This window comes from Jaculus jaculus, chromosome 9 (genome assembly GCF_020740685.1).
Source record: "Jaculus jaculus isolate mJacJac1 chromosome 9, mJacJac1.mat.Y.cur, whole genome shotgun sequence".
NCBI classification, from domain to species: Eukaryota; Metazoa; Chordata; class Mammalia; order Rodentia; family Dipodidae; genus Jaculus; species Jaculus jaculus.
The window spans coordinates 34,727,286-35,015,643 of NC_059110.1; the positions used below are offsets into that span (position 1 = coordinate 34,727,286).

General features: G+C 41.0%; 2 protein-coding genes and 3 pseudogenes across 23 annotated transcripts; 4 read left to right on the forward strand and 1 right to left on the reverse strand.

Annotated features, from left to right (window-relative positions):
• Positions 1–2,712: 2,712 nt before the first annotated feature.
• Epb41l2 (erythrocyte membrane protein band 4.1 like 2) lies at positions 2,713–208,159 on the forward strand. 22 transcript variants are annotated; one of them, XM_045159023.1, is made up of 24 exons: positions 2,713–2,784; positions 103,491–103,975; positions 105,536–105,751; positions 131,125–131,229; positions 137,951–138,004; positions 140,321–140,363; positions 145,996–146,071; positions 150,084–150,302; positions 151,934–152,021; positions 156,787–156,939; positions 157,621–157,718; positions 163,323–163,495; positions 169,609–169,781; positions 174,233–174,295; positions 176,078–176,224; positions 177,616–177,714; positions 181,533–181,703; positions 183,604–183,657; positions 183,845–184,405; positions 186,022–186,144; positions 188,185–188,283; positions 189,748–189,828; positions 193,650–193,759; positions 206,945–208,159. In XM_045159023.1, exons 2-23 carry the CDS (start codon positions 103,505–103,507, stop codon positions 193,752–193,754), a joined length of 3,372 nt encoding a protein of 1,123 aa, XP_045014958.1. In that variant the 5' UTR covers positions 2,713–2,784; positions 103,491–103,504; the 3' UTR covers positions 193,755–193,759; positions 206,945–208,159. The 22 variants fall into 22 exon arrangements, with proteins under 22 accessions (XP_045014958.1, XP_045014960.1, XP_045014959.1 ...); XM_045159025.1 differs by having other exon boundaries at positions 2,738–2,754; XM_045159024.1 differs by lacking the exon at positions 2,713–2,784 and adding an exon at positions 3,533–3,551.
• Positions 208,160–213,024: 4,865 nt separating this feature from the next.
• On the reverse strand, positions 213,025–223,077 carry Smlr1 (small leucine rich protein 1). The gene is made up of 3 exons (XM_045159497.1): positions 223,045–223,077; positions 222,609–222,858; positions 213,025–214,278 (listed from the first exon to the last, which is right to left on the reverse strand). The coding sequence occupies exons 1-3, from the start codon at positions 223,075–223,077 to the stop codon at positions 214,193–214,195; spliced, it is 369 nt and encodes a 122-aa protein (XP_045015432.1). The 3' UTR covers positions 213,025–214,192.
• Positions 223,078–225,637: 2,560 nt separating this feature from the next.
• Positions 225,638–226,317, forward strand: LOC101609235 (annotated as a pseudogene).
• Positions 226,318–241,650: 15,333 nt separating this feature from the next.
• On the forward strand, positions 241,651–272,838 carry LOC101609528 (annotated as a pseudogene).
• Positions 272,839–273,166: 328 nt separating this feature from the next.
• Positions 273,167–273,988, forward strand: LOC101602756 (annotated as a pseudogene).
• Positions 273,989–288,358: the final 14,370 nt, after the last annotated feature.

A 288,358-nucleotide genomic window follows, 5' to 3' on the forward strand; every position in this document is an offset into this window, starting at 1 on the left:
AGTTTGTTTGCAGTGGCTAGAGGCCCTTGCATGCTCATTCTCTCTCCAAATAAATAAATAAATATTTTTAAAAAACCAAATAAGCAGGGCTAGAGAGCTGGCTTAGCTATGGCTTACCTATGTTAGACAGAGGCACATGGGGGCACATGTGTCTGGAGTGATGGCTCAGCGGTTAAGGCACCTGTCTGTGAAGCCTAATGACCTGGGTTTGATTCCCCAGTACCCACATAAAACCAGATGTACAAAGTGGCACATGCATCTGGACAGTTCAATTGCAGTGGCTGGAGGCCCTGGTGTGCCTATTTCTGTGTATCTCACTCTCGCTGTGTCTCTCTGCCTGCAAATAAATAAATAAAGAAATAAACCAAAACCTAAAACATGATTCACATGCAGCAACAATACTGTAAGGATATTTCCTTTAAGTAATATTACAGTTGATTTTATTATTTCTGCTTATGGCTTTCTTGCTCTTTTGCATTAGTACTTTAAAGATGTTTAATTTGGGGTGGTTTTAGAGTGTATGGGCTCCAAAATTCACATAATTAAACTGGGTGTCTTTGTACCACTAGAAGTTCCAGTTACTTAGGGTGGCTGAGGCGGGAAGATGGCTTGATGCTGGGAACTCCTCCAGACTAGCTTGGCAACAGCGTGAGACTGTCTCAAAAAACAAAGACCAAATCAGACCATACCACTCCAAACCAAAACAAAAGAAAAACAACTTATATGATTTCAGAAGCCCTTCTTAACACGAAACAAAGTAAAAAAAAAACAAAAACCAAATATTAAGTTAATTCAAGGCCTATAAAAATAAGGGAGCCTGCAATTTGTTTCATTAGTTTCATTGTAAATCTGCCTCAAGATGCATAATAGCACCATCTCATGAAATCCTGTTATTGTTTGGATATTAAATGTGTCTCAGAAGCTTGTGAGACGAGTGTTAGTGGGGTGTGGAACCTTTCGAATGTGGGGCCTACTCAAAGGAAGTTAGATCACAGGGACAGGCCTGTATACGCGGAGGAAGGCCTCTCTCTCCTCTTTGTTTCCCAGCTTCCATGAGGCCAGACCTCCAACCTTTGGTTGCTGTCATGATGTCCTGCCAAAGTGATGGGCCAAGTTACATTAGATGGCGAACACTGACACGGTATGTGAAAATAAGCCTTATAAATTACATAATCTCAAGGATTTTTACCATAGCAATGGAAAACTGACTTACAAATTCCCGTTTTTTTTTGTTTGTTTGTTTTGTTTTTGTTTTTTTGAGGTAGGGTCTCCCTCTAGCCCAGGCTGACCTGGAATTCACTATGGAGTCTCAGGGTGGCCTCGAACTCACGGCAATCCTCCTACCTCTGCCTGCTGAGTGCTGGGATTAAATGCCTGTGCCACCTCACCTGGCTTCTCTTGTTTTCTTTACCAGAACTTTGTGCAGTCAGGAGTCCACGCCATACTATCTCATTTAACTTGTGTATTTAGCCTATGGGGTTGTGATTAAGTCATGTAAGGGACTTAGAACCATGCCTAGTACACAAAGCACACAACAAATGTTAGCTGTCACGAATTTTATTATTTCCTGGAAGGATCTTCTTAGTAAACAGTGTATCAATCCCAATTCTTATGCGATGGAGATAATACCTGCTCTGCCTTTTCCATAGTGTTGTTGAGTGGCTCTAGAGATAAAACCCAGTGTCCTGCTATCTGGAAAGCATCACACACACAGGAGGTATTGTGGCTGAGGTTTAATTTGATGTTGCTAATTTTACGAAAGAGGCCTCAGTCGAGGTGGGAGGACGCCTAGGGGGTCTGTGTATATGAGCAGAGGCTGTAGACAGAGAGCTGGACCAGGGACAGACATGTTCAGAAAAGATGAAATAAGTGGAATAACAGAGTTAGGGAACTGATTGTACAAAAGACCCGGCGAGACTGTGTGTATGTGGCTTTTCAGAATCTGACCCCAACTTAGGTTTTTCTATAAGACTCTGCTTCAGTCCTGTCACACTTTTCCATCCAGGTTCCTAGGCCTCTGCCTGCAGAAATCCTCTGGACTCCCAGGCGTGAAGGCCTCTCTCCGCGGCTTTCCCCCCAGCCTCTCCCGCGTCTCCCCCAGGAAGAGTAGACAAATGGCGCCCTTTGAGACCCTTCCCGTGAAAGCACTTCTTTCAACGCAGACTGGGGGGACCCAGTTCTCACCCTAGGTTTCCAGGACCTGCTCCAGCGTATACCACCCAGCGATGCACTGGGAAGAAGGAGGAACTTTGACAAGTAGCAAGGGCGTCTAAGGCCACGAGCCTCACTCCGAACGCCCCGCACACGCGCCATCAGGCGTCATTATCTATCTGCAGGAGCTCCGTGGGCGACGCGATGCGACGCGACACGACATGACACGACACGCGCCCCTGCCGTGCGGTACCGGGAAGCCCGAGCAGCGAAAATCCCACCCCTCGCGTCCACCTCCCAAGTCAACAGGCGAGGGGCGTGGCCTGCTTCGCGGGGGCGTGGCCTGTCCTCGGGGCGTGATTGGCACGGAGGCGTGGCCTGCACTCGGGGGCGTGGCCTGATCGCGGGGGGCTTTCCGTGCTCGGGGCGGGGGCGGGGAGCGGGAGGGGCTTCCGCCACGAGGGGGCGGGGCCTGCGCGGCTAGTTCTCTGACGGCCCCAGTCAGGGAATTTCAATTTGAAACCCAGCGGAGGGAGGAGGCGGGCGGCGACGACGGCGGCGGCGGCGGCAGCTGGGACCGGAGCGGCACGGACGGGGTCCGGGGAGAGCGAGGTCCCGAGGGTCGGCGGCGGGGTAAGGAGGCGTGCGGGGCGGCGGGGCGCGGGTCCCGGGTCTCCTCCGCTGCCGGGGCGGCGCGGCGTGGCGTTCGGCTCTGGGCAGCAGCTCCCGGGCAGGAAGCGGCGGCGGCGGGGGAGGGGGCCGGCTCCTTCCCTGGGCTCTCCCTTCCTCTCCTGTGCGCGCCCCCGCTTCCCGCCGCGGGGGGCTCCGGGCGTCCCCGGAAGGATGGAGCGCGCGGTGAGGACCGCGGCGTCCGCGCCGGGGTGAGGGGGTCCCGCGTGTGCACCCCGCCGAGCCGCAGGCTGCGCGGGGATCCGGCTCCGTGGTGGGCGCGGGCCGCGGCGGCGGCGCCCTGCAGCCGCGGCCTCAGGATGGCCCGGCCAGGGGTGCGCGGACCCCGGCGCGCGTGGGGGCTGCGGGAGCGCGGCGCGGCGCGGCGCGGCGTGGTCGGTCCGGCCGGGCTGGTGCTGGCGACCCGCTTCCCCAGCCGGCGTCGCCTGCGCCGTTCTGCGGGCTGCGGAGAGGGACGCACGGGGCGTTTTTTTCTTTCTTAAGCTCGGATCCTTCCACTTCCCGCAGTCCAGGCCAGCTCAACCCCCCCAGGTGCGCGGCAGCCCGGGGTTGGGAGCAGTTGTGGCGAGCTGCGAGGCGAGGACCGCAGCGCGGGAGGTAACGGAGCCTGCAGCGCTGACACCGCCTTTGGGGACCCCATCCCTCGTCCCCTGCACAGCTGCGCTGAACGTAAAGTTAAGCTGCCGGGCTTCCCCAGATGCCAACCTCTGGTGAGGCCAAGCTGCTGTTCGACTCGATTTGATTTTTATGGTCAGGCTGGAAGAGCTCCCGCTTCGAGGGTGTTGCTTTGGAGAGTGGTGTCTGCGTGGAGCCTTCCCTACAAACTCATTTAATTCCTCCATCAACCATTCATAGCTACCGGTTTTTAAGAGGCCTCGGTGGGTGATATGGGAAGGTGGCGTCTGTAGGAGCTGTGGATATATTTTCTTCTTTCTAAATCACGGCTCTCTCCACAGTGTCATGAACTACTTGCGTGTGAAATGGCATTTGTGTGCAGGGCATCCTGTTACGGCTATTAGTGTTTTTTTTTTTTTGACTCATTTTTTTTCATCCTTTTCTCTTGGTGTCTGTTCTTTCATTGGAAGACGTTATTTCTGTAGTTTTTGATCCATTTGTAACACTGCTTTGACAATTTTGTATTTTCGTCTGCCCTGTCACATTTTCTTGTGGGTTTAGCACATGAGGGAAACTTGAGTCAGTTGCTTGGCTGCGGGGGTTGGGATTTAGAATTCTCAATCTATGTACAGTTTTACTGGGGAACGGATAGGCCTAAAGCTATTGTTTGTTTGCAGACTTGTGCTATAATAAATCAGTGCCTTGCCCTTGCAGTCACTGGTGGGGCTACCTAGCAGCGCAATCGTGAATTGTGATAAGGGCCAAGCGAGGCCATCCATCAGGTTGCTAGTTTGATCGAACTTTTAAAGAGCCATGTTGTCAGATCTGGAGTGATATTTCTACAGTTCAATTTGAGAGCCTCCAGCAAACCTCCTATAAGTGCTCTTTGGAGGTTATTGGAGAACTGTACCAGTGGTAATGGCTTGGAACAATGGTGTGGATTTACGGCTAACTTAACCCTATCCTGTCTTCCTCATTTCTTGGGCAGTATTCCCGATGAAGTCAGTAGTGGTCTTGTGTGCAGGCTGACTGCTGAGGACAAGAGGCTGCTCATTAAGAGTGAGAAAAGGGGGCAGTTTCTTTCCTTTTAAAACATCCCTCTCTAAGAAAGACGTAGTCATAACAGTTCTTTAATCTTTTACGTTTAGAAAAAATAGGGCACTGTGCAACAACCTTCGAAAGAAAATGTGTGCATGAGTTGAGCCATCAGCCTTCATTCTCTTGAAGAGGTTGTTTAAAATGAACAAAAGTGATGTCACGGACATTAACCATTTTACTGGACTTTCCATAACATATTCAGTATTTTGTGTAAAAACAACAACAACCCTGAAATTGCTATGGAATGTTTTGCAGCAATTGGATATGCGTATTTAAAATCTGAAATTCAAGTCCAATTAGAGAGAAGTAAATTAATTCAAGTTTCCTTTAGGGGAAGACTGAAGAGAGGCTCACCAAAACATAACTGTAGGCAGAAAACAAGGAAACGCACCCGCTCCTCCTGTACTTGGAGAGAGCGTGCAGGGGTCCCACGTGCAGCCGTGTTCCTGCCAAGGCAGTGACTTGGTGGTCGCATCATTAGATTTTCGAGAACTGAGCTTTGCAGCTTGGCTTTGCTGCTCTGAGTTGGATAGCTTGTTAGTTCTTTTGCTTTTTAATGTAATGTTCCTGTGGTTTACCCTTTCCAAATTACCAGTTCTAAAGAATTGAGTTTAGAAAACCTAACCAGTGACCAGAATGTAAAAATAGACAGTTAAAAGTCAGAACCATGTCCACGTGTACTATCCAGCCACTTGCCTTCAAATAAAAATACTTAAAAAGATGACAAAGCAGTCCTTAACCAAAATATTTATTGATCAGTTTTCTTTGTAATTAGTAGTAGTATATAGTTAGGTTTAGTATTGGGTTCTGCTGTGAGTCACCACTTACATTACTGTGCCTAGCTATCTACAAAGGCCTTACCTTTGCCATTTTTTTTTTTTTTTTTAGGAATGTGGGGTTTATATTTTATATAGCAGCTGAATTTCACTGGAGATTTGATTTTTGTTTCTGTTTGTTTCCAACAGTCAAATATAGGCTTTTTTTTTTTTTGAATTTGTGTACTTAATTTGTATTTGTGTACTTCACTGAAAAGAATAAATTAGTAGTTTTTTTTTTCTTGTTGTTTGTTTTTCTGAGGTAGGGTTTCACTCTAGCCCAGGCTGACCTGGAATTTGCTGCGTAGTCTCAGGGTGGCCTTGAACTCATGGTCATCCTCCTACCTCTGCCTCCCAAGTGCTGGGATTAAAGGCATGTGCCACCATGCCCAAAAAATTTTCTTTTTTTTTTTTAAATAAGATAATAAAAGTTTATATGGATCAATATCATTGAGTGACATGTTGTATTTCTGTAGTCAGTATTGTTTACTTGGAGAAAACAAAGGAAATATGCCTACTTCTTCCTCCCTACCTTTATTTAGAAACATTTCCAGAGGACTTGTTTGTTTTTTTTCAGCTTCAGAATTGCTGTACCTAACCACTGGGTACCCTTACAGATTTAAAAGCCTCAAGGAAATGTTTATGCTGGCTTCAGTACTCAAAAAATACTAGCCAAACCCTAATTGACTGCTTTTTTATAGAATCTTGGAATCTCAGGGCTGAAGTCAGCAAATCCATTCTTAGCCCTTGTCACACAAACATTTCCAGACTCTTTCGGAAGACAGAGTCAATCAGCTTGTATATGATTCCTGCAGAGAGTGCAGACAGAGCATCCTTTGGGAATCATGTTTTGGCATCAGCCAGCAATTTCGCTATTCATAAGATTTCTGTCATTCCTCTGTCTGGGCAGTGAGTGCCCCAGGCTCACATCTGAAGTGGAGTTGGTGCCTGGTAGCATTAACTGTACAGGAATGGCCAGCACTGTTGCTTTGGCAGAGTAGTTGTTTAGAAATATAAGAAAGCCAGAAAGGAAATCAATAAATCATCTGTGTAATATCTAGAAATGATTGGTCCTTTTACCTCACCTTTATCCAGGGTCTCATGCAGTTTATGCTGGCCTTGAACTGATTATTTAGCCTAAGCTGGACTATAGCTGCTTGTCCTAATGGCTCTACTACCCAGGTGTTAGGATAACAGGCGTGCACCTCTAGGCCTGCTCTTACCAAACTCTTATGTGTGGAGATACTTTTAGGAAAAAATTTTTGAAAGCTTCAGTTTACTTTGTAGAAACTAATTATAGTTTATGTATATAATAAAGAGAGTTTACTTAAACACACACGCACATGTGCACATGCATGCGTGCACAGAAACCATAGTTAGTATTTCCCTTTATGCTTTGGTTGGTTTGGGATCTGTGTAGATTTAGATGGGTGTATGGGTGCTTCCCTTCATTTTAGTGAGAAACTAAAGTTTGTCTGAATTTTTTGTCTTTTGGAGGTAGGGTCTCGGTGTAGCTCAGGCTGACCTGGAATTCACAATGTAGTCTCAGGATGGTCTTGAGCTCGCAGCAATCCTGCTACCTCAGCCTCCTGAGTGCTGGGATTTAACACGCCACCATGCCTGGTAGAATTTTCTTTTCTTTTTTTCAAGTGGTATCTTCTACTAGAATAAGATGTTATTTGGTCCTTTAGTGCTTTCACTTTTGCATTTTTTTCAAGGCTGAAATTGAGTTAATTTTATATTCTTAATTACTTTCAAAAATATTTTATTTATTTGCAAGGAGAGTAAGACAAGAGAGAAGGAGAGAGAGAGAAAACTTGTACACACGCAAGAGAATGGACATGCAAAGGCCTCCATGTACTGCAAAGGAACCTCAGATGCTTGCCACTTTGTGCATCGGGCATTACATGTGCACTGGGGAGTAGAACCCTGTTCGTTAGGCTTTGCAGGCAGGTGCCTTAATGGCTGAGCCACCTCTCCAGCCCCTATTCTTATTTACTTTGAAAACATATTTTCACTTCACAGATACCCGTAATTTTGGTATTTTCCACTTTGGCATATTAAAGCTATAAAAGTGTGAATGTATATAGATTGTCTTCTAGATCATCTTTATGCTACTACATAATAAATTGGATTAAACTATCCTTTGTTGGGTCCAAAGATTTTACTTTCAATACCCAAGTTGAGATTTTACTTGTGTAACTAAATCCACCATCATGGAAATACTTCTCCCCCCCCCCCCAGGTTAAAAATCAGGACATGATAAAGACTTCAAACTATTTTTATGCTCCTGTTCATTTGTAGGACCTTATTACCCAGGCTGGGTAGGGGAGCTATGCTATGTAAAATCTATCTTTCATGGTATAATTGAGAAACCTGCTTTCTCTTGCTTTGTTTTTATTATGATCTAGTTATCAGTCTTTGTGATACAGTTTTCAAATACTTAAAGACTAACATTGTCCTTCAGTTGCCTTTTATGAGATATATTTTTGGCTTAAAAATCATTATCTTATTTATTTTTATTCTGAGAGAGAGAGAGAGGGAGGGAGGGAGGGAGGGAGGGAGGGAGGGAGGGAGGGCAGAGGGGAGAGGGGAGAGAAAGAGAAAGGGAAAGAATGAATGGGCCCCTCCAGGGCCTTTCAGCCACTGTGAACTAACTCCAGATTCATGTGCCCCCTTGTGTGCATGTGTGACATTGCATGCTTGCATAACTCCTGCATCTGGCTATATGTGGGATCTGGAGATTCGAACAAGTGTTCTTAGGCTTTGCAGGCAAGCGCCTTAACTGCTAAGCCATCTCTCCAGCCTCTATTTTTAACTTTTTGTTGACAACTTCCTTAAATATGGACACTATTCTGTGATCATAATCTCCTTCTACCACCCCCAATTGCCCTTCGCAAACCTCCCTTTAGTGAGTCCCTTCTTTCCAGTTAGTCTCTTCTGTTTTGATGCCATTATTCTTTTCCTCCAGTAATGCAGATCTTGTGTAGGTAGCGTCAGCCACTGTGGGGTCATGAATCTTTTTTTAATTTTTTTATTTTTTAAAAAATTTTATTTATTTATTTGAGAGCAACAGACACAGAGAGAGAGAGAGAGAGAGAGAGAGAGAGGGAGGGAGGGAGAGGGAGAGAGAGAGAGAGAGAGAGAGAGAGAGAGAGAGCGAGCACTCCAGGGCCTCCAGCTATTGCAAATGAACTCCAGATGCATGCACCCCCTTGTGCTTCTGGATAATGTGGGTCCAGGAGAATTGGGCCTTGAACCGGGGTCCTTAGGCTTCACAGGCAAGCGCTTAACTGCTAAGCTATCTCTCCAGCCCATCTGTTTTAAATTTTTTTCTTTTTTTCTTTTTTTTTTAATTTTTATTAACATTTTCCATGATTATAAAATATATCCCACGGTAATTCCCTCCCTCCCCACCCCCACACTTTCCCATTTGAAATTCCATTCTCCATCATATTACCTCCCCATTACATTCATTGTAATTACATATGTACAATATCAACCTATTAAGTATCCTCTTCCCTTCCTTTCTCTACCCTTTATGTCTCCTTTTGAACTTACTGGCCTCTGCTACTAAGTATTTTCATTCTCATGCAGAAGCCCAATCATCTGTAGCTAGGATCCACATATGAGAGAGAACATGTGGCGCTTGGCTTTCTGGGCCTGGGTTACCTCACTTAGTATAATACTTTCCAGGTCCATCCATTTTTCTGCAAATTTCATAACTTCATTTTTCTTTACCGCTGAGTAGAACTCCATTGTATACATGTGCCACATCTTCATTATCCACTCATCTGTTGAGGGACATCTAGGCTGGTTCCATTTCCCAGCTATTATAAATTGAGCAGCAATAAACATGGTTGAGCATGTACTTCTAAGGAAATGAGATGAGTCCTTTGGATATATGCCTAGGAGTGCTATAGCTGGGTCATATGGTAGATCAATCTCTAGCTGTTTTAGGAACCTCCACACTGTTTTCCACAATGGCTGGACCAGATTGCATTCCCACCAGCAGTGCAGAAGGGTTCCTTTTTTTCCACATCCCTGCCAACATTTATGATCATTTGTTTTCATGATGGTGGCCAGTCTGACAGGAGTGAGATGGAATCTCAATGTAGTTTTAATCTGCATTTCCCTGATGACTAGTGACGGAGAACATTTTTTAGATGCTTATATGCCATTCGTATTTCTTCCTTTGAGAACTCTCTATTTAGCTCCATAGCCCATTTTTTTTTATTTTTTTATTTTTATTTATTTTTTTAAAATTTTTATTAACATTTTCCATGATTATAAAATATATCCCATGGTAATTCCCTCCCTCCCCACCCCCACACTTTCCCGTTTGAAATTCCATTCTCAATCATATTACCTCCCCATTACAATCATTGTAATTACATATATACAATATCAACCTATTAAGTATCCTCCTCCCTTCCTTTCTCCACCCTTTATGTCTCCTTTTCAACTTACTGGCCTCTGCTACTAAGTATTTTCATTCTCACACAGAAGCCCAGTAATCTGTAGCTAGGATCCCCATATGAGGGAGAACATGTGACGCTTGGCTTTCTGGGCCTGGGTTACCTCACTTAGTATAATACTTTCCAGGTCCATCCATTTTTCTGCAAATTTCATAACTTCATTTTTCTTTACCACTGAGTAGAACTCCATTGTATAAATGTACCACATCTTCATTATCCACTCATCTGTTGAGGGACATCTAGGCTGGTTCCATTTCCCAGCTATTATAAATTGAGCAGCAATAAACATGGTTGAGCATGTACTTCTAAGGAAATGAGATGAGTCCTTTGGATATATGCCTAGGAGTGCTATAGCTGGGTCATATGGTAGATCAATCTCTAGCTGCTTTAGGAACCTCCACACTGTTTTCCACAATGGCTGGACCAGATTGCATTCCCACCAGCAGTGCAGAAGGGTTCCTTTTTTTCCACATCCCCGCCAACATTTATGATCATTTGTTTTCATGATGGTGGCCAATCTGACAGGAGTGAGATGGAATCTCAATGTAGTTTTAATCTGCATTTCCCTGATGACTAGTGACGTAGAACATTTTTTTAGGTGCTTATATGCCATTCGTATTTCTTCCTTTGAGAACTCTCTATTTAGCTCCTTAGCCCATTTTTTGATTGGCTTGTTTGATTCCTTATTAGTTAACTTTTTGAGTTCTTTGTATATCCTAGATATTAATCCTCTATCAGATATATAGCTGGCGAAGATTTTTTCCCATTCTGTAGGTTGCCTCTTTGCTTTTTTCACTGTGTCCTTTGTGGTGCAAAATCTTTGTAATTTCATTAGGTCCCAGTGGTTAATCTGTGGTTTTATTGCCTGAGCAATTGGGGTTGTATTCAGAAAGTCTTTGCCAAGACCAATATGTTGAAGGGTTTCCCCTACTTTTTCCTCTAGCAGTTTCAGAGTTTCCGGGCTGTCTTTCATCCATTTGGACTTAATTCTTGTGCATGGCGAGAGAGAAGAATCTGTTTTCATCCTTCTGCAGATATATATCCAGTTTTCAAAACACCATTTGCTGAAGAGGCTGTCTCTTCTCCAATGAGTATTTTTGGCATTTTTATCGAATATCAGGTGGCTATAGCTACTTGGGCTTACATCTGGGTCCTCTATTCTGTTCCACTGATCTACATGTCTGTTTTTGTGCCAGTACCATGCTGTTTTTGTTACTATGGCTCTGTAGTATAGGTTAAAATCAGGTATGGTGATACCACCAGCCTCTTTTTTTGTTGCTCAGTATTATTTTAGATATTCGAGGTTTTTTGTGATTCCAAATGAATTTTTGGATTGTTTTTTCTATTTCCATGAAGAAAGCCTTTGGAATTTTGATAGGGATTGCATTAAATATGTAGATTGCTTTAGGTAAGATTGCCATTTTCACAATATTGATTCTTCCAATCCAGGAACAAGGGATGTTTCTCCACTTTCTAGTGTCTTCTGCAATTTCTCGCTTGAGTGTTTTAAAGTTCTCATTGTAGAGATTCTTTACTTCCTTGGTTAGGTTTATTCCAAGGTACTTTATTTTTTTTTGATGCAATTGTGAATGGGAGTGATTCTCTGATTTCATCCTCTGTGTGTTTGTTGTTAGCATATATGAAGGCTACTGATTTTTGTGTATTTATTTTGTATCCTGCTACATTGCTGTAGATTTTGATCAGCTCTAACAGCTTGCTAGTAGAGTCTTTAGGGTCCTTTATGTATAAGGGGTCATGAGTCTTAACACCACTTTGTATTGTAAGCACTCTTCCCCTTCCTTTGGCTCTTACATTCTTTCCTCTACCTGTTCCACAATGGTCCTTGAGCCTTGGGTGGTGTTACAGAGATGTCTCACTTAGTGCTAAATACTACACTGTCACTTTTTGGCACTTTAGTGAGTTTTGTGTCACTCCAGTGGTCACTGCCATCAGAAATGTGAGATTAGGGGGCTGGAGAGATGGATCAGTGATTAAAGGTGCCAGAATGCCCGAGTTTGAGCCCCCAGTACCCATGTAAGTCTGATGTACAAAGTGGCTTCTGTGTCAGGAGTTTGTTTGTAAGATGTCCTGGTGTGCCCATTCCCCCTCTCTCTCCCTCTCCACATCTCTCTCTGCTTGCAAGTAAATAAAATATTTTTTAAAAAAGTGAGAGTAGCATTAAGATATGTACATAAACAGAAGTGTTTAGAGGGCAGTTTGGTGAATACAATATATTCAGAAAACAGTGGTAATTTCTGCCCTAGGGTTTATGACCTTGCCAGCCATAGCTTTTCATCAGGTTTTCTGTACCAGGCAGGGATTTTCTGTCTGTGAAGCAGGCCTTAAGTCCAATCAGAGAGCAATAACAGACATGCCACCATTGCACAAGTTGGTACATTTGGCTTGGCTGGTCAGCAGTAAAGCTTGCAGGGTCCACTGCTAGTTTAGATTGATGATGACTTCTTTCTCTCCAAAGGTTGCAGAGCTCTTTTCAGCATCCTGACAGCCCACGGGGAGAAGACTTCCAGCTCAGTTCCACATTGATTTCTCAGTGAGCCACAGCCCAAGCATGTGCAGTCTTTAGCAGTAAGGTCTTACCATCTAGTTCTGGTGTGCAACCAGGAGCCTTGGCAATAGCCTATGATGTCTGGGGGACAATAGGGACCTCCTGTGTAACAAACCTTTGAAGGTATCCCATCCCTGGCACTGAAATTTTCTAATAACAATATATGGCTTCTATATACAATATTATGGAGTATTATTTGGTTTTTAAAGTCATAGTGGGGGCTGGGCTGACGGCTTAGCCGTTAAAAGCACTTGCTTGAAAGGCCTGCAGACCTGGGGTTCAATTCCCTCGTAAAGCCAGGTGTTCAGAGTGACCCGTGTGTCTGGAGTTTGTTTTGGCAAGAGGCCCTGGCATGCCAGTACTCTCTCTCACACACACAAATAAAAATACTAAAAGCACTTGTCATATAGATCTGAATATCAACTGATCTGAATATCACCTTTTCCAAGCCCTGGTTCAGGTTTCCATACCTCTTAGTGAGCTTCAAGTTGGACCCATTACCATTATAACAGCAATACTGAGTTCACACATTTTGAAGTTTTCAGTATTGTACCAATAGGTGTATATATCCCAGTAGTTTGAAGGTATAATATTAAAATGTAATTTATACTCTGCCCTACCATATTTCTTTGTTTCTTTTTCTTCTGATCTAAAGAGGCTACTGTTAAAAAAAAAAGAAAGAAAAGAAATAAAAATCCAGGCTAGAAAGGATCATGGAGGTGATTTTACTTAGACTTGACCTGAGGTAGAAGGGTTTGAGGGGAGAGTGTTGTTTGGGGTGGCCTTTGGGGGTTCATAAACTGCCTGAGGATAAGTTGTTTTTATCCATAAGACTGTGAAAGAGATAAAGATAGATTGAGAGATTGAGTGACACAGAGAAAATATGAAAATGACATAAATTTGGGAAACCAAAGGTTGTAAATTGCTGATCTACTTCAGTTCTCTTTTATTTCCTCTCTCTTTTTTTTTTTAGAAAGAAAGAGTGAGACAGAGAAGTGGCACGCCACTGCTTGAACTCTAGTCTTGTGCACCCCTTATGTGCATGTGCAACCTTGAGCTTGCATCACCTTTGTGCATCTGGCTTATGTGGGATCTGGAAAGAGATTAAACCTGGGTCCTTAGCTTCTCAGGCAACGGCCTTAATTGTTAAGCCATCTCTCCAGTCCGACTTCAGTTCTCTTTATGACTAGGAAATCAAAGTCTTCAGAGATTTTTAAAAAACTCTTCTCTGTTTTATTTGTTTCTTCTTCTTCTTCTTCTTCTTTTTTTTTTTTTTTTGAGTTATCTCATGTAGCTCAGGCTGGCATTGAACTCGTACTTGCTGTGTAGCCGAGGATGCCCTAGAACCCCACATTCTTCTGTCTCCACCTCCCTAGTGCTGGCATGCATCAGTATGCTCTGTTTCTGGCGTGCTGGGCCAGGAAGCCATGTCTGCATGTCTAGCCACACTGCAAACGAACTCCAGATGTGTGTGCTACCATGTGCATCTGGATTACATGGGACCTGGAGAATTGAACCTGGGTCCTTAGGCTTCACAGGCATGTGCGTTAACCGCTAAGCCATCTCTCCAGCCCCCTCCTCTCTATTTTTTATGTCATTCTACTGTGCTTTCATCATCCACCCCCCCCCTTCACATCTGGATGTGCTTATTTCCAGTCTTTAGTTGAACCCTTTTGCCCAGCTAGCTTCCCAGATAAAACAGAATTCTAACTCAGTCACTCATATTCTTACTGGTGAGCTTAATGAATATACTTTCCTTGAAAATTTCCTTGGTGGAAAAGTATGTCAGTGACTTAGGACGTTTCTTAAAGCTTCCTTTCTCTAATATAGGGTTTAAAAAGATCATACCTAGTTTGGAGGCAGGCATAGGAATGCTGTGAACTGGGGCACTCTGAGACTACATAGTAAATCCCAGATCAGCCTGCCTGGGCTAAAGTGAGACCCTACTTTAAAAAATAAAACAAAACAAAACAAAAATCAAACAAAACTTTTTTTTCAACCTGTGAAAATTTTCTGTTCAGAAAAGGCCTAGTGGGTTGCTTGTGAATATGTGGTATGCACATTTTTTGCAGTGGTCAGGAATAATTATCTTTGTGTGTGGAAGTAGTCTTTGATATGAGATTGGAATTTCCTATAGTTGAAACTCCTATTTAAAAAAAACAGATTTCAAAACATCTTTTAGTTTTTTCTTAACTTTTAGAAGATTAAATATTTTATGTATTTGCAAGCAGAGAGAGCTAGAGAGACGTTGAGAATGGGTGCACCAGAGCCTCTCGCCGCTGCAAGTGAGCTCCTGGGCATGCGCCATTTTGTGCTCCTGGCTTTACATGGGTACTGGGAAATTGAATCTGGGTTGTTAGGCTTTGTAGGCAAGTGTCTTAGCCACTGAGCCATCTCTTCAGCTCAGAAGATTCTTTTTTCTTTAAAGTTATTTATTTACTTATTGGGGGAGTGGATAGAGATCGGGCATGCCAGGGCCTCCAGCCCTGCAGACGAGCTCCAGACACATGCTTCACCTTGTGCATCTTGTTTCCGTGGCTTCTGGGGAGTCAAACCTGGGTCCTTTGGCTTCTGAGGCAGGCACCTTAACTGCTAAGCGATATCTTACCCCAGAAGATTTTTTAAAAATTTATTTATTTGTGTGTTGTGTGTGAGAGGGAAGTAGGTACGTAGGTAGACAGAGAGGACTTGAGTATGAAGAGAGTGTACGGGCATACCAGGGCTTCCTGCCACTGTGAACGTAGATACTGGGGAATTAAAACCGGTCAGTAAGTTTTTCAAGCAAATGACTTTAATACCCCTGAGCCATCTCTCCAGCCCTTAGAAGATTCTTGACCTAACAAACTCCATCCATCTTTTTTTGGCAATGCACAAAAGAGCATCTGTATGAAGAAGCTGTTGCAACAACACAGGAGAATTTAAAAATTAAAAAGATTTTTTAAATATATACTTTCTTATTTCCATTTTTATTTATTTATATAGAGAGAAATAGGGAGAGAAAGAGAATGAATGGGCATGCTAGGGCTTCCAGCCAGTGCAAATGAACTCTATATGCATGTGCCATCTTCTGTATCTGGCTTAGGGGGATCAAACCTGGATTCTTTGGTGTTGTGGGCAAGTGCTTTAATCACTAAGCCATTTCTCCAGCTCGAGTATAAGCTTCTTATTAGGTTGCCAGCAGCAAGTAACTCCAAGTATAAGGTGTATGTGTGCAGTCAGACTTTGCAAGCAAGCCCCTTTAACCACTGAGCTATCATCCTAAGCCCCAGTGCCCTTAACTCTTCCTGATGGCTTTCTGTTTCCCAGAGGATACCACTTTTTTTTCTTTTAAAAAAAAATTTTTTTTGTTAACAACTTCCATGATTTTAAAAAAGGTGATGCCCTCCCTCCCCCCACTTCCCTGTTGAAACTCTACTCTCCATCATATCCCCTCCTCCTCTCAATCAGTCTCTCTTTTATTTTGATATCATGATCTTTTCTTCCTATTATGTTGGTCTTGTGTAGGGAGTGTCAGGCACTGTGAGGTCATGGATATCAAGGCCATTTTGTGTCTGGAGGAGCACGTTGTAAGGCGTCCTACCCCTCCTTTGGCTATTACATTCTTTTCGCAACCTCTTCCGCAATGGACCCTGAGCCTTGGAAAGTATGATAGAGATATTGCAGTGCTGAGCACTCCTGTCACTTCTTTCCAGAGTACACCACTTTTAATACTTTTTGTATTCTGATCTTTAAGTATCATATTTTTCTCTCTCTTTTAAAAAATGATATATATATTCTTTCATTGTTTGTTAAAAGCTGTTGTATTTTCTAAAAGAAGGGGACATGCTGGAAGTCAAAAGCTTGTTTTCATAGACATTTGACAGCCACCGTCTGATTTCCTTAGCTTTTATTGTAAAGTTATTTTTAAATATTTCATTTGTTTAGTTATGGGGGGGAGGCGTGCAGATAGAGAAAAAGATAGAATGGGTGCCACTGCAAACAAACTCCAGATTCATGCACCCCCTTGTGCATCTGGCTTATATGGGTCCTGAGGACTTGAACCTGGGACCTTTGGCTTTGCAGGCAGATGCCTTAACCACTAAGCTATTTCCCCAGCCCTGTGAAGTTATTTTTGTGTATGGATTGCTGATTAAATTGATGTTTCTTTTGGGCCCTGGAAAAGCCCATTCATTCCACTGTACTGCTAATGTCTGTCCACTTCTGTTTTTTTTTTTTTTTTCCCCTTTTGTATTTTCAAGGCAGGGTCTCATTCTAGCCCCGGCTAACCTGGAATTCACTCTGTACTCCCAGGTTAGCCTTAAACTCATGGTGAGCTTTCTACCTCTACTTCCCTGGTGGTGGTGACAATAAAGCTGTGTGACACCACACCTGTTTGTTTTTTTTTTTATATTTTGTTCATTTTTTATTTATTTTGAGAGTGACAGACAGAGAGAAAGACAGATAGAGGGAGAGAGAGAGAATGGGCGAGCCAGGGCTTCCAGCCTCTGCAAACGAACTCCAGACGCGTGCGCCCCTTTGTGCATCTGGCTACGTGGGACCTGGGGAACCGAGCCTCGAACCGGGGTCGTTAGGCTTCACAGGCAAGCGCTTAACCGCTAAGCCATCTCTCCAGCCCACCTGTTGTTTTTTTGATTTACTACTTTGTAAATAATATACTCGGCACTTTGTTTTGGTTAGAATTAGTCTCTCTTATTCTCATAAAGGCCTACACTCTTTCCTCATTTCTTAATTTATGTGAAAGGTGAACATATAAAGTGCTTTGATTACATATACTTCCTTTTACAACTCTCTCTCTCTCTCTTTTTTTTTTGGCTTTTTGAGGTAGAGTCTTGCTCTAGCTCAGGCTGACCTGGTATTCATTATGTAGTCTCAGAGTGGCCTCGAACTCAAGGTGATCCTCCTACCTTCGCCTCCTGAATGCTGGGATTAAAGATGTGCGCCACCATGCCCAACTTTACAACTCCCTTTTTTATCCTGAACATTGTCTTATTTTTTACCCTCATTTACTTGGTTTTCTTAATATCTATCTTTAGTTCAGCTGTGTTGGAAACAATAAACTTTCTGCCATTCGGATCTAATATATAATCTCTTAGTCCTTTTTTTTTGAGACTTCCTTAATGGCTCTTTCATCATTCTGACTGCTGTTGTTATTTCTAGGACTGCTGTATAGCTAGCTGTATTCTGGAAATTATCTATTGCCTTTCTTCCTGGGTTCCATGTCTCCTGTGCTGTATGCACCCTTCTTGACTTAATCCTTATTTTATCTGAGCTCATCCAATACTTAACCAAGAAAATATAAATGGAAGATCAGTTTCTTTCTTTTCTTTTTTTTTTTTTTCTTGTTTTTTGTTTTTTGAGATAGGATCTCACTCTGTCTCAGACTGACCTGGATTTAACTGTGTAGTCTCAGGGTGGCCTCGAACTCACAGCGATCCTCCTACCTCTGCCTCCTGAGTGCTGGGATTAAAGGTGTGTACCACCACGCCCAACTGGAAGATCAATTTCTTAAGACCATCTATGTCCTTTTTTTTCTTTTTGAGGAATCACCACATTGATTTCCATAGTGGCTGGACCAATTTACATTTCTTCCCTCTGTGTGTGTGTGTGTGTGTGTGTGTGTGTGTGTGTGTGTAGTCAATGAACTTTTTTCCTTTGGTATTTCAAGGCTTAGTTCACTATAAAGAATACAAAGTAAAAAGATTTGGTGAATTCATGCCTATCAGAAACAAGTCTTATTTTAAGAGTTTCTTGCTTAGTTTACCTGTCTGTAAACTGACACATAGTTAGAATATATCAATTTTAATATGACTTGAGTATTTGCCGGGGGGGGGGGGGTGTGTGGTTAAAGCAACCTTTGAAATCATATAGGTTTTATTAAATGGGTTGAAAACTTTCATTTCTAGGTAAGGCTTAATAGTGGGATTAACACTAATATCAGTGTGCAAATGGTAGGGGAGTTATGATTTTTTGCATGGATTTCAGGGAAGTTGAAACAAAAAAGGATTCTGAATAAAGTAATGGCATTAGTGGCCATGTGTGCTGTGGGGGTGAGTCTTGTTCTGTTGCCCAAGGGTTTCAGAGATTTATAAATTCAGATGCTTTGTTCCTTAACAGAGGCGATAGATAATGTGATAGTATGCTGAATGACTGAGGTGTTACGTAGTGACTTTTCCTTTTAATCCTTGAGTATGCAATGCTGTTATGCACAAGAAAAAGTGGATGAGTGCCTCACAACTCTTGATTTCCTTGATTCTGCTGAGTCTAACATGCAACATGGTTTGGCAAAAGCTATGAAATTGATACATGAATGACTTGAAGTTAGAAAAACAAGAGGCTGAGGATAAAGCCTAACTGACCCTAGGTTCAATCCTTAGTACTACAAAAGATGAAAGGCAAAGATGTAATCTCAGCACTGAGGAGGTAGAGGCAGGAGGGCCAGGAGTTCAAGGTCGTCTTCTGATACATAGTGAGTTTGAGGTCAGCATGGGCTATGTAAAACACCATCTTTAAAAATAACAAAACAAAAATAGACTATTTGGACCAAAGAAGGGATTCAGTGGAGGGTGGATTTGGGAGGGAGAAAATGATTGTGGTAGGAGGAGATTATAATCATGATATATTGTTTATGTTTATGGAGTTTGTCAGTAAACAGTTAAAAAAAGCAAAATCATGAAACAGAAGTTCTAACTATGATTTCTTTGGTCATGGTGTTTGTACTTTGTTCCTTCTGATAGATAGCAGTATGAAACTGTATGTGCTGACTGTGTCTATAACATAAACATCTCTTTCTTCCCCTCTTCCTTACAGCATCTCCCAATGCAACCCAGGCTGGTTTTGAATTTAGGATCCTACTACCTTAGTGCTGGGATTATTATAGTCCTACCATGCTTTTGATACATTTTATTTATAAAGTTAAGGACAGTTAATAGAAATCTTGAGAACATCTTATCATTTGAATTTTTTAAAATTAAATATTTATTTAGGGGGGAGGGAGGAGAAGGAGAGGAGAAGAGAGGGAGAGAGAGAATGAGTGCACCAGGGCCTCCTGTCACTGCAAAGGAACTCCTTCCCCAGGCCATCTAGCTTTGTAAGCAAGCACCTTTGACAAATGCTGAGCCATCTCTCCAGCTCTCATTTTATCTTTATTTTATTTATTTCTTTGAGAAAGAGAGAGAGAGAGAATGGGTACACCAGTGTCTCTAGCTCCTGTAAATGAACTCCATATGTATGTGCCACCTTGTATCTGGCTTACGTGGGTTCTGGGGAGTTGAACCTGGGTCCTTAGGTTTCACAGGCAAATGCCTTAACCACTAAGCCATCTCTCCATCCCTCATTTGATATTTAAAAAATAATTTAATTTAATTTATTTATTTGAGGGAGGGAAAGAGGGAGAGGAAAAAGGGGGGGGAAGAGAGAGAGAGAGAGAGAGAGAGAGAGAGAGAGAGCGAGAGAGAGGGAGGGAGGGAGGGAGGGAGGGAGGGAGGGAGGGAGAGAGAATATGAATGGGCATGCCAGGGCTTCTAGTCACTGTAAACGAACTCCAGCTGCATGTACCACCTTGTCCATCTGCCTTACATGGGTCTTGGGTAATCGAACTGAGGTCCCAGGGCTTTGCAGCCAAGCAACTTAACTGCTAAGCCATCTCTCTAGCCTGCATTTGATTTTTAAAATAATTTTGTGCTGTAGATCTGACAGGTAGGCACTGCACGTTAGGGAGAGGTTCGACGTGCTCGGCGCTCAGCAGCTTGTTAAAGGGCTTGAGGCACTGCACTTCTTCCTCAGGCCCACGTTGCTCCTTCTCCACCGTGTGCTTTTGCTGGACCTAAGTAGCTAAATGAAGTTTTCTTGGAGAACTCAGGAAATCTGCCAAGTTCTGTAGCTAAATGGATGTCCTGTAGCTTTGATATATTTGTGTCTTGAGCCTTGAAGGTAGACAGAGCTAGGTCTTCCAAAAATAATTCAATAAATGTGTCAACATTTTGAAATACTATTGAAAAAACAAGGAAATGGTAGTCCTGTGGGATTATTGGAAAATGATGCCAATTGCTTTCACAAGTACTTGAACAATAAATGTGGCACTAGTTACATGCTAGAAATGGTTCACAGTTGGCCTTGTTTCTGGGAGCTTGCTTCCTTATTTTTTTTTCTGGGAGTTTATTTTTTTTTCTACTTTTTTTTTTAAAATTTTTTATTTATTTATTTATTTGAGAGTGACAGATGCAGAGAGAAAGACAGATAGAGGGAGAGAGAGAGAATGGGCGCGCCAGGGCTTCCAGCCTCTGCAAACGCCCCCTTGTGCATCTGGCTAACGTGGGACCTGGGGAACCAAGCCTCGAACCGGGGTCCTTAGGCTTCACAGGCAAGCGCTTAACCGCTAAGCCATCTCTCCAGCCCGGGAGTTTATTTTTTATTATGATAATCTTACTTTTTTCCCAGTACTCTGCTTAATTGTTTCTAACTGTGGTTAAAAAATGCTGCTAAAGTAACATTTTTTTCATTAATTCTCTTCGATTAAGGAGAAAAAGGAACCCTTCTCCCAATAAATTGGTTAAAAATTGTGTGCAGGAAAGGTTTAGCATGTCAAGTAATGGCTTGGGCATGTCTAAACAAGAAATCAAGAGCTTATCAGTGAACTTGTAACCAGTACTGCTTTTGGATCTTGGCCATCAAAGTCATCATCAGTAAAGCCTCCACCTTAATTTTCTTAATGCCAAGACTGTGTGTTTTAAATTGGGTCCATATGAGAATGTGAAAACACTGGTCTTTCCCCAGCGCCCCCCACCTGAACACAGGAAGCAGATGAGGGTATTGGAAGCTTTTGCAGCCCTGCAAGGACGAGCTGTGGATTTGGGCTGCATATGTAGCACAGATGTGGTTCCAACCTAACTGATGCTGGTTGATTTTCATCCTGTGCTGCAAGCTTAAGTTGAAAGACTTGAGGGTGGATTCTAGAACATTCAACACATCCCTGAACTGTGCATTACTTCTTGAAATACAGGATCACTCCTAAGACTTAGTATGTTTTTGCTGCATCTGTTTATTATTATTATTATTATTATTTTGTAAGAAAAAGTACCTGCCATACTATCGCCAGTTATAGAAAAGTGGTCTTAGTCTGGAGAGATGGCTCAGTAGCTGAATCCACTTGCTTGCAAAGCTCGATGGTCTGGGTTCTATTCTCCAGTACTTGTGTAAAGCCACATGAACAAAGTGGTGCATGCATCTCAATTTTGTTTTCAGTGGCATGAGGCCTTGGTGCATCCATATCCACTCTCTGTCTGCCTTTTTCTTTCTCTCTCTTTCTTACATAAAGAAATGAACAGACAAATGAATTTAAAAAAAAAGAAAAAGAAAAAAGTGGTCTTTTTGGGGCAAAGTCTCTATAGCCCGGGCTTATCTCAAACTCAGTTTGTATCAAAGGATGACTTTGAACTCCGGATCCTCCCCAGTGCTGGGCTCACAGGTCTGTGCCACTATGTCAGGCTCTGGCAACCTGTTTTTCACATTTGTGTTTTGGAAAATTTACAATATGTTCTTTTTTTTTTTTTATAAATTTTTATTTATTTATTTATTTGAGAGCGACAGACACAGAGAGAAAGACAGATAGAGGGAGAGAGAGAGAATGGGCGCGCCAGGGCTTCCAGCCTCTGCAAACGAACTCCAGACGCGTGCGCCCCCTTGTGCATCTGGCTAACGTGGGACCTGGGGAACCGAGCCTCGAACCGGGGTCCATAGGCTTCACAGGCAAGCGCTTAACCATTAAGCCATCTCTCCAGCCCTACAATATGTTCTTAAGTAGAAAATAGCATAGTGAGCATCCTTTGGCCTCACCACTTAGCAGCACTGGGCTTGTTGTTTCATGTGTTTCCTTTCTACTCCCTCACTCCCCACCCGCAGTATTTATTTTATTTTAAAAAATATTTCTATTGTGTGTGTGGGTGGGGGGAGAGGGAGAGGGAGAGAATGAAAATGAGTGAGAAAGAATATGAGCTCGTCAGGGCCTCCTGCTCTTGTAAACTAACTCTGGACGCAAGCACCACTGTGTGCGTCTCCACCTGTCCATAGTATTTGAAGCAAAGTCTAAACATTCTAAAATCTCAATATGAGCTTCCCATACCCCCCCCCATGTACTTCTTGGTCTCTAAAATAAGGTTCATGTTGATCATAACTGATTTTGTTGAGTAATAACCAAAAATTACAGTATGAAATGGCAACAACAGAGCCTCTTAACAATTACTAAACCAGGATTGAAATTATCTAGTTTTAGTATATATTTAAAAGTAATGTTAATGTGTATAGTTCTCTCCTTTCTTCCATGTTCATATTAGATTTTAATGTTTTTAAAGTCCTCCCTCCTGTCCTTTTGCATAGTGTGGATCATGTTCAGATATATATTTTTTTTTTTAGTTAGTATTATAAAGTCACTTTGTATTGTGTGGTTCTGGCTGGCAGTGTAGAGGGCACTATATATGAATTAAACATTGATCATCATGTCCTAGTTTAGAAATCATCAGATAAATGTGATAGGCTCCATAGCCACAACTGACAGTCACCTCATAGTGATTGAAATACTTTCCCTTATATTAAAAAAAAGGATTTTTATGTTAGAGTTTTAAAATTTAATTGTAATTTAATGTTGTAATTTCTTAAAAGTGGCATCAAATTATAGAATATGAATTATAGAATATTGGTAATAGTAGGCTCCATTGCTTGATACTTAGTATGTGTCAGACATAAGTCCATGAAGTCTTTTACTTATTTATATTTGCCCATTTTTAACCCTCACAGTGTAGTAACTCAGTGTGGGAGAAATTATTATCCTGGGAACCCTCAGGAAGATGGAGGCACTGTGGCTTTCAGGATCTGGTTCAGGGTCATTCCATTAATTAAAGACAGAGCTGGGGGCTGGAGAGATGGCTTAGCAGTTAAGCACTTGCCTGCAAAGCCTAAGGACACCGGTTTGAGGCTCGATTCCCCAGGACCCACGTTGATGCACAAGGGGTCGCATGCGTCTGGAGTTCATTTGTGGTGGCTAGAAGCCCTGGTATGCCCACTCTCCTCTCTCTCTCTCTGCCTCTTTCTCTCTCTCTCTGTCACTCTCAAATAAATAAATAAAAATAAAGACAGAGCTGGGCCAGGTTGCTGGGTTCTGGAGTGTTTAGTCCTAAACTCCTTCGTGCCTGTTTGTATTTGCATCCCCTTCCCTGAGCTCACTAGCTTGGACCAGAGTCAACACTACATTATTTTATTAGGGCATAATTTGATCACTGGAAGGTGGTTTTCATTCAGAAACTTGAAAGTACTTAGAGATTCTACTCCTGCCCTTTGACTGGTTTTCCTTATAACGAGTGAAGGGGAAATATGGAAGCATGAAGATTCAACCCATAACCATTAATGTCAACCTGCTTTTTCTCTTATGTGTCTCCAACTGGCCTGGATGTCATGACCCTCCTGCCTCAGCCTACTGAATGATGAGGTTAAAAGCACCCAGCTTCTACCACCTTTCAAGATTTTTTTTTTTTTTTAGTTTTTCGAGGTAGGGTTTCACTCTAGCTCAGGCTGACCTGGAATTCACTGTGGAGTCTCAGGGTGGCCTTGAACTCACAGCAGTCCTCCTACTTCTGCCTTAAGAGGGCTGGGAATAAGGCATGCACTACCATGCCTGGCTCTTTAAATTTTTTGTTTCAGAGTTTTATTTTAGTTAGCATACAAAGTAATGGGTTTCAGTGTTATCTTTTCATGAATATGTACCAGTAGACTTTGTTCGCATCCCTTCACTGCCTTCCCCTGTTCTCCACCCTGCTTTTTAAAAATTTTATTATTGTTTATTTATTAGAGAGAGAAAGAGGCAGAGAGTGAGGGGGGTGGAGCGAGAGAGAATGAGTGCTCCATGGCCTCAACCACTGTTTATTAACTCCAGGTGCATGTGCCACCTTGTGCTTCTGGCTTACATGAGTCCTGAGGTATTGAACCTGGGTTCTTTGGCTTTGCAGGCAAGCGCCTTAACCACTGAGCGATCTCTACTGCCCCTAAAAGTTTTTTATTTTGTAATTACCTATAATCATTGTGTGAAGTGATAGGCTTCATAAAGACATTACCATTCAAGTATATCAGGTACTTTTCACACACTATTATTACCTTCTCCTGTCTGGCTCCCACTAGGCCCTGTCCTTTCCCCAAATAGTCTAATTTGTGCTTTCATGTCTCTCTCTCAAACACGCATGTATTTATTTATTTTGGTTTTTCCAGCTAGGGTCTCGCTCTGGCCCAGGCTGACCTGGAATTCACTGTGTAGTCTCAGGCTGGTCTGGAACTCATGGCAGTCGTCCTACCTCTGCCTCCCCAGTGCTGGGATTAAAGGCGTGTGACACCACACCTGGCTCATTTTATTTTTTTAAAATCTAGATGCTGGATATGAGAGAATACATGTCTTTCTGGTCTCCTTCCTCCATTACTCTCTTGTCTGCCCCCTCCCACCTTTCAAAAAGGAATGCTCAGTCCATCTGGAATGTTGAAGTCACAAATGAGCTGTTGAGAGCAGTAGCTCAGAGTGCCACTGAGTGGTCCACCCTGGTGTCTTCGGTTGACTACCTTGAAGTAGTAAGCAGTTTGTTGGAACATTGGCCGTCAGTGGTCAGCCATGCGGATTTTCTCTGGAGACTTGAGAGACTGGAATTTTAAGAAAATCGGTAATTAGATGTTGTGTTACCCCCCTTTTCCTGAAAGGAGTATCAGGTAGGAAGAAAATGGCTGTGACCCCCTAGTTTGAGTTTCACACCAGTAGTTACTAACCCTAATATTGGGTTAGTCTTTAATTAAAAAAAAAAAATATTTTTATTTATTTGATGGGGGGAAGGGGAAAGAAAATGGGCACTCCAGGGCTCTAGCCATTGCAAATGAACTCCAGACGCATGCACCTCTTTGTACATCTGGCTAATGTGGGTCTTGGGGAATCGAGCCTGGGTCCTTTGGCTTTGCAGGCAAACACCTTACCTGAACCACTAATCCATCCCTCCAGCCCCTAATACTGGGTTAGGAACACTGCTTCTTGTGTCTGGTTTTTCTGCCGTGGTTCTGATGCTGTCATCCTCTCCTAATTCATAGGCTGTGTGTGACTCATTTGTTCATCTTTGTGGTAAAACTGTTTTAAAGTGTCCTTTTTTATAAGAAAGAGCAGGTGCAGAATTTTGATAAAACAAATTGATAAACATTTCATAGTATATGTATAGCAACTTCAGAAAAAAATAGTTTTGTGGAGGGAGGCCTGTGGTGGTGTTAATGGCATTTTAGCTTTGTTATCTCTTACTCGATATAATTTTGCAAGTCAATTTTTAATTTAAAAATTTTATATTTTAACTGCTTCACAACAAGCGAATATGTATATTTGTGTGTTTTCATGTGGTATTTTGTACATGTTTATGGGTGTCCATGTGATGTTTTGCTATACGTGTATGTTACATAATGTTTGAATCATGCTAAATAGCTGACTCAAGCACCACTTCGTTATGGTAAAGGCATTCATCTTCCTATAAGTTTTTGTGAAGTCATATAGTGTATTGTCCTCACCTGTGGCTGCTGCACTGTGAGAAGGAACACCAGACTTTCTTATTGCTGTCTGTCATGGCACCCAGTGATCAACCTGTGTCTGCCCCTCCTCTCGTTCTCTCTCCAGCCTCTAGTAACCATCATTTTGTCCTGAACTGTGAAATCAGCCTTTATATTTTATCTATGAGTGAGATCATGTACTTGTCTTTCTTTGTGTGCCTGGATTATTTCACTTAACATAATCTCTAGTTCCATCCATATTGTCACAAAGGACAGGATTCCATCCTTTTCTTAAATTGCTTAATTAGTATTCCACAAGGATATTTATATACTTTCGTTATCTATTCATCAATTGATGGACATGTAGTTTGTTTCTGGCTAGTATGGATGACAGTGCGGATGTCTTTGACACAGATTTAATCTCCTCTGGATATGTAGATTTCATAGAAGCTGGTGGGGAAATCTGATGAACTGTATACACGTTACTATGTTACAAAATAAGCTGACAGTATGAAGTTTGTTAAAATGAGTTATTAACCCTACCTTATCATAAACTTCTTGAAAAGATGTCAGTATAAAGTCATAGTAGGATGGCCTGATGTCTATAAAGATCTGTGCCTGACTGTCTTCCCACTTCTTGTGTAACTGAGGATGGCCTGGTACTCACTGCTTAGCACAAGCTGGCTGTAAACTCATGGCAATCCTCCTGGCTCAGCTTCTGGAGGACTACAGATGTGTATCATCACACCAAGCTTGTGCCACCTTCTCCATATGAATCTTTATGAAGAAACTCTAGATCCTTTTATTCCTCAGAACAAGGCATGCTCTTATGGCCTCATCACTGCCTTGAAACTGACCGATGCCAAGTAACAGATGGCTCAGTTGTCAACTCTGCCGAGTCCGCTTTTCCATGTATTACTTCTGGCGTTGCCACCAGCCATGTTGTCTGTGCACTCTCTCGACGTGTTATGGCTGCTGCTTTCCTTTCTGTACTTTGATAACGTCTTTTCTGGTTTTCCAGGGTGTTGCCCCAAACATTTACACTGACTAATTTTGTATCACTTAATGCTATTATAAACTCAAATCTCTCCATGCTGTCTTTTGAACTCTGTATTCTTAAATGACATAAGCAGTATGTATAAAAAGTTTAAAATGAATATATGAAGTATTTCATATGGAACATGGGCTGTCACCGTTCTGTGTTGATCTGGTTTATTTAGATTGTGTCTTTAAGGGGTATGTAGTATATGGTATTGTCCAGTGAATGCCATAGAAGCTTTGCCAGTTTGAAACCATGTTCGTAAAGGGTGACTGGGATGTTGAGGTCAGGAGACATGTGATAGAAGATCTAGCATTTGTACTAACAGAAGGGGAGAAAGTTGGGGCAGGCAGTCTTTTAAGAGCTGGTTTGTGATCACTTGCTTTATAACTTTTGCCTTTTTTTTTTTTTTTTTTTTTTGAGGTAAGGTTTCACTCTAGCCCAGGTTGTCCTGGGATTCGCTATGTAGTCTCAGGGTGGCCTTGAACTCAAGGCGCTCCTCCTACCCCTGCCTCACAGTTCTTGGATTAAAGGTGTGCGACACCACACCCGGCTCCTTTCTAACTTTTTTTTTTTGGGGGGGGGTTTCTAGGTAGGGCCTCACTCTAGCTCAGGCTGTCCTGGAATTCATTGTGTAGTCTCAGGGTGGCCTCGAACTCATGGCATACTCCTACCTCTGCCTCCTGAGTGCTGGGATTAAAGGCGTGTGCCATCATGCCCGGCATCCCTTTCTAACTTTTTTTTTTTTCGAGGTAGGGTCTCACTCTGGCTCAGGCTGACCTGGAATTCACTATGTAGTCTCAGGGTGGCCTCCAACTCTCGGCGATCCTCCTACCTCTGCCTCCCGAGTGCTGGGATTAAAGGCATGCGCCACCACGCCCGGCTCCCTTTCTAACTTTTAAGAAGACAAAACACACTGCTAAAATAGACCTTACATCCTGACTCTTACTTATGCATCTGAATAATGGAGACAAGTTTCACAAGTTAGTTCGTAGCCTGTGCTCTAACTTCATTTCACATGAAACAGTGGCCTGTGATCTCCATTTGAAAAATCATTTTTTCTTTTTTTTTTCTGTCTTTCCATTTTCTCCTCCCCTCTTTGCCTGTCTCTGTCTCTCTGTCTTTCTGGCCAGTTCTTATACTAGCCCAGGCTGGTGTGGAGGTCACTCTAGCCTAGGCTGTCCTCAGATTCAGAGATCCTCCTACTTCAGTCTCTTGAGTGCTTAGACTGTAGGCATGAGCCACTACTCCCATGAAAAATTACTTATCTGTGGATAAACCAGGAAGTCTGGAAAAAGTACGTTTACTGCTTAGTATGCAAAGACCTCACTTTGAACAGATAGAGCAGGTGTGAGTTGAAAAGGGTTGCCTTGGAAGGGAATACTTCCCCAGGGATTGAATGACCAGGCAAGAGGCTGATGGGTGGTGGGAAGAACACTGCACTCTGGGACCATCAGAATGCCTTCTAGGGGCTGGTGAGATGGCTCAGCACTTAAAAGAGATGTTTGCAGAATGTCTTCTAAATGTAAGACTTCATGATTCTTGGTCTGGGGTGATAGCTTAATTGGTAAAGTATTCATGTTGCAATCCTTAGTACCCGTGTATAAAAAGTATAGCACTGGGGAGGTGGAGACAGGTGGATACCTGGGACTCCCTGGCCAGCCAGTCTAGCCTACTTGATGAGATTCAGGCCAGTGAGAGACTTTGTCTCACTAAAAAAAGGTGGGTGGTGTTCAAGAAATGACACCTGATGTTCTTGGACCTTCACACCACGTGCACGCGTGTGCACGCACCAGCAGCACATAGTGTATCCACACTTTGAACATGTATACACACACTCATTACAAGATTCATGACTCTTTAGTGACTTTATTAATAATGTTAATATGATTAAAGGTACTTAAAAATTAAAATGATTAATCCTGAATTCTATTTGCTGCTATTTTACATTGTTTTCTTTTTTTATGTTATTAGGAATTGAACCTATGACCTCATACATTCTAAGCAAGTGATTTGCTACTTAGCTACTTCTTTCCTATCCTTCCTTTCTTTCTTTAAGAATTTTTTAAAAAATCTATTTGCTTATGCATTCTAGCATTTCTTGCTTCTGGAAAACAGTGCCAAATGCATGCACCATTTTGCTTTATGTGGGTGCTGGGGAACTGAACTGGGGTCAACAGGCTTTGTAAGCAAGTGCCTTTAACATTGATGAGCTACTTCTCCAACCTATCCTACTTTCTTAAAACTGGATGTTTTTAAGACATTAATTAATGTATTTATTGAGTTTGCTAGCTTTATTATTAACCCTTAACATTATTTTTAAAAACAAAACTTGATTTAGAAAGTTTTTGATGTAAGCATAAAACCAAGCTGAATAGTTACATTAGCCCTTCACCCCATGCATTTCTGCCACCCAGCTTTAACAGCTATTTATCTTATGGTTGCCCTTTTAAAAAACTTAAAAAAAATATATATTGTTTTTGTAAGGTAGGGTTTTATTTACTCTAGCCCAGGCTGACCTGAAAGTCACTATGTGGTCTCTGGGTGGCCTCGAACTCATTGCAATCCTCCTACCTCTGGTTCTGGGATTAAAAAGTGTGTGCCATCACGCCTGGCTAAATATATTTTAATTTGTTTATTTAGGAAAGAAAGGGAGAGGGAGAGAGAGGATAGGCAAATGGGCACTCCAGGGTCCCCAGCCACTGCAAAAGAACATTTGCATCTGACGTAGGTGGTTCCTGGAGAATCAAACTGGGATCCTTTGGCTTTGTAGGCAAACACCTTAACCACTAAGCCATCTTTCCATCCCTAAAAAAAAAATCTTTATCTCTACAAATTTCTATTTTATTACTTTGAAGCAAATCTCAAACTTATCATTCCATCTGCATAGGCTTTAGTATGTATCTCTAAAACATAAAACTCATAAAAACATAACCATTATTCTATCTGAAAAATTGACAAGCAAGCATCAATGACATAACATATTCATTCTGTTAAAAATTAAAATTTTCAAAAAATATAAAATTTCCCTCCTTTTTCAGGATTTTTAACATTTTAAGTTTTGGAATAAGATCTTTGTGTAGTCCATGCTGGGATCCTCCTGCTCAACTTCCTGAGTGAGGGGAGGAGGGGAGAGAGAGGGGGAGAGAGCGCATGCGCCCACCACCATGCCTGGCCAAGTTTTTTGTTTTTGTTTGAATCAGTATCCATAGAAGGTCCACATGCTATGATTCATGATAGGACTCTGTAGCCTCAGGAGTCCATTTCCTTACATTAGTTTTTTGGAAGGAGTTAGGTTCCTGTGCTACTACTTTAAAGTGGTATGCTCTCTTCTTCCACGCTTTAAATCGGTAGGTTATAAGCAGACGTTTTATCCTCCAGCTCATTCTTTTCCTAGTCATGTGTCATTGGTTTTGTGACTTCTTAAAGCCACTCAAGGAATGCACCCAAACTAATTGCAAAGATGCTTAGATCCTGTATTTCTTCATTTTCTGAAATTAGCCCTAAACCAGTAATTTCCCATAAAAACAGAAGGAACCACTTAGCAATTGTGGACGATGACCCTCCAACACCACTTACAGGTTGCACGAGCTTTTCATCCAGCTTCATTTCCAGAAAATCAAAGGGAGAGGGCACCTAGCTGCTTTAATACTCCTGTGGACCTTTAACTGAGCAACCCGAGCTTCCAGCAAAGCTAGAGAGTTTGTACTCAAGTCAGTTTTGAATTTTCCAGCACTGTGATGGAACCATTTCATTATTGCTGCTTAAATTTTCCAACCAGTGAGACAGTATTCCTAGTAATTACTTTCCCCTTCTTCTCTGGCAGCTGAATGTCAGAGGATTCGCGTGGGAAGATGTGAAATCAGAAAGCAACCCAGATACATATAAACCAAACAGCAGTGGTCCTGTGAAGGACCAGTCATTGTATTGTGTGTTAGAACTTCTCCCTGTAGAACTAGAGAAGTCGGGTGTGATGAACATACCTGTATACACCCCATCCCTGGATTCCCGGCTCTTCTGTACCTTCTAATCTTCCCTTTTCCATTTGTTACCAAGCTTACACATTGACTTTTTATCTCTCTTTCTTTTTCAATGTGATGAAGGTTTTGTTGTATTTTATATTGTACTGTTTGTTAACGTTAGTTTGTGTTCTGGGTTGGATCATTCTTAGTTGTTTTGCCCAGGTATTTTTCGCAGCAATGTGAAGCTGACTAACATAGTCTTTTTCATTCTTTTTATTTGTGTGTGTGTAGTGTGCATGCATACTTGTATGTGTGAAAGCATGAGTGGATGGGTCTGCATGCATGCGTTTGGAGGCCAGGGTATAATCTGTCATTGGTCTGGAGCTCACCAGTTAGGCTGGAGTAGCTGACCTGCAAGCCCCAGTGATCTTTGTGTCCGTCTCCCTAAGTACCAGGATTACAGGTATGTGCTGCCACACCCAGGTTGTTTTTTTGTTTTTTTTAGGATCTCACTTTAGCCCAGGATGACCTGGAATTTATTATGTAGTGTCAGGTTGGCCTTGAACTCATGGCGATCCTCCTACCTCTGCCTCCCAAGAGCTGGAATTAAAGGTTGAAGGCATGCGCCACCACTCCCAGCACACCCCAGGTTTTTGTGTGGGTGCTAGAGATCAGGCGCAGGTCTTCAGATGCCTGCATGGCAAGCACTTTGCCCACCAAGCCATCTCTCCGGCCCTCTGTCTTGAGTTTCTTCATTGACTTAAGGATTTAAAAAATATATAAAAAATACTTATTTGAGGGCCGGAGAGATGGCTTAGCGGTTAAGTGCTTGCCTGTGAAGCCTAAGGACCCTGGTTCGAGGCTCGGTTCCCCAGGTCCCACGTTAGCCAGATGCACAAGGGGGCGCACGCGTCTGGAGTTCGTTTGCAGAGGCTGGAAGCCCTGGTGCGCCCATTCTCTCTCTCCCTCTATCTGTCTTTCTCTCTGTGTCTGTCGCTCTCAAATAAATAAATAAAAAATGAACAAAAAAATATTTTAAAAAAATACTTATTTGAGAGAGAGAAAGAATAAGGGCATGTCAGAGCTTCTTACCACTGCAGACGAACTTCAGATGTACAAAACATTCTGTGCATCTGGCTGTGTGTGGACAATGGAGAATTCATTGAACCTGGGCCAGCCGCCTGTGCAGTCTAGTACCTTTAGTTGCTGAGCCATCTCCCCAGTTTGACTTGAAGGTTTTTGTCTATATATTCAGTAGATGTCAGTCAATTACAGTTACACTGTTTTCCCTTCCCCCTGAGATTGAGTCTCACTGTGTTGTCCAGACTGGACTCCGCCTCAGAATCTTCCAGTCTCACCTAGTCTGTCAAGAGCAGGAATTAGCCGGGCATGGTGGCGCATGCCTTTAATCCCAGCGCTCGGGAGGCAGAGGTAGGAGGATTGCTGTGAGTTCGAGGCCACCCTGAGACTCCATAGGGAATTCCAGGTCAGCCTGGGCTAGAGCGAGACCCTATCTCGAACAAACAAAACAAAACAAAACAAAACAAAACAAAACAAAACAAAACAAAACAAAAAACGAGCTGGAATTACTGGTGTGCATCACTGTACCTGACCAGTTTTTATTTTTTTAATTTACTTATTTGAGAGACACACACACAGAGGCAAATAGATAGATACAGAGAGTGGGCTTGCCAGGGCCTCCAGCCACTACAAACTCCAGAGGCGCATACCACCTTGTGCTTCTGGCTTATGTGGGCCTTGGGGAATCAAACATGGGTCCTTTGGCTTTGCAGGCAAGTGCCTTAACAATTAAACCATCCCTCCAGCCCTCTTCTCCTCCTCCTTTTTCTTCTTCTTTGTTAAGTTTATTTATTTGCAAGCAGAGAGATAGGAGACACTGAGAATGGGCACGCCAGGGCCTCCAGCTGCTATAAATACACACCAGATGCATGCACTACTTTGTGTGTCTGTTTTTTTTTTTTTTAATGTGGGTATTGGGGAATTGAACTCTGCAGTTGTGTCTTAACTGCTGAGCCATCTCTCCAGCCCCCTAGTTAAAATTTTTATTTTATTGGTATTTCAAGGTATGGTCTGGTCTTAGCTCATGCTGACCTGGAATTCACAATGTAGTCTCAGGCTGTCCTTGAACTCATAGTGATCCTCCTACATCTGCCCCCTGAGTGCTTGGATTAAAGGCATGTGCCACGACGCTGTCCTAGTTATTCTTTTTGACATTCACATTTTCCTCAGCCCTTTCAAACTGGCTCTGTGTTTTCTTTTTCTTTTTGACATGACCCCATCACACTTTAGAAACAGAGAATTAGGGGCTGAAGAGATGTCTCAGTGGGTATATGCACTTGCTGCACAAGCATGAAGAGTGAAGTTTGGAACCCCAGTGCCCAGGTAAATGCCTGGTTGGCATAGCAGCTGCCTATGATCCTTGTGTTCCCCAGTGTTGTGGAGGCGGATGCAGGGGACCCCCTTGCCACCCTCCCCTGGGGCAAGCTGGCTAGATAGACTAGCCAGATCTGTGAGTCCTGGGTTGAAGTAAAGACCCCGCCTCAGTAAATAAAGTAGAGAGGGTGTGGAAGATGCCCAGCTCTAACCTCGAGACTCCACATGCATGTGCATACATGCGCATGTACCACCCCCACACGTGGTCCCACATATTTGTGAACATGCATTCACCACATACATGCATACATGCAAAACCCCCAAGGATTAAGTTAGTTTTAAGGCCATAAAGCTTCTTTTGGAGAATAGTATCAAATCTCTATTAGTCATAGCATAAAAATGTATGTACAGTGTAAAAATTGGTAACAAAGCATAGCAAGGTCTTGAAATCAAGGCACTTAATTCAACAACAGACAGAAAAACAGAATGAAGGATGATTTCTAAGTCTTCTTCTCTTTCTGGTTTGTGATCTTTTAGCATTTATAACAACACTGTTTTGCTATTTAGTTTTCATTGGAACAAATTTTTTCTGAAGTTTATATGTTGTAAGATTTTTGGCTTAACAATATATTCATAACTTTTACCCTATTCTGGTAGCTTTCTGGTCCATGGATTGAGTTTGGAGATGTGCAAGGTCCAACATGTTTTGGAGTTACAAAGCCAGTCCTCAGAGGAAATGAGGAGGCTTTGCATGTTAACTTTTGCCTTTTACTCCAACCTAAAATGTAGCTGAGCATTCCACATAGGGAAGGTCAGCCATGTGGTGTGGCTCAAGAGGCTGCTGCTCTATTTCCTGCAGACAGCTTCACTTCCGGTGAGTGTAGTAAACACATAGATTGCATGGGGGAATGGAAAAGTGTGACTTGTGCTTGGGAAGAATTGATTCATAATCAAATAATGCTGTAATACTTGCATTGTGTTTCTAAACCTCTGGAAAACCATTGTCTAGCATTCTGAAACTCGTGTTGGTTTTGTGAACAGACCTTTCTTTTACCAAGTATAGAGCTGAATATAGATAACATTCATCCGTGAGCAGTGGTTATTTACAGTCTTGTAGGTTTTCTTTTCCAGAATAAATGTGGCTTAGTTTTATCCTTGTGCCACAATAGTTACTATCCCAACTCTTGTTGAGTATTAAATATGAACTGCCAGTTTTCAAATACTTTGACGACTTACTGAATGCTGGGCAGTGGTACAGATGATACAGCTGCACGCCGTCCCAATAGAAACAAAATGTGCTTTGCGAAGCCACTACTTCTCCAAGAATGGAAGGAAGGATAATGGAATTCTGTGTGTGTTTTCCAGTGAGTTGTGGAGTACGTAAAAGATCATACTGTATTTCAGTTAGAAGTACTCCTCCTCATGCCTTTAAGTCATGGTAGGGTTCTAAAATATAACATTCTTTTCGTAGATATAAAAAACCTATTCATTATTTTTTTAAAAAACCAGCATTTAACAAATATATGAAATTGCTTGAATTGCAGAAGATGAATACTGTCATTGCTGTTAAATAATGTTATTCTATGAATGTTCCAGATGGGTATTGCAACTGGGATAATTTGACTACTTGATTCTTTCTTTCTCATTTATAATTTTATTGAACTGTATGTTAGTTCAAATTAAATTTGTGTTGGACTGCCCTTCATTAAGATCTCAGACATGTTGCTTCTTACGAAAAATACAAGTGTATATGGTTAGAGAGGCAGCTGTTTTGTACATTGCTGTACAAAGGAGTTGAAGTATCATAGCAAATATGTATGATACACATGTTGGGTCATGATATGCAGAGACATTTATCCTACCTATAACTGTGGGCTAACTCCAGAAGACATGACCCATATACCTCAACAAGGAGGGGCCGGGGGGGGGGTAGGTCATGGATGAGCCTAATAATGGTACCTAACTGACTGTATTCACTGTGTACAAAACTAATTAATAAAATAGATATAAAATAAAAAAAATTTTCTTAGATTAAAAACAAGGGCGGGAGAGATGGGTCAGTGATTAAGGGTAGTTGCAAAACCTCGTGCCTGGGTTCTATTCCCCAGCACTCATACAAAGTCAGTTGCAAAAAGTGGCACATGTATCTGGAGTTCGTTTGAAGTGCCAGGAGGCCCTGGTAGGCCTAATTTCTCTCCTTCAAGTAAATAATAGCTTTAAAAAATTAGAGTTGGGTAAATCAAAATCAAAAGTAAATACCCATGTGAATATGCTGTAACCATGGCCCAGCAAGCATTTTCATGGCCAGTCTATGTATTTTATATCCTGTATCTTATTTTATTTTTATTTAAGAATTATTTAAAAGCCAGGTGTGGTGGTGCACACCTTTAATCCCAGCACTTGGGAGGCAGAGGTAGGAGGATGGCTGTGAATTCAAGGCCATCCTAAGACTTCATACTGAATTCCAGGTCAGCTCTGAGCTAGAGTGAGACCCTACCTCAGAAAACCCAAAAACAACAACAAAATAATTATTTTAAAATATTTTCATTTATTTGAGAGTGAGTATGGGAGAGAGTGAGTATGGGTGTGCAAGGCCTCTTAGTCACTGCAAATGAACTCCAGTTACATGTGCCACTTTGTGTATCTGGCTTTATGTAGGTAGTGGGGAATTGAACCTGGGTCAACACGCTTTGTAAGAAAGCCTCTTTAAACTGCTGAGCCATCTCCCCAGCTGTAAGAATAATTTTTAAAGAACATTGTTTCGTTAAAGTCATTATTCTGTAGAAATATTTGCTAGAAGTTACTAAAGACATTTTCCCTCATAATGCAATCTTGAAAAAAAATATGGCTATATAGTTTTTTGAGGTGTGGATTCACTCTAGCCAGTCTGGCCTCAGAATTATGGTCTTCCTATCTCAGTCTCCTGAATGCTATCATATTTTAAGTTTTTAACAGTTTTGAGAAAAGGAGACAATAAGAATATATAAGCTAGACATGGTGGCTCATATTTGTTAACCCAGCACTTAGGAGGCCGTGGCCATAGGATTGCTGTGGGTTCAGGGCCAAGCTGGACTGCAGTGAAACTGTCTCACAAAGCAGCAGCTACAGTATGGTTGAAGCATTTTCTCAGTCCTTGTTTCCTCATGGTGCATGTGCTTTAGAGCCTGGTTCTTATGACAGTGAGTCATGTCATTCAAGGCACATTACACATGGCGTAGGGTGGTGGAGGCAGCAAAAAGTAAGAGGTGATGGGGAAGTGTTGGATCTCAGAAGGGCCCCAGATATGGATTGATTAAAGCTTCGGTGGAATGACAGGAGCAGCAGAGGTATGTAAGGGTCCTCTTAGTGCTGGGCTTGAGTCTGTGATGGCATCTCAGTGCACAGTCGTGTCTGGCCATATTCATTGTATTTGGAGTTTCCTTTAAGTGGTTCTGAGACTGTATGCTATGAGAGTATTAGTGAGTACCTTTCTGTGTAAGGTTTGTCTTTTGCTGGGAGAGGTCTGGGCTGTTCTTTTCAGCCAGGGTCTTGAACTTGGTCTACTTGGGGAGGGCTTCCAGCTGTCAGCTTTTTGCATGGTGATGTGGATGACTTTGCCTCTGTTGCAGCTCCCTGTGAAGAATCTTTTGTCCTTTTCTTGTTTGGAAAGTGAAACCCTTAAGCTGTTTAGGTATATGTATTTCCCATGTTCTTTAGAATTTGAGTTTAATCTTCTTTGTTCTTTTGAATTCCCCACACAGAATTTTATGCCAGCATAAAAGTTTTTAGTGATTAGGAGTATGGGAATGTAGTGAGTCGGTTCTTTGATGTATATCAGTGTCTTAGAGCACCGAGCCATGGGTTCTTCTCTTCCCTTCTTCAGCACTAACTAGTTGTATGGTTTTAGAACATTCCCACTGAGGTCAAGTTTTTTTATTTGTACCTTTTTTGTTTGTTTGTTTGGTTTTTCAAGGTAGGGTCTCACTGTAGCTCAAACTGACCTGGAATTCACTACGTAGTCTCAGGGTAGCCTCGAACTCATGAACTCCTACTTGTGCCTCCTAAGTGCTGGGATTAAAGGTGTGTGCCACTATGCTTGGCTATTTATTTGTAACTTTTAATGAGCCAGATTTTCTTATCCATTCCTCGCTTCCATTCTGTTCCTGATGTCTGGTACCAAATGCACAGTTTGTTTGGGAAAACAGGTCTCTAGTTAAGTGTCAGTTTATAAAATTACACCATTCAGAAGTTGGACTGCTGACTTGTAGCTCACCATGCTTATTAAGGAATGTTTTAATAGTCAAACACCTTCAGTGCTATATTGTCAAGTTATTGTAATTTTTAGTAACAGTTTCAAAGTATTATTATTTATTTTTTGGTTTTTCAAGGCAAGGTCTTACCCTAGTCCAGACTGACCTGGAATTAACTATGTTAAAAAATTTTTTAAGAGAGAATGGGAGAGGCAGAGGGAGACAGAGAAATGGCATGCCAGGGCCTCAGCCACTACAATTGAATTCCAGACATATGCACCACCTAGTAGGCATGTGTGACCTGGCGTTTGCTTCACCTTTGTGTGTCTGGCTTTTGTGGGATCTGGAGAGTTGAACATAGGTCCTTAGGCTTTGCAGGCAAGTGCCTTAACCACTTAGCAATCTCTTCAGCCCCCTAAAGTACTGTTTTTATTTTGATAAAATACTTGGCTGGGGAGATGGCTCAGTGGTTGAAGGTACCTGCTTGCAAACTCTACCCACCAGAGTTCCCCAGCCACCCATGTAAAGCTGGACAGGCATTTTGTTTGTAGTGGCAAGAGACCTTGTCCCCCCACCCCATGCAATATATAAATTTTAAAAAGTACATAAAAATGATATATTAAAACCATATAAACTACATCTAATATTTATCATTTTGGGCCAAGTTTAGGGGCACACATCTGTAATTCTAGCACATATAAGATGAGTCAGGAGGATTAAAAGTTGGTGAGCAACCTGGGCTACATAGCCAGTTCAAGACCAACCTGGACTACTTAGTAAGAAAAAACAAAAGCAAAGCAAAACAAAACAAAAAACATGAGTTATCACTTGACCATTTGTAAGAGTAATATTCAGTGTCATTAAGTATACTCATCTTCACCAGTGTTTCCAGAATTTTGAATGTACCCAACATAGACTTCATATCTGCAACACACCCATTTCTTCCTTTCCTCTTTCTTTAGCCCTGGGTACACTTATTTACTTTTTGTCTATGAACTTACCTAATTTAGGCATTTCATGTGGGTAGAATCATATAGTGGCTGTCCTGTATTTGATCTATTTCACTTACTATGTTTGCAAGGATCATCTGTGTTGTAGCATGTGTCTGAATCTCCTTCCTTTTAAGGCTGAATAATCTTTTTTTTCTGAATAATATTTCATTGTTCACATGTACTTTATTTTGCTTAGCAATTCTCTTGATTCCTTTGTGCTATAGTGGAGAATGCTGTGAATATTGGTATACAAATATTGTACTTCCCCTGTTCAGTCTTTGAGCACATAGCTAGAATGGGATTGCTGGGACATAGTTTTTCCTGTTTTGTGTGAGGAACCACTAGACTGCCATGGCTGTGTCATGGTATGCCTGTGTTTATACCTGCGGTTCACCAGTGGCTCATTTCCTTATAATGATTTAATGATGTTGAACTGCTTTTGTGTGTGTGTGTGTGTGTATTTATTTATTTGTTGGGACAGGATTTCACAGTGTAGCTCTTGTGACCTTGAATTTGTAGCAGTTATCTTTTTTTTTATTTTATTTATTTATTTATTTATTTTTTTAATTGTTTTTTTGTTAATTTTATTTATTTATTTGAGAGCGACAGACACAGAGAGAAAGACAGGTAGAGGGAAAGAGAGAGAATGGGCGCGCCAGGGCTTCCAGCCTCTGCAAACGAACTCCAGACGCGTGCGCCCCCTTGTGCATCTGGCTAACATGGGACCTGGGGAACCGAGCCTCGAACCGGGGTCCATAGGCTTCACAGGCAAGCGCTTAACCGCTACGCCATCTCTCCAGCCCTGTAGCAGTTATCTTGCTTTAACCTTCTAACTGCTGGTATTACAGGCCTGTGTACCATTACATCTAGCTTTCTGCAGCTTTTCTTATACTTATTTGACATTTGTATTACTTTACTTGGAGAAATGTTTTTTCTTTTTCGTTGCCTTGTTTTGAAATGGGTTGTTTTTGTTACTAGCATTTGACTTTCTCTTTTGTTTTGCTTGTTTGCATGGTATATGTGGGGTATGTATGCATGTTTGTATACATGTGTGGGTACTGCATGTATGTATGCAGGTGTGCATATATGTGCACTTATCTGTGTGTGTGTGTGTGTGTCACATTGAATAGGAAGGTACATTGACAAAGTATCTTGCCTTAACATTGGTATGTATAAAATGGTTTCTGTACAGCTTTTATTTTTAAAGGAATTATGTGTAAGAAAACATTTTATGTCATATAGTTCTTTATAAATGCACAATCTTTGTTACTTGAGAGATTAAATGTTGTAGGAAATAGGATTTGGAACTTGAAGCTCAAGACCCAAGTCCATGATTTGGGTGTTAATTTTCTAGGAAGTTGCTAGTAATTTTTTAGTATTTGTCAGTAATTCTGATGCTGCATTAGAGATAATTGATTTCATCTACTGGCAGTGAAGGCCTATCTGGTATTCACTATGTAGTCCCAGGCTGCCCTCAACTCATGGTGATCCTCTTACCTCTGCATCCCAAGTACTATGATTAAAGATTTACACCACCATGCCCATCTACTTTTTAGCTCGTATGTCTTACATGTCTAGTTTCAAAACATGTTAATTGCTGGCTTTTCTTTCCCATTGATATCTTTGTTTTTGTCAGAGCTTTTGTAATCCTGGCAGCTATTGAAGAAGTATACCGTATGATGGTTATGTGAATTTTAGGTAGATGCTTAAAGCAGAAGTTATGATGTTGAAGTTTCATTTATCTACCTGAGGTGTATTTCTAGTCCTGGGCATTTTGAATACACCACTTAAAATTGGCTATCAGCAAAAAATTTAGTTGATTTTGAAATCTTGTAAAATTCTTAGAAACCTGGTTGGTTTTAAAAGAATTTAAAACTTTTTGGTGAAGTCAAACTTGTATTCACTGCTAAATCAACTGTGTTCAGATTAAGAATTCATTATATTTTGAATGAACAAGTGATAGTTAAAAAAATAGATAAAAGTTCCAAATTTGGGGATTAACTGTAGATATTGTTGCATTTTAGTATGCTTAGCTAGAAAATTACACCCAGAATATAAACTCATTTAAAATTATCATAATTCTTTTAAATATATTTCTGATATGATATTAGAAGGTATGATTGCAATAGGTTCTTCAAAGTGAGTAAAGTTCAACTATTCTTTTAAATATTTATTTGAGTAATAGATAGCAAAAGGAAGTAGAGAGAGAAAGAATTGACACTCCAGGGCCTCTTGCCACTGCAGAACAACTCCAGACATATGCCCCACTTAGTACATTCGGCTTTATGTGGATACTGGGGGATTGAGCCTGGGCTGTCAAGCTTTGCAAGCAGGCACCTTTAACTGCTGAGCCATCTCTCCAGCCCCTCATTTTGTTTCAAAGAGATCAGGCTGTTGCTATTCTTAGGTGTTATGTTGTATTAAGTACTTGGATAAGAACTTTAAACCACATAATTTTCCATTTTGCCACACATGTTGGCTCACACTTTTAATCCCAGCACTCAGGTGGGAGAGGTAGGAGGAGTGCTGTGAGTTCAAAACCAGTTTGAGACTGCATAGTGAATTCTGGGTCAGCCTGGGCTGGAGGGAGACCCTATCTTGAAAAGAAAAGAAAAAAAAAATCCCTCTTTGCTGATAAAATGTCCATGTTTGGCTCATGAAGTCACTGTTAATCATTGGCTGTATTCAATATTGGCCTTGTATCGTTTTGGCAAACATAAGTCCTTGAAGGTTTGTGAGGTAATTGTTTGACTTCCTAGGCAACAGTCTGCTGAGACGAAGTCTGTTGTATTCCATGGGGAACTAAATGGTTATGTTGGGGCCCAGACCTATGGGAAGGAAGCTTATTATGCCTAGGGTCATCTTTTGTACATGTTTGGACCAAATGATGTACACTTTGTGAGTTTAAGTTATAGGCCTTGCAGGTAGGGCTAAATGTATTTCAAATTTAGAGCAATCGATTATATAATAGTTCTGACTTTTAGGAGGAGGGATAGTGAAGTAAACTCTGAAACAACTGCAAATCCAACATTTATATAGATAGGAAATTTAACTTGGTACTTGTTGGTTATCACCAAGTAATTTTCATTCCATTGGGACAACTCTTTCCAGTGTATTTTGCCTTTGTGTAGTCTCTTACATAGTATGTGCTTGGATTGAGGGCTATGTAAGGAGTCTTGCATTGAGCTACTGAGGTTAGCCTAATGAGCTTACGAGATAAACTGTGTCAGTAATCTTAAGACCAGTAATTTTTATTACTGAGGTCCTAAAGGGGTTTAAGTAAGAGAAGTTCAGAAAGAATCAGTGGTAGAGTTGAAAAGAGGGTAGGAAGAGATGAATGGAGGTGAAATGAAATGGGTGTAGCCTCTGTCCTGCGTGATGATTAGTGGATGAGGACCTTAATGCAGCTGGAGGCTGACTGGCTTGAGGGCCTTCTGCACTAACTGGGGAAATTAATATCATAGCCTAAAGACAGGAGGGTTCCTTTGTAGCTGCTCAGTTACAACAGGATGAACCCTCCCCCCCTCCCCCACTTTTGTGGTAGAGTCTCACTCTATGCTTAGGCTGAGTTGTAGTCCCACGCTGGCCTTGAACTCACAGTGGTCCTCCTACCTCTGCATCCTGAGTGCTAGGATTAAAGTCGTGTGCCACCATGCCTGCTCAGAAAGATGAACACATTTGGACAAATTAAAAATTGTAGGCAGTTTACAGAACTGGAAACCCACAAGACTAGCAAGCTTATGAAGCTTACTGATAGGAAAAAAGCAAGTTAAAACAGAGACTTCTTCGTAACCATCACAATATGAATCTAAAGTACCAAGTGCTGGGGGAAGATATACGGAATTTGTTACAACCATCATTGTTGGTGAGAATATAAATTGGCACTATCATCTTGGTGAACAAATAGTCAATATCAGGTAACACTGACCATACCGTAGCAGTTAGCTGTACAAGGAACATGCTCTAGAGATTCTTGTAGTCTGCATTAAGGAGGCACAGAAGAATTGGCCATTGAGACGTTTATCATAGCCAAGTGTTTGTGGTGGCTTGAATTGGGTGTCTCCCATAAACTCATGTGTTCTGAATGCCAGGTTCTGAATGTGTTCGGATGGTAATTTGGGAGGTGGAGCCTTGCTGGAGGAGGTGTGTTGTTGGGGACAGGCTTATGGGTGTATTAGCTAGCTCTTGTCAATGTTTGGCTCACTTTCCTGCTGCTGCTGTTTATCTGATTTGGGCCAGGAAATGATGTCCAACCTCTGCTTATGCCATCCTTTCCTCTGTTATCATGGCATTTCCCCTGGTGTTTGTAAGCCAAAATAAACTTTTCATCCCACAAGCTACCTCTGTCAGATGTTTATTACCAGCAATGAAAAGATAACTGTAACAGTGTTGGAAAGAATCTATCTTTCAATTAGAAAAATAAAGATTTTATTTCTGAAAGGTACTGTATAGAAGTTAAAATGATGATATTGGGCCAGGCATAGTGGTGCATGCCTTTAATCCCAGCCCTCAAGAGACAGAGGTAGGAGGATCATTGTGAGGCCTCCCTGAGACTGAAGTGCTGAAGTTATAATGACAATATTTGTATCAGATATGAAAGCAATATTGATACTATATGAAATATTATTACTATCTGCAGCTGCTGAGAAATGTGCTAACTGGCAGATACTCTGTACTGATGGTCACTTTTCTGGAAGCTTAACAAGTTGATTTTTAGGGGAAAAAAAAGAAACCTGAAAACTATGCAGCACACCTTTAATTCCAGCACTTGGAAGGCAGTGGTAGGAGGATTGCCTTCTGTGTTCACAGCCAGCCTGGTACTACAGATTGGATTCCAGGTCAGCCTGTCATAGAGTGAGACTGTACCTTAGGGAAAAAAAAATCCAGCCAATGTTACTTCAATGCTTTTTACAGTGCCTTGTTACAAACACAGCCTTACATATTGGGGATATAAAACAGCTGAACTATTTGTACTCCAGTGGTGATGTTAAAAGTTTAATTTTTGGGCTGGAGAGATGGCTTAGCGGTTGAGCGCTTGCCTGTGAAGCCTAGGGACCCCAGTTCGAGGCCCGGTTCCCCAGGTCCCACGTTAGCCAGATGCACAAGGGGGCGCACGCGTCTGCAGTTCGTTTACAGGGGCTGGAAGCCCTGGTGCGTCCATTCTCTCTCTCTCCCTCTATCTGTCTTTCTCTCTGTGTCTGTCGCTCTCAAATAAGTAAATATTAAAAAAATATTTATTTTTAAAAAAAGTTTAAAGCATTTTGTAAAACATACTCCTGTTGTATTTTATCAGTTCTATTTACTTTCAGAGATAAGCAGTTAATCAGTTTTATTCTTGTTCAGACTAAGTAGCACCTTTTCTGGTTCCTAGTGTCGTTCTTTTCATAGTACTTTTATAGTTTTTTTCCTCTACCAAAATCCATTGTCTAGGTATACCTCATTTTTTTAAAAAATATTTTTTTGTTCATTATTTATTTATTTATTTATTTGAGAGCGACAGACACAGAGAGACAGACAGATAGAGGGAGAGGGAGAGAATGGGTGCGCCAGGGCTTCCAGCCCCTGCAAACGAACTCCAGACACGTGCGCCCCCTTGTGCATCTGGCTAACGTGGGACCTGGGGAACCGAGCCTTGAACCGGGGTCCTTAGGCTTCACAGGCAAGCGCTTAACTGCTAAGCCATCTCTCCAGCCTGGTATACCTCATTTTTGTAGCACATTTGTTCCTTAATGAGTCATGTGCAAATTTTAGGACCAAATGGTGTGTTCAATGTAGCTATAATGACATTTTATTGATAAAGTCCCATGGTGAGTGTTCTTAGGTAAATAACTACTTACTAACATATTACCATGTTTTGGGGGGATGGTTACTGTTGTGGGTCCCAGATTTCAGTGTGCACAAAAATTATGCTAAGAAATTATGACAAACATTTCTCTGGCTCCCTCAGCCCTTAGAATTCTTCCCTTTGTTTTCTGTACTACTCCTCTGGTTTCTGTAGGGGTTTGAAAGCCTCTTGTCTTTCTTTCTCCTCCACATCTCTTCCCCCCATCCTTGAGTCAAGTTCTCATTTCTCATCATGTAGCCTAGGGTGGCTTGGAACTTGTGACCCTCCTTTTACTGCCATCCATCCGGGGACTGTGATTTCAGGCATGTGCCTCCATGTCTAGCTTCTGTCAGTTCGGTGTCACTGGATGCCCTCAGTGTCCAGGGCAATGTGTTGTGGACTTGTATCTTTGGCTTTGGTCCTCATTTATTCTCCCTTAAATACGTGTTTTCAGAGTGAATTCAGGAAGAGTTTTCCAGAAGAAAACATAGCCAGGGCTATGCCTTGTATTAATTGTGAATGAAGAACATCAGAAAGAATTTAGTGCTCCAAAGTTACACATGTACTGAAATAGCTTTTCAGTGATGCATTATTTTCAGTCTTTTGAAATCACTTATAAACATGATTGTAAAATTGAATAGAGAGATTTTACAGGAGCAAGTGTACCAGAAAGTAGAGTGCATGAAAGAAAAAAAAAAAAAACCCCACATTATTGTGCACAAGTATACCAGACCAGCTTGAAAGTTAGAGTTTTCTTTTCAGGGAAATTGTTCTCTAGCCACAAGCTACTGCGAATTGTTCAGCCATTGGCAGCAAAACAGAAAACTGCCCTTTTCACCCTTTCCAGTACACAGACGTAGACAGTTCATAGCTGGAAGCCATCTTCAGGAAAGTGCTGGCTGTATTCAAGCTGAATGTTGAGAGTTTTCCATTTAGATCCATGAAGGGCCGTCAGTGCTCTTGCCGTGAATAAAGTAAACCAGACAGAGATCCTTTACAGAGCACAGTACACAGACAAGCATACACAACACCTAGCTAACTGTATGCAAGGTCGATGCAAACAGAACCTATTTGGTTCTGAATACATCTCTCTACTCACTCTTGCTCTTCAGAGTTAGCTGTGTGCCTTCTAATGCAGTAACTGTGCAGTGAATGTGTTAATTGAATGTAGTTAGGAAAAGCAGTGCCTGAACTTAGAGATCACTTACCAGTTCTGCATTTTCACATTCTTTTGCTGTTTAGAAAAGTCCAGTTTTATTGTAAGATGGGGCTTCTAATGTGAAAAACTGAAAAAATATAACAGCATAAAGAGATTCCTTAATTGTTCATTCAGCTCAGATCTGAAGTACATCTTTCCCAGGCTGAAGTTGTCCAGTATGGCCAGAATCCCCATGTGTTTGAACTGTGAACTTGAATGCCTTGTCCTCTTATGCCAGACCATTGGTAACTTTGGGACATTATTTAAAAGTTCAGCCGAAGTGTTTGGCTGTCTTTGTGATTACTCTTACGGGGTCACTTACACTGCTGTAGGACATCACAGGAACCTACTTAAACCTGTCAGAATAAATCTCCAACACAGATTGTTTCTTCCTTCTTTTTCCACAGATGCTTTTTCATTGATATTAACCAATGTAGATGGACTTGACAGATGCTTATAGGTTGATGAGGAAACATCTCTCTGATGTTTATTGTTTTATTTATGGAAATGAAAGTGTGATTTAGTAATAGTTAAGGAATGAAAGTATGTTTACAATTAGCCTTGCTCCACTGGTGGAGTTATCTATTAAAATTGAAAAATTTCTTAAAATAATAAGTGTGCTGTTTTGTTTCAACATGTGGAGAAGTCAGGTCTTTTCATTTGATACCTATATGTTTTCTTTTTTAGTATCAAATTGTAGTTCATAGTTTACTTTTCAGATTTGTTCCTTGTATCATCTAAAGGGATTATTTGCTGGAATGACACAAGTATGCCTTTGAAAAGGAGCATAGAAGTTAACTGTACTTTAAATCAGTACCTATATTGAACTATGACTGAATAATGCTATTGAGTATCTTCTGTTAGGTCAAATTTAATGGATGGGTTAGGGATATATAGCTCAGTTGGCAGAGTGCTTGCCTGGCATGAATAGAGCCTGGGCTGATAACCTACTCCTGCAGCACTTCAGCCTGGGGTGGTGACGCATGCCGGGAACCCTGGCACGTGGGAGGAGGAGGCATGAAGGATCAAAAGTTCAAGATCTTTCTCTGGCTACATACCCGAGTTCAAGGCCAGCCTGCATACTTGAGACCCTATTGTAAGAAAAGCAAAGTATAATGGTGTTATATAATTGAGAAAAGTTCCTTTGCTTATCATTGTTGTGTGTGGTGTTGGGAAGTTTGCTTTTTTTTTTTTCCTCAGAGAAATTGCCTTCACAACATTGTGGGAACCTGTTTGTAGTAACAAGTCATCTTTGGACACAGAGATTGTTATTTGGAAAAGACTGGGCAGAACCTTTTTCTTTAATTTTTTGTGAAGTTGGCCCACAGATGCAATTTTGGTCTGTGATTGTCTCAGTACACTATAATATTGAGCTTCATTTTGTGAGTGACTGCAGATGCTGTTTTACTATTTGGGCTTCTTTTACTTTTTTTTTTTTTTTTCGAGGTAGGGTCTCACTCTAGTCCAGGCTGACCTGGAATTCACTATGGAGTCTCAGGGTGGTCTCAAACTCATGGCAATCCTCCTACCTCTGCCTCCCGAGTGCTGGGATTAAAGGCATGTGCCACCACGTCAGGCCTCTTTTACTTTTTAATTAATGACTAGTGTGTGAAATTTTAAGACAAATGGGGAACAAAGGAATTCCAAGTTTTCAAAGGGTTTCCTTTAATTTTTATTAGAGAGGCAATGTTGGCTTTACTTTTAGAAATACGTTACAGCCACTGGGTGATTTCATACCTCCTGCCCTGCCTCTCCGCAGTAATTGAAGGAAGAAACTGTGGAGTGAGGTTGTCTGTGCTGAATACGAGCTAAGGGGATCTTCACTTTCATCCCGTGAGTTATCTCATTGCCTTTATGTGGTGTCTAAGATTGCGTGAAAATTTCAGATTCCCACTGAAGATAGAGTAAACAGGCTGCTTGAGCTTGAAAACACTAAAAACTACCTTTTAAAAGAACTTACTGTATGAAACATGGAAGGTTGAGAGTCGTGGAAAGCCAAGGATAAGCAAGCATTAGGAAATGGTTTCACATGCTGTCTATCACATCCTTGATGATTTAGTTAAAATAGAAACAGCTGTGATTCTCAATGTCCTCTAAATTTCCAGTGTTGGGATAGTGTACTTGATGGGCCGATTCAAGAAAGAACTTTGTCCATATTTCTTTGGTGACTTGCTTTCAGTTTTCTTGTTAAAAATGTGAAATATTTGGGGCCTTCATATTGGTAAATGAAAAATGGTGAGCAGTTGGCTCCATAAACCATAGTAGCCTTGAGAAAGGGGCTTGCCTAGATTTTGAGCACATTTTTGTGGGAGAATGGGTGAAAAGGGCAGTTTCCTGTGCTGCTGCCAAAAGGTCTGAACAATTTGCAGTAGCTTGTGGCTAGAAAACAACTTCTGTGAGACAGAAACAGTAACTCCAAACTGGCATTGGGTGTGGGTGAGAAAATGCTCTTTTCCCTACTTGGTCATTACACTTTTTACAAAATAGATGTTATAGAGTGAATTCTTCATCTTAATTACCAGAAATGATGTTTTGACTGCTATTGGACCAAACTGTGGGAAATATATTTAAGTTAGCACAAGTGGAAAATATACTTTTTAAAAAAGGGTGTCATTTCTCTTTTGCCTTTTTAAAAATGTGACCATGTGCTTTTATGTTAATCTATTTTTCTTTTGCTTTAAATGTGAAGGCAAATGTTGGCATGTATTTTATAGAAATAGGTTTGTCTGGCTTTTTTTTTTTCTTCTTTATTTTTCTGTTAACTGATTAGAAGTCATCCTTTCTCTTCCTTAACTTCACTTAGGACTTTTTGTTTGTTTGCATTGGAAGCATGTTTATAAAATATGTGTGTGTAAGTACTGGCAATTGCCATTTGTTTTGTATTCATCATGTGTTAGGCACAGTGCTGATCATTGACTTCTCTGAATAAGGGAAAGAGATTAGAGAGGGTGTCAAGTAGCTGAACAGGGCTGGAACTGGCATGTGAATTCCATCTGTATGTTCCTAAGCATTTCAGATAGTTCGATTCTGCATACACGTCTGTTAGAATACAGATTTTTTGAGGCAGAGTCTTACTCTAGCCCAGTCTGCCCTGAACTCACTATGTAGTAGTCGTCGTCTCAGGTTGGCCTTGGACTCACAGTGATCCTCCTCCCTGGCCTCCTGAGTATTGGAATTAAAGACGTGAGCCACCATGCCTGGCTAGAGTACAGATCTTCTCCAGATTATATATGTAGAATGGCTTGGATATGTGGAGGGAATATAGAGTTGGTTTATTGTTTTCATTTAGCTTTTAGGTGCAGCTTCCACTACACCTGTGTACTTAATTATTTAATAAAATTTTGTGATCTCCCTTCAGTCACATTAAAGGCTTCCATTTTTTGGTGTGTGTTTTGTTGTTGCTTTTGCTTTCTTGACCTTAACTTTGATTTTTTTTTTCCTGTTGAGGCCAGCCTGTTAGCATTTCAGTAAGGTGCAGACAACAGCAGGTCAAGATGTAACCATTTTCTTAGGTAATATTTTGTTTTGTTCACCCCCCCCTTGTATTTCTACTAAGGAGCCTTTTGCTCATGATCCAGGACAGTGGTTCTTAACCCCAGTGGGGGATGCTGGGTGGATGATTCTTAGCGGGGCATTTGGCAGTGACTGAAAACTTTTTTTTTGTTGTTTGGTTTCTTTTTTTGGGGGTGGAGGTAGGGTCTCACTGTGGTCCAGGCTGACCTAGAATTAACTATGTAGTCTCAGGGTGGTCTTGAACTCACAGTGATCCTCTTACCTCTGCCTCCCAAGTGCTGGGATTAAAGGCATGTGCTACTGAGCCTAGCTGGAAGAGACCATTCTTTACTTGCTCTTTGTAATAACATAGTTTTAAACTTGTTGAATGAAAGTTGAAATAAATGAATTATAAATTGACTTTTTTGGGATGGGGGTGGGTTACTTCCCCATCACATCCCCAGCCCTGACACACCCATTTTCTCTGTGTCTCTCCTCCCTCTCTCTGCTTGCAAATAAATATAACAATACGAAGGGAGTAAGCTGTAGTCATTTTGTATCTGATGCCTTTTCATGTTCAGCTGTAGTTCCACTTTTACTCTTTTCCATCTTCTGCTTTTAGGGTGTTCTGCATATTCCTTTTTGTAGTGTGTTTCTCAGAGTGGATTGTCATCTTGTGCTTACTCCCTGCGTCCCTTACTAGGTTGTAAAGTCCAGGTGCAGTGCTGGGAACATAGCAGCCAGTCCTAAAATGCTGAGTCGTGAATAGAAGAGGAGACACAAACACCCTTGCACTCTCAATGCTGAGGCATGAGGCGATTGGGTTTACTGAGAGTTGGTTCTGGGGAATGGCTCTGAGTAGGTGAGGTCGCAGTGTTAGTTTAGTCTCACTGGACTGGTGTCTGTGGTGTGTGTGCACTTGTTCTGTTTTGATGCTGAGAGCCTGGAAGAGTGAGTGCACCAGGCCTTGGCCCTGTCTCCCTCCAGGGGGCGTTTGTGCTTTTTCACCTGAGCTGTGCTGTTAAACTCTGTAGAATCTTGTTGCTCTCAAGAGTAGCCTTTGTATTTGCATGTTGAGTGTGATATTGACTCCTTTATTATTATTAGCATGTGGACTTAAACCTAGATTTTTCCATTGTGCCTTGTGTGTTTATTCCTGTCAGGAAGAAGTGGCGCTGTGTGTGTATACATGTGGTTTTTATTCCTGTCAGGAAGCAGTGGGTTTCAAAGAAAATAATAGATAGATAGAAATGGCCCTTGAGATAGGACCTGCAGTGCTTGCCTGATGGAGCTCCATGCCCTGGGTTCTGGGCCGGGCATGTGGCTTTGGGCAAATAGGCTTCCTTAGCCTTCATGTCCTCTGGCTTTTCCGTTTCAGAGAGACAACTTCATTTGTTCCAGGATTTTTTTCTCTTATGCGCACAATTCGTACAAGTTAGAATACATAGCAATTCTATAATGTGTGTTATTTTGTTTTCTCTCTCGGATTATGTGAAGGCATCACTCCGATACTTGGATTTAACCTAGAGATAATTGTGGGAAAGTTGTTTCTTTTATTGAAAGGCCACAAGCAGAGCATTGGCACTTATCACTTCTGGCCATGCCATTGGACTTGACCCTTGCAAATTGAACACGCCTGATTGCACAGTTGTTTGCATGGTTGAACAAATTATACTTGGACAATAAACTGTTATGCCTGAGTGTGATTAGGGAGGCAGGGCATAGTTACACATGGACGACTTTGGTAGGAGAATTAGAGAGAATAAATATTATCAGACATTTTCACAAAAGAGGGAAAATAGAACCACTTCTTGAGAGTAAATATTTTATTGTTCAGTGGGTGTGCGCCCTTAAACTCACTGATGTTAGAATTCAGCCTTGTTCGGACTGGGGCCTTTCCCTTTCATCTTTCTTTTCCATTCCACTTCCTTTCTCCTCCCATCTCTCCCCTTTGTCTACAGGTGGTGCTTTTTGGGGGGGGAAGTGAAGGTTTTGGGTAACAATTTGTTAAGCAGAGCATTAGATTTTCCTTATTGTAGGATAGCTCTAGTTTGATTATGGCTGAGAACAAAAACAACATCCAGCTTTCAGTTTCGGATTATGGATTTTTGAGAGTGTATAATTTTTTTTTACCTTAGGTACAGATGGAATATTGATGTCCAGGAGAGTGAGAATGTAATTGACTCTAGGATAAATTAGATGTCATTACCACAGGAATTTTGGGAATTATTAAGGGTCTTCTTAAGGTTTAAAGCCATCAGTTAATTTTTTTTGAGGTAGGGTCTTGATGTAGCCCAGGCTAATCTAGAATTCATGATGTAGTCTCAGGGTGGCCTTGAACTCACAGTGATCCTCCTACTTCTGCCTCCCAAGTGTTTTAGTTTTAGTTTTTGAGATAAGGGTTCACTGTGTAACTCAGCCTGACCTTAAACTCAATAGTAGTTTTCCTGCCTTTGTTCCCTGAGTTGGTAGTAAGGTGTGCTCCATCATGCCCAGTTGAGATTATTTGTATACAAGTCTGAAATAGGTCAAGTTTCCATGGAACAATAAAGCAGGGTCCTGGAGGGGAGGGCAAAGGGGTTAACGTTCTGTAATGATGGATCATGGGGTCCAAGATACTTTAGGAGGGGAGATGGGGGACATAGGTTTTTTAGGGCCAAGGAACTGTTGGAGTTAGTCAAGAGGATGTGAATTAGAAAGATACAGGATAATTAGAGGTTGAGGCGTGTGAAATTGAGTTAATGGTTTTTCAAAAAATTATTTTAGGGGATCATGATTAATATTTTTTCAATAATTTGAGAGAGGGCGGGAGAGAATGGGCATACCAGGGCCTTTGGCCACTGTCAACGAGCTTCAGACATATGTGCCACCTTATACATATGGCTTACATAGGTACTGGGGAATTGAACCTGGGTCTTTAGGCTTTATAGGCAAGCACTTAAACCACCAAACCATCTCCCCAGCCCAGAAAATATTAAATTATGTGAGACATAGGGGTTTCATCTAGCCCATAAGGAGTTTGTATATGAGCGAGGGAGAGGGAAGTAAAGGGGAGGCCTTTGCTGGATGAAGTGATCTACTGGCAGCAATATTTGTTGAGTGGCAAGTTTGAGGCTGGATTTAGCAGGCTGCTCAGAGTGGCTTAGCCAAGGTCATTTGGAAATCTTGTTTTCATTGAAATTTGGGTGTTTATGTGCATTTGTGAGTTGGATTAGGATGTAAATATTTTACCGTCACAGTTGGAAACATTTGGGTGTGACTGTGGGATGGTAACTGAAATGTAAAGGAGAACAAGGTCTTTGGAGACTTGCTGTTTGTTCTACATTGGAGCACACAGTTCTGTGCCCAGAGCCTTGGAGAAAGGAGCAGGAGTGTGGGTAGTGACTATTATGAAACGCCTTTGTGAAAGGCTTGGAGCACGGCTTTAACATAGTAGTGTCAGCATCTCTGTAGGGGGAGAAAAGGTTGGTCTGGTGTTTGTTGAGTCTCTGGCTCAGCATTGGGTCTTTTCAGCCTTACTGTCAGATTGAGGGATTTGAAAGATGCCAGGTTCAGGAGCTTCTGGGTCGTGGTCTGTAAGAGCTGGGCAGTGAGGAGAGGACTGTGGATCTTAGTGAGAGAGCTTTCGGGTCTTAGTTTCTGGCTACTTACAAAACACATAGTGAGCAAATTGAAAGTGTACTAACCTATAGAGTCTGTGTAGTTAACAGAGCCTGCTATAAAATGCCAAGTAGACACATTCAGGAATGGTTTCTTTCTTCTTTTGTTTTGAGTTTGTAAAATTGACATCTGAGCATATTTTTAAAATTTTTGAGTAAGGTAAAGGAGATAGATGTATTGAAAAAAAGAGAAAGTGTCAGAACAAGCATGTTTAAGGTTTCAGGCAGCATCCAAAGAAGAGAAAGAAAGGAAAGAAGGACAAGTTAGTTTTTTTGAGCTAGAACTCAGTAAAGTGGGCAGATTTGCAATGAGAGACTTTGACAGCCACCCTGAGTACGATTTTACAGCAGACAGACATTTGGGCTTCATATATCTCCTTCCCATTTGCTATGAATAGTTAAGTCTTGATAGAAAGCTGCACAGCCTTCTTGTGTTGCTTTCTAAACACAAAGGAAGATACAGAAGGTAGTTTCTAGCATACTGACCCACATTGGACAGCTATTAGCAGGGAAGTAGAGGCTATATCCTATAATCTTCAAAGGAGAGGAAAGCATTGTGGGAGTTTTGGAGTAAGGAGTTGGATGACCCTGGGTAAAGGCATAGATTCTTGTATCCCTTTCATGTTTGGAGCTCTCAAAGCTAAGTCCTTGTTCCCAGTTGAGTATGCCATCTCGGGGGGGGGGGGGGAGAGTTACTGGAGGAGCAGGGAGGTAGAGGTAGAGGTTATTTGCACTATTTTTGGCTTGAATGAGAAGGTGGCACCTTGAGAATAGGTGTGTTTCAGTTGGAACTCCCCCTTCTTTTCCTTTTGGGTTTTAAAATGTGTTTTCAAGTACTCCCAGGTACATTTTAGATAACTAGACTTTTTTGTGGGAGAATAATGATAGAAAACATTTATTTAGTGAGTAACCTTATGTCAGAAATTTGCAATATTGTACATATGCGGTGTATTTTTTTGTTGCTGTGACAAAATACTTGACAAAAGCACCTAAAAGAGTGCTTTGCCTCACAGTTTAAGAGGTGCAGGCAGAAGGAGCACAAAGCAGTTGCTCACATTGCATCCGCAGTCAGGAAGCAGAGAGGAGTGCCGGGCCCCACTCACTTTGAGACCCCTAGCGCACGGATGGTGGTGTCTGCATTCAGGGTGGGTATCTTCATGTCATCAGGAGTCTCTTCACAGTCTCACCTTCTTCCACCACCAGTTTGATTCGAAGTTGAGCTGAGATAACTGAAGATTAACTGTCACAGACAGCCAGATAATAGAATTTTTTAGCCTCAGTTCATAGATTGGAGATTGAGGCTCACATCCCAGCTTCATTTTTCTTATCCTCATCACACTCCCCGATGCACCTCGCTCCTCTTTAAGCATTGAGTAGGGTGAGGGCTCCTGTTCCCTCGGATCTGTCAGATAAAGGATTACAGCTGCAAGTAAGTAAGTGTTGGGTCCTCTGGAGATTGTCCTCTGTTTTTACATGTTTATTATCTGGTGCGTGTGTATACACATGTATGTACAGATATAGTCACACATGTGTGGAGGCCAGAGAAAGCATTACTCTGTCGTTATTTCATATTTCCTTAAGTCAGTTTCTCTGAATTTTGCCAGCCCCAGCGATTCTGTTCTCTGCTGTCCACAGTACTGAGGGTACAGACATGTGTCCATAAGTCCAGCTGCCTACATGGGTCCTGAGGAATCAAACTCAAGAGGTCCAGGCCCTCATCCTTGCAGCAAGTGAGCTTGCGCCATCTCTATAGCCTCGCCTGATAGTATTTGATGATAGTTCTAAAAAAAGCTGACAGCTGAAAAGTGACAGATGCAGGGCTTCCCAAGCAGAGCAGAGCATGGTGAGTTTTCCAGGAGCAGGAAGGGAGTGCTAAACCGCATTGGGTGGGCTGAGAGAGGGAAGCCACAGCCTTCCAGGGGCTTTCAGAGCCAGGCTGATGATGTCATTACCACAGGTGCCAGATCATTCTCCTCTTTTTCCCATGTGGTCTGCCCATGCTTATAAAGAGAAAAAGGAATATGTTTTATTAAGTACTGTGGGATTTTGTTGTGGAAATAGTATGAAATCCAATTCTGGGTGTGTGTGGAGAAGTGGGAGATAACACAAAGCTTTATGAAAGCCACACAGACCCATAGTTCTAGTTTTAGGTTACTTGTGCTCAGTTATTCCCATTGTGAGGCGAGGTGGGGCTTTTAAACTCAAGAGAAACCTAGCCGTGGAAGACAAAGATGAGGCCCCTCCCCCCTCCCCCAGTTCTTTGAACTGAAGCTGGATTTTCAGTGATTCTCAGAGAGTTCTTCATTTCCTGTCTGTTACACTGGCTGAAGACCTCTAATTCAAAATGTTAAGCTTGCATTCAAGAGATTGATTGGATTGATTAATGATATACACATGCTTATTGAATAGAATCAACACTACAGAGAAGCATAAGTAGCAATCCAGCCTTGTTCTGTCCTTCAGCTGTGACTGCTGTTAGTTCAGTGCTGTTCATCCTTGAATATTACATGTTTGTGTATGCTTCACAGAGTGGGGCTAATTGTGTGCTTTTCATGTCCTCTGTCAATCCCCATTACTTTCAGTGTGGTTTACCATGTGCTTTTTAAACATGCATAATTTTTGAAGTAAGACACTTTTGAACATTAATAATTTCCCTGCTTTTGTAGGTGGAGAAATTGAAATTTAGTACAGTGTAGTTAAATTATTTACTCATAATCACAGTCACTTCCAGAGCTTGAAATAGAAGATATTCCAGCACATTGTTTATTACAACATTTTGGCTGTGTTACTCTATTTACTGTAAGGATTTGTGAAGCATTCTAGGATAAATTAGAGGTCATTGACTTCAAAGGGTTAAGTCCCTCTCTCTGTAACATTGAGTATGAAAAATGAAAATTTCAAAGAACACCTATGTGCAGCTATTTAGGTAATTTGTCCCAAGTGATTGGGAGAAGTTATATGAAAAACATTATGATACAATTGGATTGCTGCTGTTTTAGGGTTACTTGATGTGAGCCTGAAGGAGTTGGGGTTAAATTTATGTTTTACATAGATGTTTTATGATAAAAGCATATGTATATCTGAAATTTGTCTTTTCTATTATGTTAAACCCCCCAAATCTCTTAAAGCTTTTTTGTTTTTACATTTTATTTTTATTTATTTGAGAGAGGCAGAGGGAGAGAGAGAATGGGCACACCAGGGCCTCCAGCCACTGCAAACGAACTCTAGACGTATGTGTCCCCTTGTGCATCTGGCTTACGTAGATCTTGGGGAATTGAACAGGGGTCCTTTGGCTTTGCAGGCAAATGCCTTAACTGCTATGCCATCCTTCCAGCCCCCAGCCCTCTTAAAGCTTTTTTTTAAAAAAATATTTATTTATTTACAAGCGGGGGGGGGGTGGGAAGAGAGAGAGATAGAGAAGATAGACAGAGAATAGACATGCCAGGGCCCCTAGCCACTGCAAACGAACTCCACACACATGCGTCCCTTGTGCATCTGGCTTAAGTGGGTTCTGGGGAATTGAATCTGGGTCCTTTGTCTTCACAGGCAAACAAACACCTTAACTGCTAAGCCATCTCTCCAGCCCCCCTTAAAGCGTTTAAAAAATGTTTTTGCCAAACTATCATCTCATATTGTTTTACTCTGGAATTTATTTCCCTTATTTTGATGAATTCCTCTAAGAATTTGTAGCTGTGTAACTCTCTTGGCAAGTGTTGAAATTTGACTCATTCATAACTGGTAATATTGCAGGGATTCCTTCTCAAGGACAAGGATGTTGTGTTGATCCCCTTTGCCTCTCTTTCCTCTTCCTTCTGTTTTTCTTCACTCCATAGTGCTAGCAGAGAACATTGTAGGTTCTCCTTTTTATTGTAACCATGGTTGATTAAAACTGTACTGAGTGTGCCAGGGCACATTAGAGAACATAGTTTCTTCTGGGTTGATAGTCATGCTGGCACTGCTGATCCTAGGTAGTATCTTCAGAATAAGCATGGCATGGTTTACACACTTATTTTGGTCAACATGGAGCTAGAGGTAGTTACTAGGCCTTAAACTAACCCTCATCTCATTGGAAAACAGTCTAAATTTGGAAGGACCTGTACATGATTGCAAAGCTGACACTGGTGACATGTGGAATGCTGCTAACCAACAGAGGATGGAGAGCAGCATTTTTTTTTAATTTTTAATTTTGGTCCTAGAAATACCATTTCATAGAAATTTTTAGAATATTTCATTCTGTAGTCTAAAGGCTTACCATTTTGAATGTGTCTTGTTCCCCCACGTCCTTTGACTTTTGAGATAGATTCTTATAGTCTGTGATGGACTGAAACTCATTTTGTGGCACAGGCTGACTTTGAATTTACAGAAATCCTCCTGCCCCAGTTTCCCTTCTTTCCTCCCTCCCTCTTTTGCTTCTTCCTCCCATCTTTATTTTAAAATATTTTGTTTATTTACTTGCAACCAGAGAGAGACAGACAGAGAATGGGCGTGCTGGGGCAAATACACATCAGACGCATGTGCCACTTTGCATCTGGCTTTATGTGGGTACTGGGGAATTGAACCAGGGTTGTTAGGCTTTGCAGGCAAGCACCTTAACCACTGAGATATCTCTCCAGCCCCTCCCTTTTTCAGATTTGTTTTTTGAGGTACGGTCTGACCTGAAATTCACTTTGTAGTCTCAGATGGCCTTGAATTCATGGCTCTTCTCCTACCTCTGCCTCCCCAAGTGCTAAAATTAACGGCATGCACCCCCACATCCGGCTTCCAGCCCCCCTTTTTTGAGAATAATAATTGGGATGGGTTGAATGGAGATACACTAAGAGTGTTGAAACTCTTAGGGAATTAAGGACTGAGGAAGAAAGAAAATAATTGCTAAGGTAAATTTGTAGGTAGGGAGAAGGGAAGGAAGAGTGAAAGTAGAGAAATAAAAGCAAGGCAGATAGCTAAATATTAAGGTGAGATGAAACCTGAAGGTAATTTGACAAAGGAGATTATTCTTTTGGTTCTTTTCCAGAAGGGTAAAACATGTTTGGGTGGGGAAACTGCTAGAGAGAATAGCTTAAGTGCTAGAGAATTATAATGGAAATTGGCCTGAGTGTCTAGATAAAAGGGGAGAAGTAGAATGAAAAGGAATTATTTTTCTCTGGCAGTACTTTGTTTTGTACAGTGCTGCTTAAGTTCTCTAGAATTGTACCAAAAAGCGTTTGTCCCCCATCTTGTTCACTGTGGAGGTGGCAGGAGACTGAAATGCCCCTGACTCCGTGAGCAATCCAGGAGGCCCACCCCAGCCCTAGAGTGAGATGTGTGTTTGCACACCATTCTGACCTTTTCCCTTAAAAAAGGACACTGACTAGTTAGGATGTACTTGTGCAAAGTATCTTGTGTTGCTGAAGTGTGATCTTATTTCTTCTGAGTAGCCCTCGCTTATTTTTTATTAATTTAGATGATAATGGGTGTGTCCACTCTGTGAAGTCACTTGGAGGTATGCTCAGTTTAGCTTGTAAAAGGGGTCAGTTAATTTGAAATGAATTTTATGATTGGAAAAGAAATTGCTTCTGCAAGACATTTGTGTTTACCTCCGGGCTCTCGTTTCTGCGGCATTATTTCCTGACCTGGAACGGTGCCCCTTCTCACTTAAGCGCCAGGACTGAATTGTGTCAGCACTACTACTTAAGGGGTTTATCGTAATCCAGGCGTCCTTGGATTGTGCAGTGCCAGCGAGGAAGGTGGTAGCAGTGATCGCAGACCTGGGTGGCAGGTGTGAGTTCTCAGAGCTTTGAGTGTTCTATTACTGACAAATGTAAGTTAATTCTTTTCCTGAGATTGTGTGTTGATGGTGTGAGGGGAGGTGGCTCTGCTTTTTATGGTTTCGTTCACCTGGAGTCTCTCGGGTGCCAGTGTGCTGCGCTGTGAGAGGTGCTCGGGGGTGAAGAGCCAGCTACAGAGTTGGTTGCCTGGAAGATAAAAGCTTGTGTTTCATTTAGCCATATCCTAATGGTTGTATAATACTGTTAGCAAGTTGTATTTGATGGGGGGGGGGTTCCAGGAGCATCAAGTAATAGAGATTTCTTGTTGTATGGTCCAGTTGTCACAGCTGATGCCTTTTTTTTTTTTTTTTTAAACCTTTTCCCCTACTACGATTTCAGGGCTTACTTGAACAGTGAAAGCAGGGTATTTACCCTGCTTTGACAAGTACTGTTGTGCATGATAAGAGATGCAGCCTTTTTCTTTTTGAATCAGAGTCTGTCTCTATCTCAGGTTGACCCGGAACTCAGTAGCCCAGGTTGGCCTCAAATTCACAGTGATCCTCGTGGGGCCACAGGTGTGCACCACTGTACTTGGTACTATCCTACGTTTCCCTTTTTGTTTTCTTCTATAGGAAATTGGAGACTCAGTAGTGTAAGGTTCACTGGAAAAATAAATAAGAAAAATATGCTGCATTTGAGGAGAAAGTTAGGGGCAAATCCATTGTGCAACATGAGTTCATCACAGTGGCCTACCCTGTTAATGCAAATGAGGCGTAGCTGTTGACAGGAGGGGCTACTCCATCTTTTCTCAGGCCATTTAAAAAAGTTGATCTCTTGACTCAGTTTAAACTAGCTGAGATTTTGTAATATTTATAAAATAAAGGTTTGGCTAAGTTTCATTTAAGGATTCCTCCAAGTTCTATAATTAATGTAATTTAGAAGGACTGTGTCCCCCAAAATATATTCTAGGACTTGTTTCAGAGCTATTTCTAGTTTCTCTTGCTTGCTTTAGAATTTAACTAACACCCTTCCTACTTTTTTGCCGGGTGAGGAATGTCTCCCCACAGTCCAGAATGGCCTTGAATTCGCTGGCTTTGAACTCCATATCCTCCTGTTCCCACATCTCATGTGCTGGGACTTCAGGTGTACACCACTACACCTGTCATTCCTTGTATTATCTTTTTTTTTTTTTCTTCCGAGGTAGGGTCTCACTCTAGTCCAGGCTGACCTGGAACTCACTATGTAGTTTCAGGGTGGCCTCGAACTCATGGCGAGCCACCTACCTCTGCCTCCTGAGTGCTGGTATTAAAGGCGTGCGCCACCATGCCAGACCCTTATATTATCTTTTAAAAATATTTTATTTATTTAACAGAGAGAAAGAGAAAGAGGCAGACAGAGAGAATGGGTGTGCCAGGGCCTCTACCCACTGCTATCAAACTCCAGATGCATGGCTTTACATGGGTACTGGGGAATTGTACCTGGGTCCTTAGGAATTTCAGGCAAACACCTTAACTGCTGAGCCATCTTTCCAGCACTATATTATCTTTTTTTTTAAACTGTTGCTATTTATTTAGGCATGTATATAAGTGTGCTTGCATCTGTATGGGTGTGCATATATGCCATGGTGTGTGTGTGTGTGGAGTTGACAGGTCAACTTCTAGGTGTCTGTGCTTTCCCACCCTCCTTGAGATGGGGTCTCTTGCTGTAGCAAATGCCAGACTAGCTGCCCCATGAGCTTTAAATTCTGCCAGCTCTGCCTTCCATTGTCATAGGCATTGGGATCACAGATACATGTCCCACACTGTGCTTTATGTGGGTGCTGGGAAGGATCTAGCTTGAGATGACAAGCTTTATAAGCAAGCACTTCTGACCACTGATCCATCTTCTTAGCTCCTCCTTTTATTTTATTTTAAATATCTTTATTTATGAGACAAAGGGAACACAAGCATGGACACATGGGTGTGCCAGGGCCTCTTGCTGCTATAAATGAACTTTAGGCACCTGCACCAGTTTGTGCATCTGGCTTTATGTGGCTACTGGGGAATTGAACCCAGGCCACCAGTCTTTGCAATCAAGTGCGTTATCTGCTGAGCCATCCCCTCAGCCCTCTCCTAATATTTTCTTAATGAAAAATAGAAAAGATGACATGAGATTTCTTATTATAAATGTGCCAAAGTAATATCTTTTATTAGACGCTGCTTAATACCGTAACTGTGGAATCATTAAGGTGATTATCTTGGATAATAGCAAAATACGATTATGATGCCCAGGATTGTTTGAAAACACAGGTGTGTTGAATTTCTTTCTGCCTCTTTTTTTCTCATTCAATTTACACCAAGCCTAATTGCAAAAGAATGTGTTGGTTTCTGTGCATATACAGAAGTGGGTAGTGTGGACTTCTTCAGTAGGGCAGGTAGGGTGTACAGAGCCTGTCTTGTCGAGCACTGCTGAGCTCTGAAGGAGGTGGAGGCCCGTGAGACCCAGGTGAGGGAAAGAAAGATGGTGTCCAGCTGGGGGTAACAGGGAGAGCTTTGGCAAGATTATACAAAGCCTGGACACTTGACAGTACCCAGTGGTGACGGTGATGACCATCTCTGTTCAGCTGGATGTCTTTTGGGAGGAGGTATGAGTTGTGAGCCTGAAGTGTTTTTTTCTTGTTGAACCATAGCATTCATTTAGGTGGGTCTGAGCAGAAGCCTGGAAAGGATGGTCAGGCCAGCACCCAGAGGGACCTTTCCGGCTCTGTGGAAGAACTTAGTTGCTGTGTGTAGTCCTTGAAGGCCTTGAGGTTTTCCAAATGCAAATGATGTGATTGGAACTGGAATTGTTTGGCTGGATAGCAATGTTCTGGAAGGATTCAAAGGTCAATAATTATAATGAGAAAAATTTACTTGTTGGTAAAAATTTAGTAGTAATATTTATTTGGATCAGAGTCTATTGTTCACAAATATAATTGAAGCTTCCCATCCCCGTGCAATATGGAAGTTGTAAAAATCTTTTTTGGTGCACAGTCCTTTGAAGATAGCTGAGCATATATATTTAAGGTAAAAATGAAGACTAATCATTAATTTCCTTATGATCTTTCTCCATCCAACATATTCATGTTTTTACTCAGTTTTATACTTAATCCTGACTCTTAGCATTTGTTCTCTTTGGTTTTTCCTAATGCATTTCTTGTTTTTGTTGTGCTCTGCTGGGAACCCAAGAGCTTTGGCATGCCAGGCAAGGGCTTGTCTCTGAACTACATCCTCAGCCCTCCTAATGCTTGTCTTCACATTTGAAAAATTTGAAAATATTACTTTATTGACTGAGTTAAGTATAATCTGATTTCCTTTCCACCTCCAAATTCATTAAGCATCTAGTTCCAGGTTTTTTTTTTTTTAATTTTATTTATTTATTTATTTGAGAGCAACAGACACAGAGAGAAAGACAGATAGAAGGAGAGAGAGAGAATGGGCACGCCAGGGCTTCCAGCCTCTGCAAATGAACTCCAGATGTGTGCGCCCCCTTGTGCATCTGGCTAACGTGGGACCTGGGGAACCGAGCCTCGAACCGGGTTCCTTAGGCTTCACAGGCAAGCGCTTAACTGCTAAGCCATCTCTCCAGCCCTAGTTCCAGGTTTTTAAGAAAAATATTTTTATTTATTTATTTGCAAGTAGAGAGAAAGAGAAGAGAGACAGAATGGGCACACCGGCGCCTCCAGCCACTGCAAATGAACTCCATCTTTGTGTATCTGGCTTTACGTGAGCACTGGGGAATCAAACTCAGGTTGTTGGGTTTTGCAGGCAAGTGCCTTAACCACTGAGCAATCTCTGTAGCCCTTGTTCCATTTTTGTATGCTGTTTTAAGAAAGTTCTTGTCCAATTCCTGAAAATGGCTTGTCTTTAGTACATGTGAACGTTATTTGATTTGATGGTCTTGACATTCAAAGTGAGTCTTATAACTGGTAATTGAAACAGTTGGAATTCTTTCCCAGATCTACATGATGCTGAGTCATTTTCTATCTCCAAGCCTCAGATAAGGAAACAGGAGCATGTGACATAGTATATATGATAGTGTGGTTTTCATAAAGTGACCATGTGGAATTAAATGCCATGAATTTGGAGCTGGAGAGATGGCTTAGCAGTTAAGTGCTTACCTGTGAAGCCTAAGGACCCTGATTTGAGGCTCGATTCCCCAGGACCCACGTTAGCTAGATGTACAAGGGGGTGCACGCATCTGGAGTTTGTCTGCAGTGGCTGAGGCCCTGGCGCGCCCATTCTCTCTCTCTCTCTCTCTGCCTCTTTCTGTCTGTCACTCTCAAATAAATCAATAAAAATAATAAACAAAATAATTTGAATGCCATGAATTTGCATAATCTATTACAGGCAGAGCTTGTTTAGTAGCTGTCCTTTAAATAGTGGAAGTTACAGAAGTATACTGCTTGTGAATCCAAGACATTTAGTTCATAATTTAGTTTTTTGTGAATTTTAAAAATAATTTTTCTCAGCTATTTGCACTTACTTTTTTTTAAAAAGGTTCTCTTATGTTTTGTAATGAGTGAAACCTGGGCCCTAGCAGATTTATTTAATTCTGTGCAGAGTGTCATTCTGTATTCTTTGCTCTGCTTTGTGTAAGTTTTACTGCCTTTCCCCTCTGAAAGCAGTAGCCCTGAGGTATTTCAGGGAAACATTGTTCTCTTTGTTCGGACTAAAGAAGTGCCTTTGTCACTCCCTTGAAACATTCTACAGATGCCATTTTGCAGTTCTGAAAAATAGGTCCCTGTCCTCCTGCCATGTTAAATTGTGCGTGTGTTGTGTATGGTATATTAATGAAGTTGTAGAGAAAACTTGACGATACTACTTGTTATCCGATGAATGATAAAACAGAGAAAGGCCCTTTCTTGATCTTAGGTGGATACATGTGTTCCCTGTGTGGTCTGAAAGCAAATCTTGCCCGCACTTACACTTGACCTCAAGTGGCTGATAGTTTTTGACCATCTTCATAGGGAATGGTTCAAATACCTTCTGAGAAGCCCTAACCCTTGTGTTGATGTGCATTGCTCTTTAAAGATCCCTTAATTTACATGTGTTTCATAGCATTTTAAGTGAATGTACTCTCTAATTTGCTAAGTGCTTTTAATAACCCTTGTATTCAAAAGGAATGGGGGCAAAAATCTGTTGAAAATTGTCTTGATAAAATCCAGGAAATTCCTTTCATTCTTTTGAATCCAGTTAAAATCTAATTTTGAAAATGTCCTGTGCTTGTGAAAGCCTGTGCTTCTTTAAGTCCAGTTACTGTGTCATGCTAGGCAAGGAGCACTGCTGTGAACATGCTTCTGTGTGTAGGTAAATCTGTACCACGTGGCACTCTACTGTCTATTGTAACCTGCTGTACCATACGGCACACTACTGTCTATTATAACTTGCTGGGACTTTGTCATCTTAATTTTACTGCTTTAAAAATTGCTAAGTAGCTGGGCGAGGTGATGCACACCTTTAATCCCAGCACTTGGGAGGCTGAGGTAGGAGGATAGCCATGAGTTTGAGGCCAGCCTGGGACTACAGAGTGAATTCCAGGTCAGCCTGAACTAGAGTGAGACCCTATCTCAAAAAAAAAAAAAAAAAAAAGTTAAGCCGAAGTAAAGACATAAATGAGAAAACTCTGTGCTCTTTTAAGGAACTTGTAATTGTTTTTTCTTAGTTATGTTAGCAACATGTTAGGTGCAGAAAACTTAGCAACAGAAAACTACAAATGAAGCAAAGTTTCCTGGTGCCAGATTTCAGAAATGATCACAGTTAGCATTGGTTAAGCATTTCCAGTCTTATCTGAAGGTATTTAAAATAATAATAAATAGAACAGCATTCTGTTTTCATTTTCAGTTATTTAAAATTTTTGTTTATTTGCAAAAGAGAGGGAGGGAGAGAGAGAAAATGAAGATGAATGAATGGGCATCTCAGGACCTCTTGCCACTGCAAATGAACTCCAGATGCATGCACCACTTTGAGCATCTGGCTTTAATTGGGTACTGGGGAATCAAATGCAGCACACCCTAGCAGGCTTTGCAAGCAAGGGCCTTTAACTGCTGAGCCATCACTCCAGGCTAGTATTCTCTTTTTAAGCTTACTTTCCTTTGGCAGACCAGGAACACTGTGTCTCTACAAGTTGTTACTATAGTAGAGCTTGCTTTAGGTCATGTTATCCTGAGGTGCAGCCATGCCTCAGGTGGACTTATTGGAAGTTCACAGTTAGTAGCAAGTATGAATATTATTTGCCTATGGATAACACCAGAAAGGGGTAGGCTGCCATTCTGTAGGTTTTCCAGTATCATAGAAGTATAGTAAGACTGTGTTGCAACTGTTAAGGAGTCTTTACAGTAGCGTTCTGATCACCTAAGCCCTGACATGGCCTGGAGAGGTGACATATGGGTTTCCAAGAGCTGATTTTGCTGTGACTCTACTCGTCCCATCTGGACAGAGATACTCAGGGGGTTACAGTGTTTGAGTATGTCTGGGCATCAGCTGTGCTGGTTTGATGTGACAATTCCAAGCCCCGTGTCATGGTATTCCATATGTTCTTTTTTTTAATGGTAAATATACAATTGGTTTAGGACAGATCCTGTTACAATGAACTCTGTGCAGAACAAACATTCTTTATATGGATGGTCTTCTGTAACTAGTAACTAGGGACTGCAGTAAAAGGCAGTCACGCCAGGGCAGGGGTCTGATAGTTTCTGGGGCCAGTGCTCCCAGGAAGGCTAAGTATCTCAGAGTTCATGATTATTTACTGTGGGCCACAGCAAGAAGAGTATTTGCATTTGACATGCAGAAAACAGAACACACACACACAACCCTAATTTTCTTACCTGGTTAAAATTGCTATGAAGTTTGCTTACCATTTTTTGAATTGATATGTTCTAATATGGTTAAACTAGGATTACTGAGGGAAATGGAAGGAGGGATGAAAAGATTGGGAGGAAGAAAGGAGTAGGCTAGAAATTATGACTGAATGCTACTAGAACAGAGTTAGTCAAAATTATTAGACTGGGGGAAGAAAAGGCATATCATGACCCTGGGAAGTTAGGGGTGGCAGCTGGGCTGATCATTATTGGGCTCTTTTGCCCTTTTGGTTGATGATGATGTGTGTGTGTGCATCTCTACTCAGGTACGTAGAACTATAATATATGCATCTGTATATTATTTAAGTCAGGTACTCCAGTTTTGCCCATCAGTTACCTTTCACATTTTAACTATAAACCTGGTTCTTTTTTTGTGGCTTTTTAATTGACAACTTCCATACATATTGATAATATTATCATGATTACAGTCCTCTTCCACCATCCTCTCCTTTCCCCCTCCTGAATCCCTCCTCTATTGAATCCCTTAGTCTCTCTTATGTTTTGATTTCATCAATTTCCCCTCCTAATATGCAGGTCTTGTAGGTAGAGTCAGCCACTGTGAGGTCATGAATACCCTGGGCACTTTGTGTCGGGAAGACAGTATTATAAGCACTCCTCCCCTTCCTTTGTCTGTTACAGTCTTTCTACCCCCTCTTTCTCAGTGGAGTTCACAACTTGTCATGGAGATATCTCATATATAGCTAAACTTCTGGGCACTCTGGTGAGTTTTGGGTCACTGCAGTGGTCACTGCCATCTGAGAAGAGAAGCTTCTGTGACCAAAAGTGAGAGTAGCAGTAATATATGGGCATAAGTATTTAGAGGGCAGTTTGGTTGGCAAAATGTATGCATTTAGCCCCGGTGGCTATGACTCCCTCTATGGCTTATGACCTTTCCAGCCAAGGCATTTGATTAGGTTTTCAGTACCAGGCAGGAATTCCCTCCTGTGGAGTGGGTTTCAAGTCCAATCATAGAGCAGGTGTTTTTGCCCATAACAGGCATGCCACCATTGTAACCATTGAAGTCTTTGGCCTAGCCAGCTAGCCAGCCAGCCAGCCAGCCAGCCATTGAACTTGGAGGGTCCACTGCTTGTCAAGGATATTGACAACTGCCCTCCCCCAGCAGGTTGTATTTAGCATCCTGACAGTTAGCAGGGAGGAGGCTTCCAGCTCAGCTTCAGCTTCATTTCTTAGTGATCTATAGCCCAGGTGTGTGGTGTCTTCAGCAGTAGGGTCTTACCATCTCAAACTGAGCTCTTGCTGCACCTGAAGGGAATGTCTTATCTCATAAGAACAGGAGCGCTCTTCATTCCTCCAGTTTTTATTTATTTATTTGCAAACAAAGAGAGAAGAGAGAATGGGTACTCCAGTGCCTTAAGCCACTGTAAGTGAACACCAGATGCATATGCTCCTCTGTGCATCTGGCTTCATGTGGGTACTGGGGAATCAAACCTGGGTCATTAGGCCTTGCAGGCAAGCACCTTAACCATTGAGCCATCTCTCCATTCCATACCATGTATTTATTTTTATGTTTAAAATATATTTTATTTATTTATTTGAGAGAGAGAGAAAGTGGGAGAGAGAGACAGTGAGAGAGAGAGAATAGGCACACCAGGGCCTCTAGGCACTACAAACAAATTCCAGATGCATGCACCCCCTTGTGCATCTGGCTTATATGGGTCCTGGAGAATTGAACTGGGATCCTTTGGCTTTGCAGGCAAATGCCTTAGCTGCTAAGCCACCTACCTCTCCAGCCCCCATACTGTTTATATTTAACTTTAGACTTGGGTTCTTGGGTCGTGTGTGCGTGTGTGTGTGTGTGTGTGTGTGTGTGTGTGTGTGTGTGTATTGTGTAGTGTGTAGTGTAGACATGGGAGGTGGACAAGCCAGACCTAGGATGAAAGTCAGCGTTAACTGATTCAAAAGCATGGATTTGCATTTTTTGTTGAGGAAGCTGGTGTGACTGGATTGAGGATTCAGGAGTGGGAATAGGAAGCAGAAAGGCTGCAAAGCCAGGAGGAGCCAACCTGTACTGAAGCCAGGGGCTTCTACTGAAGAATTTGGTCTCCATTCTGTAGGCTTTGCAGAACTCTCTGGAAACTCTTTTAAAATCAGTTCTGCTAGTATTTTTGTGATGCTGAGGATCAACCCAAAGCCTGGAAACTGCTAGCTATTATTGTTACTATTTTAAAAATTATTTAAAATATTTTATTTATTTGTTGGAGAGGGGGTCAGATAGACAGAGAAGGGGCACACCATGGTCTTCAGCCACTTCAAATGAACTCCAGAAGCATGCGTCACCCTGTGTATCTGGCTTATGTGGGTTCTGAGGAATTGAACCAGGGTTCTTAGGCTATGCAGGCAAGTGTCTTAACCACTAAGCCATTTCTCCAACCCTATTGTTTGTAAATATTTCTACTTATTTTTTTGTTATTTTTGTTTATTTATTTGAGAGAGACAGAGAATGACAGAAAGAGGCAGATAGAGAGAGAGTGAGAGAATGGGCACGCCAGGGCCTCCAGCCACTGCAAACGAACTCCAGACACATGTGCCCCGTTGTGCATCTGGCTAACGTGGGTCCTGGGGAGTTGAGCCTTGAACCAGGGTCCTTAGGCTTCACAGGCAAGCGCTTAACTGCTAAGCCATCTCTCCTGCCCATTTCTACTTATTTATTTGCAAGGGGAGAGAGTAAAAGAAAGAGGATGGGTGCACTGGGGTCTCCAGCTTTTGTAAAGAACTCTATTGTGCATATGGCTATAAGTCTGAACTGGGGATTAAACCAGGGTTGATAGGCTTTATAGGCAAGTACCTTAACCACTGAGCCATCTATCCAGTCCCCCACCATTATTTTTGAAGGAAAGACATAATTGCAAATATTGGTATTTTAGAAATTCCACTTGTTTTGTTTTTGGAGGATTCTCTAATTTCCTTGAAACAAGAAAACTTAGCATTTCTAACTAGGGTTAGTGTGTGTCTCCAATAAAATATGGTGACTTGGTTCTTCATTATTTACTTATTTTTTAAAGATGATGAAGATCCAATACTTAATTAAAACAGTAAATTTCATTTTCACCAGCTAAATAACATTGCATTTGTTGTAGAATAGTAATGTGAAGTTTAGGAGTGCTAAGGTATCTTTGGTATTTGCTACTTTTTTATTCTTATTTTTAATTTTTTTTTTTTGTTGTTGTTTTTTCGAGGTAGGGCCTCCCTGTAGCCCAGGCTGACCTGAAATTCACTATGGAGTCTCAGGGTGGCCTTGAACTCATGGTGATCCTCCTACCTCTGCCTCCCGAGTGCTGGGATTAAAGGCATGCACCACCATGCCTGGCCTTATTTTTAAATTTTTAAAAATTAGATAGGTTCTCACTCTAGCATTGGCTGACATGGAACTCACTGTGTAGCCCCAGGCTGGCCTTGAGTTCAAGGCAACCCTCCTACCTCCTCCCCCACCTTGCCCACCCCGCCCACCCCCAGTGCTGGGATTAAAGGCATGAGTTTGTTACCCTATTATGAAACATGTTCTGTTTAGTCTTCCTATCTGCCAGGCTGAGGATATTCGAGTAAGAAGTCTGGGTTGTTGAGTTCACATTTTGTTTTACCATAAGACAAAATAGTACTAAGAATTCAAAAATGGCAAGGTCAGTAGTAGAAATATATATACAGTATAGTATGGTAAAGCCTAGGTGGAGAGAGGAATGAGGGCAGGCTTGCTGAGGTGTACTGGGATTGTTGGGTTGTGGTAGTTGTTTCTACTTAATGAACTAAACGCAGTTGTTCATGAGCTCATCATTAAATGTTTCTCTGACTACCTTTTCCATGCCAGTGCTAGGCTGTGGATAATTGCTCTTTGCTGAATGGAATCTGACTTCTTGCTTGGAGAGGCAGCCAGTCTTACTAGCAGTTTAGTGGCAAAGAGAGGCATGAGGAAAACTGAGAGTTACCCTACAAAACTGGATATCGTTTTCTTACTGACTCATTTTTGCTTAATATTTAACGGACTTTTACCATGTATTAAATGTGACATTATTCCTTTTGTAAATTACCCTCTTGATAGTTGCTCAGGAAATGCTTGTTGAATGAATGAATGTGTTGTTTTTAAAATAAGAAGAGTTTTAGTTTTACAAATTGATGTTAATTCCAAAGAACATTTGTATTTTTGTTCCTGGCTTTCCCCTCATGGAAAGGATATCTTTTTTTTTTTTTTTTTAATTGAAACTTCCAGGAAGAATCAATCTCCTAGGATTTTAGTCCAAGTACTTTCTGAAGCCAATGGGTGGGTGTATGTTTAGATCCAAGGGAAACAAATTGTATCCATGCATGTGAACTTTTCACAGTCTTCTCTAAAGTTTGAAAGATATTTTTCCATGCTTATCTTTTACCAAGGAATGAAGCAATGATATAGCACATTAAACTATATGTACCTTCATGTGCGCCTGCCTTCTCTGGTAGTTTGTAGGGTATAGCAGGATATCCAGTGAGCACTTTTAGCCATGATTTTGTTAAAAACAAGTAGAACCTGTGGAGTGGGTTCAAAACATAATAGGAACTTTGGGAGTGGGCTGAAATTTCATTTGACATTACCATAGGTATTTTAGGAATTAGGGGACAAAAATACTGTAGTTTCAGAGCTTGACTTAAAGCAAGCAAAAATATATAGAGGTACTCAATGATAAATGCTTCCAATCTGGAATATGATTACAAGTAAGTAAAGATATCCTATAAATGTGTACTTGATATCCTATATTCATTTAAACTCTTCCCCAGTTCTTCAGATCATTAACATGCTTTGTGTGCATGTAGACGACAGCCATGTTAGTTACTACACTGGTAGGTGAAGGAGACAGAAATAAGGGTAGGAAAGGCATTTAGGTTCAAAGACATTGCATTTTCAGAGCATGGACTTGAACCAAGACTATACTATATAACCAAAATTACTTGTGTAGTCATCTAGCTTATATGTACTTTTTGAGCATTTAGTTATATGCCTTAGTGTATAGATCACATGTCTAAACTTTTACATTGACCTTTTCTCTTTTTTCCTTGCAATCAAGAGAAAAAACTCCAAATGTGTGCCCCACTTTGTGCATCTGGCTTTATGTGGATAGTGGAGAACTGAGCCTAGGTCGTTAGGCTTTACAGGCCTGGCCAAGTACCTTAACTGCTGAGCCACCTCTCCATCCCTGTAAATCATCTTTTGTGAAAGGCTTTTTGCCTAGCTTTTAAATTAGAGTGCCATATAGGAGCTGAATGTTAGACCCTTGTCAGATAGATACACGATTAGCAAATATTTCCTGCTGGTTTTAATTTGTTCTCTTTTTTTTCCCCCCCAAGAGAAGGAAAGAGGAGGAGGCAGGAGGTGATAGAGCCCTTGTTAATATTCTTTTTTTTTTTTTTTAATACTTCGGAGGATTTTTTTTTACCCCCTGAGGAAGGGTCTCATTCTACCCCAGGCTGATCTGGAATTCACTATGTAGTCACATGGTGGCCTGGGACTCATGGCGATCCTCCTACCTCTGCCTCTTAATGCTGGTATGTGCCACGCCCAGCTCATGATATTCTTTTGGTTTTTCGAGGTAGGGTTTCACTCTAGTTCAGGCTGACCTGGAATTCACTATGTAGTCTCAGGGAAGCCTAGAACTCATGGCGATCCTCCTACCTCTGCCTCCCAAGTGCTGGGATTAAAGGCGCACGCAACCATGCCCGGCTGATGATAAATAATCATTGGACCTTGTAAAGGCACAGCTTTAGTATTTCTGTGTAATTAGTGTTCATTTGAATCAGATTCTGCTGTACATGGCATTATAAGCGTGTATCGTCCTGCCTAGTGATTTTGATAGTTTTCAAAACAATGGTTTTCCACAGGTAGTTTGTATCGGTTTGGCTTTCTGTGGTACTAGGGAATTGAGCCTGAGCTCGCAAGACTTTTCACACACACACCTTTAACCATGGAACCATGTCCTCGGTCCCTGGTTTGGTGTCTAGAACAGTAGTTCTAGCTGTGATTAGGCATCCTTTCACTGAGTTTTGCAAGGCTGGGATATTCTTTAACTAACAAATATTTACATAATTTTGGTGTGGTCCAGTTCGTCTGTTTTCTTTTCTTTGTTTTGGCTTTGATTATATTTAAAGCAAGATATGAAGATTTACATGTAAGTTTCTAAAAGTTTTTTAGTTTTTGGCTCTTATGTTTAGGTCTTGGACCCATTTTGAATTAAATTTCTTATTTATCGTATGAGGCGGGTTCAGGTGCATTGTTTAGCATGTGGATATCCAGTTTTCCCAGTATCATTTGTTTACAAAAAATTTCCTTCTCTATTGAATGGACTTTCAGCCTCTATTTCTGGTTGTTAGTTTGATTCCATTGTTCTGTGTGTTTTACTGTAGATTATCTCACTTTGGTCTTCTGTACGGAGATCAGTTTGGCTATTTGAAGTCTGTTGCCATTCCATAGGGATTTAATGATTGTCTGATCCAACAAAAATGCAGCTAGAATTTTTGTCAGGCATGCATTAAATCTGTAGACCATGTGGATGGTATTTCTGGCCTAACACTGCTAACCCTTTGAGTCCACTGACATTACTTTGTGTACTGTTTTCTTTCTTTCAGCAGTGTATATATCCTGTACTTTTTGGTTAAGTTTATTTTTCTTTGTTTTGATGCAAGTGGAATCATTTTGGTTTTGGGTTTGTTGTGTGAAATACAGCGAATTTTGCATATTACCTTGTATCCTACAACTTTGCTTAACTGGTTCATTCCCTTAAAAATTTATCCAGTTTTTCTTAATATAAGTTTATATTATCTGGAAGTAATGACAACTTCTTTGCTATTAGATGCTTTAAAAATGAGATGCCTTTTGTTTGTTTTTCTTGCTTAAAAACGTGAGTGCTTTCTATTTATTCTTCTTGCTTGGCTTGAAATTTGAGTTCAGTAGAAGTGGTAAGAAAAAGTCTTGACTTGTTCCTCATATTAGGAGGAAGACTTTCAGAGTCTTTCTTTGTTAACTTGATGTTAAAGGGTAGGTTTTCATAGGTGTCTTTTATCATGATGAGGATTTTTTTCTTTGATTCCTAGTTTGTTGAATCTGTTTGTGATAAAATGTTGGATTTTTGTCAAGTGCACCACTCCCCCATCAGTTGAAAGGATCATGCATGGGTCTCTTGCCACTGAAAATGAACTCCAGATGCATGTGCCACTTTGTGCATTGGGCTTTACATGGGTAGTGGGGAATCGAACCTAGACCATCAGGCTTTGCAAGCAAGTGCCTTTAACTACTGAGCAATCGCTCCAGCCCCTCTTCTTCTTTTTAGAGGTAGGGTGTCAGTACAGTTCCTGCAGGACCTTAAACTCACCCAGTGGCCTACTCAGACTGGCCCTAATTTACAGTGATCCTCCTACCTCTGCCTCCTGAGTACTATTAAAGGTGTAAGCCAACCATGCCCACTTTTTCCCTTTCAGTTTTTTAAAATTCATTTTTATTTATTTATTTTAGAGTGACAGAGAGAGAAAAAGGCAGGTAGAGAGAGAGAATGGGCACGCCAGGGCCTCCAGCCACTGCAAATGAACTCCAGATGTGTGTGCCCTCTTGTGCATCTGGCTAATATGGGTCCTGGGGAATTGAGCCTCGAATTGGGGTCCTTAGGCTTCACAGGCAAGTGCTTAACTGCTAAGCCAGCTCTCCAGCCCCCCTTTCATTTTTTATTAGTTTGATTTATTGTGTTCATTAACTTTTGTGGAACCAGCCTTGCATACACAGAATAAGTCCCACTTGATTATAGTATAAGATACTTTTACTATCCTACTGGACTAGACTTGGTTTGTCAGAATTTTCTCTGGGATTTTATTTAAAGTGAATTTGGAATGTAGTTTCTTATGCTATCTTTGGATTTGGTATAGCCTTATTCAAAGAGTCAGGAAGTGTTGGGCTTCCTCCATCCTTCTCTTTTTCCTTCCTCTCTCACTTCATTTGTTCATTCATTTAGTTATTTTGAGACAGGGTCTGGTCTTGTGCTCACAGCAACCTTGTGCATGCCTTGAATTCACTGGAATTCTCCTCCTCAGTTTACCAAGTGCTGGGGTTACAGGTGTGAGTTATCACACATAGCTTTGGTGTTTCTTTTTGTTTTAAATATTTTATATTTATTTATTTGACAGAGAAAGAGGAAAGGGGGAGAGAAAGAGAGAGAAGAGAGGAGAGAGGAGAGAAAATGGGCACACCAACGCCAGGGCCTCCAGCCACTGCAAACGAACTCCAGACACCTGTGCCACCTTGTGTATCTGGCTAACGTGGGTCCTGGGGAATCAAACCTGGGTCCTTTGGCTTTGCAGGCAAACATGTCTTAACCATTAAGCCATCCCTTCAGCCCTGAGCTTCGGTGTTTCTTTTGGAGGGTGATGAATGTAATCTAATGTTTGTGATGATGGTTGTACAATTCTATAACTATTCTGGAAGCACTGAATTACAGTCAAAATGTGAAACCTTTATTTCAATAGAGCTACTTCCTACCCATATATTTTTTTAAACTTTGTATTTATTTATTTATGAGGAGAAACGGGGCGGGGGGAGGTAGAGTGAGAGAGAATGGGCACACCAGGGCCTCTAGTCACCACAAACACCAGATGCATGTGCCAGTTTGTGTATATGGCTTTACATGGGTACTGGGGAATTGGACCCAGGCCAGCAGGCTTATCAGGCGAGTGTCTTTAACCCCTGAGCCATCTCTTCAGCACCTCCACCCATGTTCTTTATACCATAGTTCTTCTCCATCCTCCTGATTCTGAGAGACCTTTCTTGCTATCAGATTTCTGTGTCAGCCCTGACTTTGTAACTTGGAGGCAATGCTGTCACTGCTCTGTGTCCTCCTCTCTCCCCTGTCACCCGGTTTGTCTTTCTCCACTTGCAGGCACTTTCCTCTGCAGCTCTTGGGCACCATTGTGATAACCTTATATTTTATTCAAAGTTGTATTTCTTCAATTCACAGCTCTAGGCTGCAACATTTTTTTTTTTTTTTTGGTGTTCTCACACCCTTAAATCTGGTGATTAAATCAGTTAGAAAATGTGATCTGGACTGTGAGTTAAAGGAAACAGTATATAGACAGTATATAGAACACTTAAAATCAGAACTGCTCTAGTAAAATTGGTAGATGTGTTGCGGTGCCTTAAAATGAATTTATAGTTCACATGCAATTTTATAGAAAAGACTTTTCATTTATATTTCTAGTGTCCCCAAGTAACTCTCAGTGTTTTAGCATTATATTCTAGGTAAGTGTGTATTGATGTGTATGTTTGGAAAATAGATCCAGTTTTTAGTCATGTTTTAGTTTGCTGTACATATCTAAAAAATGTTTTTGACTGTTTCTCAGAGTTGTAACGATTGAATAAAATATTACTGTAGACATGTGGACAGATCTGTGCCTAAACGTGAGACATGGGTAGTGTAACTGTGTATGGAAAAAACAGTTTGGAGTTCAGTGAGATGTGATGAAGTTATATAAGCATCATGGCATATTGCTAATGACTTATCTCACATGTCATAGAATTGGATTCAATTTACCTAGCTATCTTATGTAGCCCAGAGTCCAATGCAGGTTTGAATAGCTCCAGGACTGATGACCAGTTACCATATAATTTTGGGTTTTATGCTTTGTAAGGGAAGTTAATTTCTTTGAGCTTCATTTTATTCAAGTATAAAATGAACTTGATAAAACTATGGTGCAGAAATATTTTGAGGTATAAATGAGTATGTTAGGAAAGTGAGAGAGCTTATAAAGCAAGCAGATATATCACTATTAGTAAAATAGTTTGTTTTCTGCAAATAATAGTACCAATACAAAGAGGTTTTGAATACTTACGAAACTTAGGCTGAAAAATACTTACTTTCTCCTGGTTTGGGAAGATTTTTTTACATTTTTACACAAGCTTTAGTGTAGTGTATCTCTAGTTGCAGTACTCCAAGTAATTTACCTGTTGGTAATTATTTTTTTCCAGAAGTGATTTTTTAAAAAAATATTTATTTATTTGCAAGCAGAGAGAGATGGGAGAGGGAAAATTAGAGAGAACGGGCACACCAGGGCCTCCAGCTGCTGCAAGCACCGGAGGCGTGCAGCACTTTGTGCGTCTGGCTTATGTGGGTACTGGAGAATCGAACTTGGGTGGTCGGGCTTTTTAGTCAAGCACCTTACCTGCGGAGCCATTTATCTCCAGCCCCAGAAGTAATTTTTAAAACTGTTTTTATTTGAGGGGCAGAGAGAGAAACAGAGAGAGATTGAATATGAGAGTGAATATGAATGGGTGCACCAGGTCCTCCTGCCATTGCACATGAGCTCCAGGCACGTGTGCCACTTTGTGCATCTGGGTTTAAGTGGGTACTGGGGAATCGAACCTGAGCCATCAAGCAAGCCCCTTTAATTGCTGAGTCATTTCTCCAGCCTAATTATTTTATTTCTTTCTATTGTTTTGTTATTCAGAATGAATTCGTGCCAGACAAGTTTTAGACTTACACATTCTCTGTCTAATTCCCTTCTGAATCATGGGAATGTCTGACACTTGAGGCTAACTGCAGCTGTTACATATTTAAACCTTAAGTTTTGAAGTTTGTGGAATGAAATTTGGGGGAGCCTGACTTTTATTTTTGTTTTTATTCTTGGTTGTTGAGAAGTGGGTATTGGTTTTCCTCCTGGCTGCAGATGAAGTATTTGCATGAGAACATTTGGCGGTGGTGCGATGGAGTATAGCTAATAGTCACAGCCAGGGAAGCAAGCACCACACAGCGTTGGTTTGGCTACCTGAGTTGTTTGCAAAAGTTGAGGCTATTCCTAATTGATTTTAGATGTCTTTTTCTTGTTCTGAACAGACATAAAACAGCCACATATTATAAAGTTCAAAATAAAAAATCCGTGTTTTATTATCTATTTATTTGAGACAGAGAAAGAAAGAGGCAGACAGGAGGAGATAGATAAAGAAAGAGAGAGAAGCTTGCTAGGGCCTTCAGCCTCTGCAAACAAACTCTAGAAGCATGTGCCACCTTGTGCATCTGGCTTATGTGGGTCTTGGGGAGTTGAACCGGCGTCCTTAGGCTTTGCAGGCAAGTGCTTTAACTGCCGAGCTGTCTCTCTAGCCCCCAAATAAATATTCCTAATGTGGATACAAATTAACTTTTTTTGGGGGGATCACTTTTACTTTTTAGAAGCCTGAAAAAAAAAAATTCCGGGCACTGTAAATCAAAATTTCCTGTTTGGGACAATGATGGAATGTAATTAAAAAAATATGTTTCTCTTATTTAAGCATAGTTTTGGTTCAGATAGGGGATTCATCTTAATGAAAAGCATATAGAAATGCTTTCTGAGAGTTTTCATATTTTCCTTTGTAAATTAAAGGAACATGTATGTAGATAGTAGGCTTTTTTTCGTCTCACTCTAGCTCAGGCTGAATTCACTCTGTAATCTCAGGGTGGCCTCGAACTCATTGCGTTCCTCCTACCTCTGCCTCCCGAGTGCTGGGATTAAAGGTGTGCACCACCATGCCCAGCTGATAGTTGGCTTTTCAGTAAAGTTGCAGCTTCCATGAGGAGAAAGCCATTCCACTAAACAGTGCACTGGCGTTTATAGACTCTTGCTGAGAGGAAGAGCTGCCATTGAGTCAGCTACACTTCGGTGGAAGATGTCTTGCAGCTGTGCCTCTTTGGTTCTGTTCCAGAGATAGTATTTGTGTGTCGTCTTACAGGCCCACCCTGGAAAGGATTCGACTCTATAAAAGGAGTATTGTTTTATAACCTTTCCCATGTTCTTACAGGGTGCTGCTGCTGCTGGTGATCTTCATTGTTTTGTCTTAAACTGGCACCTTATTGAGACACAGCTTCACAGTCTTCACAGTTGTAGTTACTATATCTCGTAAAATAAGTTTAGCCAAGACCTTGGCACCCACGATGGACACAGAGCACCCGTCCTCAAACATTCAAATGCAGCGAGCTACTTTGTAACGCCTCTGGGTTGTATTGTTCTAAGGAGCTTAATAGATACTAGTTTATAAATAGAGTCAATATACTAACAGACTGAAGATGATGCAGGGAAGTCCAGTGTTTTACACTATTAGACACTGACTTCTCATGTTGAACATTGTTCAATTTAACCTGTTTTGAGCTGTGTATTTACATAAATTCTGGGAGAATTATTATTGAATGTGTTCTAAGACATTAACCAACCCCCCAAATTTCCCCATTTCAGATCTCTAAAATTCTTCATTTCTTTAAATGCTTCAAAGGCAATTAAGTGAGAACAGAGCTTCAGATCTGTTTTCTTTCCAGCTCACTTGGAACCTTTCTCACAGCTTTGCTGTATTTCTCTCCACTCATTTGCTTTTTAGGGTAGGGATACCTTTCCTGCTGTCTAATGTTAAGTACTCCTTTGTGGTTTTGATAATTTTTCCTCCATTTCTTCTGAACTACCTGCTGTTTATTTTGCTTTCTTTGCCACTTTGTGTCTTGAATATCTCCTTCCTTTATTCTTCCACAAAAGCCTGTACCAAACTGAACAGCCTAGACCTTTCCTGTACAAAATCATTTTCCTCTGACTCTAAGTTATTTGGTAATTTTTTTTTAATTTTTTATTTATTTATTTGAAAGCGACAGACACAGAGAGAAAGACAGATAGAGGGAGAGAGAGAGAATGGGCCCGCCAGGGCTTCCAGCCTCTGCAAACGAACTCCAGACGCGTGCGCCCCCTTGTGCATCTGGCTAATGTGGGACCTGGGGAACTGAGCTTCGAACCGGGGTCCTTAGACTTCACAGGCAAGCACTTAACCGCTAAGCCCCCTCTCCAGCCCAATTTGGTAATTATTACTTGTCCTTTCCCTGCTTTTCTTCATTGCCAGCCTTCAGAGATCACTGTGTTCTTAGCTCTTCACTGTCTGCCTCCATTCAGTGATTTTGCCTTTAGCCACATGCCTTTTGCATCCACTCACACAGCAACAGTGTTGAGATACTTCTTAACTTTTCAGGGTACCTGCAACAACCTGCCTGCTCCCCTTTGGCCACTCCTCTTGGTTTGATGCTTCTCTTCTTGTCTGTCTCTTCTGCTGACTTTCCTTGATGTCTGCCCCAGGGATTTGTTCAGAGCATTTTTCTTACTCTTGCTTGGAGCATCCTTCTGTCTCTGCTAACCCTGATGAGACAAGTAGCTCCAATGCATGTCTCCAGTCAGTCATTTCACTTGAGTCTTAACCTGGGCACCTCAGCCCAAACGCCACCAAAGTGGAAGCTTTGCTCCCTCATCCTTATGTCTTAGTGTTTTTGGAAATCTTTTTGTAGGTCAATGGTGCTATTTATTATCTGTCCTTCTCTTTTACTCCCATTGTTTGTGTCACTAAGTTCCATCTATTTTCCCCAATAAACAGCTGTGGAGTCTGTGTCTTTTTTTTTCTCAACTTTTATTAACATCTTCCATGATTATAAAAAATATCCCATGGTAATACCCTCTTTCCCCTCACTTTCCCCTTTGAAGTTCCACTCTCCATCATATCCCCTCACCATTTTTTTTTTTTTTTTGAGGTAGGGTCTCACTCTAGCTCAGGCTGACCTGGAATTCATTATGTAGTCTCAGGGTAGCCTTGAACTCATGGTGATCCTCCTACCTCTGCCTCCTGAGTGCTGGGATTAAAGGCGTGTGCCACCACTCCTGGCTCATTTGCATTTTTAAAATTCATTTTTTTTTGTGAGCGAGTGAGAGAGAGAGAGAGAGAGAGAGCGCGCTAGATAGAGAAAATTGGCATGCCAAGGCCTTAGCCACTGCAGATAAACTCCAGATGCATGTGTCACTTTGTGCATCTGGCTAATGTGGGTTCTGGGGAGTCAAACCTGGGTCCTTAGGCTTTGCAGGCTTAACTGCTAAGCCTCCTCTCCAGCCTTTCTCTCTGCCTCCATCTTACACTTTCACTCTGCCTCCATCATAGGAGCATCACCCTAAGCGGTTTCCTTTCATTGTGTCCCTTGTTCTCAAATGACTGCCAAAGTCATCCAGAAATACAAACTTAACATTATTTTCCATTGCCTACAGGATAGAGTAAAAAACATGTGAGTTCAGCATACTGATCATGCATTGTTTGGCTGTTGCTTCCTTTTCCCATCTCCACTTCCCACCCTGTGTTCCAGGCAGAGGTACTCACTGTTCTCCACAACACATTCATCTTGAATGGTCCTGTGCTTTCCTCTTTCTGTTCCCACGCAGAGAAGTACACTTCTCCCCTCTTATAATCTGCCCAGCAGTCTCCTTATCCTTCAGGGTCAGCTCCTGGATCACCTTGGGAAGCGTTCTTCCCTCATCAGATCATTTACTATTAAATTGTTTACACCTTCATTATAGCTCTCATTCTCTTTGTAGTGTAATCATTTGTTCAGATTACATTAGTGGAGCCACATTGTACACAGGCCTGTGTCCTAAGCAGCTACCAGCAGGCAAAGAGCAGTTCCTAATGGGAGGAACAGATTTTAGCAAGACTCCGCATACACGACTAAGATCAAGGTTTCATAGCAAGTGTAATGAAGAGTATGCTGGCTTGATGCTGGACAGTGTTTTTTGTTTTTTGCTTTGGGTGGATGCACCTGTGTATTGAAAACATATCAGCACTTGAAGTTAGCGATGTCTTCCATAATTCAAATTTGAGTAGTGAATATTTAGACATGAAGCTACAGAAATAAATGAGCAGAAGTTCAGCTTCAAGCTCTGAAGAGCCGCCCAAGTTGCAAAGCATTAGAAGCAGGCTGAGTTCTCCACAAAGGGCTCAAGCCATTTCAGAATGCTGATACAGGTAGAAGGGTGATGGGGAGGTAGAAATGGCTCCAGATGGGTGTGCTTCCTCAGGAAACACTAGATTTTAGTCTAGGCACTGCTTGTCACATGTACCTCACTCACATTTTTCCAGCTGGCCTGGTAGGAGCAATGTTCAATTTTATACAACCTGCTTTAAATTTTTTTTTTTTTGAGAGAGAGAGAGAGAGAGAGAAAGGCAGATAGAGAAAGAGAGAGAATGGGTGCTCCAGGGCCTTCAGCCACTGCCAATGAACTCCAGACACATGTGCCACCTTATGCATCTGGCTTACAGTGGGTCCTGGGGAATTGAAACTGGGTCTTTTGTCTTTGCAGGCAAACACCTTCACCATCTCTCCACCCCCTACGACATGCTTTTTGATATGAGTCTTGTTTTGTCACGTTCAATATTTATGTAGTTCTAGTAGGGCCTCCTTGATATGGTGGTGGCTGTTGTAAAAGAAAGGAGAGAAAAGGTTGACAGGGAAATTAGGGAGATGGATTAGGGTAGGAAAATAGTACTTTTCTCACAAATTGTGGAAAAATATATGAGTTTGGTAAGAGTACTGAGTTAATCCTTGATTTTATTTATTTAGGACAGAGAGAAAGCGCGCGTGCGAGGTGGGGGGGGGGGAATGGGCGTACCAGAGCCTGTAGCCACTACAAACGAACTCCAGGCACATGTGCCACCTTGTGCATCTGGCTTATGTGGGACCTGAGAATTACACCTGGGTCGTTAGGCTTCACAGGCAAGCACCTTAACCGCTAAGCCATCTCTCCAGCCCAGTTTTTTACTTTTTATATATGTATATATTTATTTAAGGGAAGGGAGAGATTGAGCACACCAGTACCTCTTGCCATAGCAGACTAACTCCAGATGTGTGTGTGCCACTTTTTGCATTTGGCTTTACATGCATACTGGGAAATTGAACCTGGGCCATCAGACTGTGTAAATAAGCACCTTGAACCACTGGGCAGTCTCCCCAGCATTAATCTTTTTAAAAAATAAAGCTTAGGACTGGAGAAATGGCTTACGTTAAGGTGTTTGCCTGATGAGCCTAATGACCTGGGATTAATTCCCCCAGTACTTATGTAAAACCCTGTGCACAAAATGGAACATGCATCTGGAGTTGGTTTGCAGTAGCTGGAGGCCCTGGCATGCTCCCCATTTTTTCTCTCTCTCTATTAAATAAATAAAATATTTTAAAAGATAAAATTTAATGTGTTGTCTTCAGGCATTTTAAAGAAAAGGCTTAGGTGAAATTTTTGACTATTGAAATTCTTTATTAATCTCTTGCATCCATTTAGTATTATATTTACCAGTAGCTGTCATAGTGATTCTGTTTTGATTTCCCTGCCTACAGTCCTTATACAGATGAGTTAGCTAAGGCTGATGCCTTCATTGTACAGACTTAGCTACATGACCACATGAGAATGTTACCTAAGCCATTTGAGTATATAGTTAATGTTGTTTCAGGTTGAGATGAGCTAATAATCTTTTGACAGTGGCCCTTTAGCTTTTGGAAGGGAGGAAGGTACCAGCTTTCTCCTGGGTACAGTGGTTAGTTAAATGTAATGGACAGTGTTTCAGATTTGGATTTCTTGTCTTGGGGCTGTTTGTTTCTTGGCTGCTATAGCAATAAAGGGCCCCAATTCCCACTTCTCTCCTTCAGGTGTGTCCTCCTCATTCGATCAGGGTAGTCACTATAGGGCAAGGAGTTACCATGATGAATTAGATAGAGTCTGACATCTGTTCTGGTCAGATCTGCCAATGGTTTGCTATGTAATCCAGACAGTTGCCTGCATTTCTGAGCCTTATATACCCCATCTATTGAAGTTAGAGGAGGATGCATGAACACTTAGCCTTCCCTCTCACTTTGTAGCACAGGATAAATCTTGAACTCATGAGGAACCGCATGCCTCAGGAGGAATCATAGGGGTCTGTGGTCCTTTTTGGCTCTAAACTTTGATTTTTAATCACATTTGCTCTCTCCTATAAGGTATCATACATAGCTAGCAAGCTCTCTGCTTTTGCTGTGTGTGCTGGGCTTGTTGGTAGATAGGTTACTTTCTTTCATTGCTTTCTAAATTCACGTGGGTAACGATATGCTTAACAGTAGTAATTCCTGCTTACTCAGGTATGTGATGAGAATGAGCCCAGACATTGTAAGCTTATAGCTCCTTCCTGGACCTCCCAAGGGAGTTGGCCACTTCTGTGGTATCCTTCCTGTTCCTGTCTTAACGCCCTTTTACATGTGGATAATGATTTGTTTACATGTCTGTCTTCCATGCTGGAGTAAATTCCCTGTCAGGAAAAAACCTTCTGTAGGCCTTTGGGCCTAAACTCATGTCTGATACCAAGGAGACATTCAGCAAATGTTTCTCAGGTATTGCAGATAGAATTATGGGCACTTTTGATTGGGACTAGCTACCTGCAGTTGGGCTTCCGCAGACCAGACCACACCAGAATGGAGTTATGCTAGGTGCTGGATAATCAAACTGAACTCTGAAAAGGGCCAAATTTCAAAACCAAAACAAATGGAAAACCCACAAAAACTCAGGAGATTCATAGTAACTAGTCAACTGCAAGGAAGTCCCTTCTGGTTTAACCCTATCAGGAAGGTAGCTTTGAAAGGGTCAGTCTGTTTTGTGTTTCTCCGTGTCTGCTTTCATGGGGAAAAGCTAGCCTTCCCTGCTCAGCTCATTGGCACATTTGTTTTATAGAATGAGATATTATTTCCCTTTTCTGGAATTGCTTTTCCCACCAGAAAGAAAATGCTGCTTAAAGTCTTTAAACTGAACTTGTACTTTTGTCTTTTTTTGTTTGTTTGTTTTTGAGGTAGGGTCTAGCTCTAGCCTAGGCTGACCTGGAATTTACTCTAGTCTCAGGCCTCAAACTCATAGTGTTCCTCCTACCTGCCTCCCAAGTGCTTTTGCCTTTTTTTTTTTTTTTTCAGTATGAGAGGAGGTGGGGATTGGTGTGCTAGGGCCTCTTGCCACTGTAATCAAACTCTAGACTTGTCTGCCACCTCGTGTGCATGTGCGACCTTATGCATACATCACCTTGTACGTCTGGCTTATGTGGGATTTTGGGGAGTCAAACATGGTTCCTTAGTCTTCATAGGCAAGTGCCTTAACTGCTAAGCCATCTCCCCAACCCACTTTTGTCTTTTTGACAGCCATAAAGTAGAATGAAAAAAAAATACACGTTGGCTAAATAACTGCATCATTTTCTGATGTTTCCGAGTTAATAGTTACATACAAAAGAGCATATTTGGCTGAAGATATGGCTCATTGATTAGGGAGCTTGCCTGCAAAGCCTGGTGACCTGAGCTTGATTCTCCAGTACCCACATAAAGCCCGATGCACAAAGTGATGCATGCATCTGGAGTTCGTTTGCAATAGCTGGAGGCCCTGTCATGTCCATTTTTTTCTCTCCTTGCAAATAAATAAAAAAGTGTGTGTGGCTGGGGAGATGGCTCAGGTGATAAGAGTACTTGCTATGTGGATGAGGACCTGAGTCCAGTCCTCAGCATCCACATAAAAAGCCTGCACAGAATGGCACAGGAGAGGAACGGATCCTGGGCCCTTGTCAGCCAGTGTAACAGAAAAATAATGGCAGCTCCAAGTTCAGTGCGAGACTCCAAGAAGAGCAATAGAGGATACCTGATGTCTGTTCTGCCCTACATGCGGATGGGGTACACAGCTACACATGTATGTGCATGCACATGCACACACACCACAGTATGTGTTGGTTGAGTTTTATTAGAATACTGTTTTGTTTGTTGTCAAGGTGGGTGTCTGTCACTCTGAAGCCCCAGGCTGGTTTCAAACTCATATTAATCTACCCCAGCCTACAGAGTGCTAGGATTAAAGGCATGGACCACCACACCCACATGGCTCCACCAAGAGAATACTTTTTGATGTTTTTAAAGCAGTCACTTTTTGATCAGAGATTTTAGCCATCATCCATTTATTGGGAATGTTTTTTTTTTTTCCAGTACTGAGGATTAAACCACTTAGCTGTATACCCAGCCTTTTATTCCCTTTCTTTTTCCTTATATTTATTCCCACTTCTCTCCATAGCCCTTGTAAAAATAGAGATCATGCTCTGAGCCCCACAAATGTATAAAATATTACATTTTAAGAAATGTAATTCTGTTTAATGTAATTGAACATGTGAATATATAGCATTGCTAAGATATATAGTTTGGGAAGAAATTCTGCAGATGAGCCATCCACAAATTATTGTGTGATGGTGTGTGGTTAAATGAGAACTTACACGTTGGAGCCCAGGCTCTAGAGGAACAACCCTCATTGCCTTCTGCTGACATCAGATGCCTCAACAGCAACAATACTATGACAGGCAGGCTTTTAGAAAGTCTTAGAGACCAGCTGAAGTCCATCTTTTTGGAGAGTTAAAAATCTTCTTTGTATTATTCAGGAAGTTTAATTTTACATGGGATTTGGTAAGTGGGATATGGGATTCTCTCTAAAATCAGTGGGAGAAAGAAAGAGGGAAGGGGAAGGGAAAAGGGATGAAAACAAGGGGTAGAGGAGAAGGGAAGAAGGAAAGGAAGTAGAAAAAGATGGAGAGAGGGAGAAGTAGGAAGGAGGAAAGGGAGGGAGGATTTATTTCTGAGAACTTTTTCTGTGGTTTTAGGGTTGTCCACCCCCCTCCCCCATGGTAGGGCAGGTGATCACTTCTTAGAGGAAGGCTGCTGAATGGAGATGGAACACTGAAGGAATTTTGTCTTCTCTATGAGAATGACGTTTTTCTGCACTGAGTTTTTGTTCCTATGGTTTTAGAGCTATGAGTTGACACATCACACTATTGGGTCCTTCATGTCTTTTACTTTTATTGAGGTAGGTTTTTGCTATATAGCCCTGGCTGGCCTAGTACTTGGTTCTTAGGCTAATCTAGTCTCAAATTATGGTAGTCCTCTTGTCTTAGCCTCATGTATGCTGAGATTACAGGCATGTGCCACCACGCCTAGCCTTTACATCTTATTTAATACCTTTAATTTCATAGTTTTTTTTTGGTGGGGGGGGAGGAAGGACACTTTAAAAAAAGTCAGGCTATCCTGGGTTTAAGTAATGTTCTTCATAGGCTTATATACAAGTAATGGAAAATGTTCCCCATCCTAATAGCAGTTCCCTTGAATATTTGAATTTTATGATGATGGCACAAAGTGGAGTTTTACAAACATTTTCTCAAGATAATTTTGATACTGAGGTGTTTGTGTTTCAGCATATATATTTTGTATACTTGAATGTATTTAAAATCATTCTGGAAACATAATTTAGATGACACTGTACCTATGTGTATATTTCTCTGCCAACAGCCCACCAAGTAGACTTAATATAATGTATTACATTTCTCGGGATCAGTTTGCTTATCTGGAGAATAAGGATGTTAAAATAGAGAGGTAATAGATGGAAAAATTCACTGGCTTTGAAGCCTACCAAACTGGTATAAACTTTGGCCCAACCAGTGACTGGTTGTATGAGCCCAGAAACTCATTTAATTTTTTCAGAGTCTATTTCCAAATCATGGTGCCACACAAGTTATTGTATCTCAGTTCTCTTAATCTTTCTTTGACCAATGAGATTCTCATGTTTTCTGAGCAGAATCTTTTACCTTGAAAGTCTGCAGGAGCTGAGCAGAGCTTGATTCCTGCTGAATGAGGCTCAGGCGGCTAGAACGGGGCATCTTAGATGGTGGGGCAGGGGCGGCGCTGACAGTCTTGTGCTGGGGGTCAGAAGTGTAAGTTGGCTTCTTGTGAGGCCTCTCTTGGTTTGTAGATGGCCGTAGTCCTGCTCAAGAGAGACAGCGAAGAGAGCAAGTGAACTTGCCTGAGCTGCCTGGTGCCCATCTCAGGAGGGCATGGCTTCATCCTCAGGGCAGCCCTCCTCACCCACCCCACCCTGCCACCGAGCCCAGTCTCATCCACATTTGCCTTCCGAAGCTCCCACCTCTAGAGACCCTCACGCTGGGAATTCCATTCTAAGTGCAGACTTCAGTAGAGGACACGGTTCTGTTACAGCAGTCGGGGTTGGAGGGGTGTAGAAGAGAAGAGTACGGGAAGCACGGGCGAGGTAGGAAGTGTCTGAGGTGGCGCTTGGAGCCAGTGCCATAGGTCAGTGGCCGTCACACTTGCCCATGTCATAATGCAGTACATTTTACAAAAATGTCTGGAGCTAGTGTTCTTCCAAGTAAGTGTATTATTACAACAAACTTACAACCTTACATCAATAACTTCTTAAAGTTTTAAATTTATTTATTTATTTATTTATGAGAGTGAGCAAACAGGGGTGTATCAGGACTAGTTGCTGGTGCAAATAAGCTCTAGATGCATACACCCACCACTTTGTGCATCTAGCTTTATGTGGACACTGGGGAATTGAACCCCAGGCCTGCAGGCTTTGCAAGCAAGCACCTTTAATCACTGAGGCATCCCCTCAGCCCTTGAAGTTTTGTGTTTGCGTATTTTGGCAGAGATTAAGAGCTGCTAGTAAAACTTATTTTCAGTAAGTCTTCTCATCCAGGAAGCCTTATTCTCTCTCTATCCTTTGGTACAAGTGACAACTTGTTTATTGAAATAGCTAAAGTGTTTCCTTTATGATTGGAAAAGACCTCTCCCTCCTCCCCCTTTAAGACTGCTGTAGGCACATGTGAGCAGACCATCTCTCATTGACTGGGAACTGCTTTGTCAAGAGCAGTGTGGTAGGAGGATGAGGCAGTAAAACTGTCAGTGTTTCAGTTCTCAACTTTGTTTTTGTTTTTGGTTTTTCTAGGTAGGGTCTCACTCTGGTCCAAGCTGACCCGGTATTAGCTGTGTAGTCTCAGGGTGGCCTCAAACTCTTGGTGATCATCCTACCTCCGCCTCCCAAGTGCTGGGAGTAAAGGTGTGCGCCACCACGCCTGGCTCAGTTCTCAACTTTAATGTAAGTCTAGAAAAGAACTGTAGAATTTAAGTTGTAGAAATTAATGGGGGCGGTATAATCGAACTGAGGAAGATTTCTAATTTCTCAGATCATTGTGACCTAGATCTTAGAATTGATATTTTTCTTTAGTGATTTTACTGACAGATGGATGTAGGACTATTTATTTTCAGTCATTTCTCAGTTTACAATTGACAATATAAAGTGGGTTTACCGGAGCTGGGAGCGGGCTCAGTCAAGCACATGGTGTACACAGTGGGGGAGGGGGGGGCTAGAGTCCCTGGCGCAAGCTACTAGCTCCACTGGCCGAATCGGTGAGCTCTGGGCTCTGTGAGAGCTGCTGTTTCAACAAATAAGGTGGAGTGTTTGCAGAGAACACAACCTCGATCCTCCATGTGCATGTTTCCACACACATGGCAACATGTATGTGCGCACGTGTGTGCGTACACACAGGCACACACACCCCACACCCCAGCCAACAAGCCAAATTTATCAGCTTTGTACTTGTATTATGGACCTCTGCAATGTAGTTTAAACACCCATTTTTATATGTGACGGGAGTGACTAGATGTTCTCATATGAATGAGTGAAATTAGCATTTCATCTCTGTATATTGAAAATTGGAGACACATACATGGAGGGCGGAATGCAGGAGAAAGGAGGATGATGGGAGGGAATTACAATCGGCATATATTGTGTATGTGTATGGAGGTCAGTAAAAACCAAACAAAAAATAGAAAAATATAATTTAATGTCTCTATAGGATTTCTGTTCTATAGGTCCATTGTGCTGTGGTTTACAGTAGTTTATAAAAAATATTTGATGTGTTGAGTGCATATACTTTCGGTATCTGTTCTTGAATAGAATAAAACGATAAAAATAAAAATAGGGGTGGGGACCTGAAGCCGAACAAAAACCATTACCACAAAAGTTAAGCAAGAAAGGAAATTCTTAGTCATCAGACAGTGACAGAGATCATAGAACTGCGGTTTTGTCATTATTCCTAGTCGCATTGTAGAAGGGACTCTTCTTCAGTCAGTGCATGGAGCAGGCGGCAGGAAGCTGACTGTTTTCTTTGACCATGTGAATTTTCTAGCTGAGGAATGAAGCCACTTGGAAACAAGCTGGGCTTTTCCACTGAGCATGCCCTTCTCCTGCAGGGTCGGGCTTGGGCTTGGGCTTGGACTTGGGTGGGGCCGCATTTGCTCATTAAGCTTTTGGACGCTGACTTCCATCAGCTTTCCAGTCTTCAATGACAGGAACAGGAGGCAACGGGCTGGATGGACTTCTAGCTGTGTATGTACATCCACGGGCGGGTGGGCGGGTGAGAGCTTGAGAACTTTCTGTTGTAGGGGTTTGATTTTGTGGTGTATGCTTGTTTCTGAAGCTTACGAAGAAAGTTTGCTGTTGAGAGTAAGATTAAATATCCAGGGACTGTTGGAAAACACTTTGTACTGAGTAGATGGGATCTAAGTATGTACACTTTTTTAGTGAGAATATACGTTATATGTGAACCAAGCCCCGTTAAAAGTAAGTATGTGTGTGTGTGTGTGTGTATCATTTGTGTTCATAGTTTAGTTTTAGGCAGGTTGTTTGCATTTTTCTAGGCAAATGTAAAGCTTTGGGAGATTATGATTTATGAAAGTAATGACACTAGTTTTTATATATATATACTTGTCCTATTGTTCCATAGTTGATTTTTTTCAGTTACAGTCTGATAAACCATATGAAGGTTAATTATTTCCTAAAACACTATGAAGCTTTAAGAAAGTTAATTGCAAAGTTATTTTTAGTATATTAATGGATGGAAAATTTCAGCTTAATTCACAGAACATTTGGTTTGCACCCTACCTGACACATTTGACTACTGAGAAGTTTGAATTCACATTTTAACATGTTCAGATTAACATTTACCAAGAACTGTATGTTGTTTTGATAGTCATACCCTGAGTAAATTTTGCTAGAATAAGGGTAGGTATCAGCATCTTCTATAACTGAATATCTAGTCCCATAGTGCAAATTCTGATGTTCAGACTAAACAGCAAACCTCCTCGTGATGTTTTTTCTATCATCTGCCCATCTGATAATCTTTCATCAAAAACAAAACCCTGCCTCTCAGTGCTGCTCCCTAACAGAATGAAAAGCATTTCCACTGGAACCAGAAGGTGATCGCTGTGCTTCCGGGGACTGCCACTGAACTGCTGAAGTGGGGAGGGTACACGTGTACTTAGGAAGTTCAAGTCTTCCATTTATTTTTCCCCAGAAAGAATTACATCTCCAAACGATTGGCACTTTTGTTACTGGGGACTGGACAGATAACGCCAAAGTGAGGCTGGTGACCTGGAAAGGCAGCTGTCCGGCCCTCCCCATCCTTCCCTGGTGTTTTATGACATGTTGGTGATCTGTAGTTAGACACCATGGCGGGATCACATAGAAAGTCTGGTTGGAAAGGCAAAGTTTAAATCTGACAGTTTTGCTTGAAATTTTTGGTGGCCTTTGAAGTTCTAGTACCTGCATATTCCCCAGTGAGACCCCCCTGGAGGTCTGTGAATGCTGAATTGTATCTCCAGGGGCACAGTTTAATGGGCGTAAAAACTGTAGTCATCACTACCTAGCAGTAGTTATTTAAATCTTCTCCTAAGTAAAGTCCTTTTGAAAAAACTCCTCTGCTCAGAATAGAGATATTAAAAAAAAAAAGAGAGAAAGTTTTATAGAATTCCCAGTGGCAGGTCTGTAATCCATTGTAGCTGTGGCTTTTCCTGCCTGGGGAAGTTGCTCTGATCACTGCAGACTTGGAAAATCTGTAACTGTGACACTCCAGCGTCTTCTGCCAACTGGACTATCACTAGATGTATTTACCTAAATGGTAACAATCATTCAGTTTTGAGTTGTTTTGAAAGAATATATGTTCTTTATGGACATAACTCTTCTATAGCACTATAAATATTAAAATGGCAAAAAGCTAATGAGCAAAACCTTAAGAGTCAACTATGCTGTTTTTTGACAGGTTTAGATCTCTGCCCATCCACTGCAGAGTCCCAGGGCTTTCAGAGAAGAGGATTTGAAAGCAGGCTCCAGCTTGGTGGACTCATCAGAGTGTGGGGCATTGATTGACTTTGACAAGCTTTTGTCTTATGACCTATTAAAATGCAGCGTCTGCAGCCTGTGCATTTATCCCATGCAGTTAACCTTGGTGGATTTGTTATTAGCTTATTTGGAAAGATCCTCCCAAACCACTGCTGTTATTTTGTTGCTACAGAATATAGAGTTTATTTATACAGAAATGGTAGTAGAGATTACCTCTTGATACCAAGTGAGTGAGTCTTAATGGCGAGGCTGGGTGGAGATCTCGGCCTCACTAAAGCAGCTTCGATGCGCTCAGAAAAAGCCCGCTCGCTGGAACATGCATGAGCACAAGGTGGCTGGTGGGGCCTGTTCTGCTGGAGTCAGGCTGAAGCGCCACTGGAGGAACCACTCATTGGAACAGTTTTCTTTCCTGTAGTGTGGTGGTCCAAGTAAATGCCACACAGATAGTAGGAACATCATAAAAGTGTTATTGAGAAGCACCGGATGCTCGACACTGCACTGGGAACATGTACTTATTCACCTCACAAAAATGCTACTCTCTTCATGGGAGCATATTAGCAGATGTGGGGCAGGGAGGAAATGTGGTGACATCTTTGTGCTTGTCAGGCCGGTTTGTTCCTGCTTTTCTCCAATGAAGGGGAAGCTGCTGAGAGAGATTGGGATTGTTTATGTGTGGCCATCTTAAACATCTTAAAATTTAGTGTGAACCTTCACTTTTCCACTTTATCTTCCGTTTTAAAAATGTCCTTAACTTTCCGAGTGCTTTAAGTGCTGTCTTCTCCTCCGGCAGATAATAGCAACAATCTCTTGTGGCCTTAACTGCACTTGTATCAGCATTGTTTTCATAGAAGGACTTTTTGTTTAAACTCTATTATGAGGTCAGGAGGGTAAAGTAACAATCAAGGGTTTCTCTGGAACTCACTTTCCCCTCCAAATGAACAGCTCTTAACAAGTGATGCTATTTTAAAAACTTGGGTTTTGAGCTTGTAATTATGAGAAAGCAATCCATATAGGGTTATGTTGGTCTGTGAAGTAATTTGAGTTGGAGGCTGGCAAAAGTCAATTTCTTTAAGGATGTAGAGACAGCATGAAACTTCATATGCCTGGAAATCAATTTTGTTTTAGGCCATCTTAATGCTTCTGAGTTGAAACAGACTGGAAGATTTCTGGGCTCACACTGTTCATTTGTGTGGCTGGAGCTGTGTGACAGGGCAAGATGACGCTGCTGTTTGCAGTACTCATTCGTAGTATTTGCATTGTCCCCACGAAAGCAAGCCAGGGACTGGAGAGATGGCTTAGCAGTTAAGGCGCTTGCCTGCAAAGCCAGGTGCACAAGGGGGTGCAGGCGTCTGGAGTTTGTTTGCAGTGGCTAGAGGCCCTGGCAAGCCCATTCTCTCCCTCTCCTTCCCTTCCCCTTCCCCTCCTCCTCCCCCTTCCCTCTCCCTCCCCCTTCCCTCTCCCTTTCTATCAAATAAATAAATAAATAAACTTAAAAAAAAAAAGAAAGCAGACCAGACAAGTGGGATTCACTTAATGCATCAATACTGTTCTTCTAGTAAAGTACTGATGTACTTTAGTACTTACGGAAACATCATCTTCCATATGTACACCACTGTACCTCACCCTCAAGTGCCACCTACCCTTACCTGTAATCACAGTTACTCTTCTAGAATCTTCTCTATTGTTCCCAGTACACAGGTAGATGTGTGTGTGTATACACATGTTCACACAATACTCACCTTCCACATGTTTTGCTAAAAGTCAGCATATCTGCTACCAGAATCTGGGTTTTGGTACCTAACAGTGTGCTTTAGGTTATTTCCATTACCCATATATCATTTCTTACCTTCACAAGTGTATAGTATTCTGTTGTATTCTTGTGGATAAAGTCTCTTGTATGGGGCCAGATGCACAAAGCGGCATGGAGTTCATTTGTAGAGGCAGGTGGCCCTGCTGTGCCCCTAAAGTCCTGTGTCTTTTCCCTGCCCCCATGTTGCTGGGTGATGATCCTTTGTTTTTAGAATATTGTGACAGCACCTTTTGTGTAATTCTGTGGGATCCATCACCACAGGTAGGATCGCCAGTTTACAGTTTGCACACATTGGAATTTTGATAGCTATTGGCAAATGGACTTCCATAGGGCCTGTAGAAGTTACTCCTCCAGGGATGGAGAGATGGTTCAGTGGTTAAAGGCTTATGCCAGTCCAGTGGCCTGGGATTGATTCCTCAGTACTCACATAGAGCCAGATACACAAAGTGGTGCATGTGTCTAGAGTTTGTTTGCAGTGGCAAAGGGTCATGGCGTACCCATTTCTCTCTCTCTGCTAACAAAATTATTAATTTTTAAAAAGTCTTCCAGCAGAACCATATGAGAATGCTTCTGCTCTAGTAGCCTTGTTCAGTGATTATGATTTAAGTGTAGACATTTTCACTTGAATCTTTTAGCTACATTATTATTATTACTTCGTTCTTTCAAGTTAGGGTCTCATTTTAGCCCAGGCTGACCTGGAATTCACTATGTAGTCTCAGGGTTTCCTCGAGCTCACATTAATCCTCCTTCCTCTGTCATCCAACTGGTATTAAAGGTGTGTGCCACCATGCTTGGCTCCTTCCTCCACCTCCTTTTTTGAGATTGAGTAGCCCACGATGGCCTGGAATTGACTATGTAGCCCACTTGGCCTCCAACTTCTGATCTTCTTGCCTTAGCCTCCTGAGTACTAGAGTTCCAGGCATTCAGCACCATGCCTGCCTTTTGCCTCACTTCTTTCACTTTGGATGCTGGGAGGTATGGTTTGATAGTTATTTTATTTTTTGCCCCATAAATATTCTTTTGTTGTAGCTCCATGCTCATCTTTTAGCATCCCCACCTCCAAGGCTGATATATATCTCCCTAGCCAATTCAAAGTGGAATTTGTTTATTTTGATGTTAAATGTTTTATTTGGATTTTTCTTCAAGTCATTCTTTTTTATGTCCTAGTTGTTTAAAAAATTGTTGAGAAGTTCCATAATTATAGACAACAAATGATGATAATTCCCTCCCCCCTCACTTTCCCCTTCACAACTCCACTCCATTATATCTCCTTCCCCTCTTAATTAATCTTTTATTTTGATGTCATCACCTTTTCCTCCTATTATGAGGGTCTTGTGTAGGTAGTGTCAGGCACCGCCAGGTCATGGATATTCAGGCCATTTTGCATCTGGAGGAGTGTTTTGTTAGGAGTCCTACCCTTTCGTTGGCTCTTGCATTCTTTCCACCTGCTTTTCTGCAATGGACCCCAAACCTTGGAAGGTGTGATAGAGATGTTGCAGTGCTGAACACTCCACTGTCACTTCTTCTCATCACTATGGTGCCTTTTGAGTCATTCCAGAGGTCACTGCCATCTGAAAAGTGAAGCTTCTCTAATCAAAAGTGAGAGGAGTATTAATATGTGGGTATGAGCATTAAGAGAAGTTTTATCGGGCAGCTTGGTGAGCATAATATATGAATTTAGCCAGACCCCAGTAGGCGTTACACTACCTCCCCGTCATAGGTTTTCAGTATCAGGCATGTATTCCCTCCCATGGAGCGGGCCTCCAGTCCATGGTTTCCCCGATAACAGTTTTGTCCTAATTTCTATCATACATTTTTTTCTAAAGTAGAAAGACTCCAAAGAGCAATGAACTTGACCAAACAAAGAAGAGTGGACATTTTGTCTTTGATGAATATACTATTATTATTTATTAAGTTGAAACTTTGTATGGATACATCAAGTGGGTACAATCCTCCTCCTCACTGCCCCACTCCACAGAGGACCCTCCTTACTGGGATTGCTGGTGTTCACTATGGAGTTGTGGAGTATGAGTTGTGAGAGCAGCTGTCAGTCATTGTATATAAGGTTAATTACTCTCACATTCAACTAAATAGCAACAATAATTGGCTTGATGCTTTCATATTCTCCTTACTGCAGTATGGGAGGAAAGGGAATATTATACTTTGAACACTTACACTTTTTTGTTTTATTCTTAGAGTTGTTAATTAATGGTGTGTTTCTATAGTATTAAGTTTTAAAAGATTGAGTCTGTGGGATAAGACTCAGAATTCTGATTGCTATGGCCCTTAGGTATGATGGTCATAAAACTCAGTGTGGGGTTGGGGAAGATGGCTCAGTGATTAAAGGTGTTTGCAAAGCCTGACGGCCTGGGTTTGATTCTCCAGTACCCATGTAAAGCCAGCTGCACAAAGTGGCACATGCATCTGGAGTTCAAGCGTCTGTGGTGTACCATTTTCCCTTTCTTTTTCTCTTGTATATAAAGAAATGGATAATATTTTTTAAAAACTCAGTAAGAAGCTGGGTGTGGTAGTGCATGCCTTTAATCCCAGCACTTGGGAGGCAGAGGTAGGAGGATTGTCATGAGTTCGAGGTCATACTGAGACTACATAGTGAATTCCAGGTCAGTCTTGGCTAGTGTGGGACCCTACCTTGACACTCCCCCCAAAAAACTCAGTGAGGAATAATGATTGAGTTCTATATGTACTTTAGTTCTCTTCTCCCCTTCTCCTGCCCTCCCTTTCCCCCTTTTCCTCCCCTCTCTTTTCCTCCCCCTCTTTTCCTCCCCTCTATTTTCCTCCCCTCTCTCCTTTCTCCTTTTCTTTCCTCCTCCCTCTCAACCCCCTACCTCCCTTCTTTGCTTCATGTTGGTCTTTTTTTCCCAGTGAGGCAAGGGTGCCCGTGAACTCCACATCTTCTTTCTTCTTCCTCCCAGCTGCTGGGGATTATGGGCCTGTACCAATACATCTGACTTGCTTTCAGTTTCTTAATGCTTGTTTTCCAGAGAAGTTGCTTTTGGGTGTAAGAAGCTGTTTTAGCCCTAGGCATGCATTTCCCATTGCAGAAGCTCCAGCCTGGGACCGCACCACGTGTGGCGTGATCAGGGTGTGTCTTCTTTTGTCTGACTCCTGTCAGTGTCCTGTATTCTGTCAGTGTGCCCTTACGCCTTTCTTTCTCAGTTTCAAGATGATCACAACATTTCTAGGAGTTTTGTATAGTTTGTTCAGAGCCTGGAAAGGGGCCTAATTCTCCTTGAGGCTCATTTTAGAGAGAGTGTCTTTCCCAAATGCCTACCAGCAGATGTTTGGCATGTCTTCTTGACAGGGAGGAGGAGGTGCAAGATGGCCGTAGGTCAGCAGAGCAACATCAGGAGCATCCTGGAGCCAGGCTCTGTGAGGGCAGAAAGCTGAAATAAATGTGGGTTCTATTAAAAAGGGAGAAAGAGCAGAGGAAAAATGCATGTTTGGTGAACCCCAAGCCTGCTAGACTTGAACTGGCAAAGGGCAACAGTGCAGTCATATCTTTTGATTGTGTGATCTTAATTTCAACTCGATGGCAAAAGTGTGTTGTTCTTGTATGTCTTTTATCTCCCTTTAAAAATAAATATGGTGGGCTGGGCACAATGGTGCACATCTTTAATCCCAGCACTTGGAAGGCAGAGGTAGGTGGATCCCCGTGAGTTTGAGGGCACTCTGAGACTACATAGTGAGTTCTAGGTCAGCCTGGACTAGTGTGAGACCCTACCTTGAAAAAACAAACAAACAAACAAAAAAGTATGGTGGGCTGTAGGGGTGGCTTAGTGTGTTTGCCTGCAAGGCCAAAGGGCCCAGATTTGATTCCCCAGGACCCACATTATCCAGATACACAAGGGTGCTTACATGTCTGGAGTTCGTTTGCAGTGGCTGGAGGCCCTGGCGTGCCCATTCTCTCCCTCCCTCCCTCCCTCCCTCCCTCCTCCCCCCTCTCTCTGTCGAATAAATAAATAAATAAATAATAAAATATTTAAAAATAAGTATTGTATAGCATGTTATAGGTAGGGTGGACGGCATTGGATTATTTAAGAACTTTATTATCTTCAACATATGGATAATATGCACTGACCAATAGTTTCTTTGTAATACATTTGTATTTATTAAATGTAGCACCTAGACCATCTGATCCTTATAGAGAAGTAAACCTACAACAGTCACCTCTTCCAGCATGGTCTCCACTAAGGATCTATACTACTTGCCCTTGCAATTGTTGTCTGCCTTTTTTTGTTATTCCTTCTTTCTCTTCAGATATTCTATCCCCAGACCTTTTTTTCTTTTTTGTTTGCTTTTTTGAGACAAGGCCTCTTGTGTTCCAAGAATGACATCAAACATTTGCCGCTGACTCCCCCCACCACCTCTTCTTCCCAATCCTGGGATTACAGGCATGTACCAGCACACCACGTTTCTGCATGCTGGGGATCAAACCCAGGACGTGTACATGCAAGCGCTCTACCAGCTGGGCTACACGTACCCATCGCCCTTTCCCACCTCTCCTCCTCCTGAGTGCAGGAAGTACGACTAGTGTTACTGTGTGTTTCCCAACTAGAATAGGTAGCTGCTGACTGAATCATTCCTTATTTGCATTGCTGTATTTGTTTTTCTCAGATTTGATGTTTTAATGGAAAATAGTGGGATGTTAAAAGAATCTTCTCTTGGGCTATGGTCTGTTTGGGGAGGTGATTATAAGGAAGTGATTGTAGATATCAGCAAGTTGCTGTACTTATCCTCTACCCAGTCACAACAATTTCAGATGAAGACTACTTTTGTCACATTTAGAAAACACCTAAATGAGATCTGTACACACATTGTAAATACTTTATAAGTTTATGGTTATTTGTTGTGGTTTTGTTTTTTATCTTTCTCAAGCCTCTCGTTATCTCCTCACCACCAGTTTTGAAGTTTATAATATATATTTTACCATTTTGTAAATTATGGACCCTTAAATAATGATTTCTGTTCTGTGGGAAGAAATGAAAGCCGTCATTGCTGGTGATCTCAGCACAGGACAGGAGCCGCTCAGCTGCTAGCCACACCCACCCTGTTTCTTGCCTAAGGATTGTGTGAACCAGATGGACTTTCAGACTAGCCCAGGCTCTTTAAAGTTTTAAGGAAACATCTGTACCTAATATTAGCACAAACCTTTTATTTAAAGTTCTTCATGAGTGCATAGTTACGTGTCCATCTGTTTTGTGTAGCATTTTAAGAGCCTGTGCTTCAGACCGCATAATGCTATATGTAGGTAGTTTGGGCTAGTAATCAAGACATCTCCTTGGTATTTACCACTTTGTTTTTTACCATTAAATATTTGTCTTTACCTAAGCAGTGCTAGTCCTTGTTGGTGATGGTTTTCTGCTTGGTTGCATGATCAGTGATGCATGGTTTTTCTCTGGGAGCTGATGAAAGTAGCAAACACTTTCCTCAGCCCTGACGGAGCATGCCAGCATGGTAATTGTGTGAAAACCACATGCTGGTCTAATGGACTGGCTCTTCCCGGTAGTGTTCTCTTCACTGGTGATAAGGAGAAAGGTCTTAACTTAGTATGTTATATAACTGTACTACTGATGCATGGGAGTAATTGTGCTGTCAGTATTGCTGTACTTTAGGAAACTTTATTTTGGTTTTGGCTTTACCCGTCTAACTTTATCTTAGGCAAATCTGGCTTTGTGGATCTCGGGTTCCTTAAAAAAATTGAGGATAGCCAGGCATGATGGCATATGCCTTTAATCCCAACATTTGGGAGTCAGAGGCAGGAGGATTGCTGTGAGTTCAAGGCTACCCTGAGATTACATAATTCCAGGTCATCCTGGGCTAGAGGAAGACCTTACCTTGAAAAACCAAAAAATAAATAAGTTGAGGGTATCAGGCTGGATAATTTACTATTATTCATTCAGTAAATAATTACCCCTTTTGTATGCTAGTCTAGATGGTGGTAATGGTGTCTACTGCTGTAAATGAAAGACTCCAGTCCTCATGGGGACTTCATTTTAGTGGACATGGATTGCAGAGTAATTAGAGAGCTGCTAGTTTATCTTGGTTAGTATAGACAAGTGTGGGACATGTTTTTTCAACTTCCCTTAGATGGTTCTGCAGCTCTCAGGATGTAATTAGAGAGCACATGCTAGAAATCAACTTTGGTATTTTCATGACTAGTCCAGAAATACTCCTCACTTTCATGTGTATTCATGGAAAAGAACATGGCAAAGAAGAAAAGGTTTCAGTGCAGTATGGTTCCTGTTTGTGCTTTCAGCTCTTATTGGAAGACATTTTGAGTTTTAAGTGCCTAAGAACAGGAAGTAACATTGAACATGTGGGTCTTAGAGTTATTTCTCCCTCTTTTGTAGGACTACTCTCAAGGCTGTTATTGTCTTCTGATCTCCTGTTTCACTATATAACTCCTGTCTTTTCCACGCCCATGCATGCATGTTTTGTTTTTGTTTTTGTTTTCTTTTTGAGGTAGGGTCTCACTCTGTCCCAGGCTGGCCTTGAATTCACAGTGATCCTCCTACCTCTGCCCCTGAACCACCACACCCTGCTTTCTTTCTGTGTTCTTGACACGCAGGTGGTCTTAAGGGTTCTTTGCTGAATCCTCTAGTATTAAGCAACAATTTCCCTAGGTGATGTCAGCATCCCCTGTGCTTACAGCTATCCATGCATATGGCCACAGCTCCCAAACTGTATCTAGTGTGTGCCCACCCTCTTCAAAGCCTGCTGCGTTTACTGGCCAACTAGACATTCCACAATCATATGAATCACAGTGAATTCAAAATCCAAGTTAGATGTCTTGGCCAGACCCATTATCCCAGGATACCATGTTTTCATGGATAGTCACACGGTCTGCCATAGTCGGCTATGTCCAGGACCTTTCTTCAACCATGTCCTCTGTAACTTTGAGTATTCAGTCTAGACCCCCAACTCATTTCTAATCCATATCTGTCCTGTGAGATTCACTTTTTATTCTTTACCCCGTTTCTGCCTTCGTACAGAATAGGGCCTGAATCATCTGTAATCTCCTTAGTGTCTTTCTGTTCGTCTCTTCTCTCACCCTGTCCTTTGGTTGGGCTGTCTGAAAGAAGCTGGTACATTACTCCTTACTTACAGTGCTTGTATGGGAGTTGTCATTGTGAATTTCAAGGTCTGTCCATGTGGAAACGTGTGTTGTATTCTTTCCACATCCTACTGTGTGGACATGCCATGGTTTTAACCGTTCATCCGCTGTAGGCTTTTGTGCTCCTCTGGGGGTAGTGACAAGTGACAGTCATGCCCAATGCTACCATGAACATTGTCTTTCTTTCTGAGAGAGAGAGACAGAGAGAAAGAGAGAGAGAGAGAGAGAGAGAGAGAGAGAGAGAGAGAGTGTGTGTGTGTGTGTGTGTTGCCCATGTGCACACAGATAGATGTACCCCATGCATGTGCTGAGGCCAAAGGAGAACATCCAGGGCCCTCCCCCCCACTGTTGGCTCATCTGCATGTTTCCCAGAAGTGGAGTCTCACTGAACCCAGAACTGTTGTTTTGTGTCAGTCTGGCTGACCAGTAATTCTCTGCTCTCTGCTCTTCCCTCGGCTGGGGACTGGTGCAGGAGTGTGTGACCCTGGTAGCAGTTCCTCCTGAGTCATCTCTGTGGAGGCTTTATGAACATTTTCTGGGGTGTATACTTAGCAGTGGAATTTCTGGGTCATAGGGTAAATTTGTGTTTAATTTAGAAATGTGCAATTCTTTTTAAAGTGGCATTACCATTTTCATTGTTAGAAGCAGTGTGGTGAATTCTAAGATTCTACATCCTTACCAATGCATGTTACTGCCCGTCTATCTTCCTATGGCTGTCCTAATGGATGTGACATGGTGGTTTTCCTTTGCATTTTCCTACTGACTGATGAGGCTGAGCATCTTTTCATTGCTTATTAGCTAAATACACACACACACACACACACACACACACACATTTTGGGGAATTATCTACCTAAATCCTTTGTCAAGTTTTAAAATAGGTGTGTGTGTGTATTTCATTGTAAGTATTCTTCATATAGTCTGGATAATAGACCTTTTATCATTAGATAGTGATTTTCCAAAGATATGAATAGTATTTCAAGAATCAAAATTATATTCTGGGCTAGAGAGATAGCTTAGTGGTTCAGCACTTGCCTGTGAAGTCTAAGGACCCCGGTTCGAGGCTTGATTCCCCAGGACCCCATGTTAGCCAGATGCACAAGGGGGCGTACGTGTCTGGAGTTCGTTTGCAGTGCCTGGTGACCCTGGAGCACCCATTCTCTCTCTCTCTCTCTCTCTCTCTCTCTCTCTCTGCCTCTTCTGTCTGTCTGTTGCTCTCAAATAAATAAATAAAAATAAACAAAAAATTGTATTTGTACATACTACAATGTGGATACACTGAAAACATGCTACGAGAACATGTCATGGTTTCATGATTCCATTCATTTGGTGTCCAGAACAGGTAAATCCATGCAAACTGAAAGTAGATGATGTTACTGGGGAAGGAAGAAACAGAATGAGAACTGGAAGATCTAAGATTTCTTCTTGGGAATAATGAAAGTATAGAATTAGTGGTGATAGTTGTATATATACTATTTTAAATATACTCAATGGTTGTTCACCATTTTAAATATACTCAGCATCACTAATTGTGCTATTCAAAAGGGTGGATTTTATGGTTAACTAATTGTACATCAAATCTGCTTTAAAACAATTGTGCTTTGGTTTAAAAAAAAAAAAACAACTTGGTTGGGCTGGGCATGGTGGCACACACCTTTAATCCCAGCACTCTAGGAGGCAGAGATAGGAGGATCATGGAGAGTTTGAGGCCACCCTGAGACTCCATAGTTACATAGTGAATTCCAGGTCAGCCTGAGCCAGAGGGAGACCCTACCTCAAAACAAAACAAACAAACAAACAAAAAAAACTTAGTTGTGTGTGTGCATGTCTGTGTTTAGGCAAGTGTGTGCACTATGGCATGTGTATGAAGGTCAGTCTGCCCATTCTGTTTTTTTCTTATTTATTTATTTATTTATTTATTTATTTATTTATTTATTTATTTATTTATATGAAGCAGTACCTCCCTCTAACCCATGCTGATCTGGAACTCATGGTAATCCTCCTGCCTCAGCCTCTGGAATGTTGGCATTAAAGGCCAGCTTGTCTACCTCAGGTTGAGGCCATAACTTTGCCTCTGCTGTTCCTTGCTGCATTTTAACCATGAGCTTTTGGGAAATTCTGCAATCTCATACTCAGCATGCTGGGATTACAGAAGGACTATGACTTCTGGCTTTTTACTGTGGTCTGGGGATTGACCTTGAGTACTCCAGTTTGAATGGCAAGTGTTTTATCCACTGAACAATCCCCCTAGCCCTGTTTTTTTTTTGTTTGTTTTTTCTTTTTTGAAAGCCTATTTAAGTTTGTACCATTTTAACAGATGGTTGAGGCCTTACCCATCGGTAGGGTGCCAGCCCTGAAGCTTGCACCATGAAGGAGAGGGCCAGAGGAGCTTGGTCTTCTGTCTCCACATGTAGTGTCTTTGTTCCTGGTGTGCCACCTCTGAAAAGGCCCTCTTTATTGGTGTAAATTACGCAGTTATTTTTAGATTCAGTTTAAAGTTTGTTTTAATTAGTTAAGATAGAGTAAATCAATAGGTATATTGTTTCACTCCATAATGTCTTTATTTTTCTTGGATTCAGGCTGCTAGATGTTTTTGTCATGCTTATGCACAAGGGGAAAGGAAAAGGGGCTTGAGGTTGGGTAGGCTAAAGGCTTGGAGTCTTGATTATGGTTTTAATCCTTTTCCCCAAAGCTTAACTTATGCATTGGAATGGGGATGGTGAATTATTATAGGATTTAATATTAGAAAGTGGAACAGTTTTACATTTTTTTGTTCCAGATTTAATTTTGAATTTTTAAAAAAGTTTATTTGCAAAGAGAAAGAAATAAGATGGGGTGGGAGGCGGGGGGAAAGCGTGTCAGTATGGCCATAACAGGACCTCTTGCTACTGCAGACGGCTACAGGTGCTCGTGCCGCTTTGTGCCTCTGGTTTACTTGTGTACTGGGGAATGGAGCCTGGGCTGGCAGACTTTGCAAGCGAGTGCCTTTAACCAGTGAGCCATTTCCCCAACTCCAGATTTATTTACTTATTTATTTTTGAGGTAGGGTCTTACTATAGCCTAGGCTGACCTGGAATTCACTATGTAGTCTCAGGGTGGCTTAAAACTTACAGCAACCCTCCTGTCTCTTCTTCTCAAGTGCTAAGATGAAATGTGCCCACCACCATGCCCTGCTCAGGGTTAATTTTTTATTAGTATTAGACATTTAACATTGGCTTTTGGACTGGAGACAAGGCTTATCGGTTAAGGTGCTTGCCTGTGAAGCCTAAGGGCCCATATTTTATAATCTCCAGGTCCCACATAAGCCAGACACACAAGGTGACTCAAGTGTGCAGGGTTGCACATGCACACAAGATGGCACAGGTATCTGGAGTTTGATTGAAGTGACTGGAGGCCGTGGCATACCAGTTCTCTCCCCCTGCCTCCCTCCTTCTCTCTGATAAAAAATACAATAAAAAAGTTTTTAAAATTGGTTTTTATGCTACCTAGCATTTCTTTCTTTTTTTAATTAAGTAGAAATTTTGCATGGGCATATCATGTGTTGGTACCATCAATTCCTTCTTGCCTGCCTGCATTCCACTGATGGCCCTCCTCAGTGGCATTGCTGGTATTCCACATGGGGCTGTGGGTTATGAGTTGAGAGAGCAGCATCATTGTTGGGCGGGGCAATGCCTCTGAATATTCCCTCCCACCCTCTTGCTCTTACATTCTTTCCACCCTGTCTTCCGGAAAATTCCCTGAGCTGTGGTGGGTGTGTTTTGAGTCTACTTTGGTGTTGAACTCTCAGCCGCTTCTGGACTTCTGCTTTGATAGGTGTTGAGTGTCCTCACTGTCTGTCTCCGTCATCCTGGTGCAGGTTATCAAGCTTGCTGTGGAATCAGCAGTCTTGCTCATCTCCCTGTATTCCTATTCCTATAGGCTTTGGTCAGTGAGATGTGTCTCAGGACTGTCTGTCATTGTTGACAGTATGTCCATACTGCAGTGTAAAGGCCCCCAAATATGGAGAAAGGTCATTTTCCCTAAACATTGGCCTTTTCGTGTCACTTGTTTACAGTTAGATGAAACTAAGTAAAACATCCTCTTTTTTGCCTCTTGGCGCTGTGGGTTGCAGCTGCACAGTTGGTCAGTGCTGTTGTGAGGCTGCTGGGTCTGTGAATCCAATAGGGAATTCCAGTAGTGTCTCCCTTCCCTTTTGTGCTTAAGAACATTCTTTTCATTTCTGCTCTGTCCCTTTTGTCAATGTCATTCCTCTTCCCAACCATCTTACCTTTTCCTTCCCTTCCCCTTGGCATCAGACCCGAAGTGGGAGCATTTGTAAAATTCTTTTTTGTGATCTTGTTTTGCTACAGTATAAACTGGAACCATGACTACTGAAGTTGGCCCTGCATCCGAAGTGAAGAAGGACTCTGCTCAGCTGGGAGCAGAAGCCACTAAGGAGAAAGCTAAAGAAGGAGCAGAAAACCAGCAGAATCAGTCGTCAGAGCCAGAGGAGGAAAAAGGTCCGCAGCCTGCTCCTGCCGCCGAAAGCCAGAGTAGTCCACGCCGCCGGAAGAGAGAGAAAGATCCATCCGAGAGCCGAGGAATTTCTCGGTTTATACCACCATGGCTTAAGAAACAGAAGTCCTATAACTTAGTACTGGCCAAAGATGGAGGAGATAAAAAAGAGCCTACCCAAGGTGCTGTGGAAGAACAGGCTTTAGATAAAGAGGGTGCCCTTCCGGGAGAGGAGAGTCGGGCCAAGGGTGATGCTGAAGAAATGGCTCAGAGGAAGCAGCAGGAGGCCAAGGAGGAGGTCCAGGAGGAAAAGCCCTCAGTGAGCAGTGCTGAGACACAGGTATGCGTGAGGCTGTCTGGGAAGGAGAACAGAGCCACTCAGGAAAAGAAGGGTTGGTTTGTTTTGTATCATTTCAGATTTCTTGAGTGGAAAGGACTGTTTTGGCTTAATGTATCTGGAATATATAGGTCTTGGATTGGTCTGTATATCATATAGCCTTCTGTCATTCCTTTCAAAACCATTTCCAAGGTAACAAAGCGGAACACCACTCTGCTTCCTTCCTATCTCTCTATCTTCTGTCCATCGTCCATCCATCCATCCATCCATCCATCCATCCATCCATCCATCCATCCATCCAAACTATGAAAAAGTTTATGTGGATTCCTGTTGAGCATAAGCAGTCTCAGAGCTTTCTCACCTCCCCTGTTGTACAAAAGGCCCTTTTATTCATCTTTGCTTTGCTTGTACTTGTTGTAGAGTCAGTCATAGGTTGTGTGTGTGAGTCTCAGGTTTTGTTAGGGTATGGGCTGAAAAGATGGCTTAGCAGCTAAGGTGCTTACTTGCAAAGGCTAATGAGCCAAGTTTGATTCTCCAGTACCCCATGTAAGCCAGATGTACAAGGTGGTGCATGCATCTGTAGTTCATTTGCAGTGTCTAGAGGCTCTGGTGCACTCACTCTCTCAATTAAATAAATATTAAATTAAAAAAGATTATTTGCAAGGTGAGAGAGACAGAGGGAGAGGAAGGGAGAGAGAGAATGAGAATATGGGTACACTGAGGCCTCTAGCTATTGTAAATTAACTTCAGATGCATGTGCCAGCTTGTGCATCTGGCTTACATGGGTACTGCAGAATTGAACCTGGGTCCTTTGGCTTTTCAGGCAATGGTCTTATTAACTGCTAAGCCATTTCTACAGACCATGATAGACATTTTTATTTTTATTTTTTCACTGTACTTCTTGCGGTTTCCAGTACTCTACACACTCAGAGAAACGTCTCTACTTATGAACTATGAAAATGATCCCAGAAAGTATAGTCTTTTAAGTGATATTTAAAGTGTACCTGCTAGAATGTAGTCTCTTATTTGTTTAATACCCATATCACTAAATTGACAAAGTGAGAGGATTGACCATAGAAGGAAGATGGGAAATACTGTTTCTACCATAAGTTTTAAGTCTTTTAAACACTTACGTTTATGGTGGGTAAAGTCATGATCACCAGCTTTCATTAGATTATCCTGTTGGGGTGGGAATGTGAATTTGGTACAGCACTTGCCTAGCATGTTGAAGGCCTTGGGCCCAATTCCTAGCACTGAAAGAGAAGAGAGAAATTTTTTTTCCTTTATGTTTTGCATGTTTAATTTATTTTCGGGGGCGGGGGGAGGAGAGAATGGGAATATGGGCACACCAGACCCTCCTTGCCACTGCAAACAAATGCCAGATGCATGTGCCACATTGTGCATCTAGCTTTATGTGGGTGTTGGGGAATGGAATCTTGGCCAGCAGGCTTTCAAACAAGCATCTTTATCCACTGAGGCATCACGCCAGCCCTTTTTCCCTGTTTAGTGGTGTCTTACTCAAGTTGGTTAACTGTAGCATGGACTTGATTTTTTTCTTGGCAGCTTACTGAAGAAGTAAGGAAGGACAGTGAAGAGGAGAAGGTCCAGGTAATCCCAGAAGACAAAGCAGAAGGGGAAGCAGCGAAACGGGAGACCAAGGAGGTGCAGACCAATGAGCTGAAAGCAGAGAAGGTCTCTCAGAAAGCTACCAAGAAGACGAAAACTGTCCAGTGCAAAGTGACCCTCCTAGATGGTACCGAATACAGCTGTGACCTGGAGGTGAGGTGGGGAGCTGTCCTGATGGGCGTAGAACACAAGCAGTCTGCCCTCCAGTTTGTCAGTTTGTTACAGTTTCACATTTAATTAAACATCATTTCCATGACAATGGGCATTTCTTGATCCCTAGGGTAAGTAATTGTGCTCTACCATGTGTAATCACTGGTCACATAGACTTGTTTATGTCCATTAAATCAGCAGCATTTTCAGTTGCCTTTGTAAGGTGCTTTACTTGAGGAGAAATGTTTTAAGTTCATCTTTCAGAATAATAAAATTTCAGCTGGAAACTTTTTTTTGTGATAAAGAAAATGAGTATGGGTGAACCATGGCCTTTCAGCGGCTGTGAACGAATGCCAGATGTGTTCGCCCCCTTGTGGGCGCACGTGGCATTGCATGCTTGCATCACTGTTGTGTCTGGCTATATGTGGGATCTGGAGGACAGGAGTAGGAGTTCCTAGGCCTTGCAGGCAAACACCGTAACAACTAAGCCATCTCTCAGCTGGAAACTTACCCAGAGAAAGAGCTCACTTCATTCGTTTTACATAGTTAAAAAGATGCCTAAGATTGGGCTGGAGAGATGGCTTAGTGGTTAAGACATTTGCTTGCAAAGCCAAAAAACCCAGGTTTGATTCCCTAGAACCCATGTAAAGCCAGATGCACAAGGTGGCTCATGCATTTGGAGTTCATTTGCAATGGCTAGAGGCTTTGGTGTGCCCATTCTCTCTCTCTCTCTCTCTGTCTCTTAAATATGTAAATAACACATAATAATAGTAATAATAATAAGATATGTATGATTTGTAACACGGGATTCAGATTCTGATTGAAGCTGTCCTTTGAAGCACTTGGGCTTGATGCTATGTGATTGTTCTCACAGTGAGGTCACTTCACTTACAAACTGTGTTAGAGGGCTTTGAATGCACTATCTCACTTAATATTTCTAAGACTGTTGAAAGCATTGATTATTGTTGGCATTTTCTGTGTTGCAGTGGGGACTATAAAGGTTTAGACTGGTTAAAGAACTTGACCCATATTTCACCAAGAGGTGGTAGTGAAGCTAGGCTTCCGGACTGCCAGCTTGACTCTAGAACTGGTGAACTTGACCTTAGAACTGTTTTGTCTGCCACGGAGAAACTTCTTGCTCACTTTCCGTATCTATGCGCTTGAACCATAGTTTCTTATTTTTGACTATGCATCATGCTGAGTGTTTACTAACATGGATAATAAGGGCCCTTATATACCCTATCTAGGCCCGTACTTTACTGATTTTAGGTGTAATTGTTCTGCTATTTCACTTATTTTTTTAAAAAGGACTAACCAAGGAGAATTAGCAATCCTTTTCTTGGTTGGTTCTTGTTGCTGTAACAGAATTCCTCATGCTAGGTGATTTTTTTTTTTTTTTTCGAGGTAGGGTCTCATTCTAGCCCAGGCTGACCTGGAATTCACTATGGAGTCTCACAGTGTCCTCGAACTCACAGCAATCCTCCTACCTCTGCCTCCCGAGTGCTGGGATTAAAGGCATGTGCCACCACGCCTGGCCATACTAAGTGATTTTTAAACAATGGAAATTACTGATCGCCGTTCTGGATCCTGGGAGGTTTGGAGTCAAGGCAGCAGTGGGCTGGTGTCAGCAGGAGTTTCTTTCTGTTCCGAGATGGCACCTTTCTGTTACGTCCTCTTCTTGTGTTAGTTGGGCCAAAAGTGAAGGAACAGGTTCTTGGTATATTCTGGTCCTATTTGAGAAGATAAAAACATTCTCGGTAGAACTGTATTATGGTTCTTGAATGCCATACTTTGAAATGATACCTGTCACTTTAACTCACATTGTTGTTGGCCAAGTGAGTCCACTGGCCAAAGCTGAGAATGTCATAGACTAATATGACCCTTTCTCAGAAGGAGACTGTTGAGTCATTCTAGGAATATGGCTTTAAAAAGATGAGATTAAAGATTAAGGATTGGGCTGGGTACATGGTTAAGGCACTTGCCTGAGAAACCTGTGGACTTATGTTTGATCTCCAGATCCCACATAAGTCAGATACACAAAGGTGAGGCAGGCATAGGGTTGCACATGTCCACTAGGTGGCGCAAGCATCTGGAGTTGGATTGAGATGGTTGAGGCCCTGTTGTGCCAATTCTCTCTCCCTGAAAAAGAAGAAGAAAAAAAGATTAAAGATTTTTTTTTAGCTTTATGTAATTTGCCAGAATTCCTCAAGAATTTTTAAAATACAAATATCTGGACTGAGGAGATGGCCCAGTGCAATTCCCCAGTAAAGCCAGATGCACAGAATGGAGCTTGCATCTGGAGTTTGTTTGCAGTGTCAGGAGACCCTGTTGTGCCCATTTCCGCCTTCCCCCAGTACATTCTTTTTTTAGTTAAGACTTAGTCATTAATAGGCAGTAAATTTTATTACATCTTTTTTGCATCAGCTAAGGTAATTAATTACATGTTCCCAATCTGTCCATGTAGTTATTTATATTAATAGTGTCTAAAATTTAGTCACCTGAATTCCTAATGTAACTGCCACTTGACTGTGACAATTCATTTTGCGTTTTTACGTAGGTGAACATTCTTTTATTAAATTGCTTTTATTAGGATTTCTATCTGGGCTCTATTCTATCTCCATGGAGTTGTTTCCTTATTATTATTTTCTGGAACAGCTGGCATCAAAGTAGGTATTCTCACTGGAAATTAGTAGAACTTGTCTTTATTAAAACTCTAGCCAGGTGTGGTGGCACACGCCTTTAATCCCAGCACTAGGGAGGCAGAGGTAGGAGGATCATCATGAGTTCGAGGCAACCCTGAGACTACATAGTTAATTCCAGGTCAGCCTGGACCAGAGTGAGACCCTACCTCGAAAAACAAAAACAAAACGAAAACAACAACAAAAAAACTCTAGGCATTCTGTCCTTTTAGCGGAAAGATGGGTAGTTTATTTTATTAATTAAAAAAATAGTTTTTATATTCCTTCTCTCCCACTCTCATTCCACTAGGGTCCTTCCTTACCGGGGTTATTGGGACAGGTAGTTTTTTGATTGTTTAAATTATTGATTTAATTTTCTTATACTATGACCTGTTCTTTTTTCTTCCTTTCTTCCTCCCTCCCTCCCTCCCTCCCCCTCTCCCCTCCCCTCCCTTCCCCTCCTCCTCCCCTATGTGCATTCTAAGTTTAGGTTGCCTAGTTTTTAAAAAATATTTTATTTTTATTTATTTATTTGAGAGAGAGAAAGAGGGAGAGAGAGAATGAGCACACTAGGGTTTCTCTAGCCATTGCAGATGACCAGATGCATGTGTCAACTTGTACATCTGGCTTATGTGGGTCCTGGGGAATCGAACTGAGGTCCTTTGGCTTTGCAGGCAAACACTTTAGCTGCTAAGCCATCTCCCCAGCCTAGGTTGCCTAGTTTTGTTTACTTGCATTTTCTTTTCCCCACTGTATTGCTATTCTTTTAGGAATCATTTATATTTTGTAGACACAATTAACTGAAGGTATGTTTTAATCACTGTGCCTACTCCTTTCTCCTCCATCGGGCATGCGAGATGTCCGATTTCATTTTGTACTGCTATAGGACAAAGCGCAGTGAACTGGTCCTCTTCCGTGATTTTATAAGTCACAGATTCTGATAGCTGTGTTGCCCGAGGTACTTACTATGCAACGTTCAAAGCAGAAGCTCAGTCCTTACAATTAATTGCCAAGAATGAAGTTAGTTGGGTAAGCATTAGTCTTTTTTAATGAAAACATTCATTTATACAGTATCTTTTTCCTTTAATACATGACTGTTGAAAATGCCATTATAATAACAAACTTGAGAATAAGAAGTAATGAGCAAGCTTTTGTAGTGTTGTGCTCAGTGGACTTTTTTTTTTTTAATTATTTATTTATTTTATATAATTTTATATTTTTTATATATTATTTATTGGGGGAGGCAGATAGAGACAGAGAATGGGTGCACCAGGGCCTCTAGCCACCACAAACAAACTTCAGACACATATGCCACCTTGTGTATCCTGCTTTACATACATGGGTATTGGGGAATTGAACCTGGGTCCTTTGTCTTTGTAAGGAAGTGCTTTGACTGCTAAGCCATCTCATCAGCCCACGTGGACTTTTTCCTTTTAAGTTCAAAGCAAGGAGTTTATGTGATACTGTCCCACAGTAGATTTTATATACCAGCAGGCTCATGTGAGCTCTGTGAACTGACTGTATATCTGAACCCAGGACATTAGTCATTAACAACCAAATATTCCCTTTTGTGATTAATGTCTCTTTTATCAAAGTTTCTTTTCCACTGTGGTTCTCCAGTTGCTTGCTATCATTAGTCTGGGGGTACTGTACTTCCTCTTCAAGAGTGGTTGACCAGAGAGGATGACCATCCCGTGGTTAGATGCTCTCATGTTCCCTTGTGTGGTCCAGACCCCGGACAGATTGGGTGATATGCTGATGCTGCATTTTCTGTAGTCACACTGGAAATCAGCGTCTGAGTACTAGTTGAGGAAGTTTGTTGTGGAAAATGGTAGCTATTAATGGATTTCTGAGCACCCAAGGAAGGCAAAAAAAAAAAAAAAGTGGGGAATATCTGTATTTGGTTTGGGTAAACGATTTGTTTCCATCTGCCCTGTTGTCTTTCTCTCATGGCTTTCTGGCTGAGTGTAGTGATCCTTCTCCTCATGCACTTGGGTCTTGCTCATACTCAGCCTTGAGGTTCTGTGTCATGCCTATTGAAGCAGACCCAAGGAAGTGTCGTCACTAGGGCACTTACAACAGAAGAGGGATGCATGAGAAGTGTGGCCTCTGCAGGAAGTCATGAGACAATAGAATGGCCTCATTTATAGGATCCTTGTGGAATAAAGTAATGTTCTAGAAGACCTCAAATTCCAGAGAGGGCCGGAGGGAATGGATGAATATGAATATGTGCTAGAGGGCTAGGAATAATAGATCTAGCAAGGCTAAGGTGCCATTTAGATGTGGGGCACGTTGGATAGTAGTTTAACAGGTGGGGGAGGCTTTCTTCACGGCATTAGTTAGGATAAACCTTAGTGATCTTAGATACAAATTTTATATGCTCTGATTAAAGCATTAGTTAGGTTAGCCAGTTTCCTCTCTGTGTTAACTGTCAATTCTTTTGTCAACAATGTACATTTTGTTGTTGTTGTTTTGTTTTTTTGAGGTACTGTCTCACTTTATCTAGCCCAAGCTGACTTTGAACTTACTCTAGACCCTGGCTGATCTCACATTCACATTGATTCTCATGCCTCTGGCTCCTGAGAAATGGCATTAAAGGCATGTGCCACTGCACCTGACTTACTTAAGTTTCTTAGTTAATACAAAGGTTTCTATATTGATTCATTACTTTTTTAAAATCAGGAAACACATCTGGGAGATTTTTTTAAAAATATTTTATTTATTGGGAGGGGCCAGATAGAGAATGGCCACACCAGGTACTCTAGCCACTGCAAATGAACTCCAGACACATAAACCACCTGTGTGTCTGATTTACAAGGGTATTGGGGAATCAAACCTGGGTCCTTAGGCTTCAGGCAAGCACCTTAAGCACAAAGCCATCCCTCTAGCTCCTGAGAGATGTTTTGTTTGTTGTTTAATCATCACCTCTGCTACCCAGATTAGACTGCTGATGTACCTACAATACATGGAATACACATTATGTACTGAGGTTGTCTTTGGGATCTGTTTTCTTTTGAGTAAGGAGGAAAATACAGGGCAATACTACCTGGGTGGGGGGGGGGGGAGAGGGGAGAATACTACATAGATTAGCCAGATTCTCTGAAGGTGGGGTTAGATTACTGCATTTTAAAAGCATGATTTTGGTTAACTTGAAAAACATCCAGTGGATATAGTTTGCCTTTAATGCTATCTTTAGCTTACTAAGCTATAGTTTATTGTTAGGTTATGTATTCATTTTGACCCCAGACCTTTCTGTCTTTGTATTTGTTTCGGATCTTTAAATCTTTTCTTTTGTGTGTAGTACAGTGTGCGTTTGCATATGCGTAAGACCAAGAAAAGTGTTGGGTGGCTCCTCTGTCTCTCATCCTCTTGTTTCTGGAGATACAGTCTCACTGAACTGGGAGCTGACCAGTGGGACCCAGTGATTCTCTGTTTCCTGCCTCTTACAGGACAGGTTACAGGAGTGGGGGCCATGAGCAGTCGTTTCTGTGGTACTGGAGGGTTAAACTCAGGGTGAAGCAGGTCCTCATACTTGGCACGGCAGGCACTCCTACCTGCTGACATCTTCCTCGTACCAGAATTATATTTTTAAATGATTTTTTTTCCTTTTTTTCTGGGGTAGGGTCTCACTTTAACCCAAGCTGCCCTGGAACTCCTACCTCTGCCTCCCAAGTGCTGGCATTAAACACGTGCACTACCACATTCAGCTTACGGGAATTTTCTGTTTCTATTCTTTGGTATGGCAGCTTCTCCTCCATTGAGTTATCCAAATATATGACATGCTCCTCTGGAGCCAGAGCTTAAGTTGTATAGGATTTTAGGAAGTCTTCTGTGTTCTGCCATCTGATCTGGCTCCAGACCCTTGGCTGCACACTTGGTATGTTCGCACAGAGGGTTAGTGGTCAGGAGATCTGTGTTTACTTTTCTTCAGACTCTGTGTGTGACTTGAGGAAGTCACTTCCTGTCTTTTCTTCTGCTCTCAGATTGCAAAGTAAGAGTGAAAATACTTGCTTCCTCTATTTCTCGGATGGAGCTGATTTTACTAGAGTTGGTCAGTCTGTGGATTTTTTAAGTCTGAAAATAAGTCTGGAAGTTCCCAGGCCTTTAGAAGCATGAGTGAATGCACTCTGAGTGAGGGCTGCTCACATTTCCCTTTGGCATCTCAGAGCCATTCCCACGTGTTGATTTTGTCTGAGAATTGAGGGCATTGTGTTTGCCCACTCAGGAATGTCAGAACCATTTCCCCTTAGTTATGAATAAGGCTGTCAGAATGTAGGCTCTCGTTGGTGTGTCAGGATCTTCTTGCCATCCTTGTGCTGGTGTCTGGTCTCAGAAATCCGATTTGTTATCTTTACTTTCTGTTGTGCTTATGTACTTGTTGATGAGTACTTTCACCTCCCAAGTTTTGTTTTCCAGACTAGAATACTCTTACATGTTTACTAGTTAAGGAGTTTCAGGGCTGGAGAGATGGCTTAGCGGTTAAGCGCTTGCCTGTGAAGCCTAAGGACCCCGGTTCAAGGCTCGGTTCCCCAGGACCCATGTTAGCCAGATGCACAAGGGGGCGCACGCATCTGGAGTTCGTTTGCAGAGGCTGGAAGCCCTGGCGCGCCCATTCTCTCTCTCTCCCTCTATCTGTCTTTCTCTCTGTGTCTGTCGCTCTCAAATAAATAAATAAGTAAATAAAAATTAAAAAAAAGGAGTTTCAGCTGTCTGTTTGCTGCTGGAGGATATGGGAGATATGATACTCTAAATTCTTTTAAGAGAGTGATGGATTTACATATGTTAGGAAATGGGAATAATTTCTCTGGCATATCTTACATGTAGTTTAAAGTTTCAGTGACATACGGGAAAATGGAATGTCTCTGGCCATCTGTCTCTAGCTTACAAGAAGGGTTTAAGCAGGCTGTCCTTTAAGCAGGAAAGTGGTGGTCTAGTCTAGTCTAGTCCAGCATGAAGAACACAGCGTGAGTTGCAGAAGCTGTCTGGCCTGTTCCACAAGCCATGTGTCCATCGTGTGACTCCAGGTCGCCATTGGTTCTAATAGCCCCAGTGTGCTCAGCTTTCCTTTTCTCATCCCACCCCTCTTGAGTTGTCTGCCCTTTATTTCTCTGTCTTTCATGCTGTCTATCCACACGATGGCTGTCTGGCTTTTAATGTCCAGCTCACATCCACTTCAGAATGCTGTCTCTCATTTCAACTGTGTTTGTGATGTTTGTTTGATAAATTAATCATGCACTGGGCTGTGAAAGATCACTTGTACTGTTGTATTGAACAGCGACTACAAACTCTTGTATTTGGCTTTTCTTATGTTGTTGCTGATGTGGTTTTCATGTGGCTTGCTATTACCCACTGCCTCCCTGAAAAGCGTTAATGTAGGGCTTTGCGAAATCACTTCTCCTGGAAGGTAACTTCTGTTTCCTTCTACCTTCTTGTGCATTTCTTGCCCTGCTTTCCTAAGATTTATTATTTATTAATTTATTTTGTGGTAGGGTCTTGCTCTAGATCAATCAGGCTGACCTGGAATTCACTATGTAGTCTCATGGTGGCCTTGAACTCACAGAGATCCTCGTACCTTGGCCTTCCAAGTTCTGGGATTAAAGGCATGTGACCCCACACCTGGCTTTTTCCAAAAATTTCTTCTAATAGGGTCTGCATCTGTGGCCATACTACCCAGAATGTTCTCGATCCATTCAATAGTGTTTGCTTACCTATGTTGCTAAGTTTCCTTTTTAACCTCTCCAGTTATAAAGTAAATGAGGCTTATGCATGGGTACATACATATGCACACATCCACATATGCACACACACAGAATCCACTCTTTCCTTCTGCTTTTCAAATGCTTAGACATAGCAGGCTAATACTCCAAGGCCTTAATGAGTGAAAATAATTTATTCCATTTCTGTGAAGTTGTGAAACTCCGGGCACGAGTGCGATGCAGAGGCGAGTGCAGCGAGAGCTCCTCCGCGTCCACGTCCACGTCCACGGAAGCCGCACACGCTGCCTGACGGACGCTACCCTCCTTACATTTTCCTCTAACCACTTCTCCTCTTGAAAGAATGATGACACTTCACATTCTGAGCAGTCATGAAATTCTACATTTCCTTTTTCTATTTTTTCCTTTTTTGTTTCAATATATTGGGATTTTTTTTTCTTTAAGTATTAAACTTGACCTTTGAAAGTAACTTATGACTGATAATCTTGACATAATTTGAGTATAGTTGTGGCCTTTTCTCTTGGCCATTTGGCATTTAATAAGTTTTTACTTTACTTCACCCAAGGGTTGCTCGTACAACAGGAACCAGTTCTTTGGATTATTTTTCTGTTCAGGAATGAAAGCAGTACTTTAGGGTTGAGGAGTGTTAAGTTAGGATGGGATAATCTAATTTTAGAATAAAGTAAGTGCTTTGTAACCTGGGCAGTCACATTTTTCTCACTGTCTAAAATATGTAGTCATTAAAAAGTTTCAAATTCTTTTCAAGGTTTATCAAATGAAGTATAATATAAATACTATCTCATTTAACAACAATAAAATATCTTTTGTTATACCCACTGGATTCTGAATCAATTTTTTATCATTGATGCTTCATTTATACTCTCTTTTTTACACCCCCCCCCCTCCGTTTTGGAACAAATTGAAAATGTCACTGACAGATTTTATTTTCCAGCTCTCAGGAAATTATTGCCAATTCTTACCACCACCAACTCTTCCTCTTCCATACTTTACCCGTTCCCTCCACGTGTGACTGGGCTGGGATTTGAGAATCCTGCCTTAACCTGTGGACGATGTTTATCTCACAAATCTGCAGCTGGGGCCATTCTTTTCATCCAGTTATTCCCCTGGAGGCTGTACATGCTCTATGTGCCCCGCACAGACGTGGACAGCATTTATTACTGGTTTTTGTACTCTTACAATAGCATGCTAACATTTGAACTTGGTAGAGATTCAGTGCAGCATAATGTTGTAGTCTATAAAATGCAGTGGATAACTCAGAAAAAGCATCCTGCAAGATGGCCATATGATTAAAGCATCAATAAATGACCTGACTACTATTTTATTTTATTTGTTCTGAGGTATGTTCTCACTCTAGCCCAGGCTGACCTGGAATTCAGTATATATTCTTTTCTTTAAAAATATTTTTATTTATTTATTTGACAGAGAAAGAGAGAGAAATAGACAGAGAGAATGGGCACGCCAGGGCTTCTAGCCACTGCTAACAAACTCCAGACACATGTGCCCCCTTGTGCATATGGCTAACATGGGTCCTTAGGGAACCGAACCTGGGTACTTTGGCTTTGTAGGCAAAGGCCTCAACCACTAAGCCATTCCTCCAGCCCTTCAGTATGTATTCTCAGGCTGGCCTCTCCAAACTCACTGCATTCTCCTACCTCAGACTCCCCAGTGCTGGGATGAAAGGTGTGTACCACCATGCCCAGCAAGTCTGCTATTTTAATAGTTATTTAGTTAAACTTTGCAACAGAGTTATATGGAAACTCTAACTTGTGTTAGAAAAATTCTGATGAGAATTTGTTTTGACTCATTATGAAGAGACAAGTCTTGTAAACAGTCTCCATTCTGCCTAGTGTTACAATTGGCTCCCCTGACTCCCAGGATTCACTATGTAGTCTCAAGGTGGCCTCAAACTCACTGCATTCCTCCTACTTCTGCCTCCCAAATGCTGGGATTAAAGGCGTTCAGCACCATGCCTGGCTATGTGTGACATCTTAACCTGGTGTTGTACACCAGTTATTTGCTGGGAGAGGAAACCTATTCGTTGTGTTCATTGATGTCTCCCTCTGTCTGTCAGCAACAGTTTAAAGTGAATCAAATAGCAATGCTACAATAAGCTATTTTCTATAGCATAGAAAATCTGTCTGAATCAAATGTCAAAATTTATTCCAGGCAAGTAGATTATAGAGAATGTGCTAGTTTACAGAAACTGCTTTTGCTTTTGGGAAAAAAAAAAACCAAAAAACATTAATTCCTTTCTCCCTTCATCCATTTTCTATCTTCCTTCTTCCCCTTCTTCCTTCCTCCTGTATGTATGTGAAGGAGGGGGAAAGGAGAGAAGAAAGGGAGAGAAAGGGGGGGGGTGGGAGAGAGGAAAAAGAGAGGGGAAAGAATATCTTATGTAGCTGGCTAGCCTTGAATAACTTGTTATGTAGCCAAAGATCTTGAATGTCAGATCTTCCTGCCTCTACTTCCCAAGTGTTAGGATTACAGGTGTGTGTTACCATGGTAAATCATTGAGAAAAGTTGATAAAAAGAATGTGGATTTTCATTTCTCAGAAATTATATTTTGGGGGACTAGGGTGATAGCTCGCTGAGTAAAGTGTTCTGTAAGCCTGAGGACCCAAGTAAGGATCCTCAGCAGCCGAGTAGACTCCAGCCCGGTGGCGAGCACTGTAACTTCAGTGATCGGCAGGAGACTCTGCAGTCTTGCTGGCTGGCTTGGATAGCTGAATCTGCACTCTCTTGAGTTCAGTGAGACAGACTCAGTTTCCCATCAGATGGATAGTGATAGAAGACACCTGATATTAACCTTTGGCCTTCATGTACGCCCCTACACAGGTACACCTACATGCATGCTACATGTACATACACATGCAAACATTTAAATATATATTACTTACTTGAGAGCGAGGCAGAGAGAAGATGAGAATGGGCATGCCAGGGCCCCTAGCTACTGCAAACAAACTCCAGATACATGTACCACCTTGTGTATTTGGCTTATGTGGGTCCTGGGGAATCAAACCTGGGTCCTTGGCCTTTACAGGCAAGTACCTTAACCACTGAGCCTTCTCTTCAGCCCCACATGCAGACTTTTCTTTTACATTTTTAAAACCTGTTAGGATATTGATTTTCCTTAATGGGGCTATAAAATATTTAAGAACATGGAATGTTAAGGAATTTATATATATATATATTTTTTTATTTTGAGGTAGGGTCTTGCTGTAGCCCAGGTTGACCTGTAATTCACTCTGTAGTTTCAGGGTGGCCTTGAACTCATGACAGTCCTCCTACCTACTTCCTTCTCTCTCTCTCTCTCTCTCACACACACACACATACACACACACACACACACACACAAACCCAGTAGCAGCTAACTTAATACATTTTTTACTTGGAAATGCTGAAATAGTAAAGTCAAGCAAAAATTTAGGGTTAAAACGATAGTATTTATAAGGAAATGGAAAGATATGTTAAGGAAAGATAGGTTTAGGGAAGGTGTATTAAGATATTCTGATCTATAAACAAGGATGTATTAATGATCCTATGTATTGTAAACTTAAGTTTCGCTTTTCCTGGCTAGTATTGTTATTTCTGGGCCAAGCTTGCTTCTCTTGGCTGGCTTTAACTAGGCGTATCCCCATCTCACTATGGTCCTCCTACCTCAGCCTTCCCAGTGTTGGGATTAAAGGTGTATGCCACCCTACCAAGCTGGTTGTGACAGTTCTATGAGTATTTCTTTTGATGTTGTTGGTGACTTTCTTGATGCTTTTCAGAAGTTTTTATTCTCTTATTTCTTGTAGGTGTCTAGATAACCCATTTGGTTTTGCATGTGTGTTTAATTGGGTAGAGGTCAGTCCTAGCAAATGAAGTAAATCCTAGGAAATTCTAGCTTATTTAAAAGATGTTATTTTTTTCCCTGCAAATATGGTTAGTCTTGGGGATATGAGGGGATTGGTTCCAAGTGGCCCCATAGGTAGCACACAGCCTCACATCTCCTGTATCAGGTGGCATGGTGTTCGTGTGCATAGAGCCTGTGCCCCTCCTCTCCCGTGTCCCTTGATTACCTCTAGATCACTGAAAGTTGTACTGAAATGTAAATGTTATGTGAATAGCTGTTACACTGTGTTGTTTTGGGAATAATGACAAGGGAAAAAGTCTGTGCATACATGTTCATATAGATGCCCCCCACTTTTTGGTTTCTCAAGGCAGGGTCTTGCTGTAGCCCAGGCTAACCTGGAATTCAATATGTAGCCTTGAACTCATAGCAATCCTCTTACCTCTGCCTCCCAAGTGCTGTGATTAAAGGCATGTGCCACCATGCCTGGCTACAGATGCCATTTTTAACTTTCATTTTATTTTATTGGGGAGGGGGGAGTGGGCGTACAAGGCCTTTAGCCACTGTAAAGGAACTCCAGATACACGTGCCACCACAAAAAAACCTGTGTTCTTTGGCTTCACAGGTAAAATGCCTTAACTGCTAAGCCATTTCTCCAGCCCATTTTAAACTTTTTATTGACAGCTTCCATAACCATAAACAATAAATCACAATAATCCTTGCCCCCATTCACCCCCCTCAAATCCACATTCCATCAAGTTCCCTCCCCCTTTCAATTATTGTTTCTTACATTTTCCTTGAGTATTTGCTATATGTGGTTGCTGGATGCAACCTATGGATAGAGGGGTGATTATAATAGAGACCATCTCTTCTGACCCCTGGTCACAATCTGTGTAGTAAAGAGGAGAAGATGCTCTTTTAAGTCCCAGTTTGGATTTTAAACTCAGTTTTTTTCCTGATTTTCATGCTTTTGCCACTTAAACCTCCTTATTACTAGTTCCATGGTTTATGATGATCCCTTTGTAATATTATAGTAAATTTTTTCTTTCTTTCTTTTTTTTTTTTTTTTTTTTTAGAGGCAGGGTCTTGCTCTAGCCCAGGCTGACCTGGAATTCACTGTATAGATAAAAAATGTTTTGTGTTTCTTTTTCTTCTTCGGAGACCACAGTTTCTGGTATCACAAATCTGATTAAGTGCAGGGCATGCTGAGTCACAGCTGCGAGGTGGAGAGAGGCTGGGCGGTTAGCCCTTAGGGTCAGGGAATACCTGCTAGTGAGGTGACCTGTCAGGGGGAGTGCCGCAAGGCCATACTCACATGAACACTTCTAGGGGACTAGAGAGATGGTTCAGTGGTTAAATGCACTTGCTTGTAAAGCCTGATGGCCTGGGTTCAGTTCTTCAGTACCCATGTAAAGTGGCATGTATCTAAGAGTTTGTTTGCAGTGACAGAAGGCCCTTACTCTTTCTGTAATAGTAAAGAAAAAAAATTTTTAAAAAAAACAGGTTTTAAGTGAAAAGTTAAGTAATTAATATATATCATCTTGGCTTTGTATCTGGGTCCTTGAAAGGGATGAAACACTCCCTTGGATGTTAACTCACCAGACAAAAAACTGCAACCCTGGGGAGTCGAGGTTTCAGGCAGATAGTCTTTCTCGGTAACAGGGGTTCTGTCTGCTGACCTTGTTCCCAATTCTGCTTCATGGTCACATCTTGTTTAATCTTTTTGAATATTCAGGGGAGGAGAAGTTTGAGGATGATTAGGCTCTTCTGTATGATTGCATGTGATGTATGAGTGGTGGATACATGTTATTAGACACTTATTGAAACCCAGGAAACTGACTCCAAGAGGGAACCTTGGACTCCAGGCACCAGCTCATCAGTTGTAACGGTTGTACTCCACTGCGTGCTCTGTGGGGCAGTGTGTATATATACTTGACTCAGGTTTGCTGTGAACCTAAAACAGCTCCAAAAATAGTCTGTTTTTTTTAAGATACAGAAGTCTAGGAGCCATTTCAGAGGATTCTGCCTCTGTGGGTCTAATGCTGGGCTTGAGCGTATGTACAGTCAGTGTGGGGGTTTGAGTGTGAATGCATGTCCCCCATAGCCTGAGGTATTTTTGACTTATCTTGCATCTTAAGTCTCTAGCAGCCTTCTGGAGGTGTGTCCACTGGGGCGGATCTTAAGTCCAGCCCTAAGGTGTGTAAAGAGCAGATTGCTCTGTGGCTGCTTGGTGGTGTCTCTCTGTGTGGATCTGTGGAAGTGAGCCAGCTTCCTCTGCCATTGTTGCAGTATTGGTGTTAGTATTGGTTTTCGAAGCATGGACAATGCAGGGAAGCTGGTCATGTAGTGCACATGGTTCGAGGAATGTGAAGCAGGAGTAGGTCCCCGTGCAGAGGCCCAGCCCAGTAAGACCATTGTATGAAGATAAACCAGTTCTGGAAGCCACTGCTGAGATTCGGAATGGGAAACAGGGTTGAAGTCCCTGAGAGTCAAAGTAAGGCCGTTAGGTGGAGCTTTGAGGATGAATGATGGTTTGTGGTATACATCCAAAGATGTTTTGGATATACCAGGACTGTGGAATGGCTGCGACTGAGCACTATTGGTTCAGGATGAACGTTTTCCTGTGCTGCTCAGCCTGGCTGGAGGGGTGGGATTGGCTTCCAGAGACTTTCGTCACTGGTTACAGGTGAATGGCAGAAGTAGGATGTATATATGAATGAGAGAGAGAGAGAGAATGAATGATTGAATGAATGTGGGCATGCTAGGGCCCTCAACCACTGCAAACAAACTCTAGACACATGTACCATCTTGTGCATCTGGCTTATGTGGGGAATCAAATGGGTCCTTTGGTTTTGCAGGCAAGTGCTTTAACCACTCAACAATCTCTCCAGCCTTTCTTGAACTCTTTTATTTTATTTTATTTTATTTTTTTTATTCGTTTATTTATTTGAGAGCAACAGACACAGAGAGAAAGACAGATAGAGGGAGAGAGAGAGAATGGGTGCGCCAGAGCTTCCAGCCTCTGCAAACGAACTCCAGATGCGTGTGCCCCCTTGTGCATCTGGCTAACGTGGGACCTGGAGAACCGAGCCTCGAACCGGGGTCCTTAGGCTTCACAGGCAAGCGCTTAACCGCTAAGCCATCTTTCCAGCCCAGAACTCTTATTTTTAAGGTATTATTATTTGCAAGGAGAGAGGGAGTAGGGAGAATATCAATGGGAATGGGTACTCCAGGCTCTCTTGCACCTGTAAACAGAACTCAAGATACATAACTGTGTGCATCTGGCTTTACATGGGTAATGGGGTTTCAAACCATGGCCATTAAGTTTTGCAAGCAGCTGTCTTTAACCAGTGAGCCATCTCTCTAATCCTTCAATTCTTGAGAATATGCAAGTTCTAATGTCTCAGATAAATTTCCAATATTGTTCTTAAAATTTGTCTATAATTTTATGATTTGGAAAGGCTTTAAATGTAAAAACTTACTTATTCATGTTGACTTTGTTATTTAAAAAAATTTGCTTGCACCTAAAATTAAACTTCCAACTAGTAGTTTGACAAATAAGAACAAAAAGCCTCAAGATTTAAAGATAGCTGGGTGTGGTGGTACAGGCCTTTAATCCCAGCACTCAAGAGGCAGAAGTAGGAGGATCGCCGTGAGTTTGAGGCCACCCTGAGACGACATAGTGAATTTCAGGTCAGCCTGAGCTATAGGGAGACCCTGCCCTGGAAAACCAAAATAATTAGTTAGTTAAAAAATAATGAAAAAATAAAAATAAATAAAGACAAATACGCTTTACCTTGAAAGGTTGAATCAAACAATCCTTTGGTCCAAAGACATCCTCTTATTGGTGAGCCAGAAGAAACATGGGACAAAACCAGTTGAATTACAAAGAAGCAGAATATGAAAGATGAATGAATTCCACTACCAAATAGACTCTAGAAGCATAGTTGGGTTTTGCACTTGAGAAATTATCAAGAGCCCGTTTGTTAGAGCAACAATTTGCTAGTTTGATTCTTCCTTATGTATGCTACGATAGTAATCCACTAAACTTTGATTACCCAAAGACGATGTTGTAGTTAACTTCTTGTTGCTGGGACAAAACACCCAACCAAAAATAGCTTATGGGAGGAATGTATTTATTTCAGTTCACAGTCTAAAGGGGGAACTTCGTGATGGCAGGAGTAGGGGAGGGGAGGTGGCATGAGCAGAGGCTGGATATCACTTCTGCCATAGCAGGGAGAAACAACAGCAGGAGAGTGAGTCAAGACTAATGCTGGCTGGCAAGCTAGTGGTTAATAAACCTTAAGGTTTGCCCCTAGCAAAATACTTCCTCTGGTAAGGCTCCTCCCAGCTGGGGAGCAAGCATTCAAACACATCTGTCTTTGGGGGACAGCTGATTTAAATCACCACAGAGGGCATGTGAGGCATGTCTGTAGAGCCAGGCTTTATGGATGACTGACCACCTACCTGTCCAGCATTATGGAAATGAAGTCCCCTGAGTGTCCCTAAGCAAGCTGTGCTTTAATAGGCGATTCTGTGTCCTGAAAATTGTTGAAAACCCCTTGGGTACAAGAAGGAAAAACTATAACCACCTTAGTTATAGATCAAAGATTGAAGTTTAAAGCTGTATTTTTTTAAAAATAGCATATTTGTTAAACAGATTGTAGTTTTGTTAATGCTGGCAGAATGATTGCAATATAGAATATATAGAAGGTATAATATGTAATATGTTCTACCTTGTTTGTACTCACTTCTGTGATTTGAATATGACATGTTCTCCACAAGCTCCTCTTTTTTTAAATTTATGAGAGAATATGAATGGCCATGCTGGGGCCTCTAGCCACTGCAAACGCAAGGACAACCTTGTGCATCTGGCTTACATGGGTCTTGAGGAATTGAACTTGAGTCCTTTGGCTGTGCAGGCAAGCACCTCAGCTGCTAAGCCATCTCTCCAGCCCCACAAGCTCCTGTTTTTGCGTGCCTGTTTCCTGACTGGTTCTGTTGTTTACAGGGGCTGTGGAATCTTTGGGAGATAGGACCTGGGGAAGATAGGCCATGAGGACCAGGCATTTGAGAATTATTAGCTGGGCCACTTCCTGCAATACTCTAGTTCTTGGTCTATCAAGATGCGAATAGTTGCTACGACATGTTTATATTGCCATTAACTCTACAATGCCTTGTCCGTCATGTTTCATGGACCAAAACCTACTGAAACACTGAGCCAAAGTAAATCTTTCCTGCCTTAAGTGTTGGATATTTTAGTCATGGTGACGGAAAAATAACTAACGTACATGCTCAGTTGCTTATGAGATGAACTGCGTGTTCAGTTAAGAATTCTGAAAATCATGCAGAGTAGTGTAGACAAGTACTCCATCTGGATACTGTATTCAATCTGGAATGGACTTGGACTCATTGTGCTTTTGAAATAGAATCTTAAAACTTCTAAGACAGGCAACTATCTTGGTCCTTGAGAAGGTAATTCAGGTGTGCTTGTGATTTTCTGCACAGTGAGCCTTTATGTGTCCAGCCACACTAGGGTTTCTTTTAAATACTTCAGAGTACACTGCGGGGTGGGGGGCGGGATTCTTGTGATTTAGGTCTGGTGTTGCCTTTTATTTAACTACAGCCTTTCTTAAAATTTCCTAGTACTTGAAACTACTTTGAGTAGCATTTAATGTCACTAACATCCATTATACTATGAATCTGCCCAATATTCCACCATAATCCCTTAAATCTTGTGGAATGGGAAAGAAATAGGAGAACTTTAATGAGCTCTGAGAAAAATTTCTTTTAAAATGATTTTTAAGGGACTGGAGAGATGGCTAATTGGTTAAGCTGCTTGCCTGTAAAGCCAAAGGAGCCAGGTCGATTCCCCAGTACCCAGGTAAAGCCAGCTGCACAAGGTGGCACATGTGTTTGCATGCAGGAGGCATGAGGCCCTTGCACACCCATACTCACTCTCTGTCTCAATATCTTTCTCAAATAAAATTATTTTTAAAATGATTTTTAAGAAACCTGTATGTGTCACAGCATCTATGTGTGTGTGTATTACTCCTGAATAATAAAAATTAATCCTGAAGGGGTCTTTTAAACTACTCATAAAGATACGTGTGTGTGTGTGTGTTAGATATTTTATATACTTACATGCCTGCATATATGTCTATATGTTTCGCATATAATGCATACTTTCCTGTTTTGAGCAGTTGAAAAACTTTTTCAAACTTACATGAACAGGGAAACATTGTAGAAAATTTTTTTTTCTGTATATGACTGTTTTGAACACATCGGTCCAGGTTTCTTTTTTGCTAGGTCTTGAATAAACTTTGAAAACCAGCATGCTGACTCTTAAAACAATCTGATAACTGGCGGTCTTAGACTGAGTGCTGTCTTTGCTCTTGCATATGGTTTTAGTTGATTTCCTCCATCCCATCCTAACAATATATCACTTGTGTTTGCTCTCTGCATACCTTTCTTTCTTGGCCTTTTCTGTTTGCATCGTGTGGTGTAGTGCGAGTGTCCTATGCATAGCTCTGGGGCTGTGATGTTTGGATTGCATTGTGTACTTCCCATCACTGCTTTCTTGGCACACAATAACGCAGTGTGAGGAACCTACATGGAGACAGTGATGGTGTTTTATAAAGTGCCAGTGGTGTGTGGCGTCCTCTGCAATCTGCTTGGTAAGCAGTTAGAGAAATTCCTCCAAGTTGAGAGGCCTCCAGAAATGTCATATTTTGGCTTCAGTAATGAATGCCACGAATAACAGCAGAGACACAGGGGACTTTCCTCAGTGTCTCAAATTCCAGCCTACCCTCCTTTTGTTGGTTTGCTGTGGATATCTTTGGCTTTTTAAGAGAAGCTTCGTATAAGTTTCCTAATGTTTTAATCTTCCATTTTCTAAAATCCATCTAAATTAATCTTTCTTTGTCTGTATCTTGGAAGATAGCTCAGCAGTTAAAGGAGTTTGCTTGCAAAAGCTTCATGCCTTGGTTCAGTTCCACAGCTGAAGGGCCATTCATTTGCATCAACAAGAGACCCTGGTGTTTGTACACACACAAATAAATAAAAATTAACAAAACAAAACATTTGGTTGATGCCTAGACAATAAACCTTAAAGCCCCCCCCCCCTTTTTAACCCTCCCCTAGCTCATTGATTTACACTGCAAGGCAGTGATACAAGTTAGATGAACAAGGAGAGGCATATGAGAACAATAGTTTACTAAACTTGTTGGCATTTGATATGGAAAGTAAATTTTCTCTTTTGAAATGTGCTTGGCAAGTTTTATGAATAATGTGTGTGTGTGTGTGTGTGTTGAACTTGTGCCACAGCATGTGTGTGGAAGTGAGAGGTGTTTGTCTTCCACCTTGTTTGAGCCAGGATCTCGGGTTCACTGCTGTGAATTCCAGGCTAACTGCTTCATGGGCTTCCAGGGATTTTTTTCATGTCTCGGACTCCCATTTTGCCATAAGTGTGCTGGGATTACAGCACACCTGTGTGCTATTGTGTCCATCTTTATTTGGGTTCTTGGGGTTCACCGCCACGTCATCATACTTGTGCAGCAAATGCTGTTGCTCACAGAGTCATTTCTCTAGGCCGGGTACATGGCGTTGATTGACTGGTGGATGTAGCACTACATTATTAAGTAAATTGACAGTTTATACTGCAAAGGTTCTGCTATACAAATAGGTACAGAGCAAAGGAATGTTTCAAATAGCAGTTGGATATAGCAGTGAAAATAATGTCTTAGTGAAGGAATGTGTAAAGCCTGTATAAACCTGGGCATGATCTGTTCTTCATTCTCTAGTTTTCAAAAATTATTTGGAAATGCAGTTGTTTACTAAAGAAGGGCTTATAAAGGCTTGTGGTTGACTTTTGCCTCAAATCTTAATGCCACTATGTGTTTACTCTAGTTCCTTGAATGTCTATTGTATGGTTCTCCATGAATGAAAGTCCAGGAGATCATGTATGACTGCTAGCCAAAAGGCCTGAATTCTAGACTCAACTCTGCCAATTATATGGCTGATTTTAATGCTATGAGTCATTAGTGATTACCTTTAATGATATCTGTCCAGTTGATACCTTTTGGCATACTTGTTAGGTAATTACTCAGTGAGGTGCTGTTTTAAGAGGCACTGGCATAAGATATGTGTTTTCTTAAAGAACCCAGCCCCTGAAATTCATATCAGGAGGAGTAGAATACAATAGTAAATGACAAAGACATGAAACAAAGTTTTCAAGGCTGAGTCTGGGACACTGAAATGTAGGAGGGGCTGGGAGATAGCTCAGCAGTTGGCAAAGCCAGCAGTCTGGATTCAGCTCCCCAGCGCCCATGGGAAGCCAGCAGCTCAGAGTGTTACATGTCTGGACTTTGCAGCCCTAGTGTTCCTTCCTGCATCCCCCAAAATAATGCTATTTTAAAAAGTAATATAGGAAAGGAAAACTTGGATTTGTGTAGAAACAGAGTTTTGAAATTGGAAAATAAAGATGAGGACTGAAGAAATGGCTTAGCTGTTAAAGTGTTTGTCTGCAAAGCCAAAGGATCCAGGTTCAGTTCCCCAGGAACCACATAAGCTGGTGGCACATGTGTCTGGAGTTTGTTTACAGTGGCTGAAGGTCCTGATGTGGCCATTCTCTTTCTCTCTCAAATGAATAAAATAAATTTTAAAAAAGTAATAAGGGTGAAAAGAAAGGATTTAAGGCTACATCTTGACAAATCACTAGTTTTTTTTTTTAATTTTTAAATCTGAGGTACTATTCCCATACTGCTATTATAGCTCATGAACTAGCTGTTTATAGTGGTGTTTTTGTTGTAAAGCAAAATGTATTATTTCACTTGGTTAACAAATGTGTTTGTAGTCCTTTCATGCAACAGAACTCAAGTTGTTTACTAGAAAGTGAAAGTGATGGTTATGCATGCCAGTAACCCTAGCAGCATCTATAGCCTATAATCCCAGCACTCAGGAGGCTGAGGAAGGAGAATAATCAGTTTGAAGCCAGCCTGGGCTACAAAGCAAAACCCTGGTTCAAAAGGCAAGGCATGTCTGGTTATAAGTACAAAGTACTTACATTTATTGATATTCCAGATAAGAATTCGATTCCTTTAAAAGAAATTCAGAAAACCAGACTGGAAATTTAGGTCAGTTAGACACTATATAAGTTTTCTCACTTGTTAATTGAGGTTGATTAAATAACTGAAACTTTTGAGTCATAGTTAACATGAGTTATTTTTAGAGCAATTCAAAAAGGTCTCATGATTTCAGTAGCCCTTTAATGAATCCATGAAATATGTTAAGAATTTTATTAAATACTTTATTCCTAATTAAATGCTTTGGTCACCATCTTTAGTTGGCAGTTAGTTAAGGCCTTTTTTTAAAAAAAATTGTATCTGTTTGATTTCTCTCTCTGCAAGTTGAATATAAATTTCCTGGAACCATTTATTTTTTTTAAGTTTTTGTTCATTTTTATTTATTTATTTGAGAGCGATAAAGAGGCAGAGAGAGAGAGAGAGAATGGTCATGCCAGGTCCTCCAGCCACTGCAAACAAACTCCAGATGTGTGCGCCCCCTTCTGCATCTGACTAACATGGGTCCTGGGGAGTCAAGCCTTGAACCGGGGTCCTTAGGCTTCACAGGCAAACGCTTAGCCACTAAGCCATCTCTCCAGCCCTCCTGGAACCATTTGTATCTTACCACGTTTCCCCTGTGTAGCCATAGGAACTGACATCAGCAAGGAGCTGGGTCTGTATGTGAGTCTTTTAGCTTGGCAAACCCCACAGTCATCTGAGGGTGGACAGTGTGACCAGTTATATTGAATGGCCTGGTTTCTGTATCTTACTGTATCCTCCAATATGGGTGCGTTGGGACCTTCAGCTGCTGTGAATGAACTCCAGATGTGCGTACCACCTTGTGGCTCTTGTGTGACATTGCACACTTGTGTCACTGTGCATCTGGCTACATGGGGCCTCCAGATTTGACCATGAGTTCTTAGGCTTCGTAGGCAAGTGCCTTAACAGCTAAGCCCTCTCTCCAGCCTTCCAATATCTTTTGAACAGGAATGGACTCTGACTTTATAAACACTCAAAGTAAAAGTTAAGTACTCTTAAATATGTAAATTTCCCACCTCTCAAGGAAACATTTCCTTATTTAAGATTCACATCATATGTCATCATGGTAAAACTGACTTAAATATAGTTGCCAATTCCATCCTTAGGGTTCTCATAGCACTTGGTATATTTCAAGATGTGCCTCTGTTATATTTTGTCTTTCTTGCCAGACCTAGGGTTCAGAGAGGAAATGCTAAGTAGAGCTGAGGTAGTGTCTGTAGTCAGGACTTCCTCAGCATTAAAATGTGTATGTACTGGAGAGATAGCTTAGTGGTTCAGGTGCTTGCCTGTAAAGCCTAAGGACCCAGGTTTGATTCCCCAGAACCCATGTAAGCCAGATGCACAAGATGGTACTTGCATCTGGAGTAGTTTGCAATAGCTAGAGGCCCTAGTGTACTCATTCTCTCTCATTCTCTCAAATAATTGATTGATAAATAAAATATCTGTGTCTTAGAGAGCAGTGAAAGACTAGGCGAGGCACAGTCTGAGCATCAAGAGCATGTTTTGATGCTTCCTAGGTGGAAGTGGGAGAAGAGCTGGGGTCAGGATTCTGCTGTGGTTGACCAGGGCACTTTGGCGCATCCTGTCTCTTGATTCTTATGGAGAGCTTTAAGGTAGTTATTACTTCTGGTTTACAAGTTAGGAGACTGAGGTGGTTTTCTCCTTGTCACACTTGTCTAGTAATAGAAGATGCTTATGAAATGTTGAATGCTGTAGAGGAACTGGGTGTGACCCACCTCAAAAAACAAAACAATAACCCCCCCAAAAAAGCAAAACCCCCAACATTGATGTTAAGTGATGTTAAGTGGTGTTAGAATGCTTTTTTCTTTTTGAATTGAAGTAATGTATTCATAGATATTCAATTGTCTTAAATATGACTTTTAAATATTCCTAATTTGGGGCTGGAGAGATGGCTTGGCAGTTAAGCCCTTGCCTGTGAAGCCTAAGGACCCCGGTTCGAGGCTTGATTCCCCAAGACCCATATTAGCCAGATGCACAAGGGGGCTCACACGTCTGGAGTTTGTTTGCAGTGGCTGGAGGCCTTGGTGCACCCATTCTCACTCTCTATCTGCCTCTTTCTCTCTCTGTCTGTCGCTCTCAAATAAAAAAAAATGAACAAAAAATTCCTAATTTTCAGTATCCTAACTAGTTGTTACACATTTAATTTAGTTAGTACTTCCCACATACCTTAATGGCAGGTTCTGTGATGTCCATTTCACAGCTATGTAAACTAGTCCCAAACAAGTTCTGCCTTGTCTTGGGTCACACAGCTTGTAAGGAATAATGTATTTAGAACTTTGACATTTGGCCTTCTGAGTTCAGTACTACTGCACTGTAATACAGATCATTCTGTTTGTATACACTCTAAGCACAAATGTATCTTACTAATTTAAATATTAAATCTAGACTCTGAATCCATAGTGGTGTATATTACACATTGCTCTGTTATGTTACTGTAATTAGTTTGGTTTTCTTCTTCTTACCTTAACTGGTTGATATTACGAGTATTTAGAAATATTATTATAAAAGAATTAGTACAAGTCTAAGATTCTCCTCAAAATCTGCGTATGGAGATTTTTATAATAATTTTATAATAAGTTTTATATATTAGATGAACTAATGACTCTATGTCTTGAGAATGAAGGGCATTCCCTTGGAGGAGGAAGGACTGATGGTCTGTTCTGTTTTCAGTATCCATCCAGTGGTAGCTTCTGTCAGGGTATTTGGAAATAAGGCATTTGGAAATAAGTTTAACCTGGCCTCACACTTGGATTGTTTCAGGGCTGTGCTTCTTAATTGGAAATGAGTTACTGCATTGATTACTTTTTGATCCTGTGAGCTTTTCTTGGCTATCACTTCTATAGATAGCAGCTTCCTAAATTTAAAACAAATTCATTCAAAATAAAATAAAAATACATTAAATTCTTATAGATAGGTGATTTACATTCCTAGTTATTTTCTGTTTAATTTTTTTGTTCTTTTTAAAAATTTATTTAGTTGAGAGTGACAGAGAAAGAGGCAGAGAGAGAGTGAGAGAGAGAGAGAGAGAGAGGGAGAGGCGTAGAGAGAGAGAGAGAGAACGGGCACACCAGGGCCTCCAACCACTGCGAACGAACTCCAGATGTGTGCGCCCCCTTGTGCATCTGGCTAATGTGGGTCCTGGGGAATTGAGCCTCGAACCAGGGTCCTTAGGCTTCACAGGCAAGTGCTTAAACCATTAAGCCATCTCCAGCCCATGTTTAATTTTGTAATTAAAATTTATTTGCATTTATGTATGTAAAAATATGTGTGTGTGTAGGTCAGACAGCAATGAGGTAGGGGTCTGTGCTCTTCTGCCACTTTCTTTGAGGCAGGGTCTCTTGCCATTGCAAACAAACTTGGGATTTTCCTGGCTTTGTTTCCCATTGTCCAGGTGTGTTGGAATCACAGATGCATACGCTACGTTGTGTTAGGCTTTATGTGGGTTCTGGGAAATTGAACTTGGATCCAAAGGGCTTTGCCAGCAAACATCTTTAATCACTAAGCCATCTTCCCAGCTCCTGTACTTAAAATTTTTTATTCTAAAGAGCGAATGCCATATTTTCTAGAAAATTATGAATAAGAATATAGTTTGTATTGGAAAAGTTTGTAATCTACAAATTTTTTGAAACCCCCTCCCCCCAAACATCAAACCTAAGTGCTAATAGGATACATTATGTTACGTTATACTGAATAATGCGCTGAAACAGTTTTCTTAGGACAGTATTCATCTTAGGTTCATTGAGTTTTCTTTAGGTAGCAAGAGAAGCACTTTGAACACATTTTATACTGTGAGTCAGTAAGCATCCTACATTTATCTGTTTTTTTTTTTCCCCCCTTCTGGATAGTTATAAGACCAACAATAATCTAGGATGCATTTGATCTTGCTTTAATTTTAGGATTTATGGTTTGCTTTGTTAGAACATTAGAAAACAAATATTGTGTGGTAATTTGTAGTAAATCAGTAGAATTTTTAGTGTTTAAAAAAATAAAGTTACTTTCTTTTCTGCAGAAACGTGCTAAGGCACAAGTGTTATTTGACAAAGTGTGTGAACACCTCAATCTCTTGGAGAAGGACTACTTTGGACTTCTGTTTCAGGAAAACCCTGAGCAGAAAGTAAGTGATTTCAACTTTATTTTTGTATTTTTTAGAGATAATGTATAATTTTAAAAGCCATTTAATCTCAAAATAAAATTTAAAGTAACTGTTGTTTATTGTGAGATTTTTCTATTTACTATAGAAATTTGGTAAACATGTAAAATTATCTTTTGTGAGAGAATCACCAGTAACTTCTTGGCATTTATATATACATATATGTACTTTATACTTACCTCATGAGGAAACAGAATGGAAATCTTATCTGTGCTTATTAATTACTTGTGATTAAAATAACTGACTTTAAAATTATGTTAAACTTTCAGTGCTTGAATTCCCGGTGCAGTTAGTTCATATAATGAGATTGTGAAGGGGAATACTTTTAAAATGGGTGCATTAAAAGATTTTCAATTGTGGGAAAATTGATGTTCTGGCATAAACACAATATAAACTTTTAGACAATTATGTTATCTAAACCATGTTCCTTTCTTGACTTTGATTGTTAAATTCAGAGTCTAGTTAAGTCAGCCCATTTGTCAACATGCAGGTGTGTAGTCACCTCTCTACTAGATAGCAGGCATGCTCCCAAAGCAGAAAATTAGACACAGTGGAAGGAACGTCACCAGTAGAAATGCTCCTGCATACTTGTCCAGAGGGTTGGCAGTGAGTGTGTGCCTTGCTGAGTAGATCATAGTGGGTGTTTGAAAGGTAGACCAGCTGGCTCTATTGAGCTGTTATTGGCAAAAAAAAAAAAAAAATTAGGCCAGCTCTACTCAGGTGGTACTTTTGACCAGCTACCAACTCACCCTGGGGAGATCTGCCTGATGTCAGGAGGGTGTTAAGATCATGTCTTCTGTAGGAGTTTCCCAGCACATTAAGCAAGTGTGTCAGGGCGGTCTGTGGTCTGTTGCTCATTGCTAATCCTAAGGAGCTTCAGGCCTTCAGCTTCCTAAGTAAGGATGGAAATATTAATCAGTTTTGGCAGCATCACTAGACTTAACCTGTAGCTTTGTCTCTAGCAGAAAAAGGAGCTTTTTCTCTTGTTTCACATTCTAAGTCTCTAGAGTGCTGGTGAGAAGGTGGTGAGTATAGGGATGAAGAATGCAAGTTTGCACCTCCAGAGAGTCTGTTAGATTGTAGCCGTGGATGACAGACTCACCCCTCTGTCTGAGGGTACACAGAGCACTCAGAGACAGTGAAAAAGGTTACTGTCCAGCATCACTCAAGTCAGCCAGTAAAACAGTGCAGTCCTCTTGTTATTTGCCTATATGGCATTATTGTTTGTGTTTACATGACTCAGTAGTAAAATATGGGGTAGTAAGGGAGATAATTACATGTAAGTTAAATTTTGTTAACTCACTATTTAAATTCCTGATATGTAATTTGTGGCTTAATTCTACGTTTAGATTGAAGACAGTTAAATTGCATGTCTGCCTGCTCTGTAGTGTGTATTTTTATTAGAACTGTGTTTAGAACACTCTCAGAAATAATAACTAAATAAACTTGGTGCCTTTGTAAGGCTGTAAATTGCATGTTAGTCTTAATGTTTCCCATCATGTGCTCATCTGCTGCCCCTGGAAGGTACAGAAGAGAACATGCTGGGAGCTTGGTGATTACCATTTAGTTTTTCAGATTGTGTTGGTAGAGTTGTAGAACCTTCAGCCTTTGAAAAACATGGAAATAATTCAGTGTGTTGTAAAAATATGTTGAATAGCATGCTGTGTTATTAGAAACAAAATAAACTATGTTAAGAAATTGGGTATTTCTGGAACATTCCTTAAGTAAGAAAAGGCAAAAGGTATTTAGATAGTAGGCTTTACCTTTTTCCTTTAGTTTTACTGTTACTCCGTATGCATGTGTCTAGTTCATATCATACACCAGAACCTCAGACCCATATAGGTAACTGTTGAATACTCCCAGTCTGAAAGCACACTGGTCATCTCTTCGTTACCCTGAAAGAATGGGTCTAGACTTCTTTCTGCTCTTTATTTCCTTCCGATCACAGTCAAGAGGTGTCTTTTCTTGGGGTGGATAGATGTGCTTGCCTGCAAAGCCTAAAGACCCAGGTTCCATTCCCTAGTACCCATGTAAGCCACATGCACAAGGTGGCACATGTATCTAGAGTTTGTTTACAGTGCTTAGAGACCCTGATGTGCCCATTCTCTCTATCTGCATCTTCTCTCTCAAATAAATAACCAAACAAATAAATATTAAAGAAAACAAAAAGGTTCTTTCCTGATCTCTCTTTTCACCAATCTTATTTTGGCTTATACTCCCAGGATCCTATCTCTGTACTTCTTTGCTTAGAAATATTTAATAATACAGTCTGTTCCCCTAAGTGTGGCTTACAAAACATTTTATCACATAATCTTCATCTTCTTAAACTTTATTTTATTAATGTCTCATTCACAATCCATGTTCAATACATACCATACTTCTCTAAAATGAACCTTGTTGATAGATATTCTATCTATTGCTCATCCTATAGAGCTGTCTGAATATACTACTATAAAGAGATTTTTTTTTTTCCTTTTCCTTTTCCTTTTTTATTTTTTTCTTGGTTTTTCAAGGTAGGGTCTCACTCTAGCCCAGGCTGACCTGGAATTCACTATGGAGTCTCAGGGTGGCCTTGAACTCACAGTGATCCTCCTACCTCTGGCTCCCATGTGTTGGGATTAAAGGCATGCACCACCACGCCCGGCCCTTTTCCTAATTTTTTTAAGGCAGGCCCAACAGACCTTTGTGTGTGTGTGCGTGTGTGTATGGAGAATGAGTTGGCAAGCAAGGGCCTTCAGCCACTGCAATTGAACTCCAAATGCACATGCCCCCTTGTATACATGTGTGACCTATCACCCTTATGTCACTCTGCATCTGGCTTACGTGGGACCTGGAGAGTAGAACATGAGTCCTTAGGCTTTGTAGGCAAGTAGCTTAACCACTAAGCCATCTCTCCTGTCCCCCTATTTCTTTTTCAACCTGCCTTCTACCTCCCTATTTCTTTTTCAACCTGCCTTCTACCTTCCTTCTCTCAACTCAAGGGAGGGGTGTCAGCAGTTCCCTCAGTTACCAACACATTGAGTTCAAACCTTATTTGTGTGTTATCCTTTCTCTTCATTGCCCTTATTGTATCTCAGAATGAGGTGATGGAGTCTACTGAAGTGAACAGAGTGATGTTAAGACAAGGGATTGACTGTGGAAGAGGATGGTGAAAGTGTAGGAGGTTAAAGGTCATTAAGGAAGAAAATAACATAAGGCAATGGCTAGTCTACACAAGGCTTGAGTGCACTTACTTGTATAACATTCCCATTGACAAAAAGATGCCAGTACTAAATGAGTTCAGAATTCCAAATTTGATTTTTTTTGTTAATTTCTCTTAATAAATGTCAAGTGGATTATGCTTGTAAAATTAGATGAACATTTTTGTGTTTAGACTTTATTTTAGAAAAACTAAAGACTTGGGAACATGAAGATTGGGATTTCCTTCCTGAAACAATTAAATTTCAGGAAATGAATGCTCAAATATAGCTAAAATATATTAATTTATTCATATATACTTACTGTGATTTTGTGTTGTATAGCTTTTTAAGTTTCTCCCTGCTTATGTAGGCAAAATCTAGTTTTCAATATGTTTAGGCAAAAGAATTTTCATCCTTCCAATATTAATGCATATGGTCTCTCTCTCTCTCTCTCTCTCTCTCTCTCTTTGGTTTTCCGAGGTAGGGTCTCATTCAAGCTTAGGCTGACCTAAAATTCACTGTATAGTCTCATGGTGGCCTCAAACTCATGGTGATCCACCTACGTCTCCCTCCCAAGTGCTGGTATTAAAGGCTTGCACCACCATGCCCGGCTTCCTTTTTTTTTTTTTTTTAAACATATATATTTTACTTATTTATTTGGGAGGAGGAGGGAGGAAGAGAAGTGAGAGAGAATGGGCATGCCAGGGCCTCTAGCCACTGCAAACGAACTCTAGATGCATGTGCCACCTTGTGCATCTGGTTTATGTAAGTACTGGGGAATCAAACCTGGGTTCTTAGGCTTCACATGCAAGCACCTTAACTGCTAAGCCATCACTCCAACCCTCCTGTTTTTTACGTAGAAAACTATTACTGTTATACTACTTTGAAATCCAGTTAAATGCAGCTATGTAAGTGTCTTTGTCAGTTTTCCTTTTTGATGTTGAGGATTAAAGCCAGGACCTCAGACATGCCAAGCACATGCTCTGCAACTGAACTACCCAGATCATTTCTTGCTTTCTTATTCTGAGCATTTTGTATATTTAAAGGCATTTCAGATGGATATTAATTTAAACCTGCTATAAGGTGAAGGTCAGGCTGACCTATGAATATCTTATATAAAAATTTGCCATGGAGGAAAAATCTCAACATTCTTTTGGTTTGGAAGCTTTGTGGTTCATCTGAATATGAAAATGTAGTTTTGTTATTGTTTATTTTTTAAATCTTATTTATTTGAGATTTTATATATATACATACACACTTATATATATAGAGAGAGATCGCACGTGCGCGTGCACACGTATGGGCATGCCAGGGCCTCCAGGCATTGCAAATGAACTCCAGACATATGTACCACCTTGTGCATCTGGCTTAGGTGTGTGACCTGGAGAATTGAACCTGGGTCCTTTGGCTTTGCAGGCAAATGCCTTAACTGCTAAGTCATCTCTGCAGTCCGTGTTGCGAACTTTTATGTGAACTTAGAAAATGTTGTTAAACTAGATGGATCCAAGCAACATGTTACTCTTTTATATAGAATTCCATGTCTGTGTAGTTCTTTATTCATGTCTAAATGGAACCATCATTAAGAGTGTTGGATTCTTTAGAAAGAAAAACATTATCTTGAATTTTTGTTGTTAATGGTGCTTGGCATTTGGCCCAGGTATTATAATGTCATTTTGCTGTAAGCCATATTGGAAGAGGTACTTGTTAGAAGTGTTGTTGATTCCAAACTTAGTTTTTGAAGATTAACTAAAGCAGTTGTCTGATAGCCAGACCTTTCCCCTCCGAAACAGCACCAAACACTCATATAAACTGTTTGTACATATAAACTAACTTTACACAAAATTCTGTATTCAAACTAGCTAAACTTTATAATCCCACATTCTCCCAGATGTATTGTGAATGTTTCACTGTGATGTAGAAAACCTGTACCTTTTCTCCTAATGCCAACATTATGGTAGACTTCTATTTGGCCTGATTTGATCAACGGTATATATTTAAGGGGATTTGTTTCAGTGCCATGTATTCCTATGGGAAAATGTAGATTTAAGACAAAACTGCTTTCATTCTTTCAACATTGGTAACACAGTGTGGATTTGATTGAATTTGTTCTATTCTCTCTTCTGGCCCCATTGATGCTTACTAAAAAGAAATGAAGATATAGCTAAGCCTTTGGAAAAATCTAACTCTGGAATCTTAGGGTATATCCTAAAAGAGAATTGGGCATCTTTCTTCCCTTCCTCTCTTCCCTCCCCTCTCCTCTCTCTTCCTTAGTCATTAGTCAGGTAGATGCTATGACTCCCTTTTTGTAGTTGAGGAAATTGTGGCTCAGGACAAGCAAGGTACCCATTCTAGAGTTGGCGGAACTTCATCCTTCTCCCCTCTCCCTCCCTCCTCCCTGTACGTCTGTGCAGATGCGTGTGTACTGTGCCATGCATGGAGGCCAGGAAAGAACATCAGGTACCATCTACTGTGTTTCCTTGATATTGAATCTGTGACCAAATTTGCTGCTGCCATTTTTGGTCAGACTGGCTGACCAGCAAACCTAGTGATTTTCTGGTTTCTGCTTCCATAGGATCTAGAATTACAGACATGTATAACCATGCCCATCCGTGTATGTGGGTGCTAATGAATTGAATTTGGCTTCTTGGGCCTTTATGCTTGTCAAGTCCTCTGTGCCCATCAGCCAACGTTTTGTTTGTTGTTGTTGTTTGTTAGTTTTTTGTATTTTTTTATGAGAGAGAGGGGAAGGAGGGGGGGGAGAGAGAATTAGTGTGCCAGGGCCTCTAGCCACTGCAGTCAAACTCCAGATGCGTGTGCCATCATGTGCACATGTGCGACCTTGTGTGCTTGTGTCACCTTGCGCATCTGGCTTATGTGGGATCTGGAGAGTCAAACCTGGGTCCTTAGGCTTTGCAGGCAAGCACCTTAATTGCTAAGCCACTTCTCTAGCCCCCATCAGCCAACTTTTTAACATGGTAATGACATACCTAATGTTTCACTAAGTGGATGGGTGTGTGTGCGTGCATGTGCACACATGTATACTAGCTCCTTTTTTTCTCACTGTCATCTTTATCCTGTCATTCCATTTTCAATTTTTTTCTCTTTTGCTTGATCCACCCTGTCTTCCTCAAGTGTCAAAACCAAGAAGTTGATATTAATTTATTTGTTAGAAATGTTATCAGCCAGACATGGTGGTACATACATCTAATTTTAGCACTTGGAAAGGTGAGACAGGAGGATTGAGAGTTCTAGGTCAATCTAGGCTACATAAAGACCCTATCTCAAGAAACCAGGTAACCAAAGAAGTTTAAGCATCTTTATTTGTAACTAGCAACTCAAGATAATATACTTGTATTTTTTTACAAGGTTATAATAAAACAATTTGTCTTTTTATTTGACAATTCATTATGCTAGGCAATAAAATTATATACTAACCATTATCTAAGTACTCAAAGCTAACTGTTCAGATAAAATAAATCTAATAAAATAATGTATAATCATTTAAGATGACCACAGGATGGAGAGGAAGGAGGCGGCAGTGGACAGATGTCAGTCGACAGGTATTGATTTTTAATACATAACGGTTCACTAGACCTGCCAACTACCCTGGAAGCTATGAGTACTATGGTATACTCTAGCCTGCACAGAGTTGTAGTCTGCCTCCTTGGGCAGGAATGGAGTTCATAAGGTGGAAGAACATGTGGTTAGAAAAGGGATAACCAAGTTGGCCAGTAGAATGAGTCAGTTTTGCTATTTGATCTTGTTATGAAACACAGTCCCCTAGTCTTTACCTAAGAGTCTGGAATGAGGAATGAAACCACACAAGCTTTCTGTGTATGTTAGCATCAGCATTGTGGGAAGTGTCTAAAAGGAAGGCAGTCTGGATTTGTTTTGCTAAGTCACAAAAGAACTCCTAGATCCAGAGTCATACATACTTTTAACCATGATCTGTAGAAACTGTCAGGTCATTTGTCCAAGGGTTATGCTCTAGTCGAGAATGGGAGGTGCTAGATGGCTGGGATGTAGGGTTAGTCTTGAGTTACCGAGGTGAGGTTGTACCCACCATCTTCTCCTAGAACAGAGAGGCCTTTTATTGGCGCTTTCTAGCAGGTGTCTGTATCAGCGTCTCCTTAATGAGACTGGAGGTTTGAGGGTCTGTCTGTGAGATCAGCACTGTCTTACACATTCTTTTTCTCTGCTAATTGTCTGAGAGATTGTTATTCTTGTCACTTGAGTTGGTGCCAGTTGTCTTGGAATCCGTATTTCTTCATGTGGTTGTTACTTTCTTGCATGAAAATGCCAACATTTGACCCACCCCCTCCTCTCTAGGCTCAGCCCAGACCAGAAGCTGATTGGTATGATTTCTCTTTCTTCTGTGCTTGTCATACTTGTTTGTGTGTGAGCCAGCTGTTGTATAGGAGAGCAGCTGCAGCCACGGAAGCTGAGTGCCAGGCTCTTTTCTGAGGGGAGAAAGAGTGACTCCCAAATATGACAGTGGACATCACAGCGTCAAGGCATCACACAGCTGACACTCGTATATGAAACTGGACCAAGCTCTGGTGGCTCTGTTGAGAGGTTTGAATATGGCCAGTGTTAGGACACAGCCATGCACACCTTGGATCCTTGCCGGCCAGCATGTAGGCCATGAATGGTGGTATAAAATCTGCGGAAGGTCACCTTACTTTCAATGCATACTGCTGTTCTTTTTAGTAGTGCTGTGTCTGTTGCATCACTTTAATATATTAAGGCAGGTTATTACTTCCTATGTACAATATTTTGTCTATGTGAATAAAACTCTGGTTAAGCCAAGGTTGTAACACATTATCGGAGATACTTCTTAGAAGGAACTAAACTTGCATGTTGTAAAGCCAAATCTCATAAAGTCAGTTGTTTGAATCAGCTAAGTGTATCTCAAAAAAATGTACTTGTTCTGTATTAGTAAGGTGAGTGAACTATAATGACTGAAAAATAGGGTGGTAGAAGTATGTTAAAAAAGATTATTTTTTGTTGGGGATCTTTTGCTTTACATTGAAATGTAATGTCCTTATGTGGTTTGAAACTGATAGCTTTTTGTTTTATTTTAAGATATAGTGTTTTCTAGCATGTTTTAGTGTTTGCTTTCTCAAAGAATAGAAATGAGGGGCAAATGAAATGGAGTTCCTCCATTGCATTGTTTTACTTCAAATGAGAATGTTACATTAAGTCCAGGAAGTAAGATGTCACCTGTCATTGGGCAGTACCTCTTCAGCATGGAGCAGCTGGGTGGTGAGATGCTAAAGGGGAAGCTGGCTTTAGAAGTTAGGTGGCCATGTTTGATTGGCGCACAAAGAACTTCAGCCAGCACTTTCAAGCCCACACTTTATCCTTTCTGAGAAAGACCCAACTAAAGAATTTCTCATTTCAGTGTTTGCAAAGTTTTGCAGAATATAGAATAGCTAGCTATCTAGCTAGATAGATAACCATATGCCATCATTGAATAAATGCTTGATTTTGCATCCAAGAGGATAGAATTCACAGAATTTACCTTAAAGCTATTTGAATCTTTTTTTCTCCAGGTTTTCAAGGTAGGGTCTCACTCTAGCTCAGGCAGACCTGGAATTCACTGTGTAGTCTCAGGTTGGCCTTGAACTCACGGTGGTGATCCTACTACCTCTGCCTCCCAAGTGCTGGGATTACAGGCGTGCGCCACCACACCCAGCTTATTTGAATTATTTTAGCGCACACACCCGCACCACTTGTTACTGTGAAATGCTAATAGGTGAAAGCTTACTTTGAATTGGACTTTGTTGCATATGGGCTCTGAACTATAAACTGTTACATTTTGATTTGGGGATAATTATTATGGATCATGAACTTCTTTGTCCTCTCTCCTATAGAACTGGCTGGATCCTGCAAAAGACATAAAGAGACAGATGCGAAGTGAGTATTTAAGTTGAATTGTATTTGAAGAGAAAGGAGACACTGGGGATAGGGAGAGAGAGAGGGAGGTGGGAGAAGGAAAAAGACTATGGAAAAAATGCTCAGCTAGCTTTGTCCTTTTTACACAGTCAGGGAACCCACGCAGTGATACGGCGCTAGTCAGTTGTGGTGGGTCCTTCTATCCCAACTAAGCAAATTTAGAAAATCCCTAACAGACCTGACAGGAGATCTCCTGCCCTGGTGATTCTAAATCCAGTCAAGTTAACAACCAGCGGTTAACCATCACAGAGGAAGAGAATGGTCAGTTCTAGTGCATGTCTGAAGTCAGTGATATTAAGTATACTTGTAGGATTGCAATTTTTTTTTAAGCCAGGTATGGTAGAATGTGCTTGTAAGCCCACACTCTGGAAGTTGAGGCAAAGAGATTATGAGTTTCATACTAGCCTAGATTACATAGTGAGACCCTATTTCAGTCCAAAAAAAACCCCCAATTTTAGCTAGGTGGTTTAAGGACTTTTCCCTTTCAGGCTGTGCACTCACATTTCTACATTGTCTTTTGTGGAATCTGATATGAAGTAACAACTTGTACCCCCTTTTTTCTGGGAAAGAATGGGTGTTTTCATGTAAATTTCACTGAATAGGAGATGGTTTACTCTTTAAGTATACCCAGTACTATTGCACCGTTCTGTATCCTGCACGCCATTTTGTACATGGCCCAAGGCCACTTGATGTGTTCTTCGGGTATGAGTTTATTATTAGGTGGGGTTGCTGTTTTCTTCTCATTTCCTCCTTTGCTGTCATTGTAGAAACCTTGACATTACACATTCATCTAACCATCCTCAGCTCCATAGATCTGCCTCTGCAGGCTGCCTTGCCTGTGACAGCAGTGCCAGGAAATGTTATCACCACAGAGAAATCCCCGATGGGGGTATGGCTGCTTAGTTTACACAGGCTCTGTGAATGCCTGGAACAGATGGGGACCAAACTTGGAAGGGAAGTAAATTCTTCACACAGCTCTTCTACTACTGAGCCTGGGAGCTGTGTAAGGAGAACCCATTTCTCTGGGAGTTAATCTGCATAATGCTCTATACTGTTGATAGAATTCCCATATTTCCCTACTTATTATTTCTAATGACAAAACACTGGAACATACCTGTGCTTTCCTTGTCCTTTCTGTGTATTTTCTGCCTCCCATTTTTGAGTCTCCTCGAGTGTTTTGTTTGTTTTCTTTTTTCCTCAATATTAGTCTTAGTCTTGCTATCTTTTTTTTCTTTCCTTTATTCTTTTCAGACAAGGTTTCACTACATAGCCAAGGCTGGCCTTAAATTCATCATCTTTCTTCTTTCATTTCCTTAATGATAGGATTGCAGGCATACTCAGCCATGCCTAGCTTTCTGGTCTCTCTCTCTCTCTGTGTCTTTTATTTTTCATTTTAAGTATATACTTTATTGTTTTTGTTGTATCTTTTTTCCCTTTTTAAAACACCTTTGGTTGATGACTAACCTTTTCCCTTGTCTAGAACTGAAGCATTTCTTAGGGTATAGGACTTAGTATGCTAAAGCTGGCACAGTGCCATTCAACCTGGCATGTTTGGCCACCCTGTCTTTTAACTGTTTTTGGTATTCTAACATACATTTCCTTCCTCTCTTTCTCCTTTTTTTTTTTTTTTTTGTATGTAATATCTTGACGTTTTTCTTTTTATGATTGTAGCATGGTGGAAATGCTAGGAGGAGGTGTTAAGGAGACACAAATGCATTATGTTGACATTTTGGAAGAAACAGTGAGAGAGCTCGAGGAGCTTCTTCCTTTGTCTTTTGTGCCGTTGCTGTGTGAGGCAGGAGCTCACGAAGATGAGCTTCTTTCCCTTCTCAGAAACTAGAGCTAGTAGGTGACCCCAACAGAAAGAGCAGGGCTCCTCTGAACATGTGTCCTGGGGTTGGCTCCTCACTATGTGTGTGCCACTCGCTTCAGAGTCACAGGACTAAAGCTTAAAAAGAATTTGAAAACTGGGGGGAATCCTTCCAAAAAAAGCATTTGAAAAACTTTTGGAGGGCAAGACTCTTGGTGATTATGAATCATGTTCTTGTGTTTTGATTAGTTTCGAAAGTTTTGAGTTATTTCACAACTTTTGCCCTTGTGGTTTGGCAAGAGAAGTAGTAACAATTAGAACCTGATTTTTGTAAACTCTTTAGATTTATTTTTTTGAATTAAGTAAGAACTTTGTATGGACACACCATGTGTGGGTACCATCATTTCCCTCCTCCCTGCCCCCATTCCAATGAGGGCCCTCCTCAGTGGGATTGCTGGTATTCACCATGGGGTTATGGATTACGAGTTGTGAGAACGGCAGTCAGTCATTGGGGAGGGGGGGTCCAATGCCTCTGGATATTCCTGCTTACCATGTGGCTCCTGAAATCTTTCCACCCCCTCTTTGGAAAACTCTCTGAGCCATGGTGGGTGTGTTTTAAGTCTGCTTCAGTGATGAGCTCTTAGCAGCTTCTGTATTTCTGCTTTGGTGCCCTTGGAGTATCCTCAGTGTCTGTTTCATGACCCTGACGCTGGTTGTCTGGCTTTGGAAACAGCGCTCTTGCTCATCTCACCAATTCCTCTGTGGTTTCCCCTGAATCCTAGCTGATATTTGATGGGTGTTCACCTCTTGCCAGGGAGCCAACTGTCTTCTCCTGCCTTGTTGATAGAGTTTGGTTGTCCTTAGTTCTCGCTGCCTTCTGAAAAAGAAAAACAGATTCTCCGATGGTGAGAGATTCACATAGGCTAAAGGGGATAAGCATTGTGAATTTAGAGATATTTTGGTGGGTGAGGCCTTTCTATTGGCTAAAATCTAGTGGAAGCTTCTTGTTGGAGTCCATATCTTAGTCTCCATACGATTCTGACTTAGTTCTCAGTTCCAGCTATAGGTTCCTTTCCACTGAGTGGCTCTCTTAGCCATTTAGAAAGCCATTGGTTATGCACCTAGGCTGGGTGCCACCATTGCACAGGTGTGTACATCTTGTCAGGCTGCTTACTTACAGCATTGTTGGCCATTTTCCCCCAGCAGCTCATGTAGCACTTTCCAGCACTGTATGGGGTAACCATCTGGGAACTGGCTTCCTTCCAGATTCTAGCCAGATCTCTCAATGTTCTGTGTTGGCAGCATGTGGTGTCTTCAGCAATAGGGTCTACCCTTTTACCTCAGGCTGACACAGTGCTTTGATAGAAGCCTGTCTTGTTTTGGGGACCTCATAGATTTCTCTGATCAACAACTCTGTTCAGGTTGTAACCAATTTCTGGTATTGGGAATTACAAGCCAGAGCCCAATGTTTTAGGATTAGGCTTTATCCCACCCCTCTGCAGGGTCCTTCTTACCAAATGATCTCTCTTTGCTCCTATTAAGGGTTACATGTTTTAGTCTGCTGTCCAAGAGGACAGTTTCTACAGTGTCAAATCATTTTAGATTTAGGTAAATGTTGTTCTGAACTGTCTCATTTGTGAAGGCAGGCTTAAATGAAGCTTGAGCTGTGGTATTACCACTTTTGCATAGATAATAGAGGGAAAGCACTTTTAACTGATTCTGTTAAATTTTCATAGCCAGTTAGCAGTTAATAAAGATAAATATGAATCTTTTGGATTACTTATGACAATCAACCAACCTAATGGTTCCTTGTGATTAATATAAAAACAACTCACTATTAGCTGCTTTTTTTTTTTAATATACCTTAGATACTTGTATTGCTAAACAACTTTTAGTGCTGTTCCCATTGCAGGTAATGTGTGTTAATTTGATTTAGCCTTTGCATAGTATATATAGTTCATACATTTTGTACACTATAGCTATGTGCAATTTTATCCTTTAAAAATGTTTAGTATTACTGGGTTGTGGAAATGTAGCCTAAAGTACAAGGGATCTAGTAAAAATATATACCTGCAGTCATATTGAGGCAGGCCTGTGTCAGTGTTAAGTTCCTGCACAGCAGATGAACATGGAGCCATTAGGAGACGTGAGTGCATCCCAGCTAGGCTTGATGGCGACTCTCCGTCACTCACAGTGTGCACGTGCACGCCGAGGGGAGACTAGTGAAGCACGGTATCGCTCTGTATTCAGGAGAATATTTTATCCCATTATTAATGTTTTAAATGTGTAAAGTAAAACTGAAATATATGTCTTGAGTTCAACAGTATTGGTTTTATTAGAACTTTAAAATCCAGCCAAAAATGCAATTATGTGCACAGTAGCCATCCAGGGAAGATTTATTGACTCTTGAGTGTGAGGAAAGGTAGCCTTCTGACAACGACAGGACAATTAAACAAGCGAGTGTGACTCAACAAATATTCAAGTTCATAAATTAGATTCCCATGAGACCTTCAAGGTTTTATAGAATGGAATCTCTCTCTCTCTCCCCCCCTTCTCTCTCTCTCTCTCTCTCTCTCACACACACACACACACACACACACTTTTTGGGTTTTTTTTTTTTCCTTAAAATATTTATTCATTTTTTTGCAAGCAGAGTGGAGCGGGGAGAATGAGCATGTGAGGGGCTCTAACCACTGCAAACAAACTCCAGATGCATGTGCCTCTTTGTGCATCTGGCTTTACATGGGTACTGGGGAATTGAACTCAGGTCATTAGGTTTTACAGGCAAGCACCTTAGCTGCGGAGCCATCTCTCCAGCCCAACCTTTTTGTTTTTAAAATAGTATTTTAGCATTAACTCTGAATTCAGGGTAAAGGAGTCATGTGGCTTTCTTTTAGGAAAAATAGTAACTGCCACCCTTTTGGTTTTCATTTTTTATTTCCAAGCAAAACATTATTGTATATAGTAGTATTTAAAAAACATCCATGCCATGGCTTGACATTTTAAAATATTTTTATTTATTTGTAAAGAGAGAGAGTATGTATGTGCGTGCACATGCTTGTGCGCACACACACGCATGCACTCCAAAGCCTCTTGCCACTGCAAGTGAACTGCAGACACATGCACCACTTTGTGCATCTGGCTTTACGTGTGTGCTGTGAATTCAAATCTGAGCCAGCAGGCTTTGTAAGCAAGTGCCTTTAACTGCTGAGTCATCTCCGCAGCCTGGCTTGGTGTATTTTTTATGACACAATATAACAAAGTATGTGTTAGTGTGAGGATGTGTTAAATTTCATAAGCTTACACTAACTATAAAGCCTGGGAAATATTTTTTGTCTTAAAGTATTTCAGTCTTATCACACTTTCCTGTCTTTGAGAGCTCTTCGAACATTTCCTTCTAATAGCACATTAATCATCTCCTGAATAGCTATTGTGATTACTTGATCATTTTCTACTTTTACCAACAGTGTAGAAATTCCAAATATTTTTTTTAAAGGGTGTAGAGTATTTAGCAACTGGAAAGCTTGTAAATAAACCAGATCTTACCTTAGAACTGTGAATGAAGGTTATAGTAAGTCTTACGTGTAATATACAAAATGTCTGTTGGTGTATCAGTTTTATAAAAATAATAAGCCTATTATTTGGTCATGATGATTTATTTATATAATTAATTTCAATATTCATTATATAAGTTGTAGTCATTTCCTGAAAGTAAAATATTGCAAATAGATTCATACTGGGATGTATGTATTGTATAAAAACAGTTCTGATGACTTATTACAGACCTTCCCTGGCTGTTCACTTTTAATGTGAAGTTCTATCCTCCTGATCCTTCTCAACTGACTGAGGACATCACCAGGTACTTAATAATTCATATACTAAAATGGCTCTTCATTTAAAACTTGTTACTTCTATGCTCTGTGAGCAAGGTAGTAATTTCAGGATTGAAAATTGAATGTTTGATGTTAAGTTTTAGGAGCTTCTTTACAATTGGCTCTTTTCTCAAATAGCTTGAAATATTACCTGTACAAAAATTGTATTCACTTTTCTTTGGTTTCTCCCTTAATATTAATATAATTCAGTATTTTAAAAGTGATATTGCTGGCCACTTGGTTTATATTTATGTTGTTAAAGGCACTCATCTTTAGTATTTCAAGTTTTAATGCAAAGGTTTTTATTATGTAATCAATGTGCATCTTCATACTACATTTATACAGATATCATTTATATTTCCCTTTGCATTGAATGAATAAATAAAATTATTTTTTTAAACAGTTGAACTGTTAATTTGGCTATCTTATCCCCTCTCTCAGTTCCCCCCTTGAAAAGCAAGCCAGAATAGAATATCTATATCTATAAAGAGACAGTAGCTCTTACATTGTTCTTTCTTCTGGAATTATACTAGCTATAAGAACACATATTTCATTCAGTGTAGAAGATCCTGAGTGACTGAGTCTTTAGATGTGGAACATTGTGGATCCACAAGTTCTTTGACATCTTAGCCTTAGTAGATGGGTAAGGGATAGGATTTCTTAGGTTTATTAAGAGTTGGGGTAAATGGTGACTCGTATGTACTTCTAAAAGGTTGTTCTTTTGGCCAAGGAGATTGTATGCAGGCAGCATAAGTACCTTAGAAAACAACAGGGTCTTAGTGAAAGACTACCTGCTTCCCAGATTGCTGTGCTTTTGATGAGTTCAGTACACCAAGGTGCACAAATACTATGAAATGCATGTAATACTCGTGAGCTTGGCATGATCGAGACTTCTTTCTGGGATTGGAAAAATGGCAGGTTCTTTGTTCTTTTACTACTTGTTACTAAATAGTGAAGTACTGCTATGCTAATTAATTGCTGCTAATATACTGTTCATACTGTGGTTGAGTTTGCTCTAGCTGGTAATGATAAACAGTCACTTTTGTAACTGCACAGTGAGCTGCTTAGGGCATATACCCTGCTGGGTTGGCATATGGGGACACTGAGTTTAATTGCAGGAGTGCTTTTCAGTAAGTGTAATGCGGGAAATTGTGACCCCAACCCTATACACACTCCTCCTTGTATTTCTTTGTTTGGAAAATGATAATCCTATGGTGATCACAACTTTATATATGTAGACAAGTGCCTGAACAGTCTCACAGTCTACAGTAGGAGGAGTGATGGAGTCTGTCCTGGTGACCAAAGACCTCAGTGATGTAGCAAAACTGGCAGCTTAAATGCTATGATTGGGGTAGCCTTTTGAAGTGACCAAGAATACTATTCAGAATGATGCCTGAAAAATGCTTTTTCATGCTTTCGTTAAGAAAACGGACCTGATAAATTCAGGAAGCTCTTGCCAGTTTTTTTGTTTGAAATTTTTAGGATTTAGGCTTAGACTATGAAAACAGAGGAAAGCGCCAGTCTGAGAGGTAAAAAGTAACAGGATGTTGTGGTTCTCAGAGTGTCATGAAATGTGGAGAACTAGCATGATCCCTGGTTAGAGAATCTGAGAACAACCTGGAATTCCAGTTCAAATTTAGTTTTCTAAAGTAGTTGTATTCTGTGGTTCTAGAGATCAAGGGAGCCTGGCTAGCAGAGGGTTGACAGGGCAGTGGAGTAGTTCAGTCAGTAAAATTCTTGCCTACGCACCATGCAAGCATAAAGACCCGGGTTCAGATAACTAAAATCCATGGGAAGGTGGGACATGACAGCATGCACTAGTAATCCCAGCGTTGGGGTGGCAGACAGACAGACAGATCCTTGGGACTAGTGGAATTGGTAAAATCTGGGTCCAGTGAGATGCCCACAAAGGTTGAAAGCAACTGAGATTAATACCTTATGCCAACCTCTGTCCTGCATGCAAGCACACATACATGTAAATGCACCTGCACAGACTCGTGCATACACGCACCACACATACTCCCACATTAAAGGAAAAGAGGGCTCCTACACCAGTGAGACCAGTGAGAAGATTTTCATTTTTGCCTAAACTTACTGTGCTGTTGCCTTGGTGAGCACTTCAGAACCGAGGGACCGTGATGGGAGCACTCCCTCCCTGCTCACACCAGCTCTGCAGCTAACTCCCTGTAACAGTAATCTGGGCGGGGCTGTGTTCTCACTCACATCGGGAGGCTGCACTTGAGGCTGGCACTCCGTTTGACTGTGGGGTAGATAGCGAGAAGTGCAGAAAAGGAAGGGCCCTAAGACCCTGCCTAGGCCTAGTTGGTAACATGGAGAAGGTGGTCAGTTGTTAGTAGGAATGACAGTTCTAAGTATGTCTTCAGAACGGACGTGACTGCTGGAGGATCATTAGTAATCTTGGCAAGCGGTGAAATTCGAGAGTGGGTATCAGTTTTAGCAAGAGTTGATAGTGGCACTAAAAAGGGAGAAAAACATCTCCACAGACTATAAATCACCTGTGACTTTAGTGGAAAACAAAATTTGTCCCCTGGTGTAACAAGGCTCCTTAGATCATTGACTGAGAATACCTGTAGCTACCAGTTATTGATTCCCTGACAGCATGCCAGCTGTTACATTTATGGCATCTAGCTTTTCCTGTCACCTTCAAAGTCATCTTCCATTGTACAGGTAGTAAGGTAGCCTTGGGCATTCATTGCGCAGAGTCACAGTCAACTCTTCATGTTCAAAGTGCATATTCTTGTACACAACCCAGCTAGTTGTCTTTTTAGATGAGGCTGTGGACACGCAGGGGCTTTTGAGTAAATTTAAATGTAATTGCTAAAGGAATTTCGGGGGAAAAGAAGAAATTAGTCCGTAGAGGGTAGAAATGGACTAGGAGGGGTGACCTTGGCATTTCTTGCAGTTAAGAAAGACTGCCGGGCGTGGTGGCGCACGCCTTTAATCCCGGCATTTGGGAGGCAGAGGTAGGAGGATCACTGAGAGATCAGGGCCACCCTGAGACTCCATAGTGAATTTCAGATCAGCCTGAGCCAGAATGAGACCCTACCTGGAAAAACAAAAAACAAAAACAACAATAAGAAAGATTGCAATGGGCTGGAGAGATGGTTTAGCAGTTAAGGTGCTTGCCTGCAGAGCCAAAGGACCTCTGTTCAATTCCCCAGAACTCACGTAAGCCAAATGCACAAGGGGCACATGCATCTGGAATTCGTTTACAGGGCTGGAGGCCCTGGTGCACCATATTCCCCCCCTCCCCCTCCCCTCCTCCCTCCCTCCCTCTCTTTCTCTACCTGCATGTTTCTGTATCTCTCTCTCAAATAAATAAATAAATAAATATGAATAAAAAGGACTGCAGTGATTTTTGTTTTCATTAGTTTACCATTTTTTTTAGAGCTCTGCTAATTTTTATTACAATTTTAAGCCCAAGGAGATAGTTTAAGGTTGAAATTTGTACTTTAGTCATGATACTCATAATTATTAAGTACCCCCATACTAGCCATGCAGACTTCCTATTCTTTCTTTTTAAAATATTTTATGTATGTACATATGTATGTATGCATGAATGAATGAATGAGAAGTACAGCCAGAGAAAGTGAGAACAGGTAAGCCAGGGCTTCTTGCCACTGCAAACAACTCTAGACATGCGCAAGTTAGTGCATCTGGTTCGCACGGGTACTGGGGAATCAAACCCAGGCTGTCAGGCTTTTCAAGAAAGTGCCTTTAACCACTGAGCAATCAGCAATCTCTCCAGCCCTCCTCTCATCTCTTAATTAGTCTTTTAGACTTAGTGTTCGTAAATAAGCCACAAATCTAGGAATCCAAGGCAAAGCTTCTCAATAGAAAGAATATTTTTTGCCATAAATATGAAGAGTGCTAATAATGTGTATTTGTTTTTAAAGGAATGTTAGAATTTTAGAAGTTATGAGTGCTGCAATGTTTACTCATTGTTCTCCTTGACTTTGCTCCTTCTGCTTCTCTTAGATACTTCCTGTGCCTTCAGTTGCGGCAGGACATTGCCTCTGGCCGCCTGCCCTGCTCCTTCGTGACACATGCCCTCTTGGGCTCCTACACACTGCAGGCTGAACTTGGAGATTATGATCCAGAAGAACACGACCGAATTGACCTTAGTGACTTTCAGGTTGCCCCCATCCAGACTAAAGAGCTGGAAGAGAAGGTGGCAGAGCTATATAAAACCCACAGGTCTGTTGACTGGCTTGCTGGAGAGACAGTGGCACACATTTCGTAACACTTGACTTTTGAGCACGGTTGTTTTTGATTGTCTTAATTTTTCCTTGCTGTCATCACTGGTCAAGAAAACCTTCAGCCCTTGATGTATCCTTTCATTATTTTTCTGACTGATCTGAGAGGTTATGCTCTTGAAACTAAATTTAACCTGTATTATCAAACAAATGTACGCTTATACCTGCCTTTTCCTTCTCCCATCTCTTAACAAATGTTCAGGAAACAAACATATGTGCATATTGGTTTGACATTCACTTTACATTTCTTCTGCCTCTTAATTATTTTATTACTATATTTGATAATAAAGCCAAGGAGATAATGAGACATCCAGATTTGAGGTAGAAATGTGGTGATAATGGGTAAAGTATTATAACTGAAGTTTCTAGCCTACTCCACTATGCATAAGATGCCTGTTTGATGTAAGTAAAGATTCCCTAGAGTACTTTAATGTATGTGCATTTTAGTACTTATAAAAACTCATGTGTGCCTTTAGCTACAAAATTATAGTTTGTTCTATAGTATGAAGCTTGTAGTTTAGTGAAATATTAGCTAAATGATTTGAAAGGAACTTTCTGAGATCCAAAGCTTTTTAATGGGTCATATTCTTTTTTTTTTTTTACTTTTTTTTGTTTTGTTTTTTGGGTATTTTGAGGTAGGGTCTTACTTTAAGCTCAGGCTGACCTGGAATTCACTATGTAGTCTCAGGGTGGCCTTGAACTCTCGATCTCTCGATGATCCTCCTACCTCTGCCTCCCTAGTGCTGGGATTTAAGTATGTGCCACTACGCCCAGCTATTTTTTTAACTTTTGTTTAAGAAATAAAATTCAGCATTTAACTTTTTTTTTTTTTTTACTATAATCAAATTCTCAACAGCTATTGATTGTTCTAACATGGATGTCAGGTGCTGAAATGTCATGAGAAATAAGACACTGACAGGACACTGTCCTGTCCTCCAGAAGCGTTCACTTACGTAGTTGAGACATGGATAGCATGGGAGTAATTTCTATAGTGATAGGCTTACCATAGCTTTAAAATAAAATACAGTTATTTTTTGGTTTTTTATTATGATCAATCTCAGCAAAAGAAAAATAAGGAATAAGAATTTATCTCATCTGGGTTTAGGGACACAGCTGCTAATCCCATCACTTGGGAGACAAGAGATAAAAAGATCACCATGCGTCAAAGCTAGCCTGGGAGTACAGAGTAAATTTTAGGACATCCTTGTCTAGAATGAGACCTTACCTCAAACCATCCTCCCCAATGTTTTTAAATCTCAGATGAAACCTCTTTTTTATTTTCAATTAGCTTCCGTTATACTCATTCTTTCCCTAGTGGAAATAACCTATTGCAGTAAAAAGGATGAGGGTGAGAGTCTGCTTCCTTACAACAACCATGTCAGAATTAAAGGCTTTTGAGAGAAAATGGTAGAGGTGGAGTTGAGTCTTCTTACCTATTTTATACTCTTCTGTGGATTTAGTGAGTTGCTTACTGTCCCCCTGACTCTCCAAGCTCATACTGCCCCCTCTCCCATCTAGAACACTTTGCTTTGCATTTACAGGTGAGATAATACTGTTTGTTTTCCTTGTCAGGGGCTTATCTCCAGCACAAGCTGACTCTCAATTCTTAGAAAATGCAAAGAGGCTTTCCATGTATGGTGTTGACCTACATCATGCCAAGGTATTGTACAAACGGTGGGCAGTTGGGTCATTCCAGTTGGTGGAATGTGGGTCTGAGAAGGCCCACGTGCACAAGAGCTGTGCTCACTGTGGAAGAAGGTTATTCGCTTTACTTGAAGATCTCTAGTAATTCCTGTGAGATGCGAGGGTATGGGGAGAATCATTTGTTCTTCCCCTCCTTTTTACCCCTTTTCCTAGTCCTTAACTCATGCCTGATTGTTAGCTTCTTAGAACAAAACTACCCTGTTGGCTTCCATATTTTTGTTTGTTTTGTTTGAAACTTCTTGTCCTCTTTATCTTGGCTCCCTCTCTGCCCCAGCTCTGTCACCTTTGTCTTGGGAGAAGAAAACAGATCTTTAATAGCTTGAAAGGGTGGGAAGAGCACAGCATCTCCCAGCATCTGTGCTGGAAGGAGCCTGGCCTGGAAGATTCTTTGCAGGTCTGGCTTGTGCTTTGTGGGTCTTGGCTGTCCCAGGCTTCTGGTCATGTGGCATTTCAGTCTACTATGAGAGGTAGTAAATGAGTGCAGTGATGGAGATGTGTGATAGGAAGTGGTGGGGTTGATTTACGAGGGTGTCCACAACCAGTGTCCCCTACTTCACCATCCTGGGCATAAACGGAAATGGTGTGGTGACAGTAAGGGGAAAGAGAGGAAGGGGAAAGCAAGAGTCCAGTCAGCATGCTGAGAGAAGCTCAGTCTTATTCACAAAGTATAATTTAAGAAACACACGTTATGTGATTGGGGAAATCTCCAGAGGAGGTTCCTACTCAAGCATACCTTTCCTCTTGCAGCTTCAGATTAGTAATTCTTGCTTTTGTATTAATACATTTCACACTTACAAAGTACTCTTTTGTCCTCAGTGGCTTTATTTTAAAAATATTTTCCTTAATAAAAAATACATTAGGGGGTGGGGAGGGAGGGAATTACCATGGGATATATTTTATAATCATGAAAAATGTTAATAAAAATTAAAAAAAAATACATTAAAACTTGAATCACACAGAAGGAAATGAAGATCACTGAAATCTGCAGATAAATAGTTCATATTTTGATGCTTTTTCCTGTTTTAAAGCATCTCTGGAGTTGAATTCTTGCGACTCTTTAATAATGAGGCCTCCTTTGTCATTTTTTTTAATTTAATTTATTAGTTTTCTTTTCAGTGAATACAGGCAGTTTGGTACCATTATTTAGGCTCACCTGTGATCTACCCCCTCCCATTAGACCCTCCTTGTTAATGAAAATGGGTCGTGCATTGTGGAGTTAGCCCCCAGTTATTAGTATGATAAATGTCTCTGCAAATCATGACCCAACATGTAACTCTGACATTCTTTCCGCCCCCCTCTTCCGCAAGATTTCCCTGAGCCATGTTGGGTTCATTTTTGGTCTGCTTCAGTGCTGAGGTGTTGGGGGCCTCTCCTTTGTCATTTTTACTAGTTTTTTTATATTGCATTTTTACTTGAATTTATATGTTTTGCTCATGAAACATTTTTATATCAGTAACTAGTATTTTGCAGCATCATTTTAATTGCTAGATGTTACATAACATTTTAATTTTAAAAATTATTTTTATATATCTCTTTAAAATTTAGGTATTTGTTGTATAACTATATCAACCAGTGAAGAGAATGACTTGCCTAATATCATATGTTGTCACATAGTTGTCTCTGTACCATCTGATAAACCCCATGAGTTGGTAAGATTGATCTTCTTTCAGCTCATTTTCTGTATGATGAGAGTCAGGAAGTAGGATAATAAAGAGGAGAGAGATCAATCCTAGGACCAGAGAGGACCCCCTACTTAGCTTCTCTTAGGGTTCCTGTAAACTTTTTAAATTTTGCCATATATAATTTGTTGGAGGTGGCTAAAGACAGAACACATGGCCTCAGGCATACTAGGCAAGAACTACCAGGGAGCTCTTGTTGTTTATAATTCTCAAGTCTCCTTCCCTTATGGATCTTTAGACATGAGCCAGTTCTTAGGTGGCAATACTGCAAGGTTTCTGGATTCTTGTTCTTTTTTATTATTATTTATTTACTTATTTGAGAAAGAGAAGCAGAGAGAGAGAAAAAAAATACAGAGAGAATGGGCATGCCAGGGCCTCCAGCTGCTGCAAACAAACTACAGATGCATGTGCTACTTTGTGCATCTGGCTTACTTGGGTCCTTGGGAATTGAACGTAGATCCTTGGGCTTTGCAGGCAAGTGCCTTAACCGCTAAGCCATCTCCCCAGCCCTGTATTCTTGTTCTTAATGTAGGTTCCATTATAAGAATGATGTCAGTTCTTGCTGTGCAGTCAGGGGTGGAACATGGGAGCAATTCCAGAGTGTTATTATTCATTCTATTTATTGATAAACAAGGTATCTGTGGCTCATGGTAAAGAATATTGTTAACAGTTTTCTAAGAACTTGTATAATTTAAAACCTTATGCTTTATAAGACATTTTTAGGGGCTGGGGAGATGGCTTACAGGTTAAAGCACTTGCCTGCAAAGCCTAAGGACTCACATTCAACTCTCCAGGTCTCACGTAAGCCAGACACACAGTGATACAAGTGCACCAGATTGCACATGCACACAAGGGGGCACACATGTCTGGAGTTTGATGAAACATTTTTTTATTGCCTCGAGTTCAGATTTTTGTTTTCTTTGAAGTGTTCTTAATGGCACACTCAAGTGCGAACAAGTTGAAGAGTATTGAACAGAAGGATTCTTGGCAGAGCATAGAACTACAGAACAGCTGGAAAACTCGGGGCTCATGTCCTTGTCCTGACCTCTGACCTCTGGTTTTGCACGGGGCAGGGCAGAGTGACTGTCAGACCAGAAGGAAGGGGGATTTGTTTGCAGAAGAGCCAGTGTCGGGCACAGCTGCTGATGGGACACAGGGAGGGCATCTGGTACCAAGCCCCTGACTCACTTCTCTCTGCTTGATCTTGAACAAGAGCTGTCCACCTGCCCAGTCATCTTAGAAGTCATTCCACATGGACAACTTCCTAAAAGGATAGAGAGCCAGTGTCTGTGTATTCACTTATTTGTGGACTGTTGCTGAGTGGCAGGACTGAGACATGGAAGATTAAGGAATCTTTGTTCAAACCTTTCATTTCATACCCTTTATCAGTAATTTCTACTTCCATAAATGCTGGTGATTTTGACACAATTGTGTGGGTCAACCAGACATCTACCAATTTGCTTGTCTTTGGGTGGTGTTTCTTTTCTTTCTTTCTTTCTTTCTTTTTTTTTTTTTTTTTTTTTTTTTTTTTTTGGTCAAGCTAGGGTATTGCTCTAGCCCTGGCAAACCTAGAACTTGCTCTTTAGTCCCAGGTTGGCCTGGAACTCGTAGCAATCCTCCTACCCCTGCCGCCTGAATGTTGGTATTAAAGGTGTGGCCTAGCATTTATTTCTAAGTCAGATGAATGCTTTCTTGTCCTGTGTAAGGATGGCTTTGCTCAAGGTTTCAAGTGAGTGTGACCTCCTCAGTTGTGATGTTGGGCCATCTCTGGCCCTTTCCCTCTGGCTGTGGGCAGTGATTTTTTTGGCAAGCATACCCTTTCGGTCTGGAGCCAGGTTGGTTGGACCCTTGTGCCTGATTTTCCCAGCTTTATGCACTATTCCTAGAGAGAGCTGTAGCTTCTAAGATACTAGTAACTAAAGTATTATATGAGGTAGTTCATTATTATTTTTTTATCAGTTCAAGTTGGTGTAATATTCTTTGTGTTCTTATATGTGAATTATTCAGATATCACATAAGAGAAATTGGTATCAACTGGCAATAGTATACTTAAAATTAATATGAATTGTGTTTAATCATTCTTAACAATATGGTGATCAAAATGTTATGGGATTATTGAATTGGGACAGACTAACAATGGTGTTTCTTAAAGTTTGTTCCATGTTAAAGATTTCTGAAAATGTTAATGTCTTGCATAGTACTCCTTAATTTACCTTTCATTACTAAGATCCTAAACACTACTTGAAATGTGGGAAGAAAATTCTCCTTTTTTCAAAAAGAACATAAAAGGTACTTTAACCTGCCAGTTTTTCATTTTTGTCTGTAAATTTATTTGGTCAGAACAATCTTTCAGGCTTCTGATTAGAATAATAGATAATATTATATTTTCACCTATTTCAAGTTAAAGCTCCAGGGAAATAAAGTTGTCTGCAGTCCCTTGAAATCTGCAGCCAAAGGACTGCATAGTGAGAACTGAATGTCAGCACTTTGAGTTATTGAAAATTTGCTTGAAAGAATTCAGAAATTTCAGCCTGGAAAAGAAATTTTCTGTGTAGGATTGGTGTTTTGCAACATGTAGGTATAATTTTAACAGCTGTCATGTAGCATAATCTATCTATATTTGCTTAAAATAAAATGACAGAATACACCTTAGGGTCGGCCAACAAACAGACTCTCCTTGAAGACTGGAATCTCCTCCAGCAAAGCATATTTTACTTCTGTATCTTCAAGTTACCTAAATCTAGTTCCATCTCTGTCTTGTTTTCAGCTCTTCACAGAGCTTGAAAATGATATAATTTTGCCTTTTGAAGACTGTTGTCCTTATTTATGATCCCATAGTTCTTTGACAAATCTAATCCAGTCCCTGAAGACGAATTCCTTCACTGTCTACCTGTGTTTATTGTTGGCATTTGCTTGTCTACCCTCACTAATGTTTACATTGGCATTTTCAGTCATTGTTGGAGCAGGCTGGCTTGCCTGATTCTTTCCTGATCTGTGTAACGTTCATCATTCTAACAGTGGTCAAATGGTTATGCTTGGCAGGACTCAGAAGGCGTGGACATCAAGCTGGGTGTATGTGCTAATGGGCTGCTCATTTACAAAGATAGACTGAGAATCAATCGTTTCGCTTGGCCAAAAATCCTGAAAATTTCTTACAAGCGCAGTAATTTCTACATTAAAGTCAGGCCAGCAGAGGTAAGCGATGCCCAGGCCCAGGGGTAGCTAATCAGTTACCAGTGCTCTCCTTCACCAGAAGAAGAGCTCAGTGAGCAAAGGAACTTTGTTTTATTCTTGTGTGATACAAAGCCAGAGCTCTTGCAAAGCTTCCATATGTGTTCTTTTGCTAAGAACGGAGCTATCATGTGCTGCACTAGAAGAAAATGTGGTCTGTGCCTGGCATGTGGTGGGAGTTGTTTTTTTTTTAATTAATTTGTTTGTTTTTGTTTCTTGAGGTAAGGTATCACTGTAGCTCAGGCTGACCTAGAATTCACTATGTAGTCTCAGGATGGCCTTGAACTCATGGTGATCCTCCTATCTCTGCCTTCCAAGTGCTGGGATTAAAGGCGTGTGCCTCCATGCCCCGGGGGGGGGGGGACACTCATTTTTTGACTTGTTGTATCTGTTGATGATGGAGATTGATAAGTGATCAATGTTCCTGAACAGGGAGTAATCCATTTACATGAGTAGTTAATACTTGCTTTACATAGAAAAAAAGTATTACAGTCTGAAATTTTTTATTTTGTATGATATTAAATACATTGATTCCTTTTTTAAGGAAGAAATACTTCTCATGGAAATAACTGAATCCGTGTTTGTTATTAGCTTCTAGTCAGTGCTTAAAGAAGTAGGCTGACTTTTGTTGTGGATTTGTTCCAGCTGGAGCAGTTTGAGAGCACCATTGGATTTAAGCTGCCAAACCATCGGGCAGCAAAGAGACTATGGAAAGTGTGTGTGGAACATCATACTTTCTACAGGTAACTTCAAGACATCTCTAGGAATTGCTGCTGGTACCTCCCTGGAATAGACAATATGAGTCAATCTTACATAAGGCATAAATTTATGGGATACACCTAGACTGGACAGACAGCAGGTTTTGCTGTCAAATAATGACAATAATAGCAGAAATCCTTCAGAAATTACATTCCTGGAGCATTTATGGTTGGATGTAGCCAATTACTACCTGCTATAGTAGTTCTTGTTTTCTTACCTCTTGGAAGAAGCACATGCTGGGTTGAGGGGTGGAGGTAGGAGCCTGCCCAGAAGATCAGCAGCAAGCACCCTGGCAGAGGAGGGCCCTCACTGGGCATGGCTGCCTCTCATTTTCTGTACCCACTAGGGTTTTTTTTTTTTTTTTGGTTATTCGAGGTAGAGTCTCACTCTGGCCCAGGCTGACCTGGAATTCACTATGGAGTCTCAGGGTGGCCTCAAATTCGGGCGATCCTCCTACCTCTGCCTCCCGAGTGCTGGGATTAAAGCCGTGCGCCACCATGCCCGGCTCCACTAGGGGTTTTTGAGGTGGATTAGCCCTGCAAAGCTTTAGGCTCCTCCAGCTTTTTGCTTAGGTACTACAGATTCCAATGTAAAAGTAGACAACTTGTTTCTATAAACTGTTGAAATAATAGTCAGCTTCATAAAATCACACAGCTTCCAAAGCTGTATCAAGTAATGTATCATAATGTGTCTACAGATCAGTAGATATTATTGCTTCTTTTTTCACAAAAGATGCAGATGATTTCTTTAGAAAACTGCAGGCTTGCAGACTGAATCTATTAAAAATATAAGGCATTTCCGTTAACTTCATATTTGTGGAACATAAATGTGATAATAAAGCTGCTACTCCTACATTTTGTAGGGCCTGCCACCATTGTAAGTTGGGGATAGGGATGTGGCTATCTTCATTTTATAGCATACCTGCTGTCGTCTGTACTTAACATATGGAAAGACAGAGGAACCAAGAAGTTAAGAGTCACCCTATGTTTAGATAGAGAGAAAGTGGCAGAAGTAGAATTGCAACCCAGGTAGTATGGACCGCAGCCCTCATGGGTGTGTCCCTTGTGCGGTCCGTGCAGCCTACCCACAGAGAGCACCACGCAAGCCTGCATCCGTCCTCCCTGCTTTGTGTTCTCGGAGCTCAGAGGGATATTCAGCTGCCACTTACACTTGGCACCATAAAATCCAAGTAATTCTTAGAATACCCATGTTGTCAGCCACATGGAGAGCTTTGTGGAACGCTGTGCACTACTTATGATTAACTGTAGTGACTTACATGTGAATTTTATAAAATGTTAATAGATAAGTATTAATACTATTTGGCTAATGGCAAGATTTTGTAAAATTAAAATGGTAATATGCTGAGTAAGGAATAAAATATGTTAAAGTTGAGTCCTATCCCTTCTTGTTTTGTTTTCAAAACAGGGGTCTCACTATAGCTCCGGCTGCCCTTGAATTGGCAGCTATCCTCCTACCTCAGCTGCCCAAGTGCTACTATTAAAGATGTGGGCCATTATGCTCCACCCTGAATTTCTTTTTGATACATCATCACTTAGTTCATTTTGCTAAAGACTTTTAGTATTTTTTGAAAAAAAAAATTGGGGGGGGTTTTCACATTATTGAAGGTGAAATGTAGGTTTTCTCTTTTTTTTTTTTTTTTTTTTACTATTTTTATTTATTTATGTGCAAGCATAGAGAGGTAAAAAAGAGATGGAGAGAATAACCTCCAACTGATGCAAACAAACTCCAGATGCTGCTCCACTTCGTGCATCTGGCCTTATGTGTGTGGGGAATGCGGAATGGAAGCCAGGTCTTTAGGCTTTGCAGGCAAGCACCTTAACTACTGAGTCCTCGCCCCAGCCCTTGTAGTGGTTTTGATAATTTTTTTTAATATAGATAGGGTCCTTTTTTTTTTTTTTTTTGAGGCGGGGGGAACAAGAGAGCCTCAGCCACTGCAATTGAATGCCAGATACTTGCACCACCTAGTGGGCATGTGCAACCTTATGCTTGCCTTACCTTTTTATGTCTGGTTCACATGGGATCTGGAGAGAGATCAAACATGGGTCCTTAAGCTTTGCAGGCAAGCACCTTAACCACTAAGCCATCTCCCCAGCCTGAAGGTAGGGTCTTAGTGATACCCTGCTGTGAAAAATAAATGTAATACCAAAAGGAATTAAGTAATATTGAAATATGCTGTCCGTATCCTACATTTTCTTAGAGTTATTTGCATTATTTCTGATTTAAGTCACTGAAATAATTCTTTTAGAGAAAGCTAATGTCTGTGTTCAGTACTTTTTTGTTTTGGTACTTGTTTCTATTTAATTGCAGTTTAATTACTTAACAATTTCTCTGTTACCAGAAAATTATCTGTAAACTAATACTTGCTGTGGTCAACCAGCACCAGTTACACAAAGTATTTCATATGATTTAGAAATAAATGAAAACTCAAGTAGTTTATGACTTTTTTGCATTTTTGATATACATGTGCCTTTAAGAATTTTTCCTATATGTCTGGTATTTATATATTTTTACAAAATATCACCTTCAAAGAGCACATGGTTGTGTTGAATGCACCTCATCTGCCCTTGCATGTTGACTTCTTAGTTGCATATCTCAGTCTATATAGATACCTTTAGAATTGGGAGTAGGAACCACAACAAAGCCCAACAACTTTAATTGTTTTATGTTTTATTAAACTAATACTCATTCAGTTCTTGCTGTGGGTCAGCAATTGCAGGGATTGTAGCACAGAGAGCACAAATGCTATTCCGTAAGGCTGTGTCTATGGGACTCTGGGAACAACACTGAAGGAGTCATCCAGTGACAGCTCCCAGCAAGGAGTGGGAATGGGAACATTTGAGCTTATGAGTTTGAGATCAGCCCGGGTAGTCCTACCTCAAAACAAGAAACCTAGAAAGATGAGGATGTGGACATGTGTTCGGGCTTTCCAGACCAGTTCAAAGCCTCTCATAAAGTAAAAGGTGACCACAGACAGCAGATTACCTGTTTGTTGTTTTAAGTCTTGCTTTAGAGATTTCATTTTGGGATTAGCAATGCTTGTTTACCCTTTGAGATACTCTTTAAAATTTCCTTTTCCTTTACTGATCATTCAGAACGGACTTCATGAATAGACATTAGAGATAAGGAGAATAAGTATCTCTTAAACCATTACTAGCTTCACTGATGAACTGTCAGAAACTCCACCTCCTGTGACTATAGATCACTGCTGCCTTCTTGTTTTTCGGTCATATTTAGGAGGATTGCTAAGTTAGGGAAATCTTGCCATGTTCAACCCATCGGAAGTTAATGCAAGGTGAACTGCCAATTCTCGTTATGCTCTGTTATTTACCTTCAGTGACTTGGGCTTCTAACCACTGTCTCATTCCTCAACTGTTAGAGAAAAGAAAATGCACAACATGACCAGGGATTCTTTTCTTGGTCTAGTTTTCTGTCCTGGCATTCTAGTGAAAGGAAGTGTACCTTTCAGAGTTCAGCACGAGACACTGGCCATCATCAGAGGGCACTTGAAAGTCTAGAGGCAGAAAATGCAATGTGTGCTATGCAGTTATGGTGTTTCACTTCATGGATAGACTCCAGTTGGGGAGCCTGGCATCTGTTAGTTCTGTGATCATTCATTGCTCATATATTGTGTCATGACTCTGATAGAGATTGCCTCAGATTTGTCACCTCTAGCTTCACCTTGACTCACACTGCTCATGGGCAGAGGGCTTTCTAAAAAGTTGCATAGAAGTTCTAAACATAATTGAAATGATTAAAGGAGCTTTTAAGAAATGACTTAAAAAATTTTTTTACTTATTTATTTGAGAGCAACAGGCAGAGAGTGGGGGAGTTGTACCAGGGCCTCCAGCCACTGCAAATGAACTCCAGTTGCATACACTACCTTGTGCATCTGGCTTATGTGGGTCTTGGGGAATTGAGCCTCAAACCGGGGTCCTTAGGCTTCACAAGCAAGTGCTTAACCACTAAGCCATTTCTCCAGCCCCAAGAAATGACTTTTCTTAGAAAAGTGATTGGAAAAGTTTTGGTGGGATTCTTCATATTCTTGAATGGTCAGCCATAGTTAAAGGCATTTTATCAACTTTTAAAAAAATATTTATTTTAAAGAGAGAGAAAGAGGCAGATGGAGAGAATGGGCATGCTAGGGCCTCTAGTCACTGCAAACAAACTCCAGACACATGCACCACCTTGTGCATCTGGCTTATATGGGTCCTGAGGAGTTACACCTGGGTCCTTGGGCTTTATGGGCAAATGCCTTTACTGCTTATCCATCTCTCTAGCCCCATCAACTTTTGATCAGACCATGAAAGCAAGATAACTTCAATTGTATCCATAAAAGATTGGCTCATTTACTGGAAACATAAACATGTATAAGTCTGGAAGTATTTGTCATGATGAAAGTTGAATTCATTCATTATGAACTCCAGGCTTACACAGTAGAATTGTGCTGGCAAGACAGTCATCCTGTGTTCTACTGTGGGAGTCCTGCTCTTCATGGGACAGAATCACTTGATGGAACAGATTTTTGAGCCAAATTTCCCCCTCAGCAGAAACAGGCATAACTGTTAAGCAATATTAATGGTAATGGGTTTTTTTGGGGGCTTGCTAGAATCACAAATTCAGACATATGTGTTTATATCATTGATTTAAGCTAATACAAATAAGTAGCCTCGATACATACTCAGAACAGCTGCTGTTTTCCTCATGCTGAGAAAGTCAATTGTGACTACATCACCATCATAAAGATATGCTTGTAGGATTACTTATGAAGAATAATTTTTTTTGTTTTGTTTTGCGAGGCAGAGTCTCACTCTGGTCCAGGCTGACCTGGAATTAACTTTGTTGTCTCAGGGTTGCCTCAAACTCATGGTGATCCTCCTACCTCTGCTTCCCGAGTGCTGGGATTAAAGGCATGCACCACCATGCCCAGCTTTGAAGAGTAATTTTTCTTTGGGCTGTGTATAGATACGTGTGATATGATTTGTGATAGGTATGTGCATCACATGCATGTGCAAATGCATGCACACTGTGTACTTTCCATTGGGTATCATCTTTTTTCTCATCTCCTTGTCTCCTTGACACCTTCTCTCTCATTCTGCCCAGAGATTCAGTTTTTACCTCCCTTCAGCAAGCTCCAGGGATTCTCCAGTCTCTGCCCACCCCCACAGGACTGGGATTACAGAAATTTATTGCCATGCCCAGTTGTGTATGTGGGTATGTGGGGTTGAACTGGGGGTGATCACAGGCTCTTGTGCATCATGCTTGCATAGCAAGTGGTCGTAACAGTTGAGCCATCTCCACAGCCCAGTAATGTTCTTTTTATTGAAAAGTTTAGGTAGTATTGCTTTTGAGTCATCATATGTAAAATGAAATATTAAAATGCTTTTAAAAAGATGAGTGATGGATGGTGGCTCATGCCTTTAATGCCTTGGGAAGCTGAGGTAGGAGGATCGCTCTGAGTTCAAGACCCACCAACCTGGGTGTACCATGAAACCCTAGCTCATCTCCCCAGCATGCCAAAAGGAAAAAAAGATGCACCTAAAGTCTGACTTTGTGACTTCTCCCCATAGGCTCGTGTCTCCAGAGCAGCCACCAAAAGCCAAATTCTTGACCCTGGGGTCCAAATTCCGGTACAGTGGCCGCACCCAAGCACAGACCCGCCAGGCAAGCACCCTCATTGACAGGCCGGCACCACACTTTGATCGTGCCTCTAGTAAACGGGTCTCCAGGAGCCTAGATGGAGGTAAGCACATTGAATTGAATTTTGGATTTTGTTTGCCTTTCTTGAGGCTAGTGGGTCTGTAAATGATGACCTCGTTAATAAGACCAGCAGACCTACCTAGAGCAGACAGCCTTAGGTTGCTGGGATGAACTTCTAAACCAGGCAGTTATGGAGGAAGGGATATTTATGAAAGCTTACAGGTCCAGGGGAAGTTCCATAATGGCAAAAGAAGCTGGCTCACTTTCACAGGTCCAAGCTGTGAGAGAAAAGGCCCAAGCCTGTACTATAACACACAGCCCACTTAGGAATTCCAGGGGAAGGGAAGCTCAGGCACTTTGCATATCTTTAGACTGGAAGTCCAAATCTACCTCCACAGTTAGGGCTGGAACCTAGAATATGCCCAGTAACACCTCCTACAGCAGGTGGCTGCATATCTAAATTACACACTTGAATAAAATCTTGAATATATTGGGGCCATGTTGCAGTCCGGTTTGCATTGCTGGTAGAAATCACCCAACCAAGAGCAGCTTCTGGGAAAAAGAGATTTATTTTGGCTTACAGGCTTGAGGGGAAGCTTCACGATGGCAGGGGAAAACGATGGCATGAGCAGAGGGTGGACATCACCCCCTGGCCAACATAAGATGGACCACAGCAACAGGAGGGTGTGCGAAACACTGGCATGAGGAAACTGGCTATAAAGCCCATAAGCCCGCCCCCAACAATACACTCCCTCCAGGAGGCATTAATTCCCAAATATCCATCAGCTGGGAACCTAGCATTCAGAACACCTAAGTTTATGGGGGACACCTGAATCAAACCACCGCATTCTGCCCCTGGCCCCCATAAACTGATATCCATACATGATGTAAAATACAATGCATTCAGTCTGACTTTAAAAGTCCCCATAGTTTTTTTCATCAATCCCAATGATGTTCATACATCCCCATAGTTCAAGATCTTTTAACTGAGCCATAATACCAAAACATAACCTCAAAAAACCCAGAATGGCACAGAATAAATATACACACTACAATAGATGGCATTGGGCATAGCAAAGAAACATTCAACCAATACAAGATTTAAAAGAACCAGGGCAAACATCAAACTCTGTAGCTTCAAGTCCAGCAACTCAAACCAGTGACAAATCTTCAAGTCCGATAATTCTAACCAGCAACAAGTCTCTGGCATTCCAATTCCGCCCCTCCAGCTAGGCTACTCACAGTCCTGGAAAACTTCATCGGGGCCGGCAGCTCCTCGGCAGCCATCTCATGGTCCCGGCATCTCCACTGGGTCTCCACTGCAAGCCACGGTTCATCCTCATGGCCCCACGGGGTCTCTATGCAGGCAACCAGCAAACCCGCTTCACACTGCCCATGGCCATTTCCAAAACACAAGACCGTGTTGCAAACTCAATGACCCTCTTTCCAGCATTTCTTATACTCCACGATACCAGGTAGGGTGCCAATTTGTTAATCCAGGGTGGAATAAAGCAGACTTTGAAGAACAGGACTCCTTGAGCACTCAGGCCTTTTCAAAAGAGTCTACATTCTTCTTGTTGCCCCAGCGCAGGTCAGCTAGCCCAGTCTCAAAGGTTGTAATCTCAGTTGCAGCTGAACAGGCAATAGTTCACCCAAAGATTTTTCTTTCTGTGCCATATCCCTCTGCACACACCAGTTCATTTCTGCGCAAAGCAACCCTGCACAACTTCTCAGGACATGGGCACAAGAGCAAGCTTCTCACACAAACTGCTAGCCCAGTCCAGGCACAGCTCTTTCTCACCCTCATAAGCCAAACCTCACAGTCCATAGTTCTTACTGCATTAAGGTCTTTCAGCTCTGACCAGATTAGTCCATCAGGCTGTACTTACAGTACTGCAAGGCATCTCTTAGGCCAAGATTTCAACTCCTTCCACATTCCTCTTGAAAATCAGCTACAAAAGGCTAAAGCCACATAGTCAGGTGTCTAGCAGCAATCCCACTCCTCGGTACCACTCTACTGTTGCAATCCGGTTCGCATTGCTGGTAGAAATCACCCAACCAAGAGCAGCTTGTGGGAAAAAGAGATTTATTTTGGCTTACAGGCTCGAGGGGAAGCTTCACGATGGCAGGGGAAAACGATGGCATGAGCAGAGGGTGGACATCACCCCCTGGCCAACATAAGATGGACCACAGCAACAGGAGGGTGTGCCAAACACTGGCATGGGGAAACTGGCTATAAAGCCCATAAGCCCGCCCCCAACAATACACTCCCTCCAGGAGGCATTAATTCCCAAATATCCATCAGCTGGGAACCTAGCATTCAGAACACCTAAGTTTATGGGGGACAACTGAATCAAACCACCACAGGCCACCTACTTAAACTTCCACAATAAGCAACAGGGATATCTAGTTTTTTGCCTTGAAGTCAACAAAATGATACTACCTTGAGAACAAAAAAATTTTGTAATGTTTTCAAGTTGTCATTCCAAAGTACATTTTCTTTATTGACAGTATATATGAATGCTGTTCTCATGTTTTTGTTCATGAGATGCTGATGAACATGTTTTTATTGGTTTTATTTGATTGATTAAGATAATATCTAATGTGGCTTCAATTCTTATCCTCGTTAATTAATGACAAATGTAATTCTAAGGGGATTTTGAATTCTAATGTATGGATCTTAATTGAAATGAATGTGAAACATTTCTGGTATCATCAGATTTTTAACTTGTGCTTAAAGCTTACCAAATGTCTACTGAACTTGATTTTTCAATACAGCATTTTAATAAAAAGGGAAAGAAAAACATGTATTTTTTTTGTCTGGAGATACTAAAAATGCATTTTTTTCTACTAGAATTCAGATACATGTTTATAGTTTTATGTAAATTGTATAGGAATATATTGGTTTTGCTTTTTTCATGTATTCATCTTATTGCTTGGCTGGGGAATAGTATATTTTCTGTTAGAGAGATAAAGTAAAATTTCTTTTCTATAAAAATGCTTTATGAAAGACTTTTTTAAATAAAGCACTGATTGACGTGATTAATTTTCTGTGAAAATTATTTTCTAACATTTTTTGTTATATTTTATAATATTAAATTTGAAAATTTCATTTATTTATTTATTTGAGAGAGAGAGGGGGGAAAAGAGGCTGGCGGAGAGAGAATGAGAGAGAATGGGTGCGCCAGGGCCTTCAGCCACTGCCAATGTACTCCAGACGCATGTGCCACCTTGTGCATCTGGCTTACGTGGGTCCCTGGGGAATCGAACGGAGGTCCTTTGGCTTTACAGGCAAACAACTTAACTGCTAAGCTGTCTCTCTAACCTCCATAAAACCTTTTTAGATTGTTGTTCCTTGGTATATTTTTGAAATGTGAATGTTGAACAACTTATATTTTAAGTAGGTAAAACAGACCAGATGTCTAACAAATAAAATTACTCTCCCAGTAGTGAATGATTGATACTAATTGACTTTGAGCTATTTTTCCTTATAAAAATTTTGATAAGTTGCAGGAAGACACAGAGAACTATTTCCTGAGATTTGTTGGTGGGCATCTTGGTATATATGGTTGCTAAATTCTGAGTCTAGAGAGTCTTCCTTCATAGTTTTATGAGATCACCCAAAAAATAGACAAAGGGACCATTAGTGTGCTTCAAGTAATTGTCCTTATTTCCAAATGTGTTGATTTAAATTAAGCGAATTATTGTCAGTCCCTAGCTAGCACTTTTGTATATATCTGTAAAATGTGTCAAGCTTTGTAAATATTTGTGAAGACTTACCTCTTATTGCAGAGAATTTATTCAATTGCTGAATAAATGCAGTCACTGCTTATTGCCTAAAGAGGAATCATTGCTCTTTCTAGAAAATGTGTTTCAGTCTGTTTCACATTGTGAAACTGTGTAACTCTTACATGTTTAAAAAGAACAATAGCCCGCTGCACTTTCTCTGTGATGTATAAATCATAGTGTGGAAAACCTGCCATCTTGTTTGGGTAGTAGGGCAGAGGGTTATAGCAATCTGTATCTGAAAACAATGATTTTCATCAGGAAGAGCAACAAACATGGCACAGTAGTCCATTGTTTTGTTTTGGGCACTGTAATTCATCAGATGGGCAAGTTATCAAAAGGATGACTGTCCTTGTGAAAGTCTGAAGCTTTTCATACCGGTGTACAACAGCCAGCCGGCCAGTGAACACTTTGAGGCTTATGTTCTCTTCCTCCCAACAAAGCAAAACCTAGTACTGAGTTTTATTTTCTCTTCTATTCATTGTTTGTGTTCATTGTATTGATGACATGTTTTGGATATTTTTGTTTGTTTACTTTAAAAGTTAGGCTACAATGATTTAGATATGTAAATAACCCTCCCTTTAAAGTTTAGAAAAATAAACAATTTTATGGTTATGTGGAAAGTACAATTTGATGTGTTGTCTAAAAGACCAAGTATCAAACTTAAAGTCCACCTAGAAGAGCTGTTCTGAAACCAACCATGAGACGACTTCTGAGATGAAGTAATTGAGCTAAAAAGAAGGCAATAAAATTCCAGAGAACCAACCAAGATGCAGTTGGCAGTGGGGAAGGGCAATTATTTTCTGAAAGTGGAAAATAAAGTAACAAGCTATTTAGGGAGATCGTCTGTGAAAGGAAAGGCCTGTCTGAAGGATTCCAGAGTCTTGGAGGGTAAAAGGGAAAAGTCTCTGGAGATCACATGGCAAGCCACTAAAGAGAGGCTGCTTTAAGGTGAGGTAGCTTGATCCATCCTAGGAGCAGAAAAAAGGCGAGCATTACCAGAATTTAGTAAATGGGACAGGTGGGCTGCAGCCAGGTTATTTGTGATCTCAGCTGTGTGGCATCATGGCGTGGAAGGCGAGGTCAGGAGCAGGAATTTGGCTTGTAACATTATAGTCTGGTAACAGCAAGCAGCAAATGGGGTCAGGCTATAAAGCCTCAGTGCCACTTCCCAGCAGCCCACTCTTCTAGCAAGGTTTGCCTCCTGATAGTTCCACAATCTTTGCTACTAGTGCTACAAGCTAGAGACCAAGTGTTCAAACACCTGAACCCTTGGGGAACATTTTACATTCAAACAATAATGAAGCAGACAAGAAAAAGGGGGGGGGGGAGCACATTTTGGACAGGAGGGGGAGGGGAATGGATTGAGAGGCATCTTGTGTTACATAAGTTTTGAAATACTTGATACCTTCCAAGCTTGGTGTGGTACATCCCACACAGCCCCTACCCTCCAAGAGCTTACATAATCAAGGGATTTTGTGTTTATTGGACTTCCTCCCCACCCCAGATTGAGAGGTTTAGTAGAGGTGTTAAAAAATATGACTAGAAAACTTCTTAAATCTACTCTTTTGGTATTCAAACTAAAGGTTTCTTGTGGAGGATTTCTTAAAACCTACTGCCTAGACAGTTCCACAATGATGGGATGAACATCCAACCAGACAGTGTTTATGGGAGGAAGGGGTTTATTTCAAGCTTACAGATCCTGGAGAAGCTGCATCAGTGGCAGAGAAAATTGCTTTCATACTTTCAAGCAGAGAGAAACAACCAAACAGCCAGCAAACACAAAATAGCAGCAAGCAGGGTTCCAGAGTTCAAACCTCTCAGCATAACTTTGGGCTAGAACTCAGATCTGATCCACCCAGTGACACATCCCCTTGTAGCAGGAGTCAGCCTGCTATGGGCTGAAACAGCAAACTCATTTTAATAAACAGCTGAATCTGTGGGGCCATGCATTCAAACTACCACACCTACTGAAGAAAATTGTTTGAATAACTATGTCATTATTTGTTCTAATAGGTAAATTTAGAGAAAAAAATGCAGACATGACTAGATATCCCAGAGTATAGGTTACATTTTAATTCTGCACAACTGTTTCATCTGGTCATAGAGCTCCTCCTACTGGCCAATTCCATGATCAGAGTATATTTTTCAGATATTTAATTGCTGTATATAGTTGAGTGGGTTAAAATTCAGAATATTGCTAAGCGTTTGGATAAGGTTTTAAAATGAGTATTTATATATTGGTATTTTCAGTGCTCAAGCTGTGTTCTTTTTCCTGTTTTTACATGTGGCTTTTTCTTTAACGGGAATGTTGTATAAAGTTTTATCCTTCACCAGTCCTAAAGTAATCCAACATTATCTTTTTACTAGCTCCTCTCGGTGTTGTGGACCAAAGTTTTACGAAGGATTTTCCTGGCCCTCCAGGAGAGGTTTCAGCATATGGCCCGGGAGTTGTTGGCACTGCTATGGTACAAGATGGGGACAGCCGGAGGGATGCCAGAAGCCCAGCTAAAGCCCCACATTTGCAGCTCACTGAAGGAAAGGTATGGCCGCTGAGCTCCGCATGTTGTTTGAAGTGTGTGCTTCAGCCAGGCGCTGTCTGCTGCATTTTCTATTTCAGAAGGCAAATATTTTAAATTTGTCATTGTATAACTTATATTGATATAATTTCCTAGTTTTCAAATATGTGCAATCTTTGCAATTTGGGCTGAGACCACTAACCTTGTTTTGGTGGTGATTCAAAGTAAAATGCTTCCTTGTAAGTTATATTAATGCAAGTAAGTAATTCACTGGCCTTTCTAATTATGGTTTTTTAAAAATCATTTAATTGCCAAGTTACTGAATTAATAGTGACTTGAATTTTACATGCATACCCACATAGGTTTTTGTTGTTTTGTTTGTTTGGAGGCTAAGCTTCACTGTAGGTCAGGTTGACCTGAAACTTAACTCTGTGGCTCAGGCTGGCAGCAGCCCTCCTACTTCAGATTCCTGAGTGCTAGGATTGTAGGTGTGAGCCATCATACTGTCTCCTGGGTATAAGTACATTTTAAAGAGACCCTCTGTCTTAATTATTTTTATTATGTTGACTTGAACTTTGTGATATAAGCTAAGGTGATCTTTATGCAGAGATGATTTTTCCTTAGCTCATGAAGAAATCCTTAAGCAAAGAGTAATTATTTAGTCAGTAGTAAGTGAGAAGCTAGTATGCTTTTGGCTTTATTTTGTACATGCACCCTATCAAATGGAGAAGTAACATGTATTATACTCTAAAATTTGTCAGTGTTCTGTTACCTTGGGATCAAGTCACTTCAGTATTGCTTGAAGATCTTGCAGGCTCCTTTAACCTTGTTTCTGTACTTGCACACAGATACTTTTTAAAATGCAGCATTGGAAAGCACATGCAAAATCATCCCACTGACTTTCAGTGTCTTCTAAATTCTACTTTGAACATCTACAGACATGCAACATGCTCTTAGGAAGGCACTGCTCACTGACTTCCACACCTAGCATGGAGGCCTCAGACCACGTGCCCCTGTCTTAGGCCACAATGACAAGTGCTTTGTACAGTGGGTGACATGAAATCATTAAAGAGTCTGTAATTCTTTTGTTGAAAAATGATTTGGCTGAACAATATTTAGTTAAAAATAACACAAATTGTGTCCAACAGGTTGTCCTTCAAATACTCAGAAGTTGTCAGAGTCTTTTTAAAAATAACTATACTAACAAGGCACCCAAGAGTGACCACTTACATCTGAAACATCATCTTAGCATCACAGAAAGCTTTGTTCTATTTTCCTTACTTATTTTTAATAAGATTAAGGTAACAAAGGTTCTTGTCTTAAATTCCAAAGGAAATTTAACAAATGACTGGTTGCACTGTTGTTTTTCTGGGAGGGTGGGATGGGGGTAGGGGTATCAGGTTTAAGAATAAATAATTCCAGTTCGGAAGATAACTAAATTAGTTGATAGCTATAGATTTTATGTGATTAAAAGAAGTTGAATTTCATCTTTAAAATGGGTAATTCATTTTGTAATGACACTGTTTATTTGAACCTGCTGGGGTCGAGTTTTCACTAACAGACATTTCTTCTTTTCTTTTTCCTTCTTGCATTTGTTTCTCCTTTGAACATAACTGTTGTGTGATCATATCCAATCATGGGTTAATTGGGAACTAGACTGTTTGCACGTGTCTGCCTTCACCTCTCATCCGTTCTTCATCTTTTTCCCCATACCTTCTGCCAGTCCCTGAAGTGGACTTGCTGTCAGACATTTCAGAGGAAGACCCTTTTGGGGAGGCTGACCAGGTCACGCTGGACAGCTTAGAGCCCCTTTCCACAGGCGGAACGTCAGAGCAGGGTGACCCCGAGGTGGCCACACTGGATTCTGTCATGGATTCTGTTGTAGCCCCTCCTCACCCTGACTTTTCTCCCGTCTGTGAGAGGACACTTGAAGCTGCTACTCACAAGAATCCTGAGTTTGGTTACTTCTCATTTAGCTTCTACAGAGGTTTTGCCTCTGGCTTGCCTTCTCTTCTTGATGAAGATGGGTATTTGGCTTTCCCCAGCCTCCCCAAGCTCTGGGTCTCCTTCCTCCCACCTGATATTCAGCACTATGTCCCCATCACCTCCCCTTCATTCATTCCCTCCCTTATTCTCATCTTTGGGCTGCTTCTCTCTGCTTCTCAGTCCGTTCCTCTTTCTCTCACCTTCGCGCTTCCTCTGGCGCTAGCTCTCTGCTACCTGGAGGCTAAAGCCACTTCTTTTGATGTTCTTTATGACTGTGACTCACATGGCAAAGCCAAGGAAGAGGATGCTGTTGCCAGCGCTCCTCCTTAAGGCACACTTTCCACCCGATTGCTTTTCACTGTGTCCTTCCCAATAGAGTGTAAGCGTGCGCATAAACTTCACTGGCTGCCCTCAAAATAATATGTACACATTTCACACATACACTTTAGTGCATGGAAGATAAGTGTAGGCACTTCCCGGCACTGGTATCCTTTGACCAGGTACATGCATTCTAAGTTGAAAGCAAAATGATAGGGTTATTTTATAAATGTCTTAGATGATACAAGACAGTTAAAAGTGGTGTGGGAGAGGGAAATGGGTATTGTCCTTAAGTATCCACGCTGGCTCTCTCAGTTTTGAGCAGACCTCAGGACTGTTCATCAAGCATGGGAACTTTATGATGTGATGTAGATCTTAGAATGCAGTGGACGCAATGACAATTAACGTGCATCAGTAGAGCTCCTTAATACTGATATCCCTCTTGTCCAAAAGCCACGCTTGTACTTTCATTTATGAGGCTGTATCTGTAACCTTAATTCTGGCATTTGTAAGTCTAATCTCAGATACTCCATGTCTCTTTGTAGTAGCAGCTGAGGACCAGATAAATGACTTTTAGTCACTTTTTTTCTTCCTTTGCCCTAAATCATGTAATTATAAAAGAGTCACTGTTAGCTATTTTATAAGGAAGATGATATTCTGTTACTAACAGATGTGTGTGAAAAATGAAACATGGCTTTTGAAAGTTTAGACTATATAACACTAAGCGTCAGCTTCTTAGAGCTATTTTATTTAAAATTAGGTCACTGGTCTGAAATTTTTTTACCCTTGTGTAAGGCAGCATATTTTGAAATATACTACCTCTGCACTACAATAAGTCAGCAGTAACATGTGCAGTGTATTTTTAATAATTTTACTAAATCTATTCTGATGGATACTATCAATAAATGGGGTAAATTACAAAATCCAGAGCCATCCTAAAGAGAAATGGGAAGAAATGGAATACGTATGCATTGTAGGAGAAACCACAGTTCTTCGAGTTTATCTAAGAAGTACCAAAGATCAACCAAGGAATTGGAGGGGTTTCTGAACAGATTGTAGAATAACTGTCTCATTTTTCACCTCTGATTACAAAAAGGACTCTAAGCTTCTTGCATACCTCTCAAAAACACTGAATGGCTAAAACACAAGGTGAACCTCTGGGTGTTCACATTCGGCAAGGAGGAAGAGGAGGTGAAGAACTGAGCTGCAAAGGCAACTTTCCTTTCACGTCAGTCCTGGCATTTGCCTTCCTATAGTTTTCTCTTGAGTCAAAATTCACTCAGTATTTGTTAGTCTTAAATTTCCCATTCATTCTTTCAGATTACTAAATTTTGAAAAATGATCAACTTCATAAAACTTCTATTTTAAAATTTCATGAAGAAAAATGGCTACATTTCAAATGTTATTTGTAAATACCCATCATTTTTAGTATGAAAATAGCTAAATCAGCCAAATTTGCCCCCAAGAAAGAAAACTATCTGGAAACTAACAATGGGGCAATGTATAATGATACAAAATTTGTGACTAACATGAAGCTAAAGGCAAATTTTATATCTCCATATCTTGCCCCACCGCTACTTGGCTTAGACATTTTACAGTAGGACCCCCTAAATTATAGCATATTTGCACTATCATATTTTCATTTCTGCATTAAAACAACAAAAGCACAATCTAGGGACTGAGAAAGAGTGACGCTTCCATTCTCCATTCCGCCTTTGAAAGGCCCATTTCCATCATCGTACAGACTGTAGGCAAGAAAGACCAACGTGGTGTCTTCTGAGGGCCGTGAGAAAAGGTTGGTAATGCTACTCCACCACTAAGTTGCAACCCAGCCCTGATGGGAGAGCTGCCACCGCTAACACTCTGCTTCTCTGGCTGCTGGCTGTGCCCGAGAAGATGGAAGAAGAGGAGACACAGCTGGAGGAGGTGGCTGGTTTTCCTTACATGCAATACGCTGTGGCTGCTGCCTGCCATTATTATTGTGGGGTGAGAGTGGAACACTTTAGGCTTTGTCCGTGAGTGCTGTCTGTTGTGGCTTTAGTTTGTAGGATTTTTATGCCTGTTTGATTTTAAAGCCGTAGACTATTAAACTTCGGATTGTTTCTGGTGCTTACTAATTGATACACTTATGTTTATTTGCCTTTTCCCCTGTGTGTGATTTAATTTCACAGAAAAATACCTTGAGAGTAGAAGGGGATAATATTTATGTCAGACATAGCAATTTAATGTTGGAGGTTTGTATGATCAAAGACAACCACTCTGTCCTCTGGCTGCCAGGCTGCTGTGGACGGGAGGTCACGCACAGGCTGGCTGGCCATTCTCTTCAAGCACAGTGCATGAAATGCATGGGGAGATGAAGCTTGGGAGTGCATGCTACCAGTCCAGCTTGGCTCTCTCACAGTGGCTTAGGTAGGAATACTTCTGCAAGTTCTCAGAGTGACATCTGGGGAAAAAAGTTCATTTTAGGTAAATAAAGAGTATCCATTAACCTTAAAGTTTTTATGCAAGTGAGCCTTTTTTCCTAATAGGTTTCTTCCAGTGCTCAGAACTGATGTAACATGCCCACTTTTAACATATAGTAAGTGAAGCATACAGTTTTTTCATCTGACCTTAAACCATGTATCTTCTCTGGATCTATGCCCACTCCCTCTCACCACTAAAATATACCATGTGGTTGGGAATGTGCCCACTAAAATACTCTGAATGTGCTGATGAATAGAGCTGTTTTGACGAGAAACAAAAAAGAGGTGAGAGAGAGTAGAGGGAGCAGAAAGCGAGAAGGCGAGAGAGAGAAAAGAACATCACCCCTATAAGACTTGGCAGATCCATTCCCCATGTCACATGAGAACAGTTTGGGTCCTTGCGCTGAGGTAGTGCGGCAATGTATTCGGAGGAGAACTGAAGCTCTCAGTAATCTGACTAATGTGTTTGGTTGCTTTTGGCAGCTTTGATAACTGTTGAAAATGTATTTTGCTTAACTTACTAAAATGCTAGAAAGTGTAATAAATAACATTGCTTTGAACAAATGCAAGAAATGTGCCTGATCTCAAGCCACAGTCATATCCCCATGCCATGCAAAGATTTTTAGGTTCTAATGAGGTTTTGCAAATGGCTATAGCAGCTCATTGATGAGCTCCTATGCTTGTGCATGAATATGGATTATCTAATTTTATCAGATGCATGACCTGTTCCCTTGGGAGTGGACAAAAGCTGTAATCTACAGGCAGCCCTCTGATTTTTGAAATGTAAGAAGACATTTAAAATTCAGTTAAACCCAATTTCTATACACTAATTATCACACATACTACTTACTAGAGCTAGTCTAAAAATATTAATGAACACCATTCACCAGGACCTACTGCAGTGCAAATCTACCTAGTAGTTTTTCTTGCATCTTCTCACAAGGACCACTAGGTATGTGAGGCATCACAGGAGACTGGTGTGTGGTCTTATGTACTGAAGCAGCCTCTGGAAGCAGTTTGTTTAAGTCCATTGGAATTACTTGACAGTGTCAATCCTTGGATTTCTACTCTTCTGTATGATCTTGGACTGGCTTTTCCCTTTCAGTCCAAGTGTGCTTCTGAGTTTATGTTTCTTTGTTTTCTGTGTCCTCAGAATGCATTTTAAGTAGTAGTCTCAATCTCAAAAGATAAATTTCCAGGAATAAAGTCAAAGGCTGCTATTCAAATCCACATATAGGAAGGATGATTCACCATTATTATGGTCAGTTTCATAGCTTCATTCTAATGTGAATAGTTATTTTAAGAATCCTGAATAGAGAAGAAATTAGCAAGAATCCTTCATGAATAAGAATGCACATTGGTTTGATTTTCAAAATTTGATGAACTCAGGGTTATTCATAGGTGATAATATGGCTTTTGAGACTTGGCATCTTTCTTGCTTTATTATGTTTTTTAATCTTGTTTACTTTGTCTTATTTTTTGGTTTTTCATTTTTGTCCTACTGGGTTTTTTCCTCTTGGATTTTCCCCCCTTTGTTACGTTACATATTGCTAGGACCTGGATAAGGCCCAGGAGGACATACTGAAACATCAGGCTAGCATTAGTGAACTCAAGCGCAATTTTATGGAATCCACACCTGAGCCGCGCCCTAATGAATGGGAAAAACGACGTATCACACCTCTGTCCCTACAGATACAAGGGGTATGTCACTAGCTATTTGTTGGCTATATGTCTCAGTCCAGCTGTTCAGTAAAACTCGGGTTGTTAATTTTGTATGCTGATTCTTAGAAGTTACAAAAATGTTCCCGTTTAATTTCTTTAGTAATTGCTAACAATTTTTAAAATACTAAATATTAACAATGTGGTTCTTACTGGCCTAATTCTTAGGTAATTTGTATGAGTTTCAAACTACTTTTGAAATCTTTTCAGAGTAATTTCATTGTTGTATTTAGGTAAATTCGTAGGGCTCAATTGTTTAGGACAACTGAGGAACTAACATAATACTGTATTGAATAAGCTTCTTAGTTACTGACTTCTCAAATAAGGAAGTTTACTTCGTAAATAATTAAAAGAATATAGGTCAGATTTAAAATGACCTAAGGTCATTATTATGAAGATAAGGAATCAAAATTTGCAAGTACAGAATAGTAAGACCTGTCAAAACTTATAATATGGTATATGCAGCTGAATAATGAAACTTCTGTTTTAGAGTCATGTTTCAGAAATGTTTACAATGATAATGTCCCCCACTCACTTTTCATTCTTTTCCCAATAAGTATAGTGCTTAGAATAGATTCTCAAAGCATCTCTTCATTCATTCCCCTTTTGGATGCTTTCAGATCCCTATTTTTTGTTGTTGTTGTTTTTGTTTTTTCAAGGTAGGGTCTTGCTCTAGCCTAGACTGACCTGAAATTCACTATGTAGTCTTAGGGTGGCCTTGAACTCATGGTGATCCCCCTATTTCTGCCTTTGAAGTGCTGGAATTAAAAAGGTGTGTGCCACCATGCCTGGCTTCAGATCCCTCTTGTGGTTCACCAAGAACTCCCATGAGGACACCATCCTGGAGGAGACCATGATGATCCTGTATTTAGTTTGGAGTTTTGAAAGCTAGTGTACAATTTCATCTCTCTCCTTTCAGTGTCTAGTGTGGCCTGAATGTTGCCAAATTGTAGACATTTTACTCAGTTATTTTAATGCTGTCTTTATTCCCCTTCCTTGTAAAGCAACGCCATTAGTGGCATTACATTTTTAAGTTTCTGACATTAAAGGAACTGATGAACAAAAATAATTGTGAACTGAGAAAACTTTTGAAAATGAAGATTAAGATTCCCTGCATGGTGGAGTATTATGAGGGTGGAACCACTTACATTCTTATTTTTAGAGTTTTCTGTAGAGAAAGATTTTAACAGCAGCCTGCTGTAGTGTCTGGAGAAATGGTGTCTGGCAGCCTGGGAAGGTTCTGGTCTTCCTTCATGTGTTGCTTCATTGTGTTTATTCCACACAGTTTGATCCACACAGTTTTGTGTTTGTGTTGCTCTAGGTGTCATGTGTGTGTCTTGTTTGTTGATTATGTCTGTTGCTTAAAACAATAGAGAACAGGAGACCATCTTTCCAAGGATATATTGTCTGCGAAGGAGAAGTACCTGGTGGCAGCACGGACAGCTGAAGAGAAAGCTCAGGAGACAGACAAGGTGTTCACCTTGCACCCTTGGGTCTACTCTTGCTTCTCCCTTTCATCATGTATTTCCATTCCAGCCTTATATATATATGTATATGTATATGTATATATGTATGTATGTATGTATGTATATGTATATATACACACATATATATACATATATATACACACATATACATATATACACATACACATACACACACACACACACACACACACACACACGTGTATAAACTTTTTGTAAAGTAAGCTTGAGTGTTTGAAAGTTCAGCTTCCATGCCCAGAGGCCTAGGAACATTGAGTGAGAGACACTGTATTGCAGTAATAAGCACCTTGTTTGGAAATTCAAAATGCAGTGATGCAGAAATAGAACCATTTAGGTGATAAGTGATCCTTGATGTATGTGGCTGACAGTTGGGAAACTAATTTCATGTGAAAATGCACTGTATAACACATGGCATACTGTGGTGTTGTTAAAATAACACAATTACATATGCTTTAGGCTACTAGTATACTAATCACATATAGAAACCTTTTGAATTTTCAGTTTTGAGATCTTTTAATGAGGAAGAAAAAGGGGTTTGATGCATCACATCAGCTTCTCATCTCTGTCTGTCCTGTGTATATGGAATGCCTGGCATGAATGAAGAAGGTAGCTCTCTGTTTCTTTCACATCCTCATTCTTCTACTGAGATTGCTTAGCCAGCTGGTTACTCTGGAGAGCTTAGAGTCCAGTAGAGAAGACAGAGAGGGCACATACCTTAGGGAATTTTTATACTAAGAAGCATTAAACAGGTGGAATACAGTGTCCTGTTAGAAGGGAAGAGTCGGGAGATGATGTTTAAGATGCAGTCTTGATGATAAGCAGGTAGCTGTGCTTGATGATTTTTCTATTCTTAAAAAAGAGCAAATGCAAGTGCTCAAGGTTGAAACTTCTGCAAAGGAATAAAGTGAATAAATGGCAAGTACTTAATAATAGGCTCAGAGTCTGAGGAAGTGAAGCCCTAGATCATGACAGGATGTAACAGATAGTACTTGAGAACTGTAAAGTGACTGGGAGTCATTAGGGTTGTTCAAGGTGAACCATGATCCCATTTGTGTGTGTCCAAACTCCCTCCAGGATTGAGAAAGACATGGTTCTAGTGGGCAAAGGAGAGCAGAGGTAATTGTAAGGAAAAAGTATTTCCCTTCTACTGGTAGATTTTATTGATCTGTAGCAAACATTCATCAGCATGTGCAGGAGGCTAGCTTGGAGGCAGATATGTGGACTCCTTCGAGCTATCCAGGTCTACTTGGAATGAAATATTTCCAAGCACTACACATGAGAAACATCATAAAGCTGAAGCAAGTGATACATTTATACCTTAAAGACTAGTTTGAAATCTAGAGCTACACACTTTGAAATATGTGTTTTTAAAAATTATTTTCCAGAACCAAGTCAAATGGCATAATTTGATGAAATTTAAAGTGATCTGCTTGGACTTTTTTGTAGTAGAAAACTGGAATTTTGGTTGAAAATGCTTAAAATGATCACTTTTCTGGATCTTGTGTTTTAGGAATGTACACTATAAAATACCTTGTAGTAGTTAAAGTGATGTCATATACAAGGCAGATCAAGGGAAGCTCCTTGGTTGGCTTTTATGTACTTGAAGTGTTTTTCTTCCCTTTTGTGACACATGCCAAAAAAAACACAGTCATTTGATATACACATCAGTTGTTCTAACTATAACTATCACTTATCCTTTCAGGAAAAAAAGCATTTATTGATGACTTACATTATATATATTTTTTCTTCCAACAACATGCTGAGTCCATTCATATTAGGATGCTAGCAAAACACCTTTTCAGTTTGTTTTCCTTTTGTTTCTGGTTTCTCATAATTTCTTGTTTATCTTTGAGAGCTTGTTTGGAGGTTCTAGCAGGGGTGCATAGCCACCCCTATACCCTTGACCAAGTAGTACTCTTTGACCAAGCATAGCTTTGGGAAGGACACACACCGAGTGGCAAGAGAGGAAGGGACTCCTCACAGCCAAGTCAGCCTTGCGGATCAGGCATCTCAGGCAGGTCACCTCAGAGTCTTATCTTTTAATTGTCAGCCTTACTGAAAAGTAAAGAAACTATGTATTCTATGAATTTTAATTATTTGGCTAAAGTGTCCAAATTCTTACAATATGGATTTTACAGTTTTTTTTAAAGCACTGATAGCATTTTATGAAAATAAATTAATAAAAACATTGATTTTTTTTTAAAAAATGGCTTTGGCTTGACTAAATGGTTGAGAGAGTAGAACAAAATTGGAAATTGTCTTCAGTAGATTAATAAATCTTGGTTAACACATGTTTTGTGAGGATTATGACATCTTGTATAAAGTGTTCTCTCATGAGTTTAGTAGAGACTACACTGAAGTTTAAGGTCCTTTGGAGTGTGAAGTTACTGAGGATTGAACTAAAAGAGTTAAGCATACTAGGCAGATGCTCTGCACTACACACCCCCAACCCTTAAGATACATTTGAGAGCATTTTATGGACTAATTCCATGCACAGTGCAAAGTTCCTAGTGATCTGTCAGGAAAGACTTCCTTTCTACCTCTTACCCCCATCCCGGGGTGGTGTAAGAATGGGAGTGTCACTGAGGTGAATTAATCAGCAACTTTCTCCTCTCATGTGCATTGCAAGGATGTATCCACCATCCTCTCACCGCCCTTCTTGGTTCATTCCCTGAAGGAATCTTACAAATATTATGTGTTTATCTAGTTTTTAATTGAAGAATTGGGGAATGTGGTTTCTTCATAATCATTTTCACAAAAGTTGTGGCAGAAGAGAGAACTTTGTGGGGACACTTGTTAGTGACATTCCAAGTTCCCAGGGGACAGTTCCAGCTTTTGTGTTATCCTCTTAGGCAGGTTAGGAAGCAAGGCTTAAGGGCTGAAATATGAAACTTAAATTTGTCTTAATGGTTTCTCAGGGACAGCTTTGCTCCCTGAGTTTTCAGCTCTTTGTTTTATTTTTAAAAATACTTTAAAATAATCTTAGAGAAGGGGAGGCAGATAGAGAGAATGGGCGCGCCAGGGTCTCTATCCACTGCAAATACACTCCAGATGCATGTGCCACCTTGTGCATCTGGCTTACATGGGTATTGGCAAATTGAACCTGGGTCCCTTGGTTTTGCAGGTAAGCACCTTAACCATTAAGTCATTTCTCCAGCCCTAAAAATATTTCTTTTCTGCCTCATTATTTTTCATTCTGTGGCATTCTTAACATATTTGAGGGAATTGCTATGGGTTGCTGGTAGCATGCAGCCCTGTGTAGAGGAAGTGAAGAAATCAGAGGAGCTGGAGGAGCTAGAATGGTGATAGAAAACTTCACACATGCCATATTAAGTGGGCCTGAGAGAGACATGGCAGAGTCAGAGGTGCACAGGAAAAGGGCTCTACAGGGAGGAGGAGCAGTCACACAAGCTCCAACACAGAGAAACACATTTCAAGTGTTGGGTCCTTGAAGAGGACATTCCCTGCAGAAGGAAGTGAGGGAACTACCTCAAATTGATGGGTATGCCGCTTATAATATTTCAGTGACAAAACAAGGAATTTTAAGCTGGCTTTTATGAGCCACAGCTTTGAAAGACTTTTCAAAGAAAAAGACTTTTCACCAGGTGAAAAGCTGGCATTCAGGCAAACCTGTGTCAGTTGGCTGCATCTTCAAAATTTACATCATCTATTTCGTTGTATGCTGTTCTGTTTTCTTCCTCATGTAACCTTTCCTTCCCTTTAATAGGTCACTGCTATTCTGATGTATGCCTAATTCTTTGCTCTTCCTTTTTCGACCTCCCTAGAGCCTAGAAGAGGAGATAACATCACTTTTGTTTAGTGGAAAGGGCTTTTCTCTTAGCATGAAAGCCACCTTCCCTTCAGCCACCACTTGGACAGCAGAGGGCGATGTTGTGAACGCTAATGCACCTTCTAGAGAAAAGCTTTCCTCCTCGCCCTTCTCACTCTTTCCTGAGGTGCATTTTACTTTGTTTCCCCTGTTACTAAAAGCCACATATGAGAGTGATTTTAATTTAATTTTATTTTTTTGAGTATTGAGGCAGCCTTCTCTCTGATGTTTCCATTGGTGAAATTAATTATTTCTGGGAGAAACAATCAAGAAAAACAGGTTAGGCGTGAAAGAAAAAAAAAAGTTTCTCCTACTTCTCTTTGGCCAAAAACCTCCCCTAGAAACAGCAACAACAACAAAAAAAGTTGCCTAAATTCATAGGGTCCTGTGTGTCACCAAGGGCCACAGCGTGCAATCAGGCTGAGTGTGCTTTGCAGAGCTCAAATTCTCAAAATACAAAGTCTTGTCATCTTCTGGTGACTATTCTTTTTTAAAATTCTGCTTATATGGAAAAACGTGAAGTGCTGTTGTACTCAGTGAAATAATTGATTTTGAATGACCCTCAGGGATTTCCTGAACTTGGGCAGAACCTATCCAGACATTTGAGATTCAGTAGTAATAATAATCATTACTGTTACTATTACTATTACTTACTGTCCTGTAACAAGCATGAATGTCTGGTTTAGGTATGTTCTGGTCACTGGGTATACTATTTATAATGAAGTTTATATAACTCATTACATGTTACTTATCAAAATAAACTAGAATTTTCAGTTTAATCTCTGAAATGTCTGAGGTTCCAATAAAACTGGAAAGGTGACTCTCATTCTGTTGGTCACATGTTTGCATGACTTGAATTTGAGCATTGCACACTGTCTTCTGCATGCATTTCCGAAAAACAGGCAGGTTAGAGAGGTCTGTGAACTCATGGTGGCAGGTGCTGCAGAGAAGCCGCCACCTGAGCGCCTTTAGCTCGACAGGCTCTCGCTGCTGGGCAGATGAACTTCTGCCCTCGTAGGAAAATGTTGAATACATTGGTGTCTTGGTAGCTCCATGATAGTCAGTGTCCAGAGGAAGAGTGACTACCTGCATCTAGATGGGTGGTGCCTTGAATAAATATGGTTGCTGACTCTGACAGAGTGATTTTTAAATTAGATCACTGGTGGTAGTGCCACCCAAGTGTAAAAATGTCACTGTGCTTTGTTTATATAAGTATAAAGAAACCTGAAGCTTTAAAAATGGTGCTCCAGAAAACAAATTCTCCCCTAGTCAATAGACCATGGTACCGTAATTTAGTTACTACTGAACTCAGTACATAGGTATTTTTGTTACTCAAATAGAGGAAGTTAACTTACTCTTGAGAAATGTGTACAGGAGCTAGAAAGGAGCATCTCTAATTATCAGTTTGAACTATTTTACATTTCAAAGATGTTAGTAAAGTTGCTGAATTCTAAGAAAAAAAATGCTATGGCTGTCATTGACATCTACCTGATATATACTCTCCTTTTAGCTGAGCTATAATACAAACTGGGATGTTGATAACCATCCTGAAATGAACATTTTTATGCTAATAGTTATTTGAGGCCAACAATGCAGGGTATGGTTTTTAAAGCACCCACACAAACATCTAGGTGTCAGTCTCCTTGATGCTCCCTTGATTTAGGAAGCAGGGTTCCAGGCTGGTCTCTAGTGTCAGACTAAGGCCAAACTGTTTGAAGGAATAGATTTTAAAGGTTTTAAAATTTAATTTTTGTGATGATCAGTGAGATTTGGTATAATTATATATTTTAAAAAACATTTTCAGTTCCATAAACAGGATTTATTAAACCTATAATGAGAGTATTTCTTTGGGAGGGTGCTGGCTGTCTTTGTTTTTATTTTCGTAAGCTTTGTGGCATCTGTCTCACTTGTCCTCTATGTGACCTGGAGCAGAGGTTTCATAGAGCTGATTCTTGCTGTTCTGTCTCGGAGGTTGTTGAGGTAAAACCGTATTGATTTTGTGTCCTTGGTTGCTTTTTGTTTCGCAGACACGTGCTCCTGCGTCGGAAGGGCCTTGCACTGGAGCCAGGGATGCTGTTAAGGTTCTCCCCTTTTCCATGTTAACACCATTGCTTCATGTCTCACCCCTCATGTTTTCCCGCTTCCTTTCAGTCAGCATCATAATCATCTGTTTTTCTCCATGACATCAATCTGCCATCGGTTAATAGAGGTTGCCTTTGTTTTTATTCATATATTTTTGTTTTCCCTCATCCATCTTTTTTTGTACAGAGTTCACATGAGACTCTGAATGTAGTGGAGGAGAAGAAGCAGGCAGAGGTTGGGAAAGACCAAAGAGTAATCACAGAAGAAATGAATGGTAAAGAGATATCACCTGGGAGTGGTCCTGGGGCCATGATTAAGGTGGAGCCTGTGGCACAAAAAGACTCCACCTCCCTGTCTTCTGAGAGCAGCAGCAGCAGTGAGAGTGAGGAGGAAGATGTGGGCGAGTACCAGCCCCACCACCGTGTGACTGCGGGCACCATCAGGGAAGAGCAGGAGGAGTATGACGACGAAACGGAGGAAGAGCCCAGCCGAGCAGCCAAGGTAGAGAGGGAGGCAGCAGTGCCCGAAGCCAGCCCAGGCAGACAAGCAGGTGCCAGTGTAATGACAGTAGAAGCAGAGGCCCAGGAACATGTAGTTGTCCCAGAGGTACCTGCAGAGAAGAGTGCACATGAAGGCACAGTTGAGCAAGACATGGGAGAAGAAACAGAGGAAGAGCAACACAGAGTTAACGGAGAGGTGTCTCATGTTGACGTTGATGTTGTGCCAGAGATTATTTGTTGTTCGGAGGTAAATGGGAGTCTCAAGCATGAGCTAAACTCTAGAGCGCTTTCTCAGGTGGGGAGCATCTGCCTTTCTTCTCTGCCTTTCTTCCTGATTCTCCTTCAGCTTTTGCAGCAAGAATCTGGTTTTCTCTCGCGTGAAGAGAAGGGAAAGCACTGCTGTGTAGATCTTCTGCCAGCTCAGCTTGTGGTCTGTAGCTTCTTTACCGCGGCTGGATCACCTGTAGGATGAACGCCTGCAACTGCATCCTTCCTTCCCATCGGAATGTTCTTTGCATGATTTGGATGCTCTTGTCTCTCTTTGCACCACTTCCTTGACTGAATGGCTTTTTTGTTGTTGTTGATTATATGCACTGTTGAAAGATGGACATTGTGAGTGTGTGCACTCCTCTTGTCAGGGTTGGATTGGACTTCTGGCTCTTTCTCAATCTTTTAAGTGAAGAGTGTTAGACCTGGCAGCAGGCTCTGGCAGTGTCTGGCTGTGATAAGAACATTCTGGAATGTTGCTGTGGTTTCTCTCCAGGCACAGTGTGGCTTGGTTAAGAGCCTGTTCCTTCCTCCTGGGCAGCCTGAGGCTAACTGTTCTCTTCTCATCCTGTCCTTAGGTCAATTCAGAATTATTTGCAAGCTGATTATATGCTTTGGGCATTGTCTGAATTGGGGTTGAATCCTTTGTCTTCAAAAAAGAAAACTTTGCTGGTTCCTCTCAGACAAAGATTTGGTCATTGGGCATTAGTTAAGCCTCAAGAGGCTTTACTTCCACAGGAATGTTTCTTGATTCCAAAATGTCCACAGAGTAGGGGTTTATCCACATTTGCTCTTTCTAATAGGGTGGAAAATCTTGAAGTGTTTTTTTAAATAAATAGATTTTTACTGATACTTTTAAATTTTATATTTCACTTCAGAATCTTTTCTACAATTAATAGGTGCTTGTTTCCCTTTAAATAATTGTACGTATGGTATTTGGTGGTACTGTAGTGTGGTGTAGTAAACATGCATGCTGTGTAGCCCACAATGTTAGCAGGCTTGAACCTCTCACATTTCAAATTTTTCAGAGCATTAATGCAACATGAATGGACTAATTTCAGGTGCAACATTTTACTGTGTATAATACAGAAGCGGCACTGTAACTAGGAGATAAGTAGAAGTGGAAGTAATAATACGTGAAGATGGGGGAGAAGAGCAAACCTTAGCATACCCAGCACATGCGCCAATTAAAAACAGCACACCTTCACATCAATTGTGCTTCTTTAAACTTCTATAAAAACAGGCACAAATCATTTTGTAGATTAATTTCTGTTTTCTTTTTGATTTCCAAAGCAAAGTATACATGTGCCAGCGTAATAATTTGGGACTGTCATAATTTGAAGATTAATATAAGTTTGGGAGCCATTAATTGGGCTTTTATTTCATATATGCACATATGTATGTTTGTATGTATGCATGCGTGTGCGATATGTTTGCAGGAGTTTTCCTTTTATATCTTTTGATGATTTGCTTTTATTCTTTTGTGCATGCGTGTGTTTGGATTTTTTTTTTTTTATAATTTGCTTTTGAAGGCTCCTTTTGAACTCTCTGACTTCATTACCTCTAGAATTTATTTTTTTCCCTTCTCCATCTCAGCCACCGGTGGTAAAAACAGAGATGGTAACAATTTCTGATGCTTCACAAAGGACAGAAATCTCCACCAAGGAAGTCCCCATTGTTCAAACTGAGACCAAAACCATCACGTATGAGTCTCCTCAGGTACACAAGCCCAAGACTTGGACTGTTTCTCCATTGTTTTGTTTGTTTGTTTTGTTTTGTTTGACCATTTTTATTTTCACTGTCTTCCCCTAGTTTGCATGTCTCTGACTTTGACCTAGCTTTCCCATCTCCACTGTGTAACTAACAGTCTGACTTGCTGTGCTGCTTGCTGTCTTAGATTTAGATGGAGTGCCGCACTTACGTTAGTGACTCCCAAAAGCTGGAGCTGGAATGCAGTGAGGAAGCACTTGCCTCTTATGTGTGAGTCTCTGAGTTCAGGCCCCTGCAAGGGGTGGGGCAAGAAAACCTCTAGTGGACAGGAGGAATAAGTACCAATTGGTGGTTCTGTAATTAAAGGGGAACCATACATGCAGTTAGTTAAGACAAAAATGCAGATCTTGTCCTGTAAGGCTTTTCTGGCGTGATGTATCTAAAAACTTATGTCTGGACTTGGGAAACAGATAGTTTCACAGTTTATTACACAGGATGTATTTTGTAGCTTTTTTCCTTCCTTCACTCCATGAGAGCAGACTGAATGAATTCATACTTTCTTGCACCATATGCTCACATATGCTCATCTTCTTTACATTGGGTTGTTTTTCTTCAGACATATGTAGTCATCTGTATGTAATCTGTGTTTAACTAATTACAAGAATTATGTATTTGTTTTTGGACAGAAGACATTGGGTCTGTAAAGACTCAAAATAAGCATTAAAATGTCTAACATTAAGAGCAACAGAAGAGGGTGTGGTCATCTTTTAAAATGAAAAGCATATTTGATAAGTATTTCCTCTATTAAGAAATTTAACCTTCTGGGCTGGAGAGATGGCTTAGCGGTTAAGCGCTTGCCTGTGAAGCCTAAGGACCCCGGTTCGAGGCTCAATTCCCCAGGACCCACATTAGCCAGATGCACAAGGGGGCGCACACGTCTGGAGTTCGTTTGCAGTGGCTGGAGGCCCTGGCGCTCCCATTCTTTCTCTTTCTCTCTATCTGCCTCTTTCTCTCTATGCCTGTCACTCTCAAATAAATAAATAAAAATTAAAAAAAATATTTAAAAAAAAAGAAATTTAACCTTCTGTGGTGGGATTATAATAGGATAGAGGATGGCAGGCTACTGCTATCGGAATGATTACATAGATGTAACATTTCTCAAAATGTTTTAAGCATGTTACCCATGTATGTACATAGATCTTGTATAAGAACAGTAAATTTCCTGTGAATGCATGGCAAATGCTCCCATAAAGAAATATATGAGCCAAGTTTGGGAGAAGTTTCCTAATGTTAGTGTCTGGAAACTGGCAAATGCCTTTAGTGATCTTAACATAAACAGTTAATAATTTGCTTTGTTATATTTCCTGGTATACTCTAGAATCTTCTGTCTCATCCAATGTCAAAGCACACAAAATAAAGTCTATTGTAATATATTCAGTGGGATTTACATATGTATATATAGAGAGAGTGCAGCTACATATAAAGTGTTAGTATATGCACTCATATATATGCTTATTACATAGCATTCGTTATAACAACAATGTTGTTCTTTTAAAAGTCTACTATAGATAAGCAAATAACCCAGTTGTTCAGGTTAAATGTGTTCTAGTCAGGTTCTTTTGCTTAGTAATCTGAGAAAATGTTTATTTTTACCCACCTGTGCTTAAAATTTACAACAAAAACAATCAGCACTTCTGGTCACTGTGGAAACTTCTCTGCCTGGTCTTCTAGTTTCTTTTTTCTAACTTACACATATGTTCTTCAGACAACTGCCCTTGACTCCTGTTTGGCTTGTAGTACCACTTCCTACTTCCATTCTTCCTTGTTTGCTCCCACAGGATTTGCTTCCCTACATAGTCTTTTATGTCTCCTCTGTTTTCAGTGTCAGACACTTTCCTAGACCATAAATTACCAACATTCAGAGCACAGGCTGATGGCATCTTCTGCCAACTGTGTAACTTTTAGAAGATGCATATTCAGTGGGCCGGGTCTTCTTTGACATGATGGAAGTTAAGCATTACTTTGTATTTTTCCCCCAACTATTCAAAGATTGATGGCGGGGCTGGTGGTGATTCGGGCACGTTACTGACCGCACAAACCATCACATCTGAGTCCGTGTCAACAACGACAACCACACACATCACCAAGGTAAAGCAATCCAGGGGAGTCCTAGGGAGAGGATGGTGCCTAGCAAACAGCATCTTTTCTGTATGACATCTTTGTTCCTATACACACTTCAAGCAAAACAAGACAGTGCCAGTAGAATAAAAATGCCTTTCTTTAAAATATCCAAGAAATTAGGCTTCATGGACAAATGTATTTCAAACCAAAATTGTTTTGTAAAGTACAAGGGGGTAAAAATGCATTATGAATAGGTATACTTAAGACAGCTACATGCACAGAGATAATTTAGTAACATTCTAAAAGTTTATTTACTTAAGACACTGGTATGTTGATTGAGGGCATTTTACCAGATCTTTCTTTGAGTGGTCAGTACTCCATAAGCAGTAGAGTCCCTGGCAGCATCGTCTGCCACCAGGGACTTAACCTGTAAGTGACCAGACCTACTGACACCTGGAGAGTTTGAGGACGCTTTCAGGTGATTCTGGTGCATAGTAACGTCAACAAACATCTAATCCAAGTCTTGTTTTCCAGTGTGTCCTTTTGCTTCTAGTTTTCACATTCCTCGTGTTCTGTGGTCTTAAATGTATCCATTGCACCACATGTTTCAGGAAACAGTATTCTTTTTAAGCAAGAAACTGAAATAAATGATGCACAATGCTATGGGTGCTTGTCTTAAAGCATGTTCAGTTGCTAAAGCTAGTGATAAGCTATATTTCTGTTAGTAATATGTCATCGCTTGTGATTTAGTGTGTAACTTGTGAGAGTAGAGGTTGTCTGTGTGGTGTTTTCTCATGATCTGTTCCATAGGCAGAAGGTGGGCTCTTGGCTTGCAGGAAGCAGTTCATTGTGGGCCTCCTTTCCCCAAGTCTGTCTGCACAGTCTTTGTGCATTTCCCAGCCACATGCACAACAGCATGTCAAAGCAACGATAGGATTACATGTTGAAACATTCATTGAAAATCTCATTTGAGTCCTGTCTTTACTGCTTCAAATCAAAGGAATGAACTCACTAAATGAACTTGTATTACTGGAATCAAGTAATCAAAACTGTAGTGTCAAACAGTTTCCCACATCTAAAACAGATACCTAAAATGTTAGAATTGCTTATAACTATAAATATCAAATAGTTATTTCTGCTTTTTACTTTACTTTTCAAAAATTGGCTGACACATAGAGAAGAAACTCAAGGAGTTGAAACAGAATATCCCAATAGAATTACTTGGATTAAATTGTCCCATTTTAATGTTAACCAAATCTTGGTGAATTAATTTTAAGATTTCTTTCGATTGAGGGATACTTGTGTCTGTTACAACTTAATAAGATTCTGCACTCAACTTAAAAATACAGCAAAGAAAATGTCTAGAATGTCAGTCTTCTACTGTTCTGTGTGCCTGGCCATAGATGATCAGGTCAGGATGGGCTCCATTCCCCTCTCCTCTCTGTGGGCTTGCTCCAGTGATGGTTCTTTTCTTCTGCTTTATGACCTTAGACTGTGAAAGGCGGGATCTCGGAAACAAGAATTGAGAAACGCATAGTGATCACAGGAGATGCAGACATTGATCATGACCAGGTAAAGAACTTAACTTCTAGTTGTGAAAGTGACCATGCTCATGTGTGGATTCATATCTGTCCTTATGTCACATCTCTATGTAATCATCTTGCCCAGATTCTCCTGGATGAAGTCTAACTCCTAAATACATCATGAAGACACTTCATAGCCTGAACATGCTCTGTCCCTCAGCTTTTCTAACTCCTCGTCAGCAATACCATAGATTGCTACTATTTTCCACTGGCTTGACATACATAATAATCTGGCAGATTTCTGTTAACTGTTAGGATTCACATAGATATAGTTTAAAGATAAGTCATCACATATTTAAAAATGAATGGCAGTTGAATGACACTGGATAAAAAATCCAAAAAAGCTGCTAATCTTTCTTATGTGTACTTGAAGGAATGTTTTAAATGATTTTATAGCATTAGAAAAGTTGGTCTATTTTATTATTTTCCCTATTACTATAACGGGGACCAGGGAGGGAGGAGCAGATTATCTAAGGTCTCTTTTAAAGTGACAATTTAAATGATTCTGGTATTTTTAAAATACATTTTATTTATTTATTAGAGAGAGAGAGAGGCAGAGAGAGAATGAATGGAGGTGCCAGGGCCTCCAGCCACTGCAAATGAATTCCAGATGCATGTGCCCCCTTGTGCATCTAGTTTATGTGGGTCCTGGAGAATTGGACTGGGATCCTTTGGCTTTGCAGGCAAACGCCTTCACTGCTAAGCCATCTCGCCAGCCCGATTGTGGTATTTTTTAAATCACCACCCTGCTTTCATTCTATCATTAAGCTAACCAGGGTGCCTGGCTATAGGAGGATAGCTAGTGAAGCTGATAGAGACGTGGAGAATAACTTTAATTTTATACTTTAGTTTCAAATGATGAGAAACTTTTCCTTCTGGGTGATTTTAAAAGATGACCAGAGTGTTTTGCTTTTTATCAACTTTTGAAGAAAGGGCCAGTTGGGGAGTGGGAACAAATGATAGAAACACAGTTTTGGACATAGTACTAACGCAGGAAAGAGAAGGTTAGAGATAAGAATAGCTAACGAGGAAGGCTGTGTATGTGACCACAGAGGAATGGAGTTCCTTCATGTCTATAAAGTTAGCCCTTATTTTTGTTACCTTTATAAGCATGCTTTTATTTACAAAGTTCATGTGTGTGTTTTTAATTCCTGAGAGCTAGAGATTGAAAGGCTGCCCTGACTCTGAATTTTACATTGAGAGTGGGATTTCTGGAAGATGACGAGACTTACCATGGGCAAAGAGTTACCCACATGGAAAGCAAACTTCTTCCTCCTGCTGGGATAGTCCTGAGTTATCCTGACTGGGTGGGGGGCACTTGATTGTCACCACATCTCCGGGATTCTTGCTTCAGGGAATTAAATTCCCACAGTGTTCTAGGCAGTGGTGTAGTGAAAGTGAAGATTAGGGTTACCTTCCCAGCCATTGTTTCTTTACTGCTCCCCACTAGCCCTTGTCTCTCCTGTGCTTTAGAATAAAGACTCTTTCCAGCAGAGGAACTCTGGCTTCGTTTTGTGTTTCTATTTCCCATGAACTCAGACTTCAGCAATGTTGCTTGTGAAAGGCAGATACCACACAAACATGAAACAGAAGCACCCAGACAATGCATTTTTAAACTTAAACAAAATTACGACAACTGCAGTCTCAACTGATGATGGGAGAACATGCATCTCTTGTACAATGTGAGCCCTCTTAAAACTGAGGTCAGCTCTCCAAATGAAGGAGCCGAGGTGTAGCTTTTTAATGTAAGGTGCCATAGCTAATTTCAGTAAAATCTGTTACTGCTTCCTCGATCCAGGCAACCAGAAGGTCACTTTTCCCTTAAAGCTGTAATGGAGTCAGTGGAGCTACTAAAAATTAAATGAGGAAGACACTTCTCTGCCAGAAATGCTGATCATTTAATATTAACCTTAATGCCATCCATGCATTTTTTTTTCACTTTCTTTACTGTGTTCAAAGGAATCTTAATAATGTAAGAAACTGGACTGGAGAGATGGCTTAGTGGTTAAGGCACTTGCCTGTGAAGCCTAAGGATCCAGGTTTGATTCCTGAGTGCCCATGTACGCCAGATGCACAAGGTGGTGTGTGCATCTGAGTTCGCTTGCTAGAGGCCCTGGTATGCCCATTCTCTCCCCCATCTCTTCCTCCCCCCACCCCGTCTTTCTCAAATAAACAAAAATATGAAAAAAAAATGTATAGATCCATCATTTTAGTGAGATAGAAGAAAAGAGATGGTTTGGCAAATCAGAGAGGCACACTTCCCATAGAAACTTGCTTGTAGGGTCTTTGTTCTGTGCCGGCCATGATGCTCTCTGTTCCGTACCAGGGAGGGATGGACTACACTACACTTGTTCTACAGAGTATATGTCTTTCTAATAAAAAAAATTTCTTGGCCAGGTGTGGTGGTACCTGCCTATAATTCCAGCACCCAGGAGACTGAGGGGTGGGAGCATCCCAAGTTGAAGACGAGCCTGGTTACATGCTGAGATCCTGTTTACTTATTTTTATTGGGCAGTATGATATCATAACTTTCTCATTTTATTATAGTTAATTTCTTAAGATGCTGTGAATGAAAAGAATTATGACAAGCTTGATTTTATTAAGATGCATTTGAAGATGATCATAGCTTTTTATGTCCCCTCTACCTTCTTTGGTAGGCTTGTCTGTATTTAATGGATGAAGCTTAGGGTTTTGCACACTGACTTTACTGCTGACAGAAACTACAGTGCAAACAAGAACTGTAGTTGTCCCCGCCGGCAGGTGACAGCATAGGGAAATAAATACTGCACTGCCTTTTCTCAAGTATACAGTTTCCTTAGGTAATGAGGTGCTGATCTCTGTGTCATAATTCTTTTTTCTTTAGGGCTCTATCCTAGACTTTGTTGTTCCATGCTTTTTGGTTTTACCCCCCCCCCAAAAAAAAAAAAAACCTTTTAAAACTTTTTTATTAGAGAGGGAAGCAGATAGAGAAAGAGAGTGGACATGCCAGGGCCTGCAGCCATTGCAGTCGAACTCCAGTGTATCTGGCTTACAAGGGACCTGAGAATTGAACCTGGGTCCTTTGTCTTTGCAGGTAAGCACCTTAACCAGTAAGCCATCTCTCCCTCCTTCCAAAACATTTTTTACAATAATAATTTTTAAAATGCTCCTCCCCACTCTCAAAACTTAGATCTTCCCATTTCCATTGCTTTCTGGTAAAACACAAAGAAAATCTTCTCTTCCACCTGGTCCAGGAGTGAGAGAGAGACCACAAACACTGGAGTTCACACTGGCTGCTTGGCCAGTTCTTGCTGTTCTGGAGCTCCACGTATTTTTTCTGTAATATTTTAGTTCTATCAAGTACTGAGAGTCATAGAGGGCAAAGAGGAGGCAACCTGGTCCCATTCCTTCACATTTCCAGGAGTCAGGTACTAGCTAGTATCACTTGAGTATGTAGACCAGACATTCTGCTGGTTAGTTGATATCATTACCTAAATTCACACAACAAACTTTAAAGTGATATGTATAGCCTTACCATTACTCTTATTTTTCTCTCTATTACCATTTTCTCCAAGTCTCATAGCGAACACCAGCCTGAGGTTCAAAGCTGGCACATTTCTCGGGTTGCATCTCACTTGAAAGTGGCCTAGAGGAATGGGCAGTGTGGGGAAGTGATCACATTCTTTAAAATGAGCACCGAGCCCAGTTTAGCTCTTCCCACTTTCGTAATAAAGAGAGGCCAGTGTGGCTGGAGCGTGAGTCCAGTTGCTGAATGTGCACATGAGGCACCTAGTGCTCAGCTCACGTTATCCACTTTTCTAATCCTGACAGGCGCTGGCTCAGGCGATCAGGGAAGCCAGAGAGCAGCACCCTGACATGTCAGTCACAAGGGTGGTGGTGCACAAAGAGACAGAGGTGGAGGAAGGGGAAGAGTAAGTAAGGTAAGAGCCTGTGCTGTTGGTGGTGAGAGCCTTGCTCTGACTGCTCTGTGCTCCTGTGGTGTGTCATTTATATCCGCGTCTCTCTGGTGTAGTGTGGCTGACCTTCAGATCGTTACTCCCTGCAAGCACATCCTCTTGGGTGCACGTCATCTCTGTGACCTACTGGCTGGCTGTGTTGCCTTTCTGTAGCCAGCCACGTTGGTGCCAGTTATAACTAATTTTAAGAAAGTGTGGCTGTTCTTACAATAAAGGGGAGATTTTTATGATACAAGAAATAATTTAAATCTACTCATTTGGAATTGTGTATCAAACTGAAACATAAAGAAAAAAATGCTTTGACTATATATAAAGGTTGAAAATTTTGGCTAGGTATGGTGGTGCATGCCTTTAACTTCAGCATTTGGGAGGCAGAGGTAGGAGGATTACTGTGAGTTTGAGGCCGCCCTGAGACAACATAAGTGAATTCCAGACCAGCCTGGGCTAGAATAATAGTCTTCCTCGAGAAACCAAAATTTTAAAAATTAAAGGTGAAAATTTTATTAAACTAAAGAAGGAAAAGTAGAGGATAAATGATAAAGCTTTGTATAACTGGAAGGGGGAAAAAAAGATTAGTATTATGAGCAAATAAAGTACTTTCATATATTATTAATAAACTTTAAACATTTCAGTAGGAAGATGAAGCAGGAAACCATGTCCAAACTAAAGGAATAATAAAAATGTTTGACCTTCATGATTGCTCAAGTCCATGCAATTTGAACATTCATTGAGCCAGTTTTTGTCTATGAATTTGTTCAAATTTTAGTTTTAACTACTGGGAAGGTTTGGCAAGAATGTGCAGTCATACAGTGCTACATATTATTTTTCTCCACAGCAATTTGGTAAAATATTTACACTAAACATGACTATACTTAAGCTGCTTTAAAGATGTTAGCTTGAAAGTAATGAGGAATGCTTACAAAGATCCCTACAGAGGTGCTTGTCACATTTCTGTGTATCCTGGCAAAACACCTGAAGGGCCAGTGGTGGGATTACCATTGCTCTCCTGCAGCTTCCTTATGATGACTGACTAAAAGATTCTTAATGAATGGCGTACATGTTTATTTCAGTTAGTATGAACTATGCTGCATGAACAGACAGCATGTTGGTCATACTCCCCTTGGGTTATCCTCTTCTATCCCCTCTCCCCCACCCTCATTCCACTCAGTGGAGTTGCTGGTATTCTCCATGGGGTCATGAACACATCAGTCTGTGGAGTCAGTGCCTCAGGGTACTCTTTCCCACCCTACGGTGCTTACATTCTTTCACACCCTCTTCCACAGTGTTCCTTGATATTCGAGGGTGTGTTTTGAGTGTCCACAGTGCCTATTGCCTTTTCCCTGGAGCTGGTTGTCAGGCCAGCAGCAGCACTTAGGTTTAAATTGCCACTTCCTCTGTAATGTCTCCTGGGCTTTAGCAAATGTGATAAAGTTGGGTTGTGAGTTCTCGCTCTAGGCAGTTGGCCGTCTTTGCTTGAAGTATGGATGGATCTTGGTTCTCCCCAGGTTTTGCTGCTGTCAGTAAACACACACACACACACACACACACACACACACACACACACACACACACACAAAACCAGCTTCTCCAACCAAGAAAGTTTATAATAATATACTAGAAGTATGTAAAGTAGGTCTTATCACATAGGACACTGAGTAAGATTGCATTTTAAATATCTGTATAGTGATCAGTCACTGGGTGAGTAACCCATAAGAATGGCTAGACTGTGGAGGATTTCTACCTCTGTGCTGTACTATCTTTAATTGCTATAGTTTCATAATGGGCTTTCATGTCTGTTAGGATTTGTTCCCCTGTTCTTTGTTTTGTTGTTCATTCATGTCTCTTTCTTAATTATAAAATTTTGTTCAAGATTAATAGGTAAATCCTGGGAGGTATACTTGTTTTTGTGTTTCCTTTGTCCCCCCAAATAATTATTTTTTTTTTTAAGAGAGAGAGAGAGGAGAGATTGGGCACATTCGGGCCTCTTGCCACTGCAAAAAACTCCAGATGCATGTGCTACTTTGTTCATCTAGTGGTATGTGGGCACCAGGGAATTGAAGCCAGGCCAGCAGGCTTTGCAAGCAAGCACTTTTCACCACTGAGACATCTCCACACCCCCTGGTTTTTTCTTTGGTTGGTTGGTTTTGTCTTTTGACACTGTCAGTGCTGGGGATTAAACTCGGGACTTGCATATGGTAGGCATACACTCCACTGTGGAGCTGCATCCCCAAACCTGTGACTTCTCTTTCAGTAAAATTGTGCAATTTTAACCAGCTGTGTTCTGGTAAATTGTATCTATAGTTGATTTTCTATACTGATCTTGTATCTTTATGTTGTTCTTTATAGTTTAGATTCCTTAGATACTCTCCAGTACAATATGTATAATGAATATAAACAGAAATTATTTCAAATCTTAAAAGCAAAACAGAGCTAGAGAGATGTCTTAGTGGTTAAGGTACTTTCATGCAAAGCCTAAGGGCTCAGGTTTGATTCTCCAGTACCCACTACCTAAGCCAGATACACAAGGTGGCACATGCGTCTGAAGTTCATTTGCAGTGGCTGGAGGCTCAAGTGCTCCTATTCTCTCTCTTAAATAAATAAACAAATAAAACAAAGTATCCAGTTGCCTAAGGAAGTGTGTTATGTTACATATGAGTGCTGATATTTCTGTTTGAGGCTGTATTTATTTCATGATGTTATATAGGGAAGGCTGAGAGCATTCTCAATTTGGAGTCAAAAAACCTAGTACTAGATTATAACCCTACAAGATACCAAAGCAAATGGCCAAGTAAGTAAGCAAGTAAGTGGGATGGCATAATTTATCTTTCTTTTCTTTAGGGAAAAAAAAACCATTTTATTTATATTTTTTATTTGTTTATTTGAGTGAGAGAGAGAGAATGGGCTTGCCAGGGCCTCCATCCACTGCAAACGAACTCCAGACACATGTGCCACCATGTGCATCTGGCTTATGTGGGACCTGGAGAATTGAACCTGGGTCCTTAGGTTTCACAGGCATATGCCTTAACCACTAAGCCATCTCTCCAGCCCTTATCTTTCTTTCTTTTTTTTTTTTTTTTCCTTTAACAAAAACAAAAACAAAAAAGCCCAGTGTGGTGGCACATGCCTTTAATTCCAGCACTCAGGAGGCAGAGGTAGGAGGATCTCCCAGGAGTTCAAGGCCACCCTAAGACTACATAGTTAATTTCAGGTCAGCCTGGACCAGAGAGAGACCCTACCTTGAAAAAACACCAAAAAATTAAATAAAATAAAAAACTCCAGAAGCACATGCCACTTTGTGCATCTGGCTTTACATGGGTACTGGGAATCAAACTCACTTTGTTAGGCTTTGTAGGCAAGTGCCACGACCACTGAGTCATCTCTCCAGCCCATATTTATCTTTCCTTTCTTTTTAAAAGATTTAAAAAAATTTTTTGTTTTATTTATTTTTATTTATTTATTTGAGTGACAGACAGAGAAAGAGGGGGAAAGAGAGAGAGAGAATGAGAATGGGAGCGCCAGGGCCTCAGCCACTGCACACGAACTCCAGATACATGCGCCCCCTTGTGCATCTGGCTAACGTCGGTCCTGGGGAATCGAGCCTTGAACCGGGGTCCTTAGGCTTCACAGGCAAGTGCTTAACCACTAAGCCATCTCTCCAGCCCATATTTATCTTTCCTTTTTAAACATTTGTTTATGTATTTATTTATTTAGCAGAGAGAGAGAGAGAGAATGGGTGCACCAGGGCCTCCAGCCACTGCAGACAAACTCCAGATGCATGCACCGCCTTGTGTATCTGTCTTACATGGGTACTGGGGAATCGAACCTGGGGTCCTTTGGCTTTTCAGACAAGTGCCTTAACCACTTAACCATCCCTCCAGCCCCCAATTTATCTTTCTTAATTCATGGGTTTATCTTAAGGATATAGTAAGGTATTTAAAAAAGGAGTGTATTTATAGGTAAGGTGCCAACACTGGTTTTCTTTTCCTCTAAATGTCATGTTATCCCTTAGTTTTTAACCAGGAATATAAAAGGTAAAAACTAATGACACTGAGAACATTACTAATACCCTTACCTTCAAAAGTAACATTTTATTAAAAAAAATTTTTTTTTTGTTTGGTTGGTTGCTTTTACAAGGCAAGATCTCAGTCTAACCCAGGCTGACCTGGAACTCATCCTGTAACCCAGGCTAGCCTCAAGCTCACAGTGATTCTCCTACCTCAGCCTCCTGATTGCTGGGATTATCAGTGTGAGCTACCACATCATGCTTTGAGTTTTTCAGTGAATTCATCATATGCATTATTCTTGACACGTGATGTTTGTTTGTTTATTTTTTTTTACAGTGGCATGTCCACGTACATGTGTGTTTTCACAGAGCTTTTAAACTTCACTTGTCCTCCAGACTAAAGCTTTGGGGAGATTTCTTAATAATGTATTTAGGAAATGAAAGTATAGTAGCCACATTTTGAATGATTCACCTATTATCTAACAAGTACTCACAAATGCTAGGATGGGCTAGACATTGAAGATGCAGAGGTAGACAGGAAGCATGGAAGGACGTGCTTGGGTAAGGGAGGTGTGTGTGTGAGCCAAGCACAGGAGTCCCCTTGCTTGTTCTGCTCAGCTACCTCAGCTGCCCTCAGGATCCCACAAGAGGCTACAGGCTGGCCAAAGCACAGAGCATGACAGGGGTGCTGTCTGACCATCAGAGAAGAGTAATTCTGTGATACATTTGTTCAGGCAAGTAAAACTCCCTCCTGACCTCGCCTCGCCCTTTGGAGTAGGACTGTGCTTTTGATCATGGGAAGTGGGTAGGGTGTGAACAAAGGTGGTTAGAGAACACCTGCAGGGGAGGGCCTCCCAAGTCTGCCTTTCTCAGCTGGTGAGGGGCAGCTGTGAAATAGTGAGGAGCTTAATGCAGACTAAAAGGGAAGCACACTTCAGATGAGTGCCTCACTCAGTCTTTGACTTTTTTATGTCTTTTCAATAGCCATTCCCTCCCGCCAGTTTATCCTGAATGCGTGGGTATGAGTGGTCAAGTGAACTCAAAATATTAGGGACCTTTGTATATGGATTCATGTTCCCAAACAGCCCAAGTCAGGAGAGGGACAGGGTCCAGGGTTGGGTCGGACCAGTGTGTTCTGAGAAGGAATGAGCTACTGGACAGGTAGGTGCTTTGTGTGCTCAGTTGCATCATGGGGGCTCTGAATTGCAAAGTGAACCCTCCTGGTTCCTGGGTAACCACTGATGTCTGACAAAAAGTGAAGTGAGCTTTCTTGTCATGTGAGCACTGAGAGCCAGAGGATAGAATGATGGAGGAGTGGTTCCACATCCATCAGTCATTTATTCATTCATTATGCAAATATGCCTCAAGTACTTGTTGAGTACCAACTATTGTTTTTTCATGGAAATAAGTAAATAAGGTCAAGGACAATAAATGACAGTTTCAAGTTTTTTGATAATGTTCTGGGCTGGTGTGGTGAGAACAAAAAAGAGAGATCTCTAAGTCAGACAAGGGTTTCAGAGATGTCTTCTCACATAAACTTTAAAATGTGTGGGAATTAGATCTATAAACAAAAGAGTAAAGGGGCATCTCAAGCAGGGTCAGAAGCTTTGAACCTGATCCTTCAGGACCAACACAAAGTAGGAGTTACATTGTAGCACACTGTAGAGAGTGGTGGAAAGGAGGGAGGCGAGCAGGGAGGCACGAGAGGATCAGCGTCACACTCTCCTGGTTTGGGCAAGAGTCCGTGGTGGCATCTGCGGTATGAGTCACAGAATGCATGGTTTTGTTTCCTGCATACCGTGTCCAGTATGTTGATCAGCTCTCTGCTTAGCTATCTTGAAGGACAGTTACACAATGAGCTATACGGCTTGGCTTAGTATAGAGACTTTCGTCATGGAGTATGTTGTTTGTTCTTTTTTTTTTTTAATTTTTTGTTGTTTATTTATTTTGAGAAAGACACAGAGAGAAAGAGGCAGAGAGAGAGAGAGAATGGGTGCATCAGGGTCTCCAGCCACTGCAAACAAACTCCAGGTGCATGCGCCCCCTTGTGCATCTGGTTAACGTGGGTCCTGGGGAATTAAGCCTTGAACCAGGGTCCTTTGGCTTCACAGGCAAGCGCTTAACCACTAAGCCACCTCTCCAGCCCATATCTGTTTGTTGTTAATCATCTGTGTAATGAGGACATTGAGGCCTCGAGAGGTTAAGTCTTCTGTGTGGCCCAAGCCATGTAACTTGTGAGTGGCAGAGTCTTAAGTACCCCTTAGTCATTTGGATTCCACATCTCATAGGGCTTTGTAGAAGGATTCATCTTGGGAATCTTTCAGATGAACTCCCACCAATGTATTTGATTTGTTCTAGAAAATTTTATTCTGAACAAAAGTCTCTGAGGTTGCAGTGTTGATAGAAAGTGAACAAGTAAAACTATATTTTATAAAAATAATCATGCTTAAAAGTGAGGTAAGAGGAAATATGATACCTGCTTTTCCTAACCTCTTGGGAAACATATAGGTGGGAAATGTGAGTGAAAAGTGGCTAATCTTCATGCTTTACTCGCTCTTTAGCTCCTAACTTGTGCTCATACAGGTGGAATTGATGGTTTCATTTGACAGGCTATCCTGAGATTGGTGGTAGTACTCTAAGCAGAGTGACTTGGATCTGTCAAACATGAAAATTTTAGCATAAAAATGACTGCTTTAAAGAGGAACCATGAAATTGAGTTAATGAGCTCATGATGGTCAAAGTACTATTTGTCAAAAATTTTAGACTTTATCCATTATGTTCTTCAAAGTGACAGGCTTACTTCATTTTCAAAATCATGCAGGCTAGAAATACAAATTGAATGAATATATCCACAAGTCTTTCAGATGCAAAAAGAGGTGTTTTAGAGCTGGGCATGGTGGCACATGTCTTTAATTCCAGCACTTGGGAGGCAGAGGTAGGAGGATCTCCATTGAGTTTGAGGCCACCCTGAGAGTACCTAGTGAATTACAGGTCAGCCTGGGCTTGAGTGAAACCCTACCTCAAAAAACAAACAAACCAAAAGAAAGGCATTTTAAAGATCCACACAGAGTTGGGATGTGAGAAAACTAAATCTTTCTGTATTATCAGAGACATCACCACATGACACTGACTTTCTGTTTTACAGTGAGTACTGGTGAACAGTAAAGTGATGTTGCCAGGTGAGGTGGTGCACATTTGCAACCTGAGCACTGAGGAGGTTAAGACAGGGTTATAAGTTCAAGGCTAGCCCAGGCACTGTCTCCAAACAAAAAGGGGTGGGGGCCTTAGTTAAAATTACTTTCTTTCTGCTGGGGACTAAGCACCTAGACCAAAAGAAGATGATGGAAGGAAAGGTTTTATTTTGGCTTACAGACTCAAGTTTTATGATGGCAGGGAAAAGCATAGCATGAGCAGACGCTGGACATCACCTCTGCATAGCATGTTGAAAAAAGCAGCAGGAGAGTGAGCCAAACTAACACTGGCAAGCTAGGGGCTAATTTACTTTGAGGTTCACCCCTAGTGACACACCTCCTCCAATAGAGTTCCACTTCCAAGTTGCCATTAGTTGGGACCAAGCATTCAAAAAACATGAGTTTATGTGGGGGTATCTGAGTCAAGCCTCCACATTATTTTCCTGTCCCTGCTAAATTGATGATCATCCATTAAGGTTCATTGTATTCAGTCCAACTTTAAAAGTCCCTGTAAACCGGGCATGGTGGCACACATCTTTAATCCCAGCACTTGGGAGGCTGAGGTAGAAAGATCACTGTGAGTTCAATGCCACCTTGAGACTACATAGTGAATTCCAGGTCAGTTTGGGCTAGAGTGAGACACTACCTCAAACAAAACAAAAACTCCCCATAGTTTTTTTTTTCAATCCCAGTTCAGTTCAAACATCCCCACAGTCCAAAGTCTCTTAACTGTGAACCTGTCAAACTAAAAACAGAGAGTAAATATCCACACTATGTAAGATGGCATTGGGTTTAGCAAGGAAAGACAGAACCAATGCAAGATTTAAAATAAACAGGGCAAACATCAAATCCTGTAGTTCCAAGTCCAATATCTATAACAAGTGATGAAGGGTTTGGAGTTCCAGTTCCACACCTCTAGCTGGGATGCCCACAACCTGGGGAAAATTTCATCCAAGCCAGCAGCTCTCAGACCTGGTATCTCTAAACTCTAAACTCTGAAGTCTCTAGTGTAGCCCACAGTTCATTCACGTGGGTCCATCAGATCTCCATACAGAGACTTCAGCAACCCTGCCTCACATCACCCAGTGACCATTTCCAAAAATCAAACCGCATTGCAAATCTAATGATCCTTCATTTCCTGAATTTGTTATACTACATAGTACTAGACAAGCTACCAAATTGGCTAATCTAGGGAGAATAAACTTTGAAGACTAAGAAAATTTCTTCATCATTCTTTCTACTGTCCAGTGCAAAACAACTGGCTTGATCTCAATGGTGGCAATCTCTCAGACAATTACAGCTGAAGCAGGCAATAGTCTCCAGCCCAGACTTTCATTTCTGTGGAAGTTCCTGCTCACACCAGTCCATTTCTTTAAGATTCAGCCCTGTTCAAGCTCTCAGGACACGGGCAGGAACACAGCAAGCCTCACACACAAACTGCTTCTAGCCAACTCAGAACAAAGTTCTTTCTTCCTCTCATAAGACACGCCAGTACCACATTAGGTCTCTTAAACTGTGACCAGAATGGCCCATCAAACTCTGCTTACAGCACTTCAAGGAGTCTCTTAGGCCAACGTTTTAAATCCTTCCCCACTCCTTCCACAAATCAGTTCTAAAAGGCCAAAAGTCACAGTCAAGTTTCTGGCAGCAACAACCCCACTTGTGCTACCAATTTTTCTGTTATATTTACCTTCTCATTGCTGGGACAAAGCAGCTGATGGGAGTAAAATTATTATTTTGCCCTACACTTTGGAGGGGAAGCTTCATGATATTGGGGAAAGCATGGCATGAGCAGAGGCTGGACATCTCCTCTGCCGCAGCAGGAGAGTGAGCCAGCTAACACTGGCAAGCTAGAGGCTAATAAACCCCAAGGTCTGCCCCCAGTGTCTCGCCTCTTCCAGCAAGACTCCACTTCCCAGTTTGCCATCATTTGGGAACCAAACATTCAAAACAGATGAGTTTGTGGAGGACATCTGATTCACACCACCACAGTCTCCTGGAGCAGCTTGCTGTTGCTGTGCCCTGTGGGCAGCTGAGCAGGTTTACTTGTACTATTGACAAAGTGTATTAGCATGGTTGTGAAAGTATTCTGGACTCTGACCCCTGAACAAGTCTTGACAACCTTCAGTATTTAGACCACACCTGGTCTGGATTGCCTTGCTCATATAAATGCTTCAACAACAGTCTGGTTCCTTCAATAGCCAAAGGGAAACTGAGCATATTTGACTTTTCTGGTCTAAGAGTCTTATAGTATAAGCAGTGAATAATCAAACATACAAGTTGAAAACAAAGGATTAAAATGAAGCTCATCATTAGAAATGACTGTCAAATCTTTAAAGTGTATTTAAATTGAATTTTATATTCAAGTACACAGGACTTGATTTGTAATTTTGGATATAATAGTATTATGTTTTACATAAATATTTCTATTTTTAAATCTCTGATGATTTTTATTACCATTTACCTTATTTTTTGCATAAAAACACATTTTTTCTTTTATTTTGCATTTTTATTCAGGCAGCCCTCTGGATAAGGGCTTTACCACTTTGAAGACAGTGTTTCTAGTGGCTTGTGTTAAACACCTTTTATAATCAGCTGGCTAAGGCGGTTTCTGAATAAGAAGGCTCTTTAGACTGAGGTACTTGTGAGCCTCTTGACTCAGAGCGCTGAGTCTCTGCTAACCAAATTAGGTGTAACACTTCTGTGCGTGAACCTCACCTTTCTCCCACTCTTCAGGTGCACTAGGAAAGATAAGTAAGATCTCTAAATCTTCTCTGAGAGCTTAAGTCCAAGCCTGGAATCAGCATGTGTCTGTGAATAATGTGGACATAGGATTAGACCTATAATGAGATGAAACTCAGCCATACCTGTGTATTGTCATATTGGCTAAAAGAGGAGGACACAGGCTAGGAAGTATGTGTATAGTAGTTAGAAACGTTAGTCCGGGGTGTTTCTGTTTGATCTGATTCTAATGTTTACTGACACTGTGTAGTTCAGGGTGCTCGGGTTGGATCCAGTTCCAATACACAAAATATAATCCATGTTCTTACAAACTTTGACTTGGTACAACCTAAAAGCAAACCATATGGTGTAAAAGTGAAGACAGTTGAATTTTTACTGACAAAGAGGTGACCAGACTTGTAAAAACTTGAGTCAGAGATAAGTAGTAAAGAAAGAAGGCCTATGGTATAGCTCAGCAGGCCAAACATGCCCGGATCCTTGGGTTCCATTCCCAACAGCATCAGGATAAAAAAGGGAAGGAGGAAATGGGAAAGGAGAAGAAAAAGAAAACTGTTAGGTATTACCTAAAAGATCCAGTGCTTTATCTTCATTTTGGCTGGGATATGTGATCAATCATTATACCCAAAATCTACAAAAAGTTGTTATATACTGTTTACTTATTACAGCTACAAAAATAGAAGGGCTGGAGAGATGGCTTAGTGGTTTAAGACACTTGCCTGTGAAGCCTAAGGACCCAGGTTCGATTCTCCAGGTCCCATGTAAGCCAGATGCACATACAGCTGGAGTTTGTTTGCAGTGTCTAGAGGCCCTGATGCACCCATTCTCATTTTCTCTCGCTCTCTCCATCTCAAATAAATAAATAAAAATAGAACTAGACAGGAATTTTTAAATGTCTAATGAGTACCAATAACATTAGCAATTTTATTCTTACCTCTTTCTCCTCATTTCAAAAGCTGAATATTGAGTACTTAGGAACACACACCCATGTTTAAGTGCAAGAAAAATCAGAAAAGGTACACAAATATGGGAACAAAAACCTCATTTAATAAGTTACTTCCATTCATCCAGACATAAGGAATCCAGGTGTTCTAACTCACATAGCATATGGTAAACTAAAAGTTATATACATTTTACTAAAAAAATGCATTTGATAATAAAATATAATTTTAAGATGTTGAAGCTGCTTGGAATTCTAGAAGCATATCAAGGTTGTTATTTATAGTATTACCAGAAGAAATTCATGTATTATACTTTCTAGTGATTTGGTTGTTAATAAATGGAAGTGGCGTTTTAATTAATGTGGGTGTCTTTATATTTAGCTCAATAAAGTTTTGATGATTTGGGGGACAAGAACTGTTGATTTCTACTTCTCATATGCTCCTAATTTTTTTTTGTAATAGCTTTGAAACAAAATATTTTGCTGTCTTAAAAATAATTTTATGACTCATTTTTTGATGAAAATAGAATCAAAGAAATAACAGTGATAAAGCAACTAAGTAAATGATGTAGACTCCTAAACCTCATTCTTTAAGCAAAAATTCATTTATTTTACTTACTTGAGAGAGAGAGAGAGAGGGTGGGTAGATAGAGAAAGAGAGAGAATGGGCGCCAGTGCCTTTAGCCACTGCTGACAAACTCCAGACGCATGTTGCCCCCATGTGTATCTGGCTTATGTGTGTCCTATTGAATCGAACCTGGATCCTTTGGCTTTGCAAACAAGCCATCCTTCTAACCCTTAAACCTCATTCTTGCTGTAGATTTTCAGGAACCATTAACATTAGTTCACTTTCTTTTTTCTTTTAAAACAATTTTAAGGTATTTAATTCATTACATCCAAAGTATTGTTTCAGCAGTTCACCAGGTTTGTTTTCTCATGTAAGCTAGGCAAAATGGCAACTGCATTTGATGAATATTCACCAGGCAGGGGTCAATAAGTAGCATGACTAAAGGCCTCAAGTGTCCCTCAGATGCAATTTGGCAGTTGGAAGTGAAATCCCTCCCATCTCTCAAATGCTCTTTAGTATTGCTAACCTAAAAAGACATTGTGGTTTTGCCATTGATTTCCCCTGCCTAGAGCCAAGCAAAAGTAATGAATATGGCATAGCCTAAGGCGTTTAAACAGCAGGGTAGGGAACATGAATTTGAGCCATCAGTGGGTCCTGCACCATCAGGATGCTATAATCTTATCTGTCATGTATCTAAATGATGGGAGGTTGGCTTGTTTGTTTCATTAAGTAAGACTTAATTTTATCTAATAAGAAATGTACATTCTAATTGGCTTTGGGACCAGTATCTTTTAGAATAGATCCTAATGTCTATTGTCTTCTGTAATTACCATTTGTCAAAATTTCAGCCAAGCTGAAATAGAAAATGGAACTATTGTTAAATATTAAAACTTCTATATTAAAACTTCTTTTTCTTTCAAGGACTGTTTTTTTTTTTTTTTTTTTAGGCATTTAATTTATTTATTTATTTTGATCTCCCTCTGGTTATGGGCTTCCCTGAGTATGGCTGCTGTATTCTTCTTCCCTCTCGCCTTTACCTGTTCACTTCAAGGAGGCGCTTTGTGGCATTTCCGACATATCTGAATTGCCAGTAGCATTGCTGTGGCACTTCGGGGCCATTATTAGGAACATAAGGGTTGCTTGAATGCAACCACTGTGTTACCATCACAACTGACATAATAGCCAAGACAGCTGCTAAGTGACAAGTGGGCAGGCAGTGTGTACAGCGTGGTAATGCTGGACCCGGCAAAGGGTTGATTCGTGAATTGGGTGGGATGGGATGAGAGTTCATGTTTCTCGGAACAGTCCTCATTTTCAAACTCGAAAGTATGAATAGTTTCTAGAATTTTTGATGTAATATTTTTGGACCACAGTTGACTATACATAATTAAAATTACAAAAGGCAAAACTGAATAAGGGGGCGGAGGGCCCACTGTGCTTCACAAATTGTCTCTGTTTTGCGTTAATTAAATTATATCTTGCACTTTGTTCTTACTTGCCAGCTCTGGTACATAACTCACCTCTTAAGACATTTTAAGACCATTAAGTTTGGGAGAGCCTTTCTTGCTTGTTTTTGGTGAACATTATTTACTGTGAATTGCTATAAATAACTATTGAGTACTTGATTAGAAACTTCAATTACTTAACTTTCTTTTCAAGCCTCTGTTTTTGAAATATTTAACTCTTACAGACATGTTTTCTTTCCTAGAAAGTCATCTTTCGAAACAACATTCGACTTCATGAATCTGAAGAATTTTGACCATTCCAAGTCTTAACGCCATACCACTACTCCAGCAAATATGTGCATCAACTGGGAATGATGACCAGAAGCCTCAAGAATTAAAATGCCAACACCAAACCTTACCTTAGCAGCTCTGGTCGATACTGTTCCCATGCATTTTAATATATTATTTTGTTTTATAACCACTTCTAATAGTCTGTTCTTTTTCTTTTCTTTTTGTTAAGGGGTTTTGTTTTTGTTTCCTGATCCTATTTGCTTTTTATGACTCATTTGCTCAAATGACAGTGAACAAAGCCAGTGCAGGCTGGTAAGGTGCTGTTCACTTGAACAGGTGCTGTTGTATGGAAAGGAAACTGTGACTAACCTAGCTAGTGCTTTTCTTTTTCACATCTTTCCATGGAACCTTACAGTCAATATTTATAGTTCTCAGAGAGCAGTAAATACACTGCATGAGAAAATATTAATACCAATTAAAAGCATTTCTTACATCTTGAAATTTTTCTAATATTTGAGAATTTCACTGGGGATGTTTTTTATATGGAACCCTTTCGACTTTCCAGTCCTGTGACTTTTTACTTTTAGTAGAGAGTCCTCCGACTCTGGACTGGAGAATGAAGACATTCATCGACCATGCACTGTGTTCAGAGACCCTGCCACACCACAGTGCCAGCCAGCACTTCGCAGAAACATGCTCTTCGACAGCATTCCAGAATAGGAAGGAGGGAGAACTTTCTTCCCTTCTACTAAAAAAATTCAGGCAGCTTAAAACCTTAGTGCTTTGTTTCTTAACATTTTCCAAATCTCAATACTTTCCATTATCTGAACTCTTGGGTAGAACACTTGCTTTATATTAAACCTCTTTGTTGACATGTCAAACTGACCTTTTGTTACTGAGCAGGTATATCTCTCTAAGATAGCTTGATGATCCACAGGTTTGAAGATGCTGGGGAGAGGTAGCGGACTATGGTGGTTTTCTTGTTGGGTATAAGAAAGCTGTACCATTAAAGCTGACACCAGAGACCTGATAAGGACTTATTAACTGATTGAACATTTTTTTCCCTTTGCTTTTGACCCTGTGTATAGTTATGAAGCCAGATTAGATTTACAGCAGCTTCAGGTTGTATTAAATGATATTTTGCTTTATGTAATACTGTTATAAAATAAAAGTTTGTTTATTCTCTACTTTTGTCATGTCTTTTAATAAGAGTTTAAGAAAACAAGTCATTTTTATTTTTTTCTACGAGAAGGCATAGCATTTTGTAGAATGTAGCATTTGAAAAGTATTTTCTGGGCTGGAGAGATGGCTTACAGTTAAGGTGCTTGCCATGAAGCCTCAGGACCCAGGTTAAGTTCCCCAATATCCACGTAAGCCTCAGGACCCAGGTTCAGTTCCCCAGTATCCACGTAAGCTGGATGCACAATTTGGCATGTGCGTCTGCAATTCATTTGCAGTGGCTGGAAGCCCTAGTTGTGCCTATTTTCATTTTCTCTGTCTCCTCCCCTCTCCCCTCCCCATTTGCAAATAGATAAAAATATTTTTGGGGGGGAAGCATTTTTGTTTCTTTAACTTGATGCTGTGACCAGCATCGCTGATGAGCAATGGTGCAAGTGGTGTTGGAAGCCTGAAGAGTGGTGCTGAGTGTGCTAGACCGCTTCTGCCTACGTGCATGCTGCGCAGGGTTTTGGTTTGTTTTCTTCACGTACTTTTTATTTTGCTTTCAGGACTTGTTTTGGCTGTGCCATCTGGGCCTGGCTTCTCCTCTGCTTCATGGACTTCCTCACCCTGTTCTCTGTGTCTCCCATACCAGGCACAGCGGACCCTACCAAGAGCTGCAGCCAAATGTAACTGATGGCTTTTTGTGAAGCTTTCGTTTGTTTTAAACATTACAGAGGAAATGGCCAACAGAGTGTAATCCCTTTGAAATGTTATAGAATTTCTATCTGTAGTCATTTAAAGTGAGTATGGTAAATATAATTTGCAAAACTGTCATCTTTGAGATCTGTTCCCACTAAATTATCTTAAGTTGTGAAAGGCCTTTCTCACTTTCTCTGTAATTGTTACAAAAACAACTCTCTGGAGAAGCTGATCTCAGCAAACCAAGCTTGGTAATATTATGGAGCCAAATGTTATGCTGCAAATACATTCTCCATCAGAAAGTTTGTATAGTATTCATATTTAAATGGAAGGTTTATTTTTCCAAGGAGAGGGGCAGGAATGAAGTCTTGTTTTTCAATATAAGCAGCTAATGATGACAATGATGGAAAGCAAGTTTGTCTTCACAGCACCTGTGGCCAGTACAGTGCAGTGACAAGTAGGGCTCACTGTTGTTTGGCTGAGGCGGTAGGGACAGGGCTCAGGGTCCTAGCAGCCTGATGAGCGTCTGTGGCTCTCACTGCCCAAAGAGCCATTTCCAACAAGGTTGATCATTACCTCATGCAAGGCTGTCTTTTAAAATGCTTTGAGGGCTGGAGAGATGGCTTAGCAGTTAAGCACTTGCCTGTGAAGCTTAAGGACCCCAGTTAGAGGCTTGATTCCCCAGGACCCACGTTATCCAGATGCACAAGGGGGCACCCGCGTCTGGAGTTCGTTTGCAGTGGCTGGAAGCCCCAGTGCGCCCATTCTCTCTCTTTCTGTCTCTACCTCCTTCTCTCTGTCACTCTCAAATAAATAAAAAAAAAATAAACAAAAAATTAAAATGCTTTGAATCTTTATTTTAAAAATGTATTGGAGCCAGTTGTGGTAGTGGCGCATGCCTTTAATCCCAGCACTCAGGAGGCAGAGATAGGATTGCCGAGAGTTGAGGCCACCCTAATACTGCATAGTGAATTCCAGGTCAGCATGCACACATGTGCACCAGGGTCTCATTACCACACACGTGTGCCACTATTTGTGTTTGGCTTCACATTAGTGCAGGGTAACTGAACCTGGGCAGGCAGACTTTTCAAGCACACACCTTTAATCACTGAGCCATCTTCCCAGTTCTTAAATTTTGTATTTATTGCAAAGAAATGCTCAGGATGTTATAATCTCTTTTGGTAAATTGGGTTTCCAGATTCCCAAATGACACAGTAAATATAGAATATAGATCAGTAAGATTTGTGAGACAAAGATTTGAAAATTTTGTTAAATGGAAAGAATATTTGTAAATTCCTTATCTATTTGATGGTAATTATCAAAACTTTGGAGCACATTTCTCCTGCTTCATTCTCTGGATTGTTCATGCTAGGATCTATGTGAATTCATAAATTCTGAGAAACTAAGAGGACAGTAATGATTAGCATGCTAATACAGAGTGTGAATCTTGTCTTGAGTTATCTCTGCTATGGCAAAATACTGGAAAAAACTGAATTATGGATGGCAAGTTCTTGGCTCATGGGTTCTGAAGGTTGCAGTCTGCTACCTTCTCATTTCTGACACAAAGCACCCAACCATAAGCAGCTGATGGGAGGAGAGTTGTTTATTTTGGCTTACAGCCTCAGGGGAAGCTCCATGATGACAGAGGAAAATGTGGCATGAGCAGAGGCAGGGTGTCACCTCTTCTGGACATCTACTGGTAGAACACTGTACTATGACAGAGCTGAACTCTGGCAAGGAGGAACTTGGCTATAACACCCCTAAGCCCAGTCCCAACAACACACCTCCTCCAGCAAGACTCCACCTCCCAAATTGCTACCAGCTGGGGACCAAGCATTCAGTGCACACAAGTTTATAGGGGACACCCGACATTCCCTTACAGAGAAGGCCTGGCAGAGCTCATGGTGCCTGAGGTATGTGTAGAGACTCCTAACACTGTGCAAGCCAAGAGTCAGTGTGGAACAGGAACCAGGGGTGGACATGACCATTAGGAGCACAGCCGCCATGTTCCACTTCTGTCCACCAGGTTCTACCTCCTTATATTCTGCAGCCTTCAAAATAGTACCACAAACTGGGGGCCAGTTGCTCAAAACATGAGCCTGTGGAAAACATTCCAGGTTCAAACCCTGAACAAATTAGAACATGCTTTAAAATGTCTGTTCCTTTTATACACAAAAATCAGAAATTTGATTTTAAAATGTGTTTAACTTGAAACCTGAGGGGTATATGGATTCTGATATCTGAGATTGAATTTTGACAGAATTTCAAATGTGAAGGAAGAATCTCTTCTTTCCATTTGCTACTAGAAAGTAGTGAAGACTGTTAACTGGTAAGATTAGCTAAAACTTTTGGCTTTATTTTTCTTAAGACATTGTAAATACTGTTTTAGAGAAGATAGTTTGTGTCCCTTTGTACCCATTTTATGTGTGACCAACTAGATTCAAGAGTTAGAGTTGCTCTGGACTTGCAGTTCATTGCTGCAAATCTTTGAAAAAACATAATTGGCAACACCAAATTGTCAATATCCTAACCCAAGCAATCAGAGAAGGAAAACTAACATAGAGTTAAAGCTGGGCATGGTACTATAAACCTATAATCCTAGAATACTTGAGTCTTGAAGCGGTAGGGCCAATAGTTTAAGGACATTCAAGTTAGAGTTCCAGACCAGCCTTGGACTATCTAGAGAGACCCTCCCTCAAAGCAAAAACAAAAGTCCCAACAAAATCCACTCTATTATTTAATAAATAAAAAGATCTTCCTCAGTTATTCTCATTGAGTGAAAGCCATGTGACAACATTTAAAGCACCCATTAAAGGTTTTTGAAAAATACATATTGTTTTATATATTTGAGAGGGAGAGAATAGGCATGCTAGGCAAACTAACCCCAAACATACACTATTTTGTGTGTTTGGCTTTACTTGGCTACTGGGGAATTGAACCTAGGCAAGTGTCTAGCCACTGAACCATCTCTCTAGCCCCCTCTAAAGGATTTTGAAGGTCTCAAGCTGAAGAAGCTACTGGGGAACTCTTTCTGACACTAGAACATTGTCATTTTGTGTATTTTTTTTTATGAGAGAGAGAGAGACAGACATTGAGTGAGATAATTTCCAGGGCCAACAGCCACTCAAGTCAAACTACAGACGTCTGCGCCATCTTGTTTGCATGTGCAACCTTGTGCACTTACATCACCTTGTGCGTCTGGCTTACATGGGATCTGGAGAGTCAAACATGGGTCCTTAGGCTTTGCAGGCAAGCACCTTAACTGCTAAGCCATCTCCCCAGCCCTGATATTAGAATTTAGAAATAAAAATAAGAAGCTGTTGGTGAGACCTATTAAGATGTGGGAACTGATGTGGCTCTTGGGCTAAGCTTTGGAGCACAGGTAAGAAACAAAGGCAGATGATGTAGGGAGACTGCGGCTTGATTTAGATGCAGGCTCAGAAGCAATGGAGACAGATCTTAAACTGGATCAATCCCAGGTGAGACTATGAAACTGTCGGCCATGCTTGGCAGATGATGGTCTTCAAGCAGCTGGTAATAAACCCTTGGGACTTTTGCCTATGGGAAAGTGACATGTCCCTCTCTCCTCCAACTCTGGAAAAAGATGGAGCAAGCCTAGGTGGCTTAGCCACAGATTTGGCTGTCAGCTGCCAGAGATGGGACTATGATGTGTCCTTTCACACCTTCTGTTAGAGAAAGCATTTTTACACAAGTTGATTCCACCAGGGGCTAAAAAGAGATTCCCTCCCAGAACTGGAAGAATGGTGTTATTCCTTCCATATGGCATGAACACTGTTATAAATTACTCAGAAAGACCCAACAGACATTCTCATTTTAATTGAGCTCTATAAAGTGGAGAAATGAATGTCTTCAGAGGAACACTGAGTTATATTTTGCAGGAAGTGCAGACAGCTCCCTGGGTGCATGTAAAGAATTGGGGGCAAGGTAGAAAGGAAGGAGCAGAAAACAGGCTTGGCTTTTGGTCATTCACACAATCTATTGTACATGACTCGCTACCAAAAATGTTGCACTTGTTACAGATGACCATATTTACTGTCTCATAAATTACTGTGAGCCTGCTAAGAGGCATGTGGGAAAATTGGACTATCACCAGGTTGAGAACTATATTTCCTAACAAACAAAAGCTTGAACATCTTTTGTTACTGTTAACTAGAAAAATTGAACACAGTAGTGACCATAATTTATTTTAATAACTATCCTAAATTCGATATTTCTTTTTCCTTTATGTGTGTTGGCTCTTTAGGACTTCCACAATAATCATCATCATCATTTGCTCATGAACTTGGGACTTCTGTTTTAGAAATAGCTTCCTAATGTTTTGGCTTTTATAGGCAAAGGCTCAAATTATTCTTGGGAATTTGATGAAGATTCTCTTCTTTCCCCAATACTACCTTCAATATTTCCATCATGCTGAGAGCTACAGTCAATGCATACCTAGTATGCAAGTCCACTTGTTTCATAAGGCCTGTCATAATGATGAACTGTCAATGCAATTGGGAAAAGGAAGGACACAAGCTCAGGTCTAGACATGCTACCAGAAGCTGTCACGTAATAGTTGCTGATCTATAGGGCCAGCTCAAAGGGTCCTTATGTGGAGCATCCATAAAGCTTTCTCCCATCTTTAGTTTTTTGTTTTTTTTAATAGTTTCTAGAGAGAATGAGAGGCAGATAGAGAATGGACACACTGGGACCTCCATCCACTGCAAATGAACTCCAGACACATGTACCACCTTGTATTTATGGCTTTATATGGGTCCTGGGGAATTGAACTTGGGTACTTTAGCTTTGCAGACAAGTGCTGTCTCTCCAGCTGGGCCACTTTGTCGAATCTTTTTTGTTTTTGTTTTTCAAGGTAGGGTCTCACTCTAGCCCAGGCTGACCTGGACTCACTATGTAGTCTCAGGGTGGCCTCAAACTCATGCTGATCCTCCTATCTCTGCCCCCTGAGTGCTGGGATTAAAGGCACACGCCTCCACGCTCAGCTCTCCAATCTTACTAATCACCTTATTTCTCAGGTTTTTTCACCTTTGAAGTCAGAATACCATGAACATCCACAGAGTTCCTAGAAAAGTGATGCCCAAGCATTTCATTTTAAAATCCTTCCCCTCAAATAGTCACAATAAAAGTTAAAATATTACCATCTGGGCATTACAGAGCACATACTGAAGAAACATTCTGGTTGTGGCACTTTGGGAAGAACTGTCACTGAACCCGAGTCCCACAGAAGTCCTCTGGGATCACTTGTCACTGCCACTTGCCAGTGTGTTCTTCGGGCTCCTCTGGCTCTCTGCTGACCGTTGCTCTGTGACAAGTAGCATTTCACTGTGTCTTCCCAACAGTCATGCTCGTTTCATTCTCCGGTAAGGTGAATGGCCAATCTTGCATTTACACTGACGATCAGGAAACTGAGCTGGTGTTCTATGAACTGAAAGGAAACAGATTCTTCAGTGTGGAAACAGCCAAGAGCCGTGGGTCCCTACAGCCTTTGAGTGGCCACTGGCAGTGTTGCTGACAGTGGCTCTAGTGACTTACAGAAGCCCAGGGCTTCTGGGCAAGCCCTGTTGTAGTAGCATCCCCCATCTTCTCGGCCACTTCTAAATATTGTCCTTGGTTAAACAGGACACACAACTACTGTGTTGACAATTGTTAACATGCTACATGTATTGGGAAAATCGGAATGAGGAAAACACAGCTTCTATCCCCACATTTCCCTCTCCAAAGTGCCTTTGGGCCTGGATAGTCTTTGGACAAGGCAAGCTAGTATTCTCCCTCTTCCTTTTGACATCTTTTACTGGCATTTCAACTTTTCAGAACCTTTGCATTCAGTCTTCTACTTCGGTTAAAATGACCCTGCTGGAATACTAAAACTTGGTGGCACTCGAGGTATTCCTGTCCAATGAGACCTGGAGATGTTTTCCTTCCTCTGTAGCACTTGGCCTGACGTGCTACTCCCGTCGCTGAGCTCCTCCCTGCTTTTACGAGTGCTCTCCTGCTCCTGTACCTTTAACAAATACATCACTGGCAATGACCAAAATTTACTTTAGTCCTTAAGAGATTTTTCTCTTTAGATCTCAACATATGTTCTTTGGGGTTTTCCTGATCTTTCAAGAAAAAATAATTCTTCTTGACAGGAACCAACACATCACTAACTGCTTATTTTTTTCTCTCAGAAAAAGTATTTTTAATTTATTAGAGACAGAGGTGAAAGAAAGAATGAGTATGGCAGGGCCTCCTGCTGCTGCAATTGAACTCCAGCTGCATGCATCACTTAGTGCTTCTGGCTTTATGTGAATCCCAGGGAATTGAACCCCAGGTCTTAGGCTTTCTAAGCAATGCTTTTAACTACTATGTCACCTCTCTAGCCCATTTCAAACAAAAAGTTTTACTTTCAGAAGTGGGATTAATCAAATCAAGCTGGAGACCAGAAGTTTCGAATGGCATGCTTACAGATTTGACCCTGACAATGTGCTCTCTGGCTCCCACATCAGGTCTGTAACGTGGATCCCTTGTCATGTCCCCAGGAAACACATTGTCCCTTCGTCTAGATCTCCACGCAACTTACGCAGCGGAGGGTTGCTGTGCTCAAATGACAACAGGCCTTGGCTGCATTTTGTTCGGCACTTGTTATATGCCAGGTACACTCTGAAGTCCTTGGCATGGGTTGTCTTGTCTAATTCTTGCATGATGTCAGAGCCGGTCACCATTACTGGGCTTAGAGATGTGGCAATAAAGCAGTTTCCTCCAAGACCACAGAAATGGATTCAGATTTGATCTCTGCCAACCTGAACTTTTAGCCACTGGGCTACATCACTTCCCACATAGATGATTTGATATTTCAAAGATATTCCTTTGACGTAGCCCATGGCTTACTGACTAGGAGCTCTTTGAAATATGTGTAATCTTTTCTCTTTTATCCTGAATTACTTATGGCTCACTGCACAATAGGTGCTTTCAATGAGGGACCAGGATACACATGATAGAGCTGAAAATGGGTGGCCTGGATAATGAGATTGAAGGAAGAGAACAGTAAGAGTAGAGAACTGGAATGGAACAAGAGGCAGCTCTGCAGTCCACAGTGGGTCATCCATCCAGTGACTAAGCTTTTGGTACTAGGTACCCTGCACAGAGCAAGAGAAAGAACATAAGTTACATCTCTCCTAAAAGAGCTTGTGATTTTGCTCTCATATTATTTCAGGGGTCCGTTATGGAAGGGAGGCACAGAAATTAGGCAGGTGCTTTTGGAAACACCTGAGTCTTATTGAAAATTCAATGAGGAAGGTTTTTCCAGTTGGGACATGGGTAAAGAAATAACCCTGACTTGGATCTTTATTATGGAGAAATCACCATCATTAGTAATAGTTATGGGCTGGAAAGATGGCTTAGCTGTTATTAAGGCACTTTTCTGTGAAGCCTAAGGACCCAGGTTCAATTCCCCAGTACCCATGTAAGCCAGATACACATGATGGCACAAGTGTCTGGAGTTCATTTGCAGTGGCTGGAGGCTGTGGCACACCCACTCTCATCTGCCTAATTCTCACAAATAAAATAAGTTATAATCGCTTTCTTATGAAAAGATAGACCATTCAAACATTAGTAAATATTCTTTCCTTGCTTACAAATTTCCCACGGTTGCTTTTCAAGTTGGTGGTATGTTTATTTGCTAGGGCCCAAAAGGCCCAGCCACTTGATAGAACTCTACCTGGTAATTTGTAGGCTGAGAAGGTTAGCTCTGGAGCCATATGGCTAGGGTTAGGATCCCACTACTGCTTTCAGGTGAGTCACCAAGGGTGATTTATTTAATTATCCCAAAACAATTTTAGTAATAGCTATTATAATGACACAAATGCTGACTCCCTGAAAGTCATATGTCAGCAAGGGTCATAATCACGAACAGCTGTTTACAACAGGTACTGCTAGGAACCTTGTCTGTATCACCTCACATCCTACCCTAATGTTATAGCAGTGCCCTGCTATTATTTCTCTTTTATAGATGAGGAGGCTGAAGCCTCAAAGGATTAAGTAGAGAAGCCAGTGTTACAGATCTGGGATTCCAATGCTACTTGATTTCACACTATAGACTGAGATAGTAATAATTTCACCATAATTCGAGCCACTCTGCTCTTTCCAAATAATTTATCCCCCTCCTGTGTCCCACTTCTGACTTCTGACTTCTGACTGCCAGGATATACATGTGAGGCCCAGTGAGAGAAGCTGAGAAACCTGTGTACTTTAACTTTGTTTTTCTGTTAGCTCTAAGCTGCTGAAGGTAAATCCTGATCAATTGGCTGAATCTGTTTAATCTATTTTGGATCTGACTCCATACAAACATGGGCATTTGATAGACACACTTTTTTTAATGACTACTTTTGACATTTGGTAGCACAATTTGTTCTCAACTAGGTTGCTATTTTGGAGGTTGGGTGGTAGAAGTAGAGATTTCACACCACATTAAACACACACAACACATTACACACACATATACTCTCACACACATTATAGACATAAACATACCATGTTACACATACACACACATTACATATATACATATATACACATATATATATATGTGTGTGTGTGTATATATATCACATTACACACAATATACACACAGCACATTACCACACAAATATATATGCACACACACACCACATTACACATATATATACACACCACATTACACACACATATACACAATCACATCACACACATACACAGAAAAAACTTCCATCTTAAGAGATGTAAAATGTCCATGGCAGGGCTGGAGAGATTGCTTAGCAATTAAGGCACTTGCCTGTAAAGCCTAATGATCCATGTTCGACCTCCAGATCCCATGTTAGACTCTCTAGATCCCATGTTAGCCAGACGCACAAAGGTGAGGCAAGTGCAAAATCACTCATGCCCACTAGGTAGCACAAGTGTCTGGAGTTCGATTGCAGTGCCTGAGGCACTGGTGTGCTAATTTTCTCTCTCTCTCTCTCCCCCCACCCTCAAATAAAAATTAAAAAGAATTTTTAAATGTCCATGGCGGTGGTTGATGAAGGCTTGGGTTATTTCCAGAAAGTTCAAGATTCAGACCTCCACTTTAAGAGCTACGTCTCAGGGCATTGACACAGATTGAAGAGTGCAGGATGTTAGAGAATTTTCTTTCTTCCTTTGTGAGGAAATTGATGTTCTCTACATACTAATTAAATTTACATGCATCATTACCTGCTAAGGCTTGAAGACTAAGGATTCATGTTGAATGATGACAGGACCACCACATGCTTCCCATCACATCCTTAAGTGGCTCTCATGTCTGGCAGTTGGGGATGTATGAGGCAAGCAAGCTGGTTTCAATTTCAGAATGCAGACTTGGGGGTTCTGTGAGCATGCTAGCTAATCTGTCAATGTCCTCTCTTTACAGGAACAAAACAGGAAGGATTACCCTTGCCATAGCTCTGGGGAGATGACAAATGATGTGACCTTCGCCCATCTGCTTACAGCTTTTCAGAGGATGCTGCTAAGTGGAGAGACTGACTGGTGGTTGTTTTATTCTGAGCCAAAGGATCTCATTTGCTCTCAGGTTGGAGAGAGACAATTACTACTAATGCTTAAGAACATGACTATAGAAAGAACTAGATTTTTTTAAACAAGGAGCTTCACAGGGGGCCCAGTGTGTCAAGTGACTAGTGTGTAGGCTTTGTTATGCCATAATAAATGGCACCTTCACTCCCTCACTCTTTCCTTCCTCCTGACCACCTCACCTATTGCCAGAAGTTCCACACTGTAGTGGGGGCAAACAAAAGAGTGTGACGGTAGTGGAGGCTCATCCCATCCCTGGGACTGCCCCTTACCTGCTCAGAAGAGGCTGGCTGTGATGAGAGATCTCATACCTGACATTCAGGAAAAGACTTAAGGAGAAAGGGCCGGTTCCAGCCCCTGACTAGATGTCACCTGAGGCTAAGGTCAGAAACACACAGCTTTACAATATCTCCACTGTTTGATGTTTTGTTGTTTTTGGTCATCTTTTATGGCTTTCTAAGATGGAGAATCCTTTATTTAAGTCCAGAAAGCCCCTAAAGTGTCATGGTGTTGGGTAACACTTTGCTTTGCCACCAAAACTCATGTGAAAACTCATGAATAGCTTAATGAGAGTAACTTTAAAAAAAGATTCTAGCTCTCGCAGGTGCACCCTACTTTCCATGTGGTGTTCTGTATTACCTTGGGACTCTGCAGAGTCCCCACCAGCAAGAAGGACATCGCTATATGGGTCCACTTGAACTTGGGCCAGAACTGGAAATATAAGTTTCCTTTCTTTATAAATTACCCGGTCTGTGAGATTAAGTCACAGGAACAGAAAACTGACAAAAGCAGGTAGACTCACAAGTATGTGTTGAGTGATGAGAACTTGGCTGTCTAGGAGTGGATGCAAGTTTGGAGCAAGCTTTAAAGAGGATTCCAGGACTACCCACAAAGCACCACAGACCCGCATCACGGGAGACCAACATTCATGCATCCCTGGAGTTCAGTTCTTCACTGCATAAAGTAACGGCTCTGACAGGAAAGGAACAGATCCATGAGCATGAGAAAGGCTTAGGGCAAAAGTGTTAACAAATCATCATATGGAGTAAAGAAGGGAGAAGGAAGCATGGTGAAAGAATAATTCCCTGGGCCTTCACTACGAGCCTGCAGAAGCATCCCAAGTTGGTGGAGCTATAAATGTAATGTTACATCTTTTGTTTGTGACTTGATCTACACACAGCTCGTCTGGGTAGGGAAATGCTGGGGACAGAGGGGTCACTGTGCAATAGTCACAATACTACATACACACTAGGTAATTGTTGTGGGCCTGGCACTGTGGACACCCAGCACTCTGCCTGAATTTTCCTATACCAGCTTTCTGTGGTGGCAGGCCACATTTGCAACTGCAACGTGGCTTTTCCAGCACATGCTGACAGAGTGTGACTTACATTCTTTGACCTCACAATTATCTAAATGTCTAATAAAATGTCAGACTCTTTGATGTTTTACATATCCTAGCTGTTTTCCCACAGCTAACTGAAACTGTAAAACCAAGATCTGCCCTGTTTTGCAGACTCTGTTCCAAATACTGACTGCCTCATGGAATTATCTGCTCTATTATAGCTGGTGACAGAGGCCGTTCAGGAACTTTGAAATTCATGAGGCTTTCTTGACCTGCTTGTTGCCTTATTTCATGCTTGAAATATTTTTGAGATACTGAAGATTTTATCCTGCTAAAGAGGCAGCTGGAGATAAAAAGTGGGAAGTACATGAAGTGTTCACATCCCTGACTATGACAGCCACTTCCCTTTATTCCCCCACTTGTGTGTCAGCGGGAGCCTGGGACATATACACATGTCAGAGGTCACTGTGGGCACCGGGAAGGGCCTTCCACATGGGAACGTTCACAGTACTGGGCAGTGAACCAGTCTGCAAAACAAAAGAAAAGCTGCTGTGTGGGTTTTGGAGATTTCTGAGTTTCTCTCCCTGCACCATTTTCCCCCCTGTCTAAGGCTCAGGTGTCATGAGTAGTTGGATGAGAAACATCCAGAAGACTGGTCTTGGGGCAGCGGAGACTACAACTTATTTTGTGAAGAAAGGGGTTTAGCACATGGACCCTATGGAGTGAAGTACAATGTAGTTTAGTTGCTCTTCATGAGAACTGTTAATAAAAATGACACAGAATGACAGGGTTTTGATTAAGGTTTGATGGGACATTTGGGATTCTGCAGCATACTTTGTCCTGCAGGACTCGATGTTCTGGGTCTCCTGGTAGGTAGAGATAGCTCTAATTGTCCTTCTGCTAGGCTACAGGCGACAGTTTTGGCCCATGGTGACATCGTAATATACAAGAAAGCATTGCTGGACTTGGCAAGGTTTTGTGGACCAAGAGGGGTTTGAAAATTTGTGGTTTTAAAAATATTTTTGTTTATTTATTTGCAAGAAGAGAGAGACAGAAGGAATGAGAGTGGGCATGGCAAAGCCTCTTGCTGTTCCAAATGAACTCCGGATGCATGTACCACTTCGTATATCTGGCTTTTATGTGGATACTGGGGAATGAAACCCAGATCATCAGACTCTGCAGGAAAGTGTCTTCAACTGCTGAACCATCTCTCCAGCTCCTGGATTTTGTGTTTGGGACAGTCTCACGCTGTAGCCCAGGCTAGCCTTGAGCTCACTATGTAGCCCAGCTTACACTGGCTGGAAACTCCAGCAGTCCTGCCTCAGCCCCCTGAGTACTGGGAGTATTATAGGTTTGTGTCATTATGCCTGGATTTCAGGTTTTTTTTTTTTAATGCTTTAATATGAAACCATCCAAATTAAGAATCAAACTGAGTTTTGGTAATATGGTTAAAGTAGTTGTTACCCTCAATTATATCTAATATTTCCTGAATAGAGAGACATGTCCTTACATTAGCACGTAGCTTGTCAAGTGTCCAGTTTCATTCATTTAATTATACCAAAGCCAGCTGTGTCAGGCCAGGACCCAAATGCCCATCCCAAGTCACCTTAGGCTTCTGGAGTATTCTTTCTCTCTCCTTTTCCTTTCCCTTCAACTCTCCCTTCCTCCCCACATTCTCCTGCTCCCTCCCTCCCTTTCTTCCTCAACACATTAACATTATACTTTCATGGAAAATTTACACAAAGGTCAAATATCAAGGGCTTTATGTTGGCCACACATTATGATAGCACAATGTTTGGAATATTCCTTGACTGGACAATTGGTGGCAGAGAAAGCAGTGTGTGTATCCATACTCATGGGTGTGCACACGGGCACAGGTACAAACATACACATGGGGGCTAGGAGGCTACCTCAATGTGTTCTGTGCCTCACTTCATGCTTGAAACATTTAAAAAATATTTACTGATTTGTAAGCAGAGAGAGACATAGACAGAGAGAGAAAGAGAGAGACAGGCAGACAGAGAGAGAATGGGTGATCCAGGGCCTCTAGCTTTTGCAAACAAACTCCAAATGAATGTGCCACTTTGTGCATCTGGCTCTACATGAGTACTGGCGAATTGAACCCAGGTTGTCAAGCTTCACAGACCACTGAGGCATCTCTCCAGCCCTTGGTACATTTTTGAGCAAGTGAAATTTTTATCTTGCCATAGAGGCAGCCAGAGGTAAAACTTGAGAGCTACATGATCGATTTAAGTGCTCAATTGTGACATCACATCCTTTGACTTCTCCGCAGGGTGCTGGGTACCAGTGGGAATCAGGAACATGTGTCACTGGAAGTGGTTATTGCGACAACTGGGACACACACATCTGTCATAAAGAGGTTGTTTGTGGAGATGGGGTCTCACTTTAGCCCAGGCTGACCTGGAACTCACTCTGCAGCTCCAAGCTGTCCTTGAACTCACTGTAACCTTCTACCTCTGCTTTCTGAGTTCTGGAATTAAAGATGTGTGCCACAATGCCTAGCAAAAAATATTTTAATGCTTGTGAATTTTCTGCCTTAAGAGACAGATCAGCAACCCTAGGTCAAAATTACTGCTCAGAGTTTGACTGTCCATGAGGGCCTATAGAGAAGAAGGCGTCTTTGCAGCAAGTCATCACACAATCCATAGAGCTCCCCAACCTTTTCCCAGTTCAGCTAAGGATCCTATGGGAAGGTTGGGGTGGAATGCTTGCAACTCAAAATGCTGTGTGTCCCCAGTTCTCCCGGGCTCTTTAACAGAGCGTTGGTGTGTATCAAAGGGGCACGGTGGGAAGCGGTATCTAAGCCCTTCCTCTTGCACCTTCCCACTTACCCTCCGTCAGCTCCATCATGAAACAGGCAATGAGCAGAAGCAGCAGCAAAGCCACAGGCAGAAAGATCCCCACGAACCAGAACAGGCCGGGGAGCTCCCGCAAGAAGGCTGAGGTCACGGAGCTCATGGCTCGGCCCACAGACACAGCCGGACCCTGTAGCACGGCGGCAGCTCGAGTCCGCATTAGCTCTCTTCTGGGGCTCTGGCCTTTGCCCAGCACATCCCTGTGGAACTTTTTGTGGACTTTGCTCTATTTAAACAGCACCGGGACTTCTGAGCAGATTGCTGGCAGGTTACTCTGTAACTCAGCTGCAAAGTGAAGAAGATGGAGAATCGATCCCTGCGCGTGCTTCCTGTGACATGTCTCAGAAGGGGCGGGAATCGGCCTAGGGAATCAAGGTATCTTTGAATTTAGCTTATGTGAAGTGAAAAGTACCGGATTTAAGCAAACCTCATTGGTAATCTGCATTCTTCCAATATATTCCCAGACACAGGAAGAACTTTTACTGTATTTGCTAAATTCCAGCGGTCTGTGTTTGGATGAATGCTAATTTTTCCCCATACATAGCTGATCCTACAGCCACCAGGGAAGAAGGAACACACTTCCACGTGTAGGAACTTGCCATGCTTTGACTTTCCTGAGAGGTGCACTGACTTATTTATTTATTCCACGATCACATATTTTTCTTAGAACCTGTGGTGGTTTGAACTGGGCATTTCCCTTAAACTTGTGTGTTTTGAATGCTTGCTCTGGGGGGTAGAGCCTTGCTGCAGTGGGTGTCTTGTTGGGGAGGGCGTAGGGATGTTTTAGCCAGCTCCGTCTTGTCAGAATGTGACTTCTTCTCTAGCTGCCGTATCCCACCTGCTGCTCATGCCCTGTTTTCCCCTGCCATCATGGAGCTTCCTCTCAAGTCTGTAAACTGATATAAACCCTTTCCCCCCACAAGCGGCTTTTGGTGAGGTGCTGTGTGCCAGCAATGAGAAGATAACTGCAACAGAGCCCAACGTCTGGAGTATAACCTGGGTGTGCAGAGCAGAGGTGGCCACAGGTGAGCGGTGGCGAGGACAGCGAGGTGACACTTTTCCTGCTTCCCATGGTGCCTCTGGCTCTGCTGGCTGCGGTGGCTCACACTCAGCTCTGCTCTCCGCTTACAGTGCCTGCTGCCCAGAGTGTAAGCCACGTGGGTGGCGCGACAATTCCAAAGTTTCTAGGGTAAGAAAGGTCAATAAACTGACAAATATGACCAGGTTGACACTGACCTGTTGGCGGTTTTGAGTTGCTTCAGTGATAAGTTCCCAAAGACGCTGGACTGCTAAGTTGAAGCTGATTAAATGACTCACTTCTCCATTCAAAGGATTCCTGGAGAACTTGGAAATTTTTGATGGGAGCTGACTCCCACATGCTGGACTTTGTTCCCTACTTTGCATTCTTGCTCTGTCCACTCCCTACTTAGGCAGCTGTTGGTGAGGGGCTGGCAGAGCTCCCCTCAGATGGCTCCTTGCTAGAGCCACCCAACTTCTTCTACAAGGGGCTTTGCATAGCCACGCCAAGTCAGTCCCAGTTGTGAAGTCGTTACCTTCACTTCCACAGTGGACCAGAGAAGGTCCCTGTGATGCTTAGCTGGCATCTCTGAGTAGAGAAGAGCCCATAGCTTCCTTCTCAGAAGATGGCCAGTGTCAGAGGCAAGGGCTTAAAGTGCCCACATGACATCAGGGTTGCATGCATTGTGCTTTATTTGCTTCTCCATTCCCACTGCACAAGCCCATAAGCAGTGCTGTGGCTACGATGCCAGCCTGCTTCCCAGTGAGGTGGCCCTCTCGTGCTCTTCCAGCTGGAGCAGGGATGCTCACTTGTCAAGTGTCACTCTTAAAGAAACTCTGTGAGCAGGTGACATTACTGGAGAGATATTAGGCAGTTGTTAGGTAGACTGTCAAGTTCTTCTTTTTTCCTGTTTCGTTCCATCCAACAAGGCAGCCCTGGATGCCTAGACCAAGGATAAGTAGATAAGTAGAATAGACAAACATAGAAATGACAATATTAACCAAGTACCAAGGAGGCACTGATGACAGGACTGGTCAGTTCCAGAGAGGGGGCTGGGCTGAGCTCATTAAAGAGGTAGCATCTGACCTGAGTCTGGAGAATGGGTAGCTAAGCCCTCCTCAAACACACACAAGGCACAAGGCAGGAGGAGCTTATGGAGGAAAGGGAAGAATTGCCAGTGGTATAATGACAGGGGGCTCAGGCAAGAGTGTCCAAAGAGCTGAAGCTGGCAAAGGGGGAGGATATGAAAGCTTACAAGATTCTTGGATGCCCTGCCATTTAAACTATTTAGACTATTCTATGCAGTCAAGTGACACCCATCAGAGGACTTTGATCATGGAAATGCATGATGTGACATGAGTTTAGGAAGTATTTTGGTATGCTTTAAGAAATAGACTGAAGAGAAGACATCAGAGTAGTCCATCTTAACATGGTCCCAAGATGTAAGGAGTCTAAACTAGGAGATAGCAGAGAGGAAAGGAGGAAGGGGAAAATGAAGACAAAAGCCCTTGAGGAATAATTAGTGCAGAGAAATAGATTTCACCAGGGATAGTAACAATCACAGGACATATATATATATGTCAGGCTTGAGATAAAGAGGTTATGTTTATTATCTTATTTAGTTGCCATAGGAATCTTATGAAGAAGATACTCTATAGTCATGAAGAAATGAGGTTCAGAAAGCAAAAACCTTGCCCTCTTTGGTAAGTGGCAATGTTGGGGTTTCAATTTAGAGCCTGTGTCCTTAACTACCAGACCATGTCTGGCTCCTATCATGGTGGTGGCAAGGAGATGGTCATGCTGCAAACTGAGTCCTCACCCCAGGCCAGGCAGTAGGTTTTGATGAGGGAAGATAAGACATTCTGCAGGCATTTCATTGGAAGTAATATGTAGTTAGTTATCTGTTCAGTGGGACACTGATGGAAATATGGAGTTAAGAAGACGGAACAAGCTCTGACCACTTGGGAACTTCCAGCTATGGGAATGTAACCAATTTATCTCCAAGTTTGATAAAGACACAAGAAGGCAGTCTTTGGGGGCAATGACATGTGGTTATGACTTCATGGCCTGACTGAGGAGCAGGATGGAATCTATTCTTCCTCATGATGTACACAAGCTGGCCCAAAATTGACTGCACAGATCCAGCACCAACATCAGAGAAAAGCACAATTTGATTTGAAATTTTTCCTCCAGTAAAGACCTCATTGAGAACTTCTATGAGTCAGATGGACTGAAAGCACCACACTCCATTTTATCAAATGTCCTTAAGGATATTGACCTTTGCCTCCTTCCTAAGAGAATCCTGTCTGCTTGCTACTACATGGCAGTTCTCTTAGCTAGCAGTCTCATACCCATCTATGCAGGACTGAAACTCATGGAATACAAGGGGAAGAAATAGTAGATGGAGGCCTTACCAACTGCCTCCCCATTCTTCCTGTGGACTGCACAGTGAACATCTCCCCCTTCCATGGATGGCTGGATATCTCCCCACAAGACAAAGGGCAGCTGGACCTGTACATTAACATCTCCAGGCAGCATGTAATATTGTCTCTGACCAATCTGGTGAGGCTCAACCAAGCCCTTTTCCCAAGAAGCAAGAAGCTGGAGCTCCTGTACCAATGTGGCTTTGAAGATGCCATTAAGTTTCTAACTGAAGAGTACAAATAGGGCTGGAGGAATGGCTTAGTGGTTAAAGCATTTGCTTACAAAGCCAAAAGATCCAGGTTTGATTCCCCAGGACACACATTAGCCAGATGCACAAGGGGAAGCATCCATTTGGAGTTTGTTTTCAGTGGCTGGAGGCCCTGGTATGCCTATTCGCTCTCTCTCACTCTTTCCCCCTTTCTCTGTCAAATAAATAAATAAAAATAAAGTATTTTTTAAAAAGAATACACATAGGTGAGAAAATCAGCACTATTGATGAAAAAAATCAATAAGATGTAAAGGATATTCAGCAAGGAAAGTGAGATTTTAAAATATAAATGAAATGAAAAACTTTATTGGAAATAAAAAACTTAATGACCAAATAAATAATTCAATAGAAAGTATCACCAATGGACTGGACCAAGCAAAAGAAAGATTATCAAGAATGAATGACAAAGTCAAGGATATTCAAACATAAATAAGGAATACAATACAAAACAAACAAAAACAAGCATGACCACAACATCCAAGAACTCTTTGATATAGCTAAGAGACCAAACAGAAAAATCCTGGGGATAGAATTGACTCAGAAAAAATTAAGGACAGTAATAGCAAAAACAAACAAACAAACAAACAAAACAAAGTAGGGCCTGGTGTGGTGGTGCTGGCCTTTAATCCCAGCACTCAGGAGGCAGAGGTAGGAGGATTGCCATGAGTTTGAGGCCACCCTGAGACTACATAGTGAATTCCAGGTCATCCTGACCTAGAGTGAGACCCTACCTCAAAAACAAAAACAAAAAAATACAAAGAAGGGGGGGGGGAGACAACTACATGTAAGAAACACTTTGAATTCCAAATACTCATGATCAGAGAACATCCTCTCCATAATTTATTAGTCAAGATGTCAAAAATACAAAACAAAGAAGCAATATTAAAAGATATAAAGGAAAAACACCAACTCATCTATAAAGACAAACATGTTAGAATGACATATGGCTCATCAGCAACTGCTAAAGCTAGGCATGATAGCTTTCAAGCACTGAAAGTAAATAACTGCTATGAAGTCTGCCATATCTAAAAAAAGCTATCTTTAAAAATGGACATGGCTAGAAAGATGACTTACTGGTTAAGACGCTTGCCTGAAAAGCCAAAGGACCTCGGTTCAAATCCCCAGGAACCACGTAAGCCAGATGCACAAGGTGGCATATGCATCTAGAGTTCATTTACAGTGGCTAGAAGCTATGGTGTGCCCATTCTCTCTCTCTCTGTCTCTCTCTCTCTCTCTCTCCCTCTCTCTCTCTCCCTCTCTCTCTCTCTCTGCCTCTTTCCCTCACTCAAATAAATAAATGAGAATAAAATGTTTTAAAAAATGAACAGACAAATAAGGACATTTCAATACAAAACAAAAACAAAGGCAACTAAAGGAGCAATTCAGAAGATACTTAGAGGAATATTCTACACAGAGAGAAGGGAGATAGACTCAATCACGAGAGCACAGGGAAGAATGAATTTTATCATAGTAATATAGGAACAAAGGAATCCATCATGTTCAAGATAGATCTCCAGCAAACTCCTAGTAACTATATGGGAGAAAACAAAAAGTAAACAGTAATCCAAACAACAAGAACAACATCAACAAAATTACAAGAATTAGCAAACTCATCTTAATCACCTTAAATCTAAGTGGCCTCAATTCACCCTAAAAATATACACACTGGATGCTTGCATTAAAATGCAACTTCCAACTATCTGTTTTCTCCAAAAAATACACTGCACAGCTGAGTGTGGTGATGTACACCTTTAATCCCAGCACTTGGGAGGCAGAGGTAGGAGGATCACTGTGAGTTCAAGGCCATGCTGAGACTCCAGGTTAACTTGGGCCAGAGCAAGACCCTACCTCAACCCCCGCCCCTGAAAAAAAAAATACATTTCACTGACAAAGACACTGAGAGTAAAAAGATTGAAATATGTCAATCTTTCAAGCAAATGGAAGCCCAAAACAAGATGGCATAAATATTCTGATATCTGGTAACATACATTTCAAACCAAAATAAGTCAGAATACATAAAGGCCATGGCATATTAATAAAGGGAACAATTCATTAAGAAGATAACACAATTATAAGTATAAATGTACCAAATATCAAGGCTGATAATTATTGTGTCTTACCATAACAGTGGAATAAAACTAGGAATCAATAACAAGAGAAACCACAAAAACTACACAACTACATGGAGACTGAACAATACACTTTTGAATATCTTCAAACATGACTTTAAAGAAATCAAAATGGAATTTTTTAAAATCCCAGAATCAAATGAAGATGAAAGCAAAACTTACCAGAATCTTTGATGATACAATTATAGCAGCTATAAGAGAAGTTATAACTATTAGTGCTTAATGTACAAAGTCTAAGAGATCACTCTCTCTCTCTACCTATCTGCCTCTTTTTCTCTCAAAAAATACATAATAATAAAAAAGATGAGAGATTGTTTAGTGGTTAAAGCACTTGGCCTGCAAAGCCAAAGTACCCAAGTTCAATTCCCCAGGACCCATGTAAGCCAGATGCATAAGGTGGCACATGTGTCTAGAATTCATTTGCAATGGCTGAAGGCCCTGGCACACCAATTCTCTCTCTCTGTCTGTCTGTCTATCTACCTATCTATCTATATATCTACCTCTTTCTCACTCAAAATAAATAAATAATTTAAAAGTCAAAGAGATATTAAATAAATAACTTAATTGTACAGCTCAAGGTCTTAAAGAAAAAGAACAACCCCAAAAGAAAAGCAACAGATGTCAAGAAATAATAAACATTCTATTGGCTTTGCTTATTATATGCTTGTCTGTAAAGAAACTCTTCAGCTTCATATGATCCCAATGGTTGAGTGACTGTTTAAGAACTTGAGCCACTGGGGTTTTGTTCAGGAAGTCTTTTTCCATTTCTATATCATGGAAAGTACTTCCTAAATTTTCTTCCAGTAGTTTTCGAGTTTCTGGTCTTATGTTGAGGTCTTTGATCCATTTGGATTTGAGTGTAGTGCATGGTGAAATGTGTGGATCAAGTTTTAGTTTCCTGCATGTGGTTATCCAGTTTGTCCAGCACCATTTGTTGAAGATGCTATCTTTTTTCCAGTCTATATTGTTCAGGCCTTTGTCGAATATCAAGTAGCTATAGTTGCTTGACCCAAAATCCGGGTCCTCAAGTCTATTCCATTGGTCTATACTCCTGTTTTTATGCCAGTACCATGCTGTTTTTATTACTATGTCTTTGTAATATAGCTTTATATCAGGTATGGTGATGCCACCAGAGGTATTTCTTTTGCTGAGGATATGTTTGGATATGTGAGGCCTTCTGCCTTTCCATATGAAATTTGAGATCATATTTTCTATCTCTGTGAAGAACACTGTAGGGATTTTAATTGGAATTGCGTTAAATCTATATATTGCCTTTGGTAGGATTGTCATCTTCACAGTGTTAATTCTGCCTATCCAGGAGCATGGGAGGTCTTTCCATCTTTTCAAGTCCTCCTCAATTTCTTTTTTGAGAGTTTTTATATTTTCGTTGTATAGATCTTTTACTTCCTTGGTTAACGTTATTCCAAGGTATTTTATTTTTTTTTGTTGCTATTGAAAATGGGACTATGTCCTTTATTTCTTTTTCTGTGTCTTTGTCATTTGCATACAGAAATGCTACTGATTTTTGTGCATTGATTTTGTATCCTGCTACTTTGCTATAGGAGTTAATCACCTTCAGGAGTTTTGGGATGGAGTCTCTCGGGTCTCTTACATATACAATCATGTCATCAGCGAATAGAGCTAACTTAACTTCTTCCTTTCCAAGTTGTATCCCTTTTATTTCCTTCTCTGCCTTATTGCTTGGGCTAGGACTTCCAGAACTATATTGAAAAGCAGAGGTGAGAGAGGACATCCCTGTCTTGTTCCTGATCTCAATGGGAATTCCTCCAGTCTCTCTCCATTAAGTATTATTTGGGTCTTTGGAGCTTTGTATATTGCCTTTATTATGTTTAGATGTGAATTGGCCATGCCGATTCTCTCCACTGTTTTGATCATGAAGTGATGTTGTATCATGTCAAAGGCCTTTTCTGCATCTATCGAAATTATCATGTGGTTTTTATGTTTAAGCTTGTTTATGTGGTGTATTACATTGACAGATTTTCGTATGTTGAACCACCCTTGTGTTCCTGGGATAAATCCCACTTGGTCAAGGTAGATAATGCTTTTGATGTTATCCAACTGATAGTGGCCTTATCTCTAGATTTTACAAAGAACTCAAAAGTCTAAAAAATAAGAAGACAAATACCCCACTCACAAAATGGGGCACAGAGTTAAACAGGCAATTCACAGAGGAAGAAATACAAATGGCAAACACACACTTAAGAAAATGTTCATCATCCCTAATCATCAGAGAAATGCAAATTAAAACAACTATGAGATTCCACCTTACCCCAATAAGGATAGCCAACATCAAAAGGTCAAATGAAAATAAATGCTGGTGAGGATGTGGAGAAGCAGGGACACTCATTCACTGTTGGTGGGAATGCAGGATGGTACAACCACTTTGGAAAGCAATATGGAGACTCCTGAAAAAGCTGACTATAGAAATACCAACAGACCCAGTTATACCATTACTGGGCATCTACCCTAAAACCTTCAAACCAAAAGCCAGAGAGATTTGCTCAACCATGTTTGTAGTGGCTCAATTTGTAATAGCTAAAAGCTGGAATCAACCCAGATGTCCATCATTAGAAGAATGGATAACAAAGATGTGGTATATCTACACAATGGAATTCTATACAGCAGTAAGAAAAAACAACATAAAGAAATTTGAGGAAAAATGGTTGAACCTGGAACAGATCATTCTCAGCGAACTTACCCAAACACAGAAAAAATATCAACACATAGTCTCACTCATCTGCAACACCTAACCTGAATCTGCCTAAGATGCCTTACATACCCAGCAAGCACCTCATGGACTAGACAATAAGATGGATGGGAGGGCAGGGAGGGAATTGAAGGGTGGAAAACAGTAATCAGGACCCAAATGGCAATGGTACCATAAAATTCTACTTACTAAAAGACAGATCAAATGGCTGAACCTTCACTAGACCCTTACAGGAAACACCTGAACCACAAGACACTGGAGAGGGTAGGATCAAGACTGACCTAAATTTCCTACATCTTCCCTCCCTCCCTCTCCCCCTCTCCCCTCTATCTCTCTCCTCTGTAACTCTTGTATATTAGTTATGTTTTTCCTCAATTTCTTAGTGGACACTGACCTGTAACCCCCACTTCCAGCTTGGGCCTACCATCCACAATGAACTTTTGATCAGAGAAACCTACAAAGTTTCCCAAAACAATGACAGACTTCTGCCAGAGTACTTGATGACCCACCAAAGGCCAGTGGTAAGACCCTATTGCTGAAGACTCCATACGCAGCTGACGCGTAAAATGGAATGACATGGCTGGAATCCAGGAGAGAGTCAGTCCCCAGACAGTCAGCGTGTCTAGTGCCAGAAGGTGCTACATAGGCGACTGGGGGAAATGACCAAGATCTGTCCAAGCAACACACTGTTTAACCTAATTAGCAACAAATAACCGGATGTGATGCCCACACAAGTGCAATAGTGGTACACAGCCATGGTGAGGAACCAATTGCTCTTGATTTGGCTAACTGATCCACTCAGTGGTACTAGACCCATAGCTGGAGCTGGGAAACAAGTCAGAACCATACCTAAACACAAGCACACTCTACAATATAAAGCTACCATCAATCATGGGGTATAAGAGGGCCTACACCTATCATACTGTCTATCAAAAAGTAAGTGTTATCTCAATTTTCCTGGTGCTAACTTACTCTCTGTTGGAGAATCTGCTTCTCTTTTCCAGATAGATGCAGATCCTAAGAAGAGAGCTGCCCCAACATACCTCAAAAGGGGCCCAACTGAAACTAAGGACAACTGGTGAAATAAGCAAGGGTGATGTTTTCCTGTGAACTGGATACCAGCACAAAGGGGAAGGAGACCAACGCAGAGAAAAATCAACTCCTACCAAATCAGAGAGCCAGAGCCTCAGAGGCCCCCAACACCTCAGCACTGAAGCAGACCAAAAATGAACCCAACATGGCTGAGGGAAATTTTGCGGAAGAGGGGGCAGAAAGAATGTCAGAGTCACATGTTGGGTCATGATTTGCAGAGACATTTATCAAACCAATAACTGGGGGCTAACTCCACAATGCAAGACCCATTTTCATTAACAAGGAGGGTCTAATGGGAGGGGGTAGATCACAGATGAGCCTAAATAATGGTACCAAACTGTCTGTATTTACTGAAAAGAAAACTAATAAATTAAATTTAAAAAACCATTATATAGAAATAAATGAAATTAAGACTGAAAGAACAATATGTACAATAAATCAAAGAGTTCATTCTTTCTCTTTTTGTTTTTTGTTTTTTTGAGGTAGTTTTTTACTCTAGCCCAGGCTGTAGTCTCAGGGTAGCCTTGAACTCACAGCAATCCTCCTACCTCTGCCTCCTGAGTGCTGGGATTAAAGGAATGTTCCACCATGCCTAGCTCTCAAAGAATTCATTCTTTGAAAAAAATACAATTGATAACTTCTTAGCCATAGCCAAATTAATCAAAGGAAAGAGAAAAAAGACTCACATTAATAAAACTGGAGCTAAAAAGGAGGAGGTACAACAGATTCCAGTGAAATTCAAAGACTCATTAGGGAATACTTTAAAAACTTACATTCTGAAAACTAGGAAATCCAGAAGAAGTGGAAAAATTCCTGGACCCATATGGCCTATTAAAATTAATTCAAGAAGTCAGAAACAAAAGACTCATAACACAATGATTTTTAAAGAGTAATAAAAGTCTCTTCACAAAATAGAGCCCAGGTTGAATGGATTCACTACTGAATTCTACTCAGCCCCTAAAGAAGAGATAGCCACAATAGTGCTCAACTCCTCCATAAACTAGGAATGGAAGGTGCCCTACCAACCCCATTTTATGAAACTACTATCACCATGACACCAAAACTGAGTAATAACACAGCAAAAAGAAAACTATAATCTATTTTCCATGATGAACAATCAAAAATTCCCAATAAGTCATTTACAAATCATATTTAATAACAGATTGAGAAGATCATATGCCATAAGCAAATAGATTTTGTCTCAGGAATTCAAGCGTGTCACAGATGGGCAAATCAATAAGTGTAATGCAACACATAAGTAGACATAAGAACAGGAATCACATGATCATCTCAATAAATGCAGAAATATCCTTTGTCAAAGATCAACATTCTTTCATGATAGAAGCCTCAAAGAAACTAAGAAGAGAAAAAAAACATAACAACATGATTTTTAAAAGGCAGTGTGCAACCAATTTAGAGCCAACATTTACTAAATGAGAAAGCCTAAAAGCACTTCCTCTAAAAGCAGGAAGGATGCCCTGTCTTATTGCTCTCATTAGAAATAGTGCTTTCTGATTTAGAGCAGTGAGATCAAAGAAAGAAATAAAAGGGATACAAATAAAAGAAGTCAAATAATCTCTATTTTCAAGTGATAAGTTCTTATCCCTAAACATCCCTAATGATTCTACTACAAAACTGTTAGGTCTGACTAACACTCATCAAAGTATCAAGAAACAAAAATCAAGAAAGAAATCAGTAGCCTTTTTTTTTTTTAATTTTTATTAGCATTTTCCATGATTATAAAAAAAAATCCCATGTTAATTCCCTCCCTCCCCCGCCACACTTTCTCCTTTGAAATTCCATTCTCCATCATATTACCTCCCCAAGTAGCCTTTTTATATTCTTGGCAAGAGAGGAATGAGAAAAAAAATTCAAGTAATAGCTTCAAAATTATTAAACCTAGGAATAAGTCTGACCACGGAGGTAAAATATATGTACAATGAAAATGTTAAAGAGCTGTATAAATTAAAGGAAACTTTATAAAATGGCAAAATATCCCATGCTGATGGATTTTCAAAATTAATATTGTTTAAATGTCTATTACTAAAAGTGACTTGCAGATGAAACATAGTCCTTATCAAAATTCTAATTCTATTCTAATTCTTCACAGGACTAAGAAAGGTCCTAAAATTCATATGGAACACAAAAGATTCAATAACAAAAGCAATTTAAACAGCAAAAATGCTGGGAGCATCATTATTCCTGACCTCAAATTAATCTACCGAGCCAGAGGGACAAAAAGAGCATGGTGCTTGCATAAGCAGCTATATAGACCAATGGAATAGTACAGAGCCCCCAGAAATAAACTCACACATCTAAGGTTGTCTTATCTTTGACAAAGGAGTAAAAAGTATATTTGACTGTGAATGTATGTCCCCTGTAGACTCAAGTGTTTTATTAAGCTTGTAACTTGGGTCTCTAGCTGCCTAGCTGGAGGTGGTGTCACTGGGGGCAGATCCTGGAATATAGCCAAAAGGTGTATTTGGGTGTGCATCTGATTCCAGCCCAAAGCTGTGCAAAGCAGTCTGAGCTCTGGTAGATTTTTATGCTTGCTGGTTTTTTTTGTGTGTGTGCTGGCTGGTAGTGGTTTTTCTCTCTGCTTGTATCTGTGAAAAGGAGCCAACTTCTTCTGTTATTGAAGTGGGTCGATACTGGATTACTATTGATGTAACTTTCCCTGAATCTGTAAGCTTGAAATAAACCCCTTCATCACATAAACACTGTCTAGTTGGATGTTTTCCCAGAACTGTGGAACTGACTATAATACTCTTTAACAAATAATCTTGGGAAAACTGCATCTCCACCTGTAGATGAATGAAGATAGATCAGTATTCTCACACTTCACAAAATCAATCAAGAAATGTGAGACCTGAAATTTTGAAACTGCTAAAGGAAAACATAAGCAAACACTCTGGATATAGGTAGGCAAAGACTTTATGAAGAGACTCTAATAGCATAGGAGATAACCTCAAGATTGACAAATAGGATGCATGAATTGAAAAAGCTTCCAAACTGCAAAAAAGGGGGAAAATCTATGCCAAGTATACATCTGACAGGCAAATAATATCTAGAATATATAAAGAGCTATAAAAATTAAACACCAGAGGTCTTCTATTCAATAAATGGGCTAATGAGTGGAATGGACAGTTCTCAAAGGAAATAACAAATGACAAACAGATATTTGCAAAAGGGTTCGACATTGTTAGTCATCAAGGAAATGCAAATTAATTGGCTTTCACTTTAAAAAAAGGCAACTGGGGAGAATGTAAGCAGACAGGAATCCTTATACACTGCTGGTGGAATGTAACCTGCTGCCGCCAGTATGGAAGTGCCTCAAAAAGTATAGAATTATCATGTAACTCAGTTCTACCACTGCTGGGTTATTACCTTAAGGACTCCAAGTCAGCATGCCACAGAGATATGTTCATATCCATGTGTGGTGCTTTGATTCAGGTGTCCCCCATCAACTTAGGTATTCTGAATGCTAGTCTCCCCAACTGATGGCAATTAGAGGCAGTGTATTGTTGGGTGGGCTTAAGGGTGTTTTAACATTTCCCTCATGCCAGTGTTTGGCACACTCTCCTATTGCTATTGTCCACCTGATGTTGGTGAGGGGGTGATGCCCACCCTCTGCTCATCTTGTCATTTTCCCTGCCATCATGGAGCTTCCTGCCAAGTCTGTAAGCCAAAATAAACCTTTTTTCCAACAAGCTGTTCTTGGTCAGGTGATTTCTGACAGCAATGTGAATCTGACTGCAACAGCATATTTGTTGTACTATTCACAGGAGCTAAGAATTTGAACCAGCCGAGATGTCCTTCAACAGATGAATGAATAGAGAAAATGTGGTGCTTATACAGACTGGCATTTTATTCAGCTATAAAAATGAAGTCCTGACATCTGTAGAGAAATGGATGCAACTGGAATTCATTGTGTTAAGTGAATTGAGCCAGACTCAAACAGATGCTGTATGCTTTCTCCCATATGTGGTCCCTGGATTTAATTCTGTGCATGCATGCACACATGTGCGCAAGCATGTGTGTGTATTGAAAGTGGAATGAAGTATGTCAGAGAATGGAGAGATCTTAATGGAGGAGCAGTGGGAGGAAATTAGGGAGTAATGGATACATGTAGCATGAAAGCAGAAGTAGGCACTGTTTGTGGGGGGAAGGGGACCAGCAAGAGATGGGCATTGGAAGGAGGATAAACAATTTTAAAAAGCATAAAGAACATATTTGTATAAAATGCCATAATTTAACCTAATTCTTTAAAAACAACTAAAAAAGAAGTCAACTCTGTGGGGCTCATTTTCTCCGTATTCTGCTCCACTAATCTAATTGTTCATCTCTGGATCAGTAACACACTAGTCTGTCTTGCTTATTGTAGTTTTAAATCTTGAAGTCTCCTGTTTGCTTCCTTCTTCAAATTTGTGTTAGCTGCTTTATGCCATTTCCATTTCCATGTGAAGTTTAGAATCACAGTCTATCAATTTCAGTGAAAAGTTCTGCTGGGATTTTAATTGGGAGTGTGTTTAATCTATAAACGATGGGGAGAGAATTGGCAATTTAGCTATGTTGAGACTTCAGGCCCACAAGAATGGCCCATCTTTCCACTCACTTGTGTGTTCTTTAGCTTCTCTTAGCATTGTGTATAATAAGTTTCATATATTTCTCTTAAACAGAGGTTGTCAGACTTATTTCATACAGAATATTTCATGCTTTTAAAAATATTTTAAAATATTTTGTTGATTTATTTCTTTGCAATCAGAGAGAAACAGAGAAGACACACAGAGAGAGAGACAGAGAGAGAGAGAGAGAATAAATATGGGTGTGCCACGGTATCTAGCCATTACAAACAAACTCCAGATGCATGTACCACTTTGTGCATCTATCTGGCTTTACATGGGTACTGGGGACTCAAGCCTAGGTTGTTAGGCTTTGCTGGCAAGCATCTTAACTCACCAGCCCTGAGTATTTCATATTTTTTATTATTGTGACAAGTATGATATTTAAATTTTAGTTTCTGATGATTCATTGCTGATATAAAAGTTTTTCTTCTTACATCCAATTTCTTTATTACTGGGGACTTCTGGTAGATGAAATAATGAAATTTATTAAGCATCCTTCAGAGCTTGAGAAGTTTTATTTATAAAGGCTATTATTTTGATCTAAACTGATTGCTTAGAGTTATACATAGTAGACATACAATAAAATGGAGATCTTTGAAATACAGATAATCTGCCAATTTTACGTACTAGAACTTTGAGTGGGGTTTCATGAAGAGTGTGCAATTTGTTAATTCTGTACCTGGCTTTTTGCCAAGTGGGAATAATTATTAATATTACTGGAAAATGTATATTGGTGAACATAGAGTGGATATTCTATTGGATACTAACCTAACTTGTTGGTTTCCTTAATGCTAAATGCTCCACTCTTGTTTACATGTCTTAAAGCACAAGTGATTGAGAGAAGTTGGTATTTAGGGAAAAATTCCTGAGAAACTACTTTCTCCTTTCTCATCATACTTTCTACCTCAGTGGGCTCTTGGTGACGCTGTCCAAAGGCCTCCAAATTGCTAACTCTGACCTATTGAAGCAAATGCCACGCCCACCAGGCATCTAACGTGGATTCTGTGTCACGGGCTGTAGGGCAGTGAAAGTTCCGAAGTTCATCAGCAGAAGGTGCCAGAGCACCATGGGCTGCCCTGCGCTGTCACACCATACACAGCCACACACAGTTCAAAAATATCCCAAGCTCAGACAGAACTACAAGCCCGCATGGTCCAAACGACGCGGTTTGATTTCATTCCGCGGGTGACGCTTCGTTGAACTGCGGCGCTGCTCACAGTGAAAATGTCGGTCCTGCCTGTTTCACTCGGGAAGCCTGTTCTTCTCCAGCGCTCCTCAACAGCCCCTCTGAACTTTGCTCATTAGCCTATGTCAATTAAAGTAGTATCACTTGGTGGCGATCCACAATGCACAAAAATTAAGGGCTCTGAAATCAGGAGAGTGTCAAGGTTTAAGTAATAAGATGAACTCTGCTAAGCAGACTTGCCTCACAGGCCTTCATTAGTCGTATTTGCAGATAACAAATATTTATTCATGGCATGGCACGTGCCCCAGAAGCACTGGCTTGGGAGCTGTGGACAGAGTCAAGGATAAGACAGAATTCATGTACTTGTACATGCTAGTGGGTGACAGGTGGTCGGCAGCAGCAGGTGGGAGATGGTGGAGGCGGATATGGTCCCGAGTGCTAATCTACACACTGCACGAGCTATAAGGTGACACTTAATTACAATGCTGCTTCGGGGTAGCAACTATTTCCATCAACACCACTTTATAGAGGGAGAAGCCCATCTTTCATAACAAGGATCACTCCACGAGAAAGCAGCAGGCAGCATCTGAACCCAGAGCCCCAACTCAGTATATTCTATTTACCCGTCAGTTTCCTGGAGCAGTATGTACATCATGCTGAGTAGACTTTATCTCTGCAGAAAAATAAAGCAGGACAGGGAGATGAGAGAATTGTAGGTGTTAGTTTTAGGTGAGGTAGTCGGGAAAGGTATAGTCATCTGCTGGGGCTACTGGAATAAAATGATGGGAGTCTAAACAATGGGACCTTATTGTTGTCACAGTTGGAAGCTGGCAGTCAACATTGGGATGCCTGTGGGGCTGGTTCTTGGTGAGGCCTCCATCCTTGGTTTGTAGGCAGTGCATTTTCATCTTGCCTCTTTGTATGTGTGCTCCTGGCATTACTATTATTTATTATTTATTATCACCATCTTCTTCTAAAAACACCAATCCTACTGGATTAAGGCTCTTGTGACCATACTGAACATTAATTATGAATTTAAAAGTCAACACTAAGCGGGGCGTGGTGGTGCACGCCTTTAATTCCAGCACTTGGAAGGCAGAGGTAGGTGAATCACCATGAGTTCAAGACCACCCTGAGACTCCAGGTCAGCCTGAGCTAGAGTGAAACCATACCTAGAAAAACAAACAAACAAACAAAGTCAACAATCACTTTGGGGATTAGGGTGTCAACATACAAATTTGGGTGAGGAGTACCTAAATTCAGCCCCTAGCAGTTTCTCTAGAAAGCTTAATTTTTGAGCAGTTGTGAATGAAGTGAAAGAATAAGACCCTGTGTATTTGGAGGAACAAGGTGCTAGGCACAGACAGCATAAAGCACTGAATTACTGTGATGCAGACATGTTTGACTTGGTGAAAAAAAAAAAAAAAAAAAAAGAAGCAAGCCGTTGTGACTGGAGTATCGAGGGAAGGAGAGGCGCTACCACTTCTTGTTTTGCCTGCATGTGCTCCATGTGGAGTATGCACATGTTTATATGAGCCCAAGAAGCACCCCTTGTGCTCACCTGTGGTGGCTGGGGTAGAATGTCAGGGGCCCCACTCCATCACAGCTCAGTCCACTCCTACGAGCCAGAGCTAGTCCCAGAGTTTGCTGAGCTCCAGCGACTCTCCAGTCTCTGCTCCCCACAGGACTGGGGTCACAAACGTATGTGACTACACCAGGCTTATTATGTGAGTCCTGGGGATTGAACTCAAGTTGTCTCTGGGACCTTCTCAGACTCTCATGCTTGCACAGGAAGTGCTTTTATCCACCGCTGCAGCCCTGGTTTTGAGAATCATTGATCTAGACTCTCAACACTGATAACAGGCTGAGTAAATGTGCCCAAAACATGGTCTGTGAAACTGTAATTCCACTACCCTTTATTAGATATTGCTTGGAAATGATGAAATTAATATCAGTAAGTAAAATCGGAGTTAAAGGGTCTTTTTTTTAATTGCAAAAGTACCATGTGTTCATTACTTTTCACAAGAAACTGCTTAAGGGAAGAAGATTATATATATATATATATATATATATATATTTTTTTTTTTTTTCCCCAGTTTCTGGGGATCATGGCAAGAAGTCATGGTGGCAGGCCTAGGAGCTGGCTAGTCACCTTGCATCTGAAGTCAGGAAGCAGAGAGTGGACAGGAAGTAGGGCCAGGCTATGCAGCCGCAAGGCCCACCCCCAGTGATCCACTTTCTTCAGCGAGGTGCTGTCTCCTAAGGGTTCTCCCTACATCCTTCCCCCAAAGTGCTACCAGCTGGCGACCAATTGTTCAAATACATCAGCCTATGGGGGCATTTCACATTCAACCCTCAACAAGTTATTTTAATTCTCTAAGGTGGACACAACATGTGGGCTTTCCGGGATGTATAAGGCCATCCAGTCCTTTTCCCAGGAGAATGTTACATTAGAGCCTGCAGGACACAGTTCTGGTTCTGGAAGCTATGTGGAGAGGTCTGTCCAGGTGTTCCAAATATACAGGTTTGTGGGGGAGGGGTCTAAAGCATAGAACAAATTATTTTGAGAAATTATCATTTTGTGGGTTTTACTGACTTTTATCTTTGTTTCTATAAATTTTGCTTGTGGTCTCTGGCTAAAACAGCTTGAAAAACATCTGCTTTGTCTTGTTCGTGAAAATGTCTAGTGTTGACTTATCTCACTGGCAGAGCTATTTAGTTTATAGGAAAGTACTCACTGGAACAGGCCTACCTGAACACAGATTCCCCCATCCTTTTTTTTAGCTAGGGTCTCATTCTAGACCAGGCTGACCTGAAATTCACTCTGTAGTCTCAGAGTGGCCTCAAACTCATGGCGATCCTCCTATCTCTGCCTCCCAAATGTTGGGATTAAAGGCGTGCATGACCATACCTGGCTGAACATGGATTCCTAGTAATCCCATTTTGTGGGGAGAGGACAAGTTAAATGTTTGTTAAATGTTTGAGTCATCATCAGTAGGCAGGACTAGTAGCTCCCTGGGAACAACCTCAGAATGTTTGTACTCTGGCAGTTGCAGGGAGAGGAACACCAGGAATTCTCTGTTGTTTGAACAGCTGTGGAATATCCAGTGTGGAAGTTCTGCTTGGTTCAGGTTTGCACCTTCTTGGTTTTGGCCAATCAGTATGTTTGCAAAGAGATCAGAACAAAAGCTTATTTACTGTGAAGCTAGTGAAATTTAAATTTCTGCACCCATATTTGCATGGGTCCTTTCAGGGAGTAATACTTGGGTCATAGAGCTTTAAAATTAAAAAAAAAAAAAAAAGAAAGATATATGAACTGCAAACCTCTGTCTCTTTCGGCACCATTTCCACCTGCTACAGTCTTTGGGGACAGATCTGTTGGGAAGATGAGCTGAGGGTCTCGGTTTGGGTTGCTGGAATGCCAGTGACGTTGGCTGCCATGCTTGCAGACCATCAGGCCGTGGGTAGCTCTCCTGGTGCAGGAGTGCCTTCCAGAAAAAACATTCCTACCACACCACTCACTGTCTCCTGCAGTTGTGAGTCAGTCAATGGGAAAAAAGGTTACATTGCAGTATGAACACATCTCTACACCTGACTTCCGAAGTGTGGAGGAAGCAGAGGAGGAACAGTCTCCACCTGCAGAGGCAGAAACTACTCTGGAAAATGTCTCCAAACATCATGCATGTAAATTGACAAGTAGAAGATTTGATTTGTATTGATTATCAGTGAAAATAAAAATTCTGTCCTGTAGCATTGACAGCAAAAGTGAGTTTTCTCCTATGTGATGAATAATCACAAGCAGTATATTTTCATTTAAATAGTGTAAATAGAAATTGTTAGAATACCTGTATTTGAGGACAAAAAGTGACATCAGTGACTGTATCCTTTTTTGTAGGATGCTTCACAGTTTGTAGAACCAAAATGATTGGATTGTGCTCTGGTGCATACTAGGAATATTGCCCATTGGTCCCAGCAGTATGGTGGGTATGGAAAGAAGATCATGAAGGGTTTCCACCTGATAGGGTTAGGGTAGGGACCTGGAGAAACCAGTGCTCCAGGAATGTTAATAGCTCTCCATAACCAAGCTTCTAGCAGCACTTCTGAGGCAGAGGTAGAAGGATCATGATGAGTTAGAGGCCAGCCTGGACTACAGAGTGAGAACCAGGTCAGCCTGGGCCAGAGGGAGATCCTGCCTTGAAAAGAAAAACAAAAAGGAAAGTGCATGAAGTTTTCTCCTCAGTTCCTATCTAGTCAAAGGAAAGAATTCAACTGAGGGACAGGTTAAGCACAAGTTTATGTTGTCAAACAAAGGGGAGAGTACACTCTAGAGAGACTGGGGTGGGCTGTGTCTAAAAGGTGGGTGCTGTGTCGTAAACTTTTAAGGCATTTTTAATAATGAGATGTAGGGTATATTCTTGAAAGCAAGGCAGCCTTTTACCTCTCAAATCCTGGTTCACTAGCTTTTTACATTGTTCTTTCTATGATTCTCTTGAAAAGACCACAAGATGGTGTCAAAAGCTCAGTGCTGATGAGGCCCATAATGTATCCCAGGGATTTTGAGGATACAGGGCCTTCATTAGGGCACACTTGTGGCAATCAGGAAAGCACCCCGATGTCTTGGTTTCCGACACAACAGGAAGAACCTAACTGGAGCTTCAAGGATGTTTAACACAGCTACCAAGATACAGATGTGGTTTCCTTGGCTACCTTATATCTAAGTTTGTGTAGCTGTTGTCAAAACTTCAGTGGGGGCTGGAGAGATAGATCAATGGTTAAAGGCACTTACTTGTAAAGGCTGATAGCCCTGGTTCGATGCCCAAGTACCCATGTAAAGCCAGATGCATGGGGTGGTACATGCATCTAGAATACATTTGTAGTGGCATGAGACCCTGGTGTGCCCATTCCTCCTCTCTCTTTCTCTGCTTGCAAATAAATAAAAATACTTAATTTTCTTTAAATTTAATTATGTGTTTGAGAGAGAGAAAGAGACAGATAGAAAGAGAAAGAGAGAATAGGCACACCAGGGCCTCTAGGCACTGCAAATATACTCCAGATGGATGCATCACCTTGTGCATTGAATTGAACTTGAGTCCTTTGGTTTTGCAAGCAAGTGCCTTAGCCAACGGAGCCATCTCTACAGCCTCCAATAAAACAATATATATATTTTAAAACTTCAGCATATTTGTAGAATTTAATACAATATACAGCAACTTAAACTCTTTTGTGAATGCTTTTCTTTCAGATAAATTTCACATATTTTTTCAAAATTGTTGATTAGGTCAAAGTTCAAATATAATGAAAAGGAAATTTTCTAGTAGAAGCTAGCTAGAAGCTTCAGATCATGTGTATGTGTGTGTGCATGTGTGTGTGCACGTGTGTGTGAGTACACGTGTGTGTGTTTGAAGGATTGGCTTCTTGGCTTTTAAAAAGTAAATTATAGCCAGGCATTATGGCATAAAACCATAATCCCAGCTCTCAGAAAGCTGAGGTGGGAGAATCATGAGTCTATGGACCATCTGAGCTATAGAATAAGACACTGTGTCAGGGTTGGGAGATGTCTTCGTGGGAAAGAGCACTTGCTGCACAATGTGAGGACTGGAATCTGATCCCCAGCACCTACATTAAAGCAGCTCCCACACCGAGGGTGGGGGAGACAGGAGGAGCTAGCTGGCCAGCCAGTCTAGCAGAGAAACATTGTGCTGGGGGTTCAGTGAGAGAGGATGACTTGCGGGAATAAGGTTGAGGAGTGATGGAGGAGGATGTCTTCCCCTGGAATCCATATGCACATACATGGAGTGTGTACATCTACCTGCACACATACATGTGCACATACCACATGCTACACATATACTAAGAGACCCAGTGTCCCAAAGCAACCATAGAAAAATAAAATAAAAATTAGTTTTTCTGTCTTTTCTTAGTCTAGGCCAGTATTTACATTCCCATAAAATTTTTGTTTTTTAATTTTGTTTTATCTTTTTTAAAAATTTTGTTTGTTTATTTGTTTATTTATTTATTTATTTATTTGAGAGCAACAGACAGAAAGAGGCAGATAAAGGGAGAGAATGGGCGCGCCAGGGCTTCCAGCCACTGCAGACGAACTCCAGACGTGTGCGCCCCTTTGTGCATCTGGCTAACATGGGTCCTGGGGAATCGAGCCTCAAACCTGGGTCCTGAGGCTTCACAGACAAGCGCTTAACCACTAAGCCATCTCTCCAGCCCTTTTATCTTCTTTTAAAGAACTCTCATCCCCTAGATGTCTACACTTAAAGTACCCATAAGCTGAGTCTACTACAAATAGAAATTTTCTAGAATAATAGTTCCTAAGTACCAGAGGGCCTTGTAGCTCATTATGAGATCACTAAATTCACTAATCTAGCTTCCTGTTTTAACTTTAGGACGCTGACAGACTTCTACTGACCTCATCTCTTGACTACTCAGAGGTTCTGGAAGGCTCTGCTAATGTGGTAGCCCTGTCACAGTATCAGATAGCCAGCAAAGATGCCTACATACGATATTAAAAGTGATGGGGGCAATGTGCCAGAGACTCCATGGCAGATGTCAGAGAGGAGCTTTACCTGAGCAGGAGTTAAACTGAGTTTAAGACACCACCAAGTGATTTGATGCTTTATTTTTTAATTGAGGGTTCTGATGGTTAATTTGCATTTCTGACTTGCCTGGTTTAGAATCACTTATGAAACTGGCGTGACATAACTGCAGGTATGTCTGTGAAGGCAGTTCTGGAGAGGCTGACGCGGGAGAGCCACCCTGAGTGTGGGTGGTGCACTCTGTAGGACTAGGGCTTTGACAGAACAAAACGGTGGAATTGATAAAGCGAGCAGAGCCTGCATTCTCTGTCTGTGTGTCCTGGCCTGCCACGACATGAGATGCTGTGCTCAGCCATAAGCTCCTGGCCATGTTGGACTGACACCTCCGAAAATGTGAGCCCACAGGAGTCTTTCCTTGTTTTTGTCAGATATTTCATCACAGTGACAAGATAAGTAATGACAACAGGCACCAACTTTTTCTCCAATATAGTATTATTCCTGACATGTCACAGAGAAAATAACATAAAGTCATCGTATCAGAAATATAAAATCAAGAAGCTTTTTAATAAAGCCAAATTTTATCTCTCATTCTTTCTTGAAAAAAATTCTTGCAACTTTAGCAGTACCCATGCATTAAGGTAACAGAACTCATTTAGATCTGTTTGAAGATGACTGACAAATCTTTGCATGGACTTCATTTTCTGTTAAAGGACAACAGTTTACAGACCCATGGCTGTGGCATAGGTCCTTCTTTCATTAGCCAAGTAAGTATAATGCACATGTCTGTATTCATCACTGGGGTAACCTACCAGACCAGCACTAGGATATGTTGCCAAGGTAGTAACAGAAAAATAACAGCTGTTTGCATAAAGAAACTAGGAGCTCATTTGCTGGGCTGCTGGAGGCAATAGGGAGATTAATGCATGTTGTCAGTTCTACAGGTTTAATTTGACTTGCCCTAAAATAGCATCAGTATACATCTCCTCTTGCCATTCATTCCCCCTGAATGCTGATTAATTTACTCTCATTTCACCCTGAATGTTGCCAGGCAGTAATGAGTTATAGCCATCTGGCAGTCCTATTTTATCTTCCTTATTCCCCTAAAAAGCTGCAGAGACAGGGGCCTTCTTTCCATGGGTGTCTATTCAGCTGCTCAGAGTTCCTGGCCCTGCTCTTGGGGGATGTAGGGCAGATGTATGTCCAGACAGTAGATTCCTGAGCTGGCACAGTTTTGTGTTGTATCTGGTGAGCAAAATGTTCTTTCATTTCAAAATTGGGAGAGCCGGATAACAGACTCTGTTTGTTAGGATTAACAGTTATGCTATGTGAGAGAGATCTGCCAAGTACAGCGACTACTATAAAGTGGCATTTTATAGACACACAGTAATACAAAGTACACAGAGATAAGGCTCTTTACAGATATATAAAAAACAATATTGGCAATATTGTCTTAATTCAGAAGAGTAGCAAACCATCTTGTCTCAGTTGTTGCTTCCACACATTTTTCTTCACAATATTTTCAGAGCAATAGGACATATTAACTCATTATGTGTAAAAGGATAACAAATAAACTGACATAAAACCTGATTTTATTTCAGGGATGTTTTCTAAAAATTAACTTTATAGAGTTATAGTTGGGAAATATACTCATTTGTCTATGTTGTTTGTCTATAGCTGAGCTTGAACACATCTATATACCCATAAAATCACCACCACAGTCAAGCTGTAGAGTGCTTTTATCACTGCCCCCACCCCACCCAACAGCTGGCTTTGTGACCAGCACAAGGACAGCCCTCGGCAGTGAGCCTCCTGTACCAGGGGCACCAAGAAAACTCTAATGTTTTGTCAATGTAGATTAAATTGACCTAGTCTAGAGTTGAACAGAAGTGGCATCTTAACATGTGTATGCCACTGTCTTTTGACTCATGCTTAGCATAACTCATCTACACTTTGCATTTTTCAGTAATTCCGCTTCTCTTTGACAAGTAAGATTTCACTCCATATAGATCCCATACCACGATGCAGATGGCTTACTTTGTTTATACATTCACATTTTTAATTTTGTAAAATTTATTTATTTGCAAGAGAGAGAGAGAGAAACACACACAGAGAAAGAGAGAGAGAGAATGAGAATGGGCACTTCGTGGGCTCCAGCACTGCAAACGAACTCCAGATGCTCCACCTTGTGTATCTGGCTTACATGGGTCTTGGAGAATTGAATCCAGGTCCTTTGGCTTTGCAGGTGAATGCCTTAACCACTAAGCTATTTCTCCAGCCCCATTCACTTCTTTTAAAATCTCAGGAAGCAAGTTTTATTGAGAAGCTGACTTCAGAAACCAACAAAATCCAAACAGGGGTTCGCTGTTGGGTGATTAAGGCTTCCTTTGCTCTGCCTGGGAAGGAGATTCACACTGCCCTGGTTTTCAAGTGCCCTGGTCTTTCTCCCCTCTGCGCAGCTTAACTTGGAAACTCTGTGGCAGTCCTGTGCTGTTGTTTTTCTCCTGAGCAATGCCTGCCGAAGCTTCTTAGTAACAGCCAGAGGCGAAGGGTGTGGGGAGAAGCAATCTTATGAACAACAGGAGTGATTTCCAAGGAAGCAGTCTCTCATGGTGCCCCCGCCCTGCCTCAGGAGCTCAGTCTTCACTGGTTACATTTTTTTTTTTTTTTTGTCTGCTGGACCACATCCTTCTGAACCAGATCAGAGAGTCCACTGCCAGCCAAAGACCCAGCCTCAGGGCCATGAGCCCAGCTGGTCCAATCTTGGGCACATTCCTGGCCCATCAAGGTTTGAAGTGATCAGTCAGACTTTCTCCTTGACCCAGGGGCTGCACTTCTGGAGAGGAGAGGGTTAAACCATGGGACTGTCACACTCCCTGTCAAACTCATCTTTGAGGAGGTCTTGGATGCAGGATTGTTTTCCAAACTACCTGGTTCCTTCTTTGATTCTGGTGGGAACTAATCACAGTCTGCATTCTTATTGTTCTCCACATACTTCCCGAGCTCAGAGTCATGGCCACTGGGATACTGGACAGAACCCACAGAGTAGCCTCTTTCGCCAGAGAGCAAGACAAACACGGAAGTGGTATGGCCTCCGCTTTACCTCGGGGCCTCGCCATCTTTACTAAGGGAAGGTAAGGTTGCCTTTAGACTTCTCACAATGCATACTATTGCCATTTGCTCAGCTGCTTGTGTGTGTGTGTCTGTGTGTTGAAGAATAGAACGGAGACAGGTGCTCAGTCCTGAACATGACACCCTTCATCCTATGCATCCACTTCTTAATGGCATTGGATTTCCAGCTCTCCTGAATCATGTAGATAAGCCTTTGTTTGGACCTATACTTTTAATTGTTTTAGAGTAAATATTTGGAAATGCAAGTGGTAGGTCTTCTTGTAACTGTGTCTTTACCTGTATAAGAAACTGTCAAACAACTTCCCAAAATGATCATTCAGTGCACAATCTCACTAGCAATGTGCGAGGGTTCCAGTTGCCTGTCTTCACCCATGCTTGCTATCTTTAAACAATTTTGTCCATGCTGGGGTATACAATAGTGTTTCATTATACATCTAACTTGAATTTTTTGTATTGTAAAGATTTTATTATCATTTAGGCATGACAAAGCCATGCCAGGTATAACTTCCAGAGTGGGAAGGGATGTTTCTTTGTTACCATTTTTCTGGTCTCATAATTTCTTTGAATGCACACAACTTTTTAGGATATGGCCCTTTTCACATTTTTATTTCTAAGGCCCATGTTTGTTCACCCATATGGACTCATGGACCACTTGGGTATACTCATTTTCCTTTTGTTGGTTTACAGACTCTCTTTCTCCCTCAAATATTGTTGAATAAAATGTAATGTTTTATTTAAAAAAGGCATAACTAATACACTGATGAGTAACAATAAACATTTTTTCATGTGCATTGTGGCCGTTTATAGAGAAGAACTTCATTTGTAAAGTGTTCAAAACTTCTACCCATCTTTTGTGTTGTCTATTTGAGTTTTAATTAAGTTCTTACACATTTCAGATACAAGTGCTTTGATATATAAATTTTAGAGAAAGCGAGAGACAATTGGCATACCAGGGCCTCAGTCACTGCAACCAAACTCCAGATGCTTGTGCCACCTAGTGGGCATGTATGACCTTGTGCTCGCCTCACCTTGGTGCTTCTGGCTTCTGTGGGATCTGGAGAGAGAAGGAACATGGGGCCTTAGGCTTCTCAGTCAAGTGCCTTAACTGCTAAGACATCTCTCCAGCCCCTTTGTCATATATTTTTATTATAAACAGACCCTCTCATTCTATAACAAGTGTTTTCAAGGTCCCTAAGGTTTTAAGTTTTAATAAAGTATCAGTTATTAACCTTTTTGTTTCATTCTTTTTGTGCTTTAACTAAGAAATCTTTGCCTACTAAAAGATCATGACGACATTTGTTTCAAAGTTTTCTCATTTCACATTGAACTAAATTGGCATTCTAATTTCATTGGAAATCATTGCCCACACATGTGTGAGTCTACTTCTGAATTCTGTGTCCTGTTCTATTGATTTATAGGTCTATCTTTCTGCCAACGCCACACTGTCTTAATACTATAGTTTTATAATAAGGCTTGAGATCAGGTAATAGAAGCCATCCAGTTTGAATTATCTGAATATTCCTGTTCTTTTTCCAAGTAATTTTACAGTCAGAATTAAAAAGGGAAAAATGCTGCTTATATTTTGGTTGAGTTGTGTTGACTTGATAGGTCAATGGAGAGGGTAGAAGACTTAATACTCTATTTCCACGTTATTAGGCCTTTATAACTTTCAGTAGTCTGTTGTAATTTCAGAACATAAATTTCCATGTATTTTATTTCATTTATTCCTAAGTATTTTTTGTTTTCACACAGAGAATTAAAAAATACTTCAAGAATGAGGATATATCTCAGTGTGTCAAGTGTAAGCATGAGCATGGAGGTGGAATGCCCGCCAACCACATAGCAGCCAAAAGCAGTTTCATTGCCTGTAGTCAGAGCACTGGCCAGCTACTACAGCTTACTTCCATCAACTCTAGGTTCAGCGAGATTATCACAGAAAATAAGGCAGAGAATGACTAAGGAAGGCACTTGATGTTGACCTCTGGCCTCCACAGGCATGCACACATATGTCCACATGCAGCTGCCCACACACATACAAACATGCATATGCAAATAATAAAATGTTTCAATTTCTAGTTGCTTATTTATAGAAAAAGTTAATTAACTCATCTTTTAAGACCTTTCTAAGCATGCTGGTTAGCTTCATTTTCTGCTAGCATATGTATGTATGTGCATGTGTGTGTGTGTGTGTGTGTGTGTGTGTGTGTGTGTGTGTGTGTGTGGTGCATGTGCAGGCCAGAGGTAATGTTAGGTGTCATCTTTAATTACTCTATTCTATTTACTGAGGCAAGATATCTCTCTTGAACACATAGTTTGCCAATTTGGTGAGTAGAGCTAGCCAGCTTGTCCTGGGAATCCCCAGTCCCTGCCTCCTCAGCACAAGGATTATAAACCCTGAATTTACGTAGCCATTGAGGATCCAAGCTCTGGTCTTTGTACTTGGGCAGCAAGTGTTTTGTCCATCAAGCCATCTTCCTAGACCCTATTTTTAAAATTTTTGTTAGCATACAGAGAAATGAGTTTCATTGTGACCTTTTCATATGTATGTATGAAATTTCAAATACACAGGCATATGTTTTATACTTTGTTTTTTAAAATATTTTATTCATTAGTTTGCAAGCAGAGAGATACAGAGAGACAGAGTACACTCATGAGAGAGAGTCTCTAGCCATTGCAAACAAACTCCAGATGCTTGTGCCACTTTGTGCATCTGGCTTTATCTGGGTGCTGGGGAATTGAACCTGGGTCATTAGGCTTTGTGGACAAGTGCTTTAATGGCTGATTAACTGCTCCAGTCATACACTTTGTTTTTATTCATGCTTTCACAGTCCTTGCATATGCCTCTCCTTCTTGCTAGTTCCTCCAAAAAGTGTTCTCACCTCTGCTATCATGAATATATATATGGAATATATATATATTCCATTTCCCTGTCTTATTCAACACTACTTTCTCCTCTCAGATTTCTTCCTCCCTTCTTAGTTTCCCTTCTACTTTCATGATATATATATATATATATATATATATATATATATATATATATATATATAATATATTATAACATAATATATAGATATAATATGTTACATATATGTATATACACAGATCTACATTCCACATAAGGAGAAAATGTGATATTTGCCTTTTTGAGTCTGGCTTATTTTACCCAATATAATGATAACATCTCCATTTTCCTGAGAAAGTCATAATTTTACTTTCCTTATAGCTGAATAAAATTTCATTGTGTATATATGTGCCACGTTCTCTTTCTTTCTTTCTTTTTTTCAAGGTAGGGTCTCACTCTGGCCCAGACTGACCTGGAGTTCACTATGTAGTCTCAGACCGGCCTTGAACTCATGGTGATCCACCTAGCTCTACCTCCTAAATTTTTCCTTTCGTTAGATTGTCTAGAAATTTGCTGATTTTGCATATTATTTCAAAGAACCAAATCTGATTTATTCTATGTATTGTTATTTAGACTCCATTTCATTAATTTCTATCCTGATCTTTATTGGTTCTTGCAATCTACTACTTTTGTGCTTGACTTGGTCTTGATTTTCTAATCCTTTGATTTGTATCATTAGTTTATTTATTTGAGATCTATATGTTTTTTTAATGTAAAAAGTCATAGTTATAAACATTCCTCTTACAATTTTATTAGTTGTATGCCAGAAATTATGGTAAACTGTGTTTTCATTTTGATTTGATTCTAGAAAAATTTTAAATATTCTCCCTGATATCTTCAATGATCATTTAAGAGTATGTTATTCCATCTCCAAGTACTTGTATAAATTCTGTAATTTCTCTTGCTATTGATTTCTAGTTTTCTTTCACTATGGTCTGACAAGATATAATAAATTACTTCAATTTTTTTTATATTGCTTTGGGACCTAGGATGTGATTTATTTTGGAAAAGGTTTCTTGGACTACTTAGAAGAAAGTATACACCATGTTGGTTGGATGGAATATTTATTAATGTCTGCAAAGTCCATTTACCTTTAAAATAATTTAACTCTGAAATATCTTTGTTAATTTTCACTTGGCATGATTTATCTAGAGATGAGACTAAGGTATTAAAGTCATCTATTATTATTGTATCAGGACCTATCCGGTTGTTTATGCTCATGAGTGTTTGATGAAGTTAGAAATACACAAGATTGAACACTGACATTCCTAACTGTTATATCTTCTTTATTACTTATTCCCTTTATTAGTATATAGTTGATGTCTTTTTCTCTTCTATTAATTTTTATTTGAAGTCTAATTTTGAAGGTATCAGAGTAGCTGAGCCAGATCATTTCATGGCTTCTGCTTGCCTGATAAATTAACATCCATCATTATAACTTACTAAAAATTATACTGGATGTCCTAGCTAATGTAATTAAGCAGAAAAAAAGAAATAATAGGTACTCAAACTGAAAGAAAGAAACAAAATTCTGTATGTACATATGTAAACCCCCAAAGACTCTTCCCCCTCAAAGTTCTTAAACTAATAATGCTATTCATGGTGATATACACCTGTAATCCCAGCAGTTGGCAGATGGAGGCAGGAGGAACAGAATTACAAGGAAACTCTCAGCTACATAGATAATTTGTAGTCAAACTAGCCTACATGAGACCATGTCTCAAAAAATTCAAAAATACCCAGGTGCCCACACATTAGGATGGTTTACACTAAGGAACCACTGGCAAGAAGATCTTTAAAGAAGTTTTAGTAACTGAACTTATATTAGTAGCATATTTGTTGTGTAGTGAGATAAGGAAGCCAAAATATAGGCAAATAATGAACAAGAAATTTCCTTTCATCTTGGAGGATTATTACAAATCCATTGAATAATCTTGAACGTGTATAATAAGAGTGTAGGATCAGAAACAATTTGTAGGATAACACAAAGTGAGAACTTGGCCACTGGTCAGAGTTTACCCTTAGAAGAAATATGACAGTATCATGAAAAATTAAAATTCCAAAGTTGACATTCATGGATTTGTGTTTGGCAACACACTCAAGGCTTCTGCTTACTATTCTGCTTGTTCCCTGTACAGATTTTTGTAAATCTTTCTCTGCCTTACCTCTTTGTTCTCTCAAACTCTACCTGCCTTGTCCTTCCCAGTCTCCTGTGTTTGAACCCCCAACACATCAGACTTCCAGGCTGTGTTTGATCTTTTCTTCCCTGTTCTACAGTCTAGCAATTGTCTCCCAGCAGAAATTTTTGGATCATCTTATATTTTTCACCTTTATTATCAAGTATCTGAAAATAAACTTTTTCTATAGTTTTCCTAGTTCTGATAGCAGGAGAGTAATCCTATACTTTGTTCTTCTTTCAAGGCTTATGATGGAAATGATACTATTCAATATTTCATTGTCAACCAGCTTGAATACAATGAATACTTTAAATTTTAAAACTTGACAAGTGACTTAGCCAGTTTTGTGCTCACATCAGGCTTATCTGATTGTTCTTCAAGGACAGCCATGTTCCAGGATTGTGACTTAAATGATGAGTATAGTGTTAAAAAGCTCCCAGTTGATTATAATGTATTGCTGAGGTTCAGAATTAATAAGAGTTTCCAATATGTGTTCCATAGCATCCAGTTGTAACTGAAATGGCTTACAGGTGAACTGACTGCATACCTCTTTGCCCTGGGATGGCCAGTCTTAGCTCTTGCCAGCTGCCCCAGCATCAGTCAGTTTACTTGTGTGCCATAAAAATGTCATTTTCTGAATGTGCTGTGATTTGCAAACATTGAGGTGTAGAGGTGCCTATCATTTCTCCCACTTTCATGTGTGACTCAAATGTCATCAAATCTTCCTTCAACCCCATGGGGTCATACTCTTTCTTTCCCAACAATTTCTATTCCATGGCATGGTTGTACTGCTATGGCAGAGAAATTAGAGTTTTTAAATAAGTTTCTACTTCAGATTTTAGTCCTTAAGTTTCTGTGGGTCCCTGGATCCTCAGGGTGTAGTTCCTTGAAGGTGTCCAGGCAACCGTGGAGAGCAGGGTCGTGAGTGGCCTGAGCAGGAAGGGATATTGCATTCCCAGGAGACGACTTCAGAGGGTAGTTCCCTTTATTCAATAGGGACATGGGCTTATAAGCTGTTGAGAGTGGGAAGAGGGTCTTAAGGGGAATGGTGGGTTCAAAGGTTGCTAGTCGATGCCTAGGGATGTTCATTCCAGCACATAGGGAGGGCCAGGTAACCTACATAGTAGCCGCAAGAGGGTTGCAGGGGGATGGGCTATGTGACTGCTGCTGGCTGATAAGGAGTTTCCTAGGCAACTGGCCAAAGGTCACAGGGCTATGAGCAAAGCCTAAATTCAGGTGCGCAGGGCTTGGAGAGGGAGTGGCCTCCTGTGGGGGGGGGGGTATTAGCTGTTCCTGGCAGCTCAGGCCCTCTCCTGAAGGCTTCCGCCTGTGCCAGACAGGTTCTACTTAAGATTTTAGTGCTCAGGTGCTTGTTTCTTTAATATCTTATCAACTAAGTTCTTATGATTATCAATATATTAAAATTGATTAAATCTGGGCAGGCTATTATGGAATTTAATGTTTGAAAATGTTTTATAGTTTAAAATATTTATACTATGGAATAAATTCTGATAAAGAATGTTTACAAATTTTTCATGAGTCAATTAGCTGCAGGACAAAGATAAACTCTATTTGTTTTTTTTTTTTTAATTTATTTATTTGAGAGCAACAGACAGAGAGGGAGAGAGAGAGAAAGAGAGAGAGGGGGGGGGGGAGGAGAATGGGCGCGCCAGGGCCTCCAGCCACTGCAAACAAACTCCAGATGCATGCACCCCCTTGTGCATCTGGCTAACATGGGTTCTGGGGAATCGAGCCTTGAACCGGGGTCCTGAGGCTTCACAGGCAAGCGCTTAACTGCTAAGCCATCTCTCCAGCCCGATAAACTCTATTTTACATTACTTATGGTAATACATTTATGTTTCTAATCTTTTTACACTTAATTTTCATCTTTAAAGAAAATAATTTGAGTTGCTTTCTACATTTAGGCATTTATATTTGAGAAGTGAAATGGTTTGATCTTGATAAATTTTACTGTTTATACATTTTCAGCTTTTAAGTCTAGAGATCTTTATTAGGTCGGTATTATTTTTACAACAATAAATAAACAAATTGAATGAAAAAAAATGAATGCCTAGAGGAATAATGTAGATAGAATATTATGTAAAATAAAATTGATATTGTTATTAGCATAACAAATACAGCCACACAACACCTAGGTTCATCTGTTTATTCAATTCTTTTAATATTGATAGTGATATTACTAGATTTGAGTGGATCTAATAGTTATCTATACAGCACTCTACTTAGCACCAGTACAAAGTAGACATTTCCTGTGTTAGATTCTATGAGATGGATATCATAAAGTGTACTCATTGACCTCAATGGGATGAAATTGGAAAGCAATAACAGAGGTAAACTATAAAATTCACAAAGTTGAAGAAATTAGCAACATATGTTTAAATGAACAATAAATCAAAGAAGAAATCACAAGGGAACTCAAAATACTTAGAGATGAATGAAAATGAAAATGCAATTTCCCAAAAGTTTTGGGAACAGAAAAGGCAGTGCTTAAGGGAAGTTATAAACACATTAAATACAAGACCTCAAGGCTATAACTTAGCTTTATTACTTAAGAAAATGGTAAAGAAAACCATACTAACCTCAAAGTAAGCAGAAGGAAGAAAACAATACAAATTGGAGTGGAGAAAAACAAAATAGAGAAAGGAAAATAAAACAAAAAGTTGGTTATTTGAAAAGCATCAAGAAAATTGGCAAACTGTTAGCTAGATGAATTAAGAAGTAAAAAGACCTGAGTTTTTAAAATAAGAGATAAGGATTGGCTCGTGGTGGCACAAGCCTTTTTATTTATTTATTTATTTATTTATTTATTTATTTATTTATTTTTAAATCTTTTTTTAAAATTTATTTATTTGAAAGCTACATACACAGAGAGAAAGACAGATGGAGGGAGAGAGAGAGAATGGGCACGCCAGGGCTTCCAGCCTCTGCAAACGAACTCCAGACATGTGCGCCCCCTTGTGCATCTGGCTAACATGGGTCCTGGGGAACCGAGCCTCGAACCAGGGCCCTTAGGCTTCACAGGCAAGCACTTAACTGCTAAGCCATCTCTCCAGCCCTGGCACACACCTTTAATCCCAGCACTCAGGAGGTAAAGGTCGGAGGATAACTGTGAGTTCAAGGGCAGACTGGGACTACAGAGTAAGTTCCAGGTCAGCCTGGGCTATAGTGGGACCATACTTCTAAAAAAGTTTTTTAAAAAGTTAATTTATTTTTGGCTGGAGAGATGGCTCATCTGCTAAAGTGCTTGCCTACAAAGCCTAACAACCAGTGTTCAGTTCTCCAGTACCCACATAAAGTCCGATGGACAAAGTGGTACATGCACCCGGAGTTCGTTTGCAGTGGCTAGAGGACCTGGCATGCCCATTCTCTCTCTCTCTCTCTCTTTCTTGTTCTTTCTTCTTTCTGTGAATAACTAACTAACTAACTAACCAACTCACTAAATAAAATATTTTAAAAAGAGAGAGATGAGGAGCTAGAGAAAAGATTCAGTGGATAAGGGTATTTCCCATGCAAGCATAAGGGCCTGAAACTACCTGAGTTTGATTTCTCAGCACCCATGTAAATAGCTGGGTAAGGCCACACATGTCTGTGATTCCAATCCTATGGGGAGCAGAGATCAGAGAATCACTGGGGCTCACAAAACTGCAAACTCCAGTATCTAGTAAAAGGCTCCATCTCAAGGAAAATGCACAGATGAGCAATGGAGGGGAATACCCAAAGTTCTCTTCTGGTCTTTGCATGTGCGTTCATGGAGTGCATACTTCTACACACACACACACACCCCTCCACCACCGTAACATACACGTACACACCACACTATATCTACTGCACACAAGTACACAGAAAAATAATAACAAAATAGGAGATGAGCTGGATATGGTGGCACATACATGTAATCCCACTACTTGGCAAGCTGAGGCAGGAGGATCTTTAGTCCAAGGCCAGTCTGAGCTACATAGAAAGACTGTCTCAAAAGAGCAAGGGTTAGGTATATAATTCACTGGGAGCGTGCTTGCCTAGCATACTTAAAGGCTGCGGTGTGATCACTGCACTGCAACGAACAAATGGATAACATCAAAGAAACCAAAACAGTAACAATAATATGAATGTATGAGTAAATAAAATAAAATAAGAGGTGAAAGTAAGGACATCATTACCAATTCTACAGCAACGAAAAGGGCCATTAGAAAACACTATGAAGAATTGTACTCCAATTTCTCAGGCAACATAAATGAAATAGGAAAATTCTAGAAATATAAAACAATGAAGAAACAGAAAATCTGCATAGCCTGTAAGGAGTATAACTGCTCAGTAATCAGAAATCAGCTGGCAAAGAAAAGCTCTGGAAGAAAGGCTTCCTTGGTGCATTTTACTAAACCTCTAAATCCTTCTTATGCTAATCTTTCTTAAACTCATCCACAGAACTGAGGAGACATTCTGAGACTAACACTGATACCCAAATCCATGAAAATTTTAGATCAATGTCCTTTGTGAACCTTGATGAAAAAAAAAAAAAACCTCAAAAACAAACAAACAAACATGTGAAAGTAGCATATTAAAATGATTACAGAACATGACCAAACAAGATTTGTGCCTGAGATTTCAAGGGCTATCTAACATACACGCATGAATCCATGTAATTCACCACATTAACAGAAAGAAGGAAAAGAGCAATATATGCTGCAGTCAGGTCCTCATTGCTGGTAGAAATCACCCAACCAAGAGCAGATTGTGGGAACAAAGAGGTCTATTTTGACTTATAGGCTTGAGGGAAAAGCTTCATGACAGCAGGGAAAGCAATGACATGAGCAGAGGTGGACATCACCCCCTGGCCAACATAAGGTGGACCATAGCAACAGGAGAGTGTGCCAAACACTGGCAAGTGGGAACTGCCTGTAACATCCATAACCCTGCCCCTAACAGTACACCACCTCCAGCCGGCATTAATTCCCAAATCTCCATCAGCTAGGAACCTAGCAATTAGAACACCTAAGTTTATGGGGGACACCTGAATCAAACCACCACAGTCATTTAAGTAGATATGAAAATTCAACACTCAACAGTTGGAAACATAAAGAAACTTCCTAACATAATAAACACTATATATGCAAATATGTAAGCACCATAACTGTATTTATTTCAATTCAACATAGTACTAGAAGTCCTAGCTAGAGTAATCAGGCAAGAAAAAAAGAAATAAAAGAAAACTAATTTGAAAGGAAGAAACTAAATTGTCACTATTCACAGATAATTTGATGTTTCATGTGGAAGACCCTATGGCTCCACAAAGACCCTGTTAGACTGTTAAATGAATTCAGCAAAGTTGCAGGATATCAAAGAAACATACAAAAATCAGTTGTGTTTCTGTACTCAATAAAATATTTAAAAAAGAAATTATGAAAACAACCTCTATTTGGATTGGAAGAAAAGTGAAATATTTAGAAGTAAATTTAAGAAGATGTAAACAACTACCCAGTAAAAAGTATAACTCTAGCTAGGCATGGTAGCACATGCCTTTAATTCCTGCACTTGAGAGGCACAGGTAGTAGGATTGCCATGAGTTCAAGGCAATCCTGAGACTACATAGTGAATTCCAGGTCACCTGGGCTTCAATAAGACCCTACCTCAAAAAAGAAAGAAAGAAAGAAAGAAAGAAAGAAAGAAAGAAAGAAAGAAAGAAAGAAAGAAAGAAAGAAAACAACCAACCAAATATATGACTCAATAAGTAAAGAAATTTAAGGTTGGAAACATTTGTATTGCTATAATAGCCATACTATCCAAAGGCATTTTTCAAAGAAATATCAAACAATACTGAAATTTGGATGGAACCACAAAGAAATTAAATACTTAAGGGAGTCTTGAGAAAGGCAGAACTGAAGGTATCATACTTCCAAATTTCAAATTGCACAGCTACAGCTATTAAAACAGTATGGTGCTGACATAAAAAAAAAGACACATGGGGGCTGGAGAGATGGCTTAGTGGTTAAGTGTTTGCCTGTAAAGCCTAAGGACCCTGGTTCAAGGCTTGACTCCCTAGGGCTCACGTTAGCCAGATGCACCAGGGAGCACATGTGTCTGGAGTTCATTTGTACTGGCTGGAGGCCCTGGTGAGTCCATTCTCTCTCTCTCTATCTACCTCTTTCTCTCTCTGTCACTCTCAAATAAATAAATAAAAATTTTAAAAAAAGACGCATAGGGTTGGAGAGATGGCTTAGCAGTTAAGGCATTTGCCTATGAAGCCAAAGGACCTAGGTTCAATTCCCCAGGACCCATGTGAGACAGATGCACAGGGAGCACATGCATCTGGGGTTACTTTGCAGTGGCTGGAGGCCCTGGCATGCCCATTCTCTCTCTGTCTGTCTCTCTTCTCTCTCTCTTTCTGCTTGCAAATGAATAAAAAAAAATTCAAAAAACCCAAAGAATAAAAATAAGAATCATTAAAAACAAACAACCCGCCAAAACCAGACACAGACCAAGTGAACAACAACAACAGAAACCCCCTACACTCATATAAACTCGTTTTTCTTGAAGCACCAAATAACAGAAAACAATGAAGAAAGGATGTCTCTTCAATAACTGGTGTAAGAAAAGTGCATATTCACTTCAAAAAGAATAAAATTAAGCCAGGCGTGGTGGCGCACGCCTTTAATCCCAGCACTCAGGAGGCAGAGGTAGGAGGATCGCCATGAGTTTGAGGCCACCCTGAGACTCCATAGTGAATTCCAGGTCAGCCTGGACCAGAGTGAGACTCTACCTGGAAAAACCAAAAAAATAAAAAAGAATAAAATTTATCCCTTAATTCATATCACATAAACACAAATTAAAATAGATTAAACATTAGGTCTAAGACCTGAAACTATAAAATTTCTGTAAAGAAAAGAGAAGGAGAAAGTTTCTTGATACTTGATCTTGACAATTAAAACCACAGGTAACAAAATCAAAATACATGAAATTAAACAGTTTCTGCTGAACTTTCAGGGCAAAATGATCACTTATAGAAGGGTAGGAGATATCTGCAACAGTATATCTTATACAGGCTTATGTCCCAACACACATCAACAACTCCTATAATGAAAGAGTAAAATACCCTAAGTAATCCTATTACAAGTGGAAAAAAGCTGGCCATGGCGGCACTTGGGAGGCAGAGGTAGATGGATCATCATGAGCTTGAGGCCACCCTGAGATTACACAGTGAATTCCAGGTTAGATTGAGACCCTACCTTGAAAAACCAAAAAAAAAAAAAAAAAAAAAAAGTGGAAAAAAGCCTTCAATAGATTTTTTTAATAAACAAAATATACAAATGATCAACAGTTATATGAAGAGATAAAATCCACAATGGTGTATCACCTTATAGTTGTCATAATGACTACTAATAAAAAGGAGACAAAAACCACCAAATATAACATATCTTTGCAAAAATGTGGAGTAAAGGAAACCCTGGTATGCTGTTGGAGGGAGGATAGCCAATGTGAAAAACAATTTGTTTTTTTTTTTTTTCCTCAAAAAGCTGAAATTAGGTGGCGTCAACGCAAGACGGCGGCGTTGGCGGTGGCGCTTGCGGAGCAGGCTCAGCCAGGGCGCGGCGGTTGCGCGAGGCTGGCGCCACCGCCCCCAGGGCATCGGAGCAGGTTGCAGAAATCGCAATCGTGTGGGCAGCAGCCAGGCTCAGTGGGTCCCAGCTATGCCAAAAAAGCTGCGCTCTGGCTTGCTGGTTTGCTTGCAGCGGGTGGGACCGTCAGCGTAGTCTATATTTTTGGAAACAATCCTGTGGATGAAACTGGTGCCAAGATTCCTGATGAATTCCACAATGATCCAATTTTGGTACAGCAGTTGCGCTGGACATACAAATACTTACAGATGACCATTGAGCGCACCAGTCCCTGCCTTCTCCCAGACCCTCCGCAAGAGCCCTACTATTGTTATGCCCAGTTCTCGGCACCCCCAGTGGCCACCAAGGAGAACCAAACACGATTGCAAGGGCAAGGAGCTTTATTTCGGGCTTAAACTCCGTCTCTTGGCTTCAAAAATGTAGTGGATACATACAAGAGCCCCTTGCGGTGTACCATGAGGAGCCACTCTTGGATCCTGACTGGGTTAGTGAGTGGAGTCTGATGGTATATACTGTGATTTTAAAACCATAGCTGTACTGTATTAATGCGTTCCCTAACAAAACTAGTCTATTAATAATGCAAGGTCCTATTGTGATTAGCAACAAAAATAAAAGTAATGGTCCTGCTAAAGCACACAGCAGAGTTGTTGACCATGGGGAATGACTGAACCATGACTCAAACCATCCTCTATCAGCTTCTCTTTCTTTCTTTCGTTTTTCCAAATTCTCTCGTACCTTCGCCATTGAATCTCTAATTATACCTGAATGGTTGATATAAAAACATTCTTCTCTTAAGGCCACACATAGTCCCCCTTGATGGAGGAATAATAAGTCCAACCCCCGTCTATTCTGTAATACAACCTCAGCTAAGGAATCTACATTTTTCTCTAAGTGAGTAATGGACGTTTCCAGCCTCTGAATGTCTAAGTCTGTACTTTCTCTCAACTCATTGTAATGTTTTCCTTAAGGGTGAGTGCTGCAATGCCTGTTCCTGCCCCTGCCAGGCCTGCATTGGGAAATGTTGTCACCAACTGGACAGCAAATAAGGCACTGTGATCATACCTAGTAGCGTACAGTCTTATTCCCCAGGTCTTTCCACTATCCCAGGACACCTGTCTCCCTTTTTCTGTAAACTTGAGAGGAACGAAATTATAGGTGTCATTTCCTTTCAAGGGAGGGAGGTAACATGGTCCATTTTGGTCTCTATTCTGGTTCAGTGTCATAGTGATAATGTTCCCCTTAGTAAGCGGGTTCCAATATACCCCTCCGGTAGACACACATTACCAGCCAGCACAGTGGAAAGCTTCAGATTCCCTACAGCCCCCTTTGATTATTGCTTTCCCTAAGTGCCCAGGGCATAGATAGAAATAAGAAATTTCCTGATTCGCCACAGAGTCCCATGAGTCACCCACTAGTTGATGGAGGTCAAAGATCAAATCATGAGTAAGCAATTTCCCCCGTGGCAGTGTTGGTTATTATCCAGGTCAGATTATAAACATGGTGGGGAGTAGCTGCCACAATACGTACAGTTAGGAGCACAGTCAGGATCAGGAGCGTTTGAGTTGAAGCTTGAGTGGGGAGCTGCGTTCCCAGTCGATTTTCCACTGTGGCTGATAGTCCTGAGGTTCAGCTAGTGGATCTGTTGGTCAGATATGGAGGTGATGAATCCAAGTGGCAATTCTGACCACCTTCACAGTGGTAGGTGTGGTCAGGATGATGACGTAGGGTCCCTTCCAGCGGGGTTCCAGTGTCTCGCAAACAAACACCCAGTCTCCTGGATTATTTACATATTTTAGATTTGAAAATAACCCTTTGAACATCTATAGTTTTTCTTTATTCCAGAATTAGAACTATGGGGAAAAGATGTCTTAATGTTTGTTTCCCCTCTTGGAAAGCTCTTGTGTTACTCAATAGACCATTCATATATGTAAGGTATTTTTTATCTTTGGTTATATATTTCTCTCTGAGTGTTTAAGACCATGCAGATAGCCACAATTAATTAAGGATTAGGTTTGGAGGTCACTATTGGCTCTCCAAAGAGACTTTAGGGATGCAGGAGTAGCCCCATAGCTTACTGGTGTCTTTTGTCTGTTAGGATGAGTCAAGGCCATGCTGGCCAAGTAGTTTTTCCTTCTTTGGGAAGTCAGGAGGACTGATTGCTCCTCAATTGTGACTCTCCTGTTTGAGACTGTACACCAATTTTGTTTGGGTCCCCATATCCTCCCTGCTCAGGAAGACAGGTGACTTACCAGGGGGCCAGTGTAGAAGTGTCCCATCATCTCAAGTGGCCTCATGACCTGAGAGTACAGGCCAAAATATTGGGGCCTCTTGCTCTGATGATTCCAGTTGGCTTTGGCTTCTACGTAGGTAATTAACACACTTAGAAAGGAAGTTACACCAGCCCAGATGTATGTACATATAGAGTGCATTTGATTACTGAAGTAGATTTATTTTTGCCCTATCTTTAAAATTTAGTTGTACTATGGCAGCATAAGCCTTATATATGTGGCATAGAAAGTAGGCACACCTCACATTTTAAATATCTAACATTTATAAATATAGGCAGAACCTGTTACCAGTCTTGAAAACAGTACCAATTGATTTACAAGCTAATTTAACCTAGAAATTGTCAGAAAAGGACAAGTAAGATAGTATAAAGTCGTAGCACCTGTGTTCGAAAACATCTTTGATTAGTTCAGATACCTGTGTGGGTACAAATTACCCAGAGAACATGGAAACAGAACCACAGAGCTTCAATTTTTTTTCCTCTCAGATGAGGACCACTGGTTGAACATGAGGCTGTACGCTAAAGTTGGAAATATGTCTTAAGAGTTAATTTTGTTATAAGCACAGCACTAACATACAATAGAGCAGAATTGGGTCTTCTTCTTCTTCTTTTTTTTTAAACTAAAACAGCTAGCTAAATTCTAATGTAACCCTTGATAAATCTTTTTGAAAGAAAAGACATTGTTTGATAACCAATGATTTTGGCTTAAACTTGATAGCTATTAATTTTATGTACCACAGAAACTTTTATTAACATAAGACAATTTTATGCTTTACCCATGACTTAAATTTGATAAAGCTTAAGCAAGTTAACCCAACATACCCCAGGAAGATAAAAGTTATCATTACTGAAATTAAATCACGTAAGCCTAAGTGATTCAACCTAGTTATGACCATTCAATAGAATTAGCATAAATAAGACAGAAGCTATCTTTAAAGTCACAATGTCTTTAGGTATGAGCACTTCAACTTTGGTAATTAACCACTTCAGTGTGAGCCTTTATCTTAAGAATAGTTAAAACCTTGATGAAAAGAGGAACCTAATTTACTTTACTGAGAGAGTCTTAAAGCCAGTTTTATAACCCTTAAATCATAACAAATTAGCATCAGTGACCTGTTAATGAGTGAGGTCTTATCATAAAACTCAGTTTCTCCACTGATTAAAACCTTGGCATCAGGTAAACATTAGATTTAATACAATTGAATGTTTCAATGAAGGGGCCCTTCCCTGAGCAACCTTCATTATCATTATGTCCTGGGTGACATCTGTCCTTTTTTCTTTATCTCCTTTCCTGGTCCCTTTTTCTTTTTTGGCTTCCCAATTATAATAAAACAGAATGTTCCACCTAAAGCAGCTGTTTTAAGTTATTATCTGGTTTTGCTACCAATTTTTGTAATTTCTTACAAATATCAGGTATTGACTGAGTTAAAAATTTATCTTTAATAAAGAATTTCCTCTCCATGGTATCTGGAGTTACATTAGTATGTTTTCTGATTGTCTCATTTTAAATCTCTGGAGAGAAGTAATGGACAATTCCTGTTCTCCCTGCATTATCTAAATGAGCCCACTCTCAGGAGACAGGCTAGCAGAGACTTTTGGGCTATCCTGAAAGCTGATTGTCCCATCTGAAACAAAGTGGAGGAAAGTGAATGATGAATCTAGTCAGGTTATGCCCAATCCTGGCTTTTTCTCTTCTCATAGAAGGGGGCCATCCCTCTGACCAGATATGGGAGAAGAAATTAGGGCTTAAAAAAAAAAGTCTTCCTACAGGAGTCCTCACACAAATTTCCCTGTTTTCTCCCCAACTAAATGGAGACACATAGTGTGGCATATGTGCCCCTAGGAGCAAGGAAGGTCCAGGACAGGATATCTGTGCTCATCTTGCCTGGCCAGCTCCCATGCCCCAGTACCTCTAGCAGTCCCCCAGCCCTGCACATGCCTTACATCGCAGCATATAAGCAGTGCCATTGGCAAGACAGGCCCAAGTGTGAAGACTTCCGCATCTATTACTGTCTTAACAGCCTATATGCCCTTCTGCGGGAGGAGTTTCTTGGGACCACTTTCCCTTCTCCACTCTGTGGGAGACAGGTATATAGGTTCCTCCATTTTTGAATGTTTCAGAATGGTCTAGAGACTAAAGGGAATTCTTTTAAAGGTAACCTTTGGCTTTATTACCTTAAATATGGGGATCCTACCCTTTGTTGATATTAGAGGGAGATTGTTGACTTGTGTTTATCTATCATATGTTTTTACCCTGATATACACATTAGGTAGCCTGATGCTTGTCTTATGTAAGTTTATAACCTGATCAAATACCTTGACTCAGTTTACCTATTTAACATTTTGCCTAGTGAGAAATTTTATCTAACAGATGTGACTTTAGGTGTTCAAAAGAGAAGAACTATAAAGAGAACCACAGTTATATGCTGTATTCCTTTTTCCTTGTCAGAGACAATTGGCCATTTTGTCTCTAGTCAGAGTCTGGGGGACACATGGCTTAAACTTGCATGGGGTCTGAGATAAAGGGGGCTCCATCCATTTTTTCAGAGTCCAGGTTTCCATAAATTTAAATAGCATATGTGGAAAGCAAGAGCAAAATGAAATTACAGAGCAAAGAGATAAGCATCCTGACATTCCTTATCCTATTCTGAAGTTGTGTGTTTTTGCATACCAAATTTACCCATTTGCAAAACACAAGGTGATAGACTCTTGTCTATGCTTAACCTGGTTAAACCTCCAATTACATCTGTACTTATGACTTTGTGACCCACCTAGCATAGGCATCACCCATGTCTAATGTAAGATGAATTTAGATTAAGACTGTGTACCTATATAAAACTTTTAGAGTATCCTTAAGATTCTGTAAGCAGTTGAAAAATCTCTAACTTTAGGCATGGTGTTTAGGTTTACCCTGAAAATTTTTTCCTACATACACACATCTTTATTCACATACTTTAACATTCTCATCTAAGTACCACTCAAAAAACATTTTTAATGAGCATTCTATGTCTCAACATTAAAAAATTCCTTCATAGTTCCTTCAATCAATTCATCTCGTCCCATTATCAACCATCTTTCTTATAAGGCTATTATGAAAAACTACACCAAATTAATTAATCCTATTACTCACTAACAAGTGAGTAGTCTAAAGACAATTTTGTCATTAATACCAATAAGACACTTGGAAATAATTTTTATTAGGAGAACTAAGGCAAATTTTGTTGCTATCTTGAGGCAGGTTGGCCTAGAAGTCAGGTCAGTTGCCTCCTCCTTTTAAGTACATTAAGGACATTACAATCCTTATTTTTTTAACCTGAAAAATTATAAGTTACCACTTTAGAGAGAATTTTGTTGTTTTTAATAATCCTCTAGGTAGGCTAAAGTTGACCTAGAACATAAATTCAGTAATTATATTTATGATATCATGTAACAAAGTATGACATTTTTGACGTAAAACTTTAGCCCTTTTTTGTCTTTCTTGCTGCTTTTTGGTGGACTTTTGTGGCTGGGCGGGGCTTGTGTACACCTTAGATCAGCCCTGCCTTACTCCCGGCACTCCCCAGGGGTCCGGTCTAGTACACGTGGAGGTAATGGCCAAGAAGACTGCTGAGAGGCCAAGGATTCTGACTACCTGAAGGGGAAAGGGGGGGGGGGGCTCCAGGACTGCCAGGAGGCCTCTGAAGAAGGAGGCCCACTAGGAGGCCACTGAAGAAGGAGTGGGCCCACTCAGGGGATATGGGGAGAGGAAGCAGAGTCATGGCACCTGCATGGGCAGAGGCACTATTGTCTGCTACCTGACTCTGACCCAAGCCTCTTTGGAGCTCTTGCAAAGCCGGCTTGTAGTTTTGCTGCTTAAAGGGAGTGAAGGGAAATTTCCTTCCTGAACTTTTCATTTCCTAGCCAGATAAGCTATGCGGGTCCACATGTTTGCCCAGAAATCCAGAAATGACCTGGAGGACTTCTTCCCAAAATGAGCTGGCCTCCCTCTGGGAGAGCTTAATTTCCTTAACTTTTAGAAGAGTTCTTATTCCATGAATCTGAGATATACGTACATGTAGTGAGAGGCAATGTTACCCATGACAGAGAAAGATTAGAAATGCCAAGACCAGGGGGTAAAGTTTCTGAGGGCTGATTAGCACATGGGGGATTCCCCAAAGCTCCGAGTGTGAGCCTGTCCACAAGTTTAAGAGGCCGGCGACCTGCCCTCCAGGCTTTTAAGAGGTCGATATGTTACCGGTTTTATTTGTGTGTCAGAGAGAAATAGATAGAGTTTTTGCCAACACCCAACAGGCTCTCAGGGTCCTGGCAGAAGACAGCTGGCCTTCAGTCAATACTGAAGAGTGGCTTTGGCCACGAGACATCAGTTGCCAGTTAGTCATGTCTGGTCCTGTGTGAGAAACCTGCCAGCCCTCAAAATCATGGCAACAGGCCGCATGGGCTGATGTCTCCCAGTCCCTCTAGGAGAGCACTCACCTACCATGTCAATCTCATAAGGTCCCTGTTCAGGCATCAGCTGTGGGTTTTTGGATTTTTGTTGCAGGGTGGGGGCACTGGCCATGGTTCACCCCAAAGGCATCCAGGCAACCAGGCTTTGGTGAGCATGTGAAGAGAGAAAGACACTCCCGGGAGAAATTTGAGCAGCTCCCTCCTTACCTGCTGCCATGTTGAAATCCCAGTCTGATCTAGTCAAAGGGAAGAAGGCATCAATGATAGCCTCATTATTGGTGGTATTCCCATCAGTGCCCAGAACCAATTTCCGGGCTTCAGTCTGGATTCTCTCTTTCCTCTGTAGTAAAGAGAATCTGTAGCAATTGTTGACAACCGTCCCAAGTTGGTAGGTGGGTGAAAATAATAGAATCCAAACGATCAATAAGTCCCTGCAGGTTTTTTTTTTTTTTTGGAAAATTTAGGAGTTTGCATTCTCCAATTGTAAAGATCACTAGTGGTGAATGGCCAGTAGTGATGTGGTTGATTACCATCTTGGTCTGGGGTCCCCATAACCCAGAGGGGGACTACTGTGGCCTCCGGGTCCAGGACTGGACTCTGAGGGGTCCTAATTTTAACGTCCTAAAGGTGGTCCATCAGTAAAGAAAGTGGGGTGGTCTGTGCTGTCCCATCTGTCCAAGCACACAAATAATAATTCCAACAAAGAAAAGGAAAAAGATAGCAAAAAAGTTCAGCTAGTCAGCAACTACAAAACCAAAACTGAGACAACAGCCTCTCCCATTGTCTCTACAGATAGTGGAATGAAATCCCCTCCTGGCGGGCCTGTGGCACCCAGGACCCATTGTCCAGACAAAATGGCCAGAGACTACAAAACCAAAACTGAGGCAATGGCCTTTTTGCAGTAGTGACCCAGTTGTCTCTACAGATAGGGGATTGAAATTCCCTCCAGGCAGGCCTGGGGCACCCAGGACCTGCCGTCCAAACAAAGTGGCCTTCTGGGGGTGCGTCCGCCCAACCACAATTTTCTGGTGAATGGAAGAACAAAGGACAGGATTTTAGGAAAGACAAAACACAGATGCACAACACAGAAACACACTTACCAGCCGGCGACCTGAGCTCCACATGTTGGTGGTCCTCGGGGGTTGTCTCTGAGGGGATCCAGGACGAGTCCCCAAATGCTATGCCCAGTTCTCTGCACCCCAGTGACCACCAAGGAGAACCAAACATGTATGCGAGGGCAAGGAGCTTTATTTTGGGCTTAAGCTCAGGCTCTTGACTTCACCAACACAGTGGATCCATACAAGAGCCCTGAGTGGTGGGAGGGTAGGGATTTTATAGGGATTTGAACATAGAAGAAGAGGATGGGTACAGGATTGGTTCATTTAAACAGTAATTGCACTTGTATTCTTCTGATTGGCTTAGGATTTTGGCAGGCAAAGTAGGTAGGCTGGGGCTAGGGGAATTGAAATTATCTATGGCTAAAGGTATACATGGTGTAATCAGTTTCCACTAACTGTTAAACCCACCCTTACCGGAAAATAAAAACTTAGACCTTGCTGGGAAATAGAAACTAAGGCCTACTGAGGACTCTGAAGCCTGTCATGGCGTCCATCTGGTTCCTGAGTCCTTCACTATCAGCCACCCTACACATTAGTCCTGGAGCTCATTGGTATCCTCCTGCACCCGGAGTGGTCACTGGCCATGGGCTGGAGGTTTAATAAGTGCCCAGCCATCGGACCTTATTTCAGCAGCTCACCCCTTTGTATGAAATCATCATATTTACATCAGAGACTGGCATGACGGCATTCCCACTCATTGATAGCATGGATCCCCATGGATTCATCTCTTACTGCCTGTTCCGAGATGCCACAAGATACATGGATGGACACCATGTGAAGGACATTTCATGTCTGAATCAAGACCCAGCTCGAGTAGTGTGGTGGACTGCATAAAGGAAGCCTTCCACCTACAGCCATACAATGGTGTCACCCTGAGGCCCTGGGATGGCAACTCTGATGACCAGGTTTTGTTGGACCTGCCTGCCTTCCTCAAGACAATTGCACTGAACCAAGTGGAGGATGTGAGGACTGTTCCAGAACACTATGCCCTAGAGGATGACTGACTGGAGGCCTTTAAACAGCGGCAGAGCTGGCTGGAGCAGGAGGAGCAACAGTGCCTGGCTGAGCTGTCCAAATCCAACAAGCAGAGCCTTTTTTTCAGCTCCCTCACCAGCTGTCTAGGTCTCCTTCCAAGCAGCCCTGATTGCTGGACCCCCTCTGACTCCGTTCCTGGGCCATATGTCCCCGTACTTCCAGAGCAAGGCTTGGGTGACCTTATGTTCAATAAAGTGCATCCCAGACGCCAACCTCCCCCATTAAAATTAGAGAAATATATATGATTCATCAATCCCTTTTCTTGATTAATATCCATATATATACATACATACACAGAAGAAATGCAATAAGTCTACAAAAGACGATTCATCAGTTCCCTTTCCATATATATGTGCAAACACAAAAGAAACAAGTCCTAAAAAGAAACCCTCATATTGACTGCAGCATTATTCATAACAATGTAAATGTTGAATTACCTAGTAGACACAGAAAATATATACAACACTCAACTTTCAACAGAGGAAAATGTGATGGTTAATCTTTTCACCTTGGCTGGATTGAGAGATGCCCAGAGATTAGTAAAGCACCCCAGTGTACATCTGTGAAGGTGTTTCCAAAGACGATTAGACGATGAGGGCTCTGACACAATGAATGATTTAATCCATTTGAGTAAATTTGAATAGCAGCAGGATTGTGGGAGGTGGTGGAACAGCTATAGAAGGTGGGACCTCGCTAAAGGATGTAGGTCATTGGGGGCAAGTACTTTGGGCCTACTCTGCTCTGTTTTATGTCCACCATGCTGTGAGCTCCTCCACCATGTCCTCTGCACCAGGATAGATAGACACCTCAGAAGTCATGAGCAAAATCAATGTTTTTAAATTGTTTATTTTGGGGCTGGAGAAATGGTTTAGCAGTTAAGCGCTTGCCTGTGAAGCCTAAGGACCCTGGTTCAAGGCTTGATTCCCCAGGACCCACGTTAGCCAGATGCACAAGGGGACACATGTGTCTGGAGTTCGTTTGCAGTGGCTGGAAGCCCTGGTGTGCTCATTCCCTCTCTATCTGTCTTTCTCTCCCCCTCTCTGTCACTTTCAAATAAATAAATAAAAATGAACAAAAAAATATTTAAGTTGTTTATTTTGGATATCTAGTCACTGAGATGGTAAATCACAACTATAGCGCTTGGTGGAAACATGGATGAGCTTAGACAGACATCATGCTAAATGAAATAAGCCTGCAACAGAAAGACAAATGCTGCATGCCATCACGTCTATATCCGATCTGAGGAAGTCAGTGTCACTAAAGCAGAAAGCAGAATGGTAGTTCCCAGGATCTGGTGTGGGAGAAATGGGGAAGTGCTGGTAAAAAGCCAAAAGTTCCCATTATATGATGACAGTTTTGGGTATCTGTGGTGATTTGATTCAGGTGACTCCCATAAACTTAGGTGTTCTGAATGCTAAGTTCCCAGCTGATGGAGATTTGGGAATTAACATCTCCTGGAGGGAGTGTATTGTTGTGGATGGGCTTATGGGTCTTATAGCCAGTTTCCCCATGCCAGTGTTTGGCACTCTCTTGTTGCTATGGTTCACCTTATGTTGGCCAGGGGGTTATGTCCACCCTCTGCTAATGTCATTGTTTCCCTTGCCATCTTGGAGCTTCCCCCTCAAGCCTATAAGCCAAAATAAACCTTTTTTCCTACAAGCTTCTCTTGGTTGGGTGATTTCTACCAGTAATGCAAACCTGACTGCAACAATAAAGTGGTACTGAGGAGTGGGGTTGCTGCTAGACACCCGACTGTGTGGTTTTGGCCTTTTGGAACTGATTTTCAAGAGGAAAGTGGAAGAATTTGAAACCTTGGCCTAAGAGGTGCCTTGCAGTGCTGTAAGTACAGCTTGATGGACTATTCTGGTCAGAGTTGAAAGACCTGAATACAATAAGAACTATGGACTGTGAGGTTTGACTTATGAGGTTTGACTTATGAGGGTGAAGAAGAGCTTTGCTTGGATTGGGCTATCAGTTTGTATGAAAAGATTGCTGTTATGCCTATGTTCTGAGAAGTTGTGCAGGGTTGCTTTGCATAGAAATGAACTTGTATGAGCAGAGGGACATGGCACAGAAAAAAAATGAAATCTTTGGGCCTGAGCTGCTACCTACTCACCTGAAAATTGTTTGAGATTACAACCTTTGATCCTGGGCCAGCTGACCTGCACTGGGGCAACAGGAAGAATGAAGACTCATTGGAAGGGGCCTGAGGGCTCAAGCAGTGTCCTGTTCTTCAAAGTATGCTTTATTCCCCCCTGGATTAACAAATTGGAACCCTACCTGGTATCGTGGAGTATAAGAAATGCAGGAAAGAGAGAGGCATTGAGTTTGCAACACTGTCTTGTGTTTTGGAAATGGCCATGGGCAGTATGAAGCAGGTTTGCTGGTTGCCTGCATGGAGACCCCGTGGGGCCATGAGGATGAACCATGGATTGCAGTGGAGACCCAGTGGAAATGCCAATACCATGAGATGGCTGCTAAGAAGCTGCCAGACCCAATGAAGTTTTCCAGTACTGTTAGTAGCCTAGCTGGAGGGGTGGAATTGGAATGCCAGAAACTCGTTGCTGGTTAGAATTATTGGACTTGGAGATCTGTTACTGGCTAGAGTTGTTGGACTTGGAGCTACAGTGTTTGATTTTTGCCCTGGTTGGTTTAAATCTTGTATTGGTTGAATATTTCTTCGTTATGCCCAATTCCATCTTTTGCAGTGTGAATGTTTATTCTGTGCCATTATGGGGTTTTTCTGAGGTTATTTTTTTTGGTATTATGGCTCAATTAAAACATCTTGGACTATGGGGATGTATGAACATTATTGGGATTGATAAAAGCTATGGGGACTCTTAAAGTTGGACTGAATGCATGGCATTTAAAATCATGTATGTTTATCAGTTTATGGGGGGCAGGGGTGGAATGTGGTAGTTTGATTCAGGTGTCCTCCATAAACTTAGGTGTTCTGAATGCTAGGTTCCCAGCTGATGGTCCACCTTACGTAGGCCAGGGGGTGATGTTTACCCTCTGCTCATGTTGTCGTTTTCCTGCCATCATGGAGCTTCCCCCTTGAGCCTGTAAACCAAAATAAACCTTTTTATTCCCACAAGCTGCTCTTAGTTGTGTGATTTCCACCAACAATGCAGATGACTGCAACAGTATTCAATGCACTTCTTGGTGACTTTACTTAATAACAATGTTTGAACTTAAAAACAGTGTTTGAACTTTGAAGAGAGGAGACCCTAGGTATTTTCAGCAGACAAAGACTATGTAAGGCAGTGGATAGGGATACCAGCTTGATTGTAATAATCTCCACAATGTTTGTATATGTCAAGTTATCATACTGCATATCTTAAATACTCACAATTTTATTTGTCAACCATACCTCAATATAGCTAGCAGGAAGATCAAGACTTGAGTGGATTCATCTAAATCTCCAATGCACCATTATTCCTTGTAGGAAAAAGCTGACTAAGGTAGAAAATGAGCTAATTGATGTACCTTTTACACTACCCATAAATTAAGTTGGGGATGAGGGGCCTGTGAGAAGGAGCCAGGACACAGAATATGCACTGGCTGGTGACTACCAATAATGGAATATTTGAATTGTCCAAGACCCCAAGAACACACTACTGTTGCCAAATGGATGAACATGTCCATATTCAACCTCTTTCAGAAGCTGTCAGCAAGAAGAGCAAGGACTATGGCAAAAAATGCCAGCAGTGGGCAGCCATGGAGGTACTGACCTTGAAGTGCTAGGATTGCAATATGCAGCCAAGACCCATGTGTTAAGGCAAGTGATCATGGAGAACAGTGAAAACTCAGTGGATTGAAAATCCACTTTGAATCCAGGATTGTACATGGAAGCAAATCAATGGACTCTGGAATACTCTTGGACAGTAGCTACAAAATGGATTATCCAGAAATGGGTCTATGTATAATAGTTAACAATAAGAATTTTCATAAAATTATTGGAATGACAGCTTGGACAGGAACATATATAGACACAGCAAACCTCAGAGAAACATTCCTGAACTTGAAATATGAAGTCAGACATAAAAATGATCTCATATGTAAATAAATTGAGAAATTAATGCACTATGTTTCTAAAGAGGATCATACCAAGAGAAGTAGCTTGGTTTGTGTAATTCTAAGCCATGGTTATGAAGGAATAATTTTTGGAACAAAAGGACCTGTTGACCTGAAAAGATTAACAAGTTTCTTCAGAGGAAATTATTGTTGAAAGCTAACTAGAAAACCCAGACTGTTCATTATTCAGGACTGCCGGGGTACAGAATACGATTGTGGCATTAAGACGGACAGCAGTGCCAATGATGACATGGTGTGCCAGAAAATACCTGTTGAGGCCAACTTCTTGTATCCATATTTAACAGCACCTGATTATTATTCCTGGCGAAATTCAAAGACTGGATCCTGGGTTCATTCAGTCACTTTGTGCTAGACTGAGACTGTATGCAGACAAGCTTGAATTTATGCACATCCTTACTCATGTTAACCAGAAGCTAGCAACAGAATTTAAGTCCCTTGATTCCACTTTTCATGCAAAGAAACCGATTCCAAGTACTGTGTTCATGCTCACAAAAGAGCTGTATTTTTATCACTAAGGAAATGGTTGATTGTTTTAGTTTATATACCAAGTGAGAAAAAATGTGTCAGTGATACTTTTATTTCAAATCTGATGTTCCAGATGGTACTGTGAACCACTTTCCTAGCAATGGAACCACAGTGAAGCCACCTCAAACTCAACATCAGGTAGTTAAAATTCAAGCTAAGTAGGAACCAGTAAATGTGGGTAATGGTACTATCATTGTAAAAGGAAATTATAACTATACATTTTTCATAGTTAATGAAATTTGGTGATGCTATTATTTTTCAAGTAATTGTGAGGAAGTTAAACATTGCAGTAGTGAATTTTAATGAAACTCCCTGTGCACATCAGTACTGTATGTTATAGTGTTTGTTAAACTATAGAGACAATGCTGAGGAATAATGTCTCTTGGAACTTGAATCCATGGGTGCAGTCAAAAGCTTGTAACTTTATTTTAGAAGTGATGTATGGAAATGATGAGTAACTGCACTTTTACATTAGTTATCATAACACATGGTTTTGTGATGTTTATCATGGACATGTCTCTGTTGTAAAAAGGGAGAAAAAAATTATGTTTGCTACTGGGAAAGAAGCAAAATATTATGAAAAAAAATGTATGAGCAAAATGAGTTGATTCTTTTAAGGCTTTTTAATCATTCCACATTAAAGGGCATAACTCTAAGGTGCTAAGATCTGCCAGCATATTTCTTGTTTGCTCTTGTATAACTCAGCTGAGATTTACAGCCCAATAAGATATCTAAAGAGCTATTATGTACAAACCGCAGACTGCTGATAATTAGAGTGAAATAAAGAAGTTCTACAAAAATGCCCTTTGTGCCATGGACAGTATAAGGTGAGGAAAGAACAAGAAATGGATGAGCTGGGCACTCCTCAGGCACAACTGTGGACACAGCTTCAGAAAAGGGCACCAGCTGATCCCATCACAAGAGAGTACTGGCCTGTGTGGAGGGTGTCCCCAGAAACAGGTCACCGTGTGAGAAAGTAAACCAGATCTATAATGTCTGAAGTGGGGCCTTCCCACATGTGATTGTAAGGTTTGAATGTTAGGTCAGGACAAAATGGAGTCAGTAGGATGGTGACAGAGACATTGGGAAGAGGGTCATCCACATTCCTCAAGGAACCACCCAGCCATTGTCCCTTCCTTGCCTAACAATGCCCCTGGTCTTGGTTTCCTGCCTCCTAATCTCCCACCTGGTCACTTCTGGTCTCACACCCTATGGCCAATGTAAAGAACAAAGGAGTTCTTTTCCCTTCTTCACCTTCCCCCAACTAAAGAGCTCTATATAGCCTTTGTAATCTCAAAGTTGGATATGATAGGTTCTTGAGAGTCAGTCCTGGCAGCTCTTGTTTTCCCCAAATAAAAGCTTCCATTTTTGCCTCAGAGTGGTTTGCATGGTCTCGTTCACCCCAAACCTTACATCTGGTGCTCATAACTTGGAGGAAGGCCTCTGGTTGCCCTCTTGGGTGGCCATACCTCCTTTCCCTTGACCAGACCACCGAGCTACTGTTTGACCCTCTGAAGGCTTCAGACCATCTCTGCTGCTTTCACAGCCACTGCAGTCCAGCCTCGCTCTACTTCTCTTTTCCATCTCCTCCCTCCTTCTAGGTAAGTGTCCCTCTCAGGTTGGCATGCTGTTGGGTTTAATCCCTTCTTGAGGAAGCTGTGCCGGCATACCAGGCTACACCTCTTGGCCACTTTTGAGCCCTAACCCCAGGTCTCAAGAAAGATGTATTCTCAACACATTGGATCTCTTGCTGTCTGGTCTACCATACCCTAAGGGGTGCCTTTTGGTCTGGTTACTGTCTTGGGACACTCCTTCCCCCTCCCTCCTGTCCTTTCACCTCCTGAGCTCTCATCTTCCACTGCTAGCCACTTTCATCTTCCACCGTCATCCGCTTTCACCATTGGGAGCACAGTCACCCTCTTTGCCCACTAACAGGCTAAATAGCCAACAGCTGTACAGCCTCTGCCTATGTGGGAGGTGCAGGCTCCATTCATTCTGATGGGCCAGAGTGTCATACTGGTGTTCTGTATAAACCCAGCTTAAGCCCTGGTTTAGTTTTCTCACCCTTGCTTTGCTCTTTCCCCATCTCCTTAAGAACTTAAAACTCTAGGACTCTTGGATGGCATCTTATCTTTCTCTGCAGCTCTTCCTGGCCACCATATAAGCTGGTCCAAATGGCCAGAGAATGTGACTTTTGATTTCCAAATTCTCACTGATTTAAAAACTTCTGCCAACATACAGGCAAATGGTCCAAAACATGCTATTTTTCACTCTGTGTGAATAGCCTACTCTCTGCTCTACCTGCTTTTCTCACCAGGTCCTTCTAGCCACCTCATCCCAATGGCTCTTCTGGCTCCTCCCACCCCTTCAGCTTCTCCTGAACCTCTGCCTGGCATGAAGATTTGGTTTTGGTCTTCAGAATTGTAAATAAAATAGAAATTTAAGATGGGAATGTATAACCTCTGAAAAATGAGTACATGAATGAATCACTATGTGAAAGGGAAATGGTTGTCTAGAATCTATATGAAAAATGTACTTGAAATGAATCTGTGTGTGGGGATGTTTGTTTACAATTTGTATGAAAACTGCACTTTACATGTATGTGCGTATATGAGTACGTATGGGGTCACGGCCCTAAGGCTGCAGAATGATTTCTGTTCTGAGCAGTGCCATTTCACTGTGAAAGGTGTTCTCCACCAAGCCCACTGTACTAGATGACACAGCCAATTTTTACTGCTGAATGTCCCCCAGAAAAAAACACTAAATGTAATTAAGATCACAGGAAAAAAAAGAAAAGAAAAAAGCGAGATTCTCCTACTCTTAAAGAGTTGTAAAATTACAGGATTAGAAAAAGTGGTGGTGCATGCCTTTAATCTCAGCCCTGGGGAGGCAGAGGTAGGAGGATTGCCATGAGTTCGGGGCCACTCTGAGACTACATAGTGAATTCCAGATTATCCTGGACTAGAGTGAAACCCTACCTCGAAAAACAAACAAACAAACAAACAAACAAAGCCTTGTGGCCCTGAGGAAAGTCTAAAGAAAGCTATTTCTTAGTTTCCCTGCCTTGCAGAGTCAGGGGGCTGCAAGCACAGGGAATCTCAGGATCCTGGCCCCAGCATGATGATGAGTAAATGCCAAATCACTATGAACAGATGGGGACTTCTTATAAGAAATTTGTAATTGTTGTTACATTTATTTTATCTTTCTATGCTTCTATGAAACTACTAACAAACAACAGCCTCGAAATTTATGCTAAAATTTTGAAGTACCTGATACTAAATTTGTAAAATAAATTCAAAACTATCTAATGATTTTCAAATCTGCATTCATATGTTTTAAAAATTTGTTTCAGGAAAGTTATAAGAAACAAAGTTCCAAATTCTGTATGTTTATTCTGAGTAAATATTCGAAATCTAATCTCATCAACTCTTTCTTTAAAAAAATTATTTCAAAGGGCCTTTTGAGGGGAAAAAAAGAGGCCATATTAAAAGTGTTGTGGCAAGGACAACAAAGGTTTTTGTTGGTAGTTATGAGATGAACTGATAAAGAAATTAAACTGGAGAAAAAAATCTTTACATGATGGATGTTAAATGTTTGATAAAAAAAAGATTGTTAGGGAGTGGTTACAAGGATTGTAAAGTAAAGTATGTAGTTGAAGGTATGAGTAAAGTGTGAGGTTCAGGAGTGACCATGGAGACCACTCTGAGGGAAAGATGGGAGCTTTTATTTGGGAAAAACCCAAGCTGCTAAGTCTGACTCTTAAGAGAGGAGCAGCCAACTCTGAGAATACAGATAGTGAGCTTTATAGGGCTCTTCAGTTGGGGGAAGGTGAGGAAGGAAAGGACCTCCTTTGTTCTTTATATTAGCCCTAGGGTGTGAGACCAGAAGTGATCAAGTGAGAGATAAAGGGGCAGGAAACCTAGACCTGGGCATTGTTAGGCAAGGCAGGGATAAAGGCTGGGTGATTTCTTTAGGAATATGGATGACCCCCTTCCCTATGTCTCTGTTGCCTTGCTGCTGTAACTCCATTTTGTTCTGACCTAACATTCTAGCCTTTTGTTAATGATAAGATAAGGTTAATTCTTTCATGCTGACCATAAGGATAGGGGCAAGAGGAGGCAGGGGGCATTTTGGGATCAGGGGAAGAGTAGGAACAGAAGAGAGTTTATGTTTGAGAGTGTCCATTGGGGTGGGAGTGTACTTACCCCTGGATGAGATAGGGTAAGGGATAAGGAAAGAGGGGGCCCAAGGAATAGCTCTGATGCTGGCTAAAGCAAGTGGGAGGAGCTGGGGTCAGGGTAGTTCAAGTTAATCCAGGACAGGCAGAAGCAGAAGACTTGAGTTAATGTTAGAGTCTAACGTTGTGAGTCAGTATCGGACAGGGGAGCCTATTAGTCCAAATCATTGTTTGTATTGTAGTTATAGTTTTCTCATTGGGTGAGCAAGACCGTGTATATTTAGCATATTTTTGGAGGTCAATAATGGCTCCATAGGAGAGACTTTTAGGGACCTGTGAGGAGTTCTATGACTCTCAGCATTGTCATCTCCTAGAATAACTGAAGGCCGTGATAACCAGGTGGTCCTTCCTCTTTTGGGAAGCCTGGAGGACTGATTTTCCTTCAATGTGACTCTCCTATTGCAGATACACTGACTTGGAATTCATTTCAGGGTCTCCACATCCTCTCTGATCAATAAGATAGGAAACTTACCAGAGGCTAAAAGTTCAAGTGTCCCATCATCTCCTGTTGCCTTTTGATTGGGAAGCAGGTGCCAAAATATTGCTTTTTCTTTTAACTCTAAGGTTTCCAATTGAGTTTGGTTTCTACATATGGCTATTAATCACATAAACAGATTTGTAAAAAGGGTGCAGAACATATCTGGTTAGCAAAGTAGATCTGGTTAGAGAATGACATAATAGTTTTAAATCATTCTGATTAATTTTTAAGTTTAGTTGTCAGGTAACAGTGTAAGCTATATCTGGGTCATAGAAAGCATACACATTGTATTTTTTAAGTATCTGTCAGTTATCAGTATAGGCAGAACATTTTAGTAGCCCTGAAAACAATATTTTTTTCAAAGTTTTTGTTGTTGTTGTTCATTTTTATTTATTTATTTGAGAGTGACAGAGAGAGAAAGAGGGCGAGAGAGAGAGAGAATGGGCGCACCAGGGCTTCCAGCCACTGCAAACGAACTCCAGACACGTGTGCCCCTTTATGCATCTGGCTAACATGGGTCCTGAATAATCGAGCCTCAAACTGGGGTCCTTAGGCTTCACTGGCAAGTGCTTAACCACTAAGCCATCTCTCCAGCCCCTGAAAACAATATTTTTATCAATAACTTTAAGGTTAGCCAGGCGTGGTGGAACACGCCTTTAATCCCAGCACTCGGGAGGCCAAGGTAGGAGGATTGCTGTGAGTTCAAGGCCAGCCTGAGACTACAGAGTAAATTCCAGGTCAGCCTGAGCTAGAGTGAGACCCTACCTTGAAAAAAAAGAAAAAAAGATAAAAAATAACTTTAAGGCAATTGATTCAATCTAGAAATTGGATGCTAGGCAAAGACAAGACGGGACAAAATCTTAGCACCTGTGTTTGAAAACCACTTTGGTTGTCTTTATATCAATGCAAGCATCAGCAAAAACAAGTTTTAAGTATCAATATCTCTATAAACAATGAACTTTACATACCATAAATAAGACAACTAATTAATTGAAATTTTGACTGAGACTGATTATACATAGCTCAAGAATAAATTAAAACTTGGTCATTTTTGAATTACATTAGAGACAATATGACAGACACAAAGTAATTTCTTAAATAAGTACCTTTTATCATTGAACAATTTTAAGTCTTAATTAAAGAAATATTCATTACTATTACATGAAGCTTAGACAAACTATATTAACATTGTTTGTATGCTGTTGGAGACGAGGAGATGAGCCCTGAACAGATCTTTGCCCTGAAATAACCTCTGCCCTGAGATAACTTCTGCCCTGAGCAACTTCCGACCTTTCCTCATCCCCCCACCCTGCCATACCTGATTCCATCCCCTCACCCCGCCACACCTAACTAATTAACATCCTGCCTGGTGACTGCAGAGACGTGAGAACTATACCGGGAATTCTTAGAATAACTGCAAACTGTCCTAGGCCAAAGGCCAAGAAGATTCTGTAACTTTCCACCACCTGCCTCCTCCAGCCCCCCCTCACCCAAGACCCTAACCCTAACCCTTAAAAAGGCCGCTGTGGCTCAATAAAATTGGACTCTTGACAAGTGTACATTTGCTTGAGTCCCTTCCTCTCTCTCGCCCATCTTATTTCAGGTTGGGGTCCTCCTCGCCCCCACGAATAACGAGGTCCCGCGGGTCGGGACAAGTGGCGCCCAACGTGGCGGCTCGAGGCACGGACTCCTACCGGACGGAGACCCCCAGTTCAGCGACCTCCGGAGGATTTGTTAAGTGGTCACCGCTTCTCCACCCAAGAAGACGGCAAGACCTGGTAAGTTTTCCCTCTTCATTCCGTCCCATCAAGATGGGCCATTCATTGTCTAAAGAGGCTTCTTTCATAAAGGATTTAAAAGCCTCTCTCAGAGAGCGAGGAATACGGGTATAGAAAAAGGATCTTATACAGTTTTTTATTTTTGTTGATAAGACATGTCCATGGTTTATGATTGATGGACTTAACATTCATCCCAAGAAATGACAAAGGGTCAGTAAAGAATTAAATCAAAACTTACTACTGAAGAAATGGCAAAGAGTCGACACCTCTGTCTCCTGCGTGAGATATGTGTCGACCCCAGAGCTCTGGTTTCCTAACTAAAGCCTCATGCTTTTGCAGCAAGTTGGGTCTCCTGTGTGTCTTTGGGTGCGTGCTATCTCGAGACTTGAGTGAGGGTCTCCCTCTGGGGGTCTTTCAATTGAGAGCTCGTCCAGGGATTTGCACGTCTACCCAGGACTCCGGAGACCCCCTTGGAGGTAAACAATGTAAATGTCTGCAGCGCTGCTTGTCTGAGTGCTTGTCTGAGTGTTTGTCTGAGTGTTTGTCTGAGTGATTTCTGTGATTTCTGTTGCTCTGATCTGTTTTAATTTCGGTTTGGGCAGCTGTTGTTCAGGACCGTGAGGACCTGACAATGGTGGTTGGCAGGACCACAGGCTGCAATCCTGGGGGATGCCCCAGGATCTGAGGAGAGTCAGGGTGGCTGACAGTCTCCTATCTGGTAAAGGAAGATTGTGTATTTCTCCTTCAGGAGAAACCACAGAGGCATCTTCCATCTGAAACTGCATTTGGTTTGCTGTTCTGGACGCATCGGAGGTGTCACAGTTTTTGGTTTCTTTTTGTCAGTATCTATTTTGTGTTTGTTTGTGGACTCTTGTTTCTAATTATGGGACAGACTATGACGACCCCCCTAACTCTGACGGTATCTCATTTCTCTGAAGTTAGAAGTAAGGCTCATGACTTATCTGTAAAAATTAAAAAAGGTAAATAACAGACTTTCTGCTCCTTTGAGTGGCTGCCAGAGGGAGCATTTGATCTAACCATTATTTCTGCTGTTAAGAATATTGTTTTTCAGAAGGGACCCATTCTCACCCAGATCAACAGCCATACATCCTGGTCTGGGAGAGCCTAGTGATGGATCCCCGGCATGGGTCAAGCCCTGGATCCACCCCCGCCACGGTCAGGCTCCCGAGTCCTGGCAGTGGCCCAACAAGCCACGAGAAAACCAACCTGAGTGGCCCCAGACCCCTTGGCTCAGCCCAAAATATATCCTGAAATAGAGGACCCTCCTGAGTGGCCCTCTGCCCTGATTCCATCTCCCCCACCTTAGCCCCCTGCTCTCCCCGCTCCAGCTTTGCCCAAGGGAAGAGGAGATGGGCCCACTGCAGGGACTAGAAACTGAAGGACCTGATTCCATCGTACAAGCCTTTGGTCCTTCCCCTGACCCTAGCATGTCTCAGGCCCAAATGAGCAGCCTACCTAGCTCCCAAATGAGATTGATGTGGGATTCCCTCTCACCTGACCTGAATGGAATTACAACTCAGCAGAAGGTAGGGAGCAACTGACAGTCTACCGCCAGGCTCTGATGGCAGGTCTCAGGGGGGCTGCTCGCCGCCCCATGAATCTGGCTAAAGTAACTTCCCTCTATCTTTTTAGAATGCTTGATGGAGGCTCACTGGAGATATACTCCTTTGGCCCTACTTCTCCGAGTCAACAGGCAGCAATAACAATGACATAGATAAGGCAGTCCGCTCCAGACATTAAAAAGAAATTACAACATCTGGAGGGTTTACAAGATCTAGCTTTGACAGACATAATTAAGGAAGCTAAAAAGGTTTAGCATAAGAGAGAGAGAAAAAGAAAAGAAAGACCAAAAAAAAAAAAAAAAAAAAGAAGCCGAAGAGAGAAAAAATAATGGGAAAAGGAGACAAGAAAGGAACTTAAATAGGATATTGGATACAGTGATAAAAAAAAAAAAAAAGCATCAGGATCAGGAAGACTTAGACAGCCAGGGTACCTGGGCAACAGGCAAAAAAAAAAAAAAAAAAAAAAAAAAAAAAAAAAAAAAAAAAAACCTGAGGGCTTTAGGAAGCCCCTTGAGAAGGATCAATGTATGTATTGCAAGGAAAGAGGATCTTGGGTTCACGAATACCCCAAAAAGAAAAAAAACTGGGAAGGAATTTTTCAATGTTGGGACATAGAGTGCTTGTTAAAAATGTCTTTTGAGTGGTACTTAGATCAGAATGTTAATGTAGATGAAGATATGTGGATGTGAAAAAAAAAAAAAGAAAAGAAAAAAAGAAAATTTTCAGGCTGAAGTATGTTGGGATAGTTTGCTTGAGCTTTATCAAATTTAAGTCATGGGTAAAACATAAAATTGTTTTATGTTAATAAAAATTTCTGTGGTGCATGAAATCAATAGCTATCAAGTTTAAGCCAAAATCATTGGTTGTCAAATAATGTTTTTTTCTTTCAAAAAGATTTATCAAGGGTTATATTAATATTTAGCTAGCTGTTTGGGCTCAGAAAAGACCAGATTCTATTCTGTTATATGTAAAGTAACTGTCTCAATTTTGGCATCTTAAGTCCAGTGCTTATAACAAAATTAACCCTTAAGACATATTCCCTACTTTAGGGCACAGCCTCATGCTCAAACAATGGTTCTGTTTCCAATGTTCTCTGGGTAATTTGTACCCATACAGGTATCTGAACTAATCAAAGATGTTTTCACACAGGTGCTAAGACCTTATACTGTCTTACTTGTTTTCTAGGATAAATAAGTTAAGTTTGTAAATCAACTGGTACTGTTTTCAAGACTGATAACAGGTTCTGCCTATACTTATAAATGTTGGATATTTAAAATGGGAGATGTGCCTACTTTCTATACCTCAGATATATGGCTTATGCTACCACAGTACAACAAAAATTTTAAAGATCGGACAAAATGATTTTAGAAGCCCTGTGCCATTCTTTAGTTAAGTCTATTTCAGTAATTAAATGTGCTCCATATGTATGTACATCCAAGCTGGTGTAACTTCCTTTCTAAGTGTGTTAATCACCTATGTAGAAGCCAAAGCCAATTGGAATCATCGGAGTAAAAAGTGTCAATATTTTGGCCTGTGCTCCCATGTCATGAGGCCACTGGAGACGATGGGACACTTCTACACTGGCCCCCTGGTAAGTCACCTGTCTTCCTGAGCAGGGAGGATATGGAGACCCAAACAAAAGTGGTGTACAATGTAAAACAGGAGAGTCACAATTGAGAAGCAATCAGTCCTCCTGACTTCCCAAAGAAGGGAAAACTACTTGGCCAGCATGGCCCTGACTCATCCTAACAGGCCAAAGACACCAGTAAGCTATGGGGCTACTCCTGTGTCCCTAAAGTCTCTTTGGAGAGCCATTAATGACCTTCAAAATTAATCCTTAATTAACTTTTGGCTATCTGCAAGGTCTTAAACACTCAGAGAAAAATGTATAACCAAAGATAAAAAATAGCTCTTTATTATTAAGATTAAATGTTATGTATATGTTTCTAATAACTCTGCTAGCATCTCATCTGTTTTACAAGCCATGTTAAATACTACTGTGCCATTTAATGAACAGTTCTGAAAGAAAATCTCAGCCAGCTCATCCTCAGATGGTCCTGAGATGATCCAAGCCTGTCTACCTGGATTCCCTCGACCTACAAAAAGACCAGTTTGCTGTGTGTTCACTTCTCAGTAACTCCTTACTTTTATTCTTTCTTTCCAAAGTTATCTTTCAAGATTATCTTCCTACACTCTGGGGTACATTAAAATAGTTCCCCTCTCTAGGAGAGATTCTCTAACTGCAACAAGTCTCCACTTCGTGTCCCATTCAGCAGGAAGTAGTAAATGATCTGATGTCTTCGACCCAGCCCCCTAAAGCAGTTAGAGTGTCTTCTCATGAGAGGGAGAAATAAAAGGGAAATAGACTGTCTATACCATACATTCCTGTTGTCATAGATAAAGTTTACTTAAAATAAGTTTATTTAAAGTTCCTCAAATAAAATTATAGAGCTTGATTGAAATGCCATACAGATTAAAAGTTCTAGGACCTCCCTTTTATGAGGGAATTGCCATCCTTACATCTCCTGTGTCTACTAACAGTGCAGAGGGATTATTCTGGCACTCTGCCCCAAAGGGGGGTATTACTCTTACATCCATTTCCGGCCTCGGACTGTGTCTATTAGGCCCTGATATGCTCCCTCCTCTGACTCTTGAACCAGTATGCAACCAAACTGCTATTATCAATGACTCCTTTATATATACTAAAGCCCCTAGTAACTCCTATCTTGCTTGTTCCACGGGGCTGACTCCCTTTATTGTCAACAAGGACTTTTTACAGACTAAGGACTATTGTGTTGTAGTTATAGTTTTGCCACGATTTTTCATTCATGATTCTGAAAGTTTTACAACTACTATAGATCAAGGCATTGCCATTAGACCAAAAAGAGAGCCTTTAACTGCCCTCACCCTGACTGTGCTCCTGGGACTTAGTGCTGCAGGGGCTGGGACAGGTATTGCCTCTCTGGTAACCACCCAACAGCATTTTTCACAACTCAGTGCCTTAGTGGACAGAGATCTTAACCTCATACATGAGGGGATACAAGATCTCAAAGATTCTTTGGCCTTGCTCTCTGAGGTTGTACTTCAAAACCAGAGAGGGCTAGATTTGGTGTTCTTAAAGGAAGGGGGACTCTGTGTAGCCCTCAAAGAAGAATGTTGTTTTACTTAGATAAGACTGGGCTAATACAAAATAGCCTTGATAAAGTTAAAAGAAATCTAGAGGATAGAAAAAGGACTCGAGAACAACAAGAATCTTGGTATAAAAATTGGTTTTCCACATCTCCTTGGCTAACTACTTTGCTTCCCAGTCTTTTAGGCCCTTTTGTTGGATTCCTTTTGCTTATCTCCTTTGGCCCCTGGGCCTTCAGACGACTAACCAGTTTCATTAAGCGTCAGGTAGATTCTGCAATCAAGCCAGTGGAAGTCCACTACCTCGACTCGCCACAGAAGAAGCATCTGCCGCTGACCCGCCAAAAGAACAAGACAACCCCCCATCTCGACCCTTAGACTTTACCTCCCTGCAAAAACCCACCCTTGGGTGGAATTTTTGGTCCCGCCCCTCCGAATAATAACTCAGGTCTCCGCGACCCTGCATACTAATTGGCTACCAAACATATTTCCTCCAGGATCCTTATGGGGCTTTGACGGTCTTGTTGAGAGCAAAATGCATTACATTTCCACAAAGTGAGTGGTCTGGTAAGTCAGCGACGGAACGGGTGGCTAAGTCTCGACCCGCCTAAGACAGGACGACCTCGCCGAGAGGAGGCCGATCCAATGACGGGTAAGGGTCCAGCACTGCCCTTCTAACAGGCTCAGACCCCGTTTGTGCCCCTTGTTCTAAGGTCAATCCAAATGACTTTATTGAAATCAATGACCTATGAGTAACAGCGCTCAACCTACTTTGGGGAACGCTCACTCGCCTCTCTGATGTCAGGTTACTGTCAGGTTGCTCCTCTGGATCCATTTTTACTCTTAAACAAAAATAATCGGCCACCAAAACAAGCCCTTCTTTGGGACATCATTAAGGGGTCGCGGTAACCTCCCTATCCTGGTCCTTGTATACAGAAGAGGGGGAGATGTTGGAGACGAGGAGATGAGCCCTGAACAGATCTTTGCCCTGAAATAACCTCTGCCCTGAGATAACTTCTGCCCTGAGCAACTTCCGACCTTTCCTCATCCCCCCACCCTGCCATACCTGATTCCATCCCCTCACCCCGCCACACCTAACTAATTAACATCCTGCCTGGTGACTGCAGAGACGTGAGAACTATACCGGGAATTCTTAGAATAACTGCAAACTGTCCTAGGCCAAAGGCCAAGAAGATTCTGTAACTTTCCACCACCTGCCTCCTCCAGCCCCCCCTCACCCAAGACCCTAACCCTAACCCTTAAAAAGGCCGCTGTGGCTCAATAAAATTGGACTCTTGACAAGTGTACATTTGCTTGAGTCCCTTCCTCTCTCTCGCCCATCTTATTTCAGGTTGGGGTCCTCCTCGCCCCCACGAATAACGAGGTCCCGCGGGTCGGGACAGTATGCAGTAGATTTTCCTAAGACATGGGGAGTTTTTTTCTAAGAACAAAAATCATAGCAAGTCACTTTTTATAAGAATTAGATTATAACCTCAATGATTATAATCATCTAGCAAAACCAGCATGCAGAAGACAAGAACCATCTTAAAAGTCACAGAGATTTAGTCAGGCATGGTGATGCATGCTTATTGTTAGCTAAGCATCATAGACTTTGTGTAAACCCAGTTAGAATATTTTAATATTCTGACATCTGGAAAAGTCTGATATAAACAAAAAGTAGACTTTACATATTTAAGGCAACTGAGGCTACAGAAAGTAAACTATGAACAAAAGATCTGCTGACTGAGTTGAAAATAAGCAAGAAATCTATATTATATAGTAACATTTTGGGCTTAAATAGGAAGACATGAAAAATTTTATAATTTTTCATCAAAAGTGGGATACTTATATATAATATATACATATATATTTTTATGAGGAGATTTAGCACTTTTAATAGCTAAATAAGGTGTCCATTAATCTATAAGTTAGTTTCTGAAATTAATTTAGCTATGTTTAACATACTCAAAGACTAGAGGAACTGGATTAAACTGCCACGATCTAATGAAAAAGGAGAGAAATCTCATGGAAAAGAGAGGGAATCAGCATGCCAGGGCCACTTGCCGCTGCAACAATTTCTAAAACAATTTCCAAATTTATGCTCCACTATGTCATCTGGCTTTGCAAATAAGCACCTTTAACTGATGAGCCAAAAAGAAATAGTTTTAATCTCTTATAAATCAATTTTATAGAACTATATTAAATTCCAAACATACACAAAATTTTATAACACAATCTATAACTATTCAAACCTTTAAGATTGATTGTTGGAGGAATTGAGGAATTACAACTTAAGATCACAACATAATTTTGTTTAGAATTTCTTTTTACTGTTCACCATGAAGTAAATAGTTTTGAAGTGTGTGGCAGATAAATACTGTTTAATGTTTTAAATGTGGTCTATTTACCTTATAAAATATGGGGAAAAAAGAGTAAATAGTTCATCTGTAAGTTTTTTTTTTTTTTTGAGGCAGGGTTTTAGATATAATAACCTTAGGAGAGAATATTAATGAGTCAATTTTAAACTTAAGACTTAGTTGAAAGGTTGACAAATAGAGGAACCTAGTTAACTTGGTTGGGTACTCTAAATTCAGTCTTTTATAACCATTATTATGACCAGATTAACATCAATCAATTAAAATTAAGTTTACAACCTGAATACCACAGCAACCTAGTATCAGCCAGGGCCATATTTTGTTAGTCTCATGTAAACCCTAGGCTGTCATTGTATATCTCTAGAAGTCTTTAATCTCATTAAGTACATTATCTTTAACCTATTTACGTTTACCCATATCTTCATCTAAATACTTTTACTCATACCTTCATCTGTATACTTTTACCTTACAATCCATGTAACCGCTCTGTAACAATCTTTTTCATCAAACATTTAACATACAATATATAAAGTTTTTTCTCCAATTTATCTTTTTCAGTCAGCTCATCTCATAACTACCCACAAAACTTTTATTGTTCTTACCATAACACTTTTAATATGGCCATTTTCTTTTCTTAAAAGGCCTCTTGAAGTAACTTTTAAATTTTAGTTTATTTATTTTAGAGAGAGAGAGAGAGAGAGAGAGAGAGAGAGAGAGAGAGAGAGGGAGAGAATGGGTGGACCAGGACCTCTAGCCACTGCAAAGGAACTCCAGACACAT

Coding starts and splice junctions, on each gene's coding strand:
- Smlr1 (XM_045159497.1), bottom strand. CDS start 223,077: ATGCAGATTACCAATGAGGTTTGCTTAAATCCG. Junction 222,859..223,044: donor ATGAGGTTTGCTTAAATCCG/GTACTTTTCACT, acceptor CTGTTTAAATAG/AGCAAAGTCCACAAAAAGTT. Junction 214,279..222,608: donor CATGATGGAGCTGACGGAGG/GTAAGTGGGAAG, acceptor GTTTCCTTTCAG/TTCATAGAACACCAGCTCAG.
- Epb41l2 (XM_045159023.1), top strand. CDS start 103,505: ATGACTACTGAAGTTGGCCCTGCATCCGAAGTGAAGAAGGACTCTGCT. Junction 152,022..156,786: donor TTGACCTACATCATGCCAAG/GTATTGTACAAA, acceptor TATGCTTGGCAG/GACTCAGAAGGCGTGGACAT. Junction 177,715..181,532: donor AAGCTCAGGAGACAGACAAG/GTGTTCACCTTG, acceptor CGACCTCCCTAG/AGCCTAGAAGAGGAGATAAC.